Raw genomic sequence first — 249800 nt, forward strand, 5'->3', positions numbered from 1 at the left:
ACTGGTTCTCAAACTTTTTGGAATCAGGATTCCTTTACACTCTTAAAAGATATTGAGCTTTTGTTTGAGTGACTTAAATCTATTGATATTTACTGTATTCCTCATGAAAACTGTATAATTTTAAAATATTTATTAATTCATTTGTAGATAATGATACAATAAATATGGTACATATTTTTATGAAAAATCACTCTATTTTTCAAAATAAATCATTTTGTGAGAAGAAGGGCATTGTTACATTTCAGCAAATCTTTGTAATGTCTGGTTTAATAAAACCCAGTTGGATCCTCATATCTGCTTCTTTATTCCATCTGTTGTAGCATGTTGTTTTGGTTAAAGATGTATATGAAGAAGGGCTGAGGTGTAGCTCAGTGGCAGAGTACTTGCCCAGCATTCATGAGGTCATGGGTTCGATCACCAGCACTGTAAAGAAAGAAAGAAAAAGATGTGCATGAAGAAAACCCAGCCTCACACAGATGGGAAGTTAGAAGAGGGAGGAATAGCTTCACAGCCTTTTCAGGTAATTGTGGATATCCTTCTTTGATATTACACTAAAACTTGATGCCTGGTAGTTCTTAAAAGTTACTTACAGGGTGGAATCTGAAGCCATATCAATAGACTCTCCCTACTCTTTGGCATTAAAAACCATTGATCTCTTTTGTACTTTGAGAGAATCTATTACAGTACCATTCAGTAACATCGCACATTAGCCATTTGGAAAATGTTGGTTCACTGAGTTATGCCAATCTTCCAAAATGTTGATACTGTATCTAAATATATATATATATTATATATATTAGTTATATAATATATATATTTATATATATTCTAAGTGTTATAAAACTGTTCAACTCATGGTAATGAATACATGCAAATATTGTACACTTTTAGGGTAAAGAGGATCTTAACTTTTAGGCAGATGTGAATATTGTCATTGCCAAAAAATACTATGCATTGTTTTCCTTGAAATTATGGGCTCATTTCATTTTTTTTCTTGAGAAATATCCAAATCTGAGTTTCTCTGTCAGTCATTCATTCTTTCAAGTACAAAAAAAAAAAACCAAAAAAAGTCCCATGAAAAATATGACTATATTAAACAATCTTCATGTGATTTTCCTTCAGACAATTGATATACTTCAGCGTGTGGCAGAAATGCTATATATGTATCAAGCACTTTGTCACAAAGAATATTTAAAAGACTTGTAGTCAAGAGTTGAAATTTGATAAAATTATTAATTTTTTACTGCTCTTCCAAGGACATTCTTAAATGAGCCTTCCTTTTTTTCTTTCTTTGAGTGCCTGGTAAAGAATAGGATGATTATTAACAGTCTGTGGTGCCCTTGGTTTAACTGGCCCTAAGGTGCCAGCATTTCACCCACCATAGTTTGGCATCGTTGGTGCAAATACCAACATGGATAAAAGGCCAAATAACATCCTTGTATTATTATGAAAATAGTCTTGACCTTGCAGATCCTCTACAGACCACACACTATTCCAGGGAAAGTGCTCCCTCTGTCTACCCACCCTTAGCAATACTTGGACTTAAAGGGAGTTAACACCCGTGAGAGTTAGTGCTTATGAAACATGTTCTTTGAGTGCACAACTTTGAGAAAATCTATTTTAATATCACGTTTGAGAGGTGATGGAGATGGGGGTTGTGGTGGAGAAAATACTGTGATTATTAAGGTAAAATATGGTCTTAAAACCTGGTCCATGGAGGCAAATCATAGAATATTCCAGTCTGATGACTATGGCCAACAACTATCCAAGCTAATGGTTCATGGATAGGTGCACCACAAATTATTTATTCAATCTTGATTTTTGAATCCATTGTCATAACCCTCATTATTTATCTTCCTAATATTTTAGGTTAGTCTAACATTAAAATTAGTTTATGTTCCCTAAGCATACAGCAATTGAGGGTGAGATGTAAATGACCTTGAAGAGTGTTTTTTAGCACAGAGATACCAACCTGGGATTTAAGCAGAAAAATGTTCTATCCTTATTTCCATTTTCTATTGTTATGTACCACTTTAAATAATTTTTGGAAAGAGGTGGAGGTAAGAATAAATTCAATTTAAAAATGCTTTTGGCTGTTGATAAAATACCTATATAATTAAAAGTTGACAGCATATGCCTGCATGCCTTTAAAAGATCGCAGGAAATGTACTCTGCTTTGAGAAAAGGCCTAAAGTGTGTTTTCAATTATAGTGTACTAAACATTGTGAAGAGCCATAGCAATTCAGGAAAAGGTGGTGATGTATCTATGCAGAGTAATAATCTTCAATATCCTAGCCAAAGGTTCCCAGGGAGCAGTGGTGAAGCCTTGTGACCATTGGTTTACCAGTGTTAGGTGTGAAGATCCTACAGACTCAGGGTGATGGGTGCACTTGGGATGGATGAGCTCTGGTTTATCATTCAGACATTAATTTCAAGCCTAATGCTACTGACAAGAGTCCAAGTCATGGCCAGTTGAATTTGATCTGAGTTGAAAGATAGTTCTATTTCAAATTATAATGCAAAAAAAAAAATTGGAAAAACAAGTTTCAGGATGATATTCCATTTAAACTTGACTGCTCCTTGTTTGGTTTTAGGTTGAATTCAAAGTGAGTATTTAAATTGTCTAGCATTACTTGATATTGGGAAGCTAGATCTTTTGGGAGCAATTGGCAGGGAGGGGTTCACCCTGAGATTTCATCCTCAAAGAAAGACATCTTTGGGGAGATGCAGTACTCTTTGAGCTACTCTACTAAAATTACATAATATAGGGCCTTATTGTTATTTTTAAAGAGGGTTCATAGGAATTTAACCCCCATGGCTCTCTTTAACACCATTGAAGATTTCTAAGTAAATCAGAACCTCAAAGAGGCATCAGTTATTCCTGTTAACTTATAGAGTGTCATTTTAATGTTCTATATCTTCACTATGCCTCCACCTTCTTTGATGAAAAAGTCTATTTAAAAATTGGTAGGAAAATATTTAACATAATAAGATGATGAGTCAGAGTTTTTAAAAAGCTCAAAAGGGAAGATGTAGTTAAATAATGCACCTTCTTATTTTTTAACTACATCTGACTCATGACATATAATGTATTCCGCTAAGTTCAAAGTTTCCTGTTACAAAGAGTTTTATGAAACAACTCTTCTTCAGACCATTTTTTACTTCAATTATAGTAGCAGGTTTTGGAGTTTAAATCATTAACAACCTGAGTGAACTTCTATCTAAATGACTGCAAGTCACAAAGAGAACAGTCCTCTTTCACCAAGTACCTTTTGTGCTGAGTGAGCCCGGTCCTTTTCTGGTTTTCCCCTTTATGTGTCTCTTTGAAGCGAGATGTGTGATGATTTGTAAAGTAATGAAAGTATATCAGTTAATGAAAACTGCTATATTAGGCACATAATGCACACTGGAATTGCTTCAGAGTAAATTTCATATACCTGCATTATAGTAGAGGAAAAAAGTAAATTTCAGAAGTCAAGATCGCTGTGTGCACTGTAGGAGTATCATGTAGCAGTTAAATCAGCCATCAGGGGTGTCCTAATCTTATTTTCCCCCCTTTGTCAAGGACCTGTAACTTTCATTTAGGCAGCTTTTTTTCCCAAGTGTTACCTCTGTCAGATGCACCAACAGCTGGACATTCATTCCATCAAACTGGTTATTGATCTTACCATATGGTATCTTTTAAATTTTTTTTTTTAGGAATATTTTTATTGGGATGTTTTTGGAGAGTGTGTGGGAGTCTGCAACCTCCAGACTTACAGTGATGGAGTGAGGAAGTAATTCTTCTAGTGACAAAAGCCCGAAGAATTTTATACAGAACAAAATGTAGTTTAATAAACAAAAGAAAGTTAAGAGAGCAATCTATCTCCTTTAAAAAAAATCAGTAAAATAATGAACGGATCGTTGTTGAAAGAGTGGGAAAAACTTTTTTTCCCCCTAGATTTGGCGACTAGCGGGATAAATTCGAAGAACTCCATCCCACCCCCGCACGCGCGCCCCCCATTCTTTGCAGACAGAGCGGTTGTAAATCCGAGGCTGAGTCCGCCCTGGGAGCCTTAGGGCACCTTTCCTCTTTGCTCTGCGTGTGTGTGTGTGTGTGTGTGTGTGTGTGTCTAGCTCTCGCTCTTTCCCTCAGTCTGTGCCTCTGTGTGTGTGTGAGTGTGTGTGTGACAGAGAGAGAGGGAGAGAGAGCGCGAGAGGAGAGAGAGAGCGAGAGAGAGAGAGAGAGAGAGAGAGAGAGCGAGCAAGAGAGCGAGCTGTGAGCTGTGCTGCCGCCGCCGCTGCCCTTTGATCCCGACATTAGTGTTAGGGGCTCGGAGACACAGAGCGCGGCCATAGACACCGCCGCACCGGCACTCATTTATTTATACCTCCCATCACACACGCGAGCACAGGACACACACACACTCACACCTATTAGATCCGTTTCCATTGAAGAATATTACGCTCGGGGACAAGCCAGGTGCACGACCAAAAATTAAAAAAAAAAAAAAAAAAAAAAGAGGAGGAAAAAAAAAAAAAAGAAAAGAAAGGAAAGAAAAGAAGAAAACCCCTCTTCTGGCTCCAGGAAACAAGCTTCAACCCATTGCACACACCGGAGAGAAGGGGTTTCCCCCTGCCCGCCCGCCCGCCCCCCAACTACCTCCCCGCTCCTGCCAGTGTCTGCCTCTCTGCCCCCACGGGGGTTTATTTGATCTCACATTAACCAAGGAGGAGAATGTGAGAAAAGGGGGAAAATGCCCAGGAGGAAGCAGGAGCAGCCCAAGCGCCTTCCCTCACGTAAGTCATCCCTTCTCCACCTCCTCTCGTGCCATTTTCTCGCCCTCCCTCTCCTCTTTCCCCTCCGCAGCCTCCTCCGTTGTTTTCTGCATTAGTTTAGGGTTACAGAGGTGAAACTGACAAAGACACAGCCCGGGTTACTCCTCGTTTAGGTCTATGCTGAGGCAGCCATGTTGGTGATGATCAGCCCCGTGCCCTTTCTATTCTCTCTCTCTTTTTCTTTCTTTCTCTCGCCCCCCCTCTTTTTTTCCTTGAGATCGGGCTTTTTTCCCCTTTGCCTCCCCCTCCCCCTCCTCACTCCGGGTTGCTGGGGGGAGGGGGCGAAAGCGGGAGGAGGGGAGTAGTGTGGATGCCGGGGTTTTTACCGGGGGCTGGGGGGGAGGTGGGAGAGGTTGGAATCTTTAAAAAAAAAAAAAAATTCCTTGTGGCTCCGGGTGCCTGGGGTGCGGGGGTCGGGGCGCGCGGCGGGCAGGGGGCCGTGACATGGCGTTTGGGGGTGCCGGGGCGAGGGCGCGCGGCCGCCCGCCGGGCTCGGGATCCAGGGAGAGGTCCGTCTCCGGCTAAAGGTTGCGCCGGGGTTGGTCGGCCCCGGAGCCGCCGGCGGCAGCGGCGGCGGCTGGAGCAGGAGGAGGCGGAGGTGGAGGAGGCGGCGGCGGAGGAGGGGAGTCGGGGGCGGGCGAGGCGGGAGCGGCCGGGGAGGGTGTGGGGGCACCGCACACAAACACACGGGGATACACGCGCCGCCGGGGCGAGGGGGCGCGCCGGGGCGCGGGGCGGCCGGGCGGGGGGCGAGGCCGGGCAGCGGCGGGCGGATGTGGGGTGCGGGAGCTGCGCCGAGGCGGAGGCAGGAGGCAGGGCGGCTCGCGGCGCGCGAGGTCCCTGCAGAGCTGAGGGGAGGGAGGAGCAGGGCTCCTGGCCGCAATAAAATGCGGGGTCAGTGGGAGCAGACGGAGCCGGGCGAGACTCGGGCTCCCAGACCCCCCTCCCCGGCGAGCCTGAGCAGAGTCCAGGACTAAAGTGCATCACAGCCCTCCCCGGCGGCAGCCACACACACCAACTGGAGACACACACCCGCCGGCACGGCCCGGTCCCCTTCCCCTCCTCCACCCGCGCCCCGGGTCCCTCTCCGCCCTCCCTCGGCTTTTCTTTGCGAGACTCTTAACTTTTCCCCCACTCCCTCTCCAGTTCCCCCCGCCCCCCCAATCTTTCTCCGCTTTGAGTGTTCCGAGATGCTGCTAAAGCTAAAAGTGAAGGAGAAAGAAGCAACTAAAAATATCCCCCGGGGCCGCCCGGCTCCTTGAATGCAGGGAAGAGGGGGCAGGGGAGAAGGCGTGGGGCGGGGTGACGGGGAGGAGGGGACGCGGGAGGCGCCGGAGGGAGGGGTCGGGGGAGACGGAGGGTCAATTTCTCCTCTCTCCCCCCCGCTCTGCTCCCCTCTCCCGGCGGTTTGGCGCTGCCCGGAGCCCGATCCTGCAAAACCCGGGCTGGGGGCGGGAGCGGAGCCGGAGCGCCCGCCCGCCCGGGTGTCAGGCCGACGTGGTCGGTCACCTGAAGTTCACGGAGGGTGGGGGAAGGGTTAAGGTTATGGTGTCTCGGGCTCGGGTTGTGTGTGAGCGTGTGCGTTTCCGCTGCAGACAGGCAGCGCGATCGATCTCCCCCTCGCGAAATATCCGCGGCGGTGCCTGCCCGGGGGACCGCGAGGGGGGCGCGGGCTGCCGGGGCCGGGCGCCCCCGCGGCTCCGTGTCACCCGGGCCGCGGCCGAAGTGGCGAGCAAGGGCACTTGCAGGCAGTCCGCTCCGCAAACATTCCTCTTTCTTTCCCCTTCCCGGTACGCAGGGAGTCGACGCACAGGGCTTGGGTTGTGCTTTTTTTTCCCCTTCCTTTAAAAAAAAAAAAAAATGCCCCTGTGCAGTCCTTTCTTCGCCTGCCCGCTAGAGGTTCTGAGGATAATATCACATATGTAATATATATGCACATAAAATCACTCTCAGGCGGCTGCGTGTGTAGGGAAATTTTGTGCGAGGAGGAGAAGGCGGCGGAGTCGGGGAGGGCGAGTTGGGAGGCTCCGCGCAGCGATTCACAGAAAACTCGCAGCAGTTGGTGGAGAGTGCGTGCACATGGCCGGCCGGCCACTGCGCCCAGCTCTTCTCGGGGGCGTGTGGGGGAGCGGGCGGAGGCCGGAGTCCCCGCGGGGGCCACGGGGGAGGCTTGCCCTGCTCCGACAAAATGGGCTTCAGTGTTCTCTGCGAACTTGCCCTTAGATGGCAACTTTGGGAGCTGATGAGCTTGTGTGCGAAAACCAGGGCGGTGAGGTTATTTGGTCATTTTCCTTTCTTCTCCCCCTGCTTTAAGAAAAAGAAAGAAAAGAAATAAAGAAAAGAAAAGTTGGCTAGGTTAGAGGGAGGGTGGGAGAAGAGAAGGGATTTATCTGTTTGGGCTGTGACGGAGATGGAATGGCCGTGCCTCCCGTTGTGTGCAGCGCTGTCGGGCAGCTGCAGCCTGCCCTGCCGGTGACCTTGACCCTGACCTCGTGCGACTACCCGCTCCGTCTGAGAGGAAATTCAGGCTCCATTTTAGCTCGTGTGCCTGGTGGGCCTCTCCTGCGCGCTGGTGCCTGGTGATGAAGTTATATTTTGAGAGTGGGGACTCTCCCACCCTGTTCTCTAATTGAATAGTGGTATCTCCTCACTTAAAAATCGCCTCCCTCTTTCACTCCTGTAAAGCTGCTTTTACCAAAGTAAGAAGCAATTTACCTTTGGAAACACCTTAAACGTCCTTCCAGTTTTAAAAGGGAAGCCTTAATTTGAGAAGCTTTTCCACTTACCTTTGCATTGAATGGATTTTTATGGATGTGTGCTGCCTGTTCTAAGCGGGGTTTACACATGTTTTATAAGCAATTTGCATTTGGACTAAGAGCAATTTCTGGGCAAATGGTGTATTTTGCAATTCAGTCACACTAACCCAAGGCTGGCTAAGTGCTGAGTGAGGCTTGGAGCGACTTGCAAGTGGTATCTAGATGTAATAAATATTGACTTGGGTAAAAATTAGTGTTAATTTCTATTTATTATAGGGTATAATTGCAGTCCTAAGTCCTAGTTGTAATGATAAACTCTTGGTTTGTATGCTTGTTTGTTTATGTGTAAGGGAAGGATTTTTCTTCCCCTGGAGAACTATGTTCTATCGAAGTTAAAATGTAGTTAAGTCTGGGGATTAAAGTTGCTTGAGAGAAATCATCCCAGGGTTTTAAGAAGTTATATAGGAGCAGGTTTAGAAAGTTGACCCTATAAGGAAGGAATAATGTGTGCAATGTTGGAGGTAGGGAAAAGGGGTGATAGGGGAATGAACTGGGGCAAATTGCTTCACAGCCAAAGAGCCCTTCTGAGTAAATACAAAAGTGATTAAAGCCCCTATTGATAGGTTGTTTTAAGAATCTGTAGAACCCAGTAAACACATTTAAGAAGTGCAAATTAGAATATGTAAAAAGGAAACTTGTGAAAACAATCTATAGTAAATTTGGAATGCTTTCCACTTCCTCTTAGGTCTCTTCCTGGCCTCTGCACCCCACAATTGTATGACTAAAGATTTCTAAAGCATAAACTATTGCTACTTACAGACTTGTTCTGTCTTGGATTTATTTCTCTTTTATTAAGTATACTACTAGCCAGGCACAGTCTGGGTCTGTGACGCCCACAGTCCTCCCACTCCACAGCACAGACACCAGGGAACCTGGAAGTTCTACTCTCCAGTGGATTAGTCGTGGAAATCCAGACTAGCACTTGGTACTATCTGATACCAACTCTGGGGTGAGCTTCAGCCCCTGGCACCGAGTCCCAGCAATTCCCCAGGCTGGGCTCTGGCCTGCTAAGGTTTCCTAGCTCCTTCTGTTCAGCTAGACACCCCTGGGACTCTTCAGAACCGAATTAGCTTTGGAGATGGGCGAGCCTTTAACCTGACACTACTAACCGAAGCCCTGGGTTTCTGATTTAAAATTCTACAGTCATTTCCTCTTGGGCCTCTGAGGTGTGTGTGTGTGTGTGTATGTGTGTGTGTATGTGTGTGTGTTTGTTTTTGTTACATTGGCCTCATACATATGCAGGAAAAAATGGCCAGCTCTATAGAGTTGAGTGGGGATCCTACTGACAAATCAAAAAGAAGTTCTGTATTAACTTTTGGAGGCACCCCACCACCACCACCAGCAAAAGGTGTTAAACCTGTATTATTTTCAAGGGTTGGTTTTAAAAGTTATAATTCCAAATAAAATCTTTGTTTCTTGGCTTAAGGTTGTAATGATCATTTGGAGTCTTAAATGTGATCCTGTTGCTGTTGTTGATGGCTCTTTTACAAAAGTTCTTTCCATTAACAAGGTCCAATACCATGAAGTATGTCCTTCTGGTCGGTCCTTTGAGCTTTAACACATGCTTATTTTTAGCAGAATTCCAAACTGCATCTCTTAAGGTTCATCAGCCTAACAAGAGGAAGAAGGAAACCACTAGGTATGGGGCTAGGCTCTTTATGAACCTCATAACAAACTGAAGAGGGAGAGGATATAGGAAGGGCTTTTTCCTATGTTTATTGCATCTGTAAATCCTTCTACTATTGATGATCAGCTTTTTAAAGATTTCCTCATTAGCATCAACTCATCCATAAACACGTGAGTTTAGATCCTATTACACTTACCATTGGAAATTTGTCTGATCCCTGTTCTTGAGCGGGAGCACAAAAGGAAAAGTACTAAAACAACTGTTTTATTATTCCAGAACTTTCACTGTTTACTCAGTCGTGGGTCAAGACTAGGATAGGTAATTATGTTTTCCATTAACAAAACTTGAAGTATTCTCTCCTGCTTTCTAGTAAAATTGGGGACGAGAATGACTGGAAAGGAACAGGACATATATACAGACATATGTATCCCTATATTCAGGTGTTTAGATATACCTGTATATAGATACATTTTAATAATTTTATGAGTCTTTTTTGGTCTGATGAAGGAGAAGCATTAAAAAAATTAACTCTTTCCCCTTATTTTTTTTAATGGTGCTGGGAATCGAACCCAGGGCCTTACAGGCAAGCACTCTACCATTGAGCCACATTCCCAACTCCTCCCCATTTGTTCTTATTAATTTTTGCAGTGACCAGGCACTACCTCTTGACTAACCATGGTAGCAACCACATGGGGAAAATTTTCAGTCTGAAGTAGCACAATATTTCATGACTCCTGTCAGCCAGGGCTAATGATTCTAAGGGACCAAGTAGCAGTTTGGGCTGATGATAGGTAATAATGCCTTGCTGTTCTCCAAAAAGAACATCTAGGTATTCCTGATACAGTAAGGAGGGTATCACTGGGGTTTCCTGCTAAAACAGGGAAGACGGCTCAAAATCACATTCCTTCTAATGCTTCAAATAGTTTCTAATAAAAAAATTGATTTTTAATTTATCTGTGTGCTGCCATCTCGCTCTGGAGATGACACAGCTGGTATGAGTTGACAAGTCTCTGCACAAAGTGTTAATAAATCATGCTGGAGAAGGATAAATTGGACAGCTTTTGGCTAGTGTTAGAGCTTGCTGTGCATTTGGTATTTTAGAGTCTTTGAAGGGCCTCTATTAGGACAGTTCCATAAGAGGTGTAGAAAATCTCTGCCTCGAGAAGCTTGTAAAATTAAATGGACAGAGGTTGTGGACACACCCAAGGGCGAGTGTGTGTTGCTGGAATAGCCAGGCAGGATTCTCCTGGGATCAAAAGTTGGTTTAGTAGTATAAGGAGTCCTGTCAATATCAACATGTTCTTGTGGAAAAGGCCAGGTTAGGATACATGGTGCTGGCCTGGGTTCACTTAGTAATCCCAGTAGTATGGATTCAGATCACGTCTGGATGAGTTAGTTCCACTAAAGAGAAAAGCTCTTGTCCTGCATCGTTAATGCTGGTCATATATGCAAATTGGCATCTTTGGACTCAAAGATGAGATGGCCTAGTCCATATGGGCTGCTATAACAAAATGCCTTGGTCAGGTAATTTATAAATGAAAAATTTATTGCTCAAAGTTCTGGACGTTGGGAAGTCCAAGATCAAGGTAATCACAACTTCAGTGTCTGGTGAGGGCTCCATCTCTGCTTCAACAATGGCTCTGCTTTCTGACCACACAGGGAGGAGGAGGCAGCTAAGCTTTATTGGGCTTCTTATAGAAAGGCACTAATTCCTTCATCAAGGTTCTTCCCGAATGACCTAATCACCTCTCAAAGGCCACACCTCTCGTGAACTTTGGGGAAGCATAAACTTTCTCACCACAGCACAAGGTATGAAGGAACCGGAAGATACCACATTGCTACACTGTATGAAACTTCCTTGATATCTGTGACTGGTCACCAGTGTCATTCTGTTTGGGCTGAAAGGCATGATATTTCTGGGATTAAGTTAGTATGTCCGTTAGCCCTCATTTGAAGTTGTCCTGTCCTCCTTGGGTCTTTTTTTAAATATCTGCTGGAGAATTAGAATAGGAGAAGGAAAAACAAACAGACCAGGCTGGCGCTGATCTCTCCATTCTGAGTGATGTATTAGTAATTTTCTATAATTTAATCAGACTGGTCGCAGAACAAGATAATGAGAGTATGACCTACAAAATAGGAATTTTGAGTGCGTTAAAGGGTTTCTAGCATCAGGTTTTACAAGACCATGGGTTTTGTGGTGAAGGAATAGATTTGGGGTTTTCTCTTATTGGAAAGAAATTCAGGCCAGGCCTGGTAAGAGGTGTGAGTTTTCATTCCTGTTTTGGTTTAGTTAATGTGCTCTTAGGATCATGTTAGGGGCACATACCGTGAGGGATGATTCTTTCCTCCTTTTGATGTACATTTTTTTCTCTCTCTCCCTTAGCTGTGTTGCTCAGGGATTCCTACCGTCTAGGACTGAGTGTGTAGAACACTTTATGTCTTCTGTCATATTAAATAATATGCAAATCACTGAACTTAGAAAGAGTTGAGGATACTTGACACGCTGGTTTCTCTCTACTTTCTTCGTTCTGCTTGGGAGCAAGTTTTGTATTTCTGTCCCCTGTAAATTATATTTTTATGATATTGGAGAATAGTATATGACTAGGTGCTAACACAAGGGCCTGTCAGTGACTCTTATCATTCCCCAGGGACTCACCTTGGCTAGAATTGCTACAGTTTTAAGGTAGATTTCTAAATTAAAATCAGACTTTGACTTTACATTAGTCTTAGACCACATGGTGCATATTGCTGTTTATTTTATAAAAGTCAGTTTCACCCCATGTCTGTACACACACACACACACACACACACACACACGGCTATACTGTGTCTGATTTTATAAAATGTATAGTGCTAGGTGGCCATGGTGTGAGGTCAGAATGTGGCCTTTAGCAACTGTGCTTTTCACAGACTGAACTGGGGTTATACCCAGTGTGGTAGAGTCTGTGTGCCTTAAAGGTCTATTATCCAACTGTCCAGTTTCTTATTAAAACACAGTCTCCACCCCTGAATTTCTGTCTCTGGAGTTCTTAAATGGCCAGGTACTCTTTGCTTTTGTTTTTAACAAAGTCCAAGGTCTGGGAAAGTAACTCAGTGTTAGAGCACATGCTTAACCTGCATGAGGTCCTGGGTTCCAACCCCAGCACTGAAAAAAAGAAAAGAAAGAAAAAGAAAATCCAAATTCAGGAAAGTTTGTCTACTATCAAGGAGTAAATCCATAGACCTCCTCAGAGTCTGAAGAACAAACCCTAAAATAACCTCTCTCCTTCTCTGATAATTTCTGCATGCGTCACAAGAGTGGTTGGACCCCCTTAGAGGCATGGTGTGGAGGAAACTAGGAGGGGAGAGAGATGTGGATCTCAGGGTAAATGGTCTGAGTGCTCTGAATGAGTTGGCCTTCAAAGGCGACTGAAGAAGGCCAGGCGAAATGATCTTTTACATGATTGATTAGCAGCATTCGACTTATCTGAGCCTTTGAAACAAGCTACTGAACTTGTGGAGGATGGTGGATTTTCTCAAGTTATGTAGTGCTAGTACCTTGGGCTGCCTGATGCTGTGTGCTTAAAAAAAATTTCTTGTTGTTTTGAAATGAGAAAGAGAAAATATCATCTGTGACTTTGGGTTCCTTTCCCGTCTGCTATATATGGTGCAAGAACTTCATTTGCTTTTGAAGTTCATAGGGTGGGGGTCAAATGCACAGACTCTGGTGCTTGGTTTTTCAGATCCCACCCCGGCCACTGGCTAGCTGTGTGATCTTGGGCGGATGACTGAACTTTCTGTTCTCCAGTTTCCTCATCTTTAAATAGTTATAATAGTTCCTATACCACAGAGTTATCCTAAGGATTATTTGAATACATATATAAATGTAAATGTTACATGTCCATGTCAAATCATGCTTAATTAGTGTGTGCTTTGTTGAAAGAGCTCAATAATATTACCCGTTATTAAGTATATGAAATGTTTATTTGCTTAGATTGTGATTAGATTATAGACATTTCTGATCTAGAATTTTATGGTAGTTTCTGTGTTTTTTTTAAATTCTGTTTTCAATGAATCTCAGTAGTGTGATGTGGAATAACAATATGATATGGTAAAAATTCTTTTACGAGACCATTACCATAGGGCTTGACCAGTACTTGTTTCATAGTCCCACAGTATTATATTGGGCTTTCACTGTAGGAATGAGTTTGTTCCTCTGGTCACACGATTTGCTCTGAATTACATTTAAGTTGTGTAATAATCCTATGAATTATGGCTTAATTTTACTATAAACTGAGAATAGTAAATCCTCCTGTGGAGATTTATAGTGAGACTGAAATGAGAGAATAGGTGTTTAATAAAGGTTTGTTTATTTATTCATTTATTCAACAGGCTGTCCACTGATTAAAATAACCGAGGGGAAATTGATATTGTGTTTTCCATATGTTATAGGGGTCATAGTTCAGATTTACACAGAAAGGAGGAGAGGCAGGGCCTGTTGTTTCCAATCACAGGGATCCAGTCCAAGAGAACGTGTTTAGTGAGTCTTAAGTAAAGGACTGAGGTAAGCGTGTGTGTGTGTGTGTGTGTGTGTGTGTTTGAGCCTATCAGAGGTCACAGCCTGGTACCATACCGAGGTGTTTTGCCCCACAGGGTATGTTTAAAAACTTGAAGCAACATTTTGGAGATTGGAGGTTTCACATAAAAATCCAAATTTCCAGCTTCTTTTGAAAACTTGGAAGAGACAGCAGCACTGGGCCCACCTCCCCACATGGCAGCAATCTGCTGTGGCTGTCTCCCTTCCCCGGGCATGTGCTCGTCAGTCTGCCACAGTTCCTACCACTCGGCCACCGTGTCCCCATATGCACGCACACCTGCCCACCTTCCCCAGGTCTCTTTCCTCCTGGTCCCTGCAGGCATTTGGATGAGAACGTGTTCTACATTCTCTAACGTTAATTCATCACTGAGTGGAAGGTACTGTGTCCCGCATTCTGGGGTGGCACAGAGAAGCAGTATGAGGTAGGGATTATGGTCCTGGCTGTACTACATTTAGCTGTGACATTCGCAAGTGACTGCCATCCTCTGCCTGTTCTTCTCATTTGTAAAATGGGGGACATTGTCGGCCGCACGGGAACTAAGGGAGCTCATACGTGCGGATTCAGAGGTGGTGTGTCTGGCGTGTAGTATCTGCACAGTAAGTGCCCGCCACCGTAGTACACCTGATAAGTGGCTTCATGTCAACGGAGGATCTCCCTAGAATGCTTTCACTGCGCCGTGTAGTTAATCAATCTTGCTGCCCTTCAGTTTCTGATCACCATTAAGCAACCTAGTGTTTCTCACCCCTGGCTGCAGATTGGAATCACCTGGGAGATTGAAAAAGGTCAAACACCCCTATAGCCGGGAGTTCGGTGGTCCAGGGTGGAGCCTGGGACTGGACTTTTTTTAAAGTCCTCTGGGTGATTTGAATGAATCAAATCATTCAAGGGTTGAGGACCCCTGAACTAACCAGAACGCCCACTCTGGGATGATGTCATTTCAGCCAGGAATAAAGACATGTGATGCTGAGCCCCGGCAGTTTATTGACCATACTTTCTTAGATCCTAAAATGAGCTCATGGACTTGAGTAATTGGCTCCAGCTCCAGGAAACCAGAGGCTGGGGAAGGAACCTGCAATAGGCAGGCGACAGAAACCCCAGTCTTCTCCCTCACAGTCCCTCCCCCCCCCCGGGGGAGGCCACAGTTTTCTGTCATGGGTTTTGTGACCTTCAGCCAGTTGCTTACCCTCTCTGTGCTTAAGTAGCTCCAGATTGTAAAGTGGATAAGAGTATGTCACCCAAACCTTCTATTTACATTATGCCTTAAGGTTCCTGAAGCAGTTTCATGGATGTCGTCTGCTTGTGAGGTGGAGAAGGGCTGCCTGTCCCGCCTATGGGACAGCAGTGGAAACGGAACCACAGAGAGGGCAAGAAACTAGCTCAGAGTCACCAGCGTCTGCGTTTCCAAGGGCAGGACCCTCTGACATCTCTCGAGGCCCAGTGCTGCTCAGAGGTGCATGAAATCTTCATGGAGTCTCACAGTCTGCAGGTGATGTCTGGACCCCCTGCAGGCCCCCCTGCAGGCCCCCCAGAGCCTCGGCACCCCTAAGGTTCCCTTAGGTGCTGATGAAACACGTTGGCTCCAAGACTCATGCCAACGTGTGCTGCTGAGAACGTTTCTTTCCTTGATGACTGGAGAGCTGGGTTTTTGACCTTAGACTGAGCAGAGGGCAATAGAACAGAGTCGCATGCAGTGACACTTTCTGGGGCCGGGAGTACATGCTTCATATGGCGAGCGCTGCCTTCTGGAATGGCCTAGAATTAGGCATCTAATCTGTGCTTGTTGGGCCCACTCGTTAACCCAGCGAGCCTCCTCAGAGCATGAAACACAGCTGTATTTGGGAGGAAACAGTGTGGGAGACCCCACGCGCCAGGAAAGGTTCCTGAAATGTGCTGTGTGATTTCTCCCTTCTGGGGGAAGCCAGCCTCCAACAAGAACTTGCAGAGTTTTAATCTGACCTGAAGGAGAGAGCAGTCGGAGTGTGCTGCTTGTATGGAGATTTCTTGGAAAACTGGGAATGGAACCACCATTTGACCCAGCTATCCCTCTCCTTAGTCTATACCCAAAGGTCTTAAAAACAGCATGCTACAGGGACACAGCCACATCAGTGTTTATAGCAGCACAATTCACAATAGCTAAACTGACCAACCTAGACGCCCTTCAGTGGATAAAAAAAAAAAAAATGTAGCATATGTACACAATGGAATATTACTCAGCAATAAAAGAGAACAAAATCATGGGATTTGCAGGTAAATGGATGGAGTTAGAGAAGATAATGCTAAGTGAAGTTAGCCAATCCCCAAAAAACAAATGCTGAATGTTTTCTCTGATATAAGGAGGCTGATTCATAGTGGGATAGGGAGCAGGAGCATGGGAGGAATAGACGAACTCTAGATAGGGAAGAGGGGTAGGAGGGGAAGGGGGGAGGGGGCGTGGGGTTATTACAAAAAAAGAAAGTGCGCCGCTTCCCAACTTGCACAGGTATAGTACCTTTGGTGGAGATCCACAGACACACCTATTGCTCCTTGAGGCTCCTTGAGGCCTTTTGCATTGATGAGAAAACACAAGGACAAGAGAAAATACAAGTAATTTGAATAGGACTTGATGGTCCCCTGAGGCTGGAATCACAGAAATCTTTGATAAGATAAGGACCTGTTAAATAGATAAATATGTAAAAACTACCCAGAAATGAAGAAGTGTAAACAAGAAGTATAAGCTTATTTTTAATAATCTATATTGAGTTTAATGACAAAACTGGTACACGGTTAGTCCAAATAATTAAAATTGCCTGTAAACGTCTCAAGTGTGAATGTCCCCTCATCCCAACTTCCACCCCCAGAGAGAACACCTTAATTAGCAATATTTAAAAATATGAAATATGGGTGGGTGCGTTTCTGCAGAGTTGGCTAATGTAGTTGAAGTCCTGAATTCAGTGCAAGGGTGGCCACATTGCTCTGGGAGCTGATGACATCACATCTCTGATGTTGAATCCCAGGTTGGATGCTTTGGTTTCAAGGGGGAAACTGACAAACTACCCATCAGAAGGGAGGCAGCAAGGACGTCGTAGGCTGTTAAAGGCATCTTATGAGGAGTTCATTACGGAGGCAGTGGGAGTGCTTAATTTGAAAAGAAGAGTGGGGGCGGATAAGAATTGTGCTCGGTATCTACGTTCAAATCTATGAAGTTCTGTTGAGTGAAAAAGGGAGGAGCTTACATCGAATTGTCATTCATCCTAAATTGTCAGCTCACATGCGATAACCGGTGTGTTATTCTGTTATTCGTACATTTATTCATTGATTTCACCAGTGGGAGCTGAGTGTGTGTCAGGGATTAGAGGTTCCTAGAGCTGAGCAGAGCCTGGTCCCTGCTCTCAAGAGCCAAGTGGGCAGAGAAAGAGATGGAAACACAGAAGTCTGATTCAGCTTGAAAAATATTTTCACAGACTTGTGAAATGCTGAGTGGAAGACGGAGACAAGGCCCAATAGGGTACAAGTTACAAAGATAAATTTGATTTGATAAGATAAGGACCTGTTGAATAATTTTTAAAAATGGAACAGTGATCTTGTGCTTATGAAGAAGTTGGCTCAACCACCTGTCGGGGTGATTTTTCAAAGAACTTCTAGTAATTCAGGATAGAGTGGGGAGAAGTGTTAAACTCTAAATTTATCTAATAGTATGAAAAAGAATTCTGTGACGTAAATGCTGCTTTGCTTAGTTTCTGTTATAAAATTGCATGCATGCTTCTGCCTCAGGAAGCACCTCTTTCAATATACTGCACTGAGCACCTTTTGGGAGTTAGAGTATATGGTACAACACATAAGGTAGAGTGATAGAGCAGTGACATCTTGATCGTCCAAGAGCTGTGGTTCCCATGTGCTGCTGAATCATTAAGTTCTGAGCATGTACCTGCTTAGAGAAGTTCTGTGGAACACAGTCTCTGCCAACAGTGCTTTCACATGTTGACACAAAACTATACAGAGGATAAGTACAAATCAATATGCGAACAAGTGCAAGAGATGTACTATGAATTTGATACATAAATGTTGGCAGAAATGCAAGTAGGAGGGATGGGCATAAGATCCTCGATGGGCATAGAGGAGTGACATCCCAAGCGCCCTCAAGGAATTGATGGATTCAGATGTTGAGAAGATTCCAAGCACAAGGAATGTCATTAACCCCAAGCAGATGGGAGACTGTAAGAGAAGGGGCTTCCCTGAACCGCAGGGACCAACCTGGTGACATAAGGATAAGAAGCAGGAAAAATATGGCAGGTGCTGGCCCAAGTGATAGAGATTGTGATTGCTAAATTTAGAGGTTTGGACGCAACTCAGAAATAAAACTATAAAAGGGGCTGGGGCTGTAGCTCAGTGGTAGAGCACTTGCCTAGCATGCATGAGGCACTGGGTTCGAACCTCAGCACCACATAAAAATTAACAAATAAAATAAAGGCACTCTGTCCATCTACAACCCCAAAAAAATTTTTTTAAAAAAGAAATAAATTGTAAAGTATGGTAGCTTCCTGCACTTTAATAAAAATAGAGAGGGAGGGTGATGGCCGAAAGAAAGAGAGGCCCTTTTCAAGTAGAGAGGCCTCTTTGGAAAACCAAACTAGGGTGAGTGGCAGTGGATGTGACCGGCTGGAAGGGCTGGTAGGGGAGCCCTGCCCTGTGATGGGTTTCTGGGGGCTGGTGCTGAAAAGGTATGGCCAGGACTCACCCCTTTCTTACCTCCTGGCTCCTGAATAATTAGCAAAGATGCAGTGCCTCCCTTTGAAGGGCATAAAGCATGTCCTCTTAAAAAAATGTGTGTGTATCTTACATATATAATAAAGCATAGTGATAAAACAACATCAATAAAACTACCACCCCGTCTAACAAATTTCAACACTGAAAAATTGAACCTCTCCGAAGGGTATTCTTCTATTGCCACTTTTGTCCCAACACAAGTTCCCGTTACCGAATGTGTCTATTTATTGTCTCTTTTCATCTTCTCCATAGCTTTGCTGCATTGCTTGGCTTCACCTGTCTTGGAGATTTATAAAAGTAGTAGCATGCAGCAGGCCTTCTGCAGCTTGGTGTTCAACAGTTGCCTTTCTGGGATTTATCCGCGTTGCTGTGTGGGGCTTGCTGCGTCTGTTTCCACTGCTAACGCTGCACTGTAGAAACACTGCCATGGAGCTTGGCTCCTCTTTCGGCTGTTCTGAGCAGTGCTGCTGTGTGCATCTCACTGTCCAGGCTGGAGGGCTAATTTCCCTAAGATGCTGGTTCTCAAATAATTTGGTCCCAGGATCTCTTTTCCAGGACCCCTAGAAGTTAATGAGAACTCAGATGTGCTTTTGTGGATATGCACTATCACTTTAGAGATTAAAAATGAGAGATGCAGCATTTGCATCATTAAAAATGATGGTGATCTATTACATTTAAACTATAAATAATATATTTTTAATGAATCAAATGTGTTTTTCCAAAAAAATCAAAAGAGTGAGAAGAGTGGCATTGTTTTATATTTTTGCTATAACCTGTAATGCTTAGTAGAAGACAACTAGATTCTCTTTGCTTCAGTTGCTCAATCTACTCCAACAGGTGTGGGGTGGAGTAAAATCTCGCTTTGTACAGATATGTAATAGTCTGTTCAGATAACTGTGGATATTCTTTGAACTACATCAAAACTCAAAAAGAGGTAGCTTCTTGAAAGTGAGTTGTGATGCTTCATCCAAACACTTCAAAGTTGCCTAGCACGTGTGAGGCCCTGAGTTCAATCCCCTGGACCACAAAACAAAAACAAACAACCCCCAAACCAAAACCAAAACAGTTCAATGAGTATTCTGTGTTCTCTTACATTAGAATCTACTAGACCGTCTTATGTTTTGAGTAGTTCATCATGCATGTAACATCCGCCTCGGACACTTGGGAAAATACTGGTTCCCTGAGTTATGCAGAGCCACTAAATATGGGTGCATTTCAATTGTACAGCATAAAAATTGTTAATATCAACAGAAATATTACCTGAAAAACCTTTAAGTATTATATTGGGAAGCTGTCATTCACAGCATAGAATACAAATTTTTCCAAAACTTTAATGGTTACTTGAAAGTTTGAATCTTCTCATTGGCTAAAAATACTGTCAGTTTTTCCTTGAAGTACCAGCTTTGCTTTATTCATTTTCAAGAAATATTCATTTCCACATTTGAAATTTGTCAGTTACTCTTTATTTTGAAAGTGATGCTGCGTGGAAGAGTGGCGAGCTCAGCCCCTGACCCAATGTCCTTTTCTCACCATAGCCAGCAGGCTTCAGTAAAGGCAGAAGTGCTTTATGCATGTTTCCTTACATGTATCAGAAAGATGTTTGCTCAGGAGCAATCTGCAATAAAATTAATAATGTCTTTGTCAAAGACATTCTTAAATAAAGCCAGCAGAGTTTTTCTGTTTGCCTTTTGTTTGTGTTTGTGCATTAGTTTTTGTTGTTGTTTTGCTGTGTGTAGCAGCAACAAATACAGTGACTGTGAGTACGATTTAGTGCTATCTGCCCTTGGTATGAGCTAAAGTGTTAATAGTTTTTTTTCTATCCTTGCTTTTGTATCTTTGGCATAAATGTCAACAGGGTGAAATGGCAAATGATATCTTACTATTATTATGGAAGTAACTTTGATCTCAGGGCCTCAGAGGCCCCTGGGGGTCCGTGGACCACACTTTGAGAACCACTACTGTTAGGTGCCTACTCAGGAATAGAAACATCAAGTCTTGGTGTGTGTGTGTGTGTGTGTGTGTGTGTGTGTGTGTGGTTCTTTAGCTTTAGTTGGTAATGATATCATGCAGCACAATGTATTGTCACTGAAGAACTCAAAAGGCAGAGAACCCTGAGGATGAAGCACAGTTACCTTATAACTGCTTCTCACAGCTTTTGTTTAAAATAAAAGTAGTGTCTTAAATAAACTCGTTGGTTAAATTACCTTTCTTCTCTGTAAACACGTAGGTAACAGTGTCGATCTCTGAAGATGCGCCATGTTTGTCTGATGGCTTCCTGTTTGGAGGAGAACTCCTTTGGTCACCATGGACAAGAGATGGCTAAGGTTTTCACACCTGGGTTGCTGTCCTCACCTTCCATTAACCCACTCACTCAGGAACCTGGGTGAAATTCAAACACTGCTCCCTTCGCCACCACCATTGAATTGATCACCAAGTTTTATTTCAAAAATAGCTGCAGAATTCATCGTGCCCAGCCCTTGCCACTGCTATAGTGGATACTCTTACTATTTCCCATAAAGAATTAAAACAGTTGCCAACCTCATTCCCTTTTGTTTTGCTTCAATCTCACTTTCTCCATCCCCCACCCCAGCCCCTATAATCCAGTCTTCACACTGCCACCACAGTAGACTTTCTAAAACTCATACAATCCAGATAATCCTTACTTAAGATCTTTTCCCATTCCCTAAAAGGATAAAATTTGGATTTCTAGATTTTGAAGATGCTTCATCAACTGAATCTCCTTTCCTTTCACCTCCTGGATACTCCTTGATCATTCATATTGAATTATCTGTTCTGCAAATCATACTTACACTCCCTTACCTTGATATTGCTTTTTCCCTGCTTCTGGAATGTCTTCAACCCACGCGTCTGATCTCCCTATAACATCCAACTTCACCTCCAACACTGAGAAGCCCTTCCTGTTTCTCCTCTATCCCTACCATTGTCCCACCTGGCAGAACTAGGTGACTCCTTCCCTGGTCCCCACAGATGTATCACCTATATCTCTCATATGCATAATTCCTTACTTATCCATGTTCTCATTGACCATGGGCTGTTTTAAGGACATTGGCTACTTATTTTTTTAGTGCCTTCTTGCCCATAACACTATTTGATATGTAGTAGGTACTCAATAAATATTGTTGAATAAATGAACAGAGAGAAGAGTTAAGAACTGGTCACAAAAGCAAAGAGATGGGAGATATTCTATAAATATTGTTGAATGAATGAAGTCAAGAATGGGTCACAGAATCAAAGACAGGAGGTGTGCCATACATGCTGTTGAATGAATGAATAAATAAGTTAAGGTTGGATCACAGATTCAAAGGGTTTTAGGAGTGGAAAGGGCTTTGGAGACCATCTCCTGTTGTCTTCCTTTTTCAGAAACGAGAAAATTATTTCCCTAAATTGTGTGTCTGGACTGGGTAGGAGGTGAAGGACAGTGCCATGGATGTGGCCTAGAGATGCCTAGAGAATGTGCTTCCGAGGACACTTGCCCAGAGGAGCAGAGGCCACGGCCTACACCACAGGGGACACCACAGTCTAAGTATAAGAGGGAATGTTTGTGGTTGGAAGTCTGGCACATTCCAGGCTGTGGAGTCTCCCCCTGCTATTGGCCGCTATGCTCTTTCTGTCCTCAGACTGTGCCAAGACTGTAAGATTTTCCTGATGACTGGGCATATTCTGCATCTGGATTCCATGTTCATAACAACCAGAAGTTTCCTGTCTCTTTGGTTGAGGTGACTGTGATATAGCGCTGGGGAGCAATAGCCATGTCCTGGGGTAAGCCCTACTGTGTAAAGCCACAGTCTACTCTTGAGATTCCTAGGTGGATTCCTGGGAGGAAGGGAAACTATTATTCTCTAAGTGCCAACTTGATGCCAGGTGCTTCACTTTCAAAATTCTCATCTAGCTTCAGAATGACCCTGTAAAATTGCGGTTAATAGCATCCTCCTCTGTGAACACAAACGTAGGATTCTGTGGGAGGGTCTGGGGCCAGGGCTTGTGTCACTGTGTTTTGCCTTGCTTTTTCATACTCTATAAATAATATTTTCCTATACAAAACTTCTTGTGGCCTTATTTTTACCAATTTGGCAAATTCATGAAGGTTCATGTATTTACTTGAAAGGAGAACCTCTAGTTGCCTGGTTTAGTGCTACCCGTGTTTTGCGGTTTACAACCCTTTGGTCCTCCCTGCAGGCCCACCATGGATAGGAGAGGAAGCAGGTGTTTTTATCTTACTTATGGATGAGGATCTGACCAGTGAACACAGACTCTACCATATCTGTTTGGTTCCCAAAACCCTGTCTATGGGTTAATATATAGTAGGGTCTCCAATTTTTGTTAGATAAGCATCAGGAGTTCTATGGCTCTTAAGTTCCAAATTCAGGTTGGAGTAGAACCAGGTCTCAGAGTCTTATCCTGGGTTTTCGCTGCTGTGCCATCTTGCTTTCCCCAGATCCTTGAATGGAAAGGCACAGGGACAAGCCCTTCCTCTGATCAGTTCTTGTGGGACTGGGCAAACCCTCTGATCTGGCTGTCAGATGCATTTCTACACATCTCAACAAGTAAAGGTGGCCTCTTTGAATAAGATCTTTAATGTTTTCTGCTTCTTTTCCTTTGCATACTCAAGATGGGCCTTAAAATAATTTCCTATTTACCTGACACACCCAGGTCAAATGGCTAGAGAAAGATTGAGGAGCCTATAATGGATTCACTAAGGAGTCCCACTCAGAGGATTCCTAATATCATCTGATACTGTGTTTTTCCAAAACTAAAAAAAAAAAAAAGAAAGATTAAAGCAAGGCTGTGTTGGTAGGTGTGTGTTGGTGTGAGGGGTGGGGATGGGTTCATAGAGCTGTGTCCTGCCCTGGACACCTCGGAGGCGTAGCGTTCCTTGAGGTGTGGTTTGTAAACCACTCATCTATTCTACTTCTCATGTTATACATGAAAAAAAATGAGGCACGGAAGTGTTTAATGACTCATGCAAGTAGCTACATTAATAGGATGGTGCTGGAACTCATAGCCATACATCTGAATTTTCCATACTGTTTTAAAGCATTGCTGTGCTTTTATTACAAAGGAAAAGTACCTGTTCTTTAGAGCCGGGGTCGGCAAACTTTGAACCGTTTTTTTTTTTTTCTTTTCTGCAGTCCCTGGAGCTGAGAATGGTGTTTATATTTTTAAAGATTGTTTAAAGAAATAAGCAACAACAACAAAAACAAAGGGGCTATCACTGTATGCGCTTCTCAAAGCAGAGATTTACTCAGAGATTTGCTACTGCTGATAGTAATGTGGAAATACAACAAGATTTTTTAAAAAGGGCTTCCTCAAAGTAACTTCAAAACACATAGATTTAAAACACAACCTGATTAGTTGAGTATATTTATATCAAAAAACTTCCAAACTTGTGTTCCTCAAATGAACTTCTTTCAGTTGCCCAATACATTTTTATTCTTCTTTTCAAGTACCAGTTATTCACGGAGGATAAGCTGGTTGACTAAATTCTGATAATACGTGGGAGATGTAGCTGAGGAACTGCAGACAGTCTAAAAAAGAAGTGGTGTGCTTATTCACATACAAAATCAGGGTTATGGACTCCTCAGAGGGGAAGAACAAAAGGAACTGATGTATGCCTGATGCGAGTGGTCACTCTGGGGCTGTACATATGCATGCCAGAGGGGTTTTTTGGTGTCTTTCTTTTTTTGGAGCATCTACCTTGAGGTTGAAGCTTATCTAAAGCAGCAGTAGAGCATATTTCTTGACCTCAGCCTCACCACTTGATGCATTTCCAGAAGCATCTGAGCTTTGTTGGGAAGTGAAATGTCTCCTCTGGAGCGTCACTGGTGCTGACAGTGAACCCGAGGACAGCGCCAGGTTTCACTCAGGTGGAAGATCTAGCACAGTGAAGACCCCAAACATGCCTGCGGAATGGCCGAGAAGAAAGGGAAGCCAACCCCAGGAATCTTCCAAGGGAATGAAGAGGATAAAGCCCCTGGATTCTGAGCTGTTAAGGGGGTGTTCATTTAGCTGCAGCATATCCTGGCCCCTGGAATTACTTTGTTGGTTGATTGTTGACTTTGTTAATTTTTATGGTCTTTCTGCCTCTCATCCTTGGCTTCTTATGTGTGTACCAGAAGATGGGCAGGGAAAATAAAAGAGAGAAGGAATAAGAGTACATTTGACTGCTTGATAGTAGCCTTGGCACTCAGCCTGGGAGGGGTAAAGCTTAAAATCGTTGGCTTTAATGAATGCCTTAAGTTAAGTTTGAGTTAGGATTTTTTTTTTTTTTGGTGGTGGTGCTGGGTACTGAACCCAGGGCCTTGTACATGGGAGGCAAGCACCCTATCGACTGAGCTGTATTCCCAGCGCACGGGATTGTTCTTGTCATCAGTTGTCCTTTGGTGCCATGGATTCTTGTGCATGGAGAAAAAATATTCTCCCACGATTTTGTGAACATGTGGGGCTGGAGTGGGTGGGGGAGCTGCCTCCTCTGCATCTTCTGCTTAATATGTATTTAAGCGCCAAATGCGAAGCAGTTTCATTTCTTTTCCCTTGCTAAGTGTCTTATTTCGCTTGGCCCTTTTGTTTCTATGTATATGTGTAATAAAGAATAATAAAGAATTTGGGCAGACAGAGGATTACGACCATAAGCTTTGTTACAAAAGTGCACCATTTTAGTGTTCTTGGTATATGTCCCACAAAGAAATTTATCATTTTATGTGTAATCTAAAATTTCCATAGGTGGTCATTTATCTATCTACAGAGCGATGTTTGTTAGGCTGTAGAAAGCATTATGCTATTATTAGGGCTTTCTTTTCTGGTTAAGTTCTTCTTTGATCTATTAAGGATTTCCTGGTAATTTCAGTAGTTTGGTAATTTATCGCTCATCTTGAAACAGGTATTGGTAATGTTAAGACGAAAACATTTATACAAGAGGAAATAAAAGTCAAGGAAGCAGATAATCGACCGATTTATCAGCCTTAGCAGACAATTTTTCTGATAACGACATGGTAGCCATGGTAAATTTACTTCTGATTGCTTGAGGGGACAGATTCTATATGCTTTTTGTAGCATGGAGGTACATGAAAGGGTGAAGGAGCAAGTAATCAATCCGTGGACTAACCAGTATCGTTTTGGTCTCTAGATTGGCCTTTTGGCAAATGGATTCAAGCTATAATTCGAACTGTCCCCTGGTCATTAATTTGCTACAACATATGTAAGGACGAGTATATGTTTATTTATTTTGTTTAGAGATTTCTGAGTAGCTCTAGAAGGCCTCTCTTGCTAATGTCTGTTTTTAATCTTTCATTTGAAAGAAATATGACTAAAATTTAGAGATAGGCGGAAAAACGTGTTAGTCCACTCACAGTTCTTCAACCTCAGGATTTGAGATCGAGGGGAAATAGGTCATTTTTGTACCATCATACCCAGCTTAGGCGAAGACGGCATTCCTAACCAAGGCTACGGTTGAGAATCTGGAGGTGAAAAGAATCCAGAGAAACATCTCAGGCCTTTGTCCAGATTTATGTGGCCTTTATGTGACTTTTAAATGGACTCAGGAGAGTCTTTCAGTTGTAGGGACCAAGGCAAATGCAGTGGTGTTTTTTTTTTCTTTTTTATCCCACATTTTAAATTAATGCATTATAGTTGTACATGTTCATACGTGAACATAATCTAACAATATAATTTGGCCAGTACCCTTTCCAGCACTTCCCTTCCCCCACCCCACCCAGCCTTTTATTTTACCATCTCCCTTTGAATTTCATGAGATCCATTCCCACCTTTCTTTTCCTTTTTCCTCTCTAGCTTCCATATAGGAGAGAAAACATATGACCCTTGACTTTATGAATTTGGGTGATTTCCCTTAACATAAGGATCTCAAGTTCTATCCATTTTGCTGCAAATGACTTAATGTCATTTTTTCTTTATGGCTGAATAAAACTTCATTGTGTATATGTACCTGTTTCTTTATCCATTCGTCCGTTGATGGACACCTAGGCTGGTTCTGTAGTTAGGCTATTGTGGATTGTGCTGTTGTAAACAAGGGTGTGCGTGTCAACCTGCTCTCTGCTGACTTCAATTCTCTAGGATAAATCTTGAAGAGTGGTACAGCTGGGTCTGACATAATACTTTGGAAGGCTCTCTCTCTGGCTGCTGGTTGAGGCCACCAGGGCAAGAAGGGGAGGTAAGGAGTCCAGTGGGAAGGCTACTGCTGTAGTCCAGGCCAGGGAAGGCAGAGATGTATACCAGGGGGTAGTGACTGAAATGGAGAAAAGTGGCCAGATTTGGGATGTATATCCAAGGTAGAAAACCAACAGAATCCATGAATGATTTAGAAGGGGAGTATAAGAGAAAGAGAAGGGTCAGGGGTGGCTGCAGGGTTTTGGGTCCAAGTTGTCGGAAGGAGGGAGGACTTGCCATTAAGCAAAAGCTTAATGGAGGAGCATGGCCAGTTCCGTGGCCATGGAGGATCTGGCCCTTTCTGTGAGAATACCAAATCTAGTTTAGACACAGTGGAACTCACTTTGAAGATACGGAGTGATGAGTTCATTTTCATTACCTTTTTTTAACAAAAAATCCTGGACGTTCAAAATAATGATTGGAAGACACAGCTATGCGTGGAAAACTGACCCTGACCCAGGAGTCCCCTCTGCTGTCTCAGCGTGTGTCTTCTCCCCTGACTTCCTCTCCCTTCCCAGGGCCCTCCCAGCACACAGCACCTTTCCCCCAGCTGGCCTGGTGACAGGAATCTGGGTGTCTTCTCCACCCTGGCAGTTTTAAATAACTAGCAGTTTTTGGATTTTCTTCCTGGCCACACTGACAGCCGTTGGGTGCCGCGGGCATCGATGTGTCCACACCGTGGTCTCCGAGTCTGTGTCCTGTGGAGCCGATTGCGGGCTGTGCGCTGACCTCCGTCAGTGGACTTGGAGTCCTGAAGACCCCACAATGTCCCTTAGTGGCAGGCAGACCTGGTGTGGGAAATGTGCTAAGGCGAACAAAGGGACAGTTTAAAAACTGGCAGGTAAAACCAGTCTGAATGTGGATAGATGTGTTTTATGCTTCACATCATAAAGTTGGATCAGAACGGCCCGCTATGCAGCAGAAGAGACCTTTATGAAGCATGATGGAGGTCACTGCTTTTGTCTTCCTGGTACCTCTCCCCTCGCCTTTCTTCTCTGACCCACATTGAGCCCATTGTAGAACCGCCCCCTGGCTTCGGTGATAGGCCCAGGCAGGGCAATGTGACCTCCAGCCCACCAATCAGAGGGGGAAAGACCTTTCTCCAGTGGAAAGTCATAGAGGGTGACAACCCGGAGCCTGTGGCAGCCAGGCTTTCAGTCTCCTGGGAAAAGTGGCCTGAGAGGGAGAAACTAGAGGCAAATGGTGCTTTTGACATCCTATCTGATCCCAGCTCCATTGTGCCCCTTCCATTGTTTGGTACAAGAAGTGAGAAAATTCCCTTTCTGCTTGGCGTAGTCCTGCCGGTCCACTGCCATTTGCCATCACAGAAGCCCTAGCACCTCTACTACAAGCAGGGCTTGAGCCAGAGCACAAGGTGACTAACTCACAGCCCGGCCTCAAGGCATTTATGATCTGTGGCTTGATTTCAAGTCCAGCAAGTACACTGAGATAATTGGTAAAGTCTACCTTTAAGGAATCAATAGGTCATGTGTTTCTAAAATGCGAAGAATTAAGGACCTAAGAATTTTTTCATTGAGGTCAGTTATTTATTTGGCATTCTTAATTCTTCACCTTTTAAAAATACACCACCTAATATTGGCGCTCTCCACCACCGAACAGCCTGTCCTTTCTGATAGTTTGCAGAGGAGCGAGCCTGTTTAGAAATGATTTCCCAGCATCTCCCATTTAAATCTTCATCTCTTGAGGTGCACTTCCGAAGCCCCCTGCACCGTTGGAATTAATCCTGTTGTGCTCACACACCTGTGCTCTGTTCCTTTGTCGTGGCACAAGCCCTTGTGAATAGAATGCTCTTGTGACCCTCGCCTCCCTGTGGATTATAAACTGTCAGGTCAGAGACTGTTGGGCATCTGAATCTCCCTGTTGCTGTGAACATCTCCCCGAACATAGCGTTCAGTAAGTGTTTGAATTATATCCATTATTAGCATTGATTTTGTCAATAACTTTTGTATACGGCTCTTTGAATATTACAAACCACCTTTTTTTTTTAATTAATCAAGTTGCCCTAAAGTGTACTTGTATGATTTGCGGCACATGTTACAGGTAATAATTGCTAATACTGGCCCACGTGTGTGGCCTTGAAAGCTAGCTGTAGACATTCAGCTGTAGTTGTGTATTAGGTAGGAAGGGAAGACTCGGAAGATTTTTAGATGAAAATGAGCCAGAAGGTTTGTTGGTAGGTGCCAGGTAAACACATCTGGTGGGTGGGGTGTTGGAGACGTTGACTGTTGATTATGAGTCCCAAGAGGTTTAGTCAGCCCTGAACTCTTTAAAACCTGCTGGCTAGATTCATGTGGACCCTGGTGGCAAGGGTGTGTAGATAGATTTAGAAAAGGCACTTTTAGGTCTCCATCTACCCTTGCTTCAACCTAAGCCAAAAGACCTGAAAATTAATAGGTGTCTCTTTCTTCTATATTCTTATTTCTCTCTCTCTCTTTTCTATGTTCTTATTTCTCTCTCTGCCCCGATCCTTCTGAGTGAGGATGCTTTGAGTTGAGTATTGCTCCAGTCAAATGCATCCAGTTAATACTGTCAACCAAGAAGGAAGTGAATGGCAAAGGAACTCTTCTCAGAGAATGTGGGGGTAACTGTGGATATTGGGTACCCACTTGCTGCTTGAGAACTGAATTATAAATAAATGTGCTAGGTAGTAGAATTTTGTTTTCCCCGATAGAAAAATATTCACGACATGGAAACAAAATTTCATTCAGTGTGTTTTCATTCTGCGATGGCACCATTTTTATTCTTAATTCTCCGAGTTGCTGATTTTTAAAGGGAAAATACACATGCGAAGATAGACTATTGTGTAAAACTCACAAGAAGCAGTGTGAACCCAACAGTCTGGAGACAGAGGTTGTTGTAAGATTAGCAATGGAAATAGCTTCTTTTTCTGAAGGTTAAAAATAATGTATTTACTAGAAGTTATTTGCATTGGCCACTTAGAGGCTTCCCGGGATGCCTTAGTTAAGAAAGCTGTGAAATCCACAGGAAGCACTTCCAGGACCTTTTGCTGCTCTGCGATTTCCTAGGAAGACTCCGTGCTGGTTGACAGACAGGAAAATGGAGGTGTCTTACTGCTGGGATTTCTCAGATGGCGGCAGAGAGAGGGGAAAGGCAAGGCTTGTGTGTCCTGAGGGTTGCTGTGTCCTGCAGCCTCGTCCTGGAGGTTGCAAGAGAGCTTCCTGGTGAGCTTCCCAAACAGAGCACCTGTTCCCAAGATGTGGCGTGAAAGGTGCAGGGTGCCCTGAGGGGTGCTCACAGCAGCTGTATCAGAGCATCCTCCAAGAACCCCTCCTCTGTGAAACGGAACATGAAAACAGAGAGGAGCCTGGCAGACAAAATAAATTCGTCAATATAAATAAACAATATTTCTGGGAGAAAAATCCTTGCAGTTTTGTGAACTGAAATCATATTGTTTGTACCTCTTCTGATTTTTCCTCTTCACAACCTTATTTATCCTACATTCATTTTTCTCTAAGCTTCCTGCACCTTTCATGTGACCTCATGGGATGCTGAATAATTTTAGATGTTTCCCCTCAAATTTCTGCTCTTGTTTTTTTTTTGAGTCCGCATGCTAAAATTCTTTGATGGTTTATTACTCGGATAACTTTAATTTTACAAAAAGCATCTTTGGAAAAGTGACTAGTAGAGTATTATGAGTTTAAAAATACACACACACACACACACACACATATATATATATATATTTTTTTTTTTCTCTATGTGTCCAAGTTTTCTGACAGTCCCGAGGAGTGTGCATCTCAGTGATTACATCTCAAAGAATGGAGGAATAGATGGTTGAGAAAAATGCAAGTATTTCCGGGGACATAAACCGCTCTGTGTAGGAGATGCTTTGGTTCCTTGCTTATTGGATTTGGGTTTGTGATTTGGCAAGGTTGGGAAAGTTGCCTGAACCGTAGATATTAGTTGTCTGTCTCATTCTAGAACATTCGATGTCCCCGAAGCTGCATCGACAACTTCTTCAGCTTTCGGCACACTCACTGCCTCAGCACGTTGGGAGGGGGACATGTGGCTCCCTGAGGGTATGGAGGGAGTTACGAAATTAAGCTTTGCCTTTGGGACTATGCCTGTAGATGTGCTAAATTCTTTAGGCAGTTGAAACAACTTGTGCCCACAGCAACAAAGAAGATGCCGCCAAAAGGGACTGGGAGGTTGGGGTCCTGGAATGGTGGGTCCTCACCTCTCCATGGCTTATCTCATGAGGGAGCCTGCATGCTGCCCTTATCCAGGAGAACCCCATGCTGACCTCTGACTCAAGAGTCTGGAAGGCTTGCTGGGTGGGAGGGCAGGGATGCTGCTCAGAGCTCTGTGCAAGTGGCCACAGGGAAGTCCCCTAGCAGGTTGGGTGACAAGTTTTGCCGAGAGCTCCTGGGCCAGGAGTACAAAGATTTTGGATTCTTGGTTCTGGCCTTAGTTCTTAGTGGCTATGTGGCTCTGATTTGATCAGTAAACTTTAGTGTATTTAACAGTCGGAGTAAAATGACAAAATCGGACGTGTGCTTGTAACTTTATGGTTCTCAAAACCTGACTTTATAGACCTTGTTAGCTGCCATTTACTGCACTGGTTCAGGGCCAGGCTTAACTCTCTGGATCTGACAAAAATATAATATAAAAATATTTAATTTGGAAGCATATATGTTCCCGTTCTTTTATTTCATGAGTATCCATAAAGATCAAAGAAGAATGATCAATTAATTCTTGCTGGAGTGATTTTTAAATCTTTTACTTCTTTTGCTATTTATAGTAGAATTCCCATTTGATTCTTTGGAAGGATGCTATATTTATCTGAAATCAAGAAAGGTGGTTTGCTAAAGAAACGTAAAATTAGCCCTGTTGTTAAAATTGATGTTGACTGCTGGATGTTTGGTGAAAAAGCATCCCTCCCAGGAGAAGCCATTGGGGAGCTGAGGAGTTTGGGGTCACCGCCAATTTCAGAAGAGATGAAAAATCTTGAAATCAAGTGGGCAGAGGGAAATGTGGCAAATCTCAAGGAACCAGGCTGGTTTTAACAGAGAAAATTCAATTTTATCTGCTTTTTCCCAGCAAATTCCATTTGATATTTTACATTTTCTTGATAACTTAATAAAGAATCTCAGGAAAGAGTTGCAGAACTTTAGCTTAGTGAAAGAGAATTTGTCATTTGTGACATTTCTTCTCTAAATAGCATGGGAAGATCAATGTATTAGCTTGTAGTTCATGCATTACTAGCTCTAGCTGTTTCTATTCTGAAAAGAAACAGCCTGTGATGTGGCAAAACCTGGCACAGTGAGGAATTTGGCTCAGTCCCGAAACATTCTTTGAACTCTGCCAGAGAAGCAGAAAATAAAGCACAATCCCTGTCCTCAAGGAGCACCATTGTAGGAAGGAAGCCAACAAGAGACAGATACTTTAAAGTGATATGAAATGTGAAAAAAAACTATAAACAGAAGAAGAGAATGTCAGCTGTGCATTCCAAATATGCACTCAGGGCACTTCCTGAGTGTCACCTGAGCTGAGCCCCGCCTTCCCTCACCTGGGTTCAGCCTCCTGCCTGGGTCTCCCTGTCCCACCCTGTACCTGCAACCTGTTCCCACACAGCAGCCAGGACTGTCCTTTGGCACTGTAAGTCCCCTCATCCCGCTTCTCCACCCAGCACCCTCTCTGGCTCCCAGTTTTGCCAAATGCAGAAGACTCACAGCTCACACTCGCGAGCGTGTCACTCACACGCTCGGTCCAGCACAGCTGCACACTCACACCCACTGCCCTCTGACCACCCCTCCCATTGCTTTGACCTTCCCTCACTCCATTTGGCTTCCTTGATGTTCCAGGGACCCATCAGGTATGTCCTTGGGGCTCTCACAGTGACTCTCCACGCGGAACACTCGTGCGTGGACAGCTGCTCTGAGTGTCACCGCCTCGGTGAAGCCCCACCCTGTCCACTCTGTTTAAAATTACAACTTGCGTCCATTCTTTGTATCCTGCTCTACGTTTTCTGTTTTGTTTTGTTTTTCTCAGTGCTTATCACCCCTCTGGCATACTATATGATTTATTATTTATTAACTTTGTTTAACATCTGTCTTCCTCCTCCACTGATACGTAAGCTCCAAGACAGCAGGGCCTTAGTTTTTGTTTAATGCTGTTCAATCTAGAATACAGTCTTGAACAGTCTAGAACAATGCCTGACATGCGACAAGTATCCCGCCATTATTGGTCGAATGAGTGAATGAAGGGATTAGGAGAGACCTGAGGGTTCTAGGGAGAACTGCAAGGAAGAAACCCTGGAGCTGGGTGTGGAAGGACATTCCAGATGGGATTTCATGAGCAAAGACAGAAACGCAGCTGAGCTCCCAAGAGCTCCTGGACTGGCAGAGTCCACCTAGCTGGGGGCTGTGGGAGGGCTGGTGGCGGGTCGATAAATTAATGAATAGGAAATATCTCAAGGGGATTCTTAGTAGGGTGAAGGAACACGCTGATCACTGCCTCAAGGACATGGCAAGCATGTTGGTGATTGAAATCTCAGACCTCAAGCAAGTAGCACCCAGAACGTGGGCATGCCGTGGTGGCAGGGCATCGGTAATGCGAATGGCGTTGGCTAATAAGATCTGGTTTTTATACAGTGCTCAACTGTTTGCAAAACATGGTCACATGCTTTTTAGGATGTAAGCTTCATAGAGTGAAGGGAGTCAGGCAAGTATTGTTAACATATTTGGATAAGCTTTTGAAAAAGTTACGTGCATCTTATATTGGAGGAAATGAAGCCTCAAAACCAGGTAAGTGACCTGCCTCTGAGGTCAGGAGTTAGAAAGTGAGGAAGCGAATTCCCACTGTCTTGTCTCAGGGCCAAAAGTTTCCCCAATCTACCAGGCTGCTCTTGAATTCTGACGCTCTACTGAAGATAGGGTGCTCGTTTTTTGCAAGGGTTCCGTTTTCTGTTTCCCCATTCATTCAAAATAGCCATTTGTGTTGTTTTGTTTCACCTGTCACTTCTTCACCAGATTGTTTTTTTTATCTTTTCTGCTTTTCCCAACCAACTTACCCTGAATAATTACTGGAAAAATGAATACAGGTGGTACGTGGGGTGTGTGTTCCTCTGCCGGTTCAGCATCATGCCTGTGCCTGATTCAGCTCCTGACTGCTCTTCGGGCCCTTTCTGACTTTCATTGGGTTCTTGGGTGGAAGGGAAGGGAAGGCTGGTCATCATCTCCATGTGCTGCCTTGAGACTAACTTGTTGCTCACTTTGGAAGTAAACCCGATCTTCTTAATTCCCCCAGATGTTAGTAGGCAGGAAGAGGCGGAGGGAGAACTCAGTGAAGGAGAGCACTGGTATGGAAACTCTTCCGAGACTCCGTCAGAAGCATCCTATGGAGAAGTCCAGGAGAACTATAAGCTGTCTCTGGAGGACCGGATCCAGGAGCAGTCCACTTCCCCCGACACCTCCTTGGGAAGTGCCACTCCCAGCAGCCACACGCTGGAGCTGGTGGCGCTCGATGGTGAGGTCCTGCGAGACTCACTGCAGTGCCAAGACCACCTCTCCCCCGGAGTGTCTTCTTTGTGTGAAGATGACCCCCCAGGTTCCAATAAACCCCTGAGCAGCAACTTAAGGAGGCTGCTGGAGGCTGGTTCCCTCAAACTCGAAGCCACAGCCACGGCCAATGGCCGAGTGGAGTCCCCTGTGAACATTGGCTCGAACCTCTCCTTTTCCCCACCGTCCCATCATGCCCAGCAGCTCAGCGTTCTGGCCAGGAAGTTGGCTGAGAAGCAGGAGCAGAATGACCAATACACTCCAAGTAACCGTTTTATATGGAATCAAGGTAAGTGGTTGCCAAACTCAACCACCACCTGCGGCTTGTCCCCGGATTCAGCCATCCTCAAGCTGAAAGCCGCAGCCAATGCTGTTCTGCAGGACAAATCTCTCACCAGGACGGAGGAGACCATGCGATTTGAGTCCTTTTCCTCCCCCTTTAGCTCCCAGTCTGCCAGTTCGACCTTGGCAGCTTTGTCCAAGAAGGTCAGTGAGAGAAGTTTGACTCCTGGTCAGGAGCACCCACCTCCGGCCAGCTCTTTCCTGTCCCTGGCTTCTATGACCTCCTCAGCGGCCCTTCTGAAAGAGGTAGCAGCAAGGGCTGCCGGCAGCCTCCTGGCTGAGAAGTCATCCCTGTTGCCCGAGGACCCTCTACCGCCACCGCCTTCTGAGAAGAAGCCAGAAAAAGTAACCCCGCCACCTCCACCGCCACCTCCACCACCCCCGCCGCCACCGCCACAGTCCTTGGAATTATTGTTACTCCCTGTTCCCAAGGGAAGAGTTTCCAAACCCTGCAGTTCAGGTATGGAATCTTTTCTTTTCTTTCCGTCATTGGGTAAGTCTTTGACTCTCAGCTGCGGGTCTGAGTTGGGGAAGGAATAAAAAAAAAAAAAAGCAGGAGCACAACAAATACTTTAAGTAAGCAGCGTAGTAAGTCTTTCATGTGTGTGTTGCACACAGACTTCACAAATAGCTTCGTTTTTGAGAGATAATGAATAATCTTAGAGACATACAGTACTCCCTCCTTTTCATACAGTTTTTTTTTTTTCCCTTACCAAGTTCAGGCTAGGTCCATACCAGATATATTTAATGGGGAAGATCAAAGCATCTTTGTCATGGAGTGCAAGGCATCACTGAACACAGAGGGAAAAAAAACCACTGCTTTTGAAATAGTGGGCAAGGGAGCGCCCTGCTGCCTCTGTACAAATGGACTTTTGTATAATCACTAACTACTCTGCCCTAATTTATCACAATATACACTTTTATGTTAGCATTTTTATTATTACCTTTTTTTTGGGGGTAGAATTTAAACCTTTTATTTATCCTATTCTATCATTTCTTGCCATTTAAGAACTCTTAAAAAAATAATGGTGAAACATAATCCAAGCATTTCTTGCAAATGCTTTATGTTGTTCAAATCCAATCCGAAGGAATGTGCATTGGAAAATCTGAATCGTGGGTTTTTCTAGGGGAGACCATCTTTCCGAAGGAGAGGTCACTGTCACATAGCGCCTTGGCATTCACAATTAATCATCCCAGGGAGAGATTTAGTCACTTGAGTTCTCACAATGGAAATGTCACTTTGTGTACTGCTATGCTTTAAAGCTGTGTGCATGATAAATACACGTTTCTGGGGATGGAAGTAGGGGTTTCGGATGTCTCCTAAGGGATATCCTGTCGGACCGGAACAGGAAGTGGGCTGCGTGTCTGCTCATTGGTATAAACACCACCACTGTGTGTGTCTGGCCGACTTTCAATTATTTGAGACAACATTGGTAGAGTGCTTGGGACGGCACATACTGGCCCGAATGATCACAACTAACATCAATTTGATGTATTCATGACAGACTTCCATTTAAATGGCTGACTGAGCTGTATGCCTAATTATAATTACTTTAAAACTATATAAACAGCAGAATAGAACTAAGACAATGGGTATCTGGGACTTGGATGACTCTATTGATGCAAACCATTCACTCCCGAGTTTCAGAAGTGTCCATAAAACCTGGAAATGTTTATCAATTCTGAGTTTCATTTCTTGTAACTTCTCACCTGCCATCTGGTGTAAGAAGGAGAAACATGGATACAGTCAGGAAACAAGAAGAGGAGAGGGAGCTGGGTAGTATTGCAGTGGAATACATCACTCTGGATTTATAGAAATTTTATTTAGAGTGGTGGAGAGAAGGAAGGCTCTGTGTATATTCTCTGATTCTACTCATTGCATAAATGTATGAATGCTCTTTGCAATACAATTTTGTCTGGGCATTAGTTACTCGGAAAAGCTTATACAAATTTAATAATAAACTTAGTTGACTAAAGGCTTGGAAAGAAGTAATAAAACCATGTCTCCTGAAGGCCAACTTACAGCAGCTTTGTTACTTTAAAGTGGTCTCTGGAATAGCCAGCAATGGCTGTGAAATGTAACTTTTTCACCCAAATGATTAGAAGCATGTAAAGAGGAGAAAGGGGTCACAAGCTTTTTGTTTGTTTGTTTTGTTGTAGGATATGCACCCGAGGGAAAAAAAATGTTTTCCCTTTTTAATTTAGATGCACTTAGCCCAGGCCAACATCTCCAAGGTCTTCTCAGCAGAATTTAACACGGGAGATCTTAGAAAGATCATTTTTTCCCCCTCTTCTTTTTACTGAATTGATTCTTTTGCTGAAATACTTAATATTTTAGTCAATGAATGTTCAAAATGTTCAAGTCAAAAGAAGAGGGAAAGGAACTCCTCAGATTTGGGCTGGATGACCCCTGCCAAGTGACCCCTGCCCAGCCCCCCATCCCTGTTTTCCCCATGCCTCTGTGCACACTCCAAGACCCCGTGAAACAACTCCATCCGTGGAGTAATTACATTAAAAAAGAACCTTTCATTTTTTAAAAAAACTCATTCAAGAGGAAAGATTAAAAACCACGAGGCCCTTGAAATTGTTCTGCGTCCATGTGGACACATCCTCAACCCAGGTTCTGCTTCTTTATTGGATGGACTGGCCCCAGGGAGCTCTTCAGTTAAGGTGAATGTCATTGCTTCTCAGCAGCCCAGCTTGATGGTGAGTTAAGGAGTCCATCGACTGATTTTATTTATCTTTTCACCATGAGAGACTTGATCCTTGTGATCACTGATTTTGCAGTCTGAGGAGTAGAAGGGAAAGGGGTAGATGGTTTTCTCCATCCCCGCATCTCCTGGCTCCCAGTCTCCACCCTGCCAGCGTCCACACTGTACTGTTGATCTCAGGACAACCTGGGAACTAGATTCCAACAGGACTCCGACTTTACCTAAGAAGCATTATGGGAGTATGGTTCAAAGAGAATTGAGTCAATGTGTGACATTTATCTTGTTAGCAAACAGACAGCCCTGTTTTTAAACATTTCTCATTAGTATTATTTTTTTCTCTGCATTTTAGAAAGAAATCTTAATTCAAAATAGGTGGGCTGACTTCTCATAGCAGGGAAAGAGTTTCTGTTGCCTAATGACTTAAATAAACAGATAATACGCTTTCCACCCTCACCCCCTCCCTGCTCCCTGCAAAGCCACAAAAGTAAACTACACACCCTCCTGATTTCAGTTTTTAATTTTTTAAAAGCTGTTTCCCAAAACGTTGCAAAAAGAGCATATAAAGTTGATTCTAGAGTTCCAAAGAGCTCAAAGAGCTGTGCGCCGGAGAAGATGATCCCGTCTTGAGTAATTTGGACACCAGCATTGCTTTGACCTTCTTTAGGTCGAGGGAAGTCCAAACCATTGAAAAAAAAAAAGTGTCTTTTAGGTCTGGCCTTATTCTTCTTTTTTGAACAGGATTTTGTTGTTGCCGAGTCATGGTGTATTTAATTCCTTAAGAGTCCACCACTCGGTAGCCTTTCCACCCCTCCACAGAGATGTGACACTGGAGCAGGAGGTTTCTTTCATGTGACCCTGCACCCCCAGCACATGCTACACTGCTTCTCTGAAAGGGGACACGATAGAGGGAAAATGATGTCTGTTTGCTATAAAGATAAATGTCACACATTGACTCAATTCTCTTTGAAGCTACTGTTCTGTGCAGCTAAGAATAAAATAAATGGGTTTTTATTTTCAAGACAAAGTTTCTTGTAGAAGGCCAACAAGAGTCCCAGATGCCAAGCTCCTAGTTAAAAGAAATACCAGGGAGAGTTTCAGAGAGAGGGTCTCCAGAACACCCCATGGTCCTGAATGAAATTGATATATACTTACACGCAACTTGGTCTCACACAGTAGAGAGCTGAAACTGTTTCCTGGGTCAATGCATAAGAGTGTTCCGGATTCTCTTTCCTTTCATATTTATGGGATGTTATTAAAATTATTGCAGGAGCATAGAAAGTTCAGAGCAGGAGATGACCTCTCCTGATATTTTCATCCACGCTTATTATAGCCTTAATCTGTGATTGATCACATATATGAACGTCAGGCAAATTCACTTTTTAACCAAGATTCAGAACTGTCACTAATCTCAGTGATATTCCCCTAAAGATTTAAACTTAGGCTGATTGTCAATATCAGACTTGTACCTTAGTTTTGTTGAATACTTGCTAGAGTATGCATTGATAATGGCAGTATGAATAACAGCAGGTACACCCATTGATATCCTTTGCTAACACGATTTTGCTTTTTGTTGACCTGAAATAGCATTTGAGATATACGCCCAAGAAATTTCACTAGAAGATGTATATTATTAGAAATAATGTTATTTCTATTCACTATAATACCCATGTATATTATTAGAAATAATATTACTTATATCCTTAATAATATCCATGCATATTGTTAGAGGGGAAGATAGGTTATCCTACACAGATGTGCACCAGTGGTGTTGAAAGTCTGAAGTGGAGATGGTAATGATGCATGGATTATGCACTTACAAGGTCAGCTGGCATCTTGAATTTCTGTGTGTGTGGCCAGGTCTGTATGCAGACTTGCAAATGCTCTTGACTTTCTGCAAATTGCCACATAACATTTACCCAGAGAAAGTTTGATTTCAGAGTCTATAGAACAATGACATTTGTTTAGAAAATACCTAAGCGACTAAAACTCTCCATGATTAACAATATTTTTTTAGTCCTATCAAAGTTTCTTTTTGTTGTTTTATGGACTTATATCTAGACAATAGGGTAGAACACCCAATTGGAAATGTAGAGATCGGCTCTAATCCTAGCCTTGCCACTAGGTCACTTGTAGAAAAATTTTAAACATACTACTGCGGTTTAGTTTCCTCATCTGTAAATTGGGCTGGTTTGGAATTATCTCTAAGATTCCTCTCCTCCTCCTCCTCCCCTTCCTCCTCCTCCTCCTTTTTTTTTTTAAACATACCTTGCATTTAGTTACTGCTTATTTCCTAACCTAATTGTCTATTAACTCAAAACAAACTTTTTTTTTTTCCTATTTTTGAATTGAAAGTTCCCTATCAAACTTCCCACAAGGTCGCCTCTGCTTTGGGCAGAACTTGTCCATGGCGGATAGTTGAGCACGTATCATGTCCTCTATTAAAGGTGTAGTCACACTGTCCATTATTAACATCAGCTTTTCCGAGTTCATTTCTGGAGATGTCTGAGGTGTGAGTACAGGACCCCCCTGCTCACCGTCCATCCATTCAGGCCAGGTGTTGGCCTGCTGTGTGAGAGGCATCAGCCCAGGGGCTACACTGGTCCACTGGGACTTCCTGGCACCTCCTGCACCTCTCCCTTCCACTCCCAGCCTGGGCTTTACTTGGCCCCCTCAGCCCAGCCCTTTCCATGTGGTCTCATCACAGCCAAGGACACTGACCAGGGGGAACCTGTGTCAGACCTGGCACTGTTAACGTTGCTGGAAATACAAAGGTAAGGTAAGGCCCTGCCCCAGCCACGGCCCTCTCCTCCTTCTTCCTCTGCCCTTCCATCTCTTCCATCTCTTTTATTTCTGCTGAGCTGAATTGGGCCATCAGGAGTTTGTCTCGGCTGAGTGAGACCCTCTCCTGGCAGCACAATGGACTCCCATTCCTTTATTACCATGGCGGGCCGGGCCTGGAGCTGCGTATTTTTTTATGTGCTGTCCGTTGTTTCAATTTGCATCTGTTCTGAGGATGAGTGTTCTGCTTTGGAGGGTACACCTAGAGTTTATAGTCATTGCTATCACTGCAACAATTGCCACTACCAAGAGCTTCCATTTACCATGTGACAGGCGTTTTATATACATCCATTATCTCTTTTATTCCAATAATATTATTGCCTATAAAGAGAACGGGTTTTATCCAAAGGAGCGAATTAGCAGCTCTCGCTCCCACTGGGTCTATTAGCATTTGGTGGAATTTAGTTTTGTTTGCACGGTTACTAACTAGTTAGTGATAGATTGGGAGAAGCTGTTTATCAGGCTGTTGTCAACTAGGTAAAATTACGAACATTTCAGTCCCATTGCTCCAAGAACGCATGGTTCATTGTGAGGAAGTGACCATATCTCCCTGAGCTCTAAATCAGAGTGAAAATTTATAGCTATCAGTTCCCTGAAAATAGTTTGGCCTAGGAAGTAGAACGCATTCCTGCTTCCTCCTGCTCCGAAGTAGTTAATGTCAGGTACACATGGAGGATGTCCTACTAAAATGTGACATTTCCTCCTTGAATAAATAAAAATGTAAATGTTACTAGGGGAGATTACTGGCCAAATTTGAAAATCAGTCTTTGTCTTCTATTGACTTTTGCCATTTAGCTTCTATTTTCTTTCTATGCTGCCGTGATCAGTTAGACCTTCCAGTTATAGGAGTGTAACTGTTTGGCCACATTTCTTGCATTTATTCTTATTGTGAGGATTCTAATTTTTCTCCCTGTCAACCCAAGGACACCATAATCTGTGCACAATTCATACATATTTTGATATTAATTAGGACTAAGGAAGCATAGCTCCAAAATGAAGTGGATTTATGTGAAATACTAATATGCAGGATTTAATGTAGTATACTCTATCATAACACTTGACATATAAAGTTGTTGATTAGGGTGGTGGCTGGGAAGGTGTCTGAGAGACTAGGAAGCACATTGGTCGTATTAGGCAAGGCAAGGTGGTAGGGGAACCCGCCATCTAGACATATTTGTTCTTCTAGTTCATGTCTTCTTATGGCTTTCCTCTGGTGTGCCATTCAATCTCTGACTAGTGGAGGACATCTCGTTTTTTTTGTTTTTTTTCCCCTCTCCTAGGTAGTTCTGTAAAATTAGGCAGGCTAGGGTTAGTGGGAAATACTTCCTGAAGTTGGGGACCAGGAGCAGCCTGTTTGTATCTCCTTCTCTTTGATGTCCTTCCAACCCCAAACTGGCATCACGGTCATTCTTTTCCCTCTGTTGAAGGACAGTTTTCTTACCTAGGGTCCTGATGCAGGCCTTTCTCTCAGATCTGTTGTTCAGCCGGGAGGCTTGTGACCAAGATGTCAGGATGGAGAAATAAAAATGAAGGGAAGAAAAAGAAAAGCCTACGGGGCAGAAGACGGATGGGCACTGTCGACTGAGAGCAAGGATTGCTTACCCCAGGCCTGCACAAGCGCATTTTCCCCCAGTGAAAGGGCACCTCAGTCCCCACCCCACCCCATTCAAGCAAGGAAGTACCCGCAGGGGACACATTGCAAGGAGCCGGACCATACAGGCCTGAAGGGCACAGGTTTAGTCACAGGATTCTTCAAATTGCTCCGTTAAACTAACCAATGTCGCCTGTACCCATCTCGGTAAAACTGCATTTCTTGAATTCCATAACTTTATTCCAGAATCTTCCAGGCTCCGTCCACTTCAAGTGGTCCTTTGCATGTAGAGTAGAAAGTCAATTGACTCAATAAGTAAAGAGTGAGATTATCTTAAAGTATACACTTGGGATGTTTCCTTTTAAAATTTAGAAAGTGATGTGTGCATTTAAAAATTCAAACAGCACAGAAGGATAGAAAGAGAAAAATGCAGGTTTCCACCCCAAACTGCCCTTTCATCCACGATCCTATCGCAGTAACTGCCAAGGGGTTTCTTGGGTGCACTTCCAAAAAATGTTCATGCAAATTCGTGGATGTCATTTTTTGTTTCATTTATTCATGCTGATTTTTCCACTCCCTCTTTGTTATTTTCTTTCCCAAATATTTCAAAGCAAGTCCCAGATACCATGTCCGTTTGCTTGTAAATACTTTCGTATTTTTATATCTCCAAAAGATAAGGACTTGGAAAAAATAACCATCTTGCCACTGTCACATGGAACGGGATCTACGGTGGCTGCATGGTATTACAGAACTCCAGGCAGTAATCAAGATTTCCTCCACAATCTCAAAAATGTCTTTTCTTAACCATTGCTTTGTTTAAATGGGATCCAGATAAATCTCCTACCTTTCCTTTGTCTTATATATTATCCCTTAAGACTTTTTAAAGTCCATAATCCCTTCCCTTTTTAAAATGCCATTTACATATTGAAGAAATTGGGTCATTTCCCCTGAGGAATTCCCACATTCTGGATTGGGCTGATTCCCTGGGTGGGTTTAACTTACTATTATTTTTTTTTAATATGTATTTCTGGTAAACTGATGATTAGAGGCTTAATTGATTTTTTTATAGGAATATTTCATTGATGGCCTATCAGGAGGCACACAGTGCCTGTCTCATTTCTAGTGATGCTGAATGTTGTTTGATCCACCCTTTATAATGTTCCCTGTCAGCCCGGTGGGGTGGCATACACGGCTATCCCACAGGAGGCTAAGACAGGAGGACCGCAAGTTCAAGACCAGCCCGGGCAACATAGCATTCACTTACCATCTCAAAATAAAAAATGAAAAGGTCTGGGGATGTGGTTCAGTGGTTAAACACCCACTTCAACCCCCAGTTCCAAAAATAAATAAATAAATACATAAGTTCCCTACTAATCTTTTACCCGATGGTTCCAGCAGCAATTGGTTTCTCTTTTTTTAGAGAATAAATATAGGCTCACCCTGGACATGTGGTTTTGTGTCTCGCTTTATCCTCTGACCCTAATATCTCGGACATGTTACCACATTAGATGTAGATCAGTTCATTTTAAATGGCTTCCTGTAGTTTATTTTATTTTTTTTTAAAAATGTTTCTCTGGTTTGGAAATATTTCGGATTCCCATGATTTTAGAAAGGAACACCGGAGCCTTCAGCTTTCCGTGCTGTCATTCCTGAGTCCCCCCGTCACGAGGTTAGTGTGGTGCTGTGTAGTGTGAGTTGATGGACCAGACGCTCAGCCATACAGTCGCAGCAGAGAGCCTCCCCGTGGGGCTGGGGCGGAAGAGATGATCCGAGCTTTGCTTGGAGGGGGGAGCTGGTGTGTTTGCTTTCTTGAAAAATGGAAACATTTGTGGTGGCCTAGTGTGGCTCTTCCCAAAGCAGACAGTGAGGCCCAGTCCAGAGCAAAGGAAGACGGCTCTCATTGTCAGTAGCCACCAGAGGGACAGAAATAAGAGGATGAAAAGCCCTGACCTCGGGGCCCCCTGATGGCTAAATTGGCAGCAGCATCTATCTGCACAAGCCACCGCTAAACAAGTCAGCAGTGGGGATCCTAAAATCTGTCTCCATTGGAGTTCAGCCTGTGAGGTTGATGATAGCTGTTTGGTTTTCAGAGGACCAGAGCGTTATTCTCTGTCCCATTGGATCTGTCTTTAGTTCTCACCCTTTCCCATATCGGGGAACTAGGAGGGGACTCAGGCTTGTTGATTTCCTTCAGGAAGCAAAAGCCCTGAATTCAGCCTTTGGTGATGGCAGAGGGGGCATGGAGGGCCCTGAGCCAGCAAGTCGTAGGCCTCGCAGGACCCTCCTAAGCGAGGGATGGCCCTCTCCCGGGATGGTCAGAGTTGGGCCAGTGGAACCCAGGCAGAAGTGACTAGATGAACATGAAGCAAAGCAGTCACAAAACGTGCCCACGGGTAAAATCTGGGAATCATCAAAGGAAAAAAAAAAAAAACCCTAGGTCATTTTTCGTGCTTTTCATGCAGCAGCACATGGGCATGGGTGCCAGGTTCGGTGTGCCTACTTGTTTTCCCTGACGTTCCTTTTCTCTCCTTCCTCCAAGCCTCAGAAGAGGAAAGCGGGAAGCCTTTCCAGTGTCCGATTTGTGGTTTGGTTATAAAAAGGAAGAGTTACTGGAAGCGGCACATGGTGATCCACACAGGTTTAAAAAGTCATCAGTGTCCGCTCTGCCCATTCCGGTGTGCTCGCAAGGACAATCTCAAATCCCACATGAAGGTAAGCCACCTGCGGTCGGACCCCAGAAAGAGGCAGGTGCAGCCAGGGTCCCTGCACACAGCCTAGTGCAGGAGGCTGCTGTGGCCGGAGACGGTGCTCAGCGTAGCAGGTAGAATTCAACACAAATGAGGACCATTGAGAAGGGTCTCTTTACAACCCCAGTGCCAGTGCACTTTACAGCCAGGAGCTTAAGGCAGACTCTTCAGTAGGCAGATAATAAATGTAGCATAGAGCTGTCCTTTCTTATGGAGGAACAATGGCTTCACTGGGCCTTGCGTGGTGACGCATTTCTGGGGGTGTTGGGAGGAGGAACTGGGAAAAAGCAGGAAAGGTGGAGTCCAGGAAGAGCTACTGGGCCTGAGCACCAAAGACAGGGCTCCGGGGCCCGCCCACCTCCTGGAGAGACCTGTGCAAACCCAGAAGAGCTCCCTTGTAGGTGTCCGGATACTGAAAGGCACCTGGATTTTTATCTTATTTTGCTAAGGGACCAATGCTGACAAGACTGAGTGGCCTCTGTGAGGCTGTCGGTATAGGACATTATTTTCGATGTCCCAAACCACTGGAAAGCTCAAGTCTATCATAAACACGTAGAGAATTGACTAGAATCTCTTATGCGACATGGGGGAAAACCTGGTCATGGAGAAATCTTCTTAGAAGACCTCACTGATTCTACCTTTTGACTCAACTTCAAGCAAGAGCTTTTGAATTTGATTGATGTGAATTTCAGTCTTATTATGCAACTTTCCTGCCACGTGGCTTTAAGCAAGTTGTTCCTTAGGCTTTCAATTTTCTCATCTGTTCAATGGGAGCTATGGTGCTTGTCATGAAGAGCTATCATCAGGATTAAAGGAGGTGATAGCGGCAAAATGTCTGACACAGAAACGGTCAGTGGCAGTTATTAAAATTAAATAAATGTTCAGTGGCAGTAACTTAATAACTGCCACTGAACATCTTAATAATGACAGTGATATTTCACTGATATTTTCAGTAGGGCTCAACTGTTGACATTATTTACAAGCCGTCTCCCTTCCTGAAATAAGCCCAGTGTATGTATGTAATTAAGATATTTGCTTATTTCGAAATCTTGTAGTCTGAGCCTTCGGAACAGATCAGTAATCCCTGTTCTGAACTGTAGCTCTTAAAAGAGTGTGATGGAACAAAACTTCTATTGACTTTAGGAAATAGCTTAGAAGATTTAAAAAAAAAATTAAATCCATGATGTGATTTGTTTTCTATCATTTGCCTTCTTCTCCTGGGAGTAGTGTGCCCTTCATCTTCAGAATTCACTTAACCAGGGGCTCTGGTGGGTTGGATTTTCCTGTGTTTACTTGGGTTATGGCTCTAACCTTCCTCATCCTCGATCACCTCTCCCCAAAGGAAAAGCCCGTCTTTGAAACCTGCCAAATTGGATTTCATTAGCAAGATGAGACTTCAAAGGAACTGCCTTTGCAAAGAAAACTTGTTTTAGTTACTGCCTCCTTAGCTGTGTTTAGAAATCAGGCCCGGTGAATTTACAGCTTCAGTGAGCAGAAAACTTGCATCTAGCCTGACACCTTGTAAGCTTGGTTTCAGCTCAGGGTCACTTAAAACAACCTATTTATAAACCCAGGGGGGAAAAAAGCTGGGTTTTCAATAGCAGGAACTACTGACCCTGAAACTACAGGGAGATGAGTTGGGTGCCTTGATGACACAGACTCGTGGCCATGACAGTGTTACAGATGAGAGCCGCCAGGGCTCTGCGGGTCGTGGGGTCTTGGAATGCTTTCAGAACAAATCAATAACCAGTACAATAAAGCAGTTGTGTGAAATTACTACTTTATTCAAACTCCTGGTGTCCTAACCTGTTGAGCTCTGACTTGAGCTTTTGATAAGGGAAGCGTGAGAAAGGGATCATGCAAGTTTAATTTCATCAAAGGTGTGCGTTTTTTCCAGCCTCGCCACCTCCCTTATGGGTCTTTATTTAGTTCTTATTTTTTTTAAGTCAAAGAAATCATGATTTTATTTTGATTAGACATACTTTAACATTGCCCAATTTTACAAATCTATAGTCTACACAGAAATGTAAAGGCTGTGGTCTTACGCATAGGTAGCCTCTGCTGCATTCTTCAGAGACTACAAATATGGATGTATGATGTATCTTCTAAAATGAATTTTGCTCTAAAAAGCGGGAACACTGTAGTCAAAGATCAAGACCTCACACTGTGGGTTCAGGAAAGAAAAAAGTCTCACTTCGATGACTTAGGAGCTGCAAGAGTTTGGAAGACTCACTTAACCTCTTAAAACCTGTTTCCACTAATGGAGATAATAATCATACTGCCTCTCCCATGAGTTAAATGAGATAATACACAGAGAGCACTTAATACAGTACCCAGCCTGGAGAAGAGACCTTCAGTAAATGTAGCTAATAATCATTATCCCAAATCCGCCTGTGTGCATATTAATGTTTACATTTAGAAATAATGAATGAGATGGTATAAGAAATTGCTCCAGAATAAATTCTATTGCGTTTCTCTCTTGGTGACCTGTCTTCAGTAACGAGCATTTAGAAAAACTGAAAAAATAAGATGAAATTACCCATTCATCTCTTCACCCAGAAATAACCGTTATAATTCCCATGCATAATCTTCTATATTGATTATACAAATTTAATTAAGAAAAATGGAGTTCTGCTTTCTTTGTTTGATGAGATACAGTATTTACTACTAGGTGTGGGCCTACTAGGTGCCACTCTTTTTGGTAAGCCATCTTTCTTCCAGATCTATATTGTGCAAATGTTTTTAGGACCAACGGCAGCAGGGGCTTGTAAATGCCTCCAGCTTCCCCAGGGTTATCTTAGATTTCCATTAAGTCTTTTACAACTTCCCTGGATGAGTGAGCATACAGGAACTCAATGTGAAATTCATCAGCTAAAACTGAGCAGAAAAGGCGAGAAGGGCTGCCAGGTTAGAGAACACTAATGAAGTAATGGCAGGAAGCTGGACCAGAGGCCGGGCGCTGCCCTCTGCCCCTCCTCGGTCTGCTGTGAGTCCCCAGGAAGACCCTCGCCTGCCTGGCCCAGCCCCCTCAGGGATGGACTGTACGTTTCCCAGAGTTTCTGTAAGCTCTGAAATATAGCCACCCACCCACCCCGGCATCTGACTGCTACCAAGGGCTGGTTCTGATGACGTCTAGGAACTGTTGGTGGCCAGTGACCAGGGAGTGAGTGATTCTGGAGAGAATGGCATCCTTTAGATGAGCATTTCTTCACATTAGCAGACTAAGAGGGCCTTTCAAGCCAGCCGTAGGCTAAAGAGAATAAATGGTAATAGAAAAGTGCTCTTCTGTTGGAGAGAAGGCCACAGGAGGATACATGCTTCTCTCAAAGGCCACACGTGGGCTCTCGTCCCTTTGGGAAGGTGTAGCTCAAATAGAGTCATAAGTGCAAACGTCTGCCCCACACTGTTCCTCCTTCCCACTTGCACTGATTTTTCCACCACTAAACACAAGGCCAGGCTCTAGTGGAAAAGCCACGTGAACGACTGCACACAGATGCCTTTCAGCCAGGGCTTCCTTTCTATCTTGGAACCTGGGCTCTTGTTTTGTCCTTTTCCTTCTTCCAGAAGCTGCTTCCGGAGCTTCTGTTCTTGGATTAGCTTCTGTGCTCTCTGGAGTCAGGAGATGTAAGGGCACCTCTGAAACGGAATCCGCCCCCCTGCATGGCCCTCACAGGGAGCCTTCCTCTGGGTGACCTTTATCACCTGGTTCTGGGCATGCCTTTGGCAGCACCTGTCAGGAGCCCCGGGGGGGGCGGCGCTGTGACCCAAGGCCCCCAGGGTGCCTGTCCCTGTAGGAATCTGGTGGAAGAACTGGTGGGGAATCTTCTGGATTCTGTGAGAAAGTAAATGAGAAATGAAATCCCATTGTTTGGAAAGAGAAAGCGGCGGTGTTAAGAGCCAGGGCGGTCGGTCAGGGTGTTTCCCCACCTCTGCCCTCTGCCTGGGCAGAGGGGAGCCTTTTGGCCGCAACTGAAGTTTTTATGGTTGTTTCTGTTGATAAACTCAGGCTTTGGGGGACCCAGAATCACTTCTGTTGTTTTTTTCAGAAAGCCACAGTGGGGTGCTGTAGCAACAGGATCTCACCATTAACTTTTAATTTCTTTGCTTTTGTTGGTCACTTAACATTATTTAAAAGTATGTTTTGGCTGGTGAAGAATGCTTTTGGATTGCATTCAGAAGGCATAAACAGCTGTAGTAAAACTTGGTCTCTTGGAAAGGAGACCCACACAGAGGGCCCAGGTGGTGCAGTGGGTTAAGGAACGTGCTTTTAACCTCAGTGCAGACCAAGGTTCAAGTCCCCCTCAGGTCACCCCTGAACGACACAGGGTCAGTTTTGTTTGGATTTTGAATTCCAGTCACTGACATTCTTGTTTGTCCAGATCCCACGATTCCCCAAATCATTTGGCCCAAATCTACACAATTGGCAGTTTCTACTCCAGGGAGGGCCAGTCCTGAAATAGCAGTGTGTAGCAGGTCAGCACTGAAGTGCATTGGCAGAGATGAATGGGGAAGTTACAAGCTTATGAGCACCTGTCAGCTCAAAGCCTGGCTCAGGCCAGTGCGATGATTTCCTCACTTTTTCAAGCACTAAATTTGGTAGTGACAGGAAGGAAGAAAAAGTTTCTCCCAGTTTTACAGGTATCGCGTGCATGCAAGACTGGAACTGCGTTTAAAAGTCTGCATTCTCTCACTGCGACAGCAGAATCTAGAGCGTGATATTATAACCACGTTTGGAAAAACCGTTTTCCTCTTTCTCAGAATGTTTGGTGAGGGTCGGACCTTGATTTTTCTCCTGCTTTCCTTTCTTCCTATGTAATTTTGCTCAAGCCACTTCTTCTGGGGGTCTCAATTTCCCTGTCTATGAAATGGGAATACCTTGGAGGTATCAATTGCCTACATGCTTCATTACCTAAGAGCAGCGTTTTGAAAATTGAGATTATGTTTGCAAAACATAGCTAATTCTCTGGGTGACCATAATTGGGTACATGCAAAGTATTATTGTGAGAAGAATAACTTGACAGGTTACCTCTTTTGACCCCTAACTAGTAATTATATAAGTTGACCTTGGGCTGGGTTTGTAATATTTTCTCGGAAGATAGCAACCGAGATCAGATGACTGAACTATCAGGCGGTTTCTGCCCGGCGCTGCGTCCATTGGCAGGCAGATATGATAATGGACTCTTAACCTGGTGGACCTGCTTTGTGTTTGGGGATCGACCTCATTACCTGGAGCACTCATGAAGTGCTCCTCTGGTTGTCTTCTTCCCCGGGGGCGGGGGGGGGGCTGTGCAGGGTGAGGAAGTCGTGGATGGGGAGTGTGGATGTACGGCGGGCACCCTCCCTGCATGCACGGCACCGAGCTCACTCTTCTTGCTTCTCCGTCAGGTTCACCAACACCAGGACCGGGGAGAGACCTTTCAGTGCCAGCTATGCCCTTTCACTTCCTCTCGCCACTTCAGCCTGAAACTCCACATGCGCTGCCACCAGCACTTCCTGAGGACAGAAGCCAAGGTGAAGGAGGAGACCTCAGACCCAGATGTCAAGGGATCTCCCCACCTCAGTGACAGTGGCTGCCTGGGGCAGCAAAGGGAAGGAGGAGGGACAGAGCTAGTGGGGACCGTGATGACGTCTAACACTCCAGAGAGGACTAGCCAGGGTGGGGCTGGCGTCTCGCCTTTGCTGGTGAAGGAGGAACCCAAGGAAGATAACGGCCTGCCCGCCTCCTTTACCCTGAGTGCCGCCGACAGGCCCGCCAACCACACAAAGCTGAAAGACCCCTCCGAGTATGTGGCCAACAGTGCGGCAGCATTGTTCAGCCAGGACATCTCTGTTAAGATGGCGTCTGATTTTCTCATGAAGCTGTCAGGTACTTGACTAGGGTTGTGTTCTCTCTCCCTCTGTCTCTCTGTCTCGCTTTCTTTCTCTACCAGTATTTTCATCTGTAAAATAAGCTGGCAGGATCACAAGGCTCCCCGCAAGTCTGAGAGTCTGCACTTTCATAAATTTTCCTTGACTTACTTTCTCCCACCCCCCTTTTTTTTTCTTCTTCTTTTTTTTTTTTGGCAATCCTTTGGAGGTAGGCGTGGCTTTGGTTTGGGTCTCAGAACAACAGGGATCTTTGATTTCCTTCTGGTTTTTACCCTTTGGGGATTCTCACTGTTGGCGGGGGAAGGTCACAGGGTGAGCCAAGTTTGTGCCCTTTGCTTTGTGCCACCTTGGGCCCCGATTTGACATATCTCTTTCTGCACTGGGTTCTTCAAAGTACTTGCATCTGGAATACCTCATTTTGTATTATTCAAGTTCTTTACTGTCTTAATTTGAAAGGACACATTGACAGACCACTATGAGGAATCACACTTCTGCAATTTGAGCAAACGAGAAAGATCATCTGTATGATTTTTCTTCAGGATTTTGTGGGTGGGTTATGTTTGTGTGTGTGTGTGTAAAGTTTTTTATTTTATTGAGGTGAAATTACATAAGATTTACCTTTTTAACCATTTTTTAGGTGTGCGGTTCGGTGGCATTCAGTACCTTCATCTTCTGGTGTACCTGCCACCACTGTTGGTCTCTAGAACTTTATCTTTCCAAGCTGAAGTTCTGTATCCAATACACAATGAGTCCCCCTAAGTCCTCCCTCCAGCCCCTGGTAACCACGATTTTACTTTCATCTCTATGAATTTGAATCTTTCAGGTACTTCATATAAAGTAGAATTTTTAAAAAGTTTTTTTTTTAAACAACATTCTGTTCTTACCGTTATGATCCCTTTTTAAAAGAAGATAATGTAAAAATCATGAAAATGTATTCTTATCAATTGATATCACTTTTCATTACCATCAAATTACACATGACTCTTTTTTGGTCATTTTTTTCCCCGTGTGTTTGATTTAGCATCGAAGTTGAACAGGGGTGGAGAGATGTTAGATTTTTTTTTTCTCCCAACTCTTTTTTTGGGAATGATAAGACGTGTTGTGGGACCATGCTGATCCTCATTACATTTTAAAAAAGTACAATTTGAAATTTTAAAGGAGTTGTAGAGGGTGGGGAAAGGTCGGTTGAGAATCGGTCCTGTCGTTCAGTGAAGGTGGCAGTCCCCAGGATGATTTCCAAATGCCATTTCAGCTCTTTGGAGATTGACAATACCCTTTAAATGGAGAATAATTGGTCACCTCCTTCCTTTAAGTGGACTGAGAGTCGCATTTCACTAAATGTCATTGCCAGGTGAATGAGAGGCTCAGCTTCACGCCAAAGTCCCTTTTCTCGGTGGCACTTCAGTCAGGTCTTTCAGAATGTCCCCTTAACCCCAGATCTTTGCCCCTCAGCAGTTGGAAGGCATGAGGCGAGGCGGGGGGATAGAAAATGAGAATCCCAGAAATTAACGGGTGGGGAGGGGAAGGGGGAGGGGCCGAGCTACAGGAACTAGTTGCATTTAATGGAGTCATTGATGCAGTTCGGGGTCTCCGCTCTTCTCACCTGGCCCTCTCCCTCTCCCATCCCAATCTCAGGGAAAATGTGATTATCTAGACTTTGAGATTTATATTTAAAATTCCTTGATAATGTGGGAAAACACGTGTTTCCAGTTTCCTCTTTGTCACCTGTAAGGGAACCTGGCTCTTCCTCCAAGGTCTCCTCTATGGTAGCAGAAGGGCCTCCTTTTCTGAACTTTTTTAGTACAGTCCTGAGGGAAGCAACTCCAAGGACAAATTCACTTAGCATAGCTTGGTGGTGGTCGTTTCTCTACTTAACAGACAGAGGCACAGGAGGTGGGGAGAGGGCGAATAACTCTCAATGTGTGTTATTCCCTTCACCCCTTGACTCCAGGGAATTTTTTAAATCTAGAGGAAGACGAGGAGGGAGGCGGGAAGGTTTGATCTGTGGATGGAACCCTGTGCATGATAACGCAACTCCTGCTGGGCTCAGCTCCCAGTGCCCCCCATCAGGCATCGGGGTGTAATTAGCTCCAGTCTCAGGAAGCCTGAGAGAGGGTTGTGGCTGCCTGAGCCAGTACTGCAAATAGCAGAGACTGAGGGGAGAAGCAGCCAGTTGGAAGGTTGGGGTGAAGCACTGTGTCTTCTATTGTGATCTGCTGTTTCAGCCAGCTATTGATGGGGAGTTGTTTACAGTTTGGCAGTCGGAGTATTTACCTACTGATCAATTGGCATAAGAAAACAGATAACAAATGCACACTATTTATGCAAAAGGCCCATGCAGCTATTTTATGGTGGCTTACTAGAGGTCCTGAAACCTGACTTGTATGCACTGTTACCTAGCAACCTGTTATAAAGTCACCGGGGAGTGAGATGCATCAGTAATTTTTTGTGTGTGCATATTTGGATGTAAATGTAAACTTGGTGACTGTGGCAATGCGACCCACGGGAGGAGAAGATATGTTAAAAGGAAAAGGCTACATTTTCTTCAGGGATTTTTTTTTTTTTAAATTTCACTGTCTGGTTGGTTGGACCCTAGAATTGATATCGCTGCTCCCCCTGAGGGGCTCTACCTGGCTGTATCTGGATATGATTCAGGGACCAAAAGGCCAAAATCCCAGGGAGCGAGGCTGAGTTTCTAGCTCTTCCTGTCCTCGGATGGAGTGAACAAGTACCGAGCCTCAGGCCCTGTCCCTTGGCATTATAACGGTGCCATTGTTCTTGCAGGGAATTTTCTCGCTGGGCTCTGTCCGTGCACCTGCTGATACCATAGGGTGCAGCTGTTTGTGGGCACTGAGTCTGGGAGTCTTTGTGCCAGCCAGATCGCTGTCTGCAAAACTGGAGCACAGTGACAAATTCAAGCGTGTAGACACCTACTTGTTTCCAAAAGAGAGAGCGAAAACACTTGATGCTTTCTTGCCTGGTTATTAAGGAGAGTCTTTCTTGCTCCTTCGATTAAAAATAAGCATAAAGATGTCTGAATGGAGCTCAGTGAGATTCAGAGTCGCTGGATGGAATGATGTTTTAAATGGGTTCTGCATCCTTCTACCCTCACCCCTGTGTGCAGATTTCAACTGTGAAATAAAAAGCCCTTCTCCCAACCATTGGCTGTTCTTCCCTCCGAGCTCACTGAACATTCCCTGCTCCTTTGAGCTGACTATTGCTCCCTAGAATCAGGCATCCTCGGCTCAGCATCACAGTTGATTAACGGAAAGTATGGGGTGACCCCTTCTGCTGGCTTCCTAGGTGGGTGGAAAGTGTTTTATAGACTTCAGTGGAATTTGGAACTGGGCAGTAGGCCTTAGAAGGCTAAGGTCCTACATGTCCAAATAGATCTTTTGTGGAAGCCAGAAGACACATGCAAATCACTGTGTGACAGAACAAATGATTCAGGGGCCACAGGCCTGGAGGTGATCTGGGGAGGGGTGCTCACAAACCATCGGGTGCTTAATTCCTGCTGAGCCTGTTCTTGTCTCCCATGGCCAGCAGCAGTTCTTAACCTCTGCTGCACGCTAGACTTACCTGGGGAGTTTTTGTAAAATGCCAGGGCCCAGAAATTATGGTTTAATTGGTCTGAAATAAGCCCTAGACGTTGGCATTTTCTTTACAATCTTCAAATGATTCTAACATGCGGCTAGGAGTGGGGACCGCTGACAGGGAGTATAAACTTGGTACGCGGTGCAGTATGTTTCAGCACAGCTACGGACTTTCTGAATATAGGTCTCTTCCCTGTGTTCCATCCCAATCCATGAAGAGGGACATGGGGATGTAAGATAGGCCTGAGGCATTTATTTCTTTAGAGGCCAAGGTTGGCATGAAGGAGAGACCTGGGGCTGAGTCATATTCATTGAGCCCCATGTTTTTCCTGGTGAGGCTCCATGACCGGGGACTGTCCAGTTTGAAAATCTCAAGTCTCTATCTGGGGACATCAAGGAGCTGGGAGTATCGTGATTAGAAGCCCAATTCAAAGTTGTCTGCAACGCCTAACATCATTTCTCTTTCTGCAAACGGCACTTTTCAAGATATAAAACTTAATTCTAACTCTCCAAATTATAACCAAGCAGTTGACAGAAACTTGGCACCTCTCTTGTTGGCAGGGAGTATCTTTTTGTCCCTGATTTTCCAAAATAAAAGATATAAGTCATTTCAACTATTTTTAATTTGGAAACCAGAGAAAATTTTTGTATCGTCTCCCACATCATATTAATTTCGTAAAATTGAGACCAAAATAATTTTAACTAGGAGAGATGGACTTTTTAAAGTGGTAACTTACTTTTAGCCTCATGGAGGTGGTTCACGAATAAATGGGTACAGGCTAAATTGTTTCTAATTTATTGGCAACTCAGCCATGAAATAGCAAAGGTTTTCATGTGTCAGTGAAGAGGTGATGATAAAAGTGTTTGGGTCATACCTTGGGGCTTCCCACAGGCTTTTGCTCTGCAGCCCCCAATCATTTCACACAGTTTTATACGTCTGCAGTCACAATATGGCTTATGTGTACATGGCAGTTCCCTGGCTGCAGAAGGAAGGTTGGGAGATGCCCACTGAACCAAGTGGTTCCCTCTGCATGGCGGCTCTGATTGGCTTTCTGTGAAGCATCTTAACAAACAAGCCTTCATCTTTGTGCCAATTACAGCGAGAACCCCAGTGCCAGTGCCCCCGGGCTCTCCCAGTGCCTGGGTGTGCACTCCACACTGGGTCTATTTTTGAACCCCCCCTTTGCATCTTGGTCTTGGCTCCTCTTTTTAGCCCTGTCTTGCTTTCCTCGTGATGGGCACTCGCCAATCATGTGACTCAAATTCCTCGTGGGAGCAGCTGCTTGGGGGGCCTTCTACATGCAAGTAGCCTGAATGCCCTTTGTGAAACCCTGGATTTTATTGAACTCAGTGATTCATAGGAGAGAAGGAGAGTGTGACTCCTGTTTCTCATGACTTGCTAGTCCATGAGACCGATTTGAGTCACAGAAGGGGGCAGACAGGATTATAAGGGGACCTAGAGTGACACACAGGTGTTAAAACCTGCGTGGATGGAGACTTGGAGATATATACTCAATGCTTATTATACTTACCTTCTGTAATGCTTACTCTGTGTCATTTAACCCCTGGGAGCCTCACAGCAATCCCATAGCATTAGCATTGCCATTTTACAGATGATGAAACTAAGAAACAGAGGTTGAGTCTTGCCGAATTTCAAACAGCTAATAAGTGGCCAGACTGGTATTTTAATCCAGGCAGCCTGGTTCCAGCATTTCCTTCCCTGAGCTGTCTGGACCTTAAATTACAAGGTAAAGAAGCAGCAAAATAGGAAGTTGGCTCTATTCTCTGCTCTTCTTGTTTGTTGTGGGGTTAGCCAGAACCTCTTATGGATCCTCTCTCTGTTATATGGCAGGTATTTCCAGCATTTGTATTTTCTGCATGTTTGTGTGTGTGTGTGTGTGTGTGTGTGTATGTGTGGTAATGGGTATGGCTAGGCAAGTGCTCTACCGCAGAGCCTCCTCTCCAGCCCTTGGAAGTGGTATTAATAGTTTTGACTTCTTAGGGAGTGTTTTAGTCAGTTTTTTTGTTTTTTTTTTGTTTTTTTGCTGCTGTGACCAAAAGACCTGACAAGAACAGTTTTGGAAGAGGAAGAGTTTATTTGGGGCTCATCTTTTCGGAGTTCTCAGTCCACAGATGACTGACTTCATTGCTCTGGGCTTGAGGTGAGGCAAAGCATCATGGCAGAAAGGTGTGGAAGAGGAAAGCAGCTCAGAACTTGACAGTTGGGAAGCAGAGAGGGACTGAGCTGCCTCACCAGGGAAAATATATACACCGAGGCACGCCCCCAAGGACCCACTTCTCCAGCCACACCGTACTGCCTACAGTTAGCACCCAGTTAATCCGTCTAAGTGGACTAATGCATTAATTAGGTTAAGGTTCTCATAACTTAACCATTCACCCCTAAACTTTCTTGCATTGTCTCACACACGAGCTTTTGGGGGACACCTCACATCTAAACCATAACAGGGAGTATTTTAGAACATAGAGATTACTAATAGTAGGGTCCACTTACCTTTGCATAGACTGTTAGGGTACAAGTGTATTTTCAAATACGTCGTGTCCCAATGAGCGTGTGGATGAGGAATCCAAGACTCGGGAGTCCGTGGAAACTCATCATGACGCATCAGAGCTTGGTTTCCTCACTGTGCTGGAGATAGTGTACCTCCTTCTAAAAGAGCCACCAGCATGATGTTTTATCCTGACAGACTGTTGAGAAAACTTATCAGGGTCCATCATTACTGTAAAATTAAAACTAAATCATTGTCTTCCTCCTCACAGAAGCGGATTTTCTTCTATTTACTGCTGTTGTCATTGTCACACTTTGTACTTGCTGTTATAAGCTCCATCGTTCGTCAGATGTGTTTGCAGTGAGCTAGGCCCTGTGCCAACCACAACCACTTCATGCAGTTTTTCTCTTGACCCCCACCACAGCCCTGTAGGGTCAGAAGTATTAAACCTATTTTATAGATGAGGAAGCTGAGACTTTAAGGTTTCGGCCACAAGAAACAGAGCAAAGATTCAGCTCTGCCTAGCTGCAAAGGCTTGGCTCATGACCACTTAATTAGCTATTACCTAATTTTTATTTCTCAGTTGAGCAAACTGTCTTTTGACCTCCGTCTGCTTCACTGTTTATTTTCCTTGGCTTCGAATCATGGCATCATTTCTAATGCATGTGCTTTTAGTCACTAATCTGGTTAAATTCTTTGTATCTTCAGAATGCGTGTACGATTCATCTTTTCCTGGGCAGCCTTCACTTCACCTAGATAGCTTGCCCCTCCAGATCCCCCCAGCCCAGCACCCCACCCTGCCCCCCAGTCCTCCAAAGCATTTCTGATGGACTGTTCTTCAAATACCTCCTGCATCTGGGGATGTCCCTGACTGCCTGCCTTCTGCTGAGTAACAGCTCTCCACCACTCTGGACAAAAAGTCGGCAGCCTTTAGCTTTGCTGGGGTGTAGACCCCCAACCCCCCGCCACTTCCCTTCTTCTGCCTTCTCCAGTGTTATTCCAGGGTTCTGGTCATTTGATCTATGGAGCGCCATTTATATCCTCCTCCAAAGTCGCGCTGCACAGGGGTGAGCCTCCTGGGAGGGAATCACTGTGGCCATTTCATAGTCCACAGCAAACCACCCATCAGACTCTGGGGGATCCATAATGACAAAAATCACTTGCACACTGATCTGTGAACCAGGGATCAAAATGACAAGCATAACGGTCTCAAGGAGATGTCGTTTGGGGTAGGTGGTCACTGCGTTCCCTGGAAGGGGAACTGTTGTCCAAGTCTTTAGGTTTCCTTTCTTCTGGTTCATGCAGGTCACTCGGGAGTATGACCTTTATAGTAATGTTGTCATCTCGTGTAACAAAGCTGTTGTCCAGTCTTTAGGTTTCCTTTCTTCTGGTTCATGCAGGTCACTCCGTTGCTGTTCACCCGTTTCCTTTTTGAATGTGTTAATAGTGTGCGTTTAAAAGACAGCTTTCTTTCACATTTACTCAAGACTTGATGGCTTTTCCAGGACTTGTCCTTCCTGCTGTTGACAAGGGAGATATCCTGTCTGTTAAGCGGATTACTGCAGATGGCTACTTTTGCTCATTATGTGTGGGGTTTAGTAGTTTAGTTTGTAGAGAAAGAACTTATGTATTCCTTTTAAAGTTCTTGAAGCGCCCTTCACTATTGTTACTAACCTTGACCTTCTCCATAGGTGGGCTTCCTCCTCCCCCAGTGGCTCTGTATCCTTCGTCAAACCTGTCATGGGGGACCTTTGCAGTCTTGATTTGGGTACTCAGATCCTAAAGTGTGGCCAGGTATTAATGAGAAATATAAGATGGTTAAAATTTCACTAAACACCAGCTGTAGAACAATTAAGGCAAATTAAACAGCAAGCTTTAAAAATATTTAGCAAATGTGGTACACATTCCATTTTCACACAGTATGCTTAGCCTTTAAAAGTAATATTCAGTATAGAATTAATTATTATTTAATTAAATCATAGCCTCTGTTTGGGTTTTAGAAGACAATTTATTTTTCTCACTCAAAGCACTTCAAATTGTCAAAAAAGCAAACAAATAAACAAAAGCAACACAAAGCCCAGGTCCCCAGCTTGCTCACGAGTGCTTCCGTGCCACTCACAGAGCAACGTAGATGGCTGTGATGGCAGCAGGGTACGGTCTGGAAAGCTAAACTCTGACTCTGGTTTTATCACTCATGACTGTGTGATTTTAAAAAGGTCATGTCATCCTCTGAGCTCGTGTTTTCTTATTGTAAAATAAGGGAGATAGAAAACAGTAATGGTTTTCATTTCGTTTTTTTAAACACCAAACCCATTTATTTTTCCAAACAAAATCTTAACTGAATCTCAATATGTAAAACTCATATTGGAAGATGTACTTGTCAATGTAACTTTTTGTTTAAGTTCACATTTATTATACTTATTTATTTAAAACCCCCAAATTAAAGAAAAATTTTACTCTGGTGTTATGGAGTATGATATTTATAGTAATGTTATCATCTAGTATATTTCTAAATTTACCTTGCTATTTGCAGATTCAAGATTCTCTGCTCCAGTGCAGGGAAGTTGTGGCAAATGGGAACAGATTTCTATCAACTCATCTTGTAATCCCAAGGTCCCTTTAATTCAATCTATTCAGATACTGAAAAGAGTATAATAATATAAAGTTTCTGTTTCAGAGACGACAACATTTAGCAACTTCCTTTATTTATTCCTTATAACAAACGGTAGACAAGAAGCATCCAAAACTTACAACTTGCAGTACAGCCATTCAAAATCCTGTTTCAGCTGTGTGGTGACTACTCAGTTAACTGCTCTTTGGAAAATGTATTTAATGACATTAGGTCTTAGATGCCTCGTCTGCAGAATAGGGATTACATTAGGACCTACCTCAAGGGCTGTTTGTGCGGGTCAGATAGTTAATCCACATAGATTGGATGCGGTATTTCCTGGCCCATGTCCATGTGCTCAGTAAATGACAGATCCAGCTCTCTCTGCCTGTCTTCATAATGTGTGTCTGTCTTTGTTGTCTGTTAGCTACAATGGAACACATACTCTTGGACTGACCCTGGTATTTAATTTAAGGCAGGTTTGCCTAGGGGACAGTTGGTGATGTCTAGGGACATTTTATGTTTTTACCACTGGTAGGAGCTACTGGCCTCTAGTGGGTAGGGGCCAAGGATGCCAGAAAACATTCTACTATGTGCAGGACGGTCCCCCTCCAAACCAATTATTCAATCCAGAATGTCAGTGGCACAAAAGTTGAGAAAAGGGCTTCAGGGCTGCATATAGGTTCTAGTAGTTCCGTAACTGTACAATGTTACGTGGACACACATGCATAGACCTGGATATTTTTGAAAGATCATTGGAAAGCCAACCACTTCCTTATTAATAACGAATTACTAGAAATTTAACACTCCCAAATGACAGGAGAAACTGCATTACAAGGGCTACACAAAACCAAATTAACTCATCAACACAAGTTAACACACTGGTGGACTCCAGGGAGTTGGCATTTTAGGTGTGCACTACTGGTGAATTTGAGATGTACATTTGTTGGAACCCCTGTAGCATATCATGGGGTTCCTTGGAACACCCTTTGAAAATCATTGCTCTGCAGTCCCCTCCAGGTCCAAGAACCTGGCTCTGGTTTAGGGTGTAGTGAATATAGTTCTCAACGGCCTTCCTTTTTCACAGAGTAGTTCAGTATTCACCAAAGTGCCAGACTATAAACTGAACAAGAGCTCTGTCTTCTTGATCCCAAGGGAAGGTATCATTTTCCTTCACCAAAGGGAATCAAGAGGATGGGTCAGAAAACTTTATGTAGCATTCCTTGTCTTCTCTTCCTCCTCACAGTCAAATCTGCACAAGATTCCTTCCTACCTAAAAGCACCCCTTCCCTTCAGGTGACACCCTGAGCTCACCTTCCTTTTCTCAATAATGACACCTCATTCACTCCATATCACTTATTTTCCAAATCCCATGTTCCAGCTGCTTAAGATAGCATGCTTCTTAAAGGTCTCGGGCATCTTGGAGAGGAAGGAAAGGGCTTGGGTGCATTTTTACCTGGAAGCGCTGGAGCCTGGGGTCTGCATGTACCAGCTCTGATTCATTTATCCATCTGTTAAACTCTCAGGATCTTAGTTTTCTTATCTATGAAATGGTCTCTAAGGATGTTAATAGAGTTTTCTGGGGGAGAGGAGGCTTAGGGGGGATCTCCCTTGGACCTATGGCACCTTCTGTAAGGAGGGAGTTCTTTTGTACTCATTCATACCGACCTTTTAGAATTGGACAGTTGAAATCGTTTTCTCTGGGGGTTTTCCCAATCCTTTCCTGCATTTGTCTTTATCTTGAATCGTTTATAAATCCTCATCGAAGTCAATCTGTTTCCCCTAAATGACAGCCCAGCTCCATCCAGCCCATGAACTTACAGATGTACATAATTTATAATCAGAGTGGCTCGGCTCCTAAAATGTTTGGAATAAACAACGAGAGACAGGGCCTCTTGATTAGCGGGGCTTCCTCTCTGCCTTAAAAGTGGAGCGTCTGGCAACTTTAAGATACATAAACAGAAGTCGAGGCAGGTGCTGTGAAGGCCCTTTGTGAGCTGCGATCCATATGTGCACAGATCTTTCTGTGTGAGGAGTAGGAATGAAGTAAGGACCACGCAATGATTCATAAATTGTTGCTTTTCTCTTAGCAATTTCCCACAAGGAAAAGAAAGCATCTTTAATTTCACCCTGCTCTACACGTGTAGTTTTTTGTTAAAACTAGAATAATTTAAAAGATGGCAATTATTCAGTCATATTAATTTTTTTATAAATGGCTATATGTGCTCTTCTCAATGTAAATATTTTTGGCAACTGAAAGAAAGCAGGCTGGCCTTCATATTTCTATTTTTACATTTTCTATTTAGACCCACATGTTTTTCTGTTATATCATTAACTATATTTACATTTTCTCAGCACCTCACACTTTTATGCCCTTCTTGATGTTGTCAGCATAAAAACCAGGTGTATCGTGCTCTGCAAGCTGGTAATCCAGCCACATGGAGCTGGCCTGTTGTTTTTTGAAGTGTCTTATTGAAGTTCTGTTAACTCCAGGTCTTGTTCACCATGCCGAGTGTCTTTTTCCCCTTAAGTCTCATGGAGCATGTATTCTGACCAGTGCTCTGAGAAGCCATTTATATGTTCCCAGACTATCCACCTCATGTTTGCCTTCTCTGCAAGCCGGGATTTGCTTCCAGGGCCTCAGCTTTTTCTGTCTGTCCTAGCCTTATCTTGAAAGGTTAAAATGTTTTTAAATAAAAGATAACAGTGTAGAAGCGTTTTTGTTTGTTTGTTTGTTTGTTTTAATGTTAACCATTCACTTTAAATTATTCCTTCCCAAGGAACCAAAGTCACAGAAGTAAATAAATACACACTGATGACGACTCTGTCGTGACTAGGATGCTCCTGGAAAAGGGTCTTACCAAGGTCGCGGAAGAAAGGGCAAAGTCTAGGTGTGCCATCAGCAAAACCCCCGGGAAGTGGTTAAAAAGTGCACAGGGAAGAAATACACTAAGTAAGCGGAGTCTTTAAGCTGACCTCCTGGTTGGGGTTGGAAGTATATATTTGAGATTTGTTCCTTTTGGCTTAGCTTTCAGTGGCATTGCCCCCAAATGGCTGGATGAGAGGCATTTGCCTTGAAATGTTCTGGATTCCCTCTTTAGAAATGCTAGAGGCCAAGGGATTGGATGGGAGACATCTCGCTATGTGGTGTGGTCTCAGTAACAAAGCTTTTAACTTCATCCCAAAGATCTCATCCCCAGGTAATGAGCAGATCCAGAGAAAGCCCTTCCGGTTGATTCCGGTGGGATATTCTAGAGTTCTTAACTTTCGTTTCCCACAAGTAATACTGGAAGCCCATCAGACGCCACTTCTTTGGGTCTTGCTTCTGACTCATGTTTTTATTCAATATTTGATGGCAGAATAATTGCTAAAAGAAGTATTTTATTCACTCAAAGAGTACTTACTGCACCCCTCTGATGTGCCAGCCACTGTTCTGGGCACTTGACAGACATCCGCATTAGAATGATTGTCACCATCATGAAGCCTGCCTTGGAGTTGAGGGAACAGACGTTAAGTAGTTAACAACAAATTGAGAAAATGATACAGTATGCGATTTCTCTGCTCAGGCTGCCACGACAAAACACTGCAGGCTGATATCTTATAAATTTATTCTTCAGAGTTTTGGAGGCTGGAAGTCCAAGGTGGAGTTGTTGGGAGGTCTGGATTCTTCTGAGCCTTCTCTTCCTGGCTTGTGGATGGTCCCCTTCTCACATGTCCCGACAGGGCTTTTCTGCTGTGCATGTACCTTGCTGGTGTCTTTCTCTGCTTACAGGGAACCAGTGGTATTGGATTAGGGCCCCACCCTTACAGCCTCATTCAACTTTAATTACCTCCCTGAAGGCCCATAACTCAAAGCATGTTCACCCTGCAAGGTTAGGGCTTCAACATGTGCATTTAGTGGGGGACACCGTGCAGTCCGTGGCAGCTCCGTATTATGGAGCATAAAATATTTACTGTAGGATAAGAAAGACTGGGTGCAAGGTGGGGATGGGGGCTGTAATTTTGAGAGGATGATCAGAGTAAAACTCATGGAACAGGTGGTACTTGAGCAAAGGTTTGAAAGTGAAATATTTTTTGACTTTGGGTACAGCACAGCCCCCACAGGTAGAGGACCCGCGTGGTGGAGGCAGGTAAGGGACATGTTGTGGGCAGTTCATGGACTTAGGTTCTGATCTCACTTCTGCATCTGTTTCTGGTAGTGAAACTTGTGAATGTGACTTTAAACCTCTGGGGTCCAGTTTCCAAAAACACTGGAGGGGCCTAAGAGGGGGAAGAAAGGACCATGTGTTGTGCATTGGCGGGGGGGGGGCGGGGCGGTGCTTGCTTTGGAGATTCATTTTCATCTTTTGGTTTATTACGATGGAATGGGTTTGAGGATCATTCTAAGAGATATTACTAAGAATTCTGTGTTAGGACAAGATCCTCTCTTTGAAAAGACAAGCACACCTGGTATAAGCAACCGAAGTTCCTACTACATGGTCCTTTGCGGGAACCTAGTGACGACAGAAAGCAGTACAAGAGGGAGCTGTCCTCGTCCCTCTGGTTGTTCCCGTGTGTGCAGCGCAGTGGGGAAGGCCTGGCACAGAAGAGCTGAGCCTCAGACTCCATCCCATAACAAGCCAGTTCGCCTGACCATGTGCTCCACACCAACCAGCCATGCCCAAAGTGGAAAAGGACACTGGTGGAAAAACTGGTGAAATCCGAATAAAATCTGGAGTTGAGATCACAGTAATGTGGATGTCTTTGTTCTGACAGCTGTACAGAGGTTAGGTCAGATGTCAGCCTTAGGCAATGTTGGGCAAAGGCCATGTGAGCACTCTCGAACCATCTTTGCTGCTTCTCTATAAGTCTAAAATGATTTCAAAATTAAAAGCAAAACCAAACCAAAAGTCCATTTGTTATGCAAAGATGACTCGGACTAAAGACATAGATTTATTCACAGTGACCAGAAGCACAGTGCCAAGTACATGCCCCACCGCGGAGGGGTCAGTAGTGTCTGCTTATAATAAGGCAAGAGTGGTGTCTCTCTCGCCTGAGCTTTTCTTATTGGCAAATTCTGCGTCCTCACCTTACCACCCCACCCCCGGTTTTGGCTTTGGGTCTTGCCTCTGACTCATGTTTTTATTCAATATTTGATGGCAGAATAATTGCTAAAAGCCTTATTCTGTAATAGGATTAGGCGGGGGAGATTGCTAATAGGTCAGGAAGGGAATGACACAGACAGTATCTTCCTGATACTTAGGAAAAACCAAAAAGAAAATGCCCCAATGCTTGGTAGAGATGGCACTTCTTAAAATACTGTTGGTTTAAAAGAATCTGAAGCCCACACCTTTCAGAAGTCCAGGCGCAAGGGGTGCATCTATAATTGTGAGCTCAGGGCTCAGCCTAATTTGGTCCGATCGTGGTCCCTCTTGCTCTTAGCACAAGGTGATTGTACATTCCATACTTCATTAAGTTAACGGGCAGCTTGGGGTGGGGGGAAAGCCTTTCATACATACATATACACACACATATATAACCCCCCTTTTTTTTTGACAGCTGCAAATCAGAAGGAACCCATGAATCTTAACTTTAAAGTGAAAGAGGAGCCCAAGGAAGAGGAAGCCCTAAGCACGGCCTTGCCTCGGCCCAGCTATGTGTTCAACCCAGAACCTGAAGTGGCAGCCCAAAGCATCTCCGAGGACACACTAAAGCCCCAGGAAGGGAAGGGGAATGTGTTGAGGCGGGATATGTCAGTCAAAGCTGCGTCTGAACTTCTCATGAAACTCTCAGGTATCTGATTTATTCTAAAACGCTCACATTCTGACCCTTTGACTTGCAATCCGACTGGACTGCTTCCTGCATGGTTTATAATTAACCTGATGGTGACAGTATCGCATGATTGCAGTGAATTAAGGAATGATCAGATGATTTGGCTGAAATTCCTGTGTTGTGTGTCTGCGTGTGTTTGTTTCCATTAGTTCTATACCTATCTTATTACATGCAGTCTTATTTTTCTGCAAATGGTCGGAAACCACTGCTGGTTTCCAAGATGATGTAGGCCATAATTTTTAAATGGATTCTAATGACATTCACAGCATTTCTGTTAATTGATCAAACTATCTCTTCTTTCCTAATAGAGGACCTTGCATTTGTGTGTGTGTGTGTGTGTGTGTATTTATACCATATTCTTTAAGGATCATTGAAAGTATTTTTCTTAACTTCATAGACAGTCTAGATGGCACTTGAAGTAATTGCCAATAGAGTAGCAATAGGAGATTTTATGGACAGAGAATTTCATAATGGAATATTACAATAATTAGCCTGTTCTTAAGATGAATGAATAATTCTTTACTAGCATTTAAATGTAATCTCAGCCTGCTGCATGTAGGATTAAATGGGTTATAATTTGAAACCCATTCATCTTGGATTTCTCGACAACCGGTCTCCTATCTGTCCCATCTTCTCCACAACAGGTAAAAAATATATATATATTTTATGTCTTTCAAATGCCAAGGTGTGACTTTCAGAACACAGAAAGATAAGCTCTATCAATAATAATCCTTGTCAAGTCCTATCCCATCCTTAACTCACTGCCTTCTAAAGGTAATTTTTAGAGGCTATATTTAAAATGCTAATAATATGAATCCAAGCTGTTTTTAGTTTGGAACTTGCCTTGCTTGGAGGATGAAAGCAAGAAGTGCATTAGAGAGCCTCCTCTGTGATCTGTAATTTCATCAGCAACTCTGACTGCATTTCTGCTTGACTAGTAGGTTGGAAAGTAAGAAATTAATAGTGATTTACTTGGAGTCATTATATCAGAACTGTTGAAATTCCTATATTTGCCAGTTGGTGGGGTTAAGAATTCTTGTCTTTGATGTTAATTCAAAGCACGCCGGAACTCCAGGGGAACGTGATTTGTTAGAGATGAAGCATGATGGAATTGTGACATCCTTGTAGTAACCCGCTTCTGCTAAACTCTACAATGATAATGTAGCTCCTCCCACATAGATAGGAGGTTTAGCAAGGTCTGCAGATTTCCCAAAGCTGGAAGTTTTAAACAGCGATGTTCAAGCTAACACAGTTTAGTCTATTTCAACCCTCTCCCTGTGTCAAGATATCTCAGTGACGTAGAATAATCCCTCTGCTGTTCATCTGATCAATCCAAAGAGATCACACAGCTCTGATTTCGCTTCTCCCATGGTACAAGCTTTCACCTTACAGTGACTTGAAGCCTCGCCCCACAGTGACCCTGTTCCCTCTCCTGATGGTAAGGTTCTGCTGTATAATATATTTATTTTAGAGTCTCCTGTGCAGCTGGCTTTGTGAGCAGACTGGGGTGACCCAGTTAATAATAAAAATAATCCGCTAAATAATGAGATAATCCGCAAAAATGAGATTTCAGGAAAGATGTTCTTTATGGAAAATATTTTATCTTAATCTTTATGAATGATGTAGTTAGAGATACTGGAATATGAAATAATCTCCTAGGTAATTATGAGATGCCCCAAGTAGAATGTAGTTGTGCAGCCATGAACGTTGAATGATATATGTGGGCAGCAGTGGCCCTTCTAAATGTGCACACTGACTTATCACGGGCCTTGGTAATAGTGGAATGGATGGCATCATCATGTTCTAAAGGGCATCTGCCCCTGCTTCATGATGCAGAAATGAAAACTCGTTTTAAGACTGACAACTGTTTTTTTTTTTTTTTTTTTTTTTTTGCCCTGAAAGAATTCTCTAGCATTCTATGTATAAGACACATTGGCCAAAGAAGTAATGCACCACAGTCCATACCCTGTAGATGCCATGGTCATTGGAGATCCATTTGAGCGACTGTCCTTGGGGCTTAGGACTACAGCACTCACTCTGAAGTGCTAGGTGTAGGTGTGCGGCTTAGAAACAAGTGTCTTTTCATTCCTAAGACCCAAGGTAAAGAAGACTAACCCTTTATTAGGTTGAAAGTGGATAGTAAAGTTTCTAATCACTGATAGGTCAATCAATCTTGCAAAAAGGAAGATGTTAGGGAAAAAAGATATATCATATGCTCTTTGTCTTCAAGTTGGAATTTTAACAATTTCACTGTTCCTGTCCTGAAAGAAACTGAAGTAAAGGATTGGTCAGTGTCTTCAGATCCTCCTCCTTTTCCACAATCATTCTTGTCCCTTTCTAGACAGGAGTAGTCATTCAGTCCAGAGTCTCTGTCTGTTAGTCCAGGGTGCTCCTCTTCACCTCGGCTGAGACCTCAGTGCCCGCTGTATGCTTTCTGGTGAATGACAGTCCCTTGTTTATTCCCTTCTATCGTCCTGGGGGAAATCATTTGATCAGGAAGAGTTGGATCAGAGAAGTACAGCAGTCGCTTCTTACCTCAGGGAGATATGTTCCCAGACTCCTCGTGGATACCCGAAACTTCAGCTAGTACCAAACCCTACCCTAATACTGCTTTTTCTCTCTATATAGACAAGTACCAATGATAAAGCTTAATTTGTAAAGTAGGCACAATAAGAGATTAGAAATAACTGATAAAATAGGGTAACTCTAACAATATATAATAGAAGTTATGTAAAACTTATGAATTGCCTGTGTCTAGAATTGTTCATTTAATATTTTTGGAACACAGTTGCCTAAAGGTAACTAAAACTGTGGCTAAGAGGGGACCAAAGTGCACCCCACGCATTGGACGTAGGATGCAAGGGTAACGCATGGGACCATGTTTCACTTTTGACCCAAGGAATTTCTAAAAGGCGAAACAAAAGGATTTTTCTTCTCTGTTAGACTAGAAGCTGTGCCCTATGGTTTAAACGGTTTCAGTCTCTCCATCGAATCAATAAGAAGAAACTAGTCAACAACTTGGGCTGCTCCATGTCCAGTTTTAAATTAACTTCTGTTAACTCCATAAAGATGGTTACCTGGCACGTGGCCCAGTCAAATGTCATGGGAGACCTTTCTATGGAGAGAAACCTCTGTCGGTACGTGGTTTTCCAAATTGACATTTATGTTCTACAGGAAAAACACAGATGAGTTGGAGACAAGGCTCACTTTTTCATTAACTGTGTGTTTGGGAAAATCTGAGTTTTCTTCCTTCCTGTGGTTCAAGTTCTACTTCCAGTTGTTAATTGAGAAGTTGAGTGCCTGACAGCTGGGCCCAGTAAATTGATTACCATAAAGAAAGCAACCCACCCCGAGGAAACCACTGGACGCCTGTGACTACCTGTTTTTATGTGACCCAAGGCAGCCAAAATCACCAGCGGGTGATTGCCAGAGATAATTCCCAGCAGTCTCCCTTTAAGGAGGCCAAGATCTTAAGCTCCAAGGTTCAGTACCGGAGATATAGAACACTACACAGTGTGAGCTATTCAAGGCACATTTAAGTTCTGATTTTGCAACACCTGGTCACATTGCAAACTTATGTCATGTGTGTGATCACAGTTGTGATGTAATGCTGAAACGGACACAACCTCTTATCCACTTTCTTGTGCGTTAAGAGAAGTAGCTAGATGAAAAGAGATAAAGAAATGGCCCCTTTGGGGAGTCACGTGTTTCCATGGGAATGCATGTGTACAACATACCAGGTACAGTTGGGCAAGCCTACAGGTAGCAGATAAGATTGCCATTTAAAAATAAGAATTCCATTACAAATAAGAGGTAGAAAGCCTGGAGTTATTCAGAAACTTTAATGAAAAATTAAGCATCTAATTTTCTCTAACATGGTAAATAAAATTTCATGTTAGACCTTAATTTGAGACAAATTTATTGGTGTTCTTATTTCTGTGCACACCAAATGGATTTTTATTCATTTCCAGATTATATTCATTTATCCCTGCCTGATTCTGGAAAGGAATGTAAATTATAATTGCCTCCTGTATAGGAATCCAAGCAGGCCCTGGGTTTAAAATATATAGTGATGTAGGGTTCATGGTGTCACCTACACAAGGTAGAGTTTTCACTATGAGGCATTAAGTTTCTATGGTTTGAGTGTGTCCCCCAGAGACACGTGTGTGTTGAAAGCTTGGTTCTCAGTGTGGCGATGTTAAGAAATCATGGGAACTTACAGTGGGAAGTATTTGGGTCATTGGAGGCGTGCTCTTGAAAGGGAGTGACGTAGTTCTCATGGGAAGCTGGTTAGTTGTCAAGAGAGGTTGTTATAGAAGAGAAAGCTTGGCCCTTCTCTGGTTTCTCTCTGGCTTCCTGCCTCACCATGTAATTTTTTTTCCTTCTCTCACACACTCCTGCCACGATGCTATTTCCCTTGAGGTCTTTACCAGAGCTGAGCCAGTGCTGGCACCATGCCCTTGAACCTCCCACACTGTTAGCTATCTAAACCTCTTTTCCTTATAAAGTACCCACAGCTTCAGGTATTTTGTTGTAGCAATGGAAAGCTGACTAATACACAGGTAAATTTGAGTAGGATAAAGCTTTAAGGTGAGTTTAATCTTCAAGGTATGTTGATGTAGAGAGGAGAAACACCCCCAAATTGACTTTATGAACAGTTTTAATTAAGGCCCCTGTGGTTATCAATATCAGAAATTCTTTTCAGGTGGTTTAGTCAAGAAAGAAGAATTTAAGAGATTGATGTATGGATCCCAGGGGCTCTAGGATGCAGCCTTGGTCCTCCACGGAGGCCAGGGACTGGAAGGCCCTATGGAACTCAGGAAGCCCTCATTTGTCACCTCCTCCCTGCTTCTCTCTGGTCATACAGATGGCCTTTACTCTTACTCTTTCCACATGGTGAAAGTAGTCATTGTCAGCAGCTTCGGAGTTTACCTCTTGCTCCAAAGAGCAGCCAAACAGAAATTCTAAGTCCCAATTCCAAATTATAGCCGATTGCCTTGGCTCTCTCAGATGGGGTCCAGTATATAGGGTCCATATTGGGTAAGTACGGCTGGGTCGTGGTGGCCCCGTAATATTGAGAAGAGAGAGAGGAAAGCCTGTAAATGAATCTTGGGGTGAGCAGCAGCGGGAGGGATATGAAACTGGAAGTTGTCACCATTTTATGTATGAATCACAAAACTTCTAGGATCAGGTGGTGGTAATGGCTCTCATTTCAATGCTGAACGCAACTGTTGAGGCCTGTGGGTGCTGTTTGGCTTTCCTTTCTGGTAGAGTCTCCATGCAACCTACCCAGTCAGGACCTGGCCTAGCCATTCCGGACTCTCTAAGCTGCTAGTGTGTGTTAGGCCGATGGAACCGTCGTCGGGTGGGGTAGAGGTAGGGACATTCTTGAGCCTTACTCTGGACGTAGCTGAAGTTGTGTGAATGGAGGCCCCCCATTCTGCGTTTTGACAAGCCTGACAAGTGATTCCGATAGCGAAGGTTTTAGTGCTGAGACATGGCTGGGGAAATAAGTTTTATCCATCTGAAAAGAATGCTTTAGGTTGAAGTTGACAGAGAACAAAGCTGTGTTAAATGACCCTTTTCCTTTTGAAAAAGAATCGTCTTTCTTCAGTGGAGAGTCTTTTTAATTTATTATGAAATGATGGTATCTGGGAACCTTTTTTGAGAAGGGCACATGTACCTAATAAATCAAGATAGTGTTGGTTGTAAGCCTCCGATCATACGACTTGGTTCATGTTTTTTCTTTGCTTAAATTTCATGGTTATTCCTAGGTGATGTGGGATTCTTTCAGAGAAAAACCTGCCCCGTCTCTACCCCTTTCCAAACATAATCAAAGACTGCGTTGAAGACGTTTCTTTTCTCGAATTTTTAGAGGCCTGGCGTGGTGGCACACGCCTGTAATCCCAGCAGCTTCAGGAGGCTGAGACAGGAGGATCATGAGTTCATAGCCAGCCTCAGCAATGGCAAGGCACTAAGCAACTCAGTGAGACCCTGTCTCTAAATAAAATACAAAATAGGGCTGGAGATGTGACTCAGTGGTCGAATGTCCCAAGTTCAATCTCTGGTACTCTCCCCCCACCCCAATTTTTTTTTTTTTTTAGATAAATTTAGCTCAACTATTTCTTAGGGTTAAAAACTATTCATCATTCTATTCTATATTCTACTTTGGAAAATCATAATCTAACAAACATTTTTAAGTCATGTGTGTTGGTCAGCCTTCCATCACTATAACAAATGCCTGAGATAATCAACTTATAAAGAAAAAAAGCTTATTTGGGCTTGTAGTTTCCAGGCCATGATGGGTTGGCCCCATTGCTCTGGGCCTGTGACAAGGCAGCACCTCATGGCAGGAGCATTTGACAGAGCAAAACTTTCACCCCAAGCCCAGGGAGCAAAAGAGAGGAAGAGGAAGAACCCAAGGCCCACAATCCCTTTCGAGGGCACAAATGACCTGAAGACCTCCCACTAAGCCCCGCCTCTTAAAGGTTAGGCCACCTCTCCACAGTGCTGCTTTGGGGAACATGCCTTTAATGTGGGGCTTTAGGGGATATTTAAGATCCAAACTACAGCACAGTGTGACTTCAGTTTTATTTTGGTGCCATCACACAGTTTGCCCTCATCAAACCTCATAGAGGAGTTTCACCTGGTTCTTTGTGACTCTGTTTACTTAAGGCTGGAAGCAGAGTTGACTCCTGCAGTGTCCCAGTAGCCATGTCAGCGAGTCTGTGTAAAACGGTAATTTTTAGAAGCATCCGTAGAAAAGTATTTTGTTCATTTTTTAAATTAATATCTTCTATTCATCACATTGTCAGATATTTGGATTTTTCCACAGCAAAAAAAATGACAAAATGGCCTAGTCTCATCAGTTTGAAGTTGAAAAGTACTTTTATTTCATTTTGCCTTTTTGTGCACTTGGAGAAATTTATTAACTAAAGTTTTATATAGTTCAGAGGCAATTTCTACACTGATTTTTTTTTTTTTTTAACATCATCCCATTTTTAAAAACACCTTTCTTGAGGCTGGGCATGGTGGTGCATGGTGCATACCTGTAATCCCAGGAGACTGAGGCATGGGGGTTGCAAGTTTGAGGCCAGCCTCAGGAACTTAGCGAGGCCCTAGGAAGCTTAGTGAGACCCTGTCTCAGAATAAATGGTGAAAAGGGTTGGGGATGTGGCTCAGTGGTAAAGCTTCCCTGTGTTCAATTCCCAGTACTCCCCCTAAAAAAAAATTTTAAATTAAAAAATACAATAAAAAAGTAAAGATACCTGTATTGAAATGTAATTCATTCATATATCGTAAAATTTGCTCGTCTCGGGGTGGGTGGGTGATATTTAGTATATTCACAGAGTTATGCAATCATCATCACATCTAATTCCAGAATATTTTTCTTGGCCACCCATCCCAGTTAAGTGTCCCTCTCTATTTCTCCCACCTCCACCCCAACTCAAGCAACCACCCACCTACCATCTGTTTCCGTAGATTTGTTGATTCTGGACATTTCCTATGAAGGAAAACTTCTGTGGTCTTTGACGTCTGGTTCTCTCGCTTAGCATGTTTCCAAGGTTCATCTCTGTGGTCCCATGTATCAATTCTTATTCCTTTTCATGGCTGAATGATATCCCACTGTATGGACATACCATATTTTCTTCATTCATTCCACTGTTGATGAAGATATGTGGTTTGTTTTCTGACCTTTGCTGTTATCAACAGTCATGTACGAGTTTTCAGGTAAGCTTTTGCTGTCTTTAATTCTGTTGCGCTTTTGTTATGTCTTTAATTCTGTGGGCTTGCTGGCTCAAGTGGAAACTCTTGTGCTTAACTTGTGGAACAGGCAGTCTGGTCTTCTCAAAGAAACTGTACCCTTGACAACCCTTCTAGCAACATCTGAGGGTTTGACTTCTCTACATCCTTACCAAATCTTGCTGCTGTTGGTCTTTTTTATCATAACCATGGAAGTCGTGTGACTTAGGGTTTCACTGTGATTTGATTTACGTTTCCCTGATGACTAATGACATTTAACATATCTTCTTGCACTTGGTGTTTTATATCTTCTTTGAGGAAGTGTCTATTCAGTTCTTTTCTCACATTTTAATTGGGTTGCTTGTCTTTTTATTCTTGACATGAGTTGCTTGTCTTTTATATTCTGGACATAAGTTCCTTATCAGATTGCAAGTATTTTCTCTCATTCTGCTGGTTGTTTCTTTCACTTTCTTGATGGTATTCTTTCCAGAACGAAAGTTTAAAATTTTGTTGTAATCCAATTTACTTCTCTTTTGTGGCTTATGAGCAACATCACATTTTTCCATAATTCTAAAATTAAGTAAAAATATAGATTTGTTTTATATTAAAAGGAAAGCCTTCTTATATTAGCACAGCACTATTTAATTTTCAGAGGTATTAAGTCGGTGAATCCTAACTTATTGAATAACACCTTCATGGTGGAGTTGACCCCTCAGATTTCTGTATTTATTATAGCGTTCCATACTTTAGCGGATGGCCATGACTGTTTGCATATCAGCTTTTTAAATGATTTATAATATGTGACCAGAAATGGCTTATTATGAGTAGTGGGATCACTTTCCTGATTGCCATATATATCCTGAGCAACTCGTGTGTGTGTGTGTGTGTGTGTGTGTGTGTGTGTGTATGTATAGATGTATGTATACGTGTATATACATACATACATACACATACAGATATAAACACATAAATAAAATCCATAACTGGGAGAAGAAAAATCTAAAGGAATCAAACTTTTTTTTTTAAGCAATTGAAAGTTCAATGAGAATTGGAGATATTTGGAGCGCCAAAATTATCACTTTAATAAGATACAAATTTGACCTGTTCCTATACTCCGAGATGTCTTTTCTTGAAGGTCTGGGTCTTGTCCAGCTCAGAGGATGCATGGTGGCATCATTGTCCCCTGCATTTAAGCAGAGTGGAATAAGAAGTGGCTGCAGGCAGCCCTGGGAGGCTGTCCTTTCCTGGTGAAGTGGGGACTTGCTTCCAACAGGCCTCCTCACCTCAGTCTGGCCAGTAAGCACTCCTGTGTTATTTTGCAACTCCCTGCACAGTACAAGCTCTTGGACCCATACACCTGAATGGCATTCGTGCCCCCTGCCTCCTGTTGGAGCTCACACCCCAGGACCAGCACCCCTGCACCTCCGTTTTCCTCTTTCTCCGCTCACCCCCCTGGCCACCCGTCATGCTTTCTTAATCAGCTCCCTCTGCCTCTCCGTACTGAGGCCTGGGATTCAGAAAGACCAGACTCAAAAGGGCTCTTGTTTTATTATCATTTCCTTGTTGCATAGCTGCATATGTTAATAGAGCCACAAAAATTTGTATTGGCTTGTATTCCCTGAAACCAGGCAAGAACTCTGCAAGGAATTTCCTAGGCTGCGCCTTCATCTTAGATTGCTTTTCTGTTTGGCTGCCTCCGGACTGGGACAGGGTGGGGTTTGGATGCAGCAGGGATGGGGCAGGGCTGCAGGGCAGGAGATGTGGGGTGGGGTGAGGTGGAGGGGCTCCAGATCTTCCTGCGGAATATTGAGCATGACCCCGCAGGAGCTGCGTTTGCAGGAAGGGTGCAGAGTGCCCTCCTCCTGTATTCCAACATTGTTTTCTGTCTTTGGTATAAATGATCTCCAACACACTGGGGCACAAAGCGTTTACACACAAGCCCTTAGCAAATACTGTCTGAGCACCACGACTCTGAGAGGCAGCTCCATGTTTTCCATGAGATCCAGGTACAGTGTGGATGCACATATTTGAGTGTCAGTGAACACTCTGTTCACTTTTTCACAGAGGACAAATTTCCCTTCCAGGTGGGAGCCCTGGGCCTTACCCTGCTCTGGTAAGTCTAGTTTTGTGGCTCCTCCCTGCAGCCCTTTTGGCTGTATGCTACCACAGTGATGCCGTTGTGAGGCAGAGGGGACTATTATTTTTCTCAATGAGATAACTAGAAAATTCTCATTCTGCAGTGGTGTTTCTTCTCATCGCCATATTAACCTTTCACCTTTAACTTATTCCTGTCTAGGAAGGGGAGCATTAGCATGCATAATTAAACCCCCCCGGATGCGGTGCCCATCTGGGTACATGCTGGTATCCGACCCATCTCTGGAGAGGGGAATCCTCATGGCTAAGTAGCCTGTCTGCTGCCACGAGGCCAAGTCATCCCCTGGGCAGGGGCCCTACTAGGTGGCTTGTAGGAGCTGCTAGGGGCAAACAGGTGCTGGAAGGTAATCATAGAGGAAGAGTGACGGGACCCGTTTCCATTGGGCAGGGAGCATCCCTATTGACCCAAGAATGGAAAACCTACCTGAAGAGAATTCTCTTATGACTTCCATTGTTCTTACAGGAAGACAAATGATTTCAAGATGTTTTCTCTTGATCAAACTGGGAGGACCTATGATATTCTCTCTGAAGGGATTTTTGCCTTCCCTCTTAATAATTCCCCTAGTTACTCCACACATGTGGATGTTTTCCCCACATTTAAACCACCCCGACTTTGTGCTGTGAATTGATTTACTTCCTGGTTTCTAAATATGGGATAGCAGCTGGATCCAAGCGCGTTTCCTGGTTTCCTGTGGCTTGCCATATGTTGGTAGGGCTTATCTCCACAGCTGGAGAAGTGGGGGAGGTGACGGAGGAGTCTGTGAATGGCCTGTCGTGTTTTATCTTAGGTACAGAATCAGGTGGTGAGGGCCACTGTTTAAAGATGAAGTTGGGAATCGGTTTCCTTACATCCTGTCCCCTTAGACCCACCCCTGCCCTAAACCTATACACACGCCTGCCCTGTTTTTGTCTACCAGAAACTCCATTCAGGGACATCCTGACAGAGGTTTCTGTGGTCCACATGCATGTGGCCAAAGCTAACCAACAGCCCCTCTATCCAGGAGGGCGAGAGGCCCTCAGCAGAGCCAGACAACTATTGAGGACTAAAAGTGAAGCTGCGCTGACTCATGGGACTCTCTGACAGTGAAATCATCTTGCCTCTATCTGTGCCTTCAAAGACTGGTAAAAAATCTTTACTTGGCCTTCAGGGCTGATTAGCCAACATCGTGGGTAATCTGTAGATAATGGCTTTTTTTTTTTAAGCACTTTTTTTGTTGTTTTGAAGAACTAAGGGAAATAAAGGAAACCTGGGACAAGGAGGACCACTTCATCAGGACAGATGGCTGCTTCCCTTCAATTTCTCATGCTAACCCCACTGCGTTTTGCACTTTGGTTTTTGTTTTGTCTCGTTTGTTTTATCTTGCAACAGTAGGATTGAAAGCCAGGGTTTCATACACGCTAGGCAAGTGCTCGACCCGCATCCCCCGCCCAGCTATGTGCCCAGCCCTTGCACCCTGTTTATCGCTTCCTGTTTAAAATAGTTTCCTTATTTCTGTTTTAAGAAGTTTTTCCTAAAAGCATTTTTCCTATAATAAACTTCTTCCAGCCTTCCTGGAGGCCCCCAGAGCCCAAGTGTCAGGTCTTGTGTGTGACAGCCAGGGTTTGATTATCAGGCCAAGTTATCCAAGAAAAGTGTCACCTCCGCTCCCCGGCTACTGTCTAGTTGACTGTTCCCTGCTCTTCAGCACCTGCACTGGAGAGGACACGGCAACCAGAGAGAGGAAGGGAAGTCAAAATGAGTCATGTACCCTACTAATGCAAAGCTTTGATTTAAAAAGCATTTGAGAAGAGAAGGTTGAAACGGCCAAAATACAGTATGAGGATGTCTGTTGAGAGCCACAGCCAAAGGGGCCCCAGCAAACTTCCAGCTGCCAGCAAACTTCCAGCTGCTGGCTGATGATTGGCTCACAGCGGCCCCAGCAACATCTAGCTGATTGGCTCCTCGGCCCCAGCAACATCTAGCTGATTGGCTCCTCTGCGGTGATGCTCATTGGACTGTTTCCCTGCCCTTTCAGACCACGGAGCTGCTCACTGGGGGACTTTTTTGGCTCCGCCCACGTGACCCAGCCAATCGGCCTCAAGAGCAGGAGGATTGTGGGAGGTGGAGAGAAGCTAGGGTGGGAGAGAGAGGCTTGTGGAAAGCCGGTGGTGGCAGTTGAGGCTCTGAGGGTTTTTCCTGAGAGGCTGTTTTGTTTGGCGTGTGTGGTTCTAAAAATAAAGTTAGTTTCTTTTGACAAGTGGCTCCTGATTGTGCCCAGCCAGACTGCGGCATTTGGTGGCCCGTACAGGGAAGCGACTGAGGGTAAGTGAAACTGCTCGCCCCTGAGGGCAGGGCGAGAGGATGGGTAGCCATTTTAAGATTCCTCTTTTATTTTGCTTCACTTTTGTTTTAAGTTGCCTGTCCCTGGAGATGAGTGAGACGGAAGAAAAACCGCTCACATCTGAGGAAAAACTATTTACGTCTGAGGAACAGATAGGGAGAAAGGACGGATGCCCATGTCAGGAGGATAGAAAGGCTATAATGACTTTTTGTTGTTCCCTTTTTATTTCATTCTGTCTCGGTTTTGTTTGGCATCATCTTGTTGGGTTGTATTATAGTAGAAATACGGGATCAGAAATTAGTAAAAAACAAACTGAAAGAGTGTTAAGTAAATTGTTAGAGGAAGGAGGCATCCCAGTAAAATCAAGAGCAGTCAGGGCATACGTTGATACAATACAAAAATGTAGCCCATGGCTTTTTAAGGAGGAGTTGTTGAATATATCACAATGGAACCATCATGGTGAAGATTTAAAAAGAATAGAAAAGAAAAGCCCAGGGACTCTGCCAGATGGCACATTGCCATTGTGGATGTTCATATCTTGTTTGCTGGGGCCCCTTTGGCTGTGGCTCTCAACAGATGTCCATGCACTTTGTCTCCAAGAACCATGGGGAATTGAGAGCCCAGAGGGAACGTCACCTCCCATCAGGAGGCTCTACCGCAGTTCAGGGACTCCCTTCCCATCATGGCCCTCACGTGGTGTTCCATTAAAAACAAGGGCCTATTTGTTGTTGGCTATTAGTACTTTAGTTTTCGGCAAAAGTGTGTAAGGCTTTATTGGGGTTTCAGTGAACCCTGACCACTAGCATCCTTCTACTCCCATCCTCTCTTCCCAAGTGTTTTTATGGCCCTCCTCCTTTTGTGTTTTACAGTTGTCCCCACTATCTACGGACAGGACCCCCGTGGAAGCCCGAAACCATGGACAGTACCGAGACCTATATATGTTATGTTTCATATCCTACACATACATACATACTTATGGTTAAGTCCGGTGTGTGATTTACACATAGTAAGAGATAAAAGACAATAATCACAAGATAGAGCAGCTAAAACAATACGCTGTAATAAAAGTTAAGTGAATGTGACTGTTTTCTCAAAATATCTTGTGTGTGGTACTCACCCTTCTTCTGTAGACTGACGGGAACTGAGACTTTAAAAAGTGAGACCTGCAAAAGCAAAGCCATAGAGAAGAGGGAACTACCGTGTGTCACTTACTCATTTGCTGAACTTTTTATTGAACTCCTACTATTTTCCAAGGTTGTTTGTGTCTTTGCTGACCCCTGTACTTTGCCCACCAGCCCTCCCCTGCCTGCTGCAAACACTAACAGGACTGGAACAGGCAGGGCTCTCAGCAGAGGTGTCCTTGTGACGTGACTCATTATTATGTATTTTAGTAATAGTAGCTTGTTGTATACTAGTATGTATTAGTAATATGTAGTTTCACCCAAGAAAAGCATTTTCTGGGGCGAGTCCTGGGGATTGAACTCAGGGGCCCTCAACCACTGAGCCACATCCCCAGCCCTATTTTGTATTTTATTTAGAGTCAGGGTCTCGCTGAGTTGCTTAGCACCTCACTTTTGCTGAGGCTGGTTTTGAACTTGCCTTCCTCCAGCCTCAGCCTCCCAATCTGCTGGGATTACAGGTGTGTGCCACCGTGTCCAACTAGAAAAGCATGTTTTAAAATGTTTGTGTATACTAAAGCTTTTAAACTACTTGGAAGTGGAAAATACATGAAAGTTTGTCTAAAATTTTTCAGTAATACATTAAAGTTTGGTGAAATTCTCAGTCATTGAAATAAAACTACACTTGCTCCTTCCTCCCTGTGGGCATTAAAGAATCCCTCTGTCCTTCCCTTAACTATTTATGCCTATGCAGGGGGGCGGTGGGCAGTCCACGTTTTGGTGATATTCTTACGGTGGCAAGAATTCTGCTGAATCTTGAGGAATTTTGTTTAAACCTACACACACACACACACACACACACACACAGAGGCATGCACACAATCGCATCCTGGATATGTAAAGGTCTTTTAATCACAACAGATGAGGGTAGACAGGGCTTAGATTTATTAAATGGCAAAGGATAATAATGTTAAATAGCTTTAAGGTTAGAGCCAATATTTTAATTGACCCTTTCTCCTTGTAGGGGGTGGATTTTTCCCCCCTTTTAATGTGAGACAATAAAAGTATATTCTAGATATTAGATGAAAAATAGGTTAATTTTTTAAAATGAGATCATTTGGAATGTTACCAATGGCATATGTAGAGTTTAACTACCCCGCTTTAGCCCATTTCTAGTGGAATCGTTAAACAAGGGAAAACAAGATAAATTTCTGTGTAACCGAGAGCTCAGAGCAAGTGGGCCACCCCTCATCACCTGCTAGCTTGGCAAGTTCATCTCCCCAAGCCCCAAGGGAATAGAAGATTTTAATTCTTAATTTTTCTCTGGACAAAAGTGAAATCAAGTGGAGAATTTGTTAGACTTGATGAACGCTTTCTGATTTGTGATCACCAGAATAAAGTCCAAAACCCGTACCACACCAGCAGCCCCGGTTTTGAAGCCAGTGTGAAAACATTTGGAAACACCCCCCTGAGTTCACCAAGGCCCTTAGACCTGTTGCACTGATGGCTGGTTGGTGTAGCTAAGGGATACAAAGACTGCTTTAAAAATTGACATAGAGTAAAATCGCAAGTGTTTTGATCTGGAGGAGAAGGCATGTTTCTTTTACCCGAAGGAGAGCTATCAGCTGTATTACCTTTAAAGTTCGAGCTTGGCTTCTTAAGGCACAGTTGTTCCTTGCAGATTCAGAACGATCCATAAAACAGAACACCCGGTGCACCTTGTGTGTTTTTAAAAAATTGATTCCACTTTGATCCCCTCGTCACCTCCATGTACTTAGCTGTGAATTCTAATGGGCGTAGCTGATTCTTAAGACACTTGTTAATTGCATATTGATACTGGGGGGAGGGAACCCTAATATATGATTTTGATGATCAAATTCAGAAGTCAATTCTGATAAAATATGCTTGAAATGGTCTTAGGAACTAAATATGTGGGGGAAGGGGAAATACTGGGGAATGATATGGGCCAAATTATATATATTAAATTATGTGCATGTACAAATGGGTAATGATGTCTCCCACCATTATGTACAATTGTAATGCACCAATAAAAATGTGGGAAAAAATGTATTTGTTGGGGGGAAGGATCTAGTCCTATCATTTTAAATAAAATTCTTAATATTTATGTTACCATGATGATAGTGTCACAACTTGAAAAAGGGTAGTTTTCCAATTAATTAATGGGTTAATTAATGATTTAATTGGACACAGATCTTTGATCCCTTTTCTCAAGACCTTGGCTTGGCCTCATGGTTTGCTCAGTGACTCCTGCACTGTCCTGGGTGAAATGTGTAGGAAGTGTGTGTATACTAGAGGTCATTTTGTGATCTTCTGTGGGAATCAACCATTCTAGAAAGTTCTCCTGTATTTGGGGAGAGCCAGAGAGAAGTCTGCCCCGTCCACTGTTTCCTTACGTGGAGTTTCGGGTCTCTTTCCCCAGGAACAGGTGACCCGTATGCTCAGCAGGGAAAGCAGGGCTCTGACTAGACTCTGTGCTGCCTGTCTTGGGATGCCAGCACCTGTGGCAAGGCCTGTACCTCACTGTCATTCTTCAGAGCAGGATGGGGAACTTTCCCCACTGAGGACCCCTGTTCTCTGGCCCTTGTGAGAACAAACCAAGGGACTCGGAATAGAGAAAAGTGGGAGTTAGCATGTAACTCCCCTGGAGGAGAAGCAAGACTAACGTAACACTTGAAAGAAGCTGTGACTGGTCCCTACACACCTGTGCTTCTGTTATGTTGTAGCCTCTGCCCAGGAGGGACGGGGCCAGGTTCCAAACAAACAGAATGGAATTGGGAGAATAACCTTCAGTGCCTGAGCCTCCAGTTCTCAGTTCTCACCATGAGCCTCTCAGTTCGCCGGGTCCCTCGCAGCACTCCCACCTGACCTCTCTCTGAAAGGAAAAGCCAGACAACCTCAGACTTCTGTGGAGTAACATTGCCACTGCTACCTCCACCCTTGACCTTGGCTCCCGTAGCTCTGGGCTTAATGGTTCTCCTTACAGTCAAGAAAACCCAGCCCAACTGTTCATTCCACTTTGACTTGGGCAAGGGCAGACAGGCTCGGCAGAGGGTGAAGCCAGCTCACCATTATCAGATGCCGCAAGGGGACCGTGACCGTGTAATCTCACTTCTGGCTCCTGGTCATTCGTTTCACTTTGCTCCGTCCTTTTGGCCTGCATGGTTGTTCACAGAGCATTCAGTAATAATCAAACCCAAACCTTCCGGAGCCCAGTTTCACATGTGGAAGATGTTTTATGCCCCACCAAGACCTGTGTGTCTTGGAGGCTGACAAGCTGGAGATTCAAGACTTTTAATTAATCTGATTGAGAGGGATATCATCCTAGAAAAGGAATAGTTTCAGCATGGCATAGTTGGTGTTGCTTCCAGAGGCCCTTGAAGCTTCTTTTTCTAAAATACTACTTCTGGAAGCTGGGCATGGTGGCATGTACCCGTAATCCCAAGTGGCTTGGGAGGCTGAGGCAGGAGGATCGCAAGTTCCAAGCCAGCCTCAGCAATTTAGTGAGATTCTAAGCAACTTAGTGAGACTCTGTCTCAAAATAAAAAATATCTGGGGATGTGGCTCAGTGGTTAACCAGCCCTGGGTTCCATCACCGGTACCAATAAATAAATAAAATACCACTTTTGGATCAGATCATATACAGTCCAGGGAAGGAATGGTCAGTCTGTATTGTTGATTTTCGTGCCTTTGCCTGTGCTTCTGCACTTTGATGATTTGTGTTAAGTTGGTAGCATGTGTGTCTATGGCAGATGGCGGAACCAGGGAAGGGAGAATAATCTTGTGCACCTACTATGTGCCCTGCCTTAAGTGATATGTGCAGAAAACGCACATGAAGCATGCCCAAGTGCGTGACCTTGTGCTAACTCGTGAGGGTGGAAGGTGTTCAGTCCAGAGGGGACCTGTGTCTACAAAAGACTGTCGTCGCACTGTAGGCGGCACAGTATTTGCGGGTCTAGATGGGGAATAGAGGAGAGAGAGAGAGAGAGAGAGACTGCCACTCCAGGAGGATACAGGAAGGCCGCTCACAGAGGGGACATCTAGATCGAAGTTTGAAAGCTGAGTAGGATTTTATCAGAGTGTTTAAAACGTCCAGAGCACATAAAGGAAAGAAAGCCCGCAGCTGGAGTATCTCAGGATTGCAGGAGCTGAAAGGTGCACGGAGGATGCTGAGACGTGATGCAGGAGGGGAGGCTGGGCTTTTGATAGGACAGCAGGAACAACTGTGTGGGTATGTTATGCTCGAATTCGGGACCCCCAAAAGACCATACAGAGACCCAATCGATTTTAGCAGCAAAGAAGTGTTTATTGCGAGCTAGCTCGGTCCTCCGCGCGCACACACAGCAACTGGTGACGCTGAGAGGCCCCGAGCCCAGGGTTTGCAGCATTTTTATACACTCTTTGGGGAAGGCAGGGACTTCACATACATCATAGCCTCTCTTAGCAAATCATCACACACCGCGGGGAAAATCAAATAACAACTCTAAAACATGATTAGCACATTCACTGGCGGGACCAAGTTGGGGAGGGGTGATTGGTCAGTACAAAAGGGGTATTCATTTGAACTGATTGGTTTAAGCCAAGAGGGGTGTTCATGCTGAACTACATGGTTTCCCAACATGTTATCAACCACCATAAACTACTGGGAGGGTCATCTGGCATCCCAGGTATTTCCCTGTCTCATGCTGATTGGTGGCTGCTAGGGGGCTGCTATGGATCCCCACCTAGCCTGACTGAGTCAGGGACACCTGGCGCAGCAGATCTCTCCTGTTATTTGTAGATAAACAACTTAGCAGAGTGGGAATGTGCCTAGGAGTGCTCTGTGGGTTTTTCCAAGGACAAAGGTCATGTCCCTTCCTTGGACAGGCTTTGCTCTGAGGTAGAGGCTGGTTTTTCAGGTACAGGGACAAGGGCAGGAGAGCAGGGAGCAGGGGCCCACGGAGGTGCCTCTGAGTCCTGCTTCTCTCTGGGCTTCCTGGCTACTGCACCTTGCTCACCACTCCCTGCCCTCTCTCCTGGCTTCTTTCCTCCTCTTGAAGATAGTAACAGTTCCTCCCTCTACTGCTCTCTGCCCCCTCTCCCTGATGACCTCACCCGGTCCAGTGAGCACAGACAGCTTTGGATCTCCATGTCACGAACGCTCTGCTCCGCCTGCCCGTAAACCATCCCAGCCCCCACTTCCTGGGCACAGCAGAACTGCGGGGCCTCCTCTGTATTTCTCCCCAGCCCATCTTTTCTATTTTCCTTACTCCAGATCTTAGAGGCTTAAACAGTGTCGAATTTTTAAAAGTCTCATTCCTTGCTTGAATGTTTTTTTGGGGGGAAGAGGGTACCAGGGATTGAACTCAGGGGCACTCAGCCACTGGGCCACATCCCCAGCCCTTTTTTGCATTTTATTTAGAGACAGGGTCTTGCTGAGTTGCTAAGTGCTTTGCTAAGTTGCTGAGGCTGGCTTTGAACTTATGATCCTCCTGCCTCATTCTCCCAAGTTGATGGGATTACAGGTGTGCACCACCATGCCTGGCCCCTTGCTTGAATCTTTACACTAAACTCAAGTGTCCCCTTTCCCTTTCTCCCTGTCCTTTAAAGTGCCACTGCCCACTGCCCCTTGCAGATGGCTTCTTGCCTATTTCTCATTTGGTACCAACTTCCAAACCCAGCACCTGAGATTCCATATTCTGCCCCTATCAACCTCTCCAGTCTTATTTCTCTGGAATGTAATCCAACACTCTTTGTTAAGCTGTATGTTTAACAGAAGATTTGACTTCGCCACCAAGGTTAGAGCACGAGGAATTAAAAGAAGAAAACTAAATATTAAACTCTTGGCATTGAGACAAAGTTGGAACTGGGTAGGTAGCACATAGGAAGCCTGAGCTGGGGAGGGGAATAGGATTTATCATGTAATGGATGCAGGGTCTCAGTTGGGGAATATGAGGGAGTGTGGGAAATGGATGGGTGTGATGGTGGCCCAACCATGTGACTGAACTTAGTGCCACTGAAATGTGTTGAGAGCCACAGCCGAGTTGGAATGGCACCTGGCATATTACCAGAAGGAGTGGTTGAGAGGTGACGCCAGCAAGCCATTAAGATGATGCTGGATTGAAACAGGCTGTGTATTCAGTTGCATATGGACCCCTGCTGTCTGGCAATAGGGCGGCTCCTGCTGCCTTGGCGCCCATAGAGTTCCCGTTGATTTCCCCATGTTGAGAGCCACAGTTTAGTCAGAATGATGGAATGACACCTGGCATTTTGCTAGTGGGAATGGTTGAAAGGTGACCCTGTTCCAGGAATAGGGCGGCTCCTGGATTAGGGTGGATCCTGCTGCCCTAATCTACTTTGGAGTTCCCATTGAGTTCATTGAGAGGGTTCCAGGAATTGGAGCGCGGTGGAGGGAGTATATTCCCGGGAAGTGTGTGTAGAGTGCCGGTGAGAGTTCGGGAATAAAGAGTTGCTGTTTGAACCTACAAGGCTTTGTGGCGGCTCTGTTATTTTGTGCCCAGCCAGACTGCAGCAGAAATGTATGTTTAAAATTAGTTAAAATGGTTAATTTTATGTTACATATATTTCACCATGATTAAAACAGAACTTGTCCCTCCTGACCCGATTGAAAATATCAAAATGAGAGGTTATTGAAGATCAGAGTGAGAGGGATTTTGAAGATTCCTCTGGAGAGAACTGGACAGGGCAGAGGACATGGGGAAGGGGAACCCAGTCCTACCCAAGATTAAAGAGCATGGCTTCAGGGACACCATCTGGGAGGTACATCCTGTGTTTCCCTCAGTCAGGGAGCACAGTGGCCTGATGTCTGACATCTGCTGGCAAGTCTAGAGGGCAGAAGTGGGCTGGCCAGCTGGTTCAGGGGACAGCAAGAGCCGCCATGATGCTGGGTTAGGCCTCAACTTTTCCTCTTTGATCAAATAAGAGGTAACCGTCTCCCACGGCCCAGTGGTAGGCCAGAGTCCCACAGGATGGCTGGTGTGGGTTTTGTCTCAAATGCTGCCCCATGGGGCTGTGGAGAGAATCAGTCCATGGGACTGAGCACAAAGGGAGATGGAAACAGGTCTGGGAGAGGCTGTGGAGAAACTGAGTGGCCTCAGGCTAGAGGGTGTTGAACCTCAGAAAGAGAGCTGACCGGAAGTCAGAAAGACCACCTCTAAGTGAAAGGCCCTCCTTGGCAGAAGACCCCATGGGCAAGTCCCAGGAGAGAAACAGCTGCTGGCCCCCAGGGCTAGAAGACCCACGACCCCCTCTCTGCCTGCCTCATCTGTCCCTGATGAAGAGAACAGGTGTGTGGGAGAGAAGCCAGTGTGACGGGGAGGGCCAGCCACGCCCCCCCCCCAGCTTTCCAAGGAAGGTCCAACTGTGCCACATCACATGGGACTGAGCATTTTGGCTTCTAAATCAAACCATTTTTCTGTCTAAAGGAGCTTTAAGTCTTGGTGTTCAGGAAGAATTGCCAAGTTATGGGCCCGCCTGAGATGGTGCCCAGCGACAGGAGAAGAGCCCAGCCCTCTGAAGGACAGACATGGAGTAGCTGTGTTACTCTAGAGTGCTGCCTGCTCAAGCTGTAGCTCCACCTCTGCACATTGGCCCTCAGGCAAATCAGACGACAGGATGTTCCCAAACAGCCCTGGGAGAGTACAGTCCCCCCTGTGGGCTCTGGCTGCTGTCCCACACCCTGTGTTATAACTTTCCTTGTATCAAAGGGATGTTTATCCTCCCCTCACCAAACATCTAGATGTCAACACCTTGAGGGCAAGAACTGTGTCTTGCTTAAGTCCACACTGTCTGCCACACTGAGGACATGGTCCACCTTAAAGACAGGCTGTCAAATGACCGAGTAGCTGATGGGTGAAATAAGGCATAGCTGGCTGCCTCTTATGTGTTGGTTTATGAAGGCAAAAAAGACACTGTAATTGCCTTTCCCCTTCCTGTTGCCCAGCTGAGTTGGACTAGGATTTATCCACTGGACAAGCCCACCCTAAAAATGCTATTAGACATTGCAGCAAATATCATTCCACACTAGTGTCAGAGACTGGACTTTGTTGTCCGGTATTTATCTTAGGAAATTCAAAAATACAAAATAAGTGTCGTGATAGATAATCATGCACAGCCCCGACTCCAAGCATCACCTGCTCCTCACACTTTATCCCTCATCTCTGTTTTATGTACTGATTTCTTTCTTGGAATATTAATGTAAAGGTCACTCGGAATAAAATGAATATTTAACCTTTTATTTTTAAAAGAGTCTAAAACTAGTCCTATTGTGTGTGTCAGGAAAAGAGGTAAATCCAGGTGTATAGACTTGTCCCTTGAGAGTGGGGAAGATGAATAAAAGGGGGTCCTGGGGACCCCATGGGGTATGGAGCAGTCACCTGTCACCTGTGCTCCTGGGTCAACCTGCCCAGGGACCTTTCTTTTTTGCCTTGGATGCAATTTTAACTTTTTTTTTTTTTTTTTGGAAGGAAAAATAGACTGTGGCAAAAGCTCGGAGCAGTGGTTTTCAACCAGAGTGATTCTGCCCTTCCCCTCTCCCCAAGAAAATTTGGCAATGTCTGGAGTCACTTTTGATTGTTAATACCAGAGGCTGGTGCTACTGGTATTTGGTGGTAGAGACCAGGGATATGGCCAAACATTCTGAAATACCCAGCACAGCCCCACACAACAAAAATCCTGCCCCCAAATGGTGATAGTGCCAAGATGGAGAACTCCTAAATTTTTTTTTTCCATAAAAGACAAGGAAGCACTTGGCAATCGTGCAGGGAACAGAAAGGGCTACAAAAATATTGATTGTAATATGTCTTACTCATCCATTGAGATGTTAGTTTGAAAACCCTTCTCCAAGTCTGGAATCCATCAGGGAGATTAAGGATGCTAAAGGTTTTTATCAGTGATCAGTGTTTTGTGCTTTTTCGAAAGGTCAAGAGTTGTCATAAGAAAGGGCAGAAACACTTCCATGCAAATCATACTTGAAATGATCCCAAGTACATTTTAACAACTAATTTTATTAAAGTCAGTGCTGCAAATAGCCAGGTAGTTTTTAATCCAGGGTCAAAGCTGAGGAGACAGGGTTGGGGGAGAAGATAAATAATGGAGCTTCTTTCTAGCTTTATGCTGTTGAATTTTTGTTTTATGTTTTTTTGTTTGTTTGTTTGTTTGTTTTTGTTTGTTTTTTTGATAACTCAATGAGTGCCTTTGTGTTTGGGCTGGTGTCTCTTTGTGTTGGCCTTCCACTTCAGAATGACTGGCCAGTGCAGGGTGCCTAGGTATCACTGTGTACCTGTGACACTGACCCCACTGTTTATTTTAAATTTATTTTTACAAATATTAAGTACTTTGAGGGAACATGAAGAAGGAAAGGCGTGTTGTGATTGCTTTCCTGAGTGGGTGGGATGGCCATCACCAAAGTCAGTCGGTTAGGAAAGAGGTGGGCTGCAAGTAAAGGCAGAGGGGCTGAGCACGGGACCTGGAATGCCCTCCCTCCTTCCTCTCCTTCCCCCACCTGTCCCTCCTCCCCTCCTTCCCCCCTCCACCATCCTCTCCTTCCTCCTCTTCCCCCTCCTCCTCTGACCTCCTCTTCCTCCTCCTCACCCTCCTCCTCCTCCTCCTCCTTCTCACAACTCAGTCAGTGAACTTGCGTTTTATGGGCTACTTCACAGACCTGCAGGGAATAAACAGCTTGGTAGGAATTAGGGAAGGGGAGAGGGTCTAAATTGAATATCCCAGTTGCCTGCAGTTTAGATGCTGACAAGAAACCAGCAGTTTTTCCTGAGGAACATGTTGGAACATGTCAGGAGAGGGCGGGGAAGGACAGTTAGCCCGCTTCTTAAATAAGACCTCATTGATGGTACCATATTAATTTTAATCATTTAATTAAAAATGCTCTTCTTCTTCACTGCCCGTCAATAAATTATACAGGTATTCATCAGGGCCATGCTTGGCGGGAAAGCAGTATCTCTGACAGGGAGCTCACCAACGAGAGGTCTCCCTTTCGCCTCTCCTGACTGTACCACGGACCGTCTTATTGCCCTGTCAATCATCCTGGGCTTATTGTCCAAAGATGTCCACAGGGTGGTAGCTTGTCATGATTCTGGGAGCCAGAGGCCTGCCAAGGAGTTAGTTGGGCAGGTCATACCCAACACAAAAGAATTCTCCCTATGTCTTCAGCCTTTGGGGGCTGCAGACTCTCCATGGATTGTTGTTACATAACTCTGGGCTTTTCCACAGTATCTGTATCTTGTCCTCTTTGGTCTCCAGTAAGATGTTTGTCATTGGATTTAGGGTCCTCGTGGACAATATTATCTTGAAATCCTTAACTTAGTCACATCTACAAAAAAGTTTTTTTTCAAATAATATTACATTCCTAGGTTCCTAGGATTTGGACATAGGCATCTTTTTAGGGCCACTATTCATAGATAGATGCCTATAGATAGATGTTGGTCATCTATCTATCTTTTATCTACCTGTCTTAGTCTCCTTTTTTTTTTTTTAATTTTCTAGAATGTTATATACACAGTAGTTACTAGTAACTGTTGATTGGATTTTAAAGTGGCCCAAATTAATGTCTGCACTGATTGTCCCACCTTGTTTCAAAAATGTCCTACCATCCCTTCTAAGGAACATGTGAACATATTCTCAGACCTTTCTTTTTATTTATTTATTTATTTATTTATTTATTTTAGTTCTCGGCGGACACAACATCTTTGTTTGTATGTGGTGCTGAGGATCGAACCCGGGCCGCACGCATGCCAGGCGAGCGCGCTACTGCTTGAGCCACATCCCCAGCCCATTCTCAGACCTTTCAAAGCAAATGTGTGTTTTAGATTAAAGATGAAAAATCTAGTAGGCACACCCAAAGGAAGAGCTGTCAGTAAATTGAACTGTTATTATAACCTGTGAGATTGCTGTTCTTCTGGGTGTTAATCCTTGGGCTGCAATTAACTTCCTGGGTGTTCTTGAGGATTACTAGCTTCCAGCAAGGTATAAATATCTCCCTCCATTGAATTCACCTTATTTACCCTTTATTAATTTAGGTGCCTTCAAAGAGAGAGAGAAAAAATTGATCCCAGCTTTAAAAATAGGGGGAAGAAATTATAGTATTAACAGGCTTGCTCTTATTTGATTCACTGAAATTGAGTCAGTTCTAGATAGAACAAGGACAGGCATTGACCATGTTCTCGGTTGGTTCTGGAAGCAGCATAGTGGAGAGGAAGGGGGCCTGGGGGCTGTAAGGAGACCCAGTCAGGAAACCTAGTGAGTTCTAGACCTAGACACCCGGACCTGTCTCCATGGCCCTCTGTGTGACTTTGGACAAGACACTTCATTTCTCTGGGCTGCAAAGTGGAAGCCTCAATCTCTCACCTTTTTAGAAGTCAGATGGGTTGGACCAATGGTGTCGATCAATGATCTGGAGTGTCATGGCGCCCACTCTTTCCAGACTGTTCCTTCACTCAGCCTCGGAGTTTTCTTTGCGATTAGAATCTGGAGTTGGTTCAGAATTAAGAAACAGTGGTGTGTCTTTGTTTCTCTCTGTTCACCTGCTTGCAGCGGAAAGCTACAAGGAAACGCGGACCGTGAAGATTAAAGAGGAACCCATGGAGGTTGATGTCCAGGACGCCCCCGTCTCCATATCACCCAGCCGGAATGCTGGCTACAGCACTTTAATCGGGCGAGAGAAAACCGAACCCTTACAGAAGATGCCAGAGGGCAGGGTACCCCCAGAGAGGAACCTCTTCAGTCAGGACATCTCTGTAAAGATGGCCTCCGAGCTTCTCTTTCAACTGTCGGGTATGTTGGGGTTAGGGAAGAAAAGGCAAAAATTTGAAATCATGGGGAGGAAGGCCCTTTTAACAAGGAAATAAATAAATAAATAAAAAGGAAAAAAAGAAAAGCCAACCCACATATGATAGGAAGTTTTAGACAGAAATCAATTTTGTTACTTTAACACCCAGACTGCCACCCAAATGAGCAGTTAATAAGGCATCGCCAATTAGAATTCCTGCCAGACTTTCTTTAGTAAATAGTTAAAAATCTTTTGAAATGAGAACTCTGCAATTTGGTGCAAATGATCCAGGCTAAAAAAACCTTACCTCTGATTTTGATTTGGTTTGTTGATCGGATTAACAGCCATTTTATTTTTTCCTACTGTGCAAAAGACACACTGACGTTTGCTCCAGTGTTGACTGAATTGCCATGAACTCCAAGTTAGTGTGGTCTGGCTTAATGAGATCCTATTATAACTTGCTAAACAGAAATCAAAAGGATGAAGACTACTTCCAGGTAGAGCCTAAGAGAATATTTTCTGTAAGCCAACTTTTTCTACTTTGAATACTTTCAATTCAAAAGTGCAGTAATGGCCAGCCCAGTGAAGTGTCTGGATGAAGTAGTTGAGGGTCCCAGCACCTAAGCTGTCCCTATCTGCAGCTCTTTTCAAGCTACACACCATTTGTCCCTCACAAATTTAATATGCAGTTATTCTTTGAACTTGAATGGCACTGATATGTACACAGAGAAGACTCAGATTATGATAGAAATATTATTTAATTAGCTTCTAAATACACAAAAGTCCATAGTCCACAGCCAAGCACTGGCCTACACTTTGAAGTTTATGCATCAGTAGAACTTGTTTGATAAACTGTTTTGTTATGGGTAACAAAACATCCACTAAATTCTTCATTTTTTTAAATTATTTTTTATAGTGGTAGATGGACAGAATGCTTTTATTTTATTTGTTCATTTTTATGTGGTGCTAAGGATCAAACCCAATGCCCCACACGTGCCAGGTGAGTGCTCGCTGCTGAGCCACAACCCCAGCCCTAAATTCCGCATTATTTAAGTGTTCACTTACTTTCTTTCTTTTTTTTTAATATATAAATTTTTTTTTGATGGACTATTAAGGAGACTTAGTGTCTTTTTTTTTTAAAGAGAGAGAGAGAATTTTAATATTTATTTTTTAGTTATCGGCGGACACAACATCTTTGTTTGTATGTGGTGCTGAGGATCGAACCCGGGCCGCACGCATGCCAGGCGAGGGCGCTACCGCTTGAGCCACATCCCCAGCCCTGTTCACTTACTTTCCTCCCTACAAAAAACACAGGGAAGAATCTGTGTTCCTCCATGATGGTTCACTTTCTCCTTGGCCTGGAGACAACTCCTAGCTGGGTAACTACCAGATCGTGCTGAAAATGGTGGCCCCCAGCTTCTCCAACAAGGGCTGTTTTTGCTCAGCTCTCTTCATTATTGGAAATCACCAGTTTGGTAAATTTAATAGGACACGGGTCTTTACAAGCTCCAAAACCATGTGATTTTTTTTTTTTAAAGCCTGAGACATATCTGAAAACAGTATCACTTTGACAATGATTAAAATCATTTGAGAGTTAAAATTAGCAAAAGTGAGACCTGTGTGGTTCTTTTCAGAAAGTCTCTGACAGTACATTATCACAGTCTCCTATCAGCTCAGTGTCTGAGAGTTCTCACCCTGGCGCTGTCACTGACCTCAGACAAGTCACTTAGCCCTGACTTCCCGCTCTCTTGCAAGAACACTGGCTGGCATTCCCAGTTCACCCTTGTCATTGTTGAATGGACAGAAAGGAATTGTCTACGTAAACACACGTACTGTGGCTTCAGACTAGTATTACAAAGTGTGGGACAGATGTCGTAAACCTTGGTTTACATTTTTCTAAAACCCCACAGGATCAGGAGTTTGTTCCTGGTCCTGCCGTTGAAATCTGAGACCCTCCTAGAGTTAGCCATGGTTTCTCTAGCTGCTTTAAGGAAGCCATTGAGGGCTGCCGTGGTCCCGGTAGAGTCCTCCCATTTGAACTGGATTGAAAAAGCCAGAGATCAACTTTTGTGTTCTTAGAAACTAATTAAATAATTTCTGACAGCTGGGAGATTCACACCCCAAGACCCAGGAAGGGAGGGTTTCCCTCTTCGTGTCTAATGATCTGTTTTTGTCCATGGTGACATTTATCAGAATCAGCCGTCGATGACTGCGGCACCCAGAGGTCTTCTAGCTGTTTTTATATCCCCTCTCACAAAGGGGCCTGACAATACAGAATGCGTAAAGGTTGTCATCAAAGCCAGGGGCAGAACAGTTGCAACAATTGCAGTTTTCATGCTGAATCAGAGGAAAGCAGAAATTTTCGGCTGGGGAAATACAGAGTAGACATCATTGTCTCTGCATACGTATCACTGTGGGTGGGGAGTGTGCGTGCTCACCAGGGCCGATGGAAATCAGACATCACACCTGAAACTTACTAACTAGTCCCCTTTGATTGGTTTTTCAATAAAATTCTTTGGGTTTTGTCTGCGCACTTTTGAGGCATCTTGCTCAGTAAGACAGGGAGGGTTTGAATGTTGAAAAAGGAAACCCAAAGAAAGCCACAAGAGACAAGAAAAGCTGGGGTGTTTTCTGCTAAACGAGGAAAGCTCAGTGAACACAACATAAGAGATCTACGTTTCATTCTTTCTCCCTCCAGAAAAAGTGAGCAAAGAGCACAATCACACGAAAGAAAACACCATCCGGACGACCACCAGGTAGGCCACTTTGTGTGGGGTCCCCTCAGAGCGCCCTTGTGTGTGGGGCCTCAGGCCGGCCCAGGCCCGCACTTGACCTTGGCCCAGACTGCTTCCTCCAGGGCTGGAGGAGCCACACCCCTTCCACCTGGTTCCACCAGAAACTCTCAGTTGATGGGAAAACACAGAAATCAAGGACAACAAGAGGAAGACCCTAATGTTTGTGAAACATCCTCTCACCTTGCTGGGAATTTTCCATGTTATTATTTCTTCCAATAATTTTGGGATGTACATATTATTATCAGCATTGCAGAATTTTTTTCTTCTTCTTTCTTTCTTTTTTTTTTTTTGTACTAGAATTAAACCCGAGACCTCATGATGGATCCTAAGCACATGTTACACAGGCTACACTGCCAACTAACAGAAGTTTGTTGACTTGAGAGTTTAAATGGGTGGCAAGGCTGAGATGGGCGGTAGGGTCTGTAGCTCATGAGTTCTCACACCCTGTCGGTAAACTGAGGTCCTTATTGCAACTCTGCTCCTTGCTGTTTGGCTGGGAGCTGATGATTTGTCACCAAGGATATCACACTTTTACCTCCATAGCGTTGGGTGGAGGGCAAGAGTTTTTAAAGCAAAAGAAAGAGAATACTTTTAAAAATTGCAAGAACCGAGTGTGGTGCCAACTGCTCAGGAGGCTGAAACAGGAGGATCACTTAAGACCAGGAGTCCAGGGCCTGTCTGGGCAACACAGGGAGAGCTTGTATCAGAAATAAATTACTTTTGGCCAGGTACGGTGGCCCACACCTGTAATCCCAGTGGCGCGGGAGGATCTCAAGTTCAAAGCCAGCCTCAGCAACTTAGAAAGGCCCTAACCAACTCAGCGAGACCCTGTCTCTAATAAAATATAAGAAAGGACTGGGGATGTGGCTCAGAAGTTAAGTGTTCCTGGATTCAATTCTCGGTACCAAAAAATAATAATTAATTAATTAATTAAAGCTATAAGAAAATCAGTATTATCAACACTTAGGGGGAAGGAAGTTTTCTATTTGGAAAATGCAGTTCAAGGAGGTAGCTAGTGTTGGCTGCCCATCATTCTGCCATGAGGAAAAGAGGAGGGCCAGCCAGTGTGGATGGACAGATGGGGTTTAAAGGCCACCCAGAAGTGTCAGAGGCAAGAACCAACCATCCAGTCCCCTGCCACAAACACACACGCTGTGGAAAAGGAGTTCAGGGAAGACTCAGCCTCCGCCTCTGAAAGACCATCCTCCACTCTAAAACCATGCTCCGTTTTGTAAGTTAGCCCAAGACAGAAGCTTTACAGGATGGACAAGAGGGATATAAGTGTACAGGATAGTGGCTAGGAACCAGGAGAACAAGCCCCAAGCTACCGAGATCTCTTTAGGACAAGGAACTTGGCTGTCCTGAGCAGAGACAGTCTTCCTGACGGTGCGGTTGATTGGTTTTCTCTTTTTCATTCTTGAAACACAAGATAAATGATGCTTTTCATTTTGGTGAATGGACCTCAGGGCATCATCAGGCATGTGGACAGGACTCACATGGACTTAAACCCAAGGTGTTTTAAAATTCTGTGAATTGGAATCCAGGAATATCAATCAGAAACCCACAAAGCCACCTGCCGCCTCCTGGGCTGGACAGTGCTGGGGAAGCCAGGTCTGTGATGCGGATGGAAAGCGAGTCTCGTGAAGATGCTCTGAGGAGGGTACTGGGAACTGAGTCTGGGAGCGGAAAGGCTATTTTGTCTATTAAGTTGGACCCCAAGCAGATGGGAGCTGCAGTAGACTGCAGCCTCCTCCTTCATGTAATCCTAAAGCTGTATCTTATGTCTCTGGGTCTAAGCACGGGTGGAAGGCACCAGGTTGGTGGGCCTTTACAGACCACTCCCTAAACACAATACCCACTAACTTTAATTGGCTTCCATCGGGTTCTTGAAGTGTCACAGGCAGGTTCTCTAGAAACAGAGCAGAAGATAGGGATTCCCAGGGGGTGCTTTCCTTGGGAAGTGCCCTCAGAGGGGAGGTGATGGGCAGGAGAGGGAAGCAGGCGGAGCCCATCTAGGATATGGTTTCACTGGGGGTTTAGCCTCAGCTCCATCCCAGGTGCACCAAAGGCTGCACCCCCAAATTGTTCTCTTGCTTCAGGTCCCCCCAGAGCGGAGGTGTCCTCCCCGGGGCAGGGAGGGTTCTCAATCATGGTCAGCACTCAGCAGCTCGAGTGGGTGCCCAGTGTAGGAAGGAGGACCTGGGCAGGACCCAAGGGCACATCCCAAGGGGGTTCCTGCCAGCCTTTTAAGATCACCCGGTAATACATCACAGAAAGGGGTGCCTGGACACCGTGTTATTTTAGGCTTTTTAGGTTTTCTGGGAAGAGGCAGGAGGAGGTTTGAACTAGCCCCAGAGAGCTGAAGTGCACCTCAGGCTCAATTGCCTTGGCTGGTGCTAAGGCGTAATTAGAGGGTGGAAGAGCTTTTTTTTTACCATTTGGCAAAAATGAAGCAATCCTTAAATTCTCCTCTTGCTGGGAGATTATGAGTAAGAAGAAACTTAAATCAGATCTTTTGCCCAAAGCAAAGGAAGAACAGCTTCCTAGGAGTCCCTGGAAGCAGAAACCTGTGTTACAGAAACTCTCGGCTTATAATTCTACCAAATCCTTGGTATGCTTTTATGTTTCCTTCAAGTGGGCCACTGGCTCAATTAGCCTATCCACAAATAGGTTCTCTTTTACCTCTTACCCCGTTGCTTCAAGTGCAATAGAATCAAGCTGCTTGATGCCAAGAAATGGTCTTTAATTTAACTGATAGCAGAAATCCCCTCTCCCCTCCCCGCCCGCCGCCTCTCTTTTCTGATTCCTGTTTTTAGAAGGAACTTGTTTTGTAAGCTCAAGATCAGTGTATGCTTTGTTGTAAGGTATGATTCATGGTGCAGTTCAAAAAAGATGTACATCAAGCCTCCAAATTCCTGTACCTCCAGATTTTTAAGTACTTAGTGGGATATTTAGTTATCCTACGTCTTATGTCTGATTTCCTAGAAGAAGCTGACTATTCAAAGAAATGGCCAATGATGGGAATCACGTTCAGAATTTTCCATGGAGGAGGGTTACTAGGTGTATTCAAGACAGTTTAATCATGAAGGGCGGCTCCAGGACACCAGCCTCACAGGACTAAGATGGAACCTTTCTTGCCTTCCTTGTGCCCTCGGATGCCCGACCGCCTTGCAGGCTCCACCTCCTGGAGTCCCAGGGACGTGGGGGGTGCGTACAATACTGAAGCAGTGGGTTTTCTCCCTGTCCTTATAAGCCCACAGCTCCTCTGCCCAGTTGATTGCTATTGATTCTGACATTGATTCCATCCACAGTAGGTAAAGAAGAGTGTAGCACCCCAATGCACCACAGCTTGGCGTCCCCATCCATGCTGGTCAGTGACAGGGGGTGGGGTGCTGATTTCCATTCTGGGCCCCAAGAACATGAAGCCCATGGTATGAGCAGCTCCTTCATCCTGTGCAGGCTGGTGTGACTCCTCTTCACATCCTCCCTCCTCACCCCTGGCCACTGACCACTCAGCTCTCTGTTGGACCTCTTATAAGCCAGCCGGGCAGGTGTGGAGAGCAGAAAACAATGTGAGACGGCAATCCTCATTAGCAGCTTTTAAAACGAGGTTTCAGTGACGCTAAAGGTTGAGATCAGTAACTAGCAGGTTTCTGGATCACTGATTCTCTGCCTCATTCTGTTTAACTCTTACCGTGGGAAATCTCGAGCACTGACTGAAGTGGAGGGCTTGTACCTTTCACCCAGATGAAACGATGCTCGGGTCCCAGCCAGATGCTCGGGTCCCAGCCACGTTGCTTCCCCATCTCCCTCCCTCCTTCCCCCTCCCCCGATGTGATTTTGAAGCCCATCCCAGACACCGTCTTCAAAACTGGTAAAATGCATTTTGTTTTGGTTTGGTCTGGTTTTTTCCATCCTAAGAACTTAGACTCAGCTGTGTAAATTAGGATCATCTTCCCAATTTGCTGGAATCATCCTATTCTGCATCCCAAAAGTAAAGGAGAAAAGCAATCTACCAAAGTGCCCCATGTAGCCAGGCAGAAAAATCCATTTACTTAGCAGCTGGCATGATTGGATCAGGTGGTCCTGCTCACCAGTCTTCGGCCCTGTCCCCGCCACCCGCCCTTGTTTGCACCCTCACACAGACACCTCCGCTGATCAGGTCCCGTAGCTGGAACTTCACTGCAAATGCTAAGGCGGCAGTCCTTTTGCCTGTTCAACCTGAGTCTAGAAAATTCAATCCAACTGGGTCCCCTCTGAGATAGCATGTGAACCGAGCGATCTTCGTGCCATTCTATCTGACAGATGAGATGAGGAGAGAGTCCCGGCCAGACCCAGGAGAACTGCAGGACCGAGCACTGATGAGACTAATAGAATCCTGATTTTCCTCCTTCCTCTCCCAGCACGAGCCTGGGTTCTGCGGGGAGCAGATAACCAGCTATTAGGATCATTTGGTAGATGAAAATACATGAGGCATGATATCATAACCAGATCCCGAAGGTTAATGGAATAAAAAGAGGATCTATATCTTTCGACATGGACCATCGCCCCGACAGATGCCAGATAAGATCCAAGAAGGGAAACAGAGCCCTAGAGTAGGAACCAGATAGTTCCTGGCAGGTGACTCCGCCGTGCTCAGTGTTGGGCGACACCCCGAACCTCAAACAATGGCTGCCAGGAACCCTCTCTGGATTATTTGTTCTCTCTTTTCCCCGTTAATAATTCAGCATCCGTAGGGGTATAAGATTGCAGGCCTATGAGAAAAAACTTCTCACACCTGGCTTGCTTTATCCCAAAAGCAAGGAAGCATTTGCCGGAATCATCCTGTTCTGCATGCCTAGACAAAAGGCGGCAGTGGGGGGAGAAAAATCAGAGAAAGATAGACTCATCTCATGCTGTGCACACCAATATTTAATTTGCCCAATTTTCAGAATCTGAAATGTGGGCTATTTTCCTATGATTTAGATAATGGCACAAACAGTGTTTGCTAAAAGACATATTCACTTGGGAGTGTCCAATAGAGAATTTTCCTGCGTGATGGTTTCAATTCTGCCCTTAAATATTTATGATTCAGTAATAGAAATTGCTCAAATTTGTAAAAGCATGATGTGCTGCCTCAATTCAGGCAATTTCCCCCCTTTTCATTTCTTTGGAGAGCATAAGGAAATAATGCTGTATTACCTTAAAAAGTAAAAATTACTTTCAGAGAACACTGAATTAGGCAGAACCAATTAAGGAAAGAAACAGGAAACAGAGCAAATGAAATTGGTGGTTTTTCAGTACCTCTCCATATGCTCCCTTTACCCTTCTATTTTGTGATTTTAAATTAAATGCTCGGAGAATTTTAGTTCTAAAGGATGGAAATTACTACTAATTTCATAGAGCCCCTTCAGTTATGATTTTTCTTCTTTTTTTTTTTTTTTTGGAAGACAAGGCTATTTGAGGGTCACATGGTACCACTGCAAATTTTAGACACTCTTTCTCATTACACTGCCATCTACTGAAATACTTTCACAATATAAATATTTCAACCTTTGATGTCTGTGATATTAACCACGTCTGATGCTTTTGTGCAGTGCACAGCCTGCACTACTCTGTAACTGCCCCAACGCAAATATTGACTCGAGTATTTTTATATCCCTTTTCACTTACCTTTAAATTTTCATTTGTCAAAGAAATTAAAACCCATTCTTGAAAACCGTAGATTATTCTTCACATGTGCAGGCACGCACATACCACACCTGGCCTGAAGCTACTTTGTATATCATTGCTGGTTCATCTTATCTCCCCCTTCTCATCACAAAGCATTTCACAGTACTTTCATCTATTCCTCTACTCCCTGGTCCTACCAGTGTGGCCTGCCATTTCCCCGCCCATTTGTGGCAACTATACAGAAACATTGGTTGAAATAATGGCGCACCTAGAATTGTGCACTCCAGAGCAGCACATTTAAATCTCCTTGGCAGGGTCTGCTGAGGGCTGTGACTTCTCTCCTCCACTTCCCACGGGTTCTCCCCGCTGGGTTTCTACTGGCTTGCAATGGTCGTCTGCCCTGGTTGTGTAACTCCTGATAATCAGCAGTGAAGTCTCATAAGTCTCTGTCAATCTTGTGAGCAGCTAGCCACAGCCTGTGTTCTCTGGCTACCCATGCGGGCAGTGCAGGGGCGCGTGACCCAAAGGTGTACCTGGCTTTAGATGCTGGCTTCCACCCTGATCTTATCTGGGATTTCCTCTCAAAGTGTCTCTGTGGTTGTTACTAGAAATGCAGCACAGTATGCAAGGCAGGCCTCTGTTTAGAGGCCAGACAGCTCTGCTGCATGTTGCTGCAGGGGGGCGGTGGTGTTCACATTTTGGGGTGTGATATACAGCAGCCACACGACTCTCTTGTGTCTTGGTGCGGAGGACCAGGTTCCTGTGTGCACAGCTTACCTCAGCAGAGTGCCCATTGTCCTTGTTTACGTGTGAAATCGGATTCCTGCGGGAGATCAGGTCCTCCGGCTGACATTTCCAGGCTCCGGATGTGCAGGGTTCACTTCCTTGGCCTGCAGTTGGCTGGGGCTCCCTGGGTCTCCACTGCAGGGCGCTTCACAAGGCCAGGCATTGTGCTCCTTGTCCCCAGAAGTTTCCTGGCTCTCTTGTGGGTGAATACTAGAGCCTCAGCAGCCCTGAGGTGTTGGGTTGTCCCTTGGCCACCTTTATGACAACCCCAAATAGAAGGCGATACAAAACATCTCCCGTGGGTATTTCTTTCCTAAGATGCTCTGTTTTTCTTCTGCCATCTTTTACGCAGCCCCTTCCTTCCGGAGCTTCTAGACTCGTGAAGCTGCAGCTGCTGGTGCTGAGGGTCCCAGGTTAGATAGCTCTTCTTGCCTGCGTCTTTGCCACTGTCCCTCCGAGCTCTCTCTGTACAAGACCAAGTCTCTTCATAAGTGAAGGATCCTCAACAGTAAAACTTGATAGCTATTTTTTTAAGTTTTCAAAATGATTTTGACTTTCCGATAATTGTAGGGACTCTTACAGAAGGAAAAGTCATCTCTTAGAATCCTACTAGCCCGAGAGAGCCACAGCAGTGATATGGGGCCTTGCTGAGTTCCTTTCTATTTCAGTGTATGCTGTGTGTGTATGTGTGTGTGTGTGAGAGAGAGAGAGAGAGAGAGAGAGAACTGGATCCTACTGAGTATTTAGTTGTAAAATCTTGCTTCTGTATCTAGCAGTACAGTAAGTACATCTTTCCAGGGCAGTAAATGTAACTGGGTGTTGCTCTTCAGATGCTCGCACGGTATTTGGTGTTTGCATGTGGGGGTACCCTGTCACTTATTCTTTGAGTCCCCTGTTGCTGGAGGTCAAGGACTCTCCCTCCCCCAGCTTGTTGCTAGGATAAAGTGGCTCAGAAAAACCATTCCAGCCTTTCAGTCTTTTGCTATGATTGTCAAACTGACTTCCAAAAGGACTGAATATAAAATTCTACCAGTGAGCGGGAACGATGGAGGGAGAGGCAGAATTTCAAAAGTCTGACCAAAAAAAAAAAAAAAACAAATTTTAACCAATGAGGAGATTAAAATCATATATTATGGCTAAAACCTTTTAATTTATTGATCCTAAGGATGTTGAGCATTTTGCTCATTTGTATTTGTTTCTTTGTGTTTTTTTCTTTTGCTATCATTCATTATTGTTGTCTTACCATAATGTAAGAAATATTCATTACATCAGTTTTCTTCAGTTCTTGCTATTGGTCTTTCATTACTATGAAAATTTTCAAAGCATAGTGAAAGAACAAAATAATAAGCCTCCATCTCTCCATTTCCTTGATTGAATAATTATCAACATTTGTCATGCAACTAATATATATAAAAATTTTTTTTTTTGCCTGTGGTGCTGGGCGTGGACCCCAGGCCTCACACATGCCAGGCTCTGCCACCCCAGCATTCTAAATCACCTCCCAGATATATATACTCACTCCAGGTTCTTTGGTATGTCTCTCTTAAAAAAAAAAAAGACTATTTTCCACAATACCATTTTATACCTTACAAAATTAACACCACCTTTAGCTTTAAATCATCGAGGTGCCCAGCCCGACAGGGGAACAGGAGGAGAAGGAAGCACTTCTGAGCTTGCTGGTCCCTCCAAAAAAACAAAAGAAGAAACCACCCTGGTGCCTGTGGGGAGTGACCGATGGCGTGACCTTGGTTCCCCTCTGCCCAAAGGCCCAGTTTAGAAAGCCCTGGATTTGCGGTGGCAGCCTCAATTTGTAGATAAATGTCCCAGCGGACGCTTGCCAATGTATGAGATTAATTCAAGTTTGACTCATTACAGAACCTCTTTCTTTGAAAATGTGTAGCCCAACATGATCGATGGCTGGGTTTCCAGGCCCAGCCCACTGGGGTCATCGGAGGTCTCTCTTATGCTCCTTTTAAGTTTGAATAAGGAATTTTCTGTCTCGGATAGCAAGGGTTATCTTCAGGGCAAGAGCTCACACTCGTTTTTAATCTTGGGTCCTCTTTTCCCCAACATTCCCAGACCTGCCAACCAGGGTTCTTTTTATTACAATAAATAAATAAATGAAATCATTCAGGAAGAGGCATATTGAAAAGGGAAGGGCAGGGTCCATGAATACCATCAAAACTGTGTTTTCTTTCATTTTAGATTACCTTTCTAACTTCGAATACCATCAGCGATATGCGGCGAAACACACGTGGATAAAAAGAAATATTAAACACATATTTTTAAATATATATAAAAAGAGAAAAAACATTCTAGGTTTTTTTAACTAATACATTAGTTGAGTAATGTTTAAGAAAAATAAAATCAGCACTAAGAATGAAGAAAATTATATCAGTCATGAAAATTATGTTGAAAATGAAATATGAATTGAATATCCCTAATCCAAAAATCTGAAATTTGAAATGTTCCCAAGTCCAAAACTTTCCAAGCATTGACACAATGCCCCAAGTCGAAAGTTTCACGCGGGGACTCACGTGACAGGTCTCAGTGAAACACAAGAGCACTATAAAGTATTGTGTGCACTTACCTTCAAGTGTATGACATAGACATGATTCAAACAAATGTCCTGCTCAGACTGGGCTTCTGTCCCCAGGATCTCTCATTATGTACATACAGATGTTCCAAAACAGCCTCCTGGTCCCAAGGATTCAGAAAAGGGATAGTCAGCCTGTAATGTCATTTTATAAATGAAAAGCCAACAGTGTGACAAGGTTTTTTCTTTCAATTGTGAGCCTTTTTCCAGGCTTGCTACTCTAGCTTCCTGGGGAGTTTCTTTTGGAAGTGTGGAGAAGATAGTCATAAGTAACCCAAGTACTTCCTCTACTCATCTTCAAACAATCTCATCTTGCTCACTTGATAAGTTTAAGAAGTTAAAAAAAAAAAAAGCAAACAACCATTCTGTTCTTCAGCAAAGACTATAATCTTTTGTTGTTAGCAAGCTCTAGTTTTTGTTCAAAGACAACATTTCCGGTTCTCATTTCCTTTAGCTTCAGAATGTAGACGTGGAGATGCGATATGGAGGGTACCTGTATCCTTTTTAATTTGGACGCATCCGTGTTCCCCACATTCAGAAAGTCTTTGAACTAGTGTAAGATTTATTCTTGGAATAACTTTGATCCATTGCCTGCTTCTTCTTGTGACTTCTGGGAACATGGAAGATCACTGTCTCAGCTACAGCCTCCTGCTCACTTCAGAATGTCAATGCAGGATGCTACTCTTGGGGTGTGTCACAATGTCTAAGTGACTCAGAGAGGAGTGTGTGTGTGTGTGTGTGTTGCTTTTGTTGCTTTGCAGTGTTAAGGATTGAACTCAGGGATTCACACATGATAGACAAGCACCCTACTATTGGGCTCCCCCCAGCCCTTTTAAAATTTTATTTTGTGACAGGGTCTCACTAAATCATCCAGGATGGCTTCCAACTTGTTATATCCTCCTGCCTCAGCCTACAGAGTACCTGGGATTACAGGCGTGAGCCATCACACCAGCAGAGCTGTTTTTAAAATACCAATTCAATGTATGATATTTCAGTTCTTACAAAATAATAGGGTATGTCAATATCAAAATCTAGTACCACAGTGTCTTGAGTTGGTAACTGGGGCTTAGTGGAGAGGAGGAGGCCCTATTCACAGGGAAGCACAGACAGCCATCTGGGCGTGTGGCTGCTAGAGAGAGCAAACCTGAGCTCCCACCAAGCTTTCCTCCAGGCTGTCAGACACATCCAAGTCAGAGAACTTGTTCTTAAATTTTCCTTGAAATAAAACAAACAAAAGGAAAATTAACGCAATTCTTTTGGACATATTTTATACCTAGCTCTTGGAAGAAATCTGGAAGCCCTTTCATATCATATGAACATAGGTAAACAGATGATCAAGTACTTTTACTCAAAAATACACTTTCCCCCCATTCATTAAAGCCATCTGTGTGCAGATAGAAGTCAGGTATCACTAAGGGAAAGTTTGTCTCTTATGTTTAATAAAGTTTTATTCCACCCTGATCTACCTAGGTCCTTGTGAGTCCGGAGTAAAAACTCATTCTGGAGCAGTCTTTCTTGTTGAACTTTCTTTTTTTCTCCTTGCTTTTCCCAAGTTCAGTGCTGAGAATTTAAAGTATTGCTGTCCTTTAAAAGGGAAAAAAAAGTTTCTTTTATGTTGCTCCTTTAAAACTATGTGTCATCTAAGCCTAATTTTATTTTCTAAACTTTCTCTTACACGCTGCCCCCACCTTCTTGTTCTTTTTCTTTTTGTTTGGTTTTGGTTCTTGCCGTCAGAGTGAGAATTCCCGAAACGTTCTGATCTCAGTGGTGACGCATGAGGACGCATTAAGGAGCCAGGCTCCCTGCTCTGCGTGAAGGGGAGCTCCCTGCTGGCCCTCGATGTTAAAGGTGGAAATATTTGTGCCGCAATCGGCACTTAGCAAAATGTATCACTATTTAGAGCCATAATCTTTTATGGACTGTTTTATTATTTATTGTAAATCTTTCTTTTTGCAGCCCTGAGCTGTTGACCCCACAGCCTGTACCATCTTAGGCCTGAAATTGTCCAGTCTCAATGACAGCATTGCCCCATTGCATCTTGCCCTTTAGATTTTTTACAGAAAACAAGAACAACCACTGGGGGCCGGGGGGGGGGGGGTGGGAATCACTGTCAACATCTGGTTCACTTTTATCCAGAAAAGAAACTCAAATAGATAGAAGTTTCGTAAGACATCTTTTTAAAGTAATGAAACACAGGAAAAAGAAGCAGAACAGTTGGACTGGTCCAGTCCAAACCCACAACTGCCAGATACCACTATTGAATACTTGTAGAATATTTAAATGAAGCTCAGTCCTCCAGGTAGCCTGTCTGTGTCCCTGGCCACAAGGGAGTATGTCCTGGTAGATGGAGATTATTCAACAGAGTAAGTGACGATCCCCTCTCCCGAGAGTTATTAGTTTCAGCATTCTCTCCTACCACCTTTTTACCAAAGATATTAACTAGAAATCAATTTCTTTTCTTTTTCACAGTTTTTCTTTTTTTTTCACTTCCTTAGCTTACCTTCTGATAGACAAATGAAATGACAAAAGTTTGGGTAGGGAGAGTCAGAGGTCCAGGGCCACATGACAGTCCCACCTGGCCCCTTGTCTCGAGTCATCTGTAACAGGTTCCCAGGTGAAGGCCTGTGCAGACGTGCCGAGTGTGCATGGCAGACTGCTTCATTTCCCTCTGGGGAAGATGCAGCTCTGGTTTATCCTGCATCAAGCACCTCCTGGAACTTCTGTCTCCGCCACCCTCTCCCAACAGTGACAGTCACTGAACAGCCTCAGCATAGCCTTCCGGGGTGCTGCGTCCACTGCAAAGCCAGGTGTCCTCTGAGAGCCAGTGTCTTCTCCACTGTCCACCCACTGCGAGGCTCAGCAGAAGAAAAAGCATGCCTGGGAGAGTGTCTCCATATTCTTCAACCTACCTTCTTAGTCCCAAGCTGCACTTCTCAGTGTCCTGTCCTCTCAGTACATGGTCAGAGTTAAGATGACCGATGGTACAGGAGAACTGATCCATTCAGCAAGCGCATGCTACAGGGCAGGCTCCCAGTTCACTTATCCATCCCTTTCGCCCTCCTGCAAAGCAGTGCTGGTCTGCACAGCTAAAAGGTTACTATAGTGCTGTGTGCACGGCCATGATGCCACCACGGACTTCACATTGGTGCTAAAGTGGTGGTTTATAAACACCTAATGGCCTCAATACCCTGCCTTTTTCAACCAGGGTTAAGAGAGTCCAGCTTGCCCTCAAAAGCAGTGGGTACAGATCGTGGGGACTGTTCAAAATTGCAAACTGGCCAGGCCCGTGGGTTGCAGAGGTTTTAGAAAATGGGGGCATATATTATTTTAGAGAGAACTAGTGACTAAAATTGTTTTCACTTGCTCTGTTTCTCAACTGCAAATGACTGCCTTCAACTTCCTAGGCTCCTACACCCTTCATCCCTCCTGCCTCTTCCTTCCTTTTGCTTTATCCATTCCAAGAAGGATCCACAGATCCATATTGTCCAGAATTCCCTCGGTATTAAGAGACCACACAAGATCTCTTTGCCAGGAAAGCCAACCTACCCTGATGCAAATCCTGGCTTAGCTCAGGGGCAAGAGCAACTACGTAACTTCTCTGGGCCTAAATCTCTTCATCAGTAAAATAGGGGTAATAACAATGGTAGCTACCACCCCCCATTGGGTTCTTGTGAGGATTAATTTAAGTCCAACACACACACACACACAGCACTTTAAAGCAATGCTAGATACTTAGTGTTAGTTGCTACTGTTGATTGAGCATGGGCTCTTGTACTAAGAACTATAACACTAAAGACCTCATTGAATGCTCACAGTGCCCCTATAATTTCTGAACCTCTTTTTTCCAAAGATGAAACTGCCGCTGGCAAGGTTATTGACTTGAGAAAGTTCACTTAGCCAAGTGGCCAATAAGAACCTCAAACTCAGTCAAATCCTTCTGATTCGACACTGCTAGCCCTCTGCGCTCCTCACCTCCCTGTACGAATGCAGAGCATGTCCCTGGCATGTTGGACCTGACACTGATGCTCTGTTAACCTGTTATATAAGACCTTATGCTGCCTTGATTTCTAGAAGCTTCTTCATTCTCAGCCCCCATAAAGGAGTGCTGCTGCGTCTGTGCATTTGTGCATTCGGAACCCTCCCTCCTGCAGGAGAAGAATTCTTTGCCATACAGGGTGAAGTGGCCTCCAGGTTAGAAAATTATTTGGAAAGTTGCTTCACTCAGTCACTGTCTCCCTTCCAACTCAATTTCTTCCAAGTAACTCAGCAGTAACAGGGTTGGGTCCTCACATGGATGTCAATCCACCCTTTGAAAGATGCAGAGCTCACCTGTGGCCACCGCATAGCAGAACCCAGAAAGCTGTCCCCTGCACGTAGCATGGCAGCCTCTTCACTCTTTCTAGGCTTGGTTTTCAACGTGCCCATCATCTTTACCTGCCTTCTCTTCTAAGCTCTCCTCTCTTCTGCAGGGGCCACTGCTGGCTTGCAGTTCCCAGGGCCTGGCGTGTCATAGGCACTCGCTGAGCAGTTACTGTAAAACCGAGGGCAGCCACTGTAACAACTGTAGTCATTACTGTAAAAATGAAGCTGGTGCCATGTTTCTCAGTGGCACTGCTATTTCTAGACACCCTTTCTGGAGATGGCTCTTGGCCCTCTTGGTGTTCCCAAAGGGGAGTCGGACTACAGGTCCATGAGCTCCCCTGAACCTGCAGACTCCAGGCACTTTCTACAGCCAGAGTCACTATCGTGCAAAAGGCTAGTGCCTGACCTTCTCCCTGTGCCCCTGCAGTGTTTCCCATGTGGACTGGAAACTCAGACACCAGGGTGTCACTGTCACCTAGTGTATGAGCTTCAGAGCGAATCATGTTGGAATTGAGCAGGGTTGCACTAGGTTCAACTGGCAATCTTCCGTTCTCCTTAGAAGGTCTTGATCCTTAGCAAGATTTTTAACGGAAGGATTGAAAATTAGCCGAATCCCCCAGCACCTAACCAACTCTTCAAAATCAGAGTGGCCTTTCCTCCATTAATTTTGTAATGGCTTTAATACAAAGGGAACTTTACCCTTTTACTTCTGTGGAAAAGTTGATTCATTTATGCTCCCCTTTGGGCTATAGAGAGAACCAAGTTAAAACAATATAGTCCCCATTTATTGAGCACTCATTATTTGCCAGACACTATGCAAAGTGCATTCCATGTACCCTCCCTAATCCTCCAGTTCCTATGTGAGATGCCCATACATTATCATTCCATTTTGTAGACAAGATGAAAGCTCAGAGAAGTTAAGTAATTTGTCAAATGTCACACAGCTCCTAAGTGCATGCCTACTCTCCAGTGCATGCACTTAGCCACCGTGGTTTGCTGCTTCATCTTTCAAAGTGTTTCTATAGCTTGTAATTTACAAGGTATTTGGTATAAAATTACAAATCTACCCTTTCCCTTATCCCCACCCCTAGCCTATAGCCAGTTTTTGTCATTCACTTGTTTGTTTTTGTGGCTCAAGGGATTGAACTTAAGTGCACTCTACCCTTGAACCACATCCCCGGCTTTTTTTTTTTTTTCTTTTTTTTTTTTTTGAGACAGGGTCTCACCAAGTTGCCCAGAAAGGCCTTGCCATCCTCCTGCCTCAGCTTTCTGAGTAGCTGGGATTACAGGTGTGCACCACTATGCCCGACTAGCCAGTTCAGTTTTTTAGTCTATTTAAATTGTCATGTGGTTATGATATAAATAAAAAGCATGCCAGGCACAGTTGCATTAAATCTAGCCTAACAGTCACGTGGAAACACTATTATCCATCAATGTATGTTTTACTTTAAAAAAAAAAGTCTTTCAATTTCATCTTAATAACCCCCTTTTGATATTCAATAATAGTGATCACAGCCTCGTGCCACGTTTTGAAAAGCCCTAGGCTTGTGCTCTCTGGCGTCCGTTTCTTCCTCCAAGTTGCGGTTTGCAGGGGGCGGATCCCTTGATGTGGCGTTTCCCCGCCTACTGGGAAGGTTCAGCCAATCAGAGGCCCTGTGGGCCTTGGGGGTGGGACTTGAGAAGGAGCCGCGGCCCTCCCGCCGCACTTGCTTCTCCGTGGCTCCAGTTCTGGCTCCGCCTTCCCCTGAGCAGGCTCCTCCTGCCTCTGCCATTAGCCCGGTGACCCCGGTCCCAGGGCTTTGTTGACGCCCTCCTTTTGGCGCCCTAACCTCAGGGTGGGGTGGCTTTCTGCTCTTCCCGTCCCAGGGTTAGGTTACTGCCCCATGGACCTTCCACCGCCTGGACACCTGGTTCTCCGGTTCAGTTTTCTCGGGTGTACATAGGGCTTCCCGTTTTCCAGGTTGCACGCTGATGGATGGTGCCGTATTCTCACTTGGGATTGCCATACTTTTTTATTTTTTATTTTTTTTACTGTTTATTTTAGAGGGATGGAAGGTGGACCCCATGACTGGGTTATAACCCCTTCATTAACAGCATCCAAACCTTTGCCTTCGCTGTGGCTGTGGTACGAGGGGAAAGCCCTGGCTGGAGTCTGGTGGTCCTGCTTCTGAGTCTAGCTGGTGCAGTAGGGGCTCAGGGTTGCTCCGCTGCTCTCAGGGTTCACTCCTGCAGCCTAAACCCAGTTCCTGGTTATGGTTGCAGATGCAGTTTCTGTGGCGACCAGAATCCCTCAGGGTCAGATGACAGATTTTGGGTGAACCAGGACTGGCAATTCCATCTCCACAACGGAGGAAAAAGAAAGAAAGAAAAAAAAAAACAAAAAAAAACAGATAAGGTCTTTCTGATTCTGACCCAGGCAGTTGGTCTTTATTTGGGCAAACCATACTGAGAAAGCATTGAGCAAGAGTAAAATGACCACTCGGTTGCCCCCTCAATGGGTTCAACAGTGTTTCAAAGGTGATGATTAATCTGTGCATCCTAAATATAAAGCCAGTAGGCAGAATGGACAGATGGCACTTGTCTTTCGCTGTCTTTAATACAATATCATCATCTTTGAGCATTATTTAAAACAACACCTTGTGCAGTATTTTGTGTGTATGTGTATATATTTGGGTCCAGATGCTCTGGGTGTCTTAAATAACTTTAATTTACTGAAATAACCTTAATTTACTAAACCTCACTCCTCCTCCCCTACCCCCAGCCCTTTCTTTTCAGAAGACACATTTAGACAATCACCATTCACCTCCAATTCAAAAGATCTGCTGCCCAGTGAGTCTGTGCTTCACGGAAGAATATCCGCTCCAGGTATGGAACCAGAATTGACTTTGTTCTTCTATTGGTTGCTTAAGAACAGCTTTTCTGAAATGTGTGGATTTTCAGATATTTGAGCTAATGTGTTCTAGTTGTTTCCATGAAGGGAAATTTTTGAAATGAACATGAAACACCATTTAAACAGCCACAAATATTTATTAAAACAAGATGTGGACAGTGATGACCTCTTCATCTTTGCTTTAAGAGGTGATTGTTCTTACTTGTTGGTATTTTGTCCATACAGTGAATTTCTTTTTCTTTAAAATAGTAAAGTACAAACTGAAAATAATTTGTCTTACATGCTGTCAGCATGTCGGGCAAGCAGCAAAATAGGGAAGGACTGTGGTAAGAACATTAGTCCCCACTCTGGCTAGTCGTGACCCTGGCAGGGTGTGGGCTGCTACGGAGACTACTTTGGTTTCCATAGAAGCAACATAGCTGATCAAGAAAATCTTCACCACCCAGATTGCATCTCTCTTCCAAGACATGTATCTACATGTATCCATCCAAAGCTCTTGTTTGCTTTTTCAGCCATCGGTATGCATTTCTTACCCATTCTTCCTCTCTCATTTCTCCTTTCAAGAGTTTAAAAAAAAAAAAAAAAGAGTGGAAAAAGTGGCACTGTCCTTTTATCTGCAGCATGGCCACCCCTTAGGGCTCATGCGTGTGCTCTCGGGGTTATTATGAAATGAGAACATGGGAGACCATTCACTGGAGTCCGCACCCCCTCCCCACTTCTCACCCCAGTCTCATCACCAGCCTAGTAGCTGGGAACTTCCCAGCTGTCGCTCCATCCAGCTGCTGACAGAATCTCAGAAGCATTGGCGAAGGGTGGAAGAGGATCCTTGTCCAGGAGAACAGAGTGGGAGACCAAGGATATGTGGGTTAGGAAGAGCTCACCGTGGGGTTGTTGGCTCCAGTAATCCCTCAAGATAAAATTCAGGTGTTTTCCATCTCCCCAAGGAGGCCCATATCATAGGGCACTGGAGGATTGATTGATTAATTTGCAGTGTGCAGAGTCAGGTAACTTATATCTTCTAAAATATAGGCTTGGGGTACCACAGGTCAGTGGAAATGTTTGGACACACATTGAGGTGTTGTCATGGGGGATCCATCTCTTCTCATCTGCATGCATCTAGCCAGGTCCAGGTACCTGCATGTTCTTTAGGCCTGACAGGCACAACTTTTCAGTTCAACCCCCAGAAATAACATGCTTACACAAGAGCACATTACATAATAATAGCTAGTTCCAGAGGTGGAAAGAAATTCCACTTAGTTTATGTCTTCCTTCGCAAACAGGGCTCTTAGAACTACTGTTTACTTCCCACAGTGTCATTTTGAATAGCCATCTCCCTGGTCCCAAAATTATTGCCCTGCTGTTAAGTTGATGGATTGTGACTTTTTAATGTCAAAATAACTGCCTAGGAATTGCCTGTTAGAGTGCTGTGACCCATTCGGCCTGCATCCCATGATGTATGTACGAGCCCAAGCCCTGCGTCGTTTGCGTAGTGTTTGGCTTGGCTGTGTTTAAAGAAGGGCTTATTGGTCAAGTTCAGATGAGTGATACTAGTATATGTTTAACTGTGTGTGGAGGTTTTTCGGTTTTTGTTTGTTTGTTTGTTTTTTCCTGTGGAGCACTTTATAGACTTAGGTTACACATTAGATAAACTCACACTTAAATGTTTAACTCTTATTTGGCTGGGGGTGGGAAGGGAGGAGGTCAGCCTAACTGGGATTTTTAAAAATGTAAATCCACCCTACTAAGGATAATCTATCCTTCTCGAGCAAAGCCTTCTTTAGGCAGAAGACAACCAAAATGATTACTACACATCTACATTTTGCTAAAATAAGCAACTCAATGGGGACTTTTGTTTCCTAATAGCAAGGTGAAAATGCTTTAGAAATAGAGCTGGAATTGGAAAATTTGTAAATGCTAGGGCAGCCTTATGATCATGAAATTCTCATAATCTGAACACAGTCTGGTAAGGAAAGCCTCAGTAATTTGGTCTAACTGTGGAGAAGACCAGTTTGAATTAACCAAAATCTGCAATATGGAGACTTTTAAAGAAAAACGTATTATTTAAAGTCTGGACAGTATAAAATGGCCATGGTAAACCTACTACAGCTCCTTAATCCTGTAACACAATTCTGAAGTGAAAAAAATTTTAAAAAAAAACTTTTTGAATAAACTATTCTGTGACCAAACAGAATGGAAAGCTATTTATATATTACAACAAGGGAGAAATTCATATGTTTTGTTGGAGAAATATCAACATCCTTGATGAATGCTGCTCCAGTACTGTTTGGATGCTACCTAAAATACATTGGATGTACTGTATCATCATCCTGAAATCAGAGAAACTGTGAATCCCAAAATACATCTGGCCCTGAGGGGTCTCAGGTAGATATTGTGGACCTACATTTATCCAGTACTCTGCTAAATCCAGTGCTGGGAACAGGGAACTTGAAGCTACAGAGTTGAGAATCTCAAAGTCCTGGGGTAAAAGAGTCAGGAATATTTACAGAAAAATTTGGAAGACCATTGGAGCAGCAGATGGCTGAATGTTGGAGGGTGTGGTAAGAGGGGCCCAGGGAGAGTCTTCTAGTCCTAGGGTAGCATCATCAGTGAGGGCTGGGCTACAGAGGAGGAGGAGGGGGAGAGGAAGTGGACAGGCCAAGTCCACTGGTTTAGGAGACTGCTCAGCTTTGCCGTAAGAGGGGTGAATCGGGGCATGACAGTAGCTGTGCAGAAATGAAGAAGCCAGAAAGAAGACCACCAGGTAGATAATTTGTTGTTAGTATATAAATGAAAGCCATGGGATCCTTAGAAATCTTCTCCCAGCTAGTTTAAACATTGCCATTAAAATATTATTTCTACTCTTTATTTACTTAGCAAACCTCTTCTTTCTACAGAAAATGCAAAGATAAATGTCAGCCCAGAGAATGATCTTAGGTTCCCAATTGGTAGAGACCATAAGTAATGAGGCTTACTGAGCCTGTGCCAGGCTAAGAAATCCCCTAGAAATCCCCGGCAAATGCTGCAAACACACAGCATTATTTCAACAATGTATCTTGGATAGCGGTGTATACTGCTGTAGTCTGGATTTGAAATGTACCCCCCTTCCCCAGAGGCTCATGTGTTAAAGGCATGGTCCTCAGCATGGCACTGTTGTGTGTGTGGGGGGGTGCCTTTAAGAGGTGGGGCCTAGTGGAAAGAAGTTAGATCATTGGGAACTTGCTCTTAAAGAGAATATTGGGATCTCTCTCTCTGTCTCTCTCTCTTTCCCTACCTCCCCACCCCCTCTCTCCTTCCTGGCAACCATGAGGTGAACAGGCCCTCTTCCATGATGTACTGTACTGTCTCAGGCCCAAAGCAATGGGGCCCAGTGACAGGGACCAAAGCCTCTGAAACTGTGAGTTTTTCCTAGCAATGGAAGGCTGACTAACCTGCTCATGGGATGAAATTCTCTTCCAGGTACCTTCCAAGTAAAGCCAGGGGGCAGGCAAGCAGAAGAGGTACCAAAGGGGAGAATCATTTCAGGTGGAAGAAGTCTGAGCCTGAGGGGTCCCTGGTAGAGTCAGGTTTTGGGACCGGGTTTCAGCCTGATGGAGAAAGAGGGATGTAGCCAGAGGAAGAGCAGAGTAGGATAAGGGTGGTAGAACCGTGCACTGTGAAGAAATCCAGAATAGCACAGTTAGCTAGGCATTTGCCTTCGGCAGATGGTATCCCAAACTCACAGCTGCCACCGAAGCTGAGAAACAGAATGAACACAGAGCCTCACGGTGTCCTGGTCACGGTTGCTGCCAGTATTTCTAGACTGACTTTCCCAAGAGCCACAGAATGGTCAGGAGCCCAGACCTAACATGGTCACTTATCTTAGTGGTGATATCAGGAGTCCGAGTGTGTGTGTGTGTGTGTGTGTGTGTTTTGCTGGGGATGGAACTCAGGGCCTCAAACATCCTAGGCAAGTGCTCTACCACTGAGCTACACTACCAACCCCCAAATCCTTATTAAACTGACAAGGTAACAACCACTGTCACTTCCTGCTAGAGAGATGAGGGGACAAAACACCCTTCATGCCATGAATGGATTACTGAGTGCACCCTGGGCGGTGGTGTTGCTGGTGGCAATTTTGCAAAGGAAATAAGAGCTTTCCTGTTGTCAGTGAGAGAAATTACTGACTGTGTATAATTTAATGTACTTTGTTTAATTTATAGTGGTCTCACTTGTACAAGATTTACCTTAATAGAAGAAAGCTTCTGAAGTCGGGTGTTTTTCAGGGCACCTGGGGCTGTCCTGTATTAAAAATAGACCCATTAGAGTTGCCTCTACAGCTATGTATGTTTTGCCATTACCTTTGAATAAAGAAGGGTTATTAAGGTAACCATATAAGAGCACGTTTCCTTATGGCTTCTTGAAGCTTCAGTTCTGCATTATTATGATTTTGAAGTCACAGTATGTTTGCTCTGTATTAAGCCAAAAAACAAAAATACAACCAGAGTGGGTGTGAAGGGAAAAGTGGGTCTCCATGGGATTCTTTCATGGTGTTGGGAGCCACTGGTGCTTCTGTTTGTTATTTCAGATGGAGCCTGAAGTTTAGATGATGGGAAACAAATCAGCAATTATATTTGTAAATCTATACCCCCATTCTCTTCTAACTTGCCTTAAAAAAATCTTTTTGTTATTATTTATATCCTACTACTAATAATAAAAACATTAGCACCCCTTCAAAAACAAGCTTATTTGGGTAGGCAGAGGGGAAACGGGGTTCCTTTCAGGATTAGGTGTGCCATATCGGGATTTGATGTTAAATCAAAAAACGAGTTTAGAATTGTCTGCCTTGTTCCTAGGCTGATTCATGATCCATTTTCCTCTCTCTGCTCTGCCCATCGATCTAATCCAGGTAGCACCATGTCATATACTTTTCTGAAATCTAAATAAATGATGCTTTGCATTTTAGTACCACCTGCAAGAACCCTCAGCCTGCTGTGGCCAAATAGAAAAGACCTTTTTAAGACAGTTGGCTTGAAAGATAAGTCTTAATGTGCATGTGTCACTTTCCTGCATATTGAGACTTCCCAGCACCAAGAGACAGAGACAGACACAGAGATACAAAACCATCCCAGATTTCAGCACAGTGTTCTCTTCAATCCTTTCTCAAATACAGCAGATTCTTTTTAAATTCAGACTGAGTCGTGGGTAAACAATAGAACATCGGGTGCTGGTGTGTATCTTTTCACTTCCATTCCTTTTGGATGACACAGATTCATTCTGTGTCAGCCATCAAGGATCTACTGAGTTGTCAGGCTCAGGACCCTGTTATCGCATTTACTTCTGGAAACAACTCAACGAGACATGGGAATTATCCAGTTTACAGATGACTAAATGGAGACTCGGATGATTTAATAACTTGTTCCAAGTCATCGAGTTGGCAAGTGGCAGCGCAGGAATTCAAGCCCAGGAGTGCACAGTGCATTTTCTCTCTCTCTCTGCCCCACTGTGCCGCCTACTAAGCCAGATGATGTGTCACCAGCCAGTGAACAGAAGGGCACCCGCCCTGGCATTTACCCACATGCATCCATAGCACCTGGCATTTTAATGACTAGGGATGGCCTGCCTTCCTTAAGTTAGGAAGAGAAAGTAGTCTTTAAGTAAGATATTTGGAAGAATTTACATGATAAGTATTTACTGTTTCTTACTATATTCTGATTCCATTTCTGTCTTTTCTCTCTTCCTTTAATGCCTTGTAATGTCATAATTGCTTGAAATATTTCTCTCACTTTGAACTTTAGTAGATTTTTTTTTTCTGTGATGGGGCTTGAACCCAGTGGCACTTTACCACTAAGTTACATCCCCAGCCCTTTTTCTTTTTTATGTAGAGACAGGGTTTCACAAAGTTGCTCAGGCTGGCCTCAAGTTTATGATCCTCCTACCTCGGCCTCCTGAGTTGATGGGATTATAGGTGTGTTCCTGCCATGCACCTGGCAAGACCTCCAGAGATTTTAATGCTTCACCTGATTCATAAAAATGGATTTTACAAAGTTGCATTATAATATCTGATTAAATAAATAAAATGCAACATGCAGAACTCATTGGTGATTTGGTCATCAATGCAGAAGAGAAAATTCTAGACTGGGATTTGGAGAACGTGGGTTTAGTCCTAACCCGCTTTCCAGTAGAAGGGGATTAGGTCTCCAAGCTCCTTCCACATCCCCTCTATTTCAAGAGCCCTGCCATCTGCCATGGCAGGATAACTTCATCTCCACTTTCCTTTTGGTCTTTTTAGGGCCCTTTTTAGGGGAAAATCAGAGTCTAATTTAGGGGATTCACTCCTAACCTTCTGCTGCCTGCTCTGAGAGCTAGGGAAAGGACAAGTCCCCTTAAGTCTTCCTCCAGAGACACAGTGTTGGGCAGGGGTAGTGGCTGGGAGCAGCACAGGCGTGGCTTCTAGGTAGCCACATGTTCCGTTTCTTTCTCTGGCTGCCGACGACATGTATAGATAATTTTTTTGGAGATTCATTGAGCTGGGTACTTAATGACACTATTTCTGCATTTGTCAAGGCCACTCGGCTTATTTACAAATAAGTGTGTCTAGATGGCCTAGTGCTTACCTCCTGACCATGATAGGGTGCACAAGAGCTTCCGACCACAGATTCCAGTTATACAACCTGCAGTTTGCAGGAGAATTTCTATTTGTGGCACAGGCAGGTGGCCCTGAACTGAGGACACCCAGGTGGGTATATCCACTTTCTGTTGTGTTTCAAATCTGAAAACTCTTCCACACTGCCTATAGGCTTCCTTAAGATATCATCTGTGCAGTTGTTGGCTAGAGAGAACGTTTTACAGTTATGGCTTTTCCTGATGCAGGTAATATTATTTGGGGTTAAAAATCGTGTGTTCCAAGTATTTCCATCTGTGCCTCACCAAAGGGCTTTGTCTTAGTGTACATATTTTCCAAAGTAAAGTAGTTGACTTCATTGAGCTCTGTTTGTAGAGAAAGGTCTTTCAAAAGGTACTGTCACCTTTGTGTCTGAGTTAGCCCTTCTCAAAACTTTAACTAATTAAAGTAGTTAAATTGTTGGTATGTACCGGTTATTGTAAAAGCTGGTAACCTTTACAAAAGAGAAATTAGTATCCAGTTTAGATGCCTCACCTGGGGTATCTAGAAAAACCCAAAAAGATAGAGGGGGAAAAAGAAGTGATTATTTGGGAAGCCCTTTGACCCCTGCCCATCAGGCACTTGAGTTGAGTCACTTGATGTCAAAGACAGGCATCAACGCTCTTGTATAGGTATTTGGTAGAAAATGGTCCAAAAGCCCTTTTAAAAATCCAGTTTGAGGACTATATTTCCCAGGCCAGGTGACCCCCAGGGCTGTGGCCACCTTGGCTTAATCTCGTATCTTCCTCTGAACAGAGCAAATACGTAGATGCTCGCTTAATATATTCCAAATGCTGTTTATTGGGCCTCAGCAGTGCCTATGGTTGTGTTTTTACTGTTGCAAGAATATTTAGACACCTTGAGAATGAGTCATGCTATAAAAGGCCAAATTCCTGTGTATGTGTAACGGATGATGGAGAGTATTTGTTTGAAAATTGCAATGGACTGACCCCGGCTTCAGTTTGGGATTGGCTTAATTCAATCCACAAGGCCTTTTCTCTACATGCACTATGTTCTTCCATTCCTTTGCTATCAAAAATACATATTCTCATTTCATGCAATTTCTTCTTTGTGTCATTTCTTCTCAGGGCAGCGACTGCCCTCTGGTAACCAGGGTAGGGGGAAAAAAAAACCAGAAAAGTCATTCCATTCACAAACTGGTCTATCTATTTTCATTCAGACGAATCCATTCTGTATTCCCATATGTAGACCAGACGGGTGCCCCTCTGTGAGAAAGAAAGATACCCCCACATCACACCACGGTCCTTTTTGGATGGAGAGCTAATGAAATGACGGTCCTCGTTCTCCCTCATTTAGTGAGTGGCCCTTAGCAATACTTAGCTTTTCTGAGTTGATCATTCAGAAATCAAAGACCTTAACCAAAAGAGCCCGAGGGCGGTCATTCTTTGTACTTGTGTAATATCGGGTTCCACTCGCCGTCCCCAGGTGTTCTGCTGAGACCCCTCACACAGAGGTCCCTGGAGCTCCTTTGAAGTCAGCAGGTCCCCCGCCGAACTCATCATTTCTCCAACCTGTCACTCTCCACAGACCTCCTCCCCAAAAGGAACTTACGAATGAATGCAGACCTTCCCCTTCCGTTTTTCTCAGTTGATAACGTCCTCATTACCCACCACAGCTAACCCTAAGTTCAGACTCCATTTGTCTGGGCTCCCCCAGACACAGACTGTGAGACGAAGACTGGAGAGCACTTAGGTTTCTTAGGAAGTGAGACCAGGAAGCACTGACAAGGCCTCAGGACACGAGCCAGGGAAACAAGACGGTCCGTCAAGTGGACATTAGGCAACAGGTTACCAGCATGATGACCGGAGGTGAATTTCCTAGCGCCGTAGTTTGGATCTTGAATGTTTCCAAAGGCCCATGAATGAAGGCTCGGTCGCCGGCCTGTGGGGCTGTTAGGAGGTGAACCTTTATGAGGAGAACCTTTAGTGGGAGAAATTTAGGTCATTAGGGACAGGCCCTGTGTTTCTCCCTTTGCTTCCGGCCACCATGATGTCATGGCTTCCTCTGCCATGCACTCCCACCGTGGTGTACTGCCTTAGCACAGGTCCAAAGGCAGTGGAGCCAAGTGACCATGAACTGAAATAAACCTTTTCTCCTTGAAAGTTGATTTTCTCTAGTATTTTGTCATAGTGACAGAAAGCTGACGAGGGAACTATGGGTAGGGTAGGAATGTAGGATACGCACTTGGGAGTTTCCTACCTGACAGATGAGAGGGCTGGGATATTTATACAGTCACTGGTTAAAGCTACTCCCAAGAGAGTGAATTCCCCCACAGCCTGCTCTGCCACACAGGCTAAGTCTTCAATAGCCCTTGGAAAATCTATGTAGGTGTTAGGAGTGGGAAGTGAGGTATGGAGGCATGAAGGCAAGGAAGTAACTGGAGAGGGCTGTCAGGGCTATTGTGCCACCATCTTTTGTCATTACCTCTTCTTTGCCCTCCACTTCCATGTCATGACCACGGCCTCCTACATTGATGTGTCTCCTAGATCTTTCTGAGTGTGTTCTTTTCATCCAGTCCCACTGCCAACACTTTTATTCAAGTCTCCATCTCTGGTTCTCATTGTAACAACCGCCCCTGGCTGTTCTCCCTGTCCCAGTGTCAACCCCTCTGATCCCTTGTCTCCATCCTGCAACCAGACTCTTCTTTCCAGAAGGCAGGTCTCATGGTGTCATCCCTGGTGCCTTCCCGTGTCTCCACGATAAGCTCTGGTCTTTGCATGCACATGCACCTTGTCCCCAAATGCAACTTTTTTTAAAAAAAATCAGTAGTCTCTGCTTTCTTTGGAAGCCATTTTCTAGAATCCCAGAACTGTAGCAGGTGGCACTTCCTCTATGTCCTTAGGTATTTGCAATTTCTTGTTTTCTCCTCAGCCTTCTGGCTTAGGTACAAGCTTTTTGTTGAGCATAAACTTTCTTGTTGGCCATTATCTCAGAAGCTTGCCCCCCAAATAGTTGCTCAACAAATCTCGGGTGAAAGAAAGTATATTGTTGAAAGACCGTGTTGCTTGTAGAACTGTAGTCATCTTAAATGTTTTAAAGAGATTTCATGAGACTTCAATTATAACACACATCTGTCTCTTGCTGCAAACCAAAAGGGATCCCTTTACAAATACAGCTGGTCCCACTGTCACCAAATGACCCCTCTTACTATAAGATGTTCTACTGTGGCAGGAGAGAGACTGCAGGCTACCGTGTGTCCACTTTTTCAACTTAGATTCAGCACTATTCTGTCAACCCCCAAAGGAGCAGGAGCGATGAGGTACAAGAAGACTTTAGGGGTGTGATGTGAAACCAAGGCACCAACCTGTAGTCCCAGCTACTTGGGAGGCTGAGGCAGGAGGATCACTTGAGCGTAGGAATTCAGAACCAGCCTGGGTAACAAAGAGAGACCTTGTCTCAAAACAAAACAAAACCAAATTTAATGTGAAAACCCAATGCTGATAAAAATCTAGCACTGATTTTGAGGTAATCAAGTAGTAATAAATTTCCAGTCATAAAATTCCCGTCATTGAGTTATATGTTGAAGTTTGGGATTAATTAGAATTATTATTTTTTATTTTTTTAATTGTTGATAGACTTTATTTTATTTATTTGTTTATATGTGGTGCTGAGGATCAAACCCAGTGTCTCACATATGCCAGGCAAGTGTGCTGCCCATGAGCCCCAGCCCAAGACCCAAATTAGAATTATATCATGTAGAATTTTTTTTCCATCTTTGATCTAACAAGTGTTTTTCAAGAACACTGTTATTAAAGGAGTTGTGGGGGGTTTGTTGTTGTTTTGTTTTTTGTTTTTTGAGGTACTTGGAACTGACCCAGAGGCTCTCAAGCTCTGCAGCCCTTTGTATTGTTTTTATTTTGAGCCAGGGTCTTGCTAAGTTACCCAGGGTGGCCTTGAACTTGTGATCCTCCTGCCTCAGTCAACCCAGCAGCTGGGATCAAGAGTGTGTACCACCGCGCCCAGAAAAATAAGCTTCTATTTTTAATGGAAATTATGTAATTGAAAGACAGTTTTATATTTTGACCAAATAGTGCAGCAGTTCACATAGGAGTCTCCCCATCGACATAGTGGAAACCACATGAGAGAGATCTGAATGTCTGGGATACTGCAGCCACTCATGAGATGGGAATATGTTTTTTTTTTTTTCTTTCAAGTTATTAAAAAAAAAAAGTATGCATGACACTTTCCTCTTGCTTGGGAAATACATCCCGCATGTTGTGTTCTGGCACTTTCCCAGTTGTCTCTGACACACGAAGAGAGAAACAGTTTTCTCCAGCCGCTAGGCTGCCCGCCTCCCTAGTCTGGAAATGAGTGCAGAGGGGGCTAGGGAGGCCAGGGCCACCTGCACAGCCCTTCCTGCCCGTGGCTGCCTACCCTCAAATGCCTCTTCATTCTATCCTATCCCAATCTTCTCCTCCCTGAAACCCATTTGGGGCTTCCATAAGGGAAGAATTATGTTAAATACTCTAACTTATGTTAAATCCTGAGCGGAATGCATTCTCTAAGTTACAGAGCAGTAAACGCTCTGTGTGACTTTGTGAACTGGTTGATGTGCCATGCTGTTAGTTCAACCTGTAAATTGACTTGAGCAAATACTTCTAAAGTAGGTGCTTTGCAGCGTAAAGACCTGAAGACAAACTGAATAAGTGGGTAAGGGACTGGTGAAATAAAGCATGCAGCATTCGATGGGAAAGCCCATAGTCATTGAAAAAGGAATGAAGAGGATAGGTAAGAACTCATTTGAAAAGACGTCTAAGACATAGAAAAAAATGGCTGCAGACAATAGGTGTGTGACATGATGACATGATCCCATTGTATTTAAAGAGGCAGTACCTTTTATGCACACGCAACATGCTTGTACATGCACAGATCATCTCTTGACCGATAACCTGACGGTGAGCTCCACTGAAGAACAGAAGGCAGAAGGGTGTAAATGAGAGATGTCCTTTGTTTTCAGTTTACGCTTTTATGTTTTCCGGTAATTCACATTACTTTTGTAATTTTTAAAGGTTAAGAAGAGTAAAATGGAAAACCCTCGTGTTCAAATCGTTTGTTTTTTTTTTTTTTTTTGAGAATATTTCTGGCATTTAGAGAGATAATCTGGAGCCATAGTGAACAATATCTAAAGTGAACTACTCAAAAATATAGAGAAAGCAGTATTTCTTAGCTTTTTTCCTTCAGTGGGCTCCCCTAATTAAAAGCCAAAGTTACATGAGTTTTGCTTAGAGTTCATGAGAATATAAATCAGGTTACACATCCCAATGAATTTGTAAAAATGTGAGCACAAGGGAAAAAGGATCAGAAAGGAGAAAATGTATAAATGTTGACTTCACTCAGTTTAGTTTCAAGTGCTTGTTACTTAGATTTTATGGACTTTCATTTTATAATAATCATATGTTACTTTTATAATCAGAAAATGTCAATAAGTTCTTTCAATTCTGAACAAAGGAGTAACTGTCTTGGATATTCTCATGCTAAATGCCTGACACCAAATCCCTCGGACATTTCTGTCTTCCAACTCTGCCTGCAGCTTGGGACAAGGTCAACTTGGGCAGAACCATATTTAAATATGACAGAAGAAATACAGTAGACCTAGAAAGCAGCAAAAGTGAATGGAGGTGTTTTGAGCCAGAAGAGATGACAGTGTTGGGGCCGGCTGCAATGGCACATGCCTGACATTCCAGTGGCTTGGAAGGCTGAGGCAGGAGGATTGCAAGTTCAAAGCCAGCCTCAGCAACTTAGCAAGACCCAGTCTCTAAGTAAAATATAAAAAAGGTCTGTGGATGTGGCTCAGTGGTTAAGCACCCCTGGATTCAATCCCTAGTACAGAGAGAGAGAGAGAGAGAGAGAGAGAGAGAGAGAGAGAGAGAGAGAGAGAGAGATGACAGTGTTGGAGATAAAAACTCAAGGGGATCATCTTTGGAACACAGAACGGACCCTAAGATATCAAAGTACTTGTGACTTAGGAGTGCTGTTCTGACGGCCTGTGTGTTGGCGCCTGCCCAGCTCATGATCTTTTCCTCCTAAGACGTGCAGGCTCTGGTACCTTTTCCCACCGGGGGCTTTCCAGTCACAATGACTCATCCAGCTGCAGAGTCTGGTTTCCTGCCCTGAGTATCCAGGGATGACTCACTGCCATCAGCCACTTCTTTTTTAACTTCAATGGAATTAGGCTGGGGGTCTTTCAGTTGAAAGATTCATGAATGGGTGGGTCCCAGCAAAGAGGCAAGAGGCGGTGAGGTTATCTGTGAAGTCAGCTGTAGGATGGGAATGGGAAGGAGGCCAGGAAACGGGATAATTAGAGAGTGGGAGAGCTCCGAGATGGAATGATTTACAAAAAAAAAAAAAAAAGATCTAAGTTCAAACCCACAGCATGGAGGCAGGAATTGATTGGTGACGTGGATTTTAGGTAACCATTTTGTGGCAAGATGACTCAGGCCAATTATTTTTTGCTCACTAATTCTGCGTGTACTCTATAGGCAGTTGCCAGGAAAAAAAAAAACAGAGGAAAAGTTTTGTGGGGAGAGGGGAGGACGAGCAAAAAGAAGAAAAAGAAAAAAGAAATGTGTACCCCTTACAAATGCTTTTAACATGTAGGCATGCTTTCGGTATGTGAGAGTTATTTTGGACACTATTTTTGGTCAAATTGTTTTTCATTTTTATGAAAAATGTTAATTTTTAAAGCACTTCGGTCTATATCCCAACTGTTACTTTTATCACTCGAAAATGTGGTATTTTAAAAATACCATCACTGGTGTCATACTAAGACTTGCTTTGGATTACACGCCTTTCATAGTAATTAATTTTTTTTTTTTTGAGAAAAGACATTTAGACATGAAAAAGAAAAATGAAGGTTCACCAACATGTTCCTAGCAGTTGTCTTTGTGTGATGATGTGAATTTTGGTTGTGGGTTTTTTTTTGTTTTGTTTTGTTTTTTTGTTTGGTTTGGTTTTCTTCACTTTTCTTTTTTTTCTTCTATAATGAGCATGAAACAATTTTTATAAAGAAAAATTGAACTTTTTTAGAGGGAGTAAGATGTTAGGGAATGGAACAAACAAGATTAATGATGTTTTGAATTATAGGTCATAAATACCATAACAATTATGGTCACATTCAGGATGGGTCTTTGTTGGAGGCTCTGAACATCTTGTGTAACAGTGAACACATTTTGGTAGTAATTTCAGAAATTTTAAGGCTATGCATGATCTAAGTTGTTAACAAAGAGCTTTGAAATCCTCATGAAATATAAATATGACCAAAGTCACTTGTCACTTAATAGCTCCTTTCGGTTTGGGGATTTACTAAACTCAGGCAAGGAATGATTGATGTTTGATGGTCGCTTCTTTTTAACCTTATGCAGAAAATTAATTAATTAAATTTATCTCAGGGCACCAGCTACCATAAAGGAACTGCACAGTTATATCAAGAAGCATAGCAAATGTTCAGATTTCTGTTGCATCTATTTCATTTCCTAGCGTGAGAGGTCGCTTAGTGAAGGCATCACAGAGGCTGCAGACGGGTTCATTGACTTTCCCCGGGAATTATTGTTGTTCTTCTCCATCAGTGACAAAGGATATGGAGATGTTATGAATTGGGATTAAATATGGAAGGCTCTGAGTATCTTTAAGTATTTGGTGAGCGGTTTGAGAGGCTTGTATGTACCACTGAGTGGAAAGATGGCCACTCATTGCACACATACTTCTTGACCTGCTATTATGTGCCAGGTTCTTTTTAGGTCCTAAGAAACAGCAGTGAACATTCAAAAGGCCCTGTCTTTATGAGGTTTACACCCTAGAGGGGGCGCAGACAATAAACATGTATTATATAAATATATATCTGTGATATACTGACCTTGTTCTTAGTCCATTTTCTGTTGCTGTAACAAAACACTTGAGAATGGGTAATGTATAAAGAGTAGAAATTTATTTGGCTCACAGTTCTGGAGGCTAGAGCATGGCACCAGCATCTGCTTGGCATCTGCCAAGGCTCTTCTTGATGGATCATAACATGCCAGGGGGCAGCACATGGTGAGATGGGTGGAGCAATCAGTGTGGCTCTCTTTTCCTCTTCTTCTAAAGCCACTAATGCCATTAGGGGAGCCCCACCCTCATGACATCATTTAATTCTAATTACCTCCCAAAGGCCCTACATTCATATATGAATGAATTTGGGGATTAAGTTTCCAACAAATGAACTTTCAGGAGACACATTCATCCCATAGCAAACATCATGGAAGGAAAAAAAAAAAAGCAATGTAGAAGAGGGGGTTTGTGAAGGGGCCAAGGTGGGTGGTCAGTGAGACTCCCCAGGAAGGTTCTGTTCAAGCAGCTGCCGAAAGCTGGTGTGGGAGCAAGACCAGGGAAGAGTGCTCTGGTGAAGAGGGCGGCCCGTCACCCAGGGGCCCTGAGGTGGGGTGAGCCTCCAAATACTTCTCTCATCTTATTTTCCTTATTATTAAGTTATAAAAGAGGGATTCTGTTTTATTATGTTTGGTTGAAATTCTGTATTTTTTTTTCTTAATCAGTTAAAAATGACTAGTTATTTACTTGTAGAAAAAAAGACTACAAAACTCATTCTAATAACAACAACCAAAAAAAGGCCCCGAAAGTTGTAGAACTTGGAATCAGAATGTTTTTTCAAAATGACAAATTCATTATCTAGAATTTCTTCTAGAGAAGGGAATGCCTTCATTAGAAAGATGAATTTAGCTTCACACAAGAATCGCTCCAGCATTATTTATAAAGAGCTATGTCAGAGAACCATGAATTCACCAATAAAACTGCAAATTACTCTAACAGATGCTTACAAAACGTGCCTAGAGGCTATTGTGCATGTGGGTCTTGCCAGTACTGCCACTGAAGAGGGGATTTATAGTCCTAAAACCACTAATGATGGCATTTTCTAAATGTTATACCAAATTATATTGTGTAAGACAACAACATCCATTATTTACAATGGAATTCTTAAATATTTGTTATGTGCATCCAGTACTGACAGTCCGAAGGACCCGTTTATGCTAGTACAAAATACGCATTTTGGAAAGAAGCCTTTGCCTTTTCTTCACTCCTGGAAGTAGTACCTAATATGGAGCTTCTTTGCCTCCCCTACTCAGAAAAAGCCCCTAAGTACAAAACTATTCAAAGCCTGGTTACTAAGGAGATGATCCCCACCCCCAGAGGGCCCAGTTCAAGACAGCCTCACAGCCACAGATCCCCATTCCCACCCACCTCTCATCATCTTCAGATGCTGAAATACCCTTAAAAATATTTTAGTAGTCATCCCTGATATCTGAGGAAATGTAGATTCTCCATCGACTTTTCAAGACTTGCCTTACGTAAATCCTTGGAGCTCAATGCTGGAAATGTGTCATAGTCCCTGGAAGGGAGGAGCTGATGATCTTGTCTAGACCGGTCTCTGTGCCCTTCTTCAGCCATGCAGGGGCTGTTTGCTGGGACAGGGAATGAGATGGGAAGTGTGCACTAGTGTGTTCCTCGCTGGGAAGCTAAGCCAGAGAGTGAGTCTGAGTTAGTTCCCTCCGGCGTGGTGCAAGCTTCAAAACTCAGAATGCCTTGTCGAGGGCAGAGGGTTGTGAACAGAGGAACAACCTTTAAAAGTGGTCCAGTTACATCCATTTTCACTACTGTGTGTGCACACGCATGTGTACGTGTGCCCACTCGTGTCCTTTTGGCAGGTGGGAACACCCCCGTCAGAATCTCCAAGAGGATTTTGCTGTTTTAAATAGAAATTTCCATTGAAGAGACATCAGAGTTTAAAAAGAAGAAAACTCTTGGTTGGCTGAAACGAACAGATTGCTACCCAGCAGTGGTGGCCCCTCTTCAAGGTTGCACAAGCACAGAGTCGAACAAGTTACGACCAAAAAGAAATGAAGCTAGAGAAAACTGCATCTGTTTGGAGAAACTCAATTTGTTTTGTTGTGCATAAATAAACCCGACCAGGATATGCATGCCCAGCTCGCTGTGAATGCATTTAAGTCATTTTCATTTGATTGGGGAACTGGGGTAAACTTGCAGACAGACCTTTGGGAAATCACTGCCGGCTCATGCTACATGACATTCCTGGCTCTGTTAAGTTCCTAGCGTCTTGGGGAGTCCTGTACAGTGATTTGCGAGGAATCCTTTGATCATTTGAAAAACCTCCTCTCTGCTTAGAGGGAAGGTAGAAGAGGTGTCTGGTTGGACTGTGCGCTTGACGTTCTCACGATGAACACATCAGCTCTGTACCTCCCACGCTGGGTCCCCATCACCTTCTAAATCATTTCGCAAACAGCTGGATTCCAACATGACTGCCTTCATTTGTGCATCTGAAAAATTAGGAGCGATCCTGATCCACTGATGGCTAGCAGAGCCACGATTTTCTTTCCCTCTTGACGGTGGTCAGCAGCGTGAGCTCGTTTTGTTCACGTTGCTGAGTCTAATGGGATTAGAAAAAAAATTATAAAAGAGGAATTTTTAAATCTGCATTAGGAAAAGTAATTTGTCATTTGATTTTGGTTTCAGTAGACTGGAACCCTTGAGACCTTTGATCAGAACAGCGTAGGTGGAACAGTGTGTTGAATTGGTGGCTTTCCACTTTTTAGACAAAATCTAGTGTCAGTTACACCTGTTTGTATGCATGTACTAATGAGGGTGTAGAATAGATAGAAATAGGTCCTCTGGTAAGTTGGTAAGGGGTGATGATAAGGGGAAAATTGGAAAGGAGGGAGGGATAAAAGAAAGAAAGAACACAGACACATGAAGGACTAATCAATCTTCATGCATGTACCATGCCTAGCATTTTTTGATCTATACTATTTAATTCATCCTTTGCAAAAATACTGGTTGAGACTCACTAAGGTCATCTCATCATCTGCCAGTGGGCCACAACCAGAAATCTGACTGGAATATTGGTCTGACCAGTAAGGAAGCCCGGAGCCCCTGCCTTTGACTTTCCCCTGGTCCAAGCTGCCTCAGGGACCCTAACTACTGCCTTTGTGACGGCTGCTTTGGTTCTCACTGAGCGGCTGGTTGGTGGATCCAAATGCCCGTCCTGTTAAGGTGGTCACATCACTCCTGAACCCAACCATCGAATCTGTGACTAAACAAAGAATGAACGAAGCAAAAGGAACCAAACCCTTTCCCAGTGGAGTATGATAATATTCTGCTTCGCATCTTGGGAGAAAGAAAACGTAATGGTGTTTTATATTTGAGTGAACCTCACTGAAGAACAGTGTCTCGGAGGTGCTTTTCATAGTCTTTAAGTAACAGTAAAGTGAACTTAAGTGGGAGAGAAAAGACAGAGGACATTTTAAAAACTCTGCATTTAGCCATTAATTGAGCTCTGAGAGCCCTCGGTGAACTAGCCTTTGGTTCTGCACCTTCTTGGATGGATATAGGTAGCTGTGACAATGTCCAGCTTTCATTCTTTTTCAGTGTATTAGGTAAGGGACAGATGACCCAGTGTGTCACCTTTGACTTCCATCTTTTAAAATGATCCCTTCCTATGGAGAGCAGATACTCCCCTAACCCCTCCGTGAATGGTCAGAACAGTCAGATTGAAATAAGGAAGTTTTTTGGTTGCTGGAGGTGACGGATTGCAGCAATCAGCTAAGCTTTTAAAAGCATATATATATTGAAAAGAGAAGATATGTCTTGGATTCCGCCCACTCCAGAAATCAGCAAAGAGAGAATTCTCTCGATTAAACCATGATATAATATCCATCCCACCCTTGGGGCATTACTTCTGCTATGTTGATGCAAATGGGCATCACATTGACAGGCTTCCCACGCCCTGGCAATCATTAATTATGCCAAAGGTGCTGGGGATCGGTATAGTGATTCAGAAGAAATGCAAGTTGACAACTTTTACCTCACCTTGCTCTGGAGTACCATCTCAGGACCGGTGACAGGCCTGTTGTGTTTCTGTACAGTGTATTTTCCCACACTCTTTATAATAGGAAAGAGGTTTTTCAAAATAATTTTTGCTCTGAATTCGCTGATCTCATGGAATGTGAAGAGCCGTTGCTAAGTCTTATGAGAAAATCAGAGAAGAAGACGTATGGGGCTAAAGCAGCTTGTATACTTGAAAATATCTGCAAATAATTTTCACTTATTATAAATATATAATATTGACACATCTGTAGATATGGTGCCAGCAACATAAAAATGCTAAAGGACATTTAAAAGGGCAGTAGTCTCAATTCTGACAGAGCCAGATTCTCTAGTCTCATGAATGTCTATAAAAGAACACTATTCACACACTAAAATAGTGGATTTTTTTTTTTTAACTTCACATAGACAATTATTTCCATCTTAATCTTAGAGAGAGGAAGTCGAACAGATAGTTAAATGTGCTTGTAATTATGCCTATGACTTTTTTACTGTCCTGTGAATTTTCTTATTGAAAGCTCGGTGAACTTCTTCATTTAAAAAATAAGAATCAGATCATGCTTTTTGCCCCTGGTAATCACCAGGGCACCACTGTCATTGCAAGTACATTAAGGACCTACCTGTCTATATCCCTTGCAGCCTTTGAATTGTCAGTCTTTTCTTTCTCAAAATCTGCAACTTACAGCCTTAGATGGATCCTTCCCAACTGGAGCCTCTGTGTCCCTTGGACATTTGGCAGGGCCTGGGGCCTGGTGTTATTTTTAATTGCCTAATTAGGGAGAAGGTTCTACTGGTATTTGGTAGATGAAGCTGGGATACCATTCAACATCCCTTGGTCCACAGGACCAGCCCTACAACAAAGAATTTCTGGTCCAAAATGTGTATAGTGCTGAGGTTGAGAAATCCCACGTCAAGTGTTGGCAGAGGTACATACAGGCACATATTAGAAACGGGACTCCCAGACCAGATATACAGATTAAATAATGCACTTGTGGGAATTTCTCAGGTTTCTAGCCTATGGTTTGGTTATTTATCACTCTATTTACATTTGTTCTTGTTTGATGAGGAATATCTGGGTGGGCTAGGGGTGCAGCTCATTGCTACCACTGAGCTCTTTCTTAACAGGCACAAGGCCCTGAGTTCCATCCCCAGCACTGCAAACAAAAAACAAGCCACAACAAAACAGCCGGGGAATTGTGATACTTTTTACACCCTATACACTGACTGAGCATACTTTAAATGATAAATTTATTATGTATGTTAATTGTAAGGGTTTGATGGCTGTCAAAATCCCAAATAGCAGTGGCTTAAATAATGTGGAAGTTTATTTCTCTTTTATTTAGAAGTCCACATGCCTCCAGGGTGTTTAAGCTCCTTTTACCTTGTTCTGCCAGTGTTTGCACACAGCCTGTGTTTCATGGTGTGATGTGGCTGCTTCGGCTCTCACCATCACATTCATATCCTATACAGCAGGAAAGCAAGAAGGAAGTCAAGGGCATACGCTCCTTTTAAGAATACAACCCAGAAGATGTCCACATTACTTCCGGTCGTCCTGTTGTCTGGAACTTGGCCACCCCTGGCTCTTGTCAGGGAAGCTATGCTGGCCAGCAGTACTTTGCTGGCCATCTGTGTGCCCAGCTAAAACTCAGGAGTTCCTTTGTTAAAGGAAGAAGAAAGCATGGATGTGGGAGGACAGCTAGCTGTCTCTGCCTCAGGTGTCTTGTTTAAGTTAATTCAAGGTCAGGAACTCGAAGGCTGGTTAATAATTCCAGATGGCCTTTGGTCAGGATAGAGTTGAGTGTCGCAGTGGCCTTTATTTCACTGTTATGTTAATTCTGAACAGTTGACCCTGTGCCTAGACTCCCTCATTTGTAAATCTCTAATAATAATAAAAAATAATACCTAACTCTGAGGGTGGGTGGATTAATAGAATAATGGAGTATTATATACATAAAATCCCCAGAACAGGGAGTCGGCACAGCCAGCGCAGCCGAGCCCTCTCCACATCACCGCAGGGCTTCCTGCATCTGACTCGGGTTGCTGCCAGCCCATTTGAGCCTTAACTTATTAAGCACATTAATGTCATTTGGTCTTTAAATCAATAAATATTGGTTACTCTGACCTGGTTTTGTATCATAGCCACCATTACCCCGTCCTTAATAAAGTATCAAAATATGAGATTTGATTTGATATTGAAACTAATGCTAAGTTGGCGTGACAAGGGCATATGCTAACTTTTTTTTTTTATGTTGTAGATGGACACAATTCCTTTATTTTTATGTGGTGCTGAGGATGGAACCCAGTGCTTCACACATGCTAGGCAAGCGCTCTGCCACTGAGCTATAGCCCCAGTCCTTATACCAACTTTTTGACCACTGGGTTGCCCGCCTCTGAGCTCAGAGCCACATGAGTGGATAACTATGAACTCGGTGTAGGCAAGGGATGTGGCATCTGCTTTGTCACTATAGGTAATATCACCTCACATTTGACCCTTTCTGCACAAATGCCAGAGAGTTCTGGTCTGATCCAAAAAAGTTCATGAAACTCGTGATAATTCTTCCCAAATTCCTCCATAACGACATTTAAAAACTCATAGTGGAAAAATTTCAGCTCAAAAAAAAAAATGATCTACAAACGGCAGTGGCTGTCTTACCTGTTAGAGTACTTCAGCACCACGTAGCCAATAGCCTTCCCTGAAATTCTGCCTCACCAGCTATAAGAAGCATCAAGACTAAATAATGTTAGGCCATCTGTGAAGATGCAAACATCCGTGCACACACACACACAGAGGACATCCTGCATTGATGGGCGAGTAGTGGGGCCCGTACAGCACATGTGTTTGCTGTTAGGTCATTACATACTTTTTATTAGAGTGAAATATGAAAGCAGGCCAGTATCTCACCTACTCTACAGTGATAGAAATGCTTGTCATGTCTATTTGAATGGAGCAGGATATATTTTCTATGGGTTATAACATACTCTGGTGTGGACATGAAGTTAGTGGGGAGAGCTGGACTCCTGTACACAAACTTTTGTCTTGGTTTTCCTCTCAAAATGTCTCTCAAGGCAAATTTAAAATTAATACAGTGCTCTCTAACTTACCAAAGGGTGATTGTCAAACATCTTCAGCAAAATTATAATGATATTAGAAGCCCGTCCCCCCCAAAAAAGTTTCTCGAAGTCTTTTTGGTCTTTACAACAGGAAATTTAGTAAAACGATTCTGCATCCATCTAATCATAGATTCAGTGGGAGAGAATGATGGTGACCTGTTTATGATGGCAGTTTATATTATTATCAACAGAAAATGATAAAGAAAACCATTCCACACAATCATTTGGAAATGAATGTTATTTACACCTACTGGCATCAAAAATCTTTGCTAGGCTGGCTAAAATTGTAAATGCTCAGAGGGAATGTGGGTTTAACAACAATACAATGCAAATTTGCAGAATAAATTATTTCCACTACACCACAGAAGCCAACCATCACAGTCAAATGCTTAAAATTAATTCAAAGACTTGAAGTAGCAAGTTTTAGAGTTTGGGTTTCTCCAAGCAAAAGAAGAATTCCACTCTTATCCTCTTTCTTTTTTAAAACAATGAATATAGGAAATAAAAATCCTAGAAGAAGCAGGTGGGAACCAGGACTGATGGTCTTACGTTGGCAAACAAGCTCCAAAGCAGAAAGGAAAGACAAAGTTCTTTTCCTGTGGGGCTGCTCTGTGGTTCTCCAGGTAGGGGGTGCTGGGCCTCGTCTTTAAAGTTCAGAGACTCACAGACTTCACCTGGACCTGAGGCTCAGGCAAGTGCTGGTGAGCAGCTGTCATTCAGGAGGAGAATGATCCTCTGGCAGTTACTATATAAGAGCAGCGTGTATTAGTCAGGGTTCTCTACAGGACAGAATCAACAAGAAGTATGATTATTAAAAGGGGATTTATCAAGTTGGCTTACACGACTGGAGGCTAGATAGTCCACAATGGCCATCTGCAGGCTGGAGAGCTGCAGGAACCAGTAGCTGCGCAGGCCAAGAGGCTGAACAAGAGGGAGATCAATGATGCTAACCTAGTCCGAGACCAAAGGCTTCCGGAAACTCCCTGGAGAATCACTGGCAGAGTCCACTTTGGAAGAGTGACGAAGCAAGAGTCTGATATCCTCAGGTGATCACAGCACCCATCAAGAGCCCTTTCAAGAAGAATCGGGCTTGCATCTGCTGCTGCTCTCTTGTTCTTCCAAATTTTATTCCATCCAAATTACCATACCTGCCCACACTTAGGGAGGGTCTCCATTTCAATTGGCCACCCCACATGCCAGTCATTCTTAGACACATCCTCTTAATCATCTGCATCTCTTAATCCAATCAAGTTGACAATTCAAATGAGCCATTACACATTGGAAGGAGCACTTGCAGAGGTTAGTGTGAAGCTTTGTAAAATAATTTCACCTAAAGGTAAAGAGTTTACCTCTAAGAGCAAGATCTACACTTACACTTTGTTCTGTGGAGTCTCTTATCCAACTCAAAGAAACTCCAATTCTGGCTTGAACCTGACATGAGTTGTTTGTAGAAACCTCCAGTTTTTGTTTTGGGATATTAGATTATACTAGAATTCTACTGATTAATAATTATTGTAGTCCCAGAATTGTGTAACTCAGAGCACTGGCCCTAAGAGATCAATATTCTTTATAAAATGTAACTCATTGTCTCTGACTTGGAACAACTCTGGGGAGGACACCCCAGTGGACGCACCTCTGGACAGTGGGTGTGGTTCAGTTAAGTGTGTTTGAATGGGAGGTAGCACCTACCACACAGGTTGTCAGGAGAAGCAAATAATATAATTTATGTCAGGCACTTAACAGAGTTCTTGGCATCATTTGTGTTTGGTAAAGTTTATTATTATTGCAGTTCCCTTATTTCCTGAACAGATGTTAAGAGAGTAAAGAGGAATGACACCAAATTCTCAAAAGTGGTTAGTGTAAGTGACCACGTAAGGTTTCCCTCCCACCCTTCTCCCACACCACTAGTTCCCTGCTCCTTGTTCCTTTGCCCTACCATCCCTTGTGTTGCCAGTTTTGTGTGCATCATTCCAGAGATATTTTATGCACAAATAAGTGATAACATATTGAAACCAGATTTTCTGCTGTTACTATCATGTTGGGCAGGGCCCATTTGTATTACAGCTCCTTCGGCTTCCTGGCAGGTCACTCTGCTAGTGTTACCCCCAGCAGCAGACCACCAGCGTCTCCTTTCTGGGCTCTTATCTTGCGAACTCGAAGAATGAAATCCATGGACAGTGGAGACTGAGTGCCAAAGAGTAAGATTTATTCAAGCAAGACAAAGAGAAACAAAGCTCTCCCCCAGTGAGAGAGGTCCCAGAGAGGGTGGCCAGAGAAACGTACTGGTCTAGGGGCTCATATGGCTGCAGGAGGGGAGTATTGCTCAATATTCCTGCTAATCAGGTATCAGAAGAGTGCTGAAGCTGTCGGTCTGTTTATGATAATCGGTATGTAGATGGTGACTTGGTAGGCTAGGACCTGTGGACCTTCTGGTTGGTATCTTTTTGCTGTTGAATTTGAAATTCTCTGTAGCTCAGAGGACTACCGGATGGACCAAGGTCCATTCTGCCTTCCCTTTTACCACTTATCTCGGTCAAAGGGTTTGGTGGTTGGACTGTGTGGAATATCTGGAACGTTTTCTACAGAGCAATCCATTTGGGGCCATTGCCCTAACTCCCTGCCTATGTCTTACTGTCTGACTCTCCTACCTGTTCAATATCTGCACATATTGATATTTATTTTAGGAAAATGTATTCGTAAGCTGATCTCCACTCAGTCTCTTCCCTCCGTGGTTCCAAGTGGCAAGTCGTTCCCTATGGAATCAAAAGGTTACATCCTTCTCCGTTTGCAGAATGTGGAGGACATTCACATGCTTTCAATAGGGTAGGCACTGAAGGCCAGAGGAGTGGCTCAGTGGAATCACATTGGAACTGTTTACAGCACCCAACAGACCATTTTATCTTAACATAGGGGTTGGATTGTTAAATTAGGTGGCCAAATATATGGTGGCAAGAATCGACACTCAATTCTTTTTTACTTATTTGTATATGATTTATTAACCAAATGGCTCCAAATTGTACTCAAAGGGAATTAGAAGCCTTAGGTAAGGTGCTCTACTTTAGCTGAGTAGATAGAGCAAAGAATTTCAGAAAAAAATTATAAGGGTTTTCTTTTAAACTTCACTCCCCACATGTGACCTGTTCTTATCATCATTTAGTTCTTTCACATTCTGTCACTTAGGGGGAAAAAAAAGAACAGCTGAAAGAAAAAAATTGGCCTAATGAATCTATCATTATCCCAGTACCTGAGTGATGTGGCGACATCTTTGTAAGTCAGTGCAGTCAGGCAGGAGCAACCTTGGTCACCCTCCAGGGGCAGCTGACTATGATTTTAACATGGCTGGGTAGCACGTGTGGTTAATAGCCTAGTCTAGGTATGATTGTTTACCAATTTGGCAACTTCACTGTGGAAGAGGAAATCAACGTGCTGGTGCGTGAGAGTCGTCTTTGAAGACTCACTGTTTAACGCGTGGATCCATGGTTCTGTGCCAGAGCAGTATTGGTAATTTGGTGTTATTCACTGTTGTGTTCTGCTGTGGATGCTAATGGTTTCCTCAACAATAGAAATAGCTCCACTAACTGAGTCTTGACAAGTACAAAGCTTTTCAGTCGGTCTGTATGTGCTTTTTAAATGGGACATGTAGAGATCTCTAGGAGCTTTACCTGATTATCTCCTGCAAGGTTAGTGTGTGACCACATTTGCAGCTCAGGAGACACCAACAGGACCTCGAGGCGAATTCCTATGCTGAAAAAGCAGCCATACATTGCTGCAATGAGAATGTGGCAGTGTTCCAACTCGAGACGGGTATTTGTGAGTTCCCACTTTAATATTAAATGCAAAATTCTTTGTTCATGGAACATTAAGGTTACAAATGTGCGTATGCCAAGACTGGGAAAGAGTAGAAAATAAGATTCTCATGGTGACATCTGTTCTCCACTCTAGTGCGTGCTCCATGATACGGTGTATGGTTTGAAGACCAATGAGTTATGCAAAGCTTGTCGTGTGTAGAGTAATCAAGGACCCGAATGTCATCGTGTGGGGAGCAGGGGGAGGAGCTGAAGTGGGAGCCATCCCCAGCCTGGTTCTCACTGCACAACCTCAGGCAGGCAGTGACCTTGTTTACCTGAAATTCTCTGCAATCTGGAAAACCAGTGCACCTTCTTCTTCGCAGTGCTCCCTAGTTCACAGAAGATGAGACAAAGATTCTGCTGAGGGAACTTCTCCAAAGAATGTTAAACCTTTGCCTTCAATGTCAAAGGAAGTGGATTTCTGCTCTGGGGTGGGAGATGGCTCAATGCACACAGACCAGGACTTTGCAAGCCTTGTCTGTGCAGAAGTGATTCACGTTAACTTACACAAGGCATGCGTCTCTCCCGCCTCTCGCTGGTTAAATTTTAACCAAATCAACAAATAGTTATTGCCTTTCTATTTAAGATCTATGTAAAGAGAGAAGATAGCAAAATATGCTTTAAAGAGAACCAAGTTAGAGTGTGTAAGAACACACACACACACCAGACAGTAACTCAGGGTATTCCCATCCTGGAAAAAGGATAGTCCCTTCATATTTCTAAACTTATTATTGTATCTTTCTGTGGTTTGATCTGTAATCAAACTATTGCATTGACATTTTTATATTTAAGTTATTTGATTTCATTCTCAATTTGAAAATTGAAATGGAAAGAAAATGGTTTTTTAAAACATATCTATTTCTCCTGCTTTTGCTCAGCAACTTTGGAGTTGTATCACAGAGTATTATCTATGACTTAAAAATATCCCTAGGCTGTTGGATAGTTACATTTGTGGAGTGAACCAAAAACCAATTTCTTACTCTTTCCCAATCCTGAAATGATTAAATAGAAGTAGCTTAGATTTTTTATTCATTTGTGTTGATAATGGTAATGCCCTAACTTTCATATACAAGTGTGATTCCTCAGACATCTTGTTAAGAGGAAATGCTTTTGGAGTAAGATTAGATTTACATCAAATCTTCCACATTCTAACTCCATTCCGTTCTTCAATGGAGACATTTATGCCACCTGGGAAAGAGGAAAAGTGAGCACATGACATCAGCCTTTTTAGTATCAGGTTCAAATGAGGTCACCAGCCCTATAAGAATCTGAGGTCAGCAGCTGCCAGTCTTCTCCCACTTTGATACAGAGATGAAAGGTCCTTCACAAGAGGATGACATGCCCCATGTCACACCTGCGGAAGCTGTTGGGGTCATTTGGGCATGCTGGGTTCAGACCCCAGCTCCACTCTTCACCAGCTATGTGAGAGCAGGGTACTTCCTTCATCATTCGGAGATTTGATTTTTCTCCTCTGTTAAAGGTTGGTCTCATTTCTGTACTATTATAAGAATTAAATGAAATTATATAGCCTTAGCATAGCACCCAGAACAAAATAAATGCTAAGTAAATCTTAGCTATTCATCTGTAGAATTCCTGTTTCAACTACATCCTTAGCCACAGCTTTCTCCCTCATTAAAGAAAACATATAAATATTTAAATTACTGGTAATTAAGTCATACAGATGGCCTATTTTATTTATGTAGAAAAATATAATGTTTGCTGCCAATCATTATGTCACACTTTCATAGGTTAATATTAACAGTCTCTTCTCTACTCTCCCAGCTAGCAAGGTGCTGTGGTCTAAATGTTTGTGTCCTTCCAAAATAAATACGATGAAATCCTCACCCCCGAGATGATGGGATTAGAGGAGGGGCCTTTGCAAGGTGGTTGGGCTGTGGCTTGGGGCTTTCATGATTGGAATAAATGCCCTTGTAAGAGAGGGCCCCCGAGAGGTCCCTGGCTGCCTCTGCCGTGTGAGGTCAGTGTGAGAAGATGGCTGTGTCTTAGGGAGCAGGCTCTCACCAGACGCTGGATCTGCCAGCACCTTGATCTTGGACTTCCCAGCCTGCAGGGCTGTGAGAAATGTGTTTCTGTTATCTAGGAGCCCCAGGTCTATGCCCAAAGGGACGAAGGCACAAAGTATTTCTCAATCTTATTTCTGCGATTCCCACCTGGGGGAAAATAATTAAGCCAACTAACAGAAATCCCCACCTTATAAAAACATGTAACTCTGCATAATCAAATAAACAACATTTCTGAGTCAAGGAGAAAAATATGTGGTCAGTGTTTACCTTAAAATGTTAAATCTGCCATCAACTAACATAAATTTTATAATGTGCTAAAACCCAAGGTCAGGAGAAAGGCAAAATAGAGTGGTTCTATTTTCTATTAATATGGAATTCAGTAGGTTAGGAGCAGAGAGAGAAGAGGAGCACAGAAAATTTGAAACTAGATGTAGTCACACAAGAATATTGCCGTGTCTGGGAGCTGATAAGGGCTTTAAGGAAATTTAGAAATCTTTAAAGGAATGGTTGATATGATCAAGGCTTGTCCATAAGAAAAGAAGACTCAAATAATTGAGAATGCTGGTGGACTCCAATCTTAGCAAGAAGAACTACAGGATCTCCAGGGGCTTACTTGAATAATATTTGGAAATGACAGTGACATGAATTTTAAATAGAAACATTAAATATTTTAAAGCTACTCTATAGGTGTGAGGTGCACAGCAATTACCATAATTTGGGGAATAAATGAACATTAACATTTTAGTATTATAGAAGCTATTATAGAAAATCTGAATTCTCAAATTATATTTTATTTATTTAATTTGGGTAGGGTATGGTGCTGGGCCTCAGACCCAGGGCCTCGCTCATGCCAGGCCGGCACTCTACCACCGAGCTGTATCCCTAGCCTTTTAGAATGTTTTGGAACGTTATTTTTGTTTGTTTTTGTTGATGCTGCCGTGGTGGAGATGGAACCCAAGACCTGGGACCTGCTAGGCAAGTGCTCTGTCATTGAACTACACCCTCAACCCTGAAAGGCTGATTTTTTAAACCACGGTGGTTTGTTCTTTTATTCATTCCCTCTTTTGGTCAACATGTACATATTGAGTATCTAGTTTAACAATAAGCAAGAGAAACAAGAATTCTCCTCTTCTTATCATCAAATGATGTTTGCCCTCAAAATGTTCTCCCATGTTCCCATACTTTATAATAAATTGTAGAAGAAAACTTTGGGATTTAAAGATTCTCTATCCCGTCATCATACAGTCTTGGGGAAGCTCCACACTTGAACGCTTATTCTTTTTCGACTCCAAGAAGAGTTGAAAAGCCAGGAGTAGTGGGGCACATCTGTAATCCCAGGGCCTCAGGAGGCTGAGGCAGGAGGACTGAGAGTTCAGAGCCAGCCTCAGCAACTTAATGAGAGCCTCTCATAATAGAACAAAAAGGGCTGGGGGTGTGTGTGGCTCAGTGGTTAAGCACCCTTGTGTTCAGTGCCTGGTACCAAAAAAAAAAAAAAGAGAGAAAAGAGTTGAGAAAACAGTCACCATAGAGTCTTTTTCTGGGGCGAGTGAAAACTGAACTGAAAGGAGTTTTTTAATTAAACTTTACATAAACGGTGCTCAGATTTTTAATATGCAGTGTGTTCACTTTTCGTTCCTATAACAAATACCTGAGAGAACCAATTTATGAAGAGCAAAGGTTTCTTTGGGCTCACATTTTGAGGTTCCAGTCCATGACCCGGCAGACCTACTACTTTTCGACCTCTGGTAGGGGAAGCACATCGTGACCAGGGCACAGGGCAGAGCAGAGCCACTCACCTCAAGGCCAAGAAGTGGAACAGAGGACAGGGAAGGAGCTGGAGTCCCACCATCCCCATCCAATGACAGATGGGCCCCCTGGGCCCCGCCTCTTCAGGGTTCCTCCACCTTGCAATAGCAGCAAGCTGGGGACTAAGCCCTCAACACCTGGGGCCTTGGGGACATTGAGCATACAGGCTGTAGCATGCAGCAACCCACCCAGACATGGAAACCAGGGAGAAGGGGACAGGGCAGGTAGCCGAGATGAGCAGAGACTCTGGGGGACACTGTGCTTTCTCCTGGAGGAGGCGCATGGGCAGCAATGAAGCCCTTGGTAAATCTGCTTCCTCTCCATGGTTGGTGCATACAGGAAAGTTTAAAGTGGAAAAGCACTGGATTGTAACAGACGATCTTTCTGGTGAGATAGATTTAGATTTTCCTTTTTGGTCTTAGACTGTGATGTGATGAGTGGTTAAGAGTAAGCACTCGGAGGTTGGTATTCTTTCTCGCTTTTTTAATTTTTGTAAAATGGGAAGGCTAATGATGATACCTAAGGCGCAGGGCTGTTATGTGGTTAAATCTAATGTGGAAAATGCCGGGCGGTGCCTAGCACAGTGGTGAATCCCCCCTGTGTGAAAGCCATGGTCGTCAGTGGGCATTGGCTCCAGGATGTACCGTTACAAACTCCAGTACTGTTTTGCACAGGGATCATAAACTGTCCAAATGGAAGCTTACCTGTTAGAATTATGTTGAGCTTAACCGCAGAGACATAGCCAATGAGAATCCGTTTTTCTCACATAACAAGGAAATCAGAATCAGGGGGTGTAAGGCCGGTGCTGCTGTCTCCAGAACACATCGAGGACCAGCTTCTAATCTTCTGCTCTTCCGCCCTCATCAGTGGCTTTCCTCTTCATGGCTGAAAACTGCTGCACCTCCAGGCATCGAGGGGAAGAGCCTGAGTCGAGGCAAAAGCTTTCTTACAAGACCATCTTTGGGGTTTGGGGGCTGGGGGGGTCAGAGTGTCCGAGAAACTCTCTGCAGGAATGGACACCTGTATCTCATTGTCCAGAACTGCTTCGTGACCTGCCCCTAACAGAAGTGGGAGTCAACAAGGAAGGTGTATGTTTGTAACTGGGCACATTATCACCTTAAAAAAGAAAAAAAAAATGTAGTTTGTTGGATATCAAGTAAGAAATCGTCGGTATCTGCCAGAAACACAAAAAGAAACGACTCAACCCCAGGGTCTGTTGATTTTCTACCGGAGATTTATAAGTGTCCTAGAGACATGGTCACTGGTCTTTGTAACTAAAGAGGCAATAGCCAAAGGCTTTCAGATGTGACTCCTGAATCAATATTTTCAGTTCGCCTCCACGTTGCAGCGTAAAATCCATTTGCCACTTGGTACAACAGACGGGTCGTGGAGTTGTGACTGTCTCATTTATTCAAGAAGCATTTACTGAGGAAACACTGATCTTGAAATACAAGTAAAGGGAAAAGGTAGAAGCAACACCCAACTTTTCATGCATTTTTTTAAATATTTATTTTTTAGTTGTAGTTGGGCACAATACCTTTATTTTATTTATTCATTTTTATGTGGTGCTGAGAATCGAACTCAGGACCTCACATGTTGTGAGGTGAGCGCTCTACCGCTGAGCCATAACCCCAGCCCCCAGGCATGATTTTTTTTTTTTTAATGTAGAGGTCTAGATTCTGGTAGTGACTCTCTGTGTTTGGATGCTTAGGGAAGTTCCCTGTGGTGCTGAAGTTCTATGTGATCAGCCTTACTGGAATTAGGGTGCCTGGCCCCAGTCATTTTCTACACCAAGGTCAAGTTCCCTTCTGTTGATTTTTAATGACCAATGTGAAAAACCAGATGTAGAAAACCACAGTTCCTCATCATCTTAACAGATTTCAAGTCAGTCAATAACTATTGCATCTAACTGTTGCCCAGCACTAAGCAATAAAATGTCATCTAGTTTTCCTGGGAGGATCCTTCCCAGGCAGCTACATGCTAAGAACCAGTTGCACACGGTTTGTGGAAGCCTTCGGCATTGATTTCTCATGGCTTGGGGGAGCTTGAGTGTGACTGTGGCTTGGTTTCTGCTCTCCCAGCCACGAGCCAGGTTACCTGGGGGAATCACCTAAGTCCTCTCAGCCTCACTTTCCTTATTTATAAAAAGAGACGATTCAACAAGATGATCTTTAAGGTCCTCCTTGAACTAAGGATGGGAGCAGGATGGAGACTCACCTACCATGGAGACTGTTCCCAATCTAGGCAGATTGAAGGGTGCCTTAGGGTGGGGAGGGTCTTGGTTCATGCTTCATTTTTTTCTCATGAAAATGAAAGGGTTGGATTTGAAGAGCTCCAGGTCCTCTACTTGATCTAATGTCCTTTCATGGAAATTTTTGGAGATGTTTTTGATAGATTTCATCTTCCCAAGACCTGTGCATGTGCCTGCAAAAGCCAAAATAGAGCTCAGCATTAAAGACTGAAAGGAGAACAAGGAAGTTCAAGGCTGTGAACTCTTCTATGTGTAGGAATCTTCATCCAGTGTTTTTTAATTGGCCACAGATTGACAGAATATTGCTCAATTGTGTTTTTCTAGTAGTTGGTTGGATTGACACCTTGACCAGCAGAAAATCCTGTTCTTTGACAAAGTGTTTGAATTGTTCCTCCGTTACTCCAAGACCTGCAGAGAGGTGATCATAGGAAACTACTAGTTCTGTTAGGACTTCCCATGAGCAGCACCGCTGGTACCTCGTGCAGGGTCGCTAGTGATCAGTAAAATGGTGGGACAGGTCACCAGTGCCAGCCATCTGCAATGTGGCTTCTGTCCTTGTGCTGCAAGAAAGATCCTCTGAGCCAAAAGGGTGGATGTTGTCAAGTTACCCTAAGTTGAAATGACCCCTCCAAGTTGTTTTTAAAGAGATCTAGAAGAACTGCAAGCACTAAGGAAGAGAAACCCATAAGAAGCATAAATCACAGCTGGCTCTTCACTCCGTTAGCAGCCCCCACAAGGTGGACGCTTGTTTTAGGCAGAGGCAGAGCGGAGTGCGTTGAGACCAGAGCATGGGGCCTGTCGGAATTGGCCCGAGCAGAACATCCCATGCCCAGCCTGGGGAATGACCTGACAGGTCTGTCTCTCCAGGAGTATGGAGGATGGCACAGTTTCAGTGTAAGTTATGCCTCAAAACTTGCCAGCCTTGATGATGAAAGAAATAAAAGATCAAGATACCATATTCCATAATGGAAAACCCAGGCGGCCCCAGAGCCGCTTCTTCCGTGACCAGCTGACGTGGCTTCAGTTGATCTAGATAGTTATTTATGAGTTGAGGTCATATTTTGGCCAATCTTTTACTTACAGCTTTACCCAAATAAAGCCTCCTCTCTCAGCATTTCTCTTGCCAAAGCCAGGTTGGGAGATGGTTCTTGGAGAGGGTTATTTTTGTCAGGGAAAGCAGCGATCTCTTCACACACTAAAATGCCCCAGCAAAGCCCCCGGGCACCAGATACAGGGCAAAGGGGTGTCCAAATTGAAAGGAAGCAAACTGAAGTCCTTTCCTCTGTCCCCTTGTTTTTGATATTTGGGTTTTGAATTCTTGTTGTTTGTTAGTGTGTTTCTTTTTTTTTTTCTTTTCTTTTATTTATTACCCAAAATGCTCCCCAAATGGCAGTGAAAGGCCCAAGGGATCACTCTTCGTTAACAACCAGTTTACTCAGAGGAACTGGGTTTTTAGGATGCTCCTGTTGGATCTTCGTGTTAGTCAGCTTCTCTTTACTTTGACCAAGATACCTGACAGGAATTGCTCAGAGGAGGAACAACTTATTTTGGCTGGAGGCTTCAGAAGGTTCAGTCTGTAATCAAACAGCTCCAAGGCAGAAACATCATGGCCGGAGGGCTTAGCAGAAGAAAGCTGCTCAGCTCAGGGCAACTGGGAAGTGGGGAGGGACCAGGATAAACCCCTCCAGGGCGTGTCCCCAGTGACCTGCTTCCTCCAACTAGGCCTCACCTCCCAGCAGTCCATTCAGCTCTCAGTGGATTAATCCAGCTAATTAACCCATTGGCTGGATTAATCCACTGATGAGGTCAGGGCCCTCATGATCTAGTCATTGCCTAAAAGCCCCACCTCTGGACCCATGAGACTTTGGGGTCTATAACGGACCAAAACCGTACCAACCTTGCCCTTGGTCTTTCTTTATTCTAATTTTTGACATCCGCTCTAACATCTCTACGCTGGGGAATATCTTAGGCTGACCCTCGTAAGAAAAGAAATGGAAAGAAACCCAGCATCTGGGAGCCGTTGCCAGATCTGCACACATGCACTTGTAACCAAGAACATTCCACCCAGAGCCAAGAACAGAAGAAAAATCCCTTGTTTGTTGTAGACGTTGGCATTGATTTCTTATGGCTTGGAGGAGCTTAAATGAGACTTGTGGGTTAGTCTCTGCGCTCCCACTAGCTGGGTAACCCGGGGAAGTTACATAAGACCTTTCAGCCTCACTTTCACTTATATGTGAAAAGAGACCATTGAACAAGATGGTCTTTAAGGTCCTTCTGGAACTAAGGTTGGGACAGGCTGGAGACTTAGTTACCTACCATGGAGACGAGACGGTTCCCAACCCTGTGCAGGGTGTAGGGTGCCCTGGAGGGGGAGGGGTCTTGGAAATTATTGCTTCATTTTGTCCTCATGAAAATGGAGTTGGATTTGAAGGTGTCCTAGTCAAGCAGAGTTTGACAGAGCTGCCTCCCCAACACTAACAGCTGACTGTGCTCCGTGGAAGCTTTTGGAGACGTACTGGGGGTTCATCTTCCCAGGGCCTGTGCATGAACTGAGACATGTGCCCTGGGATCCCTAGGTTGAGGCGCATTGTCCGTCACACTGTACCTTGGCCAGTTAGACCTCATCACCATGGATGAGGGGCCTCGGTTCACTATAAACGGGAAGAACTGAGATGCACGGTGCAGAGTCGAGGGGGTTCCCCTAACATTCTGCTTCTGTTTTTCCAGCTGTACTGGGGGATAGAAGGGCTCGCTTCTGCACACCCCTTTGCTTCATCGAACAGAAAAACTTAGCAGGGGGTGTAGTTCAGTGTTTGGGCATGTGTGAGACCCTGGGTTCAATCCTCAGCACCACCAACAAGATAAACGACCCAAATGATGTTCAAGGTGGGAAAATAGAGAGAGAAACATCCGATTGCATAACACCACGTAACCAGGAGTTAATGGGTGTAATTTATGTATATTTCAGGGATCAGAGTGGTGTATGAAAAGAAAATTAAGGAGACGAAGTCCTCTGAGACTCTGAATAAAAAAAGATTATCATTAGACAAGTATTTTGTTTGAAAAGAAATGGAAATCTAAAGTATACATTTGCTGCTACTTTTTCTTAAATTAATGAAACAAATACTAAGGGGTATGAGATTACAGATGAAGAAAATCCACATTTTTTTTTAAATGCCTGTATTCTTCTCTGTTTGGGGACTTTGGAACTGATTCAAAATCAGTTACTGATATGTATACTTTTCTGTTTTATATATTATGTGTCAGTAAAAAATTGTCAAAAATCAAATTCCTTGATAATCTAAAAGAAGGTTGTAAGTTTTCTTACGCAGAACAAAAGAAGATAATTAAGATGGAAATGTGGAAATGGGTTCAGCTGGCTGCACACATTGCTGCTGATAGTGAATTCGGAGAGGTCCTCAAAGAGTGTTGGGGTTTGGGAAAAAGCTTGTCAAAAGCTAGAACCTAATATCCAAAGTCCTGAGCCAAGAGTTGCCACAGGAGGGGTTTTCAGTTAAGAAAATGAGCCAGCTAACCGTGGCTAAAACAAACAGGGATGTATTTTCCTCATAAAACAAGAAGTCCAGAGGTGGGTGATCGCTAGCATTCATTCAGCTACAGAGAAATGCCATCGAGGACCCTGAGCTCTTTCATCTTTCCTTCACTCCATCCTGGCAGTTGGATATCATCCTATCCTCATGCTTCATATTCACAGAATGGCTGCCACAATCCCAGACATTTCTTCTGTGATCAAGGCAGGAAAAAGAAGACAACCAACATCCCATCATATCTTTCCTTTTATCAGAAAATCCACAGGCTTTAGCCTTTTCATTGACCAGCACTTTAGCACATAGCTGCCCTAGCTGCCTTCATAGTAGGAGAGGGCAGGGAGAAGGAAAGTTGAATATGGCCATTGGGTTAACCCGTGTCTGCCAGAGAGACTGTCTTAAAGAGAATCAACTTGTGGTTTCATGCTGTTGGGAGGAAATAAGAATATAAAATCTTTGGGAGTATAGCACAGGACTGCAAACCTTTCCACTAATAGAATCATAAAAGCACCTCTCTGGAGTGGCGTTAAAATGCCTGTTTGGAAGGCAGGTAGCTTTATATTTCCCCCTGAGTTGGTGATAGACCTTAATTAATGCTGGTAAGTTCCCAGTTGTGCCTGTGTCACTTGGACCCTTTCATTCAGTCAGTCATTTATTAAACAAATTATACTAAGCACTGATAATGTATCAAGTTCTGTGCTCATGCCAAGGGTCCACAGATAAATCACAGAGCCCCATCTCCCAGAGACTTGACAGTCTACCAGGGAAAGCAGGCCAGAGAACCTCCATAGGAAGCCCTGCTGCTTGTTGTGCTGTGCTGTGTGCTTTACGTTATATTGATATGTGTAGATGATACGCGAGATGTGTTAGTCCACTTTCCATTACTATAACACAATGCCTGTAATGATCAACTTAAAAAGAGGTAAGGCTTATTTTGGTTCACAGTTCCATAGGTTCCAGTCCATGGTCAGTTGGCCCTGTTACCTTGGGCCTGTGGTGAGGGACGCATGTGGAAGGTAAGTTCACAGGGAAGCACCCTATTCCACACATGGCGGTCAGGAGCAGAGGGTCTGGGTTCCAGTATCCCCTTAGAGGGCATGACCCCAATGACCTAAATGCCTCCCGCTAGGCTCCACCTCCTAAAGTTCCATTGCCTCTCAGTAGTGCCCGGAGCTGGAGACTAAGCCTTTAATCGTGGGCCTTTAGGGAGCATTCAGTCTCCAAACTGTAGCATTAGGTGAACAAATAATAGACGGGGCAAAGTGGTGCAATGGAAGTCTTTCTAGAAGGGCTTCAGGGATGAGGAGGGGAAGTTGATTCTAGGGAACTGGAGAAGCTGCATTGAGGAGATGGAATCTGAGAGAGGCCTTGAGAGCAAGTCGGGTGGTGTGCAGAAGTGGTGGTGTGGGAGCAGCTGTTGGTGGAAGAAGAGTTGATTTAAAAGCATCGACGGCTTAGAAGGAAATCCTTGGTTCCCACTCTGACCAGCGACTGGGTGATGGGAGGAGGCTGGTGTAGGACAGTGGAGGACCTCAGAAGCCACAGGAAGGCGTTTGGAATACAGGCAAGACATGATCAGACTTGTGCCCCAGGAAGAGCTCCGCGGAGCCTTTGAGGGGAGGAGGGGCTGCAGGAAGGCTGAAACTTGGCAGCTGAGACGCTGTTTGGGAGGGTTTTGCAACAATCTTGGTGAGAGATAATGACTCGATTAAAGTAGAAGGGTTCTCTCTAGAAAGATCTCTGAGATGAGATGGGCAGTTTGGGTGACCGCTTAGATGTGCTGAAAGAAGGAAGGGGAGACATCAAAAATGATTCTGAGGTTTTCACGTTCATTTGGGTGGAAATGGGGCAGAGGCACAAGTCTGGTCCTGTCTGGCCCTGGGTTCCAAAGTTCTCCGAGGCCAAACGCCTTCCTGTGGCTTCTCAGGTCCTGTCCCTTCTGAGATAGGGTCAGATGGCCTTGCTCCTACAAGGGGAAGGGAGACAGATTTGCTATGGTTGATGCAGACATCAGAGGGGATGGGAGCCACCCCGGACAAGGCTTGGGTCTAATGCAGGGCTGAGGTGACCCATTCTAAGAGCCCTCACCAGGATACCTGCTGGCCTCACACTGAGCTTCCCGGATGTCATGGATTTCTAGGCCACGAAAGGAACGGACTTCTGTGATGCTTCAGCTTCTCCAAGTACATGACTAATACTTGAAAGAATTATTAAGAGACTCCTTTATTTTTAATTGCGCCTACTTGTTGGGTCTGTGACCCAATTAATTCCTTCTTGCTGGGAAAGTTTTCAGAGACCCTGTACCCTCTTGACCTCTCCTAATCATTATCACTGTCGTCCTCCTTTGAAGTGCTGTTTTGATTGCACACTTAAAAGGAGCTGCCTGAAACACCCTCTCCTGTCCGTGTGGCTGGCATGCCCACTGCTTGGGCTCGAGGACCTTGTCTGAGAGTGGCTCTTGCCTCCAGAAGTTCACCTGGCCCGCGCCTCCCTTTCACCCTGCCTTCCCCACAACCCCACAAACCCCTTGCGTTTGAGTCCCTCATCCTACCTTAATAAGACCAGCTCTTCTCCCCGAGGCCCAGAGAGCGAGTTTTAACAAACACAGATCAGTCAACAAGTGTGTGTTATCAGTGTGGGGCTTGCTGGCAGGAGCCTCCCGGCAAACAGAATTGCAAAGTCTCCAAACACAGGTCCCTATTTGGTGACGCCATCTGGCAAATCTTCATTCAAATGAAAATCGATCCAGTTACCCAAATACAGGTGGAAGAGTGTGTTTGGGAAGCAGTTTTAGCCAAATTGTGTGAAGTAAAGTGCTTTTTCCTGCCGTTGCCTCTGACCAGTGGTCTAAGCATTTCCGTCGCTTGGGTAAAGGACAAGACACTAACTCAAAGCGTCTTCAAAGGAGGCCCGGATGAGTGTCCCCTTGGACATGTCCCCTTACCTCTTGTTGGCACTGCCTCCTGTCTCCTTAGGTCACTGCAAAAGGGATGTTTGTAAATCAGTTCATTGAGAAGTATGGACAGGAAAATGGGAGGTAATCCTGCAGATGGTAAGGAAAAAAGGAAAACTTTTAGTATTTTTAAAAATTTTTTTTTAGTTATACATGGGCACAATATCTTTATTTTGTTTTTATTTTTATGTAGTGCTGAGGATCGAATCTAGTGCCTCACATATGTGAGGCAAGCACTCTGTCACTGGGCCACAACCCCAGCCCAAGAAAAACTTTTTAAAATGGGAACTTTTCATGTCCACTTATCCATGGCTGTGAGTCATGTGCAGGTCACTCACCAGTTTCCTAAACACTGGAGACTATTCTAGAAACCATAGTTGTGCACTCTTGCACGAGGGAGTCTTGGGTGGAGCAGTACGTGGTGACCATCCCTGAATCTGCTTAAAACAAGTTCCTGGCTAAGAATTTTTCCCAACCCAGTACGTAGGACAAAACTTTCTCCGTAAAGGGCAGTATGAGATGGGACTTTTGATATTTGCACTGGAATCTGAGATTTAGAAGACCTTTATTTAGTATCTTGAGGCAACAGTTTACATTTCTAAGATTTTAGCATGCAGTTCAACCATTCATTCAGAAAGTATTTATCGAGTGCCTATGGTACACTGGGCACAATGCTGTCAATCACTTGGAGATTGGGTCAGCTAAAGACTTGGGAGTTGTAATCCACTGGCCGCCACCTCGCCTTTCACAAGTGGCCTCCTCAGAGACAGGAAATGAGCATGAGGACCAGCTGTGGGTCTCGTGTACAGTCACGAACCGCATCCACTGGGAGAAGGCCTCTGCCATAGCCCTCAGGGTTGACCAAAATGAAGTTCCTCCCTGCTGCCCTGTCCCTTGCTCATGACTCTTTATTCTCTTCACCAGAAACAGAAAAGATAGTCCTGGAGGCGGGAAACGGATTGCCATCCTGGAAGTTCAATGACCAGCTTTTCCCCTGCGACGTGTGTGGGAAAGTGTTTGGCCGACAGCAGACCCTGTCCCGACACCTCTCGCTGCACACAGGTGAGCGGCACCTCCCTGCCACGTCCTCCTGACTGTCACCAACCTCTGAAAGAAGTCGAGTTCCCCTGAGAGAAATGGTTCAGGAAGTGGAGGAAAGGTGTCCACCCCGACCTCCGGGGCCTCATACCCAGCATGTTGAAGCAAGGCCCAGGAAGGCTTTTCTGTTTGTCCTGGGAAGTTCACTGAGCTCCAGGGAGAACCGAGGAGGAGACACACACATTTCCGCATGCCACGGGACAATGCTGAGCTCTGCAGCAGGTGGACCGTCTCCTCTCAAAGGTGCTGGGGAAGAAGAGGCATCACCCCGTCCTAGGGGTTTCGTCTCATGGTGGAACAGTGGCGAAGGGGCCACCTTGGTCTTTTCAGTTTCCTGAACATTGGAGACTATTCTAGAAACCATAGTGTGCACTCTTGCACGAGGGAGTCTTGGGTGGAGCAGTACATGGTGGCCATCACTGAGTCTGCTTAAAACAAGTTCCTTAAAACAAGCCCTCATTTACATTTTTTTTTTCACTAAAAATATAACTTTATTTTTTTTCTTTTTTTTAATTTAATTTTTTTTATTATTAGTTGTTCAAAACATTACAAAGCTCTTGACATATCATATTTCATACATTTGATTCAAGCAGATTATGAACTCCCATTTTTACCCCGTATATATATTGCAGATTCACATCGGTTCCACATCCACTTTTTTACATACTGCCAGACTAGTGTCTGTTGTATTCTGCTGCCCTTCCTATCCTCTACTATCCCCCCTCCCCTCCCCTCCCATCTTCTCTCTCTACCCCATCTACTGTAATTCATTTCTCTCTCTCATTATTTTTTCCCCTTTCCCCTCACTTCCTCTTATATGCAATTTTGTATAACAATGAGGGTCTCCTTCCTTTACCATGCAATTTCCCTTCTCTCTCTCTTTCCCTCCCCCCTCTCGACCCTGTTTAATGGTGGTCTTCTTCTCATGTTCTTCCAACCTCATTTACATTTAACAGTAGACAAATAATGGGTGATTCTAAGAATGGGGGAAAGGAGCCAAATTCACAAAGAGTAAAACAGGAATAAACAATAACATAACCAGTAAAAAAATAGTGAAGACATAATTTCACTCTTTATTCATTCACCAGGCACCTGGGCTGATTCCATAACTTGGCTGTTGTATAGTGGTCTGCTATAAACATTAGTGGGCATGTCTCACTATAGTGTGCTGATTTTAGTTCCTTTGTTTTGTTTCTATACCAGGGATTGAACCCAGAGGTGCTTAACCACTGAGGCACATCCCCATTCCTTTTTATATATTATATAGTGACAGGGTCTCACTGAGTTGCTGAGGCTGGCTTTGAACTTGCAGTCCTCCTGCCTCAGCCTCCCAAGCTACTGGGATTACAGGCCAATAATAGGAAGGAGATGACCACGAAAGAGACAACTTCACTTAAGTTTCATTAAGAAAAGCAAAGGAAGAAAATGTGTCCAAAAGTAGGAAAGAAAGAGCTCCAAAAATTCTCTCAGATGAGTTCTTTCTCACCTTTTGAGAATCAGAAATTCCAAGGTTATTAAATCCTTCCCAAGTGACAGGAAAAAGAGAGAAAGCTCGCAGTTCAGTTTAGGGAGAAAGTGTAACCTTAATACATAGCAAAGCTCAACAGCCTCACTGACTTACACAAATGCAAAGATTCTAAAGGACTCTGTGTAATAACCTGTGCTGTAGGACTCCCCCACCCACACTCCCCTGCAGCACCCTTCAGATGCTGGGGACCACCTGTGATAACGGTGATGCTTAGTGTGGTGTAGAAACACCTTCTTTTCCAGGTTCTTCCTGTGATGTAAACAAGACAGGTATTTTCTTCTACCCAAGCGCAGAAATACCAAGTCAAATGAGGGATGGAAAGGGAGGCTGTGCTGTGGTTCTTCACTGCCTCTGTCTGTACAATGAAAGCAAAGCCCTGCTCCTTGTACGTTAATTTGCTTGATTAACCAAATGAATTCAGAATGCCACTCTGGAAATAATCCTGAAACATTAGTCAGTTTTATGAGAATTTCCATTAAGAAATTAATTGAAATTTTTTATTTTATTTATGTTAAATGAAAATGTCCAATTAAATTATTATTTTATACAGGTCATTTTTTTTTAACTTTAATTTCATTAGTTGTTATTTCATGTTTGACCCAGGCCAGGAGCTTAGGGAAAACGATGGGCCTCTCTTACTCTCCAGAGCTGTGAATGTTGATTTTGTTCTGCTGCCGGGCTCCGCACCCCACACTGACACATAGGAGCACAAGCGCGCGCGCGCGCGTGCACACACACACACACACACACACACACACACACGGTACCCTTTAGCCCCTGTGGGGCTCACCTTGTCAGGAAGAACTCCAAGGAAGTGTCCCAGGAGGCATATGTGCTGTCCCCAGGTTGTGTGGCCCATCAGCCCTGCAGTGTTACGTTTGGCTTCCATATTCAGCGTTGCATCTGTATTTGGTTAGTCGCTACAAAACCCCGAGTTTCAGGCTTGCTCAGAGGTATGGCCCTAGGAGCCCCTCTTTTATCTTTGGGAGGATTAATACAGGCACAAACTGCTGGGTGCTTGAGACACTTTCTATTCCAAGGTGTGACCTTTGTCCTCGTTTGACCTTTGTCCTCTCCTTGGTGCACTTCAGTGATCTCTTGCCAGGGGTCCGAGATTTCATTTTTTGAGAGCAGTTTGGGTTTATTCCTGTTTGTTCTCCCCCCAGAGGAAAGAAAATACAAATGCCACTTGTGCCCCTATGCTGCTAAGTGCCGTGCGAATCTGAACCAGCACTTGACTGTCCATTCTGTGAAGCTGGTGAGTACAGACACCGAGGACATTGTCAGCGCCGTCACCTCTGAAGGCAGTGACGGGAAGAAACACCCTTATTATTACAGGTGAGTTGAGGACGAGCACACTAGTGGGACCTCCCAGACCCCATGTTTTCAGGCTCTCAGCCAGTCTTCCCCGGGGCCTGTGTCACCAAGGCCCTTGTCTCAATCACATGCACATCTTCATTTGAATACGTTCTTTGCTTAGCCCCAACCCTGTGTGGCAGGGACTCCTCTGCAGTTTGGCCTAGTTGAGTTAATTGAAAGAGAAGGGGTCTTGGAGGACCTCTGTGGAACGGAGCTCCAGAGAGTGGCAGGGCTCTGGGATGATCGGCTCTTGGGTCTGTGTGGTCCCGAACTTTGTAACCGAGCCCCTTGCTGCCGCCTAAGAATTGCAGGGAAAAAAAATGAGGAAAAATAAATCTGAGAACCCCGAGGACAAAATAGCTCAGAAGACATCACATATTGTCCCTTGGTTATGTGCCCTTTAGTCCCAGCAATGTCACTCTGCTTCCATAGTCCAAGGTGAATCAATATTTGGTTCAGTCACCATAAAACCCCAGGTATCAGGCTCGTACCAAATGTTGCCCCGAGATATCGTTGGACACTTGCTTTGGCAAGGCGTTTCTGAGGCAGGGTGGCTTCTATCAGGAGTAATCACGGACAGGACTGCCCGAGGTTTCGCGTGCCACAGGACAACCTGTGTGTGCTTTCCTTGCTGCGCAGGAAGGTTTCCAGAGCCAGAGAGAGGCTCCGGGGTGTGCAGCACACTCCAATTTTATCGGTGGACCAGCACCACTAAATACCTTGGCTGCACCGCCCCACATCTCTTTGCCCAAAGGAATCAGTTAGGCGATGTGCAGCATCTGGAAGCTGTAGTTTTTAATTAACTTTATGATTATTTAACATCATCATAGCGTGTATGGGATTGTTACATTATGCTGGCACCTAATCCGTTTGGCACAGTGACCACTTCAGAGGCATCCCAGGAAGCAGAAGAATTTTCTAACATGATACCTTTTGGTGGAGAGAAAATGTTTTTGTGAAACTAGTTTTTGTGCGCACACTACATGCACACACTACACGCACACACGCAGCACACATAGGAAACGTGTCTCACTCTCCCTCTTTCCTTTTGTCCTTTCGTGTAGCTGCCACGTGTGTGGATTTGAGACTGAGCTCAATGTCCAGTTTGTCAGCCACATGTCACTCCACGTGGACAAGGAGCAGTGGATGTTTTCCATCTGCTGCACCACCTGCGACTTTGTCACCATGGAGGAAGCGGAGATCAAGGCTCACATTGGCACCAAGCACACAGGTGACCACTCCTGTCAGTCCTTCTCCCCCTTCTGCATCCCTTGCACCCCAGACTGCCTGCCACATGGCAGAAGCATCCTTGCTGCCCCGAGACCTTGGCATTTCCTTCCATAGAAAGTTAGTCACTACAAAGTTTCAGGCTGTCCGTCCATAGAAGGAAGGACTTTTCCAGAACATCTGGGCCACATTGCCCCGCAGTCACAACGTCATTGCCTGGCTCGGCCTGGGCCTCACTGATCTGGAAGATGCCCGGGTTTGGATGCTTTTTGAGAGGTGTGAGCCGAGTCCTTGTACCGCGTCTTCTTGCTCATTGTCATACATAGCGGTCATTGAGGTCTTTCCTTGCCCCAGGCTTGTGCCTTTGCACACTGGATGCCATTTGAACCTCTTAGCAATGCTCTGAGGTGAACATTATTGTTACCGCAAATGCAGAAGGAAGAACTGAGGCTTTACGGAATTCCGTCCAAGGCCAGCAACCTGGACGTGACTTGAGCAACTCAGCCCAGGACAGTTTTCCTTCCACAGCCTGCTTTGTCCCACAAAACACCTGGCAGAGCTTTTATTAAACCTTTCTGTTTCTCTGTGCCAGGGCACTGAGCACCTAACTCTGCAGGCTCCGTTCCCTTCCAGAGGACTCATAGCCCTGACACTGTCCATAGTGACATATGGCACCTCTGTTCAAGGGCAAAGATAACCAGAGTCTCCTGAAACAAACCTAACAAGACTTGGCCGGCACTCGCCTCTCACTGGAGCCTCTTGCCATTCTGGTTAACTTCTTCCATTTAATGATGTTAACATTTTGACTTCACCGTGCAATTAGACTCTCACAAGTGATGGTTACAAATGACACCAGTGTGGAGTCATTAAGTGAGAATGAGGAAGACCTCCCCCCGCAACCCCACGTTTGTGGTGCTTAGGAATTAAAAGCTGATGCTGCTAACTGCCAGCCCCGGGTGTTGGGTCAGCCCCTTACATCACCGGCTGCTGGAGGATTCCGGAAGGGGAAGTTCCCTGACAGTCGTGCTGACAATGAGCATGGCCGATAAGGAGTTCTCTGTGCTTCTTTGGCTGCTTTGGCTCAGTGGTGCCAACAGCAATAAAAGCCTGTTTTTGTCAGTAAACTGAGCAGCTATGACTTGGAGGTCTGCAGAGAGTCATTGTGCTGAGTGAAAAGGTGCCATTTTTACAGTCGGCTGTCTGACCATAACCACATTAGCACCACGGGCAGCAGGTGAGCTGGGAAACCCACGTTGAAGACAAATTAAATTCAGAGTTTCTGGAGTGGCTCATGGAGGGAAAGGCCAGCCTCCTTCTCATCTCCACTGGCTTCAAAGAGACTCTTTTTTCTGTGAAACCTTCCTTCTTCAACCCTCTTTACCCCAACATATGCCTTGGTCTCCATCCCGGAATGCTCTGCAGCCCTCTCCACCCTCCCCCCCACCCCACCTCAGAGAAACTTAGTGGCTGGAAGAGGTGGGCTTAGCATCACTTACTCACATTGTTGACTGGCCAAAGCAAGCACGCTCACCTCCTAATTACCAGAAGGCACAGAGGGCAGATCCTGTTCCCTCTGGAGTGGCGCAGCTCCCTGCCTAGCTGGGGACAGTATTCTTACTTGTTAATACAGAGAGCCAAGACCAAAATTCCTTAAAGAAGTCTCTTTTGTTATTTACCAAAAGCTTTTAATGCTGCTACTATTAGAATAAGATTAGAATGTACTTTTTTATTTATATATGACAGCAGAATGCATTTCAATTCTTATTACACACATAGAGCACAGTTTTTCATCTCTCTGGTTGTATACAACATATATTCACACCAATTCATGTCTTTATACCTGCACTTCGGATAATAATGATCATCACATTCCACCATCATTTCTTTTTTTTTTTTTTTTCTCTTTTTTTTTTTTAATTTTTTATTGTGGGTTGTTCAAAACATTACAAATTTCTTGACATATCATATTCCACACTTTGATTCAAGTGGGTTATGAACTCCCACCTTCACCCCATACACAGATTGCAGAATCACATCAGTTACACATCCATTGATTTACAAATTGCCATACTAGTGTCTGTTGTGCTCCGCTGCCTTTCCCATCCTCCACCCTCCACCCTCCCCACCTCTCCCCTCCCCTCCCCTCCTCTCTCTCTACCTCCTCCACTGTATAACCCTGAGGGTCTCCTTCCATTACCATGCAATTTCCTTTCTCTCTCCCTTTCCCTCCCACCTCTCATCCCTGTTAAATGTTAATCTTCTTCTCCTGCTCTTCGTCCCTACTCTGTTCTTAGTTACTCTCTTTATATCAAAGAAGACATTTGGCATTTGTTTTTTAGGGATTGGCTAGCTTCACTTAGCATAATCTGCCCTAATGCCATCCATTTCCCTGTAAATTCTATGATTTTGTCATTTTTTAATGCAGAGTAATACTCCATTGTGTATAAATGCCACATTTTTTTTATCCATTCGTCTATTGAAGGGCATCTAGGTTGGTTCCACAGTCTTGCTATTGTGAACTGTGCTGCTATGAACATCGATGTAGCAGTGTCCCTGTAGCATGCTCTTTTTAGGTCTTTAGGGAATAGACCAAGAAGGGGAATAGCTGGGTCAAATGGTGTCTCCATTCCCAGCTTTCCAAGAAATCTCCATACTGCTTTCCAAATTGGCTGCACCAATCTGCAGTCCCACCAGCAATGTACAAGTGTACCCTTTTCCCCACATCCTCGCCAGCACTTGTTGTTGTTTGACTTCCTAATGGCTGCCAATCTTACTGGAGTGAGATGGTATCTTAGGGTGGTTTTGATTTGCATTTCTCTGACAGCTAGAGATGGTGAGCATTTTTTCATGTACTTGTTGATTGACTGTATGTCCTCCTCTGAGAAGTGTCTGTTCAGGTCCTTGGCCCATTTGTTGATTGGGTTGTTTGTTCTCTTATTGTCTAATTTTTTGAGTTCTTTGTATACTCTGGATATTAGGGCTCTATCTGAAGTGTGAGGAGTAAAGATTTGTTCCCAGGGTGTAGGGTCCCTATTTACCTCTCTTATTGTTTCTTTTGCAGAGAAAAAACTTTTTAGTTTGAGTAAGTCCCATTTGTTGATTCTAGTTATTAACTTTTGTGCTATGGGTGTCCTATTGAGGAATTTGGAGCCCGACCCCACCGACTGTAGATCATAGCCAACTTTTTCTTCTATCAGACGGCGCGTCTCTGATTTGATATCAAGCTCCTTGATCCATTTTGAATTCACTTTTGTGCATGGCGAGAGAAAGGGATTCAGTTTCATTTTGTTGCATATGGATTTCCAGTTTTCCCAGCACCATTTGTTGAAGATGCTATCCTTCCTCCATTGCATGCTTTTAGCCCCTTTATCAAATATAAGATAGTTGTAGTTTTGTGGATTGGTTTCTGTGTCCTCTATTCTGTACCATTGGTCCACCCACCTGTTTTGGTACCAGTACCATGCTGTTTTTGTTACTATTGCTCTGTAGTATAGTTTGAAGTCTGGTATCGCTATACCGCCTGATTCACACTTCCTGCTTAGCATTGTTTTTGCTATTCTGGGTCTTTTATTTTTCCATATGAATTTCATGATTGCTTTCTCTATTTCTACAAGAAATGCCGTTGGGATTTTGATTGGCATTGCATTAAACCTATAGAGAACTTTTGGTAATATCGCCATTTTGATGATGTTAGTTCTGCCTATCCATGAACAGGGTATATTTTTCCATCTTCTAAGATCTTCTTCTATTTCTCTCTTTAGGGTTCTGTAATTTTCATTGTATAAGTCTTTCACCTCTTTTGTTAGGTTGATTCCCAAGTATTTTATTTTTTTTGAAGATATTTTGAATGGAGTGGTTGTCCTCATTTCCATTTCAGAGGATTTGTCGCTGATATACAGGAATGCCTTTGATTTATGCGTGTTGATTTTATATCCTGCCACTTTGCTGAATTCATTTATTAGCTCTAATAGTTTCTTTGTAGAGCCTTTTGGGTCTGCTAGGTATAGAATCATATCATCTGCAAATAGTGATAATTTAATTTCTTCTTTTCCTATTTTGATGCCTTTAATTTCTTTCGTCTGTCTAATTGCTCTGGCCAGTGTTTCGAGAACTATGTTGAAGAGAAGTGTCTGTGTTTTCATTTTCTCTAAGAATTCTTTAATTTCTTCCTTGATTTCTTCTATAACCCATTGATCATTCAGTAACCTATTGTTCATTCTCCAAGTGATGTATTCTTTTCCCTTCCTTCTTTTATCGTTGATTTTCAGTTCCATTCCATTATGATCAGATAGGATGCATGGTATTATCTCTACTCCTTTATATTGTCTAAGAGTTGCCCTGTGACATAATATATGATCTATTTTTGAGAAAGATCCATGTGCTGCTGAGAAAAAAGTGTAACTGCTTGATGTTGGGTGGTGTATTCTATATATGTCAATTAAGTCTAGGTTATTAATTGTGTTATTGAGTTCTATAGTTTCCTTATTCAACTTTTGTTTGGAAGATCTGTCCAGTGGTGATAGAGGTGTGCTGAAGTCTCCCATGATTATTGTATGGTGGTCTATTAGACTCTTGAACTTGAGAAGAGTTTGTTTGATGAACATAGCTGCACCATTGTTTGGGGCATATATATTTATGATTGTTATGTCTTGTTGGTGTATGGTTCCCTTGAGCAGTATGTAGTGTCCCTCTTTATCCCTTTTGATTAACTTTGGCTTGAAATCTATTTTATTTGATATGAGTATGGATACTCCTGCTTGTTTCCAAAGTCCATATGAGTGATATGATTTTTCCCAACCTTTCACCTTCAGCCTATGTATGTCTTTTCCTATCAAATGCGTCTCCTGTAGGCAGCATATTGTTGGGTCTTGTTTTGTGATCCATTCTACTAGCCTGTGTCTCTTGATTGGTGAGTTTAAGCCATTAACATTTAGAGTTATTATTGAGATATGGGTTGTTCTTCCAGCCATGTTTGTTTATTTCTGTTACTAAATATGGTTTGTTTTCCTCTTTGATTATTTACCCCCCCCCTTTACTGTCCTACCTCCCACTGTTGGTTTTCATTGTTATTTTCCATTTCCTCTTCCTGTAATGCTTTGGCGAGGATGTTTTGAAGAGATGGTTTTCTAGCTGCGAATTCTTTAAACTTTTGTTTATCGTGGAAGGTTTTAATTTCATCCTCCATCCTGAAGCTTAATTTCGCTGGATACACAATTCTTGGTTGGAACCCATTTTCTTTCAGTGTTTGAAATATGTTATTCCAGGATCTTCTAGCTTTCAGAGTCTGTGTTGAAAGATCAGCTGTTATCCTGATTGGCTTACCCCTAAATGTAATCTGCTTCCTTTCTCTTGTAGCTTTTAAAATTCTCTCCTTATTCTGTATGTCCACCATCATTTCTAATCCCATGCCCCACCTTTCCCTCCCACCCCCGTGCCTTATCTAGAGTTCGTCTATTCCTCCCATGCTCCCGCTCCCTATCCCACTATGAATCAGCCTCCTTATATCAGAGACAACATTCGGCATTTGGTTTTTTGGGATTGGCTAACTTCACTTGGCATTATCTTCTCTAACTCCATCCATTTACCTGCAAATGCCAGGCTTTTATTCTCTTTTACTGTTGAGTAATATTCCATTGTGTATAAATGCCACATTGTTTTTTATCCATTCATCTATTGAAGGGCATCTAGGTTGATTCCATAGTTTAGCTATAAACATTGATGTGGCTGTGTCCCTATAGTATGTTGTTTTTAATCAGTTAAAAACTGATTAAAAATCAGTCCTTTGGGCATAGACCTAGGAGAGGGACAGCTGGGTCAAACGGTGTTTCCATTCCCAATTTTCCAAGAAATCTCCATAGTGCTTTCCATATTGGCTGCACCAGTTTGCAGTCCCGCCAGCAATGTATGAGTGTGCCTTTTTCCCCACATCTTTTCATGAGAAACTTTTTCTCATCTAAGTTTTTGTTTGTATTCTTAGTAGCTGTCATTCTGACTGGAGTGAGATGAAATCTTAGAGTGGTTTTGATTTGCATTTCTCTAATTGCTAGCGATGATGAACATTTTTTTATATATTTGTTGATTGATTGTATATTGTCTTCTGAGAAGTGTCTGTTCAGGTCCTTGGCCCATTTATTGTTTGGGTTATTTGTTTTGTTAGTATTCAACTTTTTGAGCTCTTTATTAGAATGTATTTTTTAAGCCAGTGCTTTGCAAACCTTTTGCAAGGCCAGATAGCAAATATTTTAGGCTCTCAGGTCATGCAGTTTCTGCCATTACAATTCAATTCTGCCACTAGAACTTGGAAGTTATCATAGACAGTACACAAATGAATGGCCATGTTCCAATAAAACTTTATGTACAAGAACAGGAAGTCCATTAAAGCCAAGAAGCTATGGTTTGCCAATGCCTTCTATAAGCTAACAGTTTCACAATGAGCATTTCCTATATTTAGTGCTGTTTTGAGGTATCTGAACTTGACCCAAAATCTATCCATCTAAATCTGTTCATGAATGAGCTGTATTATTGTGAAGTTATTATGAAAGCAATAGTTGTGCTATATGACATTTATTATAATATATAGTCTTAGAATAGGGAGCTTGTCTAAGTCACTGCCCAAAACAATCCCTACACAGTGTGAGGAGTAACTGTTCACTTGATGAATGGACATATGTGCACAAATTCCTCTGTTCACATCTTGCATCTTGCATCATGAGTGGGAAGAACATTCAGACTTGGCCCTTGATCAAACCTTAGAGCTCAGTTGACTTACAAATGCAATCTATGCAGAAGTTACTTGTTGTGGAGGAAAATACAAGTGTGATTCTAAATCTGGGTTCTAGGTCCAGGTTCTGTAAAATAGCTTCTAGCCTAGGAACATGGTCTAGGATTTAATGCTGTCATTTAAAATGATTAATTTATGAATGCTTTCACAAAATTTTTTGGAAGCCAACTATGTACCAAATATGTAAAACAGCAGGGGAAATCACATGTGTGTGTATATATATATACATATATATATGAAGAACCATGTGTAGCCAAAGAATTATATATATGTTCATGAAGAAATATATAATTTAATTCTCAAACAACCATAGAAAGCAAGTGCTTATATAACCCATTTACAGACATAATAATTGAGTCATAAAATAAAGTATCTTATCCAAACTCATCAGCTATTAATTGATGAGGGGTACAGGTGGTATTCAAACTCAGGAATTCTGAGTTCCTATTGCTTTCTTGGGCAGAAAGTGGGTGGGCAGGCAGTACTGGGGATTGAACCCAGGACCTCACATGTACTAGGTAAGTGATGCACCATTAAGGTCCATCCCCAACCCCTTTTTACTTAGAGACAGAGCCTCACCAAGTTGCCCAGGGATTGATTATAGGCATGTACTGCTGCACCTGGCTTAAGATCCTTATTCTTAACCACTATACAATGAATGACAAAAATTTAAAAACAGATGTTTATCTTTGTAAGACTGAAAAGAAGTTCACCAAAATACAATAGTGCTTATGTTGAGGCAATAAGATAACTGGCAACTTCTTGGCCACAATTTCTCAATTTGTTTTGTTTTAAATCGTGAAACATGTAGTTGTTTTTTTTTTTTTTTTTTCCTTAAAAATTCCCTACAGAGGGTTACCCTAATGTGTGAGAGTGCACAAGTGTCCTTCACCAAGAATCTTTATGATGCCAATGGTAAATGACCACTTCCATCACAGTTAGCTTTGGGTTTAGGTGGCAAGGGCACCCTGGCCTACTCCCTGTAGACATTGCAATAGGAGAGGAGGATTGAAAGCAGGGGAGGCTGTTTGGACCAGAGATCGAGAGAGCTGGGCTGTATTCCCATTTAGTCTCAGAGAGTGGCTGACATAGCACCTTGTATCTTTATAAATTTACCAATTTATGTAGCTCTGCCCATTGCCTTAAGCCTCAGGATATTTGAATTGAATTTTAAAGATAGTAATTGAAAATAATATGTTTCAAGTCTGAAAACATTTTTTAATAAGTATTAAATAGACTGTCAGTAAGACCAGGCTTAGAACATAGATTTGGAGAAGTAATGTCAAGGATTTGAGGCCTTCACTGAAAATGTTCTATTTGTCTATAGAATGTGAATTAGTTGATTAAACATACAGATAAAGGACTGGCATTTATGGCACTAGTTATAATACTCTCGGATGCCAGGAATTGGACCCAGGGTCTTGCACCTGTTAGGCACGTGCTCTACCACTAAGCTAGTTTTCACATAGTTTCCTTGTTCCAAGGGAAGACTGCATATTTTGAAGGCACATACCATCCCTTCACATAGTCACATACTCTCTGTCCAGAAGCCATGTTCAGTTCTGATAGAAACAAGATTTTAAACATTATGAACTGAAGTGAGAATTGTCTACCCTAGACCTAAGTGCATTCTCACAGAAGTAGGATTTGAAAACATTCTAAGTGATTTTTTTTTTTTCCTTTTTACCCCTCTCTCTCTTTCTCTCTGGACTTTTGTTTTGTTATTTTTGTTTGTTTTATTTTTTTGCTGGGGATGAATCCCATAACCTTGGGCATGCTGAGCACACACTCTACCACGGAACAGTGCCCTCAGCTCTTCTTTCTTTTTAAAAACTTTCTTCAACTGAACAAGTAATATATGGTCATGCTAGAAAATTTTGAAGTTCAAATAATAAAAAAACAAGCATTATGCTAACAATATTAAATCCTGCTCATCGTGACAGCATTATTTCTAGACTTTCATGCCTATATGTAGTATATTATTTATTTCTAATGTCCTAATAAAGGAAGTTCTCAGGGTTTATAATCAATAAGTTGCTTAACTAACTAATTTGAAGGAAACCAAAGAACAGTTTTCCGGTGTTTTCTACCCTAATTTAAATTCTGGAGTTGTATCCAATCTGTTCATCAGTTTGGGGAGCACTGACATCTTAACAACTTTCCTGAATCAGAAACAGTGGATAACTCTCCAGTTTCGTGGGGCTTATAAAGTACATTGTTAATTTACTACAGTATAACTTTAAGTGATTATACCACTTCCTACATAGTATAAGAAACTTAAAATAGTGTACTTCCATTTCTCCCTGCCCAGCCTTTATTATTGTCAAATATTTATATGCATGTGTTTTATATGCATGTGTTTATGTGCACCTGACGATGCACTGCTGTTATTTTTGTTTCAACAAAATTACTTTTATTATCTCTGAAAATAGTTCAATACTAAGAAGGAAACATAAATTTACCTGTGTACTTATCGTTTCCAGGAGTCTTCATTCTGTTATGTAACCCATTTTTGCATTTGGTCTCATTTTCCTTCTGCCTCAAGGGCCCCTTTTAACGTTTCTCATAATATGAGTCTGCTGGCGACGAACTCTTTCATCTTTTTTAATGTCAACCTTTTTTGGTGTTTTTGCCGTCACTTTTGAAACATATTTTCATTCAGCTTTGTTCTTCTGAATATAACATGTTGGGGTTTTGTGTTTGTTTGTTTGTTTTTTTTTTTTTTTTTTCCTTTTCCCCCTCTGTCTACTCTTAGGACTTTTTTCTTAACCACTTGGATTCACAATTTAATGATAATGTTCTTTGGTATGGATTTCTTCATGTATCTTAGGCTTGAGGTTAATTGATCTTCTTGGATCTAGGAGTTTGTGATTTTCCTCAAATTTGGAAAAATTTTGTTCATTTCAGATATTTTTTTATACCCTACTCAAGTAGCCCCTCAGGACTTACACTAAGGTGCCTGAAGTCTCAATCATTTACTGGTGCTCATTTCATTTTGGGCAATTCTTTTTCTGTTTCATTTCAGAGAGTTTCTATGGCTGTTAGCCTTCAGGTTCACTAACCTTTTCTTCTGCAATGTCTTAATCTGCTATAATCTCATCAATATATGGTTCTACTTCTGACTTTGGAGTTTCCATCTGTAGAATTTGACTTGTTCATATCATCCGTGTCTCTGCTTAACATTTTAATATATGAGATATATTTATAATGTTCTGGTCTATAAATTCTAATGGCGCCAGTTCTAGGTTAGTTTTAGTTGGTTGATTCTTCTCCCCATTTTGGGTTGTGTTTCTTCACATGCCTGATAATCTTTGTTTAGATACCAGACATCATGGTTTTACATATTGGTATTCAATATTTTCTGTACTCCTGTAAGTATTATTGACCTTTGTTGTAGGACACAGATAATTACTTGGAAACTTTGATCCTCTTGAGTCTTACTTTTATGATTTGTTAGCAGGCCTGGATCATAAGGCATTGATCTCTCCAGGGCTAATTATTACCCACTACTAAGAGACCTTGCTCAGTTTTCTGCCTAATGCCCTGTGAATTATGTGTTTTTCTGATCTGGCTGATGCATACAGCTGTTTCCAGCCCTGTGTGGGTGCAAATACCAGGCACTAAGCTCAAGTGGCGTTTTTCTGGTCTTGGGCAGCTTCCTTGCACACAGCTTCGACCCATGCTGTGCTAAAGACTCAAAGGGCACCCTCTGCAGGTCTCAGGTTCCTCCTCTGTGAACTCTGATGCCCTGTCTGGCAATGGCTATTCATGAGGATCTCTCCAGTCACTCAGCTCTGCCTCCTGCATCTGGGACCTGTCTTCTCCTCCCTGATGCACTGCAGCCTGGGACAAAGCTCAGGGCAGGAGGCTGAGCAGTCCCAGTCCTCACCCATCCTGTCGTGGTCTCTCAGGGGCCATTATGCTTCATCACCTCATGTCCAGTGTTGTAAAAACTATTGTTTGATGTATTTTGTCTGCACTTTCTTTTTTCTTAGTTGTTTCATAGCAATGTTAGGTCCAGTTCCTGATATTCCAAAATGAGTAGCAACTGCAGTCTCCCGACACAGATTTTAATGGCCTATTTGACTTGTTTATGCCTGGCTTTGAGGAGGAGCCCGGGGCACTGAGGAGCATGGACACTGGAGGCAGACCAACTCAAACTCCTCCACCACTTAGTGGCCACATGACCTAGGCCAGGTTTACCCCTGTGCCTCCATCCCCTCATCGGCAAAATGGCAATAGTTGTGCTGATAGAATTTTTGTTCTTTTGTTTGTTTGAACCCAGGGCCTCATGCATGCTAAATGCATGCTCTGCCACTGAGATATCCTCCCAGGCCTTGGGTTTTTTTTTTTTTTTTTTTTTGAGGGGGAATACGGGTGGGGGGGTGGATTGAACTCAGGAACACTTAACTACTAAGCTGCATCCCCAGCCCTTTTTTATATTTAGATAAAGGGTCTCGCTGAGTTGCTTAGGGCCTTGCTAAGTTACTGAGGCTGGCTTTGAACTCGCAATCCTCCTGCCTCAGCCTCCTGAGGTGCTGGGGTTGCAGGCATGCATTACCGCACCCAGCTTCCTAGGATTTTTGAGAGGATAGAACGAGATAATGCATTTAAGGTGTAACAATTTCTGGAACTTAGTACCATGTTCAGTACATCTTAGCCATTGTTATCATTAGATTCTAATTATTGTAAGACTCAATGAATATTTCTCAAATGCATGAATGCCTGCTCTTGGCTCTGAGAACCTTGCATGCCACCGCCACAGAAGCACTAGGAACTGGAACCCCAGTGAGTGCACTGGTGGGAGCTGGAAGCCTCAGCAGAACCGTGGTGCATCCATGAGACCCGACTCCTCCACCCTCAGCCGCTGTCATTCCAAGGGTTTTCGTCTCCCGGGTTAACAGATCTGGGTTGTTTTCATATTTCAGGGGAAGACAGGAAGACCCCCAGCGAATCAAATAGTCCCTCTTCATCCTCCCTCTCAGCTCTGAGTGACTCAGCCAACAGCAAAGACGACTCAGATGGCTCCCAGAAGAACAAGGGCGGGAACAATCTGCTGGTCATCTCTGTCGTGCCTGGGAGCCAACCCTCGCTGAACAGTGAGGAAAAGCCAGAGAAAGGTGAGGGAGGAGGTGAACGTGGCCTGCTAAGCCCTGTCCAGTCCAGGATGACCCAGTCTTGAGAATGAGCCCTGGAGAGGAAAGAATTATTAGGCCCAGGATGCAGTACAGTGTGCAGAGAGCAGGCCCAGGATGCAGAAAATCGCATTTTATTTTGGCTCGGTTTGTTTCCAAACGCAAGGTGGGAAGACGGAGAGGCTGACGTTGACTCTGAGGCTGTGTGTTTTGTATAGAGATGCAGGGAACGGTACCTGGGAGGTGCATCTGTGGGGAGGCACGGGGTGGGTGATGGGGGGAACCTCAGCCCCACTCCTGCCTCCTACTTGCGCCTCTACACCCAGCTTCGGTCCTTTCAGGGTTCGAATGCGTTTTTTGCAACTTTGTCTGCAAGACGAAGAACATGTTTGAGCGCCATTTGCAGATACACCTCATCACCCGGATGTTTGAGTGTGACGTGTGCCACAAGTTCATGAAGACCCCCGAACAGCTGCTGGAGCATAAGAAATGCCACACTGTCCCCACCGGTGGGCTCAAGTAAGGAAAGCAAGTACAGAACCTTTTACTGCGTTGTTACCAAACACCCTTTCCCTTGCCCTTCCCCTTCCCTGAAGGTTTTGGGGGTCATGGAGTGGGAGAGCTTGGTTTGAGGGAAGTTAGTCAGAAACCTCTGCTGCCTTTAGCTGGATTGAATTAGACCTTTCCCCCAGGGGGGTCAGCAGATGCCAGCAGGAGAATCCATTTCACAAATATCCCCAGATTCAGGGCAAGGAAGAAGATGTGCTGGACAAGCCCAGCTGCAAGGGTAGACCCATCCTGCACTGTCTGAGTCTCGTGCACACTTGATTTTAATGGATTCAGGGGTTAGTGTCCCTGGGTGTCAATCATTACACTGTCACTACAATGCACCAACTCTGATTTTCAAACGGCTTGCCATCTATCTTTTAAATAAGCCTTATGACCATTCCACCCCACCCACAATTGGAACCTTGGCAGTTTGACCAGGCAGGAGATAACATTTTTCATACAAAGATCATGTGCTTCACGCCTTCCTAGGAACCTACCAGTGCCTTCCCCGAAAGATCTAGACAAAGAGCATCATCTTTATCCAATATTTGCAAGAAGCCCTCCAGTCTCAAGTGAGACCAGTCAGTTATTACCAAACATATTGTGTGTCTGGCTTGGCAATAGGTGCTAAAGGGCACACGAGGAATAAAATATAATTTCCACCCTCAGGAAGTGTATGTGCTAACACTCCCAGAATTTAATCTTCCCAGTGAGTCTGAGATCAGAGTCCCCGTCCACAAGGCCCTTATGGTACACTGAGAAGAGGGAAGCACTACGTAGTTGGGCACAGAAAGACAGTTGTCAAGGAAGAATTATTAAATATTAGCTGAAACGATCATGTAGTGAAAAGAATAGAAATATATGTTTTACTTAATATGGGGAAAAATAAAACTTCCATTTGAAAAAAAATTTCATCATTGAGACTCAACTAACCAGAGAGGTGGCGTGCCTCCCTGTGTGGGTAAGGAATGGAGATCCCCAGAAAGGCCTTGGTAGTCTAGCACCAAGGGCAGTGCAGGGTTGACTCCCCTGAGCTCCTGCCTGGTCGGGGGCACCCTCCTCCAAAACCTGCCCAAATGGAAGAGGCAGCAGACAGCACCTACTGTCGGCTCCACTTTGGTTCACTCTTGGGGGCACTCGGGTGGGAGGGAGAGGGAGGGGGTGGGGAAGGGGGAAGGGTGGTTATAATTCACTCAACCAGTAGCTGGAAAATGCCTAGCAAGACCTTATTTGGGGACTTGATTTGGTTTGTTCCCACTGTCCCTTTATAAATAATTGGTATAAAAAGAAAGACGAACCCAGCTTTCTGTGGATGGACTAGTGACATTGCCTTCCCGGTAGCCCAGTGACGCCCATTACTTTGTGGCCTCGCCAGTTGTGGCTTTGCCAGTCGCCTTTCCTCAGGGGCCTAAGCAGTCCCAAGCCTCTGAACCCGTGGGGGAGAATGCACAATGAACCTGATGCATTTGCTGGGCCAGACACTTCCTGTGCGGTGCTAACCGTCCCCTGTGTGATAGTTTATGTTCTAGGATGACCAAGTAGAAGAATACTTTGAAAAAATTGATAATGCCTTCTGGCTATACAGTGAGTCTTTGTTTTGTTTTGTTTTGTTTCCTTCGCCATATCAGGGAATTAATTTGCCTGAGAGAGTGTCTTTAAGATAAACATTGGGAGCACGGAAAACCCTTAGCACTTTGCCTGAGCAGCGAGAGAAAGATTGAGCTGTGGGTCACAGAAATGTCCTTAACATGAAACAGACCGCCGACGTCTAAATTGCTTTTCTGTGATGGAACTGCTTGTACTCTATATCCTGTTCATAATGCAGATCAAATAAGATTATACTATTATTTTTCTTTTGCCGTAGCTCAGGACAGTGGTGAGTTTCAGACTCCTCTAGGTAAGGCCCAGCTTGGCGTAGGGGTTGTGTGTGCACCTGACCTGGGAATGGGCTTTATATTTCTCTCGTGTGCACTCTTCTGTGAGCTGAGGTTCAAGGCTAACGGCGAGCTTGGCGCTGAGGAGGCAGTGCACGGTGCACCTGGTTGTGTTGGGCTCTGCTGAACACCTCTCCAAACCCTCTGAGGACAGTCCACTCCCAGGCCCTGCCCTGCAGGAGCCATGCAAGAGTTGAGGCAGCCATTTGGGCATCTGCATTCTTTTTGGAAAGAGAGCAAACACGTTTCAGTGATCATTTCAGCCACCGACTCAAAACCCAGCAGTGTCCAGAAGAGAGGCCCCACAATTTTTGTAAACACGCCCCCCACCACTCCTCGCAGCCCCTCTGGACAGCCGGGAGGGTTGGCGGCGGCCTGTCCGTGCTGCGAAGGATGGAGAACAGAGCCACAGAGAGGCCCAGGCTTTGTCCAGGGTCTCCAGTTAGAGCCCATAAGGTGATGGAGCCGGGACTCAAGCCCACCCCTCCGACTCCACCCCAGACACTTGTAGAGACCACTCATATAAGGGCTCAGCATGTCCCACGGGCTTTCCCCGTGCTGAGTGCTCTCCCTAGCACCATAGAGAATGCAGAAGGGACGTAAGAACTGCTCCTGCCCTCTGAGAATCGATGATCTGGCATAATAACGTACTGAGAGGTCTTCAAGTTCCAGAGCAGCCCCCCTCCTTCCTCCAGACCCCCCTGAATGGACGGCTGCTGGGAGGTCTCCGTCTCCCCGCAGCCCTGCACCGTCCTCTGCTTCCTTTCTGATGAGCTACAGGAGATACGTTCTATGTTTTCATATGTATGCACACACACACACACGCACACACAGGGACACACACAGGCCTTCTCATCCTAACAACCCTTTAATAAGCACGACTCTGACCCCTGTGACTTTCTTTTTTGCTGGAAGTAGCTCTCCCCTAAAGCTGTTCTTTAAAACCTCTTAGCCTTTCTGCGTGTGCTTGGTGTGGTGCATGAAAAGTCGATTCTTTGTGTTGCTCCCATCTAGGGGGACAGTCAGGAGGTTTAGACCTCTGCCATGTCTGGTCGGGAGTGGGGAGGGCTCCCAGGGGCCGGGTGGGGGGCTGGAGGGAGCGCCAGCTTGTGTATTCCTCGCAGTTTCTCTGGTCCCCTCGTGAGGGCTGGCCTTGGCCCTTGCAGCCAGGAGACCCAGAACAGGCTGAGCGGACCTCGGCGGAGCTCCCCGCTAGCGGGGACTGCTCTGTCACCAGTGAAAGCCAAAAAGGGCCATCTCCACCCCTGAGAGGCGGCAGGGCTGGGCTGGGCTGGGGTGAGGGCAGGCTGATGAGGAGGGGAGAAGCCTGGCTGCCACCGGCCCCTTCCGGCTGACCCTCCCTTGCATTGCTTCGCCCCCGGCAGGTGCCCATTCTGCATTTATTCCACCAACCGCCCCGCTGCCATGGAGTGCCACCTCAAGACCCACTACAAGATGGAGTACAAGTGCCGGATCTGCCAGACGGTGAAGGCCAACCAGCTGGAGCTGGAGACGCACACCCGGGAGCATCGCCTGGGCAACCACTACAAGTGTGACCAGTGCGGCTACCTGTCCAAGACCGCCAACAAGCTCATCGAGCACGTGCGCGTCCACACCGGGGAGCGGCCCTTCCACTGTGACCAGTGCAGCTACAGCTGCAAGCGCAAGGACAATCTCAACCTGCACAAGAAGCTGAAGCACGCCCCTCGCCAGACCTTCAGCTGCGAAGAGTGCCTCTTCAAGACCACACACCCTTTCGTCTTCAGCCGCCACGTCAAGAAGCACCAGAGCGGGGACTGCCCCGAGGAGGACAAGAAGGGCCTGAGTCCAGCGCCCAAGGAACCGGCCAGCCCTGGGGCCCCGCTTCTGGTCGTGGGGAGCCCCCGGAACCTCCTGTCTCCCCTATCGGTCATGTCGGCCTCCCAGGCTCTGCAGACCGTGGCCCTGACGGCCGCCCACGGCAGCAGCTCAGAGCCCAACCTGGCACTCAAGGCTCTGGCCTTCAACGGCTCCCCTCTGCGCTTTGACAAGTACCGGAACTCGGACTTTGCCCATCTCATTCCCTTGACCATGTTGTACCCCAAGAACCACTTGGATCTCACATTCCACCCTCCCCGACCTCAGACTGCGCCTCCCAGCATCCCCTCCCCCAAACACTCCTTCCTCGCCTATCTCGGACTAAGAGAAAGAGCAGAGACTGTCTGAGGGCCGCCGCCCTCTGTACCAAAAACAGACAGAGACAGGAAACAAAACAAACAAACAAAAACCCACAAAACTTAAACACAACCCCAGCAGGTGTATGTTGCTGCAAAACCTACAGACCCCAGGGGTCTGAACCACGTGTACTGTATATCTTTAGTAAGGAATAGAGAATTGGCTGTGTGTGTATACCTATCGCATTACCTACAAGCTGCTTTCCCCAACCTTCAGAGAGGTGACCCCTGCATACTTCTACCTTCAGAGGCATGCCTCCCCAGCCACCTGCCCCCACTCCAGCCCTTCCGTACTTCTCTCCGAACGGAATTTTGTCTGGTTAAACCCTCAAGAGAGTGTCCTTAATAGCAATCAGCACTTGTAAGCTTCTATACCGGTGCATTTGGTTTTCTGTTGGGTGAATGGGCTGTGTGGGCGTTTGTGGATTCCAAAAAGCAAGCCGTGTGTCGCGTGCCATGACTTCTCTGTTGCACATTCTCTGTACTGGCTTCTTGAACGGGGATGAACGTCCTTCTCCCTCCCGGGCTGTTCATCCACTACAGTTTCTCCCTGAGTTCCTTCATCACCTTTCCCTCTCTGTTTTCCAGCTACAGAGTGATAGGGCCTGGTGCTCAGTGGATGAAGGGATGGCAGGCATCTGCAGTGCTGCTGGACATTTCCCACAGAGTGCTGGACACCTCGAGCTCAGATCTTCTCTGGTTATGAAGATGCGAGACATCAAGCGACTGGTCTGCAAGAAATATCTTGCAGCACTGCAGCTGGCATCACAAAACTTAAGTGTCGTTGTGCGCGCCCGTGCGGAAGCAGTGTGCATGGAGCGCGCACACAGCGCATCCTTTTTTTAAGGGCAGATTAAATATATATATATATATATATATGATGTATTAATTCAGTGGTTACCATTTGTTTGCAGAAAAAAAAAATTGTATGAGTGGAAAACTTTATGGTTGATAAATCCAGCCAAGGAGATTAAAAGGGGTTTGGATAAATTCTGGGTATAAATGCTCAGACTAAAAAAAAAAAAAAAAGAAAAAGAAAAAAAAAATGAAGCGGCAGTTTTGCACAGTGCTTTTGGCCTTGCACTAGTTTTTGTTTCTCATGGGGGAAAAAAAAAGATAAAAGGAAGAAAATGTACCTTTTTTACGGAATGAGTAGACTGTATGTTTGAAAATTTAGCCACAACCTCTTTGACACATAATGACACAACAAAAAGGTGCTGTTGAGTCCTTGAGTTTAGTTATGCCCCTGAGAAGTTTCCATTGTGTCTGCAGATCCTCTGGCTGTAGCCATGTCCTCCGTGTGATTATAACTCTGTATTCCATTTTGTTAACGCCTGGTAGATGTAACCTGCTAGGAGACTAACTTTATACTTATTTAAAGCTCTTATTTTGTGGTCATTAAAATGGCAATTTATGTGCAGCACTTTATTGCAGCAGGAAGCAGGTGTGGATCGGTTTCACAGCCCTTGGCTCATCTTAAAAAATAATGGATGGCTTAAAAAGAAAAAAAAAAAATGGAAAAAAATCTTTGGCTGAATATATTCATTGCTTGGGTTTTTAAGACAACAGAATTTCCAGTATAAAATAGGCTAAAAGAGCAGGAAGAAACGTGCTTTGTATAGTAATGGGAAATTTGGAATATAAAAGTTTTTGTGTTATTTATCTATGGAAGAGCTGGTGTGCAGGAGGAACGCTTTCTTACTGTGTTGCTGTTTTCCCACTGTGTGTCATCCTAAAGTTGGGATTCTTCTTTTTTTCATCTGTTTCACCAGGGCAAAATAAATGCATCCCTGATTTTCTTCCTCTAGTCAGTTGCTTCTCTAAAAAGCCCCTTGGAAGTTAGTGCAGTTCTCCAGGAAGCCAGAAGACTATACGTCTGTCCACACCACGGTCTCCCCCTCGCCCCTCTGCACCAACCCTCCTGCCCCCAGCCCTATCAGGTGCACTACCCTTCCCTTCGCCAGTCACCCAGCCCTGGATGGGGAGCCTGCTCTGTGCCCTGGCAAACCTGTTTACACTACGGAGATGTCCACGGGGGCAGGGAGGCCCGACCAGCTAGGGCAGGAAGCTCCCAAACCCTCAGTCATTCTCCAGCAGAGACCTTTTGCCCTTGGCCTTGTTTGAAACGTTCAACTCGCCATCTCAATGTCTCAGTAAAAGACACTATAGACAGTTATGGACAATATACTCCAAGAATACTGGGCTGGGGGGGGGGCTGTTTTTTTAAAGTCGTGTCTTTATCCCCATATAATGGAGAGTGTGCCACTTGGCTAATAATGTGTTTTCAAAACTACAAGTTCAGTGATGACAGCAAAGAGGGCCACGGTGATGTCACGGGGGCTGCCAGAAAAAGTGACTCACACTTAAGCACCGGCAGGTTCAAAACCTGAGAGGGTGGCTCTGACGATTAGCACTCTGGGTTGTACAGCTTGCTGCTTGGGCAATAAGAGGTTCTAGGGTGGAAACTTTCAAGATGGAGAGGAGTAACGGAAGGGGACATTTACTGCTCAAATGCCATGCATTTCACTGCTTGCCACTGAACTTGTATTTGAATGACTTAGTAATGCTTAATATAATTGGGCGACTTTTTTAGCACTTTGGAAAGAGTCATCAATCTTTCTGGTAAAATATATAAAAAAAAAGTTTTCTGAGTGAGAAAAGGTGTGTTTGGAGTTTGTTTGACTTTTTATATTATTATTGTTATTAATAAAGAAAAAATCTACAGCATTTTTCAGACTCCACCTAGATAATATGTACCCCTGAATCTGGTTTGCAGTTTGATACTCAGGGAAGGATGTACTCCGTAGATATCCTTTCCGCGTAAAACACTAACATCTTTGAGAAATTCACCTGCCAACTAACTTCAATTCTGTTTTCTCTATGCATTCTTCCATGAAAGCAAGCTTATTTTTCCATATAGCATTGCAGTTAGGTTCTCAGCACTTTCTTCTATCCTTTTTTTTTAACTCCTCATATTATGTTTGGATGATCATACTGTCAAGGTTTGTGTACATTACTGAAAATTTGTATTGTATAAAGCTTTTTGCATTACAAGGCTGTACAGGGTCATTTTGACAGTAACTGGTATATTCCTTTGCATCTTATGTTGCATTGCCAATTTCTAGTGTATCCAGTTTGAAAGTATAATATACTCTAATTAAAAAAAAAAAAAGGTTGGCTATACTCTGGTTTCTTTTGCTTTCTTGGTTGCCACGCTTGGCTCCTGGTGAAGTCTCAGGGTTTTGTTTGTCTTCTTTTGTTCTGTTTTTTCACTTTTCAGTGTGTTATCACATTTTGGAAATGCCCACTCCTGTTTATAGCTATTACAAAATGCAAGTTTTGAACAGCTGTGGTTATAATGCAAACTGTTACTGTGTAAGTCATTAATGTCTTTTAAGGTTGGGAGCATATCCATCATTCAGGACAGTGGCAGCCAGCTCCTTCCTGAAATCATTTAGTGACATTTAAAAGCGTTCAGCAACCATACCCTCTCCTGCTTAACATTATTTTATTGACCCATAGCCAAAGGGGGGCGGGGGGAGACAGATGAATAATTCCATTTATCTTAAGCTGAGCAAGTAAGAGATTTTAATGAAGGGAAATGCTGTTTTGCAAGCTAAATAATAATCTACCCAAAATGCAAATAATCATAGTTCACCATTCAAGGGAAGGTACCAGAGAAACTGAGACCAAAAAGAAATTTCAGAAGTGTTGGGGGAGGAGAGAAAGACATGAAAAGCACACTGATAAGTTAAAAAAAAAAATCTCTTAAAATCCATTTTAAAGCTGTATCCATTCGAGATCTTCCCCATGAGTCTGTGATGATTGATAAAAATATATAAAGCAGCAGATGAGAATGTTTGGCCTGGTTCACAACTTGCATGCTTATAAATATAATGTCCTTTACTTATTTCAAGAGATTGTGAACCACTTCACTCTAACATTTAAAGTGATCAAATTTACTTTTTTAAAAATGAGATAATGTAGGAGAAACCACTTTGCAAATGACCAGTCACTAATCAGACCCTATTTTCTCCTTCTTTTTCTCATTCAATAACTATTTTTTAGAGGGTTGAAACGTTTTCTTTTTATCGGGTTCAAGCACTAATTTTGTTTTGGGGTGGCCGGCACTTATGGGAAATATTAATATGAGCCAGACTCCTTTGATTTTGGTAATGAATACAAGCATGAGTGGCTTCTCATTTTTAACAAACACTTCTTTTCTTACACTCATAGCTACATCACATGCTCCCTCTGGTTAGGCAACCTGCAATATGAAGAAATAATCTTCAGTTTGGATACCATTTCCCCTGATATGGGCTTCCAGTGACCCTGAGGAACAATCAGAAAACAGAGCCACTAGTGAGAGAAGGGACCTCGTGTTTCTTTAGTTATGGATCGGGCATCTTTAGGCCAGTCACCTGGCCTTTGAATTCTAATTCCAGATCTTAGATACCCTTTGTATTGTCAGGCTACATAAGTATAATCAAGGTCAAGCAAGACTCGGGACATGTTTATACTGTGTCTGTGGCTGATCATTCATTTGGTGACCACCAACAAAACATATCTCATTGTTTAACAGCCATATCTTTGGTCACGGGGGAATAAGGAGAAGAGAAATATCAAGATCTGGTGAGCATTTTTGTCTCCCTGCCCAGGTCAGAAGCCTCACGTTAAAACTCTGCCAATGGCCATGGGGAGCCTGGTGGGCAATGTGGATGGTGTGAAGGGGAGGACGTGTACCTCATTAGTTGCTGAAACACAGAAACCAGGCCCTCCCAGTGCTTTTCAGGCCATGGTGAGAAGGAGAACCCAGAGAAGCTGTGCGTGTAAGAGGAGGAGGAGGGAAGGAAGGGGTCAGCCCCTGAAGGGATTTCATTCATGCCTCCAGGAGGAGGCAGAGCATGTAAAACTGAAGTTCTCCAACCACAGCTTAGAACCAATGAGCAAAATCACCAAATACAGAGGGTCCCTTGAGTAGGCTCAGGCCACATCCTAAGGAGCGGTCAATCAAACACGCAGGCTACCCCATCAACATCTTTTCTTATATCATCCCTCACAATACGAGAGTCCCACACAAAATGTGATTTATTTGGTGAATAATTCCAATTCCTCAAGTAAGTGAAATGTGTTAACTCCTGGGGACTGAAGGACCCCAACCTTCCCCTTTTCCCAGGTCTGGGTGATCTCAGGTTATTCATCAAGACCTCTTCTTTTTTATGAGGTAGTAGATCTCTCATTCATAATTCTTTCTTTAGAGTTGGATCTGTAAAACAAGACAATACAAAAATCTGCTCACACTGGTAGTTGCTATAAAAGAGAAAGAAAACAATTGCTCTGTCCCCTTTTTTGAAAAGATTCCTTTTCAAAATGGTTAAGGTAAGCATCAATAAGGGTTTTCAATACAATTGTAGACTTGAAGCAGAGCATCTACTTTTATTCACACTTCAAAATTAATTCCCCCTACTTCAGAATTAATTCCCATGGTTTCCACCCTGTTTACTGAGAATACCTGATTATATATAATGTTTTCCAACCATAAAGGACATACCATTGAGGTAAAGCATGGCTCAGACACAAATGAGGGGTTCTTTAGTAGTTTTAGTTGTAGACAGACACAATACCTTTATTTTATTTATTTCTCTTTATGTGGTACTGAGAATCGAACCCAGTGTCTCACATGTGCTAGGCAAGCACTCTACCACTGAGCCACAAACTCAGCCCTGGTGACGACATATCTTTAAGCACCTCATAAAAAGAGAGGGTGAACTAGATGATCTCTAAGACCGTTCCCCACCCTAACGGCAACCTATAATAAACCACATTTCTATGACTTAATAAATAAGAAAAAAAGTTCACTTTTGAAGTAGAAGTCATTGCAAGGCAAAAATTCTTATAAGACAATTAGAACAAAAATGGTACGTCAACATTTTTAAGCCACCACCGGCTCAGAGGAGGGAAAAAAGAAAAAAAAAAAAAGACTAAAAATATTTTCCTGCCCACTTCAGAGTTTGGGAGGTCTAAAATTTTCTTCTTATTAAAGCTAAGTCACCATGGTTGGATTGCCTGAGTCATCTTGAGGGCGGCTTAAACATATTTTACCAACCTGTGGGTACTTTATCTAATTTAATGAGTTAGGAGCCAGCCAGATGGGAATAGAGACGCCTTGCCCTACCAACTTCATCTCTCTAACTCTGCCCCCTCCATTTCCCACCACCCCACTTCTTCCAGCCTCCTCCACGTGACTGGTACGATTGTGACCACCGAGTTCTCTGCCTGCCACCTTTAAGTCTACCCTTCTGTAGAAGAGTAAATGATTTAGCAGGTCTGATGAGATCATTTTTCATTTTGACATCATGAAATAATATGTGAAATAGTCTTATTCTGCCACTTGCTTAAAAAGAAAGACTCACCCCAAGAACTCGGAGAACATTAGGAAAGTTAGTTCCCAGGCACTTCAAATGAATGGAAAATTATCTGTTTATCTTTGTCTGTGTACCTATTTGTCTCTATTGAATCTAGCCTCACTAGGTGAATCTACCTACCTGTTTATCTATCTCTACCATCTGTCATCATTCATTTATCTTTAACCATCTATCTGTTTCCTGATCCCCAACCCTCGACCCCTGCAAAAAAAAAAAAAACAACACAGAGCCCTGAGAATAGAGATTACGTGCAAGCATTTATTTTCGGAAGCAATTTTGAGAACAAAAAAAGTGGGATATTAAAAAGAGTGAAACAGCGAAGACAAGAGGAAAGACAGTCCCAGGGTGCATCAGTGAGCTAGTCATTGCTATGGGCAACTGGATGCAGTCCCTCTGAGGGTCCCCATGAGGACCGTACAGCAGCCCAAGGGTGGGAAAAGGAAGGGGTCTGAGTAACCCCAGAGGGCGTCCGTGCTCTTGCACTTCTAGCTTTGCTTGACCCATGGTTGAGGAGGTCCTAGAGGCGGCCAAGAAACCACGTGGGAGAGCTGGCTACTGGGTAAAGGTGAGGCATTGCAGTTACACCTGACCACAGATGGTTGCAAGGTCAGTTAGCAAGGTGGGGACCACCAGTGTCCAATACAATGGTTGTATTTGTCATGAAGGTTCCCATTACTTTTCCCTCTAGGCCCGTGTGGGCTACCCACTGAATCCCTTGAATTAGCTCAAAGCTCCTTTCCTGTCCTCCTACTTCTGAGAGGGACTGGTGAAGTTGGCAGAATCAGTGCAGGGATATGATGCTAGGGAATGACAGAGCTGGCCCCTGGGAAGCAGGTGAAGGCCCTGGAATCCGTAGGGCAGGGTCTCTACAGCCTTCTCTTCCTTGGGGTTTTTTTGTTTTGATTTTTGTTTGTTTGGGATCTGGTTTGGGCTGGTTTTTTGATGGTGAGATGGACCCCAGAGCCTTGTGCGTGCTGGACGAGGGCTCTACAACCGAGCTCTACCCCCAGCCCTGGGTCTGTGTTGATTTCTCCAATAGGAAAGCACTTGACAGGGACATGGGCTGGCTCCTGCAGCTTCCTTGACCCAGGAGGGCCCAAACAGAGCCAACGGGGAGAAGCTATCCCAGAGCACTGGGACCAGCCTCAAGCCCAAGTATAGGCACCCAGGTGGCTCTTGTAGGTCCCAACTTACTATGAATGGGAGTCCAACAAAGGGGTTGGGAGCTAAAAATAAAATGGTTACATTTGCCTGGCATTTTTTGTGTGCACAGAATTCCCTCAAAAATTCCCTGGGCTGGACAGGGAGTGTCTGCCCTCACGCAACGGCTAATCAAAAATTTAAATATTCTGGATATCTCTATTGTTCCTTTCTTCTTTTAAAACCACAGATTGAAACCAAGGATGCTTAACCACTGAGCCACATCCCCAGCCTTTGTTGTTGTTGTTGTTGTTATTCTGAGACAGAATAACAACAACAACAAGTCTAAGTTGCTGAGACTGGCTTTGAACTAGTCATCTTCCTGACTTAGCTTCCCGAGGTGCTGGGATTACAGGTGTGCATTTCCAAACCTGGTAATTCTTTCCATTTTTAACACACAAAACTAGTAGTCCTGCTGGGCATTGTGGCACATGCCTATAATCTTAGCTGCTCCAGAGGCTGAGGCAGGAGGATCCCAAGTTCAAAGCCAGCGTCAGCAAAAGTGAGGTGCTAAGCAACTCAGTGAGTTGCTCTCTGTCTCTAGATAGAATACAAAATACGGCTGGGGATATGACTCAGTGGCTGAGTGTCCCTGAGTTCAATCCTGATACAAAAAAAAAAAAACTAGTAGTCCTTTTACTAATAAAAGATTGGAATAGTGTGGACTGATGGATGGTCCCATAGATACATAGAACACACACATGAGCCAGGCTTGTTGGCACACACCTATGGTCCTAGTGGCTCCAGAGGCTGAGGTAGGAGAATTGCAAGTTCAAAGCAAGCCTCAGCAACTTAGCCAGGCTCTTAGCAACTTAGTGAGACCCTGTCTCAAAATAAAAAAATAATCGGAGATGTGGCTCAGTGGTTAAGTGTCCTTGGGTTCAATCCCTGGTACCAAAAACTGATACAAAATAAACAAAAACAAAAAAAAAGAACTACACACGAACACATACACATAGATACATAGACATAAACATAATAAATGTGTATGTGTATGTGCATCCAGAAGGAAGGCCACCGGCTTTATCATTCTAGGATTCATATTAAAAGACAACATTTTTCATTTTTCCCTTGTGCTGCCGAAAATAAAAACAGGCTGATGAAAGAGCCTAACATATGAAAAGAATAATTAAGGGTCAAAGAAATCTCATTAATCAGAGCACCCCCTTGCCCATCTTTCCTGCAACTAAATAAATGGGCATGACCATGGGGCATCACCGCGCTATCAGTCATGGGCCCATCTCTTTATGGCATCGGACAACAGACGGAGCAGCCGCAATAGCTAAATACGCTGGAGTCTTGGCTACACAAAGAGGCCATGTATCTTTTTAAATGAGCAGAATAATAATTTCCTGCTGATGAAGGACTTTACAATTTGGCTTGTCTGCCTGTGGATTGGAGGATTCTGCGCTTAGACATGACTTACCCATAATCCATTGCCTCCCTCATTAGTATTCTCATACCTGGTTCTTCACAACCCAAAGTTTCCATCCCAGACAGACATAGTCTAAAACAAGTCCAAACCCACTCACCAACCACTTCTCTCTCCCCAGACACCTCACCTGCTCTAACCTGTACCAATGTCTCCCTCTCCTTTTCATTGATTATTCACGAGCAACAAATATGTGTCAAGTCATGTGCCAGCAGCTGCTAAGAAATGGAACTAGGTAAAATATAGTTCCTGGCTTTGAGAAACTACCAGTCAACTGAAGACATGCATGTTTGAGTAGATGCACTGTAATACCCAGACAAACGCACATGAATTGCTGTGGAATTACTGTATAGATGGCTAGTAGTTCTAATTTGCAAAACACGGTCTAAAGCATAAGTCGGGTTTTGTAAGGAGGGAAAGCAGAGAGGGCATTCCAGATTGAGGGAACAGCTTGCACAAAGGCAAGAAGGTGAGAAATTGCTCAGTGGATTCCGTTGTGCTGGAAGATGCCAATGAAACCCGCGAGCGTCAGGCTTCAAGTCCCTTGTCAGAGACACTGAACTCTCCTGTTTCTCCTGAATCTCCTCTAGGCGGTGAGAGCGAACGAGAAGTGTTGAGGAGAATGACGTTATTGGATCTGTTTTAAGAAGATCGTTCTGGCAGCAGAAAGAAAGGAAGATTGAAAAAGGCAAAACAAAAAGGAAAAAAGAAAAACTGGAGAAACTGGGATGTCTATCATGTCCTAAACTGAGATCATCACTGTCTCCTTCAGATCAACCCCTTACCACATATTCCTTTGCTCCAAAAAGGGCACATCTGTCCTCTAAGTTACCCCCAGATATGAAACTTGGGGTCATCTTTGTCCTTCTGTTCCTTTCTTCTTCTTCCTCCCTCTCGTTAGACAGTGAACCACTAGGTGCCACCTCACCCACAGAGTCCTGACTATTCTGTCTGCCAAATATTTATGGCTATCCTGTCTTTTCCCCTCTAACATCCTAAGGAAGGTCTTGAGCATCCTCCCCAGGAGTGTCAATAGTTTCCTGCCTGAACAGGATAGTCTTGTGCAGGGAATACTGGGGAAAAAAAAAAAAATCATCCCAGAGCTTAGAAGAAAGGTCATGATCAGACTTTAAGATGTGAAGAGGACATCTGAAGACAGTGGAGAGGTGGTGGCACCGTGGCAGCGGCTGTAAAGACAACAACCAAGGAACCAAAGGCAGAACCGTGGGAGATGCCGACTTTAAAGGGGAAGGAGGAGCAGCAAAATGCTGGAGAAAGAGAGGAAGCAATCAGAGGAGTCACGGGCCAGCACACACCGTCAGAAGCCAGGGAGAGAGAGACTGTATTGTGAAATGGCACCCAAGCCTGAGTAGGGTGAGGTCGGATCTCACAGCCTTTGCCAATGAGAAAGGCCTTGGTGACCTCTGAGGACGTCGCTTCAATGACAGGTTGGGAATGAAAACCAAATGCCACCAGGTTGAAGAATGGTCTGAGCCCGGTGCAGTGGCACACACCTGTAATCCTAATAGCTCAGGAGGCTGAGGCAGGAAGATGGTAAGTTCAAAGCCAGCCTCAGTAACTTAGCAGGACCCTGTCTCTAAATAAAATAGAAAACAAGGTGGGGATGTGGCTCAGGGGTTAAGCACCCTGAGTTCAATCCCTGGTACCAAAAAAAGAAAAAAAGAGAGAGAGAGAATGGCCAGCAGTAAGAAGCTGGTGAGGAGAAAAATCTACCCTTGTATGAAGGTAGGTAGTGAATAAATTCATGCTTACTTAGCTCTTGCCAAAAGACACCAAATCTTTCTTTCTCTTCTAACTTTCTCCCATTTCCTACTTCACATTCCTCCAATAGGAGAAAAGTAAATGGCTGGCGTTAGAATCTCCAGCCACATTCCACACCAGTTTTCCATCAGTCTCTCTGCAGTTTGGGCAGTTCATTCTAATACCATTCTTACTTACGGTTTCTGTTAGCCAAAGACATCTTGGGAAACAGGGGTGTGTGGGTAAAATGTAGTACCACTCCTCCTGAACACAAGAGTGCAGGCAAGAGTGGGACGTGGTGGTGCACTCCTGCAATCCCAGCAGCTGGGAAGGCTGAGGCAGGAGGATCACGAGTTCAAAGCCAGCCTCAGCAATGACGAGGTGCTAAGCAACTCAGTGAGACCCTGTCTCTAAATAAAATACAAAATAAGGCAAGTCACCCTGCCCCCTTATCCTTTGGCTGTGGCCAGAAGGATTCCAGTCTAGAAAAAAACAAAGATTTAGAAGGGAATATGATGCTCCTCCAAAAACATGATGGTCAGAGAGCCCAGATTGAAGCCACCGGTCTCTGAGTATTAGAGTTAGGAGGGAAATCTAAAAGCCTAAAAGAGGTTGCTCGTGTGGGAGTCCAGGTACCATGTCACCCTGTCTCTTTCTGAGGCCCTGCAAACCCAGCCTTCATGACAGTGGATCTCAAATCCTTCTAGGCTGCTCATCACTTCAGCTTATGGGCCCAGTCACCGTTCCCCACTTGCTGCCACCTCACCAACAGGAAAAAGAGAACCTTATCTAATAGGAATAGAAGTTGGTTGTGTGAGCTAGAAATGAGAAAGCTCTAAAGAGTCTGTTTTTCATTAAATATCATGAGAAAATTATTAATTCATGCCAGAAACACAAATGTAAACATTATCATATTGAAAGCATTTATTCTGCAGGAGACCATCTGGCGAAGCCTCACAGACCACACTTTGAGAAGCAGAGCGTGGATGTCACCGTGGCGGGCTCTTCCGTGAACAAGGCAGATCCAGAAGAAGTGAAAATTCAAGGGTTTTGAGGGGAGTGCTTTGCAGGAGTGACATCTGCTAGATATTTGTCACATGCTCTCTAGAGGTGGGCCTGCTTTGACAAATGCTGTTTTGCAAAAATTTTAATTTTCAAAGCAAGGGGGTGGATATTATTTCAGAATCCCTCTCTTTAAAAACGGATTCTTTCCCTGGGCACATTAGTCCAGAAGGGTATTGGCACACAAATTGTGAATTGTTTAACATAAAGGTTGGAGACAGGTGAAGGGGAGTATGGGAAATTTGATATGTGAGCAGCTATGATTAATTATTGATTAACCCCAAGCGAGAATTATAGTCTCCCCAAATCGCAATGTAAAAGCAAGATTCTTTTTTTTTATTTTTAATGCAGCTTCAAACACTGCACACTGTCACATTTAGAGATAATTGTAATTTGGAAAACATTTCCCTCTCGAGGTGGACAGAGCACCAGTTTTGTACGAAGCAGAGCAAATTTTGCATTCCTGAAGAATGAAAAGAAGAAATGCTGGGGCAACCTGAAGTGATGGCCTGACCCCCTGAAAATCCAACTGGACCCTTTTTGCCTGGCTGCCCTCCATCGTCAGTGGACCCTGAACTTGATTTTGTTTGTAGCTCTGCCTTTATTTACCTAGAGATGCTATTGATGTAGAGTTCTGTGTGGAGTCTTTCTAAATCTCCTTTCTCTGTTTGTTGCCCATCACCTCTCCAAGGGGTGAACCTAGAGAATCTAGAGAACAAATTCTCTGACAGTCTTCTCAGCCCTTACCATTTCATTCCCATCTTGGCCCTCCCCAAGACCATCAGCCCACTCAAGTTCAGTCACTAAGCATGGAGTCATCTGAAGGGGGCCACATTAAACTTCAAACAGTACAAGCAGTATACACTGTGTCCTACTTACCCAGGAAGGGGCTACCCATGCCTCAAGTGCTAGTGTAAACAGCAGCATCTGACACATAGGAGCATAGTATTGGTCAAGGGTGTTTGGGCTGCAGCCACTAGGTGCCTAATTACCTGTTAGGGGAGTGAGTAATTCAGATTACACAGGCTGCATATGGTTACTGTCTCATCCCATCAAACCCTTTAATGTGTGTATTATGAACAGAAGAAACAACACAATCTCCTAGGAGAATACGGACCCTCAATGATTATTCCCATATTCCTTACACTTGGAAAACGTTTGACACCTAATTTTAGTACTTTTCAAAAAGGTGATAAAAAAACAATTCAATATTTACACTTCAAAGTGAAAAGAAGCCAGACTGGATTTTGTTTGCATCTTCTGCCTTTGTTTGCTCAGAGACACTACTGCTGGTTGACTTGTTTGTGTTTGAGCCTTTCTCAAATCCTGCCCCTGGAGGCCACTCACCACCCTCAAAGGGGAAACCTAGTGTTTAATATTATAGAGCCCCAGCCTCTAAACTTCTGGAGAGGGGAGCAGGACCTTCAGGTGCCAGAGCCCAAGATGAGTCCTGGCCTGCCCTAAGCTTGGCCACCGTAGGTCTTTTCTGCTCAAATCTATCATTGATTTAGGACGACTCATCTGGTAACGAATTCGATTACTGAGTGAGTGAACAAATTATTTGTCGATGCTTCTTATAACTCTCAGCCATCTAAGAGAATATTTAGTAGGTAGGTGACAAATGAGTAAGAGAGAGAGAGTTCCAGAAATTGTGGGACTTTAATGCATCTGATTCCATTTCTTCATCACAGCCTGGATAAGGCGAGGGGAGGCAAGAGAAAAGAGAGAGAAAGACAGTCGATTAATCATTAATAATACATTATTTGTATAACTCATGTTAACCCAAGGCAGTCTTAGGGTTCAGTCTTGGCATAAATCACAGAAAAATAATAATTTTACAAAAAATAAATAATATATTTAAAAGCAACTGAAGTCTTATTCTTCCATGAAACACCAAAGAGGGGAATACATTTTAAATGTACTTCCAGAGATCTTAAAAATCTTCGTTAGATACTTTATTTCTTACCAAACTAAGCAAGAATCCCTTGAAGCCTTAACTCTTCTCCCTTTCTCTATAACGCCCTAAAATTCCTCCCTACACTCAAGCACACAGTCCTCCTATCTCTTCCTCAGCCCTTTGTTATATACATCAATTTTAATCCTTCTAGTTTCTTCTTTCCACCCTACATCTGAACCAATAAAATACCTGAGCCCTCAGATTGAAAGAGCCTATCAGTTCTCCAAGGGAAATAAAGTTGAAAAATAAATTAACACATAGCTATGTCAAAATAAAACCCAGAACACCAAGATGAAAAAGATATCCTGCAAAGTACAATAAGATTCAGACAGATTCCCTACAAAGTGGTGAGATTCAGAATAACAGGAGACTGCTCCTCTACCCCAGCAGTTTCAAGAAAACAATGAAACAACAGCTTAGAAATGCTCATATTTCAAACTTGGGGTTCTATAACAAGGCCAACTAACACTCAGAAAGAGATCAAAATAAATTCTCACACAAGCCCTCAGGAAAATTTATTACATACTCTCTGGTGGAGAAGGGAGAAAGAACAAAAGAAAACCTACCACAGGATGTACTCCAGCAAGAAGAAAAATGAACCCAAAAGGTAATCTTGGGCTATAAGCAGTAAAGGAGAAGGTGTTCATTTGTGTCTTATTTTTTATAATAGGAAAGTAATTTTTCTCAAAGGTTGGGGAGAGAGGAATGTTGGAAAACACAACTTAAGTTTTCTACTTCTACTGCTTTTTATTTTACCTTTGCATAACATGTCATTACAGTTAACAAAATGCTGATGAGATAGGTTTTCATTAGCCAGAATTACAGGACCTACAAAGCATGCTTTTAAAGGGAACCATGTTAGGAAAAATATTAATTCCAATATGACTTGGAAATGCAATTCCTGAGTCTAATCACTGATTCTTGCCGTGGAACCTGGCTGCCTTCAACTGAGTCATGATGATGATGATATCAGGAGGAGTGATGAACATGGAGTGGAGAAGACTGTCTTCTGCTCTCCCTTCCAAGTTGAACTGGAATTATGGATTGATAGATGAAGAGGTGAAAGGAGGTAAGAACAATATTTCAGACCAGTTGATGCACTTGAAAGAGACTCACAAGCTGCCAAGATACAGGGTTTGAGGACTTTTGCCACCAGGGTGTAGCAGGAGGGCCACTGCTCTGCCCAGAAGGCCATCTGATGAAATATTCCAGGCTCCACAAAGGCTTCTGTTGAGAAACCCGTGGTGCTGTTGCCTATGTCATATGCCATGAATTTAAGGCCGGGAATCTCTCACTTGAGCTTTTTTACACCATCCCTGGTGTGTGCCAGAAAAAGAGCACTTGCCAAAAAGCAGACATTTTCCTATCTCTAAAAATAAAATGCTGGCCACGCTTCATGCCCCTGTGCCAAGACCTAGCCCTTCCTGGGATAAACAATAGGTGGACCAGCCGATCAGAGGCAAATACTGCGTCCTGAAGTGGGTCTGGAGAAGGTTGCGATGCCCAGGCCAGGGTATGTGCAGCTGTGAAACCAGGAAACCAGAGGAGTCCCTCCCTCCTCCACAGCAGATGAAGGACAGCTGCTTCCCCTGGCCCAGGGCCAGGTGTGGCTGAGAGGAGAAAGCCTCAGGATACTAGAGACCTTGACCCTAATGAGGTCACAGAGCCACGACCAAGACAGTCCACTGCTCTTGTCCTGCCCTGGGGTGCTCAGTGACAGACAAAAAGACTTGGGAGATACTGTGCAGAGAAAGCTCCCTGAAAGGAAAAAGTTCCATAAGCATCCATCTGCATTCATCACTCAGGGCCGAGCTCGTCACCTGTCAAAATCCCTCACGCCCTCACCTGCTAAGCACAGGCAACACAACCATTTTCACATAAGAGTGCTCTAAGAAGTCCGCATTCCCACTCTAATTGCCTTCTGATTGTCATGTGCTTCCACAGCATGTGCTCAAGCCCCTGTGCCTTGTCATTAGGGTTCAAATCTCCCCTAGACCATAAACTTGGCTTTTTGCTGGTTTGGGGACTTAAGAGGGGGTTAGGAGAGGAGAGAGCCTAAATATAGCAAATATTTGCCGGCCTAATCACTCCATAAACATGCTTCAGTGGAACAGAGTGTAGGGCCGACCCAGATGACGGATGTCACTCACCCAAGTGTCACATCATAAATAAACCTGAATGAGCCCATTCTCCCTCAGAACCAGAGTGACGCCTGTCCACGCTATAAATATTTATGAAGTCATGGGCCCTAAAAGACTGTATTTTTCCAGGTACATAGACTTTAATGAAAAAGTTAAGCAGAGCTTTTCCTGCAATTATAGAATAGCCACCATAGCTTTCCGGTGGGTATTTCATGGAAAGGAAAAGAAAAAAAAAGAAGGAAAGGAAAAATAAGTCCCCGTTCCATGAGGCCGCCACACGAGGAGATCTCATTTATGCCAGTCAAGGTTCATTCTCCTTCCAAAGGTGACAGCCTTCTCGGAGGTGGCGGACACCAGAAGGAGGACTATCAGTCCCCTTAGTGCCACCCGTCCCGTGTAATGAAGGGAGAACAGACAGATCCTTGTCACCAGAGCAATTCAGACCCCTCCCACCACCCCTGCTAGGAGAGACGTTCTCCTTAGTGCTCTTGTCTGTCTCTTAGTAACAGAAAAAAATGTACACCTCACCCCATTCCTATGCTTATTTGAAAAGAATTCTCAGAATGTGAGGATGTGTGCCTGAGCTCTTGGGTGCTCCTCCTATTGCATTGGGAATGGCACCCCAGAAGCCCCACCAGCCTCTGAGGCGTTCTTTCTCTGCTTCATGCATTGCTGCATAGAGCAAACACCCCTGGGTCCCCCAGAGCTAGGGAGCACTCCTCCACTCCCCTCCTCCAGGCACTTCAACAATTCTTGCTTCATGCCCCTGGAACTCCCAAGCCATTGTCTCCAATACAATACATGCTAATTTTCATGTCACTTTGCAGCTTACACATTATTCATCTCCCAAATGCACCGAAGCCCTTGCCCAAGTCCATCAAGCCTGCTTCTTTCCCAGAGATGGCCTTTTGCCTGGCTCTTCCCCTAGAGTGGCCCCTGCTCGTCAGAGGGATCTGGCCCCACAGGGAAAAGTTGATGACCTTTTGGCTCCAGCCTCCAGGTGTGTTCCGTGTATGACAAGAGTCTCTGGTTTTCGAGAAGTGAGTCACAGGATGCCTTGACCATCCTATCTGGGGAGACCAGGGCTGCCATGTATGGTCTGTGCTCTGTGCCACCCACCTCTCCATGTCAGTCCCAGTTCTTTGCCAGGGCAGCCTGAGTCATAAAACTCAGCACATTCCTTAGGCGTTGGATAGTCTTTCCTTGTTATTACTTTGCCTTTGTTTTATGTAGCACCCGGTTTCATTTTAAAAACCCAAATAAAATCACACGGTCAAGGCAGGAAGGGGAATGGTTAGGAGAATAGGGAGGAAAGCAAAGTGAAAAAAGAGAGTGAAACCTAGGTTAGGAAGAGGGGAGAAAGGGCTAGAACTCCCCAGACAGGCAAGGCAAAGCAGGACAGAGGAAACCGCAGATGACAGGCAGAAGAGAGAGAGAGAGGATGTGAAGGAGTGCCTGCCACCAATGAATTCACCTTGACCCAAATCCTTTCTGCTGTATTTGAGAGAGCACTTGGTGGCAGGGTCTCCTCCCCACCCACACTCCTAAACTCCGCTGCATTACTCAGAGTTAGTACTTGACACAGCCATGCAACCTTCTCTATGCCCCTCCACTTTCTGAGTCTCCTCCATAATCTGGAAAAATTCAAATTCAAATTCAAAGGAACTTTCCAGAGATTAGCACTCTGATTCCATGAACCTGCCTGTTACAGCCTTTTGCTTGGACTACAAACCCTAGTCCATGGGTGAGAGAATATTTCTGCACAAGATAACATTTGTTTTTCCTATGGGGGTTAGAAGAATTGGGCAAAAGCATGGGAAGGAGGTACAGACCCCGCCATACCAACGCTTCTGGTCACACAGAATTTCTGTGGTCAGGTTATTTCTGCAAATTCATCTGTAAAGCCATTAACACTAAATTTTAGAATTAAAACAATTCTAACAAGCTAAGTCTTTCATACAATGGAAAACAAATGCTGCCAAATGAATGATAACCATTACTATGGAGAACCGAAATTTCCATGGAGTCCTGGCACAGTCATTACAGGCAGGCACAGTCATTACAGCCTCAGATCAGGATCCTTAGGTACTAAACTTGGAACTTAAGCAGAGGCCTTCGCCTCCCTCTGCTGAGATTCTCAACCAGACTGGCCAAGGCAGAAATCCTGGAGGTTCCGGAGCTGCTCCAGGGCCGCATTTTCAAATGCAGGGTTTTGGCGAGCTTAATGGAAACCATATGAAAAGTTCCCGGGAATCGGACCAGATGGCTCCTAGGGAATGTTATTTAGCCCAACCTGGGGCTAAAGGACAAAAATAATCACTAAGAGGGTTTTAGGGGTGGTGATGAGACTTTTAATTATCTTTTCGATTCAACAGCAATTATAAATTGCAGGGCAAATCTTAGTGAATGGGAGCAGGCGGCGGGGGAGGGCCGTGGAGGAAAAAGGGTAAGGAGGAGGTGGCCGCTTTCAAAAACCAGACCCTGCTCTGCCTCTCCTCAAGGCAGCAACTGCGGGGGCCCCAAGCTGCCCCGGACGGCGGCGGCTGGCCCCTTCCCGCGCCCGGGGATCCCAGCACCGCCTCCGCCACTCCTAGTCCCTCCCTCCAGCGCGCTCGGCCGGGCGGGGAAGGACCGTAGAGCCCAGGAGAAACTGGCGGGCCACGTGCGGACAGCGGAGGGAGGAGGGTGACCTGCGGGAGGAGGAGGAGGATCCAGCAAGGAGGAGGCCCTGGGCGGCTCAGGGGAGTTGGAGCAGTTGGACAGCAGAGGAGGAAGATCCTGCAGGGAGGAGGAGGGCCGTGGGCGGGGCCGGGGAGCGGGGTGGGGCTGCAGCAGGAGGAGGACCGTGGGCGGGGCCGGGGGCCGCGGGCGGGGCCGGAGACCGTGGGCGGAGCCGTGGGCCGTGGGCGGGGCCGGGGAGCGGGGTGGGGCTGCAGCCGGGGGAGGGCCGTGGGCGGGGCCGGGGAGCGGGGGCCGCTGGATGCCGGAGGAGGAGGACCCTGCAGGGAAGAGGAGGAGCGTAGGGCCCGGGGCGGACGCCTCCGGGGGAGGATCGCGACGGGGCGGGAGGTGGGCGGGGCTGCGGGCCTGGGGCTCCCTAGAGAGTCAGGCGTGGAAGGCGGCGACACCACCGCGGCCGGGTCCCCCCTTCCCGAGCCCCAGGCGGAGTCCATTTGCCTCCTGGTGGCGGCTGGCGCGAGGAAGACCTGGCGGTGGCAGGCGCCCACTCTACTGTGCCATGCTCTGAATACAAAGCAGCCTTTCTCTTGGCCCTGCGCCCCTCCCGGGCTCCCAGAGGCAGGGGACTGGCTCTTTGACGCTATAGCCCCCAACTCCCAGGGCCACATCACCATTTGTATGGTTGTTCTAGAGGAATCTGGGTTCCAGGAACTTATTTTAAAGGAAAATTTAGCACTTATTTATAATGATAACTTTTGTCCCCAGCCAATTAAAACACACACGACAACAGCAAGGAGGGGTGGGGGCAGGGGAAGCCCCGGGAAGAGTCTGAGCAAGCCCACCTGCCAAAGTCCAGATACTGCAGGGCCCCTGGTACCTCAGAGTCGTTGATCACCCAAACTGCAGGCCTCCAGCTTTGTGGCTTCATCTTCCAAGTCAGCCAAATAACGACAGCAGCCTTCCCCGGCCATAACTACTGTGTTGACCACCTCTGTGTTGACCACCTCTGTGTTGACCACCTTCTGAGTCTTCGGAGGAGCCAAAAATCTTGCTTTCAGATTCACATTGTTTGTAAAGCTGGAGAAAAATGGCCTTATTGTCAACACTCGCTCATCCGCAAAGGTCACTTTTCCCACAGAATTGGGAATTAAATTGCTTCTTTCAAGTCAGACATCATTCATGAGCAGGAGTTGGGTTTCCCACCCCTGCATTTTCTTCCATCCTTTTTGACCTTCTCATTTCAAATATCTGTGTCTTTAATCAGGAAGGCCAGATCAATAAGCAGGAAAAAAGAAAAGGCTCTATAATCATCCTTTGGCTTTACATCCTAACCACCCTCCCACCCGGTGTCTCTACCACCACTTCTTAAGGTCCACATTTCTGGGTGTGAACAGTCTATCTTCCATTTTACATCATGAACTTCTTCAAGTCAGGACCCAGAAATATGAATAATTTAGAGGACAGTTACCAAAGATGCTAAGCACTAAGAAGATACTTTAGAAAGTTAAGAATATTGCTGATGATGGTTGGAATTTTCCTTCAATCCCTACTTGTTGCTAAGCCAGGAATGTGTACAGTTTTACATCCCATGTTGGTTCCCCCTACCCTAAAATATTAGCACCTATTTAAAAATATTAAGATTTTCTCTGTCTTATAAATAAAAAGTCAAAATTCTAGGTCCCAGGTTTCCCTTAAATAAGCTCCCCAAATTAAGATTATGTGTGTGTGTGTATGTGTGTGTGTGTGTGTCCCCTTTTAGCCTATTATTGCATCACAAAAACAAGAACAGGGTATAATGTCACTCACTTCTCAGGAATGGTAGACTTAAAAGAGGATACTGCAAGTATGAGGAATTTACTTTAGGGTAGGGGTCAGGGAAGCACCTTGCAGAGGAAGACAACTAACTGTTCACCAAAACAGCAGGAGACACTGACTGGCAATGGGATTGCTTGGCATTGTACAACTCCCTGTAGCAAGAGGTTTTATTTATTTAACAGTCGTTAATGATTGTCCCAAGCAAATCCCAGGAGGCCATCTAGCAGTGAATATACTTTCAGGAAATCATCTGTCCTTCCTAGAAGTGGGCACCAACCCCACAGTGAGGGGTGGCCCCTGAGTGCCCACACCGTGTGACTCTTCACGGATTGTCCAGCTTCAAATGACCCCAAATAACTCCCCCTCACACATGCAAACACACACACACACACACACACACACACACAGCATGCACAGGTCCTGCCTTTCTGTGCTTGAAATGCTCCCAGGGAAAGGTATCCTGGTCCTAAAGCAGAAAGTTCGTTTTTCTAGAAGCCTGCCATTAAAATAAACTGGTTGTCTGGGAACTAAGGTGAACCATCCAACCCTGTCCCTTTAGCCAAATTTATCAGATTTCCTCACTGGTGCTCATAGACCAGCAGTTTCAAAGATATATACGTATATTATAAAATATATATATAATACACACATATATATATGTATTATATATATTTGCTGGTTCTTGTGATAATGTTAGATGGTAGTTGGATAACTTTTTATTTGCATGGTCAGAATTTTTTTCCCCTAGTACACATAATTAGTACATGAGACCCATGGTATTGCAAACATAATTAAGATGAGTCTGAGGGTTTTAAAAAAATCAATTTAAAGAGAAATCTTAACAAAATTCATAAGATAACAAAAATAGTGCTAATTTTTGTGATAAATGAAGTCAGTAGGGCATGTGTAGAAACTGCTTTTTATTGTTTCTTTCAGCTTATTCCCTAGGACTCTGCCAGGACTCTGAGACGTAAAAGGGATCTTGTTTTAACACTCTTTGATAAAGTGTGATCAGGAAAGCCAGAGCCCCTGTTGGAAGGACCCTGTCAGGGAGAGCAGGGGCAACAGATACTGGGTGGAGGACAGGTACTTGAGGAGGGTGGGCCCAGGTCACTGGGCACCCATGATGGTTCCCCAAGAGAGGAAAATCTGAGAACTTACTGCCTTTATCACAAGAGGCAGAATACAACAGTTCCCTTATACTGCTGATGAGAATTTGGTCAGTACAATGGAAATTCCTATCCCTGAGGGCCTCTTTGAGCCTTATTTCCTAAACAACTGGAAAGATCCATGAAAGGAACTGTTGGTGGCACCTTTGGGAAGACTGCCTACTAATCAGAATAGCTCCCTTCTCCCCTGGTTACACACCAGAGGATCTGCATTCAGACTGGCTTCAGGCGCACGTGCCACCATTCCCAATGCCACATGGAGACACCCAGAAGCCCACTTTCCCCAGAGATCCACTGCTGAAGGGCAAGGAGAAAAGAATCTTACGGTCTTTGGGAAGTTTTTCCTTCCACGATTGTAATGCTCCAGGATGTCAAAGTAAACTTTTTTAGGTTTCACGCCTAGGGTAAGGAGACATCCAATGTGTTAGAGCCGGTGGTGAGCGGTCGGCTGCAGGAGGAGTAAATGAAATCGATGTCCCAAAATACTTTCTTACCAATAATCCCACACCCTCCCATTCTCGCCCCTCCTCTGCCCCCATCCTCTGCAGATCTATGCTTTTTTTCCCCCCTAGCTGAGTGACAAATGTTTGTGTTGGGTCTCTCCCTCCTGTCATTTCTTCATTCAGCCTTCCTTATTGTTAAGGGACAGACAATGGAGCAACAGGATGAGTGACAGAGGCAGGAAGTCAACAGGCAAAGGGCCTCGAATGGCCTTAGACTGTGAGAGGCATAAAAATATCAGATGAAGATCATGATTAAAACCAAGACAAAAGATATAAAATGCTAGATTAGAACGGGACTTACATATTTTTCTGGAATTTGGAGGTGCCCGAGAAAGATCACCAAAACCCCAAACCTGGTGTGCCTGTAAAAAGAAGAGTTAAGAATAAATATCAACGACTTTCCCAGTGCTAGAAACCTGATGAAATGCCTTCTTTACTGCCACTCTGCACCCCCTCTGTTCAAAAGGCACCTTGATAACTGCTGTCCAAAGCCACCATAATAACAGATGATAACAGTAAAATGGCAAGACAAAAACTGAGGGAAATCTTTATAAACTAGGCTAGGCAAAAGACTTTCTCAACATGTAAATGGTTTATACAAATCACTAGAAGAAAAATGGGCAAAGGAAATATACTGTCTTCATTATTCATAAATTCCATATTTATGAATTCACCTGCTTGCTAAAATTTATGTGTAACCCCATGGTTAATACTGAGCACTTTTGCGGTCATCTGTGGACATGCAGCAGAGTGGCCAAAAAATTTGAGTCACCTGACATGCACCTTCCCAGCTGAGGTCAAATAAGGTGAACAAGGAAGGTCTCCTTGTTGGAACAGTCCTACTGTAATCGAGCCTGCTCTCTGCAGTCTATTTACAGCCATATTGTCTGCACTTAAAAAATTTTTTTTGGTGATTTGATTGTTTTCTAGAAGACGATGACATGCCCACAGAGAAAAGAGGTGTGTTAATTCGGCTTTATTACAGTGTTTTGGCCACAAGTTCAATGTTAAGTCACAACAAGTATGAAGTAAAGTGTCTTTAAACTGAAACACACACAAACACAAAGCTATGTATTAACCAGTTGACTGGAGGCTCATGGTGACCTAACCTTCTAGTCTCCTGGGAGCAGTGAGCCGGTATTGGTTAATTCAGTGTTTGTGACAACTGTATAAAACACAGCTACCACAAATAATGAAAGTCAACTATAATTCATGAAAAAGACGTGAAACTAAATAAACAGAAGATGTTCAGCCTCACCAATCACCAAATAAAATAAAATGAAAAGAAAAGGGGAATATCTTCATCTATCAAACTGGGAAACAGATCATTTCTGTCGGAGCATAAAGCTCATTTACTGGGAGGCAAGTTACCAATATAAAAAAATAAATATATTTTCAGACCCAAGAATTCCACTTATGGAAATATACACCAAAGGTATTCGTTTACACTTGCAATAATACATTTTCAAATTTTAGTCATCATAACTTTTTAATAATTTCAAATTTGAAAAGTCTGGTAACATGGGATATTTTTACATTATAATATATCCCATCAATGGAATTCTATGCATCTATTATATACAATGACAAATAATTCTGTTTATTAATACTGAAAGATGTCCAGGAAAATACTGAGGGATATAAGCAGATCACAGAGGACAATGCCTTGTATGACCTCATTGATATACTGTGTGTCTATCTTTATGTGTATGTAACTATGGAAAAACTAGTAAGGAAGTTCATTCCAGTGTAAATTGTGATCAGCCCTGCAGGAGGAAAGGTGATTTTTCCTTTTGTTCCTATGTATAATCTCTGTGTTATTTGAATGTTCACAACCAGAGAAAAGCTGCTGTGGTCTGAACTGCCACTATACTGCCTGTGGTTAATGCCCAGTCTGGAAAAGGGGGAAGTTGGTGACTGACACTGAAAGCATCATTACTTCACCACTGTGCTAGTGAGCCTTTGTGTTGCTGTGACTAAGATACCCAACAAGACCAACTAAGAGGAGGAAAACTTTCTTAGGGCTCACAAGATCAGAGATTCAGTTCAGGGTGAGTTGAGTCCAGTGGTGTTCTGCTCGCCTCCATATGCAAGGTGAGGCAGAACATCATGGCTGAAGGGCCCAGCAGAGGGAAGCTGCCCAGCTCATGGTGGTCCATGGATCGATTAAGTGATAGCCCTCAGAATCCGATCATTTCACCTCTGACTATTCCTGCATTAACAGGAGCTTTTGGGGGACACCTCATATCCAAACCATAATGGCATCTTTCTATGCCCATTGTCTCACAGAAAGCTATACACCTGAGAAGTACTCAGAGATAAACTTTAGAAATCAATGTTTGATGAATGAGTGTCCATTTTTAAATGCCAACCCCTTTTGTTTGTTTTTTTATGAATGATGGACATTGTGCAATTGCTTAAGTTCTCCACATGAAAAGATCAATGAGGAATGTTGGGCTTACCACTCTGTGCTTGACGTTAAGCGAAGTTTTCAAAGGCCGGGTTATATTAGGGAATAGTCCTGCATACAAATGAAGAGGGGAAATCAGGATTACACCCAGTGTTAAAGGATAATTTACACTCTCAATTGAGTCTAATGACGACAGTGTACACACGTCGTTTGTTTTCCTCTGGCATTTAACAGAAAAGTAATTCTGTCAGGCACGACAAAACCATGACTGAAACTTATCTTTGTCTTCAGTCTTCTGGAATTTGGACCGTGCAGACATTTTTATGCTTGGAGCATTGTTCTGTGATATACAGTTTGTATTCTTACAATCAGAAGGAACTAAAACCATGCTGTACTTTTTCTTAAGGTCTCAAGGAGCACAGGTGTATTTTTTTTAACCAATCTTATTGAGGTATTTCTTATACACCTTAAAATTGACCCACTTGAAGTATACAGTCCAGTGATTTTCAGTAAATTTACCAAGTCATGCAACCATCACCATAATCCAATTTTAGAGCATTTTCATCATCCCAATGGGATCTCTCATGCCTGTTTATGGTTAATCCCCTTCCCTAAACCAGTTCCAGAAAACCACAAATCCACTCTCCTTCTCTGCAGATTTGCCTTTATTGGTCATTTCTTATAAATACAATTCCACACTACGTGGCCTCTCAAGTCCAGCTTCTTTTCTTTAGCATAATATTTTTTATGTTCAGCTATTTTGTGGCTGTTTGAATATTCTGTTCTTTTTTATTACTGAATAATATTGTATTTACAAATAAGTCAGATTTATTAATCAGTAGTTGATGAACTTTTTTTTTTCAATATTGACTAGTTTGGATAATGCTGTGGTCACCATTCAGAAGCAAGTGTCCCCTTTTCTTTTCTTTTTCTGTGTGTGTGTGTGTGTGTGTGTGTGTGTGTTGCTAGGGATGGAACCCAGGACCTAATACAGGCAAAGCCAACTTCTACCACTGAGCTACATCCCAGTCCATGTGCAAGTCTTGTATAGACATTGTATCTTCATTTCTCTCAGGAGAAATCCTAGGCGTGGAATTGCTGGATCCTATGGTAGATTTATTTTTAACTTTTGTGCTGGGGATTAAACCCAGGGCCTTGTGCATGCAGGGCAAGCACTCTACCAACTGAGCTATAGCCCCAGCCCTAAGTTTAACTTTATATATATAGTGTAGTTGGACACAATACCTTTATTTTATTAGTTTATTTTTATGGTGAGGCTCGAACCCAGTGCCTCACATATGATGCTAGGCTAGCGCTCTACTGCTGAGCCACAACCCCAGCCCTTGTTTAACTTTTAAAGAAACTGTGGAGGTGTTTTTACAGCAGCTGTACTGTTTTACATTCCCTCCAGCAATGAATGAAGCTTCTAGTTCCTCTGTATCCTCTACCAACATGTTTTAAAAATTTATTAAATTTTTAAAATTTGTTCTGCTACAACGTATAACTAAGTTAAAAAACTTAGTTATACGTTATAGCAGAATGCATTTCAATTCATCATACACAAATGGAGCACAACATTTCAATTCTCTGGTTGTACATAGTGTAGAGACACACCCTTCATGCAGTCATACATGTACCTAGGATAATGATGTCCATCTCATTTCCACCGTCTTTCCCACCCTCACAACCTCTCCCCAACCTCCCCTTTGTCCAGTCCAAACTCTACCAACATTTTGATTGTCTGTCTTTGTGATCATAATAATGGATGTGAAGAACTATCTCATTGTGTTTTTAATTTACATTTCTCTAATGACTAATCAAGTTTAGTTTTCTAGTGCATTTTTATTAAGCATAACTTTGCTTGGCATAATATCACAAGGTCTGGCCATTACGAATGATTCAAGAGAAAGGAATTTTAGTTGTGTTGTTTTGTGCTAATAAACTTTTTTTAAAAAAGGTATCTTAAGCCAAAGTCAAAGAGCTCGACAATTATTTAGCTGAATTCAAGAAGAAAAAAAAAAAAAAACATTTATCCACAGCAGATGGATAAGAAGTTTATCTGCACAATTAGCTCTGATTGCCCCATTCTCTGTGAATTCTTAGCCTTTCAAAGCTCTGTAAGACGTTTATAAATCCCATAGGCCTGCCAGAGGCTCAGCTAGTTTTTTTTTTTTTTTATCATTCTTCCTTCAAGAATTATACAAGATAATCATTAATTAGTAACTGATATGACTCCATAATATTAAAGTTTTACAGAGAGCCATTTTGAGGCATTTGATTGCATTATGGAATAAATATCTTTTAAAAATCCAGACATTAGAATTTATGTCAGAACATTGCATAATGTATTTACATATTCTGATCCAACTTTTAGCCAAACTTGGTCATTTTTGTAAATGAGCTAGAAATGTCTCTCACTTTCTGTAGTCTGTTCGTGAAGAGCAACACTAGTAAACTTACAGGCGTTGGAAAATGGCTAGCCAATGCTTTTGCTCCATGAGTTCACAGTTGACAAAACAGAGCTCACAGTCCAACTTGACCTTGGCAGTTTCACCTCGCCTTTTAATTAACGACATTTAATGTTACCCTGATTTACTGGCCTGTGCCTGGCTCACTGCTTCTACTTCCTAGTCCTAGAACCATAACCAAATTGGGCAATTTCATTGGTGAAACTAGCCATCTTAGTAACTGCCAACAAATTCTAGCTTAAGATTTGGTCCTTAAATGTGATGCCCACCCTGATGGAATGTTACAGGTTTTTAAAAGATTGAAATTACCAAGAAAAGCAAGTGTAGGCTTGTGAGACGCTCGGATTTGGAAGGATTCTTTCTAGGTCTTCTAATCATTTAGTCCCTCTACTGGGTGTCTATCACAGTACAACTGTCAGCCTTGTTTGTGATTCAGTTTTCTTTTAATAGATTGGAGATAATTACCCATCTCTGAGGTCCTTGAAACTTTGAGTTCCTTGAAATGGATGCTTCCAGAACACAAAACATAATGTTGGAAGGCGAAGACAAACTGTTCTCCATCCGTTTTGGGGTACTATGGTCTTAAGTATATATGAGCAAAGAAGGAGAATTTAGATTAAACATTAACAGCACTTAACCTGAAGTCTGTGGAGGCAAGGAAGAATCCAAGATGCCTGCCCTATTGGCTTGAGTAAGTGTCTTTATGGATATTTTTTCTGGAGATAGAACCCAAAGCTTTTATCAGATTTTTAAAGTGTCTCAAAAATATAAGTATCACTGCTTTACACAGATAGTTGTTAACCATTGGGATAAATTACAGAGCAAATCTCTGATATATTTTTAAGAAGAAGGCATTCAGTGTTCTGAGTATTAGATAATAATTAGTGTACCAATGGTAAATTTCTTGAGTATGATACAATTTTTGTGGTTATGTGAGAAAAAAACACTATTCCTAGAAGACACACACTGAAGTATTTTGAAAACATGCTGTTATGATGTTTATAATTTTTTCTAGATAGTCCAGTAAAGAAGCAAATATCAGTATGCAGAAACTGAAATAGAGCAAAAAGCTTACAAATGCAGCAAAATGTGAACAACTGGTGAATCCAGGAGAGAGGTATATTCTTTCAACTTTTCTACAGATTTACATTTTGTAAAATTGTAAGTAAAAGAATATGCATCCATTTATCTGTCTTAAATTTCTAAGAAGGCTAGTATCATATTTTTTTTCTTTTCTTTTTTGGTACTAGTAATTGAACCGAAGGGTGCTTAACCACTGAGCCACATTCCCAGCCCTTTTGTGTATTTTATTTAGAGACAGGGTCTCACTAAGTTGCTAAGGCTGGCTTTGAACTCAAGATCCTCCTGCCTCAGCTTCCTGAACTGTTAGGTGTTATCATATTTTATAAATGGCTCAAACTAGGCTCAATAAGAAATTAGGAAAACCAGGCAGTGGCATCCCATATCACATTTGAGCCATAATTAAAGAAAGACCTCAAAGCAATGCTTCATCCTCTTCCCATCTCCTCCCCGTTGTAATTCCAGCCCCTCTCCTAGGCTGGTACCAGAGTGTCCACACAGCCCATCCAGATCACCACAGTACTCATGAGAGTGCCCTCTCCTAGGTTCACAGGCAAAATCAATTCAGTCACCTCCTAGTGGATGTTATGCTTGAACAGTAAAGTGCACGCGGTAACAGATGGCATCTTGTGACCTTCTTAATAACAGGCGAGGCTGCCAATGTTCCCTTGTGTCCAGGCTCTGCGGGGAATTTGGAAACTGTTGCTTTACACTTGCATATTTTCTGGCAAACACATTTAACCATTTATTAGTCAGTTTCCGAATTTAACATAGACAGAGCAAAACAACACAGAGCAAAATTCCCAACACCTGGAAGGGATGCTGGCATTTCCTGAGTCCGGAGGCCCATCCTGGGGTTCTCTGGAGTGTGCTGCTGGTGATCAATAGTCGGCATAGCTGCTATTTTTAGTGCAGCAAGGACCTCAATTCCAGGCAAAGTGCTTATCACTCTGCCTAGATTGACTGGTGGCCAAAGTGATCTTTTTTTTTTTTTTCCTTTCTTTCTGCAGTTTAAAAGGAAGGTGGGCCTGTGTCACAGCAAAGTATACAAATTAGCCAGAAAGTAAACTGGATCCTGCTGTGACAGCTCACAGCAGAGTGAATGTGGGGATCCCCTGATGAGGGAGTTGACTAAGTCACCTGTTGGCTTATTTGCATACCCTGGAGAGTGGTGGCCGTCCAGTTCCACAGTGGGATGGGTTAGGAGAGTGAGTGTGGAGATCAGGGGAGAGCGCCTGCCCCTGACCACCCCCCCAGGGTCCCACAGGGCAGCTCTCCTCTGTCCAGGCCGGAAGGGTGGCCTCAGGGGAAAACAGTGAAAACCTTCCTGCCAAGACCTTTTGGAGACCTCTTCTCCGGAATGAACTGGTAAGGGCTTGTCCCAGAAGGGGGAGTGGTGGAATCTCCCAGCCAGGCCTGGGAGTGGGAAGATGGGTGGAAGAAGGGCAGGAGGAACATTCCCCATGTCTGTCTACAGTGTGACGCCCCAGGTGGAAACAGCTCAGTCGGATGCGGTGTGGAGTCACACAGAGCAGGAGGAAGTAGGTCTCCTGGGGGGTGGGGGTTCCTCCTCAGGTGCTCCCCACAGAGCTGAGGGGAGGGAGAGTCTTGCAAACTTCACAAGACAGGAAGGTGTTTGAGGTGCCTCAGCCTGAGAAAAGCTGGGCTGGTGTGAGGGAGGCCTATCTGGGGAGCTGTGCGTGTTCCCCAGGAAAAAGGGGGGCGGGCAGCTTCCTAGTTTGGCTACCCTGTGTCCTTTGACAGTCCACCCCAGGACCAGCCTAGCCTCCCTGCCTCCCGTGGGCTACAAGACCTGCATGAAAAGCCTCCCCTCCTCAGGCCACTTCTCTCTGGGGCCCCAAACTCCAGGAGCAGCCGCTCCGGAAATGATCTGAAAATTGAACAGGGGGACTTGTCCCCAGACAGGATCAAAACAAAAGCAACACAGCTTGGAAGCCACAAGACCACAAGACACCGCCCCTTCCTGAGAAATGGAAGGTGTCTCCCAGGCCTTGCGCCCCAGCTGCTCCCACAGGACCGGCCCCAGCCACGTGCCAGCTCTCTTTCCTTTTCCCTCTCACCAGATCACACTTGATGTACTCCACATGCACGGGCTTCCTCCTCGGGGCTGGCCTGGTGCATCTCCCTAAGCCCATTACAGAGCCGGGAGGGGAATGGAGGAGTTTGTGCAACTCAAATCCTGTGCTTGTACCAGCTGCCGTTGCTCATTCTTTTTTTAAAAGTACTGCAATTTTAGGGGCTGCTACGTAGGATTCTGAAGGCTACTGCTCAAAGAACCAGTTTGTAAAAGGTTGCTTCTGTAAACTACATTCTAATTTTAAAGAGCAATTTATAAATTGCCGTTTGGAAGAAAAATGATAAAGAAGGGACTGTCTGTGTGAGGAATTGTGTTGTGAGAATGGAAAAGCTAGCCATAGAGGCTCAAAAACCACTAGACGGCAATTATGGGGCCCTGTCTTCTGTTGAACCCTGTGCCAGGTGCTGCAGATGCAAAATCAAATAAGACAGACAAGTTCCTGTCCTTGGGAGGCTTATGTTCTGGAAGGAGAAAGAGACAATCTAAACAAATACAGTATTACAGAGAAATCAACATAACCGCCAAGATAGAAATTGAGATGGAGAATATGAAGAACTTAGTTTAAACATGGTATCCAAGGATGGCCTCTCTGAACAGGAGACACCTAAATTCAGACCTGAAGTCTATGGCTCAGCAGAGCTAGGATAGTTGTGTTCCAGAAAAGAGAACAGCATGTGTAAATGTCCTGAGGTAGGAGTTGGCTTGCTTGGTATATTCGAATAACTAAATGAAGCCAATAAAACTGAGCAAAACTAAGAGGAGTAATGAAATGAGGCTTGGTCTCTAAGCTATGTAGCATGTTGCAAGTGCAACAGAAAACAGAGTTGTGTCATCTTCTTGTTTATGCATTAAGATCTCCCTGTGTGCAGAATGGATTGAGTTGGCAAGACATGACTAGTGAGTTCTTAGTGCTTTTTGAAATCTTTTGAGGTTTATAGTTGGCTTCACAGAAGAATAAAAGTGGAATTGAAGGAGTAAGAGAAAAGTAAGTCAAAGATGGACACAAATACTCCATGAACTATATCACAGATTATAAGCATCTTGTTCACTTAGGACACTATTTAGTTCTTGTCAGTATTTTCCTAGATTCTGCCATCTTTGTAATAGGACACACATCCTTAGAAGCAGTTCCAGGTAGGGGCTTCAGAGACTTGGAATTGGGTGTCCGTGGTTAGGAAATATCCCAAGGACATCTTACACATATTGTCCCACCTGAGCTTTGACGTGTTCATACTACACAAAACCTCCTCTCAGAACATGCTCCATCGCCTGAAATAGCAAGAACCAAGGAGACTAGTTTTTTTTTTCTTGCAAGACTAACAACTTGGGTCCATCCAAGTTGTACAGGTGTGGGGCACAGGTATGGAGCTGAGAAGAAGAGAAAGGGAAGGGACAGGCAGGAGAGCTGGCCCTGATGGATCAATATTCTTCCCACCATGCTCTCCAAAAGGTTGTTTTGGACAGAAGCTTTTCCATTAAACAAATCTTGCTAGAATCCATCAGCCGAGAGCAATCGGAAAGTTGAATTAGGCATTCATTGGTCACATTGCAGTTTTATGACACTTGATTTTTATTAATTATTTTCATGAGTTATATGAGAGATAAGCATGGGATGGACCATTTGCTCCATTCAGGCAACTGAGACAGAAAAGACACAGCCAAATCAAACACTTGGAAAGAAAGTCGATATTCATGCAAAAGGAAAATCAAGGTAATATAGGCAGAATAAATATGGCAGACCCTCTTTGAAAGGCTGTTGTGAAAAAGACTTGGAGAACTGTTTTCTGCGATGATCATGAATCACATTTAAGCACAGACCATCCGATCTGACCTTATGAATCTACAGGTGCAATACATTACACAGGTATAATCAGTAGGCCACCAGTGGTCTAGCAGTTATATAGTCAGCTTCTGTTGACAATGTAACACTTGGTTTTGTTTTAACTCCCTTCCTTATGAAGTACTAGCACAATTAAAGCTCATAATCCAAGAAATCAGGCCCAAGAAAGGAAATGAAGCACAAGAGACTTTATCATGTGGCCAAATTAGACCATTTTACCTGATGTACTGTCATCTCTCAATGAAGACAGTAGCTGTCGGTTATACTGAAATGACCGTTTGGAGAATGAAAAAGACAATATGGGTCAATTAATAAATCACCATTATTAATATGTATGCTTATGTCATTCTTACCCATTCTCCTATGAATACCTGACCATAAAAATTGGAGAGAAGATAGGAAACAAAGAATTACCTATTGCAGGGTGGTAAATTATTGCTTTACTGCTCACATTATCACACTTCAAATACTCCCATCCTTCTAACGTTGGGCCTGCACAGCAGCTCTAGCAGACCAGAGGTGATTACTGGGGTTAATCAGTGTTCTGAAGGATGCAAACAGCAATATAAATGGAATAGGATCGTACCTGGTGCTACTTAGATCAGATGCACTGTGTCCTTGACTTGCTATGAGCCATGTGATCAGCCTGCCTGATTTCCCATACACTAGCTCGGACTTGTCTCTAAGCTATGTAGCATGTTTCAATTTTCTGTTCTTGACTGAAAAGAGGAGAAAGAAAATCTTTCCTGATTTTAACAATAGCATAAATGGTTACCTGTCCTGTCCTCTTGCATCGACTAATGGTAGAAGAACATTCAAAATCCATCTCATATGTACTAATTCCATAAAGTCGAATTTCATTAAAGAAGCTGGATCTTCACTAGTTAGGAAGTACCCATAAGGCTACAGCATAACTTTCCACCATTCATTACATACACACCATGCATATTCAACTTTAAATACTACAGCAAATGGGCAAGCATTACCAAAATATTTTACAGAGTGCTTAAAACTTTAATTTGAGAGGATAATCATTAGTCTTATTGAACTTCCAGAGATTTGACCATGAGAAATGGGAATTATATGGGAAAACCATATAATTTGTTTCCTCCAAAAAATCAGTTTGTGGCGGAAAGGCCAGCTGTTCCCTTCTATAGTGCGCAGTTGTTGCTAGGGTGTGTCTGCCTAGCCAAGAAATCCATCTCTGGGCTCTCTGGCATCACACTGGAATGCAAGCGGAAGAGATGCATGCCATCTCCAGGATGAAGGGGTGAAAGGACGTATGTGCCTTCCCTCCCCTGCTCCCCACCTGCCAGGTGGAGACAGAAGTCCACCAGGGTCCCAGGGATGAGGGAACCCCAGAGGGAGGGAACCTGTGTCCCCTCAAATCCAAGAAACAGGACCCCACCAAGGAAAGGCTAATTTTCCAGTTACCAACCCCCAAAAGGGAACTGAATAATTCTTTGTCTATGAATCGCCTGACAAAGAATTCAAAGCAATTATTTTTAGGAAGCATAGAAAGCAACAACGGAACACAAACAACTCAACAAATATCAGAGAAACAACACAAGGACCAAATGAGAATTTCAAGCAAAAGAAACAAAAGATACAGGTCAGAGGATAGAATATAGATGATACGCAGGAAGAATGAGCCTCAAGATCTAAGGTATGGCCTGAGGACTGTGAGTGGTAAAATTGTATTGGATATGGCATTCAAGTAAATGAGTAGATTTTAGCGCTCTTGTATCAAAACTAAACAAAACAAAAAAGAAGGGGGGATATAACTATGTTGAGATAATAGATATATTAATTATCTCCACTGTAATAATTATTTTCTTTATTTCTGTATCCCTTAGCATCATATTCTAAACCTTAAGTATACTCAATAAAATTAGTTTAAAACTAACAAAAAGAAATTCTATAGCTGAAGAATACAAGGAGTGGAATGGAAAAAAAAATGCAGTAGAGAGCATCAGGAGCTGACTTCTTCAAGTAGGACCATGCATCTGGGAAGTCAAAGGCAAGCCATTTGAAATTATTCAGAGGAGAAATGGAGAAAAATAATAGAAATGAATAAGGAAAGCCTATAGGATTTATGGGACACCACACAGGAAAGTAATAAAGATTATGGCAATACTGGATGGAAAAGAGAAAGAGAAAGGGACAAAAGATTAGAGAAATATTGAGTGAAAACTTCCCGAATCTGGGGAGATATATCTGGACATCCAGATACATGAAATTCAATATTTTCCAAACATATTCAACCAAAGAGGATTTACCAATGCACATGATAATTAAGCTAAAAAATTAAACACAAAGAGAATTTTGAAAGTAGCAAGAGAGAAACTCAACTTGATTTCAAAGCTCTAGTAGTCAAAACAATATGGTACAGGAATGAACAGACATCAGGACCAAAGCAACAAAATAAAGAGCCCAGAAGTAAACCCATGCACATATCAATAACTGATATTCAACAAAAGCACCAATAACAAATAACAGGGAAGTTATAGTCTTCAAAATCAGATGTTGGTGGGGCTGCACACTAGTATAACTACTCCGGGAAGCAGTGTGGAGATTGCTCAAAAAACCAAGGATAGAACCACCATATGACCCAGCTCTCCTACTCTTTGGTATTTTTCCAAAAGTATTAAAATCAGCATACTATAGCAATACATCCACCTCAGTGTTCATAGCAGCACATTTATGGAATCAACCAGGTACCTGTCAACAGATGAATGATCAAGACATTGTGGCATATGCACACAATGGAATTTCTACTCAGCTGTAAAGAAGAATAAAATCATGGCATTTGCTGGTAAGTGGATGGAAATGAAGAACATCATGTTAAGTAAAATAAGTGAGACTCCCAAACTCAAAGGTTGAATGATTTCTCTCATATGTAGAAGCTAGAGTAAAATAAGGAGAGAGGAGGGAAGGATAAAGACACGGGAAGCTGAGTGGAGTGGAGGAAGGAGATGGAGAGGCAGAATGGAGGGATGGAGAGGGGAGGAAATGTGGAATGAATTCTTAAAAAACTGTTAGGTGCAGGTTTAAATATGCCACAGGGAATATTTCATCTCTATGTGGAAGTAAAAAGAACCAACCAAATATGAATAAGTAGATGAGTGAAAGGAAGTCTAGCAGAGTAGAGAAAGGAGAACAGGAAGGAGGAAGGAGAAAGGGAGGGAGAAGGTGGGGAGCCATGAACTGGAATCCAATTCCATGCATAAGTGATTTTGTTAGAATGAGCCCAACTACTATGTTTAATTCTAAAGTTCTAGTAAAAATAAAAGAAAACCTCCTGCACTGCCAGCTACATGAAAATATAGCACACACCACTATGTCCAGTGCATGTGTACTCAAATAACCATGTTTCTAATCTATGCATTTACTATGCAATACCTCTCCCTATATTATGATTTTATCATGATTTTAGAGTGTATTGTTTCTAGTTATTGAAAAAAAGTTCAATGTAAAACAAAAAAAAAATCAGTTGGGAAAAATTCATATCGATACACAAAAGAAGGGCATTGAACCATATCTGACACCACACACTAAAATCGACTCAAAAGAGATTAAAAACTTAAGACCTGAATGAAACCATAAAACTTCCAGGAGAAAACACAGGTCTTGCCATTAATTAGTCTTGATAAAGATTTGTTGAATATGATACTAATGGCCCAGGCAACTGAACAGGAAAGAAACAAGTGGAACCTTATCAAACTAAAAAGTTTCTGCACAGCAAAGAAAACAATTAACAAATGAAAAGGCGATCTATGTAAGGGGAGAGAAGATTTGCAAACCCTATCTGAGATGAGAGGCTACTACTCAAAATGCACAAAGAACTCATACAAATCAATAACAAAATCAAATACAAACTAAAATAAAGTAAAATAAAATAAATACCCTGATTGAAAAATAGGCAAAGGACTTCAACAGACATTTTCCCAGGGAACATATGCAAATGACCGAAAGTCATATATGAAAAGGTGCTCAACATTGCTCAGCATCAGGGAAAGGCCAAACTAAACCACAGTGAGATGTCACTGAGGTGTCACTGACACCGTCAGAAAGTCCAAGGGTAATAAGTGTTGGTGAAGATGTGGCAAAAAGGGACCTTTATGTGGTGTTAGTAGGAATACAAACTGGAATAGCCATTGGAAAAAAAATATGAAGTTTCCACAAAAAATTTAAAATAGAATTACCATGTAACATAGCATCCCAAATCTAAGTGTATGTATATACATACACACAGGAAATAAAATCACTATCTTAAGGGAATACATGGGTTCCCACATTCAGAGCAGCATTATTCACAACAGTTAAGATAAGTTAAGATATGGAAAACAAAGGAAATACCCTACAAAGATGGATGGATAAAGTAAACGTTGTATATATATATCCAATGAAATATTATTCAGCCTTTAAAAAAGAAGGAGATCCTACTATTCATGATATCATGATGAGCCTGGAGGATATTATGCTAAGGGAAATTATCCAGGGACAGAAAGAAAGATACTGCATGATTTTACTTACATGTGGAGTCTTAAAAAAGTCAAATTTATGCAAACATAGAGTAGAAATGGTGGGTCCCAGGAGCTATGGAGTGAGAGAAATGGGGAGATGCTGGTCAAAGGGTACAAACTTTCACTTATAAAATGACTAAGTTCTGGAGACCTAATGTACAGCATGGTGGTTGTGGTGAATAAAAATGTATTCTCCAACTTTACAAAGAAAGTAGATCTCAAATCTTCTCACCACACACACACACACAGAGTAACTATGTGAGATGATTGACACATTAATGAGCTTTATTGTAGTCATCATTTCACAATGTGCACATATACCAAAACACCCTGTTGTATAATCTAAATGCATACAATTTGTATTGGTTAATCCTACCTCAATTAAGCTGGGGGGAAAAGAACCTAGAAAGAGAGACACAGCAACTTTGGTGAAAGGGGAGCTGATCATTTTGCCCTTACCTATGACATCTGCAGTCTCCTGGGTACCAGCCTGGCAGGGTGGAAGATCGTAGGCAGTGTCTTTTAGCATTACCATTCTAAAGAAAACAAGTAGGAGAAACAAGGTATAAATTTATAGGTTTATAAGCCACATGGAGCCTGGACCTAGAGGAATTTTCATTTGGTTTCTTGAACGTTTTCTTCTTCTCTCCCTCTTTTCCATACTCCCAGCCATAACCCCACACTGTCATGAAATCAACCCAAGTTGGACTTCCCCATTGCCTTTAGGGATTTGCTTGTTCTCTGATTTGTCGTAAAAGGGTAACATTTTCAACTTCTTGCACATGAAAAGCTCAAACATTAAGTTCATAATTATTTCAACAGGATTTATGAGTGTTTCTCCAGGGAGCTGCTTTCAAAATAAGATAAGTGCTGTGCATGGAATAGGACAGATTACAGTAATTACACTGGCTTCCAAATAAAACTTAATGGCAAGCCGGGTAGCTTGGGGACTCCCAGATGCTGTGTCTATCCTTTGAAACACATCTGTATCTCAGTTTCCCTGAATCCAGATATGAAATTCTTTTTAAGCAAGCAGGGATTTACTGGAAAGCACAGGCCATTTTGTATGGAATGGACACAGCCCTCAATTGCTGGAATGTAATCCTTAGTGGCAGTTGCTATAGGACCTCTAATTGAGGGAGGAGGGTCTCCAAACTGCAGAGACCTAGAACTATGTGTTTGGGTTCCTGCAGGGAGCAAGTAGGGGAAGAGAGACATTGATGTCAGTCGAAGGATCCTAAAGTGCTCCTACTATACAAGTATTCAGACCAGCCCTGGTCATCCCAGAGACAGGGGCTGGTAACCCACCCTGTACCTTTCATCTCCTAACCTAGAACAGCCATTTGACTCATATGAAGGTATAACATTTTTAAATGCAGTTTCTGAGCCCAATCCCTCATAATTATTTTTCAGTAAGTTTGGGGCAGACGGTTCCAATATTAGTAGACAGTGGGTCAGTTTCCTGATTTCTGTGGGAATCACTTCTTTGCTCCTCTTTATATTTCTTTAATCTCCTTTTCTTTATATATATATATATATATATATATATATATATATATATAATATATATTTTATATTAGGTAAATATGAATACATCAAATATATATTTAATTATAAATAATTATATTTAACATATTTATATTGAATACATATTAAAATATATTTAATTTATATATATATATATATATATATATATATATATATCTTTAAACCACCAGACATTATGGTTTGGGCTAATTTTTAGTTTTATATAAATGGAATTACACAGTGTGTGTTTTGTCTGGCTCAGAATGCTGAATATTTGTGACATTATTTTTCATATTTCTTGCTACATGATATTTCAATAAGCATCCTACTGTCTACCCATCAGATGTCAATATCCATCTACATCAATGGGCCCTCCATATCTAGTTTCCACACCTACTGATTTAACAACTGCCAATTGAAAATATTTTTTAAAAGTTGTATCTTTACTATGTAAGGATATTTTCTTCTTGTCATTTTAACAACTATTTGCGTAGAATTGATATTGTATTATAAGCAATTATAAGCCATCTAGAGGTGGTTTCCAGTATCCAGGAGGATGCTGTTCAAAGGTTAAATGTAGACGCTACCTCATTTAATAGGAGGGACTTGAGCATCTTCAGATATGGGCATCTGTTGAGGGTCCTGAAACAAATCCCAGAATGATGGACTGTAGTTAGTATTTATTCTACACTTGGCTTGTGTTGATTTTTGCCTCGTGTGAAAAATGCTGCTGAGAACACTCTTCTATGTGTCTTTTGGTGCCCGTGTGAAAATGCATTTCAGATGGGCATACATTTGGAGTGGAATTGCTAAGTCTTAGGGTATCCATAGCTTCAACTGTAGAAACTAAAACCAAACTGTTTTCCTGAGGAGCTGTATCAGGGTACATTGCCACTAGTTGTTAAAAGAGACTTCACAGTTCTGCACCGAATAAGCCGAGCAATATTTAAACTTGCATTTTATATGTAAAGTAGATACAAATCCTTTGTCAGTCTCTGAGTTAAAAATCTTCCTCCTCTGTCGGGAGCCTAGCATGCCTGTAATCCTAGCAGCTTGGGAGGCAGAGGAAGGAGGATCATGAATTCAAAGCCAGCCTCAGCAATCGTGAGGCACTAAGCAACTCGGTGAGACTCTGTGTCTAAATAAAATACAAAACAGGGCTGGGGATGTGGTTCAGTGGTTGAGCGCTCCTGAGTTCAAACTCTGGTACCCCCACCACCACCTCAAAAAAAAGTCTTTCACCTCTCTATGGTTTGTCTTTTCATACTCTTGATGGAATATTTGATGGAACAGAATTAACTAATTTTAAGTAGTTAATTTTAGTTCAGTTTATCTAACTTATTTCTAGGGGTTTGTGCTCTTTATTTTCTATTTTAAAAAATCCTTGCCAATCTCAAGGTCATCACCATACTGCCCTTATTGTTATGTAATGATTTGCCTTTAACAGTTAGACCTTCTTTCTCCAAGAATGAATCTAGTGGGTTGAAAGCACAGCCCATCTCTGCCGCTTTGCCATCTTTTTAGTACATCAAGTACCAGTTATTGGCACAAGTTTGTTGGTGGCTCTTTCTTCTGTTTCTGTGGTCTCTTTGTATACCACCCTGACTTAATTACTGAGGCTTTATGATAAGTTATCTGTAGAACAAGCCTTAAACATTGCTCTTTTTTTCACAGTATCTTGACTATATCATGGTTTTCATTTCCATATAAATTTTAGCATCATCTTGTCAAGTTCTACAAAAACAGCTATTAGGATTATATTAAGTCTGAGCTGGGGCAATGGTTCTGCAGTAGTGCACTTGCCTGGCATGTGTGAGGCACTGGGTTTGATTCTCAGCACCACATATAAATAAATAAAATAAAGGTCTATCAACAACTAAATATATATGTGTATATATATATATATATATATATATATATATATATATATATATATATATGAATTCTATTAAATCTGTAAATCAATTTGGGAAAAACTGATATTTTTACAATATTCAAGCTCCCAATCCATGAACATGGTTTATCTCTCCATTTACTTTGATCATCTTTATTTTTCAATCACTAATATTTTATAGTTTTCATGAACATGGTTTATCTCTCCATTTCCTTAGGTCTTCTTTATTTTCTTTCACTAATATTTTATAGTTTTCTGTGTGGAGATCTTGTACATTTTGCTTACATTTACTCCTTTAGAGACTTGACCTACTGTAACCATGCTACATGTGAAAACTTTTTAAAATTTCATTTTAAACTGTTATAAGCACTTTTTATTTCCTATTTTAATTTAAACATTCATGAAAGTTTTATATCATGCTATATTTTTCTTTATTATAAAAATTTATATTTATTTCTTTATCATAAAATGGTTTCAGCTCTCCACTCCACACATATTTCTTTTCTACTACTGCTGTAAAAAGCTAATGTTTGGCATTTGTCCTGTAACTTTTAATAATCAGTGCCACTTCATTTGAGAACCATGACGTGACATACTGCTGCTTTTTTCACTTAGGGATTTATCTGCATAAGTACTTATTTGGAAAGGAAAAACCACTGTTTTTCAAACAATTTGGGACTATTCTGAAGGCCCAGTCATAGTTGTCACAGCTTTTTGTCTTTTCTGGGTTTGTATTCCTTGTAAGCAACAAGGTGGCTGACTGGGGAAAGCAAGGTTGAGATGGGGAAGTTAGCTTTGTTCTAGGGTGTGAGGGAGAAAATGCCCCCAATAGCCAATGACTCCTAAAAGAGTTATTGAGAAGCCCCTGAAGTGACATCAAGTTTACTATGGGGTTGAAACATGTTTTTCACCCTCTTCCAAAGCAGCATTTCCCATTGCTTTCTGATGGTCAGAACCATGTGAAGCCCTCAACACATATACAAATTCACCAGTGCCTCATAATCATAGTTTCCCAAGGGAGTGACTTGAGTTTAACAAGAACGGATCATTGTCATAGTCAACCAAGGACAGAAATGATCATGTCTCTGAAGGACTCTTAAGCTGATGTGAGTGTTCAAGTTAAAACACACAAATGACACTATTTTTTTTTTTTTTTAAATCAAGTTCTTGCAGTTTTTCCTGAGGACACACTCCTAAGGTTATTGTATATCTTTGGTTGATTTCCAGGGTTCTGAACTGGTTTTGACAATTTTTCAAGGAGTGTACAAGAATATATTAAGGGATGGATATATAGCAACATATGGAGGAATGAATGTACAGTGATCCTCTCTGCATTCTGAAAGCGCTGCCCTTTGAACCTTTAAAATTATTGAGATAAAACATACATAATATAAAATATACCATTTTAGTCATTTTTAAATGTATAATTTGGTGGCATTAATTACATTCACAATGTTTTCCAACTGTCACTATATAAAAGTTGATCCACCTTTTGGCTGTTGCCTTCAACAAGATTTTTATAATGATGTTTTATTTATCATTTAATTAAATTTTTTAAAAAATTTATTGTGATTCATTTTAACCCATGGGTTACCTAGGAATATACTGTTAAATTTTCAAACATTTGGATATTATCTAGTTCAATGTTTTAGCTTAGTTTCTAGCTTAATATTTCTTGTCAAGGAACATACTATATATGATTTGAATTCTTTGAAATCTAATACTTTTTAATGGTTCGATGGTCAATTTTTTAAAAAAATTCCGTTAATTATTTTTTGCTATTTATATATTTTTTAGTTGTAGTTGGACACAACACCTTTAACTAATTAATTTATTTTTATGTGGTGCCGAGTATTGAACCCAGGGCCCTGCGTGTGCTAGGCGAGCACAGTACTGCTGAGCCACAACCCAAGTCCTCCATTTACTTTTTAAAAAGTGTATTTTTAAAAATACATCCCTGTAAGTATGTCAATCAGAACGAATATCATAATTTGTTGTTCAAATTTAGTATGAACTCACCAAAATTTTGCTTGTTCTACCAGTTACTGTGTTAAAGTGTTCAATTATGACTGTGGATTTGCTTATTTCTCTCTTTAGCTCTTTTAGCATTACTTAGTAAACTTGGAGACTATGTTACTAGATGCTCAGAAATTTGGAATTGTCTTATCCTCCTACGTGATGGATTCTTCTATCATTATCAACTGTCTCTCCTTAAGCTTAATATACTTCTTGCCTTCTGACCATCCCTAGAGAAGTCCTCCTCTCCCTTTCCTCCTCCTCTCCACTTCCTATATTTTAAGACTGTTTTTGTTTTTAAAAAGAAGTTGTAATACACAGATAAAGTTAGATGATGAATCAGAGATCTACCATAACCTACCACCTGCATAGCTTCCCTATTATTCACATCCCCCATCAGAGTGGTACATTTATTACAATTAAAACATAATTGTTCAAATCCATAGCTCACATTAGAGTTCCCACTATTGGTATTCAACAGTCCATGGCTTTGGACAAATGTATAGTGACATATGATACATATGTGATGTTATATGACACTATAACAAAGATATGTGTGTATGTGTGTGTGTGTGTGTGTTTGAGTGTGTCTACATCCTCCTCCTCTTTGCCAACCCCTGAAAACCACTGCTATTTTTACTGTCCCAATGGTTCTTCCTTTTCTAAATTAGAAGCATACAGCTTTCATATTGGCTTCTTTTACTTAATAATATGCATTAAGTTTCCTCCATGTCTTTTCATTACTTGACGCCTCATTTCTTTTTATCGTCGTATAATATTCCATTATACTTATGTGTCACAGTTTACATTTATACAGTTTACATTTCCAAGTTTGGGAAATTTTGAATAAAATGACCACACACATCTATGAAGAGGATATAAGTTTTCAGCTCTGTGGGGTAAATACCAGAGAGTGCAATTGCTGGATCTTATGGTAGCAGTTAAAGCTTAGTTTTGTAAAAAAATTACCAAACTGTCTTCCAGTATGGCTGTACCATTTTGCGTTCCCAGCGGCACGAAGAGTTCTTGTTGTTTTAATTTGCATTTCTCCGATGATATATGATGTAGAGCATTCTTTTCAAATTCTTGTTTGCCTTCTGTACATTTTATTTTATGAGGTATCTACTAGGGTCCTTGGCCATTTTAAAATCAGAATATTTATTTTTGCATTGTCGCATTTGAAGAGTTCTTTGTGTATTTTAGATAATAGTCCTTAATCAAATAAGTCCTTGGCAAATATTTTCTCCCAGTTTGTGGCTTCTCTTCTCATTGTCTTGACATTGTTTTTTTTTCAGATAAGTTTTAATTTTAACAAAGTCAATTATGTATTTTATGGACCATACATTTGGTGTTGTATCCAAAAAGTTACAAGTTGCTGGGTGTGGTGGCACGTGCCCCTAATCCCAACAACTCAGGGGGCTGAGGCAAAAGAGGATCACAAGTTAGAGGACCACCTCAGCAATGCAGCAAGACCCTTAGCAACCTGGTGAGACCCTGTCTCAAAATAGTAAATAAAAAGGACTGGTGATGTAGCTCAGTGGTAAAGCACCCCTGGGTTCAATCCCTAGTACCATAAAAAAATTACAAATCAATCTAGGCTTTCTCCTGTGTAGGAAAGTTCTAGAAGTTTTATAATTTTGCATTTGCATTTAGGTCCATTATCCATTTTGAGTTCATTTTTGTGAACAGTGCATGGTCTGAATCCAGATTCATTTTTGCAGGTAGATGTTCAGTTGTTCTGAGACTGTGTGTTGAAAGGAGTATCTTCCCCATTGTGTGGCCTTTACCGGCCACCCCACCCCCCGCCATTGCACATCAGTTGGCTGTATTTATGTGGGTCTATTTCTGGGCTTCCTGTTCCATCACACTGATCTATTGGTCTCTTCTCTTGCCAACACCACACTGTCTTGATTACTGGAACCAAGTGGTAAGTCTTGAAGCTGAGTGGTTGTCGGTCCTCCAACATTATTTTTCTCCAATATTGTGCTGTTGTTCTGGGTCTTTTGCCTTCCCATATAAACTTCAAAACCAGCTTTTTAATGTCCATAAAATAACTGGCTAAGATTTTGAATCAGATTACACTGAATGTACAGACAAATTTGGGAAGAATTCACATTTTGACAATGTCATAGTCTCCCTGACCATGAACATGGAATTGCTCTTCATTTAGTTCTGCTTTGATTTCTTTCATCAGAGTTTTATGTGTGTCCTCATATGGGTCTTGTGAGATTTATCCCTAGTTATTTCACTTTTGGGGTGTGTAAACAGTATTATGTTTTTCATTTCACTTGCTTATTGCTTATATATAGGGAATCAATTGACTTAAAAAATTTTTTTTTATTTGTCAATGTACCTTTATTCCATTTATTTACATGTGATGTGGAGAATTGAACCCAGAGCCTCACACATGCTAGGCAAGTGCTCTACCACTGAGCCATAACCTGAGCCCTCAATTGACTTTTGTACATTAGCCTTATATTCTCTTATAATCTCTTATTAGTCAATTCACCTGTGTCAGTTCACCTATTGAAAGACATCTTGGTTTCTTCTAGCTTATGGCAATTAGGAATAAAACTGCCAAACATTCATGTGGACATAAGTTCTCAAATTAGGTAAATACCTAGGAACATGAATTCACATAGTAAGGCTTTGTTTAGTTTTGTAAGAAACCACCACACGGCTGTTTGTAACAAAGCTCTCTGTTTGCTTCCAGGCATGAATGGTTTCTCTTTCTGCCATGATTCTTTCCCTCATCAGACCGCAAGTTCTTTGAAGGCAGGGACCATATATGTGTTGATCACTGATGTAGCCTTGGCATTCAGCTTCAGACTGTATACATAGAAGGACCCTAAAGAATATCTGATTAATGAATGAGCAGATAAACAAAGTTTCAAGACCTGAACATTTGTAGTTGAGGATCTGGGGATGGAGCTCAGTGGTAGAGTATAAGAGGCTTGGGGTTCCATCCCAGGCTGGCAAAAAAAAAAAAAAAATACACACATGCACACTGGGTGTGGTGGCACACCTGTAATCCTAGCAACTCTGGAGGCTGAGGCAGGAGGTTTGCAAGTTGAGGCAAGTCTGGGAAACTTAGACTCTGTCTCAAACAAAAAATAAAAAGGGCTGGAAGTGAGACTCAGTGGTAAAGCACCCCTGGGTCAAATCCCTGCTACCAAAACAAAACAAACAAACAACAACAAAAACTCTGTGAGTGTGTGTGTGTGTGTGTGTTTGCACTATATCCCTGCCTTATGAATTCCAAAATTCAGTTCTTATTTTAACCTTGACAGACCTAGGATTGGCACTGAGATCCCATAATACAAGTTCTCTACCTCACTAATCTCCATTCTCCCATCCCAGTATCCTTCTTTATGCACATTATGTATTTTGCCTATTGCAAACTGATTTAGAACCAAATAATCAAGACTTCCACTGAGTTCCTTTTGCCTCACATGATATGTTTTCTTCTCTGTTTATAGTAAGTATTCTTACATGTACTGGATTGTGCTTTGGACACTTTAGTATTTTTCTGGTTTAGCACACTTGAAACAATCAGTCATTTCACTTTTTTATTCCAAAAAGAGTCCTGGGACCATAATCAGCTCCCATAACTATATCATGTAGCCACACCTATAGAATTTTCCCCAGGAGACTTATAGCAATGTGAAAAATCTCTCTCTAAAGCCTTACAAAATTTTAATCAAACAGCTTTTGCTTGGAATTTAAAAAGACATTTGTCCTCAGGGCTAAAATTAGCCAAGAAAAAAAAAAGATTAAAAACAAAAGCAAATATAGAATGTAATCAGTACTTTCAAAATGAGCTCAATTTGCCCTTCATCTTCATTTATAACGCTTGCTTCTCCTTACCCTTTAATGGGACAGGCAGTAGTTGTGCAGAAAATCTATTTATGAGTCTGAGGGCTCCAAACAGATAAACTTCGCAAGCTTGTGGCCTTCTGTGGTTTGCAAGGTCACAGAGAGCTTTGGTTGGAATGATGCATATGATGATCACACTCTGAGTAGCAACACACTCAAAGTCTTGTATATTTTTACCAGATGTCATATGTCTGGATTGTTTTTCAGGGCTATTAAATATCTTTTTTTCCTAACTTGGTGAATGGATCTGTTTGGATACTGGCTTTCAAACACTATCTGATTTCAGACAGTCACCCAGAAGTATTGGAAGACTTCTCTATCTGGACAAGAGCTGCTTTGGGTATCACAGAATTAGCAAAGGGACTGCCAATATTAATAGAAGTGTTAGCATACTACGAAAAAGACAGGCTGTAAATTGTTGGAATAGACTAAACACAGCGCCCAAATGGGAGGTACTTTTGACATATATATTGGCTTCAAGCCCTTTGTTTTGATGATTTGGAAAGACCTGGAAGGAAATGCAACTAATATTTATTAGGGCAGTATGAGGGCTATCCTTTACATCTGAAGGTGGAGCCAGCCATCTCACTGATTTTCAAATAGGTTTCCAGAATCTGGGGAAGATATTTACAACTAACAATGAGAAGGACAGACCCTTGAAGTTTTCCACATCCCCCCTTACACTAGGAAGTGTCTCGTGCTCATCCAGGCCTGACAGCTCCCCAACAGTGCTTGGGTTAAGTGCTTCTTTGCCACGGTGTTCACTCTTTCCTAGGGGCACATGCTTTTCCATTCCCCACCGGGAGGAAACCTGCTTTACTTAGATCTTTCTTGAAATACCAAACCCCTCCCCGACCTCAGACACTGATCATCTGCTTCCTTTGAACTGATTATTTATTTCGGTGGTTGCAGTTGCTGTATCAAACTGAAAAGTGCCTGGCTTCCAGGAAACACTCAGAAAATTGACTCTGGGGCCCTTGACACCTTCATCGACAACTTTCTTCCACCTCTGAGGGAACTTTCCAACTCCTGAAAGTGGAAAAACCGTACAAGAAACCAAGCGATATTCTCAGAAACATCTCTTTGCTGCAAAGACAACACAAAACATCCACAATTTAGTCAATCACTCGTTTTCATCTCATTTCAGGAGTTGTAGTTATCTGTCACTTTAGGAGTAGTAAGGAGAGAATGGAATCATCATTTCAGCTGGTGACTGACATTTAGCTCTTCTTCCCACTGACATTTACTGAGGGAAATGCACAGGGTTAACATGTATGAAGACTCTCAAGATCCACGATGCCCTCTTTCTTTTAACAGTGCTCTTGTCTATTTATAGCGACACATCCAGGTGTAAATTACAAAGGAATCTTACTGTGTACGCTGAGGCTCGTGCTGTCGGCTGCCTGGGAACTCATCCAGTTGTTTTTTCCGGTAACTGCCCTCGTAAGTTGTCATGCAGGAGTTAGACCACCGTGTTTCATTCTGCCAAGATGCTCCGGCCTTGCGTCTGATCACCTCAAACTCTTGAGAAGTGAGAGGGCTGAAGGGCAGAAGAATTTGCGGGGTCAAGTATAAGAAGTGTGACATAGCTGTTGATGTTCTGCAGGGGATGACCACTGCTTAAGCCCTCTGAATAATGAAGAATTAATTCCCTTCTAGGGTCAGGAAGCAATGCACGAGGCTCCCCAAACTTCATAACTCTGACAGCTCACAGAGTGCGGAAGAGTAACTGTCTTAGGTACAGTTGCCAAGCAACGGGTCCCCAAATTCCGCAAATCCTACTCCTCACTCACGCACAAGTTTTAACCAACAAATTTATTTAAGTTATATAACTGCTAGTCCCTGCTCTGCGAAATATATACTGCTTTGCCATTACATCAAGGAAGCACTCGGCAGGATTATTGTCTATTTCTGCTTCATGAATAAAGCAGTGAATCCTAATGTTGATGGTTTCAGAAGTTAGGAATAATATTTAAAATGATGGGGCCAGTTCCATCTCCCCTACATACCTAGCCTCCAAGCGTCTGGGAGAGAACACAAGCTGCTTGTGATGTCAACAGTAGCAGGTGACTCAACAGCTTCTCATGTGTCACAGAGCAATGGTACTGACACTAGAGTCAAAATAAGCAGAAGCCCAGAACCCAATCCTACAGATTTTGACTTAACTGGTCTGGAAGAAGGCCCAGACATGGGTATTTTTTTAAGAGCTTAGTTCTGGAAGGTTCTAAAGAGCAGCCAGGATTAAGAATTGAAGTCATGGCCATGCTTTGTTGATTATGTCATGGTATTTCCTGGGGTTGTATATAACTAAAAATAATTTTTAAAAAATTTTTTAAAGAATTAAGGTCATGGAAATGCCATGGTGAACTTTGTAAAGGTGGAGAAGAGACAGCATTCTACCTTCCTCTCACAGGCTCCCCCCATACTAATAATCACCCTAACTCTGGTTAGCGTGTTTGTCCCTTCTCACTTCTCCAGATTAGCAAACAATTCTTTGTCAACTTCAGATGAAACTGATCTTTTGACATGAGTCCTAACTCCGGAGCAGCAGTCTCAAGCCTCAGGGCTGCGACCTGTGGAATTCTTTATAAACACTGACTCCATGCCTCACCTCAGGGGGGCTGATCAGCGGTTCTGCAAGTAGACCTGTTATCCGTGTGGAAGAGAGAATCTCCATCGGTGACTTTATTGGCATCAGTGGGGCTTGTTCAACCTAAGACCTCAGAGATGGGTTCCGTCTGAGGCAAAGCCCAGGCATCTGCATCTTTATAGTTATTGACTCTGATGCACTCAATCTTTGAATATGGGCAACAGTGCTCCAGGGGTTAGATTTTTAAGTCTTAGAGTGAGGCTGACCCAGCACATGGTCTGTTTCTCCAAGAATGAAATTATTCGCAAATACTCGTTAGTGTGTTACATGAGGGGTTTCCTTCCGTAAAATGTTAAAATATGGAACACAAGCACCTTTGCCCTAGGAAAATGATCTGGAGACATATCTGAAGGCTCAGCTGCTCTTACTCATGGCATTGAAGTCTTCCAGAGAAATCCAGATGAGCTTAACAACAACAAAACACACCTGGTTTCCGGGAACAGCTGTTTATTGCTTGAAGCTTTAACTATTTAAGCAAATAACAGTGGTTTTACTTTTACCTGTGACAATGTCAGCAATATGTATTTTTGTTTGGAGACAGGAAAATAAATAGAAAAATTATGACAGACTATTGGTAAAAATTTTCTTCTCAAATTATATGGTGATCTATAAATCCATGTGCAGTGAAAGAAGTTCTTTTAAAAATAAATTGCAGTGTACTTTATTATCACTTTCCTGTCCTCTAATATGTTTCTTTCTCCCAGAATCAATTATATTGTTTTAACAATTATAACCTCAAGAACCCACAGGAATAACATTTAAGTGAATATGTCTACTATTATTGAGTTCATATGGAGTTATGGACTGATAGATGTTGAACATGTCCATTAAAAATAAGTTGGACTTGCTGGGGATGAGCAAGGCCCTGGGTTTAATCCCGAGAGAAAGAGAGAGAGCGAGAGCGAGAGAAAGAGAAGAATAGAACAGACGAATCCAATTTATTATAACAAGTATTTATGAGAAGTCTGAGCCAGGCATGGTGGCTTGTAATCCTGGTCACTTGGGAGGCTGAGGCAGGAGGATGGCGAGTTCAAACTCAGCCTTAGCAATTTAGCGAGGCTCTAAGCAACTCAGTGAGACCTGTCTCTAATAAAATATTAAAAAGGGCTGGGGATGTGACTTGATACCAAAAAAAAAAAAAAAAAAAAGAAGAAGTCTTAAAGAGTCCTCATGTGCATTCTTTGTTCTCATATTTTATGATGAGGTTGCTGTTTTTCATGGAGGCTGGCATTCAGCACTGAGGTGTATGGTGTGGCTTCATGTGGGAGAGTCTGCCCTAAACTGCCTTTTATAACTGTATCCTGGTCAGTTGTGTTCTTCAGTTCCCAGCATGTACAGTGTGACCACGAATCCAACCAAGAACACTGTGCCAATGAACTCTAGATTGTGAGTACAATTTAGCAAAATTAGGGGCTTCTGAGTAACCTAGCTCGTAGCAAAAAACTAAAAACTAGAATTAATAAAAAGTTCAGCAAGCTTGCAGGATAAAAACTCAATATTCAAAATCAGTTCTGTTTTCTTTTCTATCAATAAACTTGACAACATAAAAATTAGAAAGAGGGCTGGGGTTGAGGCTCAGTGGCAGAGCGCTTGCCTGGCATGTGTGAGGCTCTGGGTTTGATTCTCAGCACCACATAGAAATAAAGAAATAATAATAAAGGTCCATCAACAACTGAATTTTTTTTAAAGTTAGAAAGAAGTTACATTGAAAACAATTCCTTCTAGAGCAAAAAGCCAGCTCACAGAGCAGGAGGACGTGTTTGTACCCTGTATTGGCAAGAGGGCCCCTATTTATATTTACCTTAAAAACAAACGCAAATGCCATGTCCAAAATCATGGGATCAAAATGACAGGAATCAGGATAAAATACAGAATTTTAGAGACTTTGTACACCAAATGAAAATTCTTCCCTTGATGATGGGATTCAGCAGATCAGGAACCGTGGAGATGTCGGGAGCCACGCAGACAAGTCAGACGGTGTCTCTGACCTCTAGGAGGCAGGGAGGTGCGCAGGGCCGAGGGGAGGCTTGGTGGCTCCAGGCCTGGAAAGCTCCCCAGGGTGGGCGGAGGAGCGGTCACTCAGGTGGGAAGCAGGGTGTCCGGGGAAGGGGCAGAGCAGGTGGCCTCCCTGCTGTGGTGGACCTCATCTAGCCACGGAGGCCAGAGCAGGGAACGGCTGGTGAGAGAATTCTCTGGCTGCCCCATGTCTCCCAGCAGGGACCCGCCTCCTGTTTCCGGACCCCAACGTGGACTTCAGCTCACTCCGTGGGCCTCCTGGTCCCCGGTTGGAGGGCAGGGCGCGGCCTTCTTGGCCTCCATGGTCAGGTTCTCAGAGCAAAGCTGTGGACCGATCCGCCATCTCTCTCCCATTAGTGAACTTCGCTGGAGAACTCCGGCTGCACCGAGCGTCGGCTTTTCCTGTTTAAAATCTTAATGACGTCACCATTTCTACAGACAACACACGCATCACGAAAACAGCAAGCCACTCAGGCAGGAATGGAAACGGCAGCCCAGCCCATGGCTTAGCATCCGAGACCTCCTCGAGTGTGATTCTAGGGCTACGTAAAGCATCGTGAGATAAGGAGTCAGCACGTGTACTTGTAAGTCCGTGTTTTAACTTCAGATCATCGACCTGCGGCTACAAGAGGGAATCTGCGCTCTCGAGCCTCATTCCCTCACGCCCCCCTCCGTTTCTGTGTCTGTAATATCATCGTTTTAACATTATTAAGTTCTCTGATGTTTGCAGAATTTCCACAATTGTTTAATATCGTATTAATAGATGTGATAAGATCAGCAATATAAATTAATAGTCTTATGAGCCTTTTAAGGATTGTGAAGATAGTGATTTCATCTTCATTTTCAGGGCAATTGATCTTTTGTTTGTATTTTACTTTTAATTTGAAAGTTTACTTCTTGTGATTGAGTTTCGGGGGCAAGCTATGCAGTGAACTAGTAAGCTCCATCGCGTCTGATTTATGTTCCACATGCGCCCTCACGTGCCGTGTAAGGACCCTCTGTGATGAGGCGACCGTGTCTACTACCCTGGTGCCCTGGACCGGGAGTCCTGTCCCCTGCAGTGTTCAGCACTGGTCATGCCGCGGGCCACACCGCTCATGGGTGTGTGCAGACCCTCCGTGCTGCGAGGCTGCGGAGGCCCAGATGAGCTCTGCTCGTGGGGCCTCCCGCCTGGGCCTCCACTGCCCTTCCAGAGCTGCTCCCTCCATGCACAGCATGGCTCTGTGGCAGCCGCCTCCTGTGTCCCCGGCTTGCGGAGGCCACCCCACGGTGCTGCGCCACCTCCGTTGGAGCTCTTCCAGGATGTGTGTGTGGCGCCTCCTGAGCTGTGCATGTCCTCTGAAGGACTTCCCTGAGCCCCGCGGGCCTCCTGGACATCAGTAGGGCCACTCGCCCTTCCTTCCTGCCCGCTACTTCTCAGTGCAGGTCGCCCAGAGGTTTAGCTAGTCAGACTTTTTGGAGGATTTGAGTAAGCAGAGGTCACCTTGGCCACAACTAACTAGGAATGAAATTGCTGTTTTTACTGGGAATCATCAAAAGTCACAAGAGGATTTTTATGTTAATTCTAACAAAAATTTTAAAATTTAGAATGGAATATTGCTTGAGGACACAGTGAAATCTAAGCAGGCTATTCCTCAATCTTTCGACGACCTTGCAGCAGAGCACTTACTGTGCTAGCTGGGAGGAGCAGGGCCAGGGCACCCTTCAAAAGTGGTGCCAAGAAGTGGGCTGGTTTCTTGGCCGGCAGCAAGCCGAAGGTAGACGTATACAGCTGGTGCATATGCAGTATCTTCCGGGACTACAATTTCCCATCTTTCCTTTCCTTTCCTCAAGCTTGTCACCTGTGGTCTCAATCTGGCTGCTACGACCTCAGCCTTCGTGTCTGCATTCCAGGGGGAAATAGGAGGGCAGGGCACAGGGACCAAAGGGGCACCCCACAGTCACTACCCCTTCCTAGGAAGCACAGGGCCTGCTGGGCCAGCTGGAGGCCTGCCACCCTGTCCACGGAGGCCAGCTGGAAAGGTGCCTGGGGGTGTGAAGGCCTCACAGGGCCATAACTCAGGGCCACGGTGGGGACTTAGTCTTGAAGCAGCTGGCCTGCCTGGCGTCCCACGCCGCTGTCTCTGAGGTCTCAGTGTCAGAGCGGGGCACGCCAGGTCTCCATCGTTTCTGGAGAGCAGAGCTGACCTGGTCTTAAGGCTTTTAAGGGAGCCATGCTTTCTTAGCTGGATTCACTTAAGAAATAGCAACATGTCGAAGAACAGAAAGATCTGGAAAAGTCCCCAAGCATCATCTCCAAGTCTGGTCTCCGTCTTTCGGTGTCCACATCAGAAAACGCGGGTGTTCTGTTGCCAGGTGACGTTCTCTGTTACTGGTCTTCCCTCAACATCATTGCCTCCGGTGGCTTCCGGGGGAGCTGCTATGGCAGAGGACACTTGGTGGCCCAAGTCCCAGGTGGCTGCAGCAGCCGAGGTGAGGAGAGAGGGTGCATCCGTGCAGGGCGAGGCCTGTGTGCCCGGCTGCCTAGGACAGCCCCAGCTCTGCCCCTGCCTGTTCATGCTCTGGCCGCCACGTGCCGCGTCCCCCCGGAGCGCCATCCCTGGTGGGCTCGCGTAGCCTCACCACTCCCAGGATGGGCCACCTCCCTCCAGACCCCGTCCAGGCCTCTGGAAGCTCGCCTGCCTCGATGGCCCTCCTGCCCACTGCCACTCCCTGGGCAGCCCCGCGGGTGTGTGGGAGGACGAGGGGCCACGGGTAGCGGAGTGAGACACCAGGCTGTCGTGAAGGGTGCTGGGCTGTTACCTGTCCTCCTCCCTGCAAACACGCTGTTGGCCGTCTCAGGGATGGTCCCTCTGGATCACTGTGAATGATTTCAGCCCAAGTCAGTCCACATTTGCATTGTAGAATGTTTTTACTGCTTCCTTATTCTTTCAGAAAACGGATAAAGTCAGCCTTTCAAATTCCTTTGGAGCCACTCTCTTGTTTTCAGTGTGGATTCCAGTAGTAGATCAATAATCAATGTTCAATCCACAGGAGAAATGTATGAAGCCAGACTGCAAGAAAAGGTTCACAGTGAACTAACAAGAAAGGTCTGCTAAGCAATGTGAGCCGAGAAGCCAAGCCAGAGAGTGCGACTTCAACGACACGGGGACTGGGCCCAGACGCAGAGTCGGGAAGGCCACTCGGTTTTAATGAAGTTCAGGGACTAGGACAAACACATGATGGTTGTTCATTACAAGAATACCAAAAAAAGAAAATCTGAGAAGTACGAGGCAAAATCAAGAAGCACACAATCAGAACCAGCAAAGTTCACTTCCCTGACAAGGAGGAAAATGTAAGAAGTGGGTGTGCAAACGCCAAATGACACTGCAGAGGAAGTTGAGCTCATTGTTACGCATGCGTGTCGTCACGTGCCATTGAACTTCAAATACCTTGTGAAATGCGTAATTGAGAAATGGATCATATAGGGCTCTATCAGAGGTCACAATCCTCAAATAATGTGTAGGTTTGACTGGGGCAGAGCGGGTGTTCAACAGCGAGGCACACTTTCACACATTAGCTCACAGGACATTTTAACTCCCTGCTGTGGACGAAGGGCCTCGGGTACGGGGACAGCCTGCACAGTGCGGTGTGGAGACTCGGCTGTCCGTCCTGGGGATGCTGACGTGAGGGAGCCAGCTCATGCTGAGTGACAGCAACAGGGACCCAGCACCAACCACTCCTAGAGGAGGAGCATTCCAGGACTCCTGAGGCTCGGAACAAGTTAGAGCATGGTTCTGGTGACCAGCAGCCAGGTGTGCCCCCCAGAGATCATGGCCCCATGACCAGCAGCCAGGTGTGCCCCCCACAGACCACGGCCCCATGACCAGCAGCCAGGTGTGCCCCCCAGAGATCATGGCCCCATGACCAGCAGCCAGGTGTGCCCCCCACAGACCACGGCCCCATGACCAGAAGCCAGGTCTGCCCCCCACAGACCACGGCCCCATGACCAGAAGCCAGGTCTGCCCCCCACAGACCACGGCCCCATGACCAGCAGCCAGGTGTGCCCCTGACCACGTTCCGTGCACCCACAGCAGAGCTTCGCTGCGTGTTTGGGAAGGCAGGTAAATGAGAACACTGATGAGCAGTGTGGACATCAGCCACCTCTAGGCACCACTGGATTGGTATGGTACATTGAAATCTAAAAGACCTTCCTCTGTGTCGGTGACTTGCCGAGCTCTGCCTCTTCCCATCACCTCTGTGCTCCATGAAGAGACGCAGGGCCCAGCAGAGCTGTGGGTGTGGTTAGAAGGCTGGAGCCACCAGTGGCCGCCATTTGCTGACCACGGCAGGCCCACTGCCTGGTAGTGCCCCGCCCATGCCTTGGTGTCAGCGTGTCCCTGACTCCAAGCTCACCCTTCGTTCACCGCAAAGTGGGTCACAAGCCTCGGGGGTCCAGGTTCCTGAAATCTGAGGTCACCCATTCTCCTTTAAACCACCAGTGTGACCACCTTCAAGGCCCAGTGATACCCTGCCTTCCGACCGGTGCCTGCCGGGGTCACCCCACCCCACCCCACCCCAGCCTCCTTCAGCCTACCCAAGGGGTCTTCCTGACACAGTCTAGCAGAGCCTTCCAGCTCTGCTCAGAGTGCTCCCCGAGGTCCAGTGTGGCCTCCACAGTGCCCTCCCAGGGCCCCACCATCCATGATGGGAGGATGGGAGCAGAAGCCAGGAGGCCTGGGCGAGAACTATCCCCACCTTTGGACATTGCTGCAGCCCTTGATGCAAAACTACCAAGTTTTGGATCAGAGAATATTTTAGGTTTCTTACTCAAAAAACTAAAAAAAAATATGCATTCAGGCCCAGTCTGTGCAGTTTGTATAACTCTGCCCTTGAAAAAATGTCTCTGTGCACGACTAAGTTAAAAAGGGAATATATATTAATGCTGAAAGTACATTTTATCACATGCATGACCTCATGAAAATCTAGGTGTACCCTTTGTAGAAAATCTGCATTCCTTAAGGAATGGAGACAAATCAGGATGTTTATGTTTTGTTTAAATTTGAAAATAAGTACACTGGTCACTTGGAATATTTGTATAACGAGATTCTTTACCATCTGAATCCTGAATCTCTGATTCCTCTGCTTGGGAATGATTCTGAACTGGATCTTCATAAAGGGGTGGAGCGTGTGTCCCACCAGGCCTGTGCCTTTCTGTGTCCCTCGAGAGTCTGCTGTCGGGCCTGGGCCTTTCTTCTGTCCCCAGGAGGGCTGCCTGCTGTGGGAGGTGGCCTCGGTTCTGTCTTCTCAGGCCAAGGTGAGGAGAACGGAGAGAGAGCGTCTAATTCAGGTGTCCACTACCTTTCCCATAGTGCCCACCTCGGTGCCACCAACTGTTGATGGGAATGAGCAGCACAGGCCTCACAGCAGCCTCTCAGACTCACTGTAGCTCCACGGTGAGGTCGTTCCCTTTGACCTGGGAAGAAGGGTTGTGAATTCACAAATGTGAGCAGGAGACGGCGGGGCAGGGCCACACTGAGGTGCTGAGCTACTTATTTATTTGTTTCTCAGGGCTTTTCGCTCTGCAAACACCATTCATCAGGATTATTCTCAGGTTATTTGTCTAGAGTCCAAAGGAAAGTGACTTTGTTGATTTTGTGGATTTACATGCCATTTCTATAAAATAATCTCCCTTTAAAATGGGTAAAAGAGATTGTATTAAATCGGAAAGGAAACACTGGTCTTTGTTCCTTTTGTAATCCAGGCAGGTGAAGCAGAGCTTTTGGAGGGGAGGAACAGGGCTCTCTCGGCAGTAAAGCCAGGAGTGCCACCAACGCACACTGTGAGGGAATGCTGGACCAGTGCTCGGAATTAAAGTGGAGAGGCCGGACCTGCAGGCCTCTACTGCCCATCAGTCCTCTACTAGCAGGGCCACCGCCTTCGGAACCAGAAGGGCCAGGCCCCAGCTGCGGTTCTGCCCCTGACTGTGGGCCCCTGTCAAGGGAAGGAGCCGCTCTGTTGGTTGACGGTCTGGTGACGCGTCTGTTGACGCGTCTGTTGGACAAAGTGTCTTGATTGTGAGAAGAATCCACACTGTAGCAATTAACAAAGAGGAAGCCGATGAGTCCCCCGTAGTGGATCCACAGAGCATGGGGACACGTGAGAGCAACGTGTGCCACAGGGCATCCGGGCCTCCAAGCTGGACCAGCCGGCCTGGGCTGCTAACGCTTGCTGCCCCAGCAAAACTGGACCTTCCTTCTCTGCAGGAAGGAGTAGCCCACCCAGCAGGCCAGGCCAGCGCTTGAAGCCCAGCGGTCAGGGGTAGGGAAGGTGGATCTCCCCTCGTGGGGAGATTTCTGGTGGGGGCATGTCTGGCTCTGTTACATAACATCATGTGATTCTGCAAATGAGCATGTTTTGCAAGATGGCGTGACCCATATGCACTAATTGGGGAAATGGGGAATATGACCCAAAGAGAATGGATCAAATATCGAGGTGCAAAACCACAAGAGGGTCCCCGATGTCCACCGAGTCCACTTGTGGGTGTTCAGGAAGGAATCTCCACCTGAGGGATGTCAATGACCCTTCATGGGCCCACCTCCACCTGGGCAGCTCCATGTGCTGGCTCTGACCTGTCTGGTCCTCTGGCCCAGGTCCAGTCCCTATGATATCCTCAGCTTGGTACTGCAGTTAACCCAACCAGCACATCTTCCATAAAAGGCAGGGGAGGCTGGCCAGGTCCCCAGGAGTCCATCTCTCTCCTCTTCTTAGGCACCTCATTTGACCTAAGGCGCTGCCCATGAGAAGGGCTGCAGCCTTTTCTTTCTCCTGCTTAAAAACGAGGCTCCTGGCTCAGTCTGTGATTCCATCAGCTCCTGGTGCGGAGCTCCACATTGTCTCTCGTGCCGGGGCCAGGCACTCCTCCAGGCGCAGGAGGACGCACCGCCTCCTCTGCCGCTGTCAAGGCCAGGAGGACGTGTCCAGCTTTTGCCAACATGGTTCATCACTTCTCACAATTGTGTCCTCACTTTGGAACCTCTGCTCCTGGGCTTGGCCCTGCATGGGGCTCTCAGTGGGTGTGATGCGGAGGGACCCCCATGCCGGGTCTGGCATGGGGAGGTGTGAGCTGGGCACGGCCTTGTGGGCAGGCAGTGGCCATGGGGCTCAACTGCACCGTGGAGCTCAGTGCTCGCCCACTCTGGGCTCCGCGGCCTGGCGCATCAGGCAGGCGGAACACGAGCCCGTTTGGAGCAACTCACGAAAGCCAAAGATTTGGACTGTGCCTCTGGGACAAGGTCAGGTCACTTGATGCCTTAATGTGTGCAATTGTTACACGTTAATCAAATTAAAATCGTGTAAGGAGACGGGGCCCGTGGCCAGCCTGATTGATGAGCACCCGTTGGTTGAATTAGCACACACTGCAGCCCGCAAACACGCACAGTTAAAACAATGGAAAGGGGCGGGGGTCTTCTTGACACGTCTCAATAGGACGCACACGTGAGCGCCAGGCTTTGCCGACCTCTCGCCCTGTGGCCTAGCGGGGCCTGGGCAGGTGCTGGCCTGGGCTCCCTGGTCGGGCACAGGAGGGGAGTAGGCTCTTGCATCCACCAGGGAAGCGGATCCTTCAGAAGGCAGAGCTCCCTGCTGTGGCACTGGCAGCAGGGTGACGTGCCAGAGGGACACCATCTGTCCTGAAGGCTGCTCTGCGACAGCTCGTACACCAACGCAGGACAGCGGGACCTGGTGGCCAGCCTTGTGGTCCCACACCCCACTGACAGGGTGTCATGTCCAGCTCCTTCAGAGCCTCCCACCTCGCTGTACAGGGAAGCAGGCGGCCTTGCAGGAGGACTGCCATGCCAGGAGGGTGCCCTGGGGGAGGGGTGCCCTGGGGGAGGGGTGCCCTGGGGGAAGGGGTATCCTGAGGGGAAGGGGTGCCCTGGGGAGGGGGGTGCCCTGGGAGCAGGGGTTCCCTGGGGAGTGGGGGGCCCTGGGAAGAGGGGTGCCCTGGGGGAGGGGTGCCCTGGGGGAAGGGGTGTCCTGAGGGAAAGGGTGTCCTGTGGGGAAGGGTGCCCTGGGGGAAGGGGTGTCCTTAGGGGAAGGCTGCCCTGGGGGAAGGGGTGCCCTGGGAGGAGGAGTGCCCTGGGGGAGGAGTGACCTGGGGAAAGGGGTGTCCTTAGGGGAAGGGTGCCCTGGGGGAAGGGGTGCCCTGGGGGAGGGGTGCCCTGGGAGGAGGGTTGCCCTGGGGAAAGGGGTGTCCTGAGGGGAAGGGTGCCCTGTGGGGAAGGGTGCCCTGGGGGAGGGGTGCCCTGGGGGAGGGGTGCCCTGGAGGAGGGGTTCCCTGGGCAGTGGGGGGTCCCTGGGAGAAGGGGTGCCCTGGGGGAGGGGTGCCCTGGGGGAAGGGGTGTCCTGAGGGGAAGGGTGCCCTGGGGGAAGGGGTGCCCTGGGCTCACTGTAGGTCACTCCTTTGTCCCCAGAACACTGGCCTGCCTCCTGCTCCACAGGAAATGGGCCAACACCCAGGTGCGGAGCCGCGCTGGCCACCGCTTTGTTCTGTGGCGGTCCCTCTTTTCCAGCCCAGCTCGGGGGTGATTTTCCTCTCCACTGAACACGCGGTAATGGCCTTCACCTGAGCGTGATGGATGAGCTCACCCGTCTGCTCCTCCTCTCCGTCAGGCGTCGAGTTTGCAGGGGAGGAAGTGGGTCCAGGGGCAGATCCTTCCCAGGCCAGGGCCTGCCCAGCACTCGGGAGGCTCAGGAGGCTGGAACCTGGTGCCCCTGTGCTGGGCGTCTGGGTGCTGGCCTGGGACGGCTGCCTCCGTTGCAGCATCTTGCCATCCCATGTCTAGCCATCCCCACAGCAGTCAGGGGACTGCTGCGAGCTGCGCGGTGGGGGACGCGGCCATATGTTTCTGGCAGTGCTGCCCAGACCTGCTCACCCTGGGCCTGGGGAGGTGAGTCGGCTCATAAGTGGGTTTGGGTCTGGCAGGGTCTGAGATTTATTTTCCTCCATCAGGTTTTACATGGAGATATTAGAGCTTGGTGTCTACGCGTACAAATTACTTTAGGCTTTTAAATTTCATTTATTAGGGAGGACGGTTTGGTTTTTCTACCTTTAAAATAATTAATAAAATTTTCAAAGCCCTTTTATTATGAAAAGAGAAACAGGATCAAAAGTAGAGAGGAAACGCTAAATGATACACAAAAATAGCCCACCCACCCAAACAGCCTCTGCAGGGACACACAGGGGTGGTGTTTCCTCTGTCAAGTGGATGGAGAAGCTGGGGTCCTCATGTTTGTGTCCCCGGTCACCATATTGGAATCCCGACCTTGGGCGAGCAGTGTTGGGAGCAGGGCCTCCAGGATGTGCAGGTCAGGAGGGTGAAGGCCGCCTCTGGGGCTTGGTGCCCGTGTAAGAGGCCCCAGAGAGCTGGCCCGGGCTTCACCAGGTGCAGACGCAGCAGAGTTGCAGGAAGAGGTGGCATCTGTGAGCTGGGAGCCATCTCCAGACACCAACCTTGCCAGAGCCTCGACCTTGGGCTTCCGGCCTCCAAAGTGTGAGCCATGCGTCCTCTAGCTTACAGGGCCCTGGCCGGGGCAGCCCAGATGGACCAAGACAGGGCGTGCTTTTGAAGGAGGTGAAAGTTAGTTTCCCTCCTTCCCAACACGTACCTGGCAGCATTTTTAAATAAAATACAGCATAAATACAGCAAAACACAGGGCCATGAAGTGATTTAGAAGGTGGCCACGGGTCCAGTGAGGACAAGGAAATCACCAGCATCCCAAGGCCTTCTGTGCTCCTGGAGTGACCCCTGAGGAAGGGTGTCACGGCCCAGCTCGCCCATCACAGGCCAGTTTGCCTGTTTGTAGATCATCGGTGTGAACCATGCAGAAATGTTCTCATGTGTGTCTTCTCTCACGGTGACCGTGCCTGGGCAGTCCTGGGGCGGAGCTGGGCCTTCCTGTCGTCACTGTGGAGGGCCCAGGACTGAGCACCCTCCACGCTGTTCTTGTGCTCTGCTGTGGGAGAGCTTTTGGGGGGTCTGGAAGTTACAACGCGTGCCTGTCTCCTGTGCTCTGATGTGCGTGCTCGTGTTGGGTACCTGTCTGCCAGGGGGCGCGAGGGTCCTAGCTACGGGGCCTTCTTGCTGACTCCTGATATTGTCTTGTTCTACTTCAGCCACGCGGGCGGGCGGGTGACAGTGTACGACTCAAGTTCACTTCTGCATGTTTACAATGCTAATAATGTTGGGGGGCTCGCTGAACATTCTGTAGAGACTCTTCAAGGCTGTTGCCCACATTTTTTGACTTTCTGTTTTTAGGAAATCAATGTGTAGGAGTTCTTCATGGATCACGTATACAGAACCTTTGGGGCTATTTGTATGCAGAGTCTCCTCACTGTGGCTGGCTTCTTGGTGTGGTTTCAGGGTTAACAGTGTTCTTAATTTTCATGAGGCGTCCTCGGCCAACAAAGTTCTTTCTGTTTCAGGAACCCTACAAAGAGGTCACTCTTCACATACAGGCCTATGACAATGGGTGCATGGTGAGGTGCGACCAAGACTCACGAGTCCTGGTGTGGGTGTACAAGGGACTGATGGAGACTTCACACAGTCCTTGTCAGCTTCCTGTTGTGTCTCTTGTCACCTCTGAGGCAAGTCCTGGCTATGTGCATGAATCTGTCATGGATGTCTCGTGCTGCTTTGCTGGTCCTTGCCAGGCACTTCATTAGAGCAATGCGGTCCCTTTACAACGGCTCTGAAATAAGGGATTATAAGGTCCCAGTGTCCTCCTCTTCTGAAGATTTTCTTTGCTACTCCTGACATTTGCATTTCCAGTAGAATGCATTCGTCAGCGTCCACACATGTACAAAAATGTGCTGGAGCGTTTGCTGGGATGACGTTGAGTCCATGTATTGACCTGCAGAGGAAGAGTACTTTAAAAATATTAAGACTTTAAAATTATAAACCACATTATTCCATCTGTATAGTTATTTTTTTGTGTGTGACAAGTTTTATGTAACATAAACTTTAACACTTTATCTATTAGGCACTTTAAAGCATGTAAGGCAGGTTTCTGGCACACCTCAATGTGCCCAACCATCATTGCTACCTAATTCCAGAAATTTTTCATCACCATACACGTTAAACAAGCCTTACTCATCACCCTTCCCTTAGCCTCTGCTCACCTCGACTATGATTCGTCTGTCAGCAGTTGCCTCCTCTGTTCATTTAATGGCAATGGAACCCTACCTCATGTGGCCTCTTTTGGTCTGGCTTCTTTTGCATGGGCACATCAGTGTTTTGTTCCTTTTTTATAGCTGAATAATATTCCACTGCCTGTGTGTTCCATATTTTGTTCATCAGCTGATGGACATTCTTGCTGTTTTGGCTTCTGGGGACCTGTGGTAGGCTGCTGTGAATGCTTATTTTTATATAGTGGCATGCTTTCTTTGTGTGTGTGTATATGGAAATGGAAATGGAATTACTGTCCTGTCGTTACTCTGTTTAACTTCCTCAGGGACTGCCGAACTCTTTCCACTGTGGCTGCCTGTCACTCTCCCACCAGCAAGCCTGGGTCCCAGCGCGTGCTCATCCTTCCTGACAGTTCTCACTGTGCGTCTCTGGGCAGTCGTCCCAGTGGGTGGGAAGGGCCAGGCACTGTGGCTCCAGAGTGCAGTCTGCTGCTGACAAGGGCCTAGGCATCTCTCCTGGCTCCCCCGAGCGGGGCTCTCTGGCGCCCTTGGCCTAGATTTCGTTGGGCGCTGGTCTTCGCTCTGGTGGTTTCGCGGGTCCTCTGTGTGTCTGGATGCTGGGTCCCTGTCAGGCGCACGTGGCCAGCACGCTCTCCGCTCCCCTGGGTGAGCCTCCTGGGACGCACACCTTCGGAACTTGGCCATGTCCTGTGCTGGGCGTTGGGCTGGGGAGCCGCTGGTGGCCCTCCGTCCTCCGACTCTGACTCTGTTTCTCATTGGTGCTGCGTGCCCCCACCCCCCGTGGGCCTTGCTGGGGATTCATTCATCTTATTTGCCTTTTTCAAGGATTAACTTGGCCTGTTAAAAGTCCCTCCTGCAGTTTTCAACTTGTATTATTTCCTCTTTCCATTGACTCGCAGTTTTGAAAAACAGACTCTATCTGCTGACCCAGCCTCACTGCCCTTCTTTTAATAAAAAATTTTTAAAATTTGTTTTAATTAGTTATACCTGACAGTGGAATGCATTTATGCACTGTGATATGTCACACATAGATGGGTATAACTTCTCATTTTTCTGAGTGTACGTGTTGCAGTATCACACTGGTCATTCAGTCACATATATACATACAGTAATGATGTCTGTGTCTATCCCACATCTCCTCCCTCCCCTCCCTTCACTTCCCTCTACCTGATCTAAGGTCACGCTATTCTTCCCTAGTGCCCCTGCCTTATGGTGAATTAGCATCCACATATTAGAGAAAACATTTGGCCTTTGGTTTTGTGAAATTGGCTTATTTCACTTAGCAGGATATTCTCCAACTCCAACCATTTACTGGAAAATGCCATGGTTTCACTCTTCTTTAAAGCTGAGTAATATTCCATTGAGTATATATACCACATTTTCTTTATCCATTCATCTACTGAGGGACACCTAGGTTGGTTCCATAGTCTAGCTATTGAGAATTGAGCTGCTATAAACATTGATGTGGGTGTCTCACTGTAGTAAGCTGATTTTAAGTACTCTGTGTATAAACAGAGGAGTGGGAGAGCTGGGTCAAATGGTGGTTCCATTCCAAGATTTCTGAGGAATCTCCATACTGCTTTCCATAGAGGTTGCACCAATTTGCAGTCCCACCAGCAATGTATGAGTGAACCTTTTCCCCCACATCCTCGTCGACATTTATTGTTGTCTGTGTTCTTGATGACTGCCATTCTGACAGGAGTGAGATGAAATCCTAGAGTAGTTTTGATTTACATTTATCTAGTTGCTAGAGATGTTGAATGCTTTTTCATATATTTGTTGATCAATTGTATTTCTTCTTCTGTAAAGTGTCTGTTCAGTTCCTTACACTATACTACAGAGCTATAGTAACAAAAACAACATGGTATCGGCACCAAAATAGATTTGTAGACCAGTGGTACAAAATAGAGGACCCAGAGACAAACCCCCATAAATACAGTTATCTCATACTAGACGAAGGTGCCAAAAACATTCACTGCAGAAAAGAGAGCAGGCAGGTGGCCCTCCCCCTCCGGGGCCAGGAGGAAGCTGGAGGAGGGTGGGGGCAGAGGAGCTCCGTGTGCAGACTGCGAGGGGCACCCAGGCCCCGGGCACGCATTCTGCTGGCGGCCAAAGCCCAGGTCGGCCAGGCCCCTTAGGATGGCGGTGGCCCCAGGGCGAGGTGCAGAGCCCTGGGCTCGGGCTGAGCAGGCCGCTGTGTGGGGAGACAAGGGAACGGGAGCCTGCAGTCTGGACCCTGGCCAGTGACTGTCCTTCTGCTCAAGTGTCTGTGTGGCCAGGAAGGGCTGCCGGGCTGGACACGAGGGACCTGGAGCTGGGGAGAGGGACAGCCACCTACAGGGGCGGGTGGAGGCGGAGTCGAGAGAATGGCGTTTATGGGTGAATCGCCCCCAGCCAGCGGGAGGAGGGGAGGTGGACCTGCAGAGGTGCGTGGGAATCGCCAGGCCTCAGGTTCCCTGGGTCCGGGGCACAGTGGCACCCTCCAGCAGGATACGCGCTTTGATGATCTTGTTAAAAGGAACCGCGGTCCTTGCTGTCAGGGAAGACCAGTGTGACGTTGCCCCCTGACTGGGTGAGTGCCTGGGCGACTTGGCGGCAGCCGTGGTGTCGGGGCTCAGGGAAGGGAGAGCAGAGGAGGTGCTGGGGGCTGCACAGGTCATGCTGCTGAAAGCTGGGTGTCCCCTCGCCGCCCTCTCCCTTTTTATTCCAGGGGTTTAAGGGGGTGAGAGACGCAGGAGAGGGTGTCGTGGAGGAGACGCTCGGACCGGTCCTGAGGACGCCTCGTGGAATCTAACAGAAAGGTGGTTTTCATTGACGGAGCACCCCCGCTAACGTCCAATGGCGGAGACACTGTGAGCAGCGCTGATGACGGGTGGCCGGACAGCATCCAGGGGGGCACCAGGGCCAGCCTTGGAGTCTGTGCATGAGGACTGAAGGGCAGGGTGGGGTTGGGGGACCTGCCAGAGGCGCTGAGCCTCTGCCACCACCACCATCTCCAGGGAGAAGAGGCCAGCCCAGCCATCGCCTCTCTGGCTCGGGCCCCCAGTGCATTACTGATATCCCGTCACTCTGTGCCACCAGAAACCGAATCGCAGACCAGAGGGTTGGGGTCTGGCCCACACGGTGTCACTGCATGTCTGCGAGGGGTGTGTGGAGCCAGGCGACCTGCCCGCAGCCGTGGGGCGGAGCTGCGGCTGGGCAGGCACCTTCTCTCCACCTGCGGAGTCCCTGGGGGCTCACTGCTGCTGTGCTCTGTCCCCTCTGAACCAGAGCCCTTTAGGACCCTTTGGCAGGTGGCTGGATTTCACGGTTGTGTCCAGGCCTCCCCTGCAGTGAGCAGGTGGGTGGGCGAGACCCGCCTCTCCTGCTGAGAAGGATGGGCAGACTGGGAAGCAAGACTGTTCTGACGGGAGCCAGGGAGATGGGACTGGAATCTGGCCACTTTCTGGCTTTGAGCACCCTGCTTAGCCTTCAGGGGTCCATTTCCTGCTGTGTGTATTAAGAAAACTGTGTGTGAGGAGGCTGAAGCCCCACCTGCACACCCAGGCCCACGACGAGGGAGAGCTTGCTGTCTGCACCCGAGGGCCGGAGGCTGGCCACAGCAGCTGCCCTGCAGGAGTGTGGAGGTGACGCTAACGGGGAGAAGTATTGGGGGGCTTCTGCACCCTGCCGCACGGTGACGCTGTCCCCAGAGGTGCAGAGCTACAGGGATGGGAGCCACCCTGCCCAGTGTGTCCTTGGATCTCGATGGTGTGTAGGAGTCTAGGGAAACCCAGCTGGACCGTGGCTGCACACTGAAAAGCCGTCACACTGATGTTCTCTTTGCACGTGGAATGGAGACTATTTTCTGGTTTCCAAGGTGCTCAAGGTCAGACCGTTAATGCGACTGGCACTGCACGAGAAGGCTCTGTCGCAGTCCCACAAGGATCAATCAGACCATGCCCTTCGTGATGCAAGGCGGCCACACAGCTGAGCTGAGACTCCACGGCTGGCCTCCTCATCCAGAGTGAGTTTGTGAGGTTCAGGAATCCAATTTTGCCTGGATTACACCCCTGCCTTGCTTCAGAATGAAAAGCTGTCTTTGTCGGTCAAACAGAGGATGAAAATGATTTAGACTGGATTTCATGCCACTTTTCCGTCTAGCCAGCAAGATTGTTTCAGAAACCGCATGTGTGGCGTGTGTCACAAATACTTCAGAACACGGAGAGGAAGGGCCCGTTCAGTGCAGAACAAAGAACAGAAATAACAATCCCATCTACGGAGCTTTATGTCTAGCAGGTGCTTTGTATGCCTTGCCTCATTGAATCGATGTCTTCAAACGCCACGAGGGGGGCCTGATGTCCGCTTCACAGATGAGCCTGGAGGTGCCGGAGAACTGGGTCCTCAGGACGGTGCTGATGCTCACCTTTGCTCTGTCCACTGGCTTTGCTTCTTGATGCCATTAAGATGCTCTTGTCTGCCTTCTCGCTGTTGGTCTTCCTGAGCTTCAGCCTGGGCCACATCAGCCCTGGGCTTGGAACCGAGCCGGCAGCGAAGCTCCCTGGTTCCGTTTGGTTGGCTCTGGGCAACCACACTGAGCTCCCTTCCAAGAGCAAAGTGAACGAGGCGCGACACATCCACAGGGTTGGAGAGCGAGTCCACTACCATGGAACCCAGGCCCTGGGCTTCCCATCTGTGTGGCCGGGGGCCATCTCTGCTGGGCTGGCGCTCCCCCCTGTTGGGGATGGACAAAGACCCTCCTCCTGGTTCAGAGGTGTGTTGATTCAGGTTTAAAGGGAGAAAATTTGATCACAAAGAGCTCCTCAAACACATAGCCTGGTTTAAAGACCAGCTATTTTTATCTCAAAATAAGTGATTAATTAGCAAGTCGTTTCCCCTGTGTCTCTGGGCTCCACCCCCTCAGGCTGCTCTACCTGGAGCTGGGCTCTCTGGTGCTGCCTCTGGTGGGGGGTGGTCCTCTCCCCACGGCCTTCTGCTGCTCAGTCTCGAGGCCAGTGGCCGTCAGGGTGCAGGCCCCTCCTGGCCTGAGCCTGGGCTCGGTCACCTCCCCTGCATCCCTCTCCATGCCCTCTCCTGACTCCTCCCACTCCACGCCCTCCTGGGCCCAGGAGCTAGCCCCACTGCCTGGGCACCTCCCTGTGCCCTTGCACCATGTGGACCTGGACCCCACCTGGGTAGCACTCTTCACCCCTGGCCCCGGGCAGGCTGCTGGGCCTGTAGCAGGTCCCCGTGGTCATCTGCTCATCGAGCAGCCCTGTTCCACGGGGTTTCTTGATGGCAGCACCAGGCTGTGGCAGTGACGGGCACGAGTCCTGGGGTCTCTGCCTCAGGTGCTTTTGAGGGTGGGGAGCAGTGCCTAGGGGTGGCCAAGCAACTGATCTAAACGCTCAGCCCAGCGAGGGCCTGGAGGCCTCTGGTCTGTGCCGTTGGTCCCCATCTTAGCAGTGGAGCCGATTACGGAACGATGGCCACCGGGAATTCCATAGGACAGCTGGAACACCCAACTGACTGGCTGAAACGGGCAGGGTCTTGAACTTTACCCGTCCCAGGTGCCCTGATAGAGGGTTTGAAAAGATACAGACAGAACTGACGGTCCTATATTCCAAGTGAGGAACTCAGCCTCCATGAGGAAGTGACTGGTGTGAGATCTCACAGGTAATTAGGGAGACCTGAGCGTTTCACTTTCAATCCAGGGTCCATTTTTTCGAGCGGTCCCCCACATGGACTCCTATCATCTACTTTCTATCATCTATCATTCATGTATCTCTCACCTATTTATCTATCATCTATTAATCCACCACCTCTCTGCATATAGTCTATCACCTACCTACCTACCTACCTACCTACCATCCTGCTGTACAGTCCTCGTCTTCATCCCCCTCCTCACCTGTCCATTTCGTCACGTTATGTGCTACAAGGACAAGCAGCTTGGAAAGAGGCTGCCCATGCCCACTGTGTCCTGATCTCGCCTTTGCAGGACTTACTCATCCGGGAGATCTGGGCATCCACACCCATTTGGGAAGAGCTTCTCCCATTCACCTCCCTTCCCACCCCATCTTAGCCTTTTCCTGCATCGGAGTCTGGAGTCACCTCAATTCCAGTCCCTATTCCTCCAATTTGGCCCCCTCCTCTTTTCTGGAGGTGGCACTATAACTGACTTCAGGGTCCCTTGGCATTGACCCCAGGGACTGAGGGAAAAAACCCACTATTGACCTTTCATGGACAGTAGCCTTGCCCTTCCCGCCTAGACTGGACTCTTGTGTGCTCACTGGCTTCTGCTTGAGCCGGACACCATGACTCTGCCAGGAGCTGCCGTGGAGACGGAGCTCCACTCACCCTGCAGAGCCATGTGTACTGGAGCCTTGCTGAGGGCAGGGAGGGGGGAGAGGGCTCGGCCAGGCTTGGCCAGGCACCGTCCTTCTTGTCACCCAGAGTCCAGCCCACAGAGGCACCTTAATGCCTGCATGTGCCTCCCGGGCACCTGAGGTAGCTCTGCGTCTGTAGAGGATGGAGATGCTGGGGGGGACCTCTGTGGTTCCCCAAGGCTGGGCCAGGAGCTGGGGTGTCTGACCCCCAACTCCCAGGGGGCTGTCCGGCTACCTACTGTCTTGGAAGATGCTGTCACAGACTCCATCTCAACAGGAGGGGTCCTGGATAGGCTGTCGCTGGCTGGGCAGCTGTTTTGACAACTTCCCAAGTGGGAAGGGGAGCATGGTTGGGCAGCCTGCCACCTCTGTGGAGACGCAGTGGGTCTGGTGTCGGTGTCTGAAAACTGCCGTCTCCTGTATTTTGTCCATTTACTGGTTGCTTCAGGCAGGAAGGTAAACCCAGCTCCTTAGCTAAAAGTGGATTCCCTTACGGCCTACTATTTATACCTCTTTGAAAGTTTTATTTAGAGTTTTCCCTAGAGATCACAATATGTGCCTTTAATTAATGTGGTCTGTCTCACACTAAGGACACCTCCCCACTTGTAGTTCGAGATCTTAGAATGCCGGGCTCCTGATTTCTTTCCTTGTCCTGTGTTCCTGTCTTGCATTTCATTTTTACCCAGGTAATGAACCCACAGGACCTTGATTCTATCTTTGCTTTAGACAATAAATCAATCATCTTTTTTAGAGCAACTAAAATAAAAATCCTTTTTATGTACTTTGGTGCATCCATTCTCAGTTGACTTCCATTTCTGTCTAGATCCAGATTTGGAGAGCTGAAGGACTCAGGTCTCATGGCGACCGATTCTCCCTGTTTAGCCTGAAGTCCCTTTGTCTTTCTTCCTCTCCTTTTGAAAGACACCTCTCTGCAGACTGGGCTCCGAGCTGCCTGCCCTCCGCATGGTAAAGGTCAAGGTCCCATCACCTTCTGTCTGCATAATTTTTGAGCAGACATTGATGCTGGTCATAATTCTTTGTTCTTGCTTTTGTTTTGTTTGCTATTTATATGCTTTTTCTCTGTCTTTCTTCGAACTTTTCTTGGCTTTTAGTTTTCAGCAGTTTGATACGATATGATCCCCTTTTCATCTGTTTTGCCCTGTTGGGGTTTCTTTGAGCCCCTTGGTCATAGGATTCACTGTCTTTCATTACTTTGGGAGAAATCCTTGGCTGCTGTCTATTGGAATATTTCTTTTCCCAGTGCCCCCCTTCCCTCAGTCCGGGATTACCCTGAGCCCATTAATGTCAGCCCGTTCTGTGCTGTCCCCAGCCCTGGGGGGCTGCTCTGTTTTGCGGCTGCCTCTTTGGTGCCTCAGTGTGGCTGGCTCGGGAGCCTGGCAGCTGCTGACAAGTCCACCCAACGCATGTTCTGTTCCTGCTCCTGTGTCTCTCACCACCCCAGTGGGTCTGGTTGATTCTCTGATAGCTCCCACCTCTGTACCGAAATCCCCCAGAAGGTCAGGCACGCCGTCTTCTTTTTACACTGTGGCCCGTGACGTCCACACTGCAGCTCTCTGAACCCCGGGGGAGCCCTGTCTGCCTGTCTCTGTCGCATGCTGTCCCTTGTGTGCACATCTGTGCAGCACATGGTTTGGGGACGTCTTTGATAGGACGGAGGAGTCTGAGGAGTGACAGCCTGCTTCACGATGCCTAGGGTGGGGAGCTGACTTAGTCCAGCCTGTGGTGGCTCCTGGTGGGAGTCCCACGCAGGTGTGTTGCCCTGGTGCCCCCAGGTGCCTCCCCTGCTGGAGGACGGGAGCTCATTTGGGGAGGATTCTTGCCAACACCTGCGCCCCCCGAGCTCCGGGTCTTCCCTCTGCTGCTCTCTGGCCTCATCCCTCACGCAGCAGCTCTGTCCCTCGCCCCGGGCTGCCTGGTGATGCTGGAAGGAGTCTGTGGACGGGTGGGGATCCTTCTGTGTCTTCTGTCTTCAGGGCTCGCACTCTCACACTAGCCCACACTTGTCCTTTCGCAATTTGTTCCACATTTCAATTGGATTCTGTCTTACTGGCCTTTCTGTGCCTCCACAAGCAAGGCTGCCTGGCATCTCCCCTCAGGGCTGAGTTTCCTCGGGGTACGGGGTGATTGCCTTCCTGAGCCTGCCTCTCCACTGCATTGGAGTGAGGTGGTTGTCTCCTAGGTGTGGTCCTAGGAGACGGCGACGTGAGATTTACTGAAGAGTGGTCTGGGAGGGTTTGGCAGGGAGCTCTGGGGAGCCTTGGCTCTTTCCTCCTCGGTGAGCTGGGTTCCCAGAGAGGTCCTGGCAGCCTCCTGCACGGGGAAAGGAGGGCTGGCCCGCCCTGGAAGCTGGGCATTCCTGTTCAGTCAGAGCGTTTCATTTAAATGGTAAAGAGATTTTTTGAGCCCTCCTGCAGTCCTAGGGTCCTCCTTTCTTTATGACTCCTTTTCTGATGCTCCTAGGGAAATCACTGCTCGGGAAATCACTGCGCACTTCAGAGGAGAAGAGACCCAGCAGTTTGATTAAGCTCTGCGGTCTGTCCTGGTTCTGCTTTCCCACCCACCCCCGGGGTGCTGACATCGCACCTCCACGCTCAGTGCAGACGCCCTTTACATGTGCTTCTTTGGATGCTGACACCAAGCCCAGGTTCACACTGCTCTGGGTCCACAGAGGAGTAAGAGTCATGAAGAGGCCACTTGGCCAAAGCCTGGCCCTGGCCTTCTCCAGGCAGATGGGGACCCAAGGTGCTTGGCATTTGGCCTCTCCTCTGGGGCAGGGGCGTGCTGCACCCACAACAAGCAAGGGCAGGTGACCAGGGCACTGGTACCTGGGCAGGGAGGCCTTAGGGGGTGGCCTCACAGCAGGAGGGGGGAGGTCTGGGCCTCAGTGTGTGTTTGCTTGGGGTCGCAGTGTCTGGTTGAGCTCTTTGACGATCTCCCGAGTCCTCCCAACAGTATGTGGGCCAGGGAGACAGAACTGTTTAAGGGCTGAACACCTGTGATTGCGGATGGGGGATTCTGACATCGGAGGGTGGCTGCTACCCTTGATGAGGCTCACCTGCTGTAGGTGTCAGGAGGCTTGGGCTCCTCGAATGGGCTGGGCTGGGCATGCAGAGGGCAGTGCCTAGTGCCCAGGCGGAGGATAGGACGAGAGCCCTTGGTGGGAGTGATTGGTGCTGTTGTGAGCAGGGAAGCATCCTCTGTGGGTGGTCTGCACCCTGGGCTCCTGGTCTTGATGCGGACAGACAAGCACACTCTCTACTCTGCCCGGCCGAGCCTGGTTCCAGAGCTTAGGGGTGGAGCCTCACTGTCAATGTGTGCAGCACGGCTGATGGGGTCACTTACACCATGGAGGTTACTTACTTTGTTCTCTGGTGTCAAGGTCGGGGGCTGAAGCACACCAAGGTCACCAAGCTGGTGACCTTGGGCAGGCTCTCCCTTCCTGCTTTGGGGGCCTGCGAACTTGCCCCCTGGGGCTGCTCTCTGCACGCAAGTACGCGGCACGTTGCTCTGCATGCACAGAGCCGACCTCCTGGTTTCCCTCGATTAGACTTTTCATTGGAGCCTCTTTAAAAGTCTCGCAGGAGCCTCTTAGTATTCCAGCAGGGCTGTCTGCGGTAATGTGCTGGAGGATATAGGTGCCACTCGTGAGCAGAGAGCTTGAAAAATGGCCAGACAGAGCCAAGCTCGCCGTGTCTGTTGTCAGCAGCGCCGGCAGGATAATAAATCAACCTGTCTCGAGTCAAGGGTCAGTTTGCTTGATGTTCACAGTGTTTGGGCCAATCTAATCAGGCTGGGCATGGCCCATTCGCCTGCGAGCGGCTGCTGCGTTCCGATGCTGAGATTGCCCTGAGCTGCTCTTCTCTGCCCCCATGACTTCGGGGCCTCAGGATCAGGGAGGCACAAGACAGCCTGCGCTCAGAGACAGGGGCCTCCCACCCCTGCTTGTTGGCTGGAGCAAATGTGTGCTTGGCACTGGGGTCTCTGCAGTCGGGCAGGGCGTGAGGCTGGACTGAATGGTTCACTTGGGAGGCTCTTGGGGAGACTCAGGAGCAGGCCTGCTGCCTAATTTTCAGGGCCCAGCACAAAGTGGACTTGTGGGGCCCCTGTTGCAAAAGCCAGACAAAGTGCAGTTAGAAGCAGTAAAATGTAGGCCTTTCTGTCTTCCATGGCTTGCTTGTGACTTGCCACGGTGCTTTTACATGGTACTTAATGCAGTTCTAAGTAAAGAAAAAATAAAATTTAAATTATTGAAAAAATTTCCCCTTTTATCTTTATACCATGTGGTGCTAGTTTTAAAGGCAAATATAACAGAATTTGACTTACAAGCGCTTGAGGGGCCACACATGGCTGTGCTCAGCCTGTGTCGGGGCCCTGCCAGCGTGGCGTGTGGATGGCCCTCCCACCCCAGGATGTGTGACACCTGGGTGGGCCCCCTGGGGTGGGGTGCAGGGGCAGGGTGGCAGTGCCAGGAGGCTCGGGGCCGAGATGCTGTGCCCAAGAACTCATGTGGGGGGGCACAGTGCACCTCCAGGAGTGCAAAGGTGAAGAACTCAAGATGTGACTGTGAGCAGTCGGCCTTCCTGAGAGCCCCGGGTGCCATGGCCCAGGAGGGGCACTCACTCCTGCTGTGGTGACCCCAAAGTCCAAGGTAGGCCTTGACCTGTGGCCATGGGAAGCCTCCCCTTCTCCACAGGTGCAGCCCATGTGCACCCCTGGATTGGTCACCGGCCTGTGGAGAAGGGAAGGAGGAAAGGAATTGGGGAAGTGGGCCTTGGAGAGGACAGCTCAGCAGGAGAGGGCAGGGGCCTGGGCCTGGGAGGGTGGTCTTGTTGGGGGCCCGGCCTCACCGGCACTCCCAGCTCCCCGCACAGGGCTGGTCACCGGGGGAGGACCCCGCAGGGAGGCAGGACGTGCACCCCCTCCTGGCCCTCACGGCCAGGGCCCAGGCGCTGAGTGAGGCTGCTGTTGAGCACCTTTCCCTCAGATCTCCTGGGGGGCTCTAGGCGAGCTGATCTTCCTGTGTGAGAGGGTCGGTCAGATATTCCTTGTCTTGGTTCTTTGTAAGAATTAAGTCAAACCTCCCAATTAGATGTGAGAATCTCCTCCTTCATTGTGAGTGTCCTCCTCTCATTCTTTCACTGAACACTCGGCAATTTTCTGGAGAAGCCAGGCCTGGGGGCGCCCACCTGCGATTCTCTAGGGAGGCTGAGGCAGGAAGGAAGCAAGTTCAAGGCAGCCTGGGCTACTTAGCGAGACCCTGTCCCAACATAAAGCATACAAAGGCCTGGGGCTGTAACTCAGTAGTAGAGCACCCCTGGGTTTAGTCCCTAGTGCAGTCAGCCAGTGTATCCATCAATGGATCAGTCAATTGCAGGAAAGCGGTCCAGAAAGACTGGTTCTGAGAGAGGACGAGTCCTAGGGGCCGCCTTGGTGGTCATCAAGAGCTTGCCAGGCTCAGGAAGTGGGTAGCCATGCTACAGACGTTGACAGGTGAGGCAGGTGTGGCTGGACCACGAAACCTGCTGGTTGTAGCCGAGGTCTTCGTGCAGACACAGTCATGAGGAAGAGGACACGTAGCTCACATGGTGCAGGGTTCTGAGATTCCCCATGCCAGGAGCCTGGGGGCCCATGGTGAGTGGACTGCCTCTATCCAGGGCCTTGGCACTGTGCAGGTGACAGGGACCTGCCCACCATGGTGTCTGCAGGATCTGCAGGCCCCGGCACCACCTCCTCCACGGAGAGAAGTGCGGAGAGGCCTTTCCACGAGCTCGCACGGTCCCAGGCCGTGTCCTGTGCTGACTGGCCTGGTCCTGAGGCCTCACTTCTCACCGGGCAGCCTTGCCTGGGTTAAGGTTCTGTTACCTCTACATTAGGGGTTCCCAGGTCTCAGTTTAGCAGGGAGAGAACCCATACGTGAGCCAGCGTAGTGAAAGGGCAGAAGTACCTTCAGGTCTGGGGGCTTCCGGAAGGAGGGGCTGCCAAGTTTCCAAGTCATCACAGAAAAGAGGAAGGGCCAGGCCCAGGGGGCAGTGAGGAGGGCCTAAGGGAGAGCAGAGGTGGGGCACAGCAGCTTCTCGGAGGACCTCCAGGAAGCTCTGCCGGCCTGAGCCCGAGGAAAGGAGTCCCGAGTCCCAGAAGCCTCCTTGTGCCCTAATGCTGTCCTCTGGGGCCCAGCATCCAAGTGAGGCCTGTCTGTCGGAATCTTTCAGATGCGGAGCCCAAGCCACAGGGAGGAGCGAGGAGGGAACTGCTGACTTGCCGCCTGTGACCCTGGCCAGAGGTGCCTCACCCGAGTGGTAGGAGCCAGTCAGACCCTGGCCCCTTGGTATGTGCCAGCGCCTCTCAGGAGGTGGCAGAGGATTGTGCAGGCCTAGCAGCTCCTGTTTCAAAATGTGATCAGTGGTGCACAATATGCTCCGGGCCTGTTTGTCTCATTAGCCATGGAGACAGGGAAACGGGGGCGGAACGGGAGCTGGCCGTGATGAGGCGCTCGGCGGCCAGCGGGAGGCGCGTCTCCGGAGCAGGCCGGGCCTGAAGGACTTCAGGCCATGGCTCCTGCTGAACCCCTAGGGGTCTGGCCTGGCTTATCCATCAGCGCCATGTGGAAGGCAGGAAGGAAAGGCGGTCTCCATGTGCCCTAGGTGAGTGACCAGAGTCTGTATGGGAGATAACCTCAGCTCAGATGCCACAGGCACTGTCACCAGCATCACAGGGGGGAGGGGGGTTAAGGGGATGCAGAAGGTGGAGATGGCCCGGACATTCAGCTCTGGGGGCTGGCCCAGCCCGAGTCCACACAGAGACCTATACACGGTTGAGTTTGGAATATTTATTTTCAACCTGGATGGAGATTTAGTTTTGGCTTTGTTTCTAGGGGTTGAAGTGGTAAAAATGAATATTTAGATTGAATAAAATATTTAAACCTATCATATCAATACTGTGTCATGATATCAAAGAAGTCATAAGATATGATTTTAGTTTTTCATAGAGGAGGGGGTCAGGAGGCAGAGGTGCTCAGGGCCACAGCAGTGAGCTGCCCTGCATTGGGCACATCAAGGAGGGTGCAGAAGGTGCTACGGGCAGGGTGGGGCACTCTGGGGGGTGGAGGCCTGGGCTCAGGCCACGGGACCTTGCATTCATGGCTCAGCACAACTGCACCCTGTTCTAAGGGGCTGAGACCCAGCAGGCACCTGCAGACACCAGCATGTGCGGATGTTGCACCCTGTTCCTAGGGGCTGAGAACCAGCGGGCACCTCCAGACCATAGCCCGTGCAGGTGCTGCACAAGGGCACAGGCACTTGCCATTCGTACCTGTGCACGTGCACACCCAGGCCCTTGCCTACGTGACAACATGGAGCTCTGGGGGAGCTTCAGTTCCTGCCAACCGTAAGAATTTTGGTTTCACTTCTGACCTGGGTCTGCAGAGGGCTGCCCACACCTGGGCTTGGGATGGTGACTTGGGAGTATTGTGAATGAGTCGGGTAGAAATGGGGGCCCAGGAGAGAATCCTCCCACCTCAACTTGGGGCTGGAGGACAGACCTGGGATGGTGTCTCCCAGGGGGCAATACCAGGACGAACTTGTCTCTGGCAAAGGCGCCCCACGAGACACCCCCATCTGCACGAGTCATCCTGTCTTTGCCCCAGGGACAGGAAGACTAGTGCCATGCGCTCCTCAGCACTACCCACAGCACTGGCCAACCACCCTGTGCTGCAGGGCACATTGATGAAGCCTGCCCATTTCCTGGGCGTCAGGCTGGCCTGGGGGTCTGCAGGTGGAGTTCTCCCCTGTGTTGCCAACGGGCAGCCCAGCCCAGAGACGCGAGGACTGAGGGTGAGGTGGTCGTGCGCACCGTTTCCCTGTTGGGCTGCTGAGCATGTGGGTGCTGCACTCGCTCTGAGTGGCCCCCACGAGCAGCCTCCACGCTGACACAGCCTCCAGAGGCTCCCCAGGGCACCCTCCCAGGGAGCTGGTCCCTCTGGTCTCTTCCCTTCCCTCCTCCCTGAGCTGCAGGGACAGCACGGGCTCCCTGGCCACATGACGCACAACCAAGTGTTAGCTCCTGGCTGTGCCACGCAGTGCAGTGGCAGGTCTGTCACCCCCCAGGGAAACCCAGGGCTTCTGTCACTGTGGGCCAGCAGGCGGTGGTCAGCAAGCCCTCTGCTCAGGGCACAGCTAATCAGAGCAGGGAGCTGCTGTCCTTGGCAATGCAGGTGACCTCCCTTCGAGATGAATGTTGACAAAGGTACTTAGGACGTCACTGGCATAAGGACAGGCGTAGTCACATTACGCATCAAAACATTTTCTTTAGTGAAAATTCCACTGAAAGTTCTTTGATGTTAACTAGTTGTATTTGTGCTTCACAGGGACGTGCACCAGGAGGTGGCCCCACCAGGGGAGCAGCCAGCTGTCCCCAGTCGTCATTTCCAGTTGACTATAGTTAGCAAGAAGGTGTTCTCTGCCTCAAAATAGCCAGAAGAGAGGGTTTTGAATGCTCATGCAAGTTCATGTTCTCACCTTTGAGTTTTAAATCTCAGAGGCCCTGGGCACATGTCTGCTCTGCTGGGCCTGGTGGCCTGTCCCTGGGAGAGGCGCGGTCAGAGCCGGAGCAAAAGGTGGGCAGCAAGCAGCTTCCGTGACTCCATTTGGCACAGTAGAAGCCATTCCTTTAATGAGAGATCGTGTGGATGTGCTGAGGGGTAAACTGGCACCTCCATCCACAGGACAGGGTCATTGCTGCCCACGTATTCCTCCTAGTTCAGAGAGCTGGGCGGAGGTCATGCAGTGCCAACCCTAAATGACTCTCACTTCCCTGACCCTAAAAAGGGTCTCAGTGGGGAAACAGAGTGCCCTGGTTACTGTGGGGCCACAAACCAGGTCCTGCTGGAGGTGAAAGAGCTTAGCGAGGACTTACCCCGTGTTCTCTGTGCAGATTTCCTCGGAGGAAGCCCAAGTGGACATAGTCTATGCGACTTCCCACTCTGGCAGCTTATGGAGCAGGGCTCTGGGTCAAGAGTTCTTGCATCTAGGCCATTTGTTGGGTGACCTCTACCAGGGCCCCCCACCCATATCTGGGGTCTTAGCAAGCTGACATGCATGGTACCCCTGGTTCTGCCCTGTAGGCTCCCAGGCTCATAGGAGAGGAGATGCAAGTGACCTTTGTAAAGACTGAAGTGGGCCAGGTCTTGCCACCAGATGACGGCTGAGTGGCGAGTTAGGGTAAGGCTCCTGGACTTCATACACCAGGCTAATTTGCAGCAAGGTCAGAGCGGAGACCTCTGGCAGGGGTCGACATACGGTTGATGTGGGGGCTGCACGTTGAGTCAAAAGGGAGAGCTTGTTCCCTCACACACCTACCCTTGTGGGTGGGGGGCACAGTGGCAAATCCACGGGCTTCCCCACCTCCCTGGGCAGAGGGGCGCAGGCACCCACAGGGCAGAGGCTGGGGGCTCGGGGAAACCAGCGTGCTGGCATTCTGACGCTTGCCCAGCTCCCTGGGAAACCCAGGCTGCCCTCAGCACAACAGGGAGACCCACAGACCAGGCCCATTGTAGCGACTTTGGTGCTGGCCTGATGGGCCCCTCGGGGAAGCTCCTGTGGTGGTGTTCAGGGGAGGGCATGAGGGACGCTGGAGGGTGACGGAGGGTTGCTTCTGCACCCACAGACTCCCTGGGTGCCCTGGAAACCAGCCCAGCCTGGCCTCCCTGTGAGAGTTGGAGCTCTGGGGGAGGGTGTGGTCCAGGGCAGACCTAGTGCTTCAGGGCCTGCAGGCCACGCCCCGCACCTCGGGGCTCCTGGGTGACAGCACCCTAGAGCCGAAGGGGACGAGCCACAGACCCGTCCAGAAGGAGCCTCAGGCTCCTGCAAAGGAGGAGCCAGAGGCCGTGGGAGGGTGGGATCAGCCCCGCTGCCCGCCACACAGTCGTGGGTCTCCCACTGAAGCCACTGGCCTGACCCTCTGCCTGAGGTTCACCTGGGAGGAAAATCTGTGAGGTGAGGTCACAGGCTGAGCCCAGGGCCACTCGGCTGCGGGAACTGTTGGATTCTCAGTGGCTAATATGCCGATGGCCCTCCCCAGTCGAGGGCAGCGTGCAGAGAGTCGCAGAGAGTCGTAGTGCAAGCGGAGAGATGGAGACGCCAGGAGAGTGAATATCAGAAATCCCAATCAACAAGGGTGTCTCTGGTGGGCCCTTCAGTAGACTGAGGCGGCCGAGGAAAGGACGTGACCTTGAAGATATGCCAGCAAAGAGAAAAATGACAAACTGGAAGAGCTTATCCCTGAGCTGTGGGTACTTACAGGAGGCGCGACAGGCAGAATGGGAAGACCAGAGGAGGAGGGTCCGCAACCAGGCAGAGCGTGTGAAACCTGGCGGCCACCATCAGCCACCAGCCCAGGGCACCTCCCAGGAGGGCGGTGGAACCCGAGGAGGCTGAGGTTGGTGAGCAGGAAGGCACCGCCTGGCTGTGCACCTGGGAAAGGACCCCCAGAGCTGGGATCAGCGGGTGTGGCCAGGGGTACAGTGCGGGCCGCCCACCAGCGAGGCCCAGGGCTCAATGCCCAGCTGTGCAGAAGGAAAAAGAGAGCCGGGGCAGGGGCTCCCGGACAACTGGGGGAGCTGCTCTCTTCAAGACCTGGACCTACTTTGGAAGAAACCTGAAGGGGCTCTTTGGAGTGAAGGAAAATGACCTAGACCAGGAATCAGAGGTGACAAAGGAAGAGGAGCATTGGGGACGGGAAGGGAGGCAGCGGGAGGTTTGTCAGGCCCGGGACCCAGGCGCACCCAGAATGCCCGGTCCTTGTGCTCTGGACCTGGGCCTCTCGTCTGCTCTGCTGCTGCGTGAGCCTGTGGCTCAGCTCTCAGGAGGCTCCCCCCCAGGTGCTGCTGGGCTTAGGACCAGGCGCCCGCGTGACGGACGGGAGGCACTTGCTGGGCGGGAGGCGTGCTGCCCATGGCTGCCTGCCGTGTCCCCTGTGTTCTTGGTGGGTCCTTCCTTCAGGATAGAGCTTGGCCAGCAGGCACCCTGTGCACCCTCCTCCCGCCACCTGCCCGGGAGTGGCAGCCACGGTTGGCACCTCCGGGGCACAAGTTGGGGCCCGGGGGCTGCCTCCCTAGGAAGCTTGGTTGAAGGCACAGTCTGCCAGCTGCGTGCCTGCGAGCGCTCTCTCCTTTGCCGAGGGAATTCCTGGGGGACGAAGCGCTGTCCATGCCAACCTCACACTGTGGTCTGTGAGGCCAGGCACTGCAGGGCTGGGGCAGAGCCAGCCCGGATCCCTACGGGCTGCGGGAGGCCGGGGCCCAGGCCCTGAGAAGCTCCAACGTTCAGGAGCAGGTAGGGGAGCAGAACCCCGAGCGTGGGACCTGGTGATCTCCCTGGACTTGGTGATCTCCACAAAGCCCGACTTGGCCATTTGCCAACAGACACATGTTTGTGAGCACGTGGTCCTCGATCACCTCACAGGATGGACATCGGGATGAAGCAATGGCTGCCCGTGCTGCTTTTCCTTGGTGAGCTTTCACGTTTTGTACTCTGGACTGTTACTAGTAAGTTACAGGCCAAGGATAAATCCTACCCTCTTTTAGATATAATTAAAAAATTTCACAGCCGGCTCCTCTGTGATCCCTCTTTCCCTGGTTTAGCTGGCCAACATCTGTGCTTTTCTCTTGCAGGGAGGGCCCTGTCGTTGTTCATGATGACCTCTATTCCAGAGAACCCATTTTGCTTAAGTCTTTTAAGATGATTAATTGATGATGACCTCTGAATTGAAACACCATATTACTTGGTTCTAAGATGCAGTTTTCACCTGTGAGTGTTTCTGAAAGCCGAATCCAGCTTGTAATTGATGGCTGCATTTAGCGTGGTCTTTCTTTTTTCTGAGAACCTATTAATAAATAGATGGTGCATCTTATAATTGATGGCGTCTGAGAATCAAGGAAATATGGTAATTCTCTTCCATGTTGTAGAATGGGATGGCTTACAACCTGATCAGCACAATCAATTTCATCTCCAAAATTTTGGCAAAGGAAAGTTGAAATAAGAAACCTCACCCAAACTATGCAGCTCCCTTGCTTTACCCTCTGTATTCTCTGGTTTGATGTTTTTCTGCTTTTGATTCCAAAGCAGTGCTCTCCACACTAACAAGCCGCAGTGCCAGAGAGGAGCTGAGAGGGGTGCTGAGCCGTGCCAGCCCCTGCCTCTTACAGCTTGACAGGCCCCAACAGATTTGAGGAGTTTTGCCTGAGGTGTTTTAAGGTTACTAGTTTATTACTGGGGAACCCTGCAGAAAGAGGGCTATCTAGCTGACAACTTAAAAACAAACATTTAAAAATACAACAGGGTTTTACTCTGAAAAAGTATTCTTGTAGATAAAAAAAAATAATCAAGTTTATTATTTACTGAAAAAAATACAATGCTTTTTTTTTGGGGGGGGTACTGGGGATTGAACCCTGGGGCCCTCTACCCTAGCCCCCCCACCTTTATTTTAAAACAGAGTCTTGCAAAGTTGCCAAGGCTGGCCTTGAATGTACCATCCTCCTGCCTCAGCCTCCCAAGTCACTGGGATTGCAGGCATGCACCTCTGTACCTGGCACCTTTGCACCTGGCACATGCCACGTGTTTCAAAGAGAGAAAAGTTGTT

General features: G+C 44.9%; 1 protein-coding gene across 7 annotated transcripts; it reads left to right on the forward strand.

The window, feature by feature from the left end:
* The first annotated feature begins 4129 nt into the window (after positions 1-4129).
* Znf827 (zinc finger protein 827) lies at positions 4130-172229 on the forward strand. Of its 7 annotated transcripts, none has more exons than XM_046458964.2 (15): positions 4132-4779; positions 34053-35105; positions 44325-44497; positions 49918-50398; positions 64647-64880; positions 89821-90060; positions 92754-92811; positions 109008-109111; positions 148149-148286; positions 151017-151188; positions 152274-152440; positions 164146-164337; positions 164694-164871; positions 166419-166485; positions 168221-168360. In XM_046458964.2, the coding sequence occupies exons 1-14, from the start codon at positions 4737-4739 to the stop codon at positions 166441-166443; spliced, it is 3258 nt and encodes a 1085-aa protein (XP_046314920.1). In that variant the 5' UTR covers positions 4132-4736; the 3' UTR covers positions 166444-166485; positions 168221-168360. The 7 variants fall into 7 exon arrangements, with proteins under 7 accessions (XP_046314917.1, XP_046314920.1, XP_046314919.1 ...); XM_046458963.2 differs by lacking the exon at positions 166419-166485 and adding an exon at positions 166771-166798 and having other exon boundaries at positions 168221-168357; XM_046458966.2 differs by lacking the exon at positions 166419-166485 and adding an exon at positions 166766-166798 and having other exon boundaries at positions 168221-168324.
* The last annotated feature ends 77571 nt before the right edge of the window (positions 172230-249800 follow it).

Source organism: Marmota monax, unplaced genomic scaffold (genome assembly GCF_021218885.2).
Source record: "Marmota monax isolate L192 unplaced genomic scaffold, Marmota_monax_Labrador192_F-V1.1 WCK01_AAM20220418_F8-fsc00002, whole genome shotgun sequence".
NCBI lineage: Eukaryota > Metazoa > Chordata > Mammalia > Rodentia > Sciuridae > Marmota > Marmota monax.

Coding starts and splice junctions, on each gene's coding strand:
- Znf827 (XM_046458961.2), top strand. CDS start 4,737: ATGCCCAGGAGGAAGCAGGAGCAGCCCAAGCGCCTTCCCTCAC. Junction 4,780..34,052: donor GCCCAAGCGCCTTCCCTCAC/GTAAGTCATCCC, acceptor TAATTCCCCCAG/ATGTTAGTAGGCAGGAAGAG. Junction 148,287..151,016: donor ACACCTCTCGCTGCACACAG/GTGAGCGGCACC, acceptor TTCTCCCCCCAG/AGGAAAGAAAATACAAATGC.